The sequence below is a fragment of the Perognathus longimembris genome, chromosome 8 (genome assembly GCF_023159225.1).
Source record: "Perognathus longimembris pacificus isolate PPM17 chromosome 8, ASM2315922v1, whole genome shotgun sequence".
NCBI lineage: Eukaryota > Metazoa > Chordata > Mammalia > Rodentia > Heteromyidae > Perognathus > Perognathus longimembris.
In genome coordinates, this window is record NC_063168.1 from 49735718 (window position 1) to 50024075 (window position 288358).

General features: G+C 42.0%; 5 protein-coding genes across 8 annotated transcripts in view; 3 read left to right on the forward strand and 2 right to left on the reverse strand.

Moving 5' to 3' along the window:
* The window catches only part of LOC125356512 (cytochrome c oxidase subunit 7A-related protein, mitochondrial), a 7779-nt gene extending 6785 nt beyond the window's left edge, over positions 1-994 (forward strand). Inside the window, exon 3 of the mRNA XM_048353047.1 lies at positions 792-994. Within this exon, the coding sequence (XP_048209004.1) occupies positions 792-932 (141 nt within the window). The 3' untranslated portion in view covers positions 933-994. The remainder of the gene's footprint in view (positions 1-791) is intronic.
* A 12862-nt stretch (positions 995-13856) lies between these two features.
* Positions 13857-150007, reverse strand: Eml4 (EMAP like 4). 4 transcript variants are annotated; one of them, XM_048353049.1, is made up of 24 exons: positions 149718-150007; positions 86038-86220; positions 79350-79479; positions 74324-74497; positions 72394-72522; positions 71566-71591; positions 71315-71347; positions 62263-62386; positions 60119-60268; positions 57355-57424; positions 56071-56181; positions 53689-53784; positions 48006-48140; positions 47757-47892; positions 40793-40944; positions 38822-38947; positions 38606-38737; positions 37396-37463; positions 29835-29923; positions 27347-27444; positions 21217-21304; positions 20585-20683; positions 17324-17454; positions 13857-16519 (listed from the first exon to the last, which is right to left on the reverse strand). In XM_048353049.1, the coding sequence occupies exons 1-24, from the start codon at positions 149740-149742 to the stop codon at positions 16049-16051; spliced, it is 2976 nt and encodes a 991-aa protein (XP_048209006.1). In that variant the 5' UTR covers positions 149743-150007; the 3' UTR covers positions 13857-16048. The 4 variants fall into 4 exon arrangements, with proteins under 4 accessions (XP_048209006.1, XP_048209008.1, XP_048209007.1 ...); XM_048353051.1 differs by lacking the exon at positions 74324-74497; XM_048353050.1 differs by lacking the exon at positions 71315-71347.
* LOC125356516 (TP53-regulated inhibitor of apoptosis 1-like) lies at positions 104581-104967 on the forward strand. Its single transcript, XM_048353054.1, has one exon. It carries the CDS (start codon positions 104581-104583, stop codon positions 104854-104856), a length of 276 nt encoding a protein of 91 aa, XP_048209011.1. The 3' UTR covers positions 104857-104967.
* A 48039-nt stretch (positions 150008-198046) lies between the features above and the next one.
* LOC125356515 (GPI-anchor transamidase-like) lies at positions 198047-198790 on the forward strand. The gene has a single exon (XM_048353053.1). The coding sequence runs from the start codon at positions 198091-198093 to the stop codon at positions 198670-198672; it is 582 nt and encodes a 193-aa protein (XP_048209010.1). The 5' UTR covers positions 198047-198090; the 3' UTR covers positions 198673-198790.
* A 60931-nt stretch (positions 198791-259721) lies between these two features.
* Pkdcc (protein kinase domain containing, cytoplasmic) lies at positions 259722-269303 on the reverse strand. Its single transcript, XM_048353055.1, has 7 exons — positions 268569-269303; positions 264568-264690; positions 263744-264015; positions 263038-263117; positions 262693-262800; positions 260785-260958; positions 259722-260605 (listed from the first exon to the last, which is right to left on the reverse strand). Exons 1-7 carry the CDS (start codon positions 269205-269207, stop codon positions 260520-260522), a joined length of 1482 nt encoding a protein of 493 aa, XP_048209012.1. The 5' UTR covers positions 269208-269303; the 3' UTR covers positions 259722-260519.
* Positions 269304-288358: the final 19055 nt, after the last annotated feature.

The window sequence follows — 288358 nt, forward strand, 5'->3', positions numbered from 1 at the left end:
ATATGGAGTCTATTTATCAAATGGGGCTTTAACTGATGAAAGAAGGCAGTTAATTTTCTGGTGTGTTATGACTTTGTCCGAAGCCAAGCTAAATGTAGAAGTACTTAGAGAGCATTTCTTTTTCGTGTGTGTGTGTGTGTGTGTGTGCCTCCATGTCCATGTCCATGTGTACACGCAGTATGTGTGCATGGATGTGATTCTGGCATTTGACTCAGGGCCACCTGTTTGATATGCAAGTGTTATAGCATTTGAGCTGTATTCACAGCCCTTTTTGCTTTTATTCATTTTTCAGAAAAGATATTTCTTTCAGGACTGGTCCCAGACCTCTGTACTCCTACCTAGGATTACAGCTGTGTATTACCACATTTAGCTTGTTTATTGAGATGGAGTCTAACTTTTGCCTAAGTAGCTTCAAACCAAGATTCTCTTGATCTCTGGATTATAGATGTGAGTCACTATGCCTAGCAGAGAGCATTTTTGGATCTGGTAGTTAACTTTGTTTGCCTTTGATTTTTAAAAAAAAATTCTCCAGTGTGCCTTTTCTGCCTAAGTATTGGAAATTTGGGATTTGTCACATTATGTTGCCTCAGACTGTTTTGGAGAATGGCTTAGGACTTACAAGCTTTAGTAGCGTTTTTAAGGAAGTAGACCTTTATTTTAGTCACCACTCTGATGCATTAGGGATTTTCCACTATTTATGCATCAGTTTTACAGTAGACACGTTTATTCTTTATGATACTAACATCATGAAATCTTATGACCCATACCCTTGTTAATTCTTTTTCATTCAGAAATCTGATGGTGTGCCTATCCACCTGAAAAGAGGCCTTCCTGACCAGATGCTTTACCGGACCACCATGGCGCTGACTGTGGGAGGCACCATCTACTGCCTGATTGCCCTCTACATGGCTTCCCAGCCTAGAAACAAGTGAGCTGTACTGCAGAGAACTGGTTGGTTTTGGCATAGACCCTTTGAAACTTCAGTTGTCATTTTTAAAAAAAAATCATTTTGCTTCATTGTTTCCTCTTGGATGGTCTCCTTAACATTTTTGCAAAACAAAGAGAAAGATGTGACCAGTATTTGGGTTTGTTTATGAACTGCATATGGCCTGTCGGATATCAGAGCTCATTTGACAGTTAAACTATTGTACTGTGAGCTTGGGCTCCTGATTTCCCCAGGGAGTCTGGATGAAGGTGGAACGCAGGCTTGTTAGTGTCCGTCTGCGCCGAGGTCCTCAGGGACCGGAGTGTGGGTTTTTAAGCATAGAGTGCGCAAGTCTTTCTGGATTTGGATGTGACTGAGGAAGGAAGACAAGCCAAGGCCAGGCGCTTGAAATAAGGGGCGCAGGTTACTGGCACTTTGGGGGATTTCCATCCTGCAGCAAAATGTTAATAGAAATGATTTGCAGCCTGCCCGTGTTTGTTTCAAAGGGTTATTTGCCCCAGCCCAGATCATGTTGTCTCTGTGTTCCCGTGGGAACAGCACACCTGTTAGTGCTGCACTGCAGCCGTACCACAGGTCCTCCTTTACCTTTTAAAACTGTTATTGTTTTAAATTATGATTTGTTTGAGTGTGGAATAAATACATGTATAAAAAATTCAAGTGTGAAGTTCTTTTCCATATGATCATCTTTCAAAATAATTGGAGAATACCAGAGTTCTGTTAAACCTGAAATACCTCTGAATTTTTTTTTAGTTGGGCACCACATAATCTTTATGAAGTGGTTTCTCCGTCAAGCAGTAGATGTCTACTGGCACATTGTTGGTTATATGGCTCCTCATAAGAAACACTGCTCTCTTGGGAACTCTACCTGCATGCAAGTTTACTTCATGTACTAGTGTTCCATGCGTTTGTGACTGCTGGGCAGTAAGGCTACAGTCAGCAGTGACTTCTACTTGGATACAAGATGGTGTATGAACCAAATATGGCACATGCAGATACCCCCGCACTTGGGAGCATGAGCAGGAATCCAGACCACCTTGGGCCTACACAGTGATATCCTATCTCAAACCCTGCCCCTACCCCTTGCACCCTCAACAACAACAAAAAAAAACAGTGTTTGAAAATATATGATGGCATTCTCACAGGTTAGGAAACCTGTTTTTGTACCAATCTAAACTTTATATTCTTTTTTGGTGTCTCCAGAGTTTGCTTTCTGGGATTTTTTTTTTTTGTTTTGTTTTTTGTATTACTTGCATTTGAACTGAGGGCTTTGGTGTTTGCTGGACAGGCTAGTGCTTGAACCACGCCTCAAGCCCTTTTATTAGTTTTGAGTAGGATCGTGCTTTTGCTCTGGGCTGGGATCCTTCTATTTTTGCTTCCCACATAGCTGGGATGACAGATGCGGGCTACTGACGTTGCTCTTCCAGGCTTTTTTGAACATGTCACTGGGATTTGCACTCAGCCATACACTTGCTGGTCAGACTATTGCTGAGCAGTGCTGCCAGCCTTTTCTCAGGATTTGTTTTGAGAAATTTTAAAAGTATAGAAAGATTGGAGAATAGTACAATGCATATCTGTGCACCACTCAGGTCTTCATTGTCAATACATTGCCACTGTGCCTTTTTCATGTGTGTGCACACAAACATTTGTTTCTTGCAGAATCACTTGAGGTAGATTATGGAATTATAAGTTGTCTATTTCAACAAGTATCTCCTAAGAGTAAGGCATACTCTTCCATAACTGTGTATAATTGTCTCAAGAGTTAGTGGTGATAAAAATTCTGCCATCTTGGGCTGGGAATATGGCCTAGTGGCAAGAGTGCTTGCCTCATATACATGAAGCCCTCGGTTCAATTCCCCAGCACCACGTATATAAAAAATGGCCAGAAGTGGCGTTGTGGCTCAAGTGGCAGAGTGCTAGCCTTGAGCAAAAAGAAGTCAGGGACAGTGCTCAGGCCATGAGTCCAAGGCCCAGGACTGGCCAAAAAAAAAAAAAAAAATTCTGCCATCTAACACATGCTCTTTGCAAATTTTCTCCAAGTGTTTCAATAATGTAGTCTTTTTTTTTTTTGCCAGTCCTGGGACTTGAACTCAGGGCCTAAGCACTGTTGCTGGCTGGCTTCTTTTTGCTCAAGTCTAACATTCTACCACTTGAGCCACAGTGCCACTTTCAGCTTTCTGGTAGTTAATGAGTCTCGTGGATCTTCCTGCCGGGGCTGACTTTGAACTGTGATCCTCAGATCTCAGCCTCCTGAGTAGCTAGGATTACAGGCATGAGTCCCCAACCACCTGGCTGATAGGACTTTTTGATCTGTATCTATCCAGCATGTGACAAAAACTTCTTTGTGGCCAGATGCTACTTCAGGAGGCTGTCTGAGGCTTGCAGTTTAAGCCAGTCCAAGCAGGAAAGTCCATGAGACTTTTTTAAAATTTAATTTTATCAAGGTGATATATAGAGGAGTTACAGTTAAATACATAAGGTAATGAGTACATTTCTTGTTAAACATTGTTACCCTCTCATTTTTATCCCACTTTCCCTCCCCAAATTGTAAAGTTCATTTCTAACATTGTGTCTTGTATTGCTGTTGCTCTGGTTCACCCTTTTTCCTTTGTCTCACCATTTTATTGCTCCCCTTCCCTTCCCCAAAGCAGATAAATGAATGTACAGTGCATATACAGGGTAACAAAATAAAAAACAGTGACAACTGGGGATAAGCCATAGGGGGGTGGGGGGAAGAAACAACTTCATACATTACATTAAAAACAAGAACAAAAAACCCTTAAAGCTCAAAAACTTAAATCCCCCAAAAGCCTCAAAGAACCACTCCATTAACAAGTGGGCTAAAAACTTAAAGAGAGACTTGTCCATAAGGAAATAAGAATGGCCAATAGACATGAAGAAATGTTCAACATCTCTGGTCATAAAAGAAGTGCAAGTCAGGGCTGGGGATATGGCCTAGTGGCAAGAGTGCTTGCCTCGTATACATGAGGCCCTGGGTTCGATTCCCCAGCACCACATATACAGAAAATGGCCAGAAGTGGCGCTGTGGCTCAAGTGGCAGAGTGCTAGCCTTGAGCAAGAAGAAGCCAGGGACAGTGCTCAGGCCCTGAGTCCAAGGCCCAGGACTGGCAAAAAATAAAAAAAATGAAAAAAAAAAATTTAAGCTTCTAAAAAAAAAAAAAAGTGCAAGTCAAAACAATATTGAGGTTCTACCTTACACCAGTTAGAACAACCATTATCAAGAAAACTAATAATAATAGATGCTGGTGGGGATGTGGCCAAAACGGAGCACTACTACACTGTTGGTAGGAGTGTTAACTTGCTCAACCACTCTGGAAAGCAATATGGAGGTTCCTGAAAAGACTAAACATAGATCTCCCCTATGACCCAGAAATCCCATTTCTGGGCACTTACCCAGATAACCAGCCATAATAAAGCTACCAGCACAACTAAATTCATTGCAGCATTATTTACCATATCTAAAAAATGCAACCGATCTGATACCCCGCGGTAGATGAATGAATCAAGAAATTATGGTATATATACACAATGGAATTCTATGCTTCCATCAGAAAGAATTACATTGCTCCATTTGTAAGGAAATGGAAAGACTTAGAAAAAAAATCATTAAGTGAAATAACCCAGACCCAATGAAACATAGGCTCCAGAGTTTCCTTCATTTGTAATAATATATGTCTAGGGTACTTCTAGCAGAGGATCACAATAGCTATGTACATATAACCACATAAAATGATGCTAATTGAAATGAACTCCAAGATATGGAAACGAGAGGTTTTTCTTTGTTGTTTTTAATATAATGTGTAAAGTTATTTCCATGAAACTCATCTCCAATTAATCACTAGAAAAACTGGAAGTGGAGCTGTGTTTGAAGTGGTAGAGCGCTATCCTTAAGTAAAGAAAACTTAGGGGCAGCACCCAAGCCCTGAGTTCAAGCCCTAAAACCTGGCACACAAAGCAAAGCGCGCGCACGCGCACACATACACACACACACACACACACACACACACACACAGAGGTTTAAATTGCCTCTATTCTTAATGATGTTGACTACCTTTTGGTTTTTAAATTTTATTTTCAAAAGCAAGTTATACTTCCATTTTTGTGAACTATTTATGTACCTTGCCCACTGATCTCTGGGACACTTGTTGCTAATGCTGTAAATGTCACTGTTCCATCATGCCAACTTCTTCCAGAATTCTCTAGTGCGCCTGTCTGAGCAATAAAACTTTTCTGATTACAAGTTTCTGAAATACACTGGAACCAGCTGATAAGCTGAGCAGGGTGGCTCACACCTGGAATCCCAGCTGCTGGGGAGGCAGAGGTCAAGAAGATTGTGTGAGGTCAACCTAGACAAAAAGTCTGTGAGACCCGTATCTCAACAAAAAAGCTTGGTGCGGTGGTATGTGTATATGATCCCAGCTGTGGTAAGAGGCTTGTGTTTCCAGGCCACCTTATCTGAAAAAAAAACACCCTGAAAACAAAGGGCTATGGTGCACATGGTATGAGTACCTGCCAAGCAAGCGCAAGGCCTCAGGCTCAAGCCCCAGTACTGCAACAAACAAAAAAAGCAAGTAATGCTGAAAAAGGGATTTCCCAAAACCTTAATGAAGCTGGGCCTTACACAGGACGAGCTAGGTGTCCTTCCTGTTGGTGTCTAAGCTGTGCTGATGATCAATCTCTGGCTTTGCAGACTGGCTCTGTTTCTCACGGCACATGGGAGGAAATGATCATCAGGCTATCAGAACCTAGCCCTGAATTCCAGACTCTAAGGGGTCAGTGTCTTCTGCTGTGCCCAGCCGTTGGTGGTAGCTGGGGGCATTTGCTGGGGAGTTGGACTGGCCTATTCTTGGATCTTAACTGCTGGCTCAGCCTTTCTCCTCACTTGCAGTTAAGAGTTTTCCTTTGAAGTACCTTGCTTTTGAGACCTTGCAGGTGAGTTTGGGATGGGTTTGTCCCCCCAGAGCCATCCCCTGGATAGGCCTGGCTCTTCGTGCTGTCCAGATGAGATGAGAGCGAGGATGTTCACTGGCCTCACTTGCCCCAGGTCACATGCTAGACCAGATGCGAAGGAAGTGAAGTGCACAGGGGGCGGGGAGGTTGGCACTCAGTGAGTGTGTGGGGTGTGAGGTATGGAGGAGTGGTCCTAGGACTTGAACTTGGGGCCTGGGGGCTGGCCCTGAGCTTTTGCTCAAGGATAGCATTTGACCACTTGTCTCCACTTCTGGCTTTCCCCACCCCCCCCCTTTGGTAGTTTATTGGAGATGATAGCCTCACAGGCTTTCCTGTTTCTGATGGCTTCAATCCTTAGATCTTAGCCTCCTGAGTAACTAGGATTCCAGGTGTGAGCCACCAGTGCTTGGCTATGCTTGATATATTTTTTTTTTTTTCTGGCCAGTCCTGGGCCTTGGACTCAGGGCCTGAGCACTGTCCCTGGCTTCCTTTTGCTCAAAGCTAGCACTCTGCCACTTGAGCCACAGCACCACTTCTGGCCATTTTCTGTACATATGTGGTGCTGGGGAATCGAACCCAGGGCCTCATGTATACGAGGCAAGCTCTCTTGCCACTAGGCCATATCCCCAGCCCCTATGCTTGATATTCTTGATCACTATATAACTTGCAGCTCAGAAGTTCAAATAATTCAATTATTTTGCTATTATAAAATGATTTCCTCCTTTTTGAAGCAGGAGGAAGCTTTTGTTTCATTTTTCAGTGCTGAGATCAAGCCTAGGCCCTTGTGCAGCCCTACCACTGAGCTGCCCTTAGCCTCTGCCTTATTCTAGAGTGAGCGCCGGTCGGTGGTATGCAGTACTGGATGCAGTGAGCCAAGGGGAGGGGGTGGCCCGCTGCAGGGTTATTTACTTCCCAGTGGAAGCACGTAGCCAGAACTCAGTAAAGCAGGTAACTATTTAAACTTATTGTGACTCTTCATATGTTAAACTTAGGAGTACACATAGATTTTTCCAAAAAAAAATGCCATGTCTGATGTGACTTACAGAACCCCGGCCAACTTCCTTACATGTGCCTTTATAGTCAGCAGCGCCCTAAACCGCTTCCTTTCTGGCCTATTGGTTTTCAAGAGCCAGAGGTCATGTCTTCTGCAGTAATAGGTGGTTGCTGAGAACCCCTCATATTTCTGGTCCCAGTGACTGGTGTGCCACTTTGATGTTGGGTCACTAGTGGATCAAGCACCACATTTAGTCTGTTGGGAAGTGTTCTTGGTACTCCAGCCAGGCTCACTGATAGGCACATCCTTTCAAGGGTCTCTCTGTCCTGGTGAGTGCTTGGACCTCAAAATCAGCTAGGTACCTTTGCCTTTTCTTTGGGAAACAAACTCCTTTAGAAGTCATTGTTGGGCCCTTTCCAGAGAGAGAGGTTAGTGTGGGGTTCATGGGCGTGTGGCAGGGTGTGATGGTGTTCAGGAGCTCTGCGGCTAACCAGACCTGTGGTCCTCTGGGAGTCATCAGCTGTGGGATTCAGTTGTAGTAGAGCAATCCTAGGTGGAGGATTGGGAGCTTGGGAGAGGTGAGTGCTTTGGGGTTAGGATGGGGTCCGGATGGGTTGCTTGCACGCAGTCTGTGCTGCTGCTAGCTGCTGTCACTTGCACTGGTAATTGCTAGCTTTTGTCCAGCAACCAGGGGCTTGCTGCATGGGCTGCAGGTTGGGTTGCAACCAGGAGTGGTGGCTGCTTGCTTTAGACCAGAGCCAGGAGAGCCAACGTCCAAGGCAGCCACTGCGGAATCCCGATGGCTGGAAATAGCATTCTTCAGATAACATCATCTTCCTCTTGTTCTCGACAGCCAGCCGTCCGGGACACCATGCCTTTTCTTGCCTGGAACTTTTCCATGCTCACTGGCATTTGTCATCGTCACATGGCTGAACTTGAGGGCCAAAGCACAGGTTCCTCATGCTGCCCGACATGTTCGGAAGGAATCCAGATGGTGCTGCCTCTGGCTCTGGAAATGGTGGCTTGCCTCTCAGTAGGGAAGAGCTGGGCTCAGGGCAGTAGGGCCTCGGCATGGCTGTGAGCTGAACCCGTTCATGTGAAGGACTGGGTTTGGAAAGTCCCTTACTTGGTGCTGGAATGGGGAGGCATCTTCCCATCGCAAACCTTAGCTCTCCCCAGGAGAGCCGGAGCAGCGGGCAGGAGCAGGACTGCAGTGCGGGTGCAGGCAGGGCCCACGCAGCTTCCGCTGGGGCCATTTAGGCTTAAGTTATGTGCGCCAAGACTCGGCCCTGGCCCCTGGTCCTTAGGAAGATCTGGCACAGGTTATGGGAAGTTCCAGAAGTCACGAATACCTGAGAGGCCCCAAGCTCGCCTCTTCCCCCTGCCCTCCCCCATGCTCGGGCCACCAAGCCTCCATGGGAGATGGCAGATTAATTTGAAAATTGAGTTGCAGCTGAATGAGTTGATGTTGACTTCAAAGTTCACTGGTGTTTAATTAGAGCCATCTCGAGACTAAGCCTGCTCCCAGGAAATTATTCTGACCGAATAATTAAAGAGAATAAAGGTTAGGTTTGTGTTTCTGGCTAAGTCTGTCTTGCATTCAGCATCTCCAAAACATGAATTCCATTAACCTTTTGTGAACCAACATTAAATTGCTTTCAATTAGTTGTCATTCTAATTAAAGTAGAATTGTACAGAGGAGCCTTTGTTTTTACAGGGTGGCTGTTCCCTGTCTCTCGTGGAACTGAGTCCTTTGGAGAGGGGCTGTATCGTGCTCCCTGCCTGCTCCCTCCAGACAGCGGAGGCTAAAGCAGGCCCTGCTGGTGATTGGATGTGTGTGACTTGGGAGTAGGTATCCTGAGGTTGGGGTGAAAAGGAAGGAGCAGCCCACTCCTCGCTCGCTTGGCCCTTGGGGCCGCTCTAGGTGCTCTGGGCTGCCAGGGTCTTCTCACAGGCCTTGGGAGGGGAGCCTGCTGCACTCAGTGAGACTGAGGCCTACACTGGGATTCTGGACCTTGGGTGCCTGGGATGCTGGCAGCTCTGCTCCGGTGGCCGTGACCCCAGTCCTCATCCTGGCCTGGCCTGTTTGAAGTCTCAGCAGCCTGGCAGCCAGCTCTGCCAGGCTGCTGTCTAGTGACCAGGGCAGAGGGATGGGGCAAGGACTGTGGCACAGAGCATGTGTCTCTGCTTCAGGCTTTATCTATTCCTGTAATTGAGTGTTCCTTCCTTTCCCTAATTGCATGAATTACAATGAATTACGTGACTCAGCCACATAATCCTCAGTGCAGGATTCCTTAGGCATTTCACACCTCAGAACCTCAGAAGCCAGAGGTGAGAGCTGGTTTCTTTGGCTGTTGGGTTTGGCCCACATACTTAGGTATAGTGGGAAGGCAAATGTGTGGGGGACTTTGCTGGTCTATGTGGGAACCTCCGTATGGTCTGGAGTGTGGGTCTGTGGTGATGAAGGTAAGAAGCAGTCTGATTGCACTTGTGAAGATAAGGCCTCTAGCTTCGCACTCACAGCTTGGCCTGCAATTCCTCAGGGCAACCAGCCCACCTTGAAGCCTGGCGGGGCTCCTCTTTCCTGAGTCCCCACCTGCCTGGGCCATCTCTGGCTCCCACAAATTTTCAGGGCTTTCTTTATAGAGTCATTATCAGGCACCCTGTTTCTTTCTCGTAGGGCTTTCCCAAAAGCAGATCTAGGGTTCCCTGAGATTGGGCCTTGTCTTCTCAGATGGGATTCTAACCACCTTCATCTCGGGACCCTTTAGAGTACAAACCGTTCATTGTGATTACTACATAGCAGACTCTGTGTGTAGCGCTGGGTAGAGACAGACAACTCTTCTGGCCTCCAGAGCTCAAACAATGAGTTCAGGACCCAGGAGGGGGGGTGGAGAGGTGGCACCGAGAACATGGCAGACAGGTGAGTCTCTCCTATGTGTGGAATGGAGAGGTGGGAAGGGGGTGTTCCTAGGGCTGGGCTGAAGAGAGCGAGGACTCTGGTTGGCATCAGCAAGGGTATATGTTGGTGACAATCAGTGGATCTCTTTGAAACTGTGGGGCCAGTATGGAGGATAGCCAAGAGAGGGCGGAGACTCAAGGTGGAAGAGAAGAGCTAAGATGTGAGGGCCAGGCAGCCAAGCAGTGGTCTGTGAAGGCGGATGATTGCCAGTCAACAGATGTCTGAGGTGAAGGGGTGCTGAGGCTGGAGGGGAGCATCTGCTTCAGTGAGCTCTGGTGTAGAGACCAGGTAAACAGGCAGGGCATATTTGGCTAGGAAGAGAGTGAGGCAGGGGTCTGGACTCAGGGGCTGCTTGGAAGTTAGCACACATTGTTAGGTGGGGAGCAGATTGTATTTGAGAAAGCAGAATGGGGGTGCCAGTACTTCACAGGTGGCTGGAAGAAAGGCCTGTAGGGGCTCAGGGGAACAGGAGCCGAGGGCGAAGGTGGATAAAAAGCTGTGAGAGGGAAGTGATTCCAAACAGACTCATGGGGTTTATGTGCAGTTGGGACCAGGCTACAGTACCTCTGGGGATGGAGGTCAGACTAGAGGTCACCCTGGGCCCCAGGACCCCTGTGTGTGCCTATTGGATATACACAAATATATTGAGATTTGTGAATTTGGTCAGAACTAAATTTTTTTTCCTTTTATTTTTTTTAAAGAAAGGGAGACAGGGAAGGTGGCCATTAGGGAAGAAAGAAGTCAGAAGAGGTTGGGTGGGGCCTGGTATTTTGGAGGCCACACTGCCAGTCTGCCCCCATGTTCGCCACTAGTGTATCCCTTGTGAAACTGGGTGAAGGAGTGGCTCGGAACAGACCTGGCGCTCAATGCACTAAGGAGAGGTGGCTCCAAGCCCAGCCCAGGCTCCAGACTCTGCTTCCCAACCCCCCACAGCGAGAATGTCTGTCTAGATCTGTGGTTTCCTCAGTGCTGCTCAGGCAACTCTGTGTTTAAATTTGATAATGCTTAATAAAAGATGTAATCGACTACTATGATTTAATTAAAACAGCCCTCCCTTGTATTTTAACCTGAGTTCCCCATAGAAACCACTTCAGTTTGGCAGCTGTGAATGGCAGGTTATTAATGGAGCCACCTACAGGCTTTCCTGGCTTTGCTAACAATGTTTCCCAGCCCAGCCAGAGGCCCCCTTGCGATGGAGACCCCAGCCTGAGATTAGGAGGCCTTCCCTGAACCTGACTGGAGGAGGCCGATTTCTTCCTTCTGAGGCTAGGCCTTCATGGAGCTCTCATGGGCATAAACAGTACCTAGCCTTGCCTCTGACCACCACAGTCACTCCTACAGTGAAATCTGTTCCCAGGGGTCTTTTGCATTGTAGCCAGTATAGCCATGTATCAGTTCTAAGAAAGGCCATTAGGCGATTTCATCTTTAAAAGAACATCACAATGAACCCAAGCTAAGACAGCGATGGTGTCCCTCGGTGGTGTCCCCCTGTGGGAGCATGGGCTGGGCGTGACTGGGGCTTGGAGTTGGCTGCTTTGGCCCCAGAACTGGTCTGAGAGGTAGGGGTGGCGCTGGATCACACACACCAGCCTTCCCAGCTGGGATTCCCAGCTTAGCCCAGAACGAATTCATTTTCTAAATGGAAATGTCAAAGCCTGGCAAACACTGTTGCTAATGATTCTGGTGATGAGCTATTCAAGGCAGCCAAGGGTCGGCCACATGTAAGTGAATTTGGCAGTGGTTCTGAGGAGCTGTCACCCTCAGGGAAAAGACGGGGTGATCATCACAGCAGGTAGTGATGCTATTTCCCCTTTCATTTTATTGTGAGGATGGAAGGTGACTGCACCCAAGGGCAGGTGGCCTGGGCAGCCGCAGCACCTGAGTTGGATGGCTGCAGGAGAGGGTTTCTGGGAGAGGGGGGAGGGGGAGGTCAGCCTCCCAGGTCAGTGAGGGGCAAAGCCAGCGGGAAGGGGTGGCTCAATGGCTTTAGCTGGCATCAGTGTAATTCCTAAAGGCACTTGCCACAGCAGAGTTGTCATGCACAGGTTGGCCATCCTTGGTCTGAAAATCTGACATTTTGTGTATGTGTGTGCACATGCCAATATGGGGCTGAACTCAGGCTTGGGTGCTATCCAATAGCATTAAAAAAAAAATTTTTTTTAAAGCTACCAGCACTCCACCACTTGAGCCACAGGTTCCACTCTTGGCTTCTTTTTGGGGGGGGGGGGAGTGTTAATTGGAGACAAGAGTTTCACAAACTTTCCTGCCTGGGTTGGCTTTGAACCACTATCCTTAGATTTCAGCCTCCTGAGTAGTTAGGATTACAGGTGTAGGCCACCTGCACCTTGCTTGCTCTTGATGTTACTCTACATGTTTTCTATCCAGATGACTGAGAAGCTAATGATGCCAGGCACCATAGCAGTAATGGAACTTGGATGCCTTTTTTTTAAAACTGTTCCCTTTTCCAGTGAGTGTGCTGATATCTGATTTTTTTTTTTTTTTTGCCAGTCCTGGGCCTTGGACTCAGGGCCTGAGCACTGTCCCTGGCTTCTTCCCGCTCAAGGCTAGCACTCTGCCACTTGAACCACAGTGCCTCTTCTGGCCGTTTTCTGTATATGTGGTGCTTGGGGAATCGAACCTAGGGCCTTGTGTATCCGAGGCAGGCACTCTTGCCACTAGGCTATATCCCCAGCCCTGATATCTGATTTTGCTCAGAGGGCTGCAGAACCTGGAAAGGCTGTAACAGCTAGTGATGCAAGACGCATACCCATGTATCATTTGAATGTTTGGAAACTTTAGCTGTGCTGACAACTCCAGAAAAAATATCCCAGAATTATACAGAAATTAACCATATTGGTTTAAAAATGGCACTTAAAATTTTCCCATTGGTCTTATCCATGTGGATTTGAGTATAGAAATTAATATTCTTGAAATAATGAAAAAGAGATGTGGGCATCTGTTATGGTAAGTGAAACAGCTGTTTCAGAAGGCAAGCTTCTCCCTGGCTTACCAAGTCACTCCAACTCAGGGTTTGCCAAAGCCTTACTCCTGTAGGGAGTCAATCTGCACCCACGGCAGAATCCTGAGACCTCCCTCGCATAAGATGTCTGTCCACTGGCTTTTGTACCTGTGCGTTCAAATGGGGTGACCAGATCTGAGGACCTGGGAGTTTAATTAGGGCTGTCTTTCCTCCGAGGCCTTCTCTTATAGCACCCACTTTGTTTTATATGCTGTGAGTGAAAGCAGAGTCAGGAGTTGAAGTTGGCCTTTGGAGCCAAGTTTGCCTGATCCCACTGTGGTATCTAGTCCTAAGCATACGCAACGTGGATGGCTTCCTAGGAAAGTATTTCAGGGTGACAGGATCATACTGTGGAAAGGAGGAGACAGAGCAGAGCCCAGCTCAGCCCCCGAGCTAGTCATGGAGCGTGGAATGGGAAATGAGGCAGAGTGGGGCATGTTCAGACTGGTGAAATGGAAACTGCCCAGTCTCCACTGTAACCAGCAAAAAAGGCACCTCAACCTGGGGCAGCATCTCATGTGTAGTCTGTGTGGATGACAATTATGAAGACACCCTCATTTCCATGACTGTAAAACTGGAGAATGTATGGAGGACTCTCAACTTACTTTTCATAATGAAAAGTTATGATTGTGGTACAGGAAGCACAGGAGCGAAGGAAGCAGGATGGTGGAGCCTGTTAAGAATTTCATGAAGGCCAACATTGGGAGGCAGCCAGGCCAGGCTGGTTATCCATGGCTAAACATTAGAGACATGCAGATGTGAAACACACTAAAACCAAGTGATTCTCCTACCAAGTGGGAGCATAAACTACAAGTCATTTCCTCCAATGTTACCACCAGAGCGATCTTATCCACAGCAAAAGCTGATAAACATTTCCTTCTGAATTGCCACATCTTCCAATAACTGGAGAATCATGGGAAACTAACAGCGAAGAGTCTAATAAGGACACGTAAAAAGACACAGGAAATATTTTGATTACTTTATTTTTTAATCTTCAAAATTTTCTGCCATGACACAGGAATGCATGATAGAAATGGCTCAACATCTTCACATGAAACACTTGGATTCATTTTCATTCACAAGTTTTTCTAAAACATCTACAATTTCATAATCCCACCTACTTCCAACCATTATCACAGATTTAACTGACCATTAAACAGTAGTTGCCGGCATTAGACAGCTGGAACACTCTGAGCATTAGTAGTGTCTTTGGAAACTACTCCCCAACAGTGTCATGATTATAAATCTCATTGTACGTGGCAACCCTGAAGGTGACACATGTCCCCAAATACCCTGCTTAGAATGGAGAGCAGTCTCCTGGGTTCTAGAGGACATGCACTTCTAGGCTTGCTTGGTTCACCTCCTGGCATTTTCCTCGCAGGGAACGAGCGACACGCTGACCTGACGGTTGAATCCCACCACTAACAAGAGGCCATAGATGCCTGATACTCAGGTGCTCTGAGGACTGTGGGCAGAACATACTGAAAAAGTCAGGTTTGTTTGGAATCCATGTCTCTTCTTTGGAAGAGAATGATTTTGAGGTTATTTTTTTTGTTTTTATAAAAAAAAAGTTGTAAACAAAAGGAAAGAGACAGACAAAGACATATTACCTATACACAGAGATCTACACTGAGTATTTTTGATGTGGTGTGTATCTTCTTCCCAAGAGACACACAAACCCAGAGTATCCCTACCTGCCCCTTCACCCCACTCCCTTCCTTGCAGAGTGTGACTATAAATGCTGTAAGCGTCCTTAGGAGTTCACTGGAGTTTTCATATTACCAAATGACGATGAAATACCTGATATGTATTACTCCTGAGAAGATTCTAGAAGGGAATGACAGTTCTGATGCACTTTGGAATGGCACAATCACATAAACACTTGCATACTTAAGACTTCTGAACTCATCCAAAGTTTCTACACATGATCTGACCCCCCCCAAAAAGTATCAAAACGATGCAGCAAGTTAAAAAATTGTAATCAAAGTATAAACAAATATATAGGAAATGTATATTTGTCAGTATTTTAAAGTAGGAAACATACTTAAGAGAAACAGTTGACAAAACTAAAAGGAACAAAAAGCTCCTCAAACACCCATCTTTCCAATGCATACTAATACATGCACTTCCCAAATAAAAGCTAGCCGCAAAGTGTATAGCAACTCCATCAGAAAAAATTACCATATAGCAAATAGGTTAAGTTTGCAATTTATAAAAAAATTACTATTATTCACACTTCTGTAAAAAAGAATTTGTATTTGCTGAATATCATCCCTCCATATAATTAATTTGTATAAAAATGACAAGTGAATCAATGAATTTCAAGCACCAATTCAACTACTTAAACAAACCTACTGTCCTTCTATTGAGGGAACAAATAATGATGAAAGGTTAAGCTAAAATCAGCCAGGTAATTATCATAGTTTAGTTTTAAAGGCATGCGGTTTGTTTCTTCCATTCACTTGAATGCCAAACATTAGAGAACCTTTAGGCCACTAAAAGACTTATAGGAACTCACCATTTCTGAGTATCAATGGTTCAGTATACATTAAAAGCTCTTTAACACACCAATGCTGTAATTCTAGGATAAAATAGATTTGCACACAGAAATTAAGGACTGCTCTTTGATATAATTAGAAAGGCAGCACCCACATAGTAGACTAACTAGCACATCTGCATATCTACTGGTAGTGTAAAGAAATGACACTATTATTCTAGAAGGCAATGCCATTTTACTTGGCAATACTGAGGTTTTCCTTAATTAAAAAATTTCCATTAGACAACTGGGGTGGGAGGATATCTCAATAGAAACACATTCCCTCCCCCCCCGCCCCCCGTATCAGGGAAAGTGGCCATCCGAGCCAGTAGGTGACTGAGTAACAGTGTTTGTGATGCCTCTTGTTCCTGAAGGAAACACGTTCAGGTAACAAGGGGTTTGTTTTCAATCAATATAACTGTTGTTTTTGTTTCCAGTATTTATACCAGACCACTGACACACACAGTGATCTCTGAGACATGATGAATTGGCTGTATCTGAGACTGAAGATAAGACTGTTGAATGTGGAAAACAAAATCTGACTCAGTGGTGATGCTCTGCTATGTGAATCATGTCACAGATCACAGCAGTGAAGGAGAGACGAGTCCACGGAAACCAGGACCTTACAACAGAGGTGGAGCATCATCTTGCTGGTCCTCAGAAAGCACTTCCATCTGCTGCTCGCTGACCTCATGGGCCGGCTCTTCATAAACAGGCTCGCCAAGGTCCTCACTGCCGTCCTCACTCTGCTCCTCGTTGTGGTCTTCGCTCGGCTCCACAGTCTGATCCAAGCTGTTCTCCAGAAGTGTGGGAGAATTGCTTACTCTACTCTCCTCTTCGGCTGTCTCCTGAAGGGACTGGGAAGGAGGTGGAGAAGCACTGGACTGGAGGACACTTTCAGAGGAAGAAATGGGGGCTCTGCTCAGAGAAGAATCTGCCACGATATCATTCTGGGGCAAAGGTAACTTTTCCATAAGTTTCCACTGAATGATGCTCATGTCTTTTCCACCAGTTGAAATCAGGTGACTGTCATTATGAGTAAAACTGACGTTGGTAACATGGCTGCTGTGGGCACTATACTTGTGACTGGGGGCCTATAAAATAAATCAGACAGGAAAATTAGACATCCTGAACACACCTGAGGACAGCAATGACTAGGTATGGGAGGGAACTTTGCTTATGAAACAGGCATTTCTGAATCAAACCATCAAGCCAGTAAATTGTAATGTTAACAATTTTTTATATAAAAGGAGAAATAAAACAATTGGCCATTTGTACTTTCACATTTCATATTAAAAAAAACAAGAGCCTGCCTCTCCTAGAGGTCAGGTAGTAGCACATTTGGCAGCTACTCCTGAAATAGTTACGGGATAATTTACTAGGCTGGCAGGATTATAGGTAAATTTTAAAGTGGAATTATTTTATTTTATTTTTTTTGGCCAGTCCTGGGCCTTGGACTCAGGGCCTGAGCACTGTCCCTGGCTTCTTCCCGCTCAAGGCTAGCACTCTGCCACTTGAGCCACAGCGCCGCTTCTGGCCGTTTTCTGTATATGTGGTGCTGGGGAATCGAACCCAGGGCCTCGTGTATCCGAGGCAGGCACTCTTGCCACTAGGCTATATCCCCAGCCCAAAAGTGGAATTATTTTAAAGTGCTTAAAAATAATAGCACTTGACCATAAACAAAGAGTAAAACATCACCGGTCACCAATTTTACAGCTATCTTGTCCTTCAGCCTTTATAAGGAGGGGAAGGAAACAGAATGTGCCTGGATTCTTCTCTGTACATGTTAGTATTAGTGTCAAGAATTATTTAACCCTACAAATACTTTTTTGCCAGCAACACAAAATAATCCCCAAAGAGAAGGTCCTCTGACACTGGTTTCTATGAGCGGTGCTCACCTTGGCTTTGGAGCAGGGGTACTGGAACAGATGGACTTTACAAAAGTCATCGGCAACGGCTATCACCTTTCTGTTGTGGGATCGCACCAATGCATTGATGTCTGTCCCATCAGACCCTTCTGGCCAGACACCTAGGAAACATACAGGTGTAGAGAAATTAGCCTAAATGTAATTATGATATGGCGTATGGAATGCCTAAACAGCCTCAAGATGGGAAACTTAAGCCAACAGTATTCAGGAGTAACCAGCAGGGGGTGCTAACAAACTGGTTTTAAATGCTTGAGTCACCTCAACAAGCTTTTCTTTTTCAAAGTCCAGGTTAAAGAAACAGCAAAACACATGCCTGGACCCTTAGTACAAGCAGAGCCATAACACTAAGTCTTCAAAGTGAATTCTAAGTTCCTTTATCAGGCAGACATTCTTTTTTGTCTAGCATACTATCCCAGACTTTTCCCGAAACATTTATATCCAACAGAAAGATATATCTAATATAATTATTGTGAGGCATTTTAAGAACTATGATTAGGCTCAACATAAATGAACACATTATGGCTAGATTATAACTATGGAACAGAAGCTAAGTGCCAGTGACTCATGGCTGTAAAGCTACTTAGCAGGCTAAGATTGAGAATTAAACTTTTAAACAGCAGACAGGAAAGTCCATGAGTTTCTTATTCTCAATTAACCAGCAAAAAGGCAGAAGTGGAGTATGGCTCAAAAGGTAGAGCACCAGCCTTGTGCGAAAGAAAAGCTCAGGGAGAGAGCCCAGGCCAAAATAAAACAAAATGGAATATTTGAGGGTTAAGTTGTTGGCTTCTTATATTGAATACCACACCACTTCAAAGAGTGATTTGTGTAAATTTGGCAAAAATAAGTCAAAACACTTTTTTTTTTTTTTTTTTTTTTGCCAGTCCTGGGCCTTGGACTCAGGGCCTGAGCACTGAGCACTGTCCCTGGCTTCCTTTTTGCTCAAGGCTAGCACTCTACCACTTGAGCCACAGTGCCACTTCTGGCCCTTTTCTATATATGTGGTGCTGGGGAATTGAACCCAGGGCTTCATGTATATGAGGCAAGCACTCTTGCCTCTAGGCCATATTCCCAGCCCCTTGAAACACCTCTTGATGGATTTCTTAATAAGTAGATAAATACTGTCTCTTCAAAATCACTAAGAAGCTGTAGGACAATAGTCTGAGGCCATGACCTGGCAAAAACACAAGACCTTAGGGGTTGGATATGGGTCAAATAGGTCTTGCCTAGCAAGCACCCTCAACTCAAAACCCAGTACTAGAAAAAACCCCAAAACCCAAAAACCCTCAAAACAAAACATCCCAGGAAAGTTACTAGTTACTACTTGAATATTAACTGGAATAATAAATGGTTTATGGACTATTTACCATTTCTTATTAGAGGCTTCCTCATCCTGATAGCACCTGTGTTTAAAATCATAATGTGATGAGGTAGAGAAGAGCCAGTTTCAGCCAGTAGAGATGTGGAGTATTTTGGGTATTGATAACAACACCCATATCCAGCATTTTAGTTACTGGGTATAGCAAGGCTTTCTTGTTTGAACTTCTTTTTCTTCCTCCGAGGCAAGCCTCGTGGTGCAGCTGCGGTGGCCTCCGGTGCCTATGGATGCTTCTGCCTCCCCAGCGCTGGGGCCCACTGGCCCCACCACTCTGGCTCTGGCTCCACTGGCCCGGCCACTTCCTGAAGCCTCTCAGAAAGGTATTTCAGGTTGAGGAATGGCTTAAGGAAACTGTCACAGAGGACAGGTAATGTCCAAAACACCAGATTAGGAATAATCTCCAAATTTTATGTTTAAGTAATGTCTACTAAAAATCCTTTTACAGGGCTGGGGATATAGCCTAGTGGCAAGAGTGCCTGCCTCGGATACACGAGGCCCTAGGTTCGATTCCCCAGCACCACATATACAGAAAACGGCCAGAAGCGGCGCTGTGGCTCAAGTGGCAGAGTGCTAGCCTTGAGCGGGAAGAAGCCAGGGACAGTGCTCAGGCCCTGAGTCCAAGGCCCAGGACTGGCCAAAAAAAAAAAAAAAAAAAAATCCTTTTACAGCATAGCATGGTGATATACACCTGCCACTAGAGCACTTCGGAGGCTGAGACAGGAGGCCAACCCGAGTGAAGACCTTGTCTTAAGAATGCCTTTGCTTGGAAAAAAAAAAAAAGAATGCCTTTGTATTTTGACATGCAATATTGGGTAATGAACATCCACATGCAGGGACATGAAGACACTGGAGATAGGTCTCATACACTGCTGGTGTGTGCAAATGGCTTGTCATTCTGGAAAATAGTCTGCCAGTTCATCAAAAGGTAAAACATGCAGTTACCCTTTGACTTAGCAATTCTCCTTGGTATATACTCTAAAGAAATGGAACCATGTCCTTAAAAAAAACAACAACAACAATGGTACATCATTGTTCATAGCAGCATTATTTGTATTAGCTAAGATAATACCATTTGGCCATTAAACTACTCGATGCAAGTTACAACATGGATGGCTAAATGCTAAATGAAAGCAACCAGTCTTAATGGATCATATATTGTACGCTACTACTTATGCTATTCAGAACAGGAAAACTGACAGAGAAAGATTAGTGGCTGCTAGGGTGGAGTGGGCGGAGGGAGAGATGAGAAGTGACTGCCATGGGCATCGGGTTTCTTTGGGGAGTGATGTAAAGTCTTTAGCAGTTTAACAGAACTCTTTCCCTCCTTCACTTTCTCTACTGCTAGGATTGATATGCATCACCTAAGCCAGGCTTTCAATTTTCAGTTCCAAGGAAAAAAAAAACAGGAAGGCATTCTGCATTGCTATGTTAAGAGTCCCTTCCTTCTAATTGTCTTTCATATTTATTGAGGGCCAAAGACACAAAGTTCTGCAGATAAGAAAATCCTGTATTGCTAATCTGACAGTAACTAATACTACTAAAGAATGGGCATAAAGCTGGGTGTCATGGCGTGGACACTTGTCATCCTAGCTTTGTGCAAAGTGTAAATGGGGGCATCTTGGTCAATTGAGCAAAAAATGAGACTCTATCTCAAAAATAACCAGAGCAGAAAGAGCTGAGGGTTTGGATCAACTGGTAGAGCACTTGCCCTGAAAGCACAAAGCCTTGAGTTCAAACTCTTTCTCATCAAGAAGAGTGCACAAAGATTATTTTTCATTTGTAAGTTTACACCAATAAACACAATCTATACAAAAACTTCAGAAACCACCTTTTTACACTGGGTGTCACATTCTTACCAAAGACTTGAAAGCCTAGCACACAGGTGTATGTTGTCCAATCAATGTCCTTACATTCCGATCGATTCCTGATTAGTTTGCAGCCATCTTGAATGTTCCCTTGAAATTTAGAAACAGGAGGTATAATCACAGTGCTTGTGTACAAATGTATTTGAAAGTGCATCTCGATTCAAACTAGCCACGTTTACTTGTATTTATAATCCATACACTGAAAAACATTAAGACACATTTAAAAAGGAAAAGAAAATGTTTACCTTAATAGGATTTTATAAAACTATAAACTGTTTTCTGTGGAAGTTTTTTCCCTTTCTAAAAAGTGTATCTGCTCATCCACAACACTCTTCCCTGCCTCCAGGAAAAGTTGCTAAATGAAAGCCCGTCCAGAGTGACATTCATCTCACTGAGTGATTTCTTATTACTGTATGTGCCTTCAGTTCTATGCCATTAAATTAATTCATTACTGTATTAGAGAAGTGAAGCACATGTGAGACACTCATTACTTAGCTCAGAGTAATATGTACTTTGTCAAGCTAGAGGCCAGCATGCATTCTCAGCACAATTCAAATTCCATATAGTCTGTGCATTAGCCCTGAGAGACACATCTGGGCCCCCATATAATTATTCATACTTACAGTACAAAATCTCATAGTCTCCAGAGTTAGACATTATATGCTTGTTGTCTGGGGACCAGTCAAGGTGTGTAATGTAGCTGGAATGTCCCTAGGAGGAAACATAGCATTTCTCAATTTAAGAACAGGGAACAGTATTATAGCCTATAAAACCAAACAGGTCTACAGCAGGCCCTCAGTTCCCTTTCACTGTCTTGCTAGAAGCCAACATTGCAGGTGTGTGAAGAGGCAGTGCTACACTGAGTTTGGCAGGACTGGCAATTCCAGGGGTGGCACCGCTGTAGAATACCTAGAACCTGAGGGAATCCTGCAGGCTTCTAGGCCTAGATACAAAAACAAGCACCTACCACCTGTGAGAGAATTCCCAGGCAAACAGTCCTTAATGTGTCTTAGTGCAACAGATCTCATTCTCTAGGCAACTTCATGCCACTGGTGTCTTATTTATTAGAGTGACTATTTTGGAGAATGAAATACTGGTTACTCAAGTTGCACATGCACAGCTTGGTAAAAACAACCTTAAACTTTACCCCATGGCCCCATGGTTGGGAGCAAAATCTGATACTCTTCTTGAAAAGAGATACAAAGACATTCTAAGCTGCACTTTCATGATTGTCATTGTGGCCAAATGCTGTAATCACAAAAACAATCACAAGTTAAGTAGCCAACGATAACTAATTAAAACCCCAGAAATATTTTAAGTTAAAAATTTTCAAATCTATTTGAGGTAATCCTCTTAAATATCAGTGGCTTACAGCTAATTTTAAATTACCCAGAGAGTTAAAAAGCAAAAAATACCCAGGCCTGCATTTAGTGATTCTTTTTCCTGACAGACATCTAGGTGTTCTCTCACTATCCACAGCTGAGCCACCCTGTAGAACTTCCAGCAATGAGGAAACCTGTTCTGAATCTGTGGTGCATGAGCATCTGTTGTCTCTAATTATGTGACATGTGGCCAGTGTTCTCAGGAAGCTGTACTGCATTTAATGTCATGAACATTCTGTTCATAACATTTTTGTGGCCAGTCACTGCTGTGCAGGAATATGCAGACAGAGAGCAGTCAATTCTTTTTTCTACAAATCTGAAATATCTTTTGTTATTTAATAAAGTTTACAAAGACAAAGGTCTTTTTCTGGGCTGTGCCGTTGCTTCCAGCTATCTGCCCATTCCCAATCTAATGTAGTATGTCCACTTCATATGGGCTTCAGAACTTCACTGACCTCATAAATACCATGGTAAACATTTACAACTACACTAAATTTAGAAAACTGTTGAGAGATCTCCTTAGTGTTTCATTTAGACACGTGTCACATTTCTTTTATTTCACTTCTCAGTTTATGTCTTTCACCAATGTTTCATGTGGCTTGCTGTGCTTTTGAGGCTGGATTTAAAGTCCCTACAGTTTTTATTGTTACTGTGAATGAAATTTCACTCTTGACAGCTTAAAAATATTTTTGCTTGAGGAAGATGGATCTCAACCTATTGATTAGAATGAGACTGGCAGTTTCTAATATACCTCATCACCTTTAGTTGGCTGTCCAGTTACAATGCTGTGTTTCCCAACCACCTGTGAGGTTCCAGAAAATACTTCACTTAGTGGAAGAAGTGACTTTTATTTCTTGTTCTTATTTTCTGCTTGAAACTGTGATGAGATGGCTAGAGATGTGGCAGCATTTTTTTGGGCGGGGAGGGGGGGAAGGGCTGGCTATGGGGCTTGAATTCAGGGCCTATCCCTGAGCCCTTTTGCCTATGGCTAGCACTCTACCGCTTTGAGCCACAGCACCACTTCTGGTTTTTTGGTGGTTAATTGGAGATAAGACTCTCATAGGCTTGCTTGCTTGGGCTGGTTTTGAACTGTGATTTTCAGATTTCAGCCTCCTGAGTAGCTAGGATTACAGGCATGAGCCACCGTGTCTGGCTGATGTGGCAATATTTTTGTTTTGTTTTTTTGCCAGTCCTGGGGCTTGAACTCAGGGCCTGAGCACTGTCCCTGGCTTCTTTTTGCTCAAGGCTAGCACTCCACCACTTGAGCCACAGTGCCACTTCTGGCCCTTTTCTATATATGTGATGCTGGGGAATTGAACTCAGGGCTTCATGAGTACGAGGCGAGCACTTTACCACTAGGCCAATTCCCAGCAATATTTTATGATACTAGCATATTAAGATGAAGAAGAAAAGGGGCTGGGAATGTGGCTTACTGGTAGAGTGCTCAGGTCCTGAGTGGCAAAAAGAAAAGAAAAAAGGAAAAGAGTCTAAATCTTCAAAAAATATTTGTTGTTGTTAGTCCTGTGGCTTAAACCCAGGGCCTGGGTGCTGTCCCTGAGCTTTTTCTTTCAAGTACCACTTTGAGCTACAGGGTCATTTCTGGTTTGCTGGTGGTTAAAGGGGTCTCAGTTTCCTGCCCAGGCTGGCTTTGAACTGGGATCCTCAGATCTCAGCTTCTTGGAGTAGCTAGAATTATAAGCATGAACCACTGGTACCAAGCTAACTTAAAAAAAAAAAATCTTTTTCTAGGACTTATCCCCATGTTCGAGGCATAAATGGTAGGTAAGTGTTCCACCAATGAGCTACATTCCCAGACCCTAAAAACCTCTTTTAAATGAGGCCACGTCTTATCCTAAATTTAAGTCACTAGGATACTGTATATAATTCTTGTTACACTAATATTGGACTCTACTAAAATCTGGTATTAGTTTAATGGTTTACATTCTTGGAGATTTCTAGGTACAGAATTACTGTCTTTATTCTTTATCTTTCTAATTACCACTACCCCCTGCCAAAAATCTTACTTTTACACACATTTCCTACCTATTTTCTAATAGTGCTTTTTAGTGTATCGCTAAAACTTCACATACTTTATCTCCTGTACTGAGATATTTTGGGATTGTTAAAAAAGTACATGAAAATGAGTCAAACATAAAAACCATTTTAGCAGCCAGGTACAGATTAAAACAACTTTAATCTCACTGAAAACAGAATAGAAACTAAGTCAATCAGGATAATCTTTAATTTTAACATAAAAGTAACTCAGAGAAGTTAATTAGCAGACAAGAGATTACAAGCAGTAGTAACAGAAGACTGTAAGACCAGCTGGTGGAAGTAGATAGCAAAGAGAAGTGACAGTTGGAAGTAAACCATCAAACAGAAGATAATTAGAAAAGCTGGGTAGACAGGCCTTTCATTATAGCCTCCAATAGCACTATAAACTCTAACAGTTTCTCAGGGTATCTCAAACATAATGCTTTCAAACACTCATTAAAGATAAAAAGCTGTGTAATTAGAGTAGTAGGACAAGTTTTATGCAATTGATCAACTTTCCATTTCCCAAGATTTCCAAGGTCATTCTAATGATCAATGTCACACAATGCCCTGTTTCTTCTCTGGATCAGTTGTAGTATAATAGTACAATACTGTAATATTGAAAAATCTTAGGGTCACCATACAGTGCCAAGTGTGCTCTACTAAGAGGAAGAAAAACTATGCCCAGGTCTGACATCTGGCCTTGTGACAAGAAGTGACCAATGCTAGATCACTATTTTTCTTTGAAACTCCGTTTGTTTGTTTTTGCCAGTCCTAGGGCTTAAACTCAGGGCCTGAGCACTGTCCCTGGCTAGCACTCTACCACTTGAGCCACAGCGCCACTTCTGGCTTATTTCTATATATGTGGTGCTGAGGAATCGAACCCAGGGCTTCATGTATGCAAGGCAAGCACTCTACCACTAGGCCATATTCCCAGCGTCTGAAACTCAGTTTCTTCATCTGTAAAATGCTACTAACTATAAAAGTAGGATCCCAAAGGATTAAATCACATTTGATATATAGGATCTTCCCTTGTGTGTCTGCTGTAACATTGCAGTTGAAAATAAACATTTGGAGCTGGACAGGGTAATTTTAGCCATCCAAAAAATTTTTACAGTTGAATATTTAACTTGATTTTACTACAGTAAGTAATACTATCTAGTCCACATCATAAATATTAAGGTAATAATAAATAGGTTAAAAGGTGGACTTAATAATATTAATAACCAGCGAGTCATAATTGTTCTCAAGACAAAAAAATTGTGGAAGATCTCCAGCTCTCAGGTTGTTTTGTTAGGTAAGGTTAAATATGCCATTGGAAGCCTAGGTACAAAACATACCAAAGAAACAAATCTCTCCTTCAAAGAGTAAATGGCTTGCCTGGTCTTTGTTTACACAAATTGAACATTACTAATGTAAACATTAAAAATTTAAATGTGAAAGATGCCCAAATCTAAAACTTTGTGAGTAACCACATGATGCCACAAGTAGAAATTCCCAGACTTAACCTTGTGATAAGTGGGTCAAAATGCAGGTGCATAAAAATATTGCATGAAATTACCTCCAGGCTATATATAAGCTATGCAGGAAACACATGAATTTTATGTTCTGACTCAAATCTCATCCTTATAACACATCTAATTATGAATATGCAAATATTCACAAATCCAAAAGACTGAAATTTGAAACATGTCTGGTCTCAATTACTGTGGATATGGATATTTAATCTATCCCTAGTAAGCAAAATAAACTTCAGTATGAGTCTGAAGTTTATTTTGCTTACTATAAGATGTATATGTTTCTTTTTTTTTATAGTAGCAATAGTTTCTTTTTTATTTTTTTGCCAGTCCTGGGGCTTGGACTCAGGGCCTGAGCACTGTCCCTGGCTTCTTTTTTCGCTCAAGGCTAGCATTCTGCCACTTGAGCTACAGCGCCACTTCTGGCCATTTTCTGTATATGTGGTGCTGGGGAATTGAACCCAGGGCTTCATGTATACAAGGCAAGCACTCTTGCCACTAGGCCATATCCCCAGTCCCTCTTTTTTAATATACTTTAGGAAACAATATACAAAGCTGGCTTCCCCACCATTTCCAGATAACAGCAGGAAGCTCCAATTCCACAAATTTAGCGTTTTGTGATGGCTAGAACAACAGTCAGCACCAGACTTGAACAGTTAGCTACAACACAACATTCTTCAAAATGAAATGTCATAAGAGCAAGACAGGTATACTGGGGCTTAAATGACAACCACTTGGGAAATGACTTAATCATTCTTGTTGAATTTCACATTTCATTAAACATCTTATACACAATTTCCTGTTAAAATGCTTTAAACAAAACCTTCCTTAAAGAATTATTCCAATGAATTATAAATATTCAACAAGAACAGTTCAGAAAAGATCCCCAGGTAGTTCAAATTCTAATGTGCACTGACCGAAGGAAAAGAAAAATAACAATTGTTTGTTTGTTAAGATGTATATGTTTCTGAGAACTAATTCGTGTGTGTGTGTGTGTGTGTGTGTGTGTGTGTCTATCTGCCTATCTGTGTCAGCACATGCTGGTAGTGGGACTTGAGCAAGGCCTTAAACTCATGATCCTCTTTGTGAATCTTGAGTGCTGGATTACACCACCATATCCAGCTAAGATGACATTTTTAGAGGCAGAATGATAAGGGATATTGGAAGGGTGTCAAGGATGGGCAGAGATAAACAACAGTGAGATTATAAGTCAGAGGCCTTTTATTTCCCACTCCCTGTTTTTGTTTTGTTTTGTTTTTTAATATAGTGATCCAGACGCACTGTACTCACAAATGGACATGCTGCATTGTAACTCCTTTTATACAATTACTTAAAGATAATAAAAATATAATCTGCAAAGTGAAAAACCACCTTAAGGGCTGGGAATATGGCCTAGTGGTAAAGTGCTTGCCTCGTATACCTCAAACCCTGGGTTCCATTCCTCAGCACCACATATATATATATAAAAAAAAGCCGGAAGTGGTGCTGTGGCTCAAGAGGTACAGTATTAGCCTTGAGCAAAAAAGAAGCCAGGGATAGTGCTCAGGCCCTGAGTCCACACCCCAGGACTGGCAACAAAAACAAAAAACCACCTTAAGAAATATCATAAAACTAGTCAAATATCAAGCTCTCATCAAAAGGAGCTATTATTTCCAGAGCACACTGGGAACTATAATGTTTTGAAGTCAGGCAGTCTGTTTTCAAAGATAAAGATTAAAGTTTAGCATAGCTTAACACTTCAAAACAACAGCTATAAACAATTCACTCTTTAGCAGAAGTAAAATCTACCACTTTACAAATTATTTTGCTTCACTACTTACAGTGCACTTTCCATATCTGCTATATTTTCTTCCATTTTCAGAAACCACATAGAGGTAAATAAAGTTGTCATGAGATCCTACAGCCAGAAAGGTACCATCTAGAATGAAACAGGAGAAAGTGTTCACTATAGGGAAGAAGTCTAGAGATTTACTGTTACTTTAGTAGACTTATGTGATATTTTGCAAATGTTCCAAATTTAACTGTTGGTAATTTAACTGTTATTTGGCATTTTACAAATGAATACAATATCACTCAGGATACCTGAAAATCAAACAGTGATGTAGCCCTACAGAGAAGCCTTCCTTGGAGATGCTCACTGACCACCGACGCTCTCTTCACCTAGTTAGCTAAAAGCTGGTCTTAGACGGTTACTCACCTCAGCAAGCTGGATGCATAGCTGCTTAGTTCACTGAGCACACACGATCCCAGTTACAGTGTAGGTTCTTTTGGGAAGAGTCTAGGTTATTATCTTTTGCAGTTTCTGCCACTGAACCTACCACAGCGCTAGTAAGCAGGTAAAAAATGGCCAAGAAAATCCCTTGACCTTCAGATTTTAATTGCTACTTTACCATTATAAAACAGATTACGGAAAAAAAAACAATAACATTGCTGATTCCGGATGACTAGGTTTACAGCTTGGAGCACTTTCTTTGTTCAATTGAGAGAATAGTATTTTGTGCTTCTACTGAAACAACCAGGAAGCAATTAAAAAAAAAAAAGATCCTTTTGGTCTTAAGCCAATAACCATAAAATGTATTTTCAAGGCTGGAGATGAAGTTCAATGGTACAGCACTTGCCTAGCATGTGCAAGACCCTGGATTCAATCCCCAGTACCATAAAAACAAGACAATGCTTGGCACCAGTGGCTCAGACTTGAAAGTCCTAACTACTTAGGAGGCTGAGACATGGAAAATGGAGCCAGGCCAGGCAGAAAAGTTAGTTGGAGATTACACCTCTGATCAACCAGCAAAATCCTGGGCTGGAGGTATGGCTCACGTGGCAGAATACCAGTTGTTAGTGAGCAAGCTGAGTACTAAGTAAAGCCCTGGGTTTAGGCCCCAATATAAGTAAAAACAAGACAAAACTTCTTCAATGTAAGAAAACAGCAGACTAACTCTACAGAAGAATGGTATAAATAAAAACCACATTAGTAACAGGAACAAGTATTTGAGATATTATTACAGACACAACACTATGAACAATGGATAAGGTCAAAGGTAAATGAAGCTACTTTAATGAAAAAAAAAAAGCAATTCTTATAAATGTACTGGTATTTTACCTAATTAACAAATCAATGTGACTAAAAACAATGTAACAGGAGCCAAAGGACTGAAAGGGTGTAAAATACTCATATATTTTTAAGTATGATTATTTTTCTCCTACCTCCCCACTCTGCTGGCTACACTAGGGCTTGAACTCTGGGCTGGAGGTATATTTGCTAGAACAAGCGTTTTACCACTTGACATATGCCTCTAGCCCTTTTCTGCTTTAGCTATGTTTCCGACAGGTCTTGTGCTTTTTGCTAGGGCTGGCCATGGGACTGCAATCCTACTCTTTTATGCTTCCTGCATAATTGAAATGATAAGCATGTACCACCACAACGGGCTTGTTTGTTTATATGGAAGTCTCACTAATTTTTTGCCCAGAATAGTTTCAAACTATGATCCTCCCAATTCTGCCCTCCTACCTGGGATTACAGGTTTGCTTAAACGGTCTGGCTCTCTCATTTTTATGGTGTAAGAGATTGGACCCAGGGCCTTGGGTACAGTAGGCAAGCGCTCTACCATTGAGATGCATACATCCCCACTCCTCATACAAGCTCTCTCTTTTTGGTGGTACCACAGTTTGAACTTGAGGCCTCATTCTTGCTAAACAAGTACTCCATCGTGGAGCCATACATCTAGCCCTTTTTTGGGCTGGTTGTATTTGAGAAAGGTCTCATTTCTTGTGCCTGGACTAGAATCTACCCACTTCAGACTTCCTGTTATAGCTGGGATGACAAATGAAAAGCAGCATGACCAGCTAGCTATTGGTTAAGAAAGGTCTTAAGAACTGTACTGTCCCAGTTGGTCTAGAACTACCATCTTCCCAAGGACCTATGATACAGGCATGAGCCAACAGAGCTTCTTATACTCCCTTATATAAAAGGAAGAGATTGCTAAATATCTTAATTCAGCCTAGTATACATTCAAAATCCTATATATGTATAGTCCTAATTTGGGGGGGAGGGAGGAAATAATGTGGTTTTCAATTTGCAAATATTGCTATAATAATTAATTCTAAAATAAAATTCGATGACTTTGGATGTTAACTTTAGCATATCTTTTACAGTTTCCAGCAATTAAACTGATGTTCAAAGAAACTTTATTTTCAATACTGTACAACTTTAGAGAATGAAGAAAAGGAATCGGCTCCATTAGAAGTCCGAGTACACAGTTACAGTACAGTGCTGTGAGTATCAGGCTGGAGGAGGGTGACTGTGCCTACCTATTGAGTATCGCATCACGGAGAGCTGCTCATTTCCATCCGTGTGGATAGAAACCAGATCTCTGGTTTCAGCATCCAGAACAAACCACCTGTTAAAAAGTAAAAAAAAATTCTTCAAATTCCAGCATTTATAGAAAAAAAATGGCTGCTGAACTTTTCTCCACTCTTAAGATTTTTCTCTGGGAAAGTGAGGGAAGGGGTGACACTGTTCAAAAAGAAATGTACTCTTTACCTGACAATATAACTGCAATCCCTCTATATAACATCTTTATAATAACAAGTTTTTAAAAATACATGAAAAAATTTCAACAATAATCATTTTTTTCTTCTTTTAAATTTTGTGCTAGTCCTGGAGCTTGAACTCAAGAGCATAGGCACTGTACCAGAGCTTTCGTGCTCAAGCTAGTGCTCTATTTGAGCCAAAGCTCCACTTTCGGCTTTTTTTTTTTTTTGCCAGTCCTGGGGCTTGGACCCAGGGCCTGGGTACTGTCCTTGGCTTCTTTTTGCTCAAGGTTAGCACTCTACCACTTGAACCACAGCTCCACTTCTGGCTTTATCTGTTTGTGTGGTGCTGAAGAATCGAACTCAGGGCCTTCATGCATGCTAGGCAAGCACTCTACCTCAGCCACATTCCTAGCCCCACTTTCAACTCTCTTGGTAATTAACTGAAGATGAGTCTCCTGAACTTTCTGCTAGGCTGGCTCTGAACTATAACTTTCAGATCTCAGCCTCCTGAGTAGTTAGGATTAAAGGCTGGAGCTACCAGCACCCAGCTAATATTTTAAGTATCATATGTTTCTTCTAATGAAGGATAAATTCATTTTGTAAAATTCAGTTTGTTGCAGTATTAACAAACAGTGACAGTCTATTCCTATTCGCACTCCCACTTGGTATTCACTAAATGTCTTTTTATTAGGTATTGTTTTAATACAAAAATAAAACCAGGGTGATAGAGGGGCAAGACTGATTGGAGTATCTAATAAACATGTATGGACATGTAACAATGAAACCGTTACCTGTATAATAATGTAAGCTAATAAAAATACTTAAAGGTGGTGTCAGAGGCACACTCCTGTAATCTTACTCAGGAGGATGAGATCTGAGAATTATGGTTCGAAGCCAGCCTGGACAGACAAATCCTAGAGACTCTTCTCCAGCAAAATGCCAGAAGTAGAAGCATGGCTCAAGATGTAGAATGCCAGCCTTGAGCAAAAAAGCTGAACAAGAGCTTTAGGCTGGGAATTAAAGCTCCAGTAGCCCTAGTATCAGCATGGGGGAGGAGGGGTAGAAAGCTTAAAGAAAGATTAAAATAAGAGGACAACAAGGATAGTATTCTTGAAAATTGCTGTACCAGAAATTGGGAAAAGGAAGTGAGCTGACTGAAATAAAGAGTGATAAGTCATCTCAGTGTCACTAAGTATAATAGAGGAATTCACATAACAGCATAGAAAAGTCTTTAGAGAAGATGGAGGAGGGGCTGGGAATATGGCCTAGTGGCTAGAGTGCTGAGTCCAAGCCCCAGGACTGGCCAAAAAAAAAAAAAAAGAAGATGGAGGATTTGGGTTGTGCTGAACAGGCAGGAGTAACAGCTGTGTAGCTCCCCATAGAGCAGGGAGGCGTGAAGTTCCAGGAATGGTATGAAGGTGCCAGAGAACAGCAGTACTCCAGCAACTGTATAAAAGTACACGAAAGGGCTGGGGATATGGCCTAGTGGCAAGAGCACTTGCCTCGTATACATGAAGCCCTTGGTTCGATTCCCCAGCACCACATATACAGAAAATGGCCAGAAGTGGCGCTGCGGCTCAAGTGGCAGAGTGCTAGCCTTGAGCAAAAAGGAAGCCAGGGACAGTGCTCAGTGCTCAGGCCCTGAGTCCAAGGCCCAGGACTGGCAAAAAAAAAAAAAAAAAAAAAAAGTACACGAAAGCTCCATAGTCTTTGCTAACCTTTCATTTACATTTATAGGCAAAGAAAAAAATTTGAGTGCGTTCTAAAAGGCAATGACAAATCCAAATATGTTATAAATGAATATCTTCAGAGCTTTGTCAAAGAACACTTTAAAGAAAGGATGCTTCAAAAGACCACAGTAAAGACAGACACTAAAGACAGACAACTGAAGGTTGCACAAGTGAGCAAAAAGCAGGTTACAGACAGCATGCCTACCTAGTTGGAAAGAGATTAAAACTGAATATTACCTATATCACAGTATGTACTACATGAGTAGAAATAATAAGTAAATAAAGTGGTGTACTGGGGTTTGAGGTCAAAGACTTGCACTTGCTTAATTAGTCTTGAACATGACCAAAGCCAATGACAGCGCTTACAACTTTTGAAGCATTTTAACTAATGTTTGGGAAAAGGCAGTTTCTCCCTTATTAATTAAACTCAGGGTCTTGAATATGTTAGGAGAGTACTGTTTTACAGAGCTAATCCCCACCTGCCTTCTCTCTATTTAGAAGAGAGGGAAGAACTTGTGAGAATTAAAAAAAGCTTAATGACACTGGTGAGCATGCCTTAATGTCAAGATAGAAGATTACAAACTGTACGATCCCTACCTACTCTTTACATCTCAATACAAGCCTTTATAATTAAATATATTCATGAATAAACTTCAGTAGTTTTTCAAGCCATGGACTTTCAGGCAGTTAATCGATATATTTTGTCATCTACTCAGAGAGTCCCTATGCATGAATATTTGTTTAAAGGCCAAATGTACTCTGAAGCCATATACTACATGTTTTCTGATCATTTCAGTTTGTCAAAAGGTGCATAAGAAACATACTTTATTGCAACTGGACAGCACCCACAGATTATCAGTTTCTTCTAAAAATGTTAGTGTTCCAATCAATTGTTATGGCTGGCAATGTAAAATTCCTCTGTGCCAAGAAATGCCAAGGCTGACACCCAGTGACTGTCTTCAGAAAAGGTACATCATAATATTCCAACTAAAATAACATACACACTAAAGAATCATCAGATACAAAGCCACTCTAAGTATCAGGCTTCAAATCTGTAATGAGTATACAGACATTTTATCATATTCTCTCCTGCATTTAAAAGTTAATTTTATTTTGGAGAAGCCCCAATTAATTGATCTTGCTTTAAAATCACATCCAGTCTTCCTAGGAAAAGTGCACTCTATTTAATTGTTTTAGAAACTCTTGTAGAGAATTATAAAATCCCAGAATACCTGTTGGTGCATGTGTAGAACTCTAAAATTTTTAGTCATTCACTGATTAAAGATAGTAGCTAGGAAGAAAAGGAGGGGGAAAAGCCAGGTACCTGACTAATCCTTGCTGCTCAGGAGGCTGAGATCTGAGGACTGAGTTAAAGTCAGCCTGGTCAGACAATATGCAAGACTCTTGATTTCTAATTAACCAGCAAAAAGCCCCAAGTGGAAGTACTAGTCAAGTGGATGAGTGCCAGCTATGAGTGGAAAATTCCAAGTGAGAGTGTGAGGCCTAGAGTTCAAGCCCCAGAACTGGCACAAAAAGTAAATTCCAAAACAGGAATGAAAACCCAATTCAAGCCTTTCATTTTCCAATTAGAACACTTACATCCTGCCTAGTCATCGACCAACAAATCAGTGGCCAAACTACAACAGAGCCTTGGCCTTTGTGTTTTTCACCATTTCATACTGGAGATGAGTAATTGCATGAATGGAATATATATTTCACATACACTGACATTTAGGGATCCTGAGAAGAAAGATGACCAGCAAGAGTCTGAAGTTTGATTGGGGAGACAGGATGAACTTCCAATATGGTAAATAGTTCAAAGTATTATGGGTAATCAGAATAACGAAGTTCACAGCAAAAAGTCAACTGAAGATGTGAACTAGATTTTGATTAAATGTAGCAGAGACAGGTGTGATACAAATAAGTTGACAGGAACAGATAAGAAACTATAAAAATGAAGCTGTGCGCTGGTGGCTCATGAGTGGCTCCTAGCTACTAAGCAGACAGAGAGACCCGAGAATCACAGTTAGAAGCGAACTGGGGCAGGAAAACCTAAGGCTCTTCCTTCTATCAAAAAGCCAGAGGGGAAGAGTACTGTTTATGCTTCCCATGATAGGTGTTTACTACTGGACACAGATGTTCTTATTGGTTAAGATGGGCTCTTGTGTGCTTTTTGCCAAGATTGGCCTTTAACCATGATCCTCTCAATTTCAGTTTCCAAAGTAACTAGGATTATAGATGTGAACCACCTGTGCATGAAAGTGGAATTTTGAGAAACTAGATTCAAAAAGCAGAAAGGAGCCAGGTATGGCACTGGCTTACATTGTATCCTAGCTACTCCAGAGTCTGAGGTCTGAGTACTGCAGTTCAAAGCCAACCTGGGTAAGAAAGTTTGTGAGACTCTTTATCTCCACTAAACTACCAAAAAGCCAGAAGTAGAGTTGTGGCTCAAATGGGAGAGTACTAGCCTTTAGCCCAAAAATATCAGGGACAGTAATCACACCCTAAATTCAAGCCCTAGGACGGACACACGGACACACGGGGACACACACACACACACACACACACACACACACACACACACACACACACGGCAGAAACAGGAAGGATAACAGATCGTGGAAAAATCAAATAGAGTATCTTCAATAAGTATGTAAAATGATATAGGTTCAGATGTATTGTGAGCTTTATGAAGCACTTTAAGTTCCACCAACTCAAGTTTTGTAAAAAATGAAAAATGTTACATATGAAAATAATGAGTGGCACACCAAAGTGAAATTAATTAAAAAGATTATAATGACTGGTTCAAATAAATCTGAGATTTTGATAACTAATGATTCCTAGTATATCTTAACATTTATCAATATGTATGGCTTTAAATCATTTGAACTTTGAAATGTCAGCCTTATGAAAGAACTTAGGACCAGTATTTCTCTGATATCAAAACCATATAAAGGGGCTAGGAATATGGCCTACTGGCAAGAGTGCTTGCCTTGCATAAATGAAGCCCTGGGTTTGATTCCTCAGCACCACATATATAGAAAAGGCCAGAAGTGATACCGTGGCTCAAGTGGCAGAGTGCTAGCCTTGAGCAAAAAGAAGCCAGGGACAGTGCTCAGGCCCTGAGTCCAAGCCCCAGGACTGGCAAAAAACAGAAACAAAAACAAAACAAAACAAGCCATATAAAGCAGTCATAAGAAACTAAAGGCCAATATTCTTCATGAATGGGTGCAACAAAGCTGAGTCCAGTAACAAATAAAATAGATGATACACTATGACCATGTGAGATTTACCCTAGGATTTTAAGACTGATTTAATGTCATTGTAACATGTTAATAATGTTAATAAGGGTGAAGACCAATAAATCATCTCAATAAACCAGACAAGGCATATGATAAAAATCCAACACCCTTTCATGTTTAAACATGCTCAAAAAAGAGAAGAAAGCTTGTTTTCAACCCAACAAAGGGCATCTATGAAAGGCTATGAACCAAGATGATATTCCATGGTAAAGAATGATTTTCCCCTTATTTGCAGATTTACTACACGTGATTTTGACTAACTGTTGTTTTAAAAAAAAGATTTTTTTAAAAAGCAAAAGAAATTTCAGAATAAAAAATTACTCCATTTACTCGTTACTCAGCTCAGTTGATATGGACAAACTGGCATTGGGGGTGGGGGTGAGGGGCTGGGAATATGGTAGAGTGCTTGCCTTGTATATATGAAGCCCCAGGTTCGATTCCTCAGCACCACATATATAGAAAAGGCCAGAAGTGGTGCTGTGGCTCAGTGGTAGAGTGCTAGTGCCTTGAGCAAAAAAAAAAAAGCCAGGGACAGTGCTCAGGCCTTGAGTTTAAGGCCCAGGACTGGCAAATAAATAAATAAACTCACAGTGAGTACTGTGGTGTATTTAAGTCTTTTGTGTGATCTGCTGTTTGACAGCCCTCAATTTTGTAAAAATATGCCTCCCAAAAAGTAAAATGGTGTTTGAGGTTAAAAAACCAAAGTAAAAGTTAATATGCTTAATTCGAGTGCTAAAAGGTAAACTTTAGAACTGACAAAAGGTGGATGAGGTGGATGTCTTTAGGAGATGATGAGGGACATTATGGAAAAAATGAATCAAGCATCCACAATATTCAGGATAAATAACATGAAATAAAATCAAGTTTTTGATACGTAGTGTTAGTGTGTACAAAAGTAATTTCTGTAACAGTACTATAGTTATTGTAGACAGTTTCAAGTTACTGATGCTCACATTTATTGTAGAAATGGTATAGATCAATTTAAGTAACTTTAGATTATGGAACTCTACACATTCTTAAGCATTCTTTGTTTTTTCCTAAACTGTGGCCCTAGAACTACATGACCATTGATACTAAGGGTTTCTTTAATTATCAACTGCTCTCCCAAGCAGCTTTAATTCAAAGCTCCGAAGATTTCATCATTCAACTAGCATCACTAGGGCTGGGACCATGGCGTAGTGGTAAGAGTGCTTGCCTCATATACATGAAGCCCTGGGTTCAATTCCCCAGCACCACATATATAGAAAATGGCCAGAGGTGGCGCTGTGGCTCAAAAGTGGCAGAGTGCCTTGAAAAGAAGCCAGGGACAGTGCTCAGGCCCTGAGTCCAAGGCCCAGGACTGGCAAAAAAAAAAAAAAGTTCAAATAGCATCACTATTTATATTGCTACAATTTACTGATCATTAAAGATTTGTTTTCCTATAATTCTGAATTTTGGAGATATCTGAGAATAAACTTGAATGTTTTCACTATCCAGATAGGTAAGCTGGTACCCAAAAGGCCAATAAGAAAGTTGCTATTTTGAATTTTTAAAACACAACAAAAAGCTACTAAGACTGGTATTTTGGTATTATTTTCAGTGCTGAGGATCAAATCTGGGGCCTCACATATGCTAGGCAAGCATTCTGTTACTGGGCTATATGCTCAGCCCACTTAACAACAAAAACTCTACGCAACCAAATTTGATTAGATAATAAACATATGTTACTTAAAGACCCTGGAAAGGTACCAAATAGGTCTCCAAGACCGGTTATTAATGATTTTAGGAAACATGCCTTTATTATGTATCTCTGCAGGATAGATAGGCTGGAAAAAGGTACAATACAATTTATAAAAGTTTAACTGGGCTCTATAAACATCAACTCTTCTCTTGCAAAAAAGACAATAAAGAGAAATCTTCTGATATTTCTAAGGAGAATTAAGTCTGCCTATTCTGTTTATCATTTTGCAACTTGCAATACCTCCATCTCTCTACTTTTTTCCCTATGGCTGCTAAATTTTTTATAACACAATTATGTTTGTTTTTTCTAAGTCTGCTTCTACTCTCGACACACGTGAAAATGTAGGATCCACATGGGCATAAATTTATGTGCTCTCTCATGTAACATGAATACTCACAATAACTGTATGTATTAAATGGTAGGTGCTCAGTAAAGAATGAACTAAGTGTACATAACTGATAAAAGCAACAAACTTATTAAGTGTGCTATATAATAGTTACTCTCTAGTCAGATTAAGAACATTCTAGAGTAACAGTTTAAATATTCCACTGTTTTAGATTACTCAGATCATTCAAAGATCCTACCTGCCTGAGTGCGTTCCTATAGCCACCACTGTGCCACTTGGATGAAAATCTGCACAGTGTCCTGGTTCCTAGAAAAGAGACAGAGAACTGTTGGGGTGTACATGAGCAAGTCTCCCTAGATCTACAGGAACACTGAAGACACAATTTTGAAAATAGTTTGTTTCATGGAATTCTGATCACATTTATTATAGTCAAAGAGAAATAACATGTGAATATTAGATGATACACAACTGGAGAGCTTGAAGGGGCGATGATGGCAGAATGGTGAGGGGAGAGGATAGCCAACTTGTGGCCAGGCAGAACAACAAGGATAATCACATCTGCACAGTTGTTTGGAGTCTGCAAAGAACCTGTATGCACCTTTTAGGCTAGAAAGGTATGTTATGTGGGTAGGGGAAGGCAGGGAGAAAACAGTGAGAAACCAATCAAAACAAGACAGGGGAGTCTGTTAGTGATCAGCATCTATCAAAACCAATTGCAATACCACTTAGAGGCCCATTAACAACTAATGCTTGACAAATATTTGAAATCATTATGCTTTTTATATTGAAACTGACAAAGCATTAAACTTTTATTTAGCTAACTTTTTTTTTTTTTTTTTTGGCCAGTCCTGGGCCTTGGACTCAGGGCCTGAGCACTGTCCCTGGCTTCTTCCCGCTCAAGGCCAGCACTCTGCCACTTGAGCCACAGCGCCGCTTCTGGCCGTTTTCTGTATATGTGGTGCCGGGGAATCGAACCTAGGGCCTCGTGTATCCGAGGCAGGCACTCTTGCCACTAGGCTATATCCCCAGCCCTAGCTAACTTGTTTTTAAAACTGAGTTTGTGTTATATCTGGAATTCATTTTATACTAAGCCCATCCCTAGTTATCCTCACTCTTTCACCAAATCATAAAAAAACTTGGTTTGAGGCAATTCTTAGTTCTTTCCTATTTCTGACTACAGTAGGAATTTCAGTGGGGAAATTACTTTTATATTTTTTGCCAGTCCTGGGGCTTGGACTCAGGGCCTGAACACTATGCCTGGCTTCTTTTAGCTCAAGGCTAGCACTCTACCATGTGAGCCACAGTGCCACTTCTGGCTTTTTCTATATATATGTGGTGCTGAGGAATCGAACCCAGGGCTTCATGTAAGCTAGGCAAGCACTCTACCACTAGGCCACATTCTCAGCCCCTGGGTGGGGAAATTATTGAACACATCTTGATTCACTCACATCTACAAGCCTGGTCCATTCCAACCTGTGTTCTGCTGAGTTCCACATGCACACCTGCCTGTCCTGGGCACAGGTCAAGAGCAAATCTTTGAAGGGATGTGTGGCAAGACCCCAAAGTTCATCTGTATGACCCTAAAAATGAAAGACATCATTAGTGTAAGAACCAAACAATATCATCAAAATTATTCTGTTAAGCATCAACATCAGATAGCTTACCTGTACTTCTATTTGGAAACCATCATTAAATGTTGCCCGCAAAATAAAATTTCGCGATGTGCCTACTAAAAATTGATCTGCTTTTCCTTCTGCAACAGCTCTAATTGTGCCATAGTGATCAGGAACCTAGAAAAAGTAAACTTGTCAAGTTACTAACTTGTATCAATTACTACCTGAACACTGGCTGCATGTCAGCAGTTATGGTGTAATGACAGAATTCTAAATTTGAAGATTATATGGTAGTTGTATATTACAATTACATTTCATTAGATGTAAGTTATAATGAATTATAACCAGCATTCTTTGCATCATTATTATTTTTATAGTGCTAGGAACAGAACCTAGGGTATCCCACATGCAAGGCAAGTACTCAGCCACTGAGCTACATTCCTAGCTTCTTTTTTTCTTCATCAGTAACAGGATTTGAACTCAGGGCCTCACACTTGCTTTGCTTGCTCAGTTGGTGCTTTACCACTTAAGCCATGTATTCAGCTAGGCTTTTTTTTTGGCCAGTCCTGGGGCTTGGACTCAGGGCCTGAGCACTGTCCCTGGCTTCTTTTTGCTCAAGGCTAGCACTCTGCCACTTGAGCCACAGCGCCCCTTCTGGCCATTTTCTGTGTATGTGGTGCTGGGGAATCGAACCCAGGGCCTCATGTATATGAGGCAAGCACTCTTGCCATTAGGCCATATCCCCAGCCCCTCAGCTAGGCTTTTTGCTGGTTATTTTGGAGATGAAGTATCATTAACTTTTTAGCATCAAACCTTGATTTTTGAGGGCTCAGATTCCTAATTAGGATTAAAGGCATTAACCCTCAGTGTCTAGCTCCCAGTTCACTTCTGTTAATTTCAAATTTACATTATAGATAATTTCAAGAGCTAAGGGCTAAAATAGGGAAGAAGTTCTATTAGAGCACATAAAAATGTGACCTGATTTTGTTATTGATGTTCTTTTTTTGGGTAAGTCCCTTAATCTAGAAAAGTTTTCTTTATCCATAACATATACAGTAATAAGGTATGATCTATCTTGACTGCTATAAAGATCTAGATATAAAAATAATACTTGTCAAATTTCTTTGTAAACTAAAAACAACACACAAATGGCCTAATTTGTGGGCACTGTATTTATTTCAACACGCAAAATTAAGTACACACCTATTGTATATTGAAAATACTGGAGGAAAAAGTCCTGTGTCTATACTGTATATATATAAAGATTTGTTTCCTTGTCCTAACAACAAGATATAAAAACTATCAAGCATTTATATTTCTATTGGAAACTGTATATGATCATAGATGATTTAAATACAGTTTATAAGCAAATAGTGAACCACAATATCCATTGTGGGGGAGAAAATACCATAGAACTAATTCCCTGCTGATGGCATAATATATTCTAACACTGATCATAAAGTCAAATTTTAAATGTACAAAATTTGGGAGTAACCCATGCAATCTGCTCTTCAAGAATTATTGACAAATACTTTTTCTTTTTTTGTTGGCCATGAAGCTTGAATATAGGGTCTGGGTACCCTTGAACTTTTCTGTTCAAGGTTAGCATTCTACCACTTGAGCCACAGTTCTGGCTTTCTGGTAGTTAATTGGAGATAAAAGTCTCATGAACTTTTCTGCCCAGGCTAGCTTTGAACCACAATCCTTAGATCTCAACCTGATTAGCTAGGATTACAGGCATGAGCCACCAGTGCTCAGCTTAACTCTTAATCATTTTATTTTCTGAGACTTAAAATTACTTAGCCAGTTTTCACTGAACATATAATACCTATGCTTTCCTGTGCTTATACCTGTTCAGATCATGAAGTAGATGCATTGCAGATAATCAGTTCTCATTAAGCTTACTGTTTAAAAGATTACTTTCAAGTTTTAAAGTTCTAAAGTTAAGTGTGTCACTCTGTATACACTGGAACTTAGGTACTTCATTCCCATCCCTGGTTTTCTGTTTTGTTTAAGCCTTACCTCTATTTCTCTTTCAGGATTCAGATCATGATCCCATAAGATTATTTTTCTGTCTTTTCCTCCTCCAGTTAATAACATCCCATTTCTCATCTGACAAAGTGTGAACACACTGCCATCATGAGCTTTGATTTGTTTGCTGATTTGGTAGACACCTATGATGAGAAAATAAAATGATAACATTAATGTAACACTTTTCATCAGGCTTTAGTGTCTTTGTGAAAGAAAGCCGTGGAAGAACTTCAAAGTGAAAAGTTCAAAAGTTAATGACTGAATAATCAATCAAAAACCTATTCTTAGCAAGCTTTCCATAAAGACAGGTAGTGGGTTGGGGATATAGCCTAGTGGCAAGAGTGCCTGCCTTGGTATACCCGAGGCCCTAGGTTCGATTCCCCAGCACCACATATACAGAAAACGGCCAGAAGCGGCGCTGTGGCTCAAGAGGCAGAGTGCTAGCCTTGAGCGGGAAGAAGCCAGGGACAGTGCTCAGGCCCTGAGTCCAAGGCCCAGGACTGGCCAAAAAAAAAAAAAAAAAAAAAGACAGGTAGTAAAAATGTAAATATTTTGCATTTATGTCAATTTTATTTATCCTGTAAATATTTTTTAAAAAATAAGACAAAGTAGTATTAACTGCATAGACAACAGGGTAAAAATATATCTTAACCCAAGAGCTTCATTCACTTCCATTTTCATGGTTGATTACTCTTCTGATTGTATAGCTGAGGCCACAGGTACGGAAGCAGAGGTACAGCAATAGCATACCACAGCTAGCTAGAGACAGTTCTATGACCAAAACTCAAGGTTCACATAAGTGTTCCTGAAACTGCACAAACCTTTGGCTTCCCGCTGAGGAAACAGTCATAACATTTAATATTCACTGTGACCTGAAGGATTATCTTTTATTTATTTTTTATGTGGTACTGAGGAATCGAACCCAGGGCCTCATGCATGCCAGGCAAGCACTGTACCACTAAGCCACACATCTGGAAAAAATACTGAAAAAAAAGCGGGCAATGGATGCTTGAATAGTGGTTGGCAATGCTAAGAAGTTCCATATTTTAAAACACAACCTGGCTAGGTGCTAGTGGCTTGTGCCTATAATCCCAGCTACTCAGGAGTCTGAGACCTGGATCATAGTTCAAAGTCAATCTGGGGAGGAAAGTTTGTGAAAATCTTATCTCCAATTAACCACCAAAAACCTAGAAGTGGAGCTCTGGCTCAATGGTAGGTCATTAGCCTTGAGCAAAAAAAAAAAAAAAGCTCAGGGACAGCACCTAGGCCCTGAATTCAAGGCCCAGGACTTACACAGAAACAAAACTAAATGAAATAAGCCAAGCTGAGAGATACAAATAGCGCGTTTTCACTCATATGTGGAAGCTAGATCTAAAATACACTGGGACTCTAGGCATTCATAAACCGTGAGACTAAAGGAGGATATTCTGAGGAGAGAACACAAAGGCACAATGCTTGTATGCATGTGATCATATAAAATGATATTTATTGAAATAAACTCCAAGAAAGATAAAGAGGTTTTTTTCCCCTTCATTGCCTTTTTAATCTTTTTGACGTGTTTGTTCATTTATCTGTCTTTGGGAGGACCTAGGAGCAGTATGGCTGGGTCATAGGGATGTCTATCCTGAGTTTTTTGAGGAACCTCCAGACTTCTCTCCAGAATGGTTGTACTAGTTTACATTCCCAACAGCAGTGCAGTAGGATTCTTCTTTCTCTGCATCCCCTCCAGCAATTGTTGTTGCCTGAGTTCAGAGTATAGGTCATTCTGACTGGGGTAAGGTGCTATCTCAGGGTTGTTTTTATTTGCATTTCCTTTTCTGCTAGGGTATAAGCAATTTTTTTTTTTTTTTTTTTTTTTTTTTTGCCAGTCCTGGGCCTTGGACTCAGGGCCTGAGCACTGTCCCTGGCTTCTTCCCGCTCAAGGCTAGCACTCTGCCGCTTGAGCCACAGCACCGCTTCTGGCGGTTTTCTGTATATGTGGTGCTGGGGAATCGAACCTAGGGCCTCGTGTATCCGAGGCAGGCACTCTTGCCACTAGGCCATATCCCCAGCCCAGGGTATAAGCAATTTTTTAAAAAAGAAAATAGCAATTGGAAAAAGAAATGTACTCTTTACTTATGTAACTATAAACCTTTTGTATATCACCTTTATAATAATAAAAATAAATACAAAAAAATAAATACAAAAGGCCTGTTTTTTTTTTGCATGTCTATAGAACTTTACTAAGGGAATGGTGGGTATAAATTTGTATACATACATAAAAAAGCATATCCTCTTTCTTTTTTCCTTTTCCTCTCCCCTTCTTCCATAGTACTGGGAGGGGGGTTGAACTCAGGGTCTTTCTTACACTTGCTAGTCTGATACTTGATTGCTTGAGTTACACCTCTAGACCTACTTTTTGCTGGTTATTTAGGAATGTAACGTAGTGAATTTTTCTGCCTGTGTTATCTTAAACTGCTCTCCTCCAGATTTCAGGCTTCTGAGTAGCCAGAGGAAGATAAAGCCAACAACATCTGGCTCATAAAAGATACTTTAAGTAAACAACCCATGTTTCTATTAAACTTTTTTCCCACCCCATTTTCCTCTGAGGCAATCTCTACATAACCAGGCTGCTCTTAAGCTGTGATCCTCCTGCACCAGTCTCCTCTATGCTGGGGAAACAAGTGGCTATCAGTTACTATGCACAGCTTCCACATTGCCTTTCTTTGTCAGGATAAAATTACACTATTCAAATCTTTTTCTTTGGTATTCATGTTTATCCAGAGAAGATTTTAGCTAGTGACTAAGATTGCTGGTGTTAGGAAAGCCTCCTGGAAGATGCTATTATACAGAATTAATTACCAGATTTGAAATGGGAAGATGGAACCTTGCCTAAATACAGCCAAAGTCAAAAGTCAGTCTTTAGGTTCCTTCAAAAAAAGAAAGAAAGAAAGAAAAGCTTAAAAACCATTCATTTTCTAAAAAAAGAGAAAGAGGAAGGCAAAAAAAGAAGAAACGGAAGGAGAAGGAAAGAAAGCTACAGCTGACTACAAATTACGCTAGTGGTACAAATGCTTAATGGATGGGTAGATTTGGCAAAGGACTGAGGAGAAGGCTTGTCTAATTCAGCAGAGCTAGAAGTAGACTTCCAGAAAACCTGTGTTCAGGTCAATTGCCTCCATTTACATCAACATTCATCATCAAAACATTTTGAACAATACTATGTGTTTAGTAGGATGACCACATAATCAGTTATCACTACTCTGACTGTATTCACATGCCCAAGAAGAAAGAGCAACTGAGAGAAAGAATGTTCTGAGCCTTATCCCTCTATATAGGTCAAAGTAACAAGAATAGTCTGAAAACAACCATGTAAGAAATTTCAAAAAACAGGTGTGGAGTTTCATAGTTCTCCAGAAAAATAAACTAAAATGAAGCTTTTCTGTGTTTAATTTAAACTTCTGTTCTAAATATGTAAAAAAAATTGTTAAATTTGTATGGTCCTGCCAGAATGATGGACTGTTAGAAAATAAAAATGAAGAACAAATGCTCATCAGGAATTAAAATATTCTGTATCAACTCATATTCCCACCCTCCTCCTTTCATCCTTGCAGTTAATTCCTGAGGAAACCCAACCATTAATTTAGCTCAACAACAACAAAAAATAGCACTTAACTTAAAGAAATTACCAAAGATTTTAGAAAAATACAGCATTTACCTATAAAGCAAGTTTATAGCCAAAGATTGTTTTTTCCCCCACCCATGCCTGGGTGTGGGGCTTGAACTCAGGTCCTGGGTGCTGTCCCTGAGCTTTTTCGTTAGTGCTCTACCACTCTGAGCCACAGTGACACTTCCAGTTTCCTGGTGGTTAACTGGAAATAAGACCTTACAGTCTTTCCTGCCCAGGCTGGCTTGGAACTGTGATCCTCAGATTTCAGCCTCTTGAGTAGGTAAGACTATAGGTGGGAGCCACTGGTACAGCTAAAGATTGTTTTCTTTTCTTTTCTTCTTCTTCTTTTTTTTTTTTTTGCCAGTCCTGGGCCTTGGACTAAAGGCCTGAGCACTGTCCCTGACTTCTTTTTGCTCAAGGCTAGCACTCTGCCACTTGAGTCATAGCACCACTTCTGGCCATTTTCTATATATGTGGTGCTGAGGAATCGAACCCAGGGCTTCATGTATAAGAGGCAAGCACTCTTGCCACTAGGCCACATTCCCAGCCCCAAGATTGTTTTCTTTCTTTTTTTTTTTTTTTGGCCAGTCCTGGGGCTTGGACTCAGGGCCTGAGCACTGTCCCTGGCTTCTTCCTGCTCAAGGCTAGCACTCTGCCACTTGAGCCACAGCGCCGCTTCTGGCCGTTTTCTGTATATGTGGTGCTGGGGAATCGAACCTAGGGCCTCGTATATCCGAGGCAGGCACTCTTGCCACTAGGCTATATCCCCAGCCCCCCAAGATTGTTTTCTTATGAGCCTACATTTCTGATATTCCAGTTTGAGTCAAATAATATTTGAGATACTTGTCATGAAAAATAATTTTCTCTGTTAAAAAACCTACTATACTGCCAGGCTTAATCCCATGGTCAAATCTACCCAGGGTTAATTTTAATCTTCCCATTCTTGCCTAATAGTTATATTTTACAAAGCAAATTTACGGTGCCAAACAAATGAAGATGCTTGGAGGCCTTCTGTGCCTTCTTAAATACCCAATCAAGTATTAGGAAGACACTGCAATTTAGGTTGTACTCATCAACTAGCCCATCCTGATTATTTGATGAGCAGATAAAAATGTATGTTTGTTAGTACTGTAAAGAAATCTGACAAAGGTTTAAGAAAATGAACATTTTAGCAGGGCTGTAGATACTCTACTTACATGATTATTTCGGATAAGAACAAATTTAAAACCATTTCATGAGTGTGGGAAATAAATTTTACCAATTCATAAATAGTAATAAGCCTTAGGTGGGAATGGGAGATTGTCATTCAAGGCCAACCTGGGCTGGCCTTTGTGAAACTCCACTTCAACCAATGGTTGGGCACAGTGGTGCACACTTGTCCTAATCATAGGAAAGCATAAAGGCTTTCTCTGCCACTTGCAGTGACAAGTGCTTCTCATCCCAGCTATGCTGAGAATCACAAATTGGAGGATTATAGCTCAGACTGGGTCCTGGAACAAAGTAATACTCTAATCTAAAAAACAACTAATGGCAAAAACAGTTGGTGAAGTGACTCCCAACACAACAGCTTCCTACCTGGACCTGAGTTAGAATGAGTATAGCACTTGTATTTTTTTTCACTGCATACATAAAATTCTCAGCCTTAGAGAAATGAAGTCCCCTACACGAAAGAAACACAAGCTACAATACAGTCATTTATTTCAATGTGCTCTGAGATGTATGAGCCTGGGTTTCCTGTTTGTACATATACAGACTTGTTCTGCATACAGGGTAAGCTACAAGATTTTTAGGCAAAAACTAAACTGAGAACCTCAGAACCTTTCCCCGATCCCCGTATCTCAACACACTAATATTACACTCAAACTCTGCTCAGTGTTGGAGACTATGTCAACAAATAAAGTTACTGTTTTCATATATCATGCTGTTTCTGGCATTTCTGATACCGAACAAATAAATAGATGTGCCTGGAAAGAGAAGAGAGTAAGTGAGAAAGGCAGCTGATAGTACTGCTCTAACTTTTTAAAGACCGTCTGCTCCCTTTGCCATCCTTCTGATTTATATGAATTTTGAACTGAACTGAAAGAGACTAAAAATATGTAGTCGGTAACTGCCAATATAATTTAAAGATTGCTTTTTCTTTTTGGAAGCAGGATCTGGCTATGTATGTAAGTATATGACCTCCCAAGTACTAGGACTGTAAGTGACATCATGTGTCTGGTTAAGATTATTATTCATCTCTAATCAACTCAGCCCTGAAGTTTAGAAGTTCAGATGAGGGGACTTGGAAAATATTAAACCAATTTAGTAGTATAATGCCTAAACAATGCCAAACTTAAATGCCACACTGTAGTGAAAATAGTATTTTAATACCACTCAATGTTTTACTCTTATATTGACACCAAAGGCAAGATTAATGTATTTTCTTGATAAGTCTGGGTTGGTAGCTCATGCCTATAATCCTAGCTACTTAAGAGGCTGAGATTGGGCGGAACATGGCTCATGGCCAGCCTGGGCAAAATTTGAGAGATCCCCATCTTATCTAAAAGTCAAGAGAGTGGTGCTTATCTGTTATCCAAGGTATGACTGGGATAAAAGAAATTAGGGGGAGTCAGGCACCGGTAGCTCACACTTGCAATCCTAGTTACTCAGAAGGCTTGAGATCTGAGGGTCATGGTTCAAAGCTAGCCCAGGCAGAAAAGTCCCCATGAGACTATCATCTCCATTAACCACTCAAAAACCAGAAGTGGTGCTATGGCTCTCAAGTGGTAGAGCACTAACCTTGAACACAAAAAGGCTCAGGAACAGTGCCCAGGCCCTCAGTTCAAGTCCCACAATCAAAAAAATAAAAATAGGGGTTCACAATACAGGCTGGCATTACTAAAAAAAAAGAGAGCTTAACTAAAAAGTAGCCACAGTACTGGAATCTTGTTCAGGTGGCAGAACACTAGAGTAGTAAGGTAGTAAGTGCTGGGCCCTAAGCTCAAACTCAAGTAGCCTCACCCATCCCCCCACCCCCACCCCTAAAAAAGCTTGACAAAGTTTTCAAACTGCTAGTACAAATACCACAGTTTTCTATTCCAGGTACAGTTCAGTGGGAGGAGAGGCTGGGACTTTTTAAGCAGGCAAGTATTCCTTTACTTGAACTCAGGTTTATTTCCATGTTTTGATGTAGTGGCTCTAATGAGAATAAGGGAGCTGGAGTGTGCTTAAGGTATGATAGGTAAACAGGAGAGAACTCAAAGTGCTGCTCTTCTGGTCTTCAGAATTTTGTGTAAGTTATTACATAATAAAAGGAGAATGCTTTACCTTTAGGTCCCTTCCCAGGTGCGGGCTCGACAGCAGTTTTGCTCCAGATAAGCATGACTCCACCAGAGTCTCCGGTAAGAACATCTCCATTTCCCAAGAATGCCAAACACTGCACAAACTTTGGTTTTTCATATTTCTACAATGAATGAGAATTTTCAGCTTCCTCTATGGCATGATGATTTGATGCTCACAGAATTTTAAAAAGATTAGATTTTATACCTAAGGAAGTCACAACATTCTAATCCTTACCCCAAAAATTCCCTGTTTTCTTGTTAGTGAATTGCCACTCCAGGTCCAGAAAAAAATATGAGATTTGCCACATGTTATTATGGTATTTGCATCCGTTGGGTGGAACTCCACAGTCAAAACAACTTCATTTGTTGTCTGTGAAAAATAGAAAAACTTTAGATTATAGCATATTCTTCCTGATATCAAATACCAATTATAGCTCCTGATAATCAAAGATAGAAATATTGTGAAGAAATATCTTTTTTCCATGATTTATTTTCCTGAAAATTTTTAGGATAAAAATTAAAATTTGATGTGTTTCTTTTTTGCCAGTCCTGGGCTTTGGACTCAGGGCCTGAGGCACTGTCCCTGACTTCTTTTTGCTAAAGGCTAGCACTCTGCCACTTGAGCCACAGCACCACTTCTAGCTGTTTTCTATATATGTGGTGCTGGGGAATCGAACCCAGGGCTTCATGTATACAAGGCAAGCACTCTTGCCACTAGGCCATATTCCCAGCTCCCTGGTGTTCTTATACTATATCACCTCTAATACTGTTTATTTATAAAACCTCTGAACTTGGAAGACATGTATATATGATTTATAGTTTATTTATTCTTTATCTTTTGGCTAGTCCTGGGGGTTTGAACTCAGGGCCTAGGCACTGTCCCAAAGTTTCTTTTGCTCAAGGCTGGCACTCCACTATTTAAGACCACGTCCAACTTTTTTCTGTTTATGTGATACTGAGGACTCAAACCTAGCTAGGGCTTCATGCATGCTAGGCAAGCACCCTACCACTAAGCCACATTCCCAGCCCTACAGTTGGTTATTTCAATTTCTTATATATTCAGAAAACACACTAGGATTATTAAATACAAGAGCAATGTACAGTTTCATAAAGCTAGAAACAGAATACAACCAGAAACAGAATACTAGAAACCAAAATTATGAAAGATGGAAAGAGTAACAATGATTAAGAAGCATAATCTGACTTGTGTAATTGAAACTCTTTCATGTAAGCACTTAAATTTGGTCTGAAAAAAATATGCAAAGAAACCAGAAATACTAGGATCTGTCCCCTTTCCAGTTACTATCCTCTTCCGCTAACTGAACTAACTAAACCTGTGCTAAGTTTTTATCTGTTTAAATGGAATTATAAACAATGTTCTTTACTTTTAGCTTGTTTTCTCAATACTGTATTTGTGAGATCCTCTCATTTAAGTGCACGTAGTTGTAATTTGTTTAACTGATGCATACTACTCTTTGTATAAAATATGGTTTTAACATTATGCTGACTGGATTAGGGTAATTTCTACTATTTTGGCTATCATAAATAAATAGCATTGCTACTTGTCTTCTTGCAAACTTATAAGTATGTTTCTACTGGGTTTATAACCAGAGAGGAAAATACTGTCAGTAGATAGCTTCCTAAGTGGCTGTACAAGCACACAACACAGAATGAGTTCTAGGTACTCTACAACCTTATCAACCTTCATCTCTTCATCTTTTGTTGTTGGTGATGGTGGTAAGGGTTAGGGGACTTGAAGCTGGGGCTCTGGATGCTGTTCCAGAGCTCTACTTTTGCTCAAGACTAGCCCTCTACAATTTTGGTCAAGGCCAGCACTCTCCACAGAGCCACTTCCAGTTTTCTAGTAGCTGGAAATAGAGTCTCACAGTCTTTCTCGCTTAGGCTGGCTTTGGACCACAATCTTCAGAGCTCAACCTTTTAGTAACTAGCATTACAGGCATGAGCCACCAGTGCTTGGTTCATATCTTTGTCTTTATCCCATAAACTACTTTGTTAAGTGCATAGTGGTTTATCATTGTGGTTTTAATTTGAATTTTCTTGGTAATAAGGCTGAACATTTTGCATATGTTTATTACCTAGATATCATATTTTGTGACAGGCGTGAAGTTTTTCTAACTGAAGTACAGAAGTTCTCAATATGAGTACTTTATTAGAATTGCATATTACAATATTCTCACATTCTTAATGAATTCTGATGAAAAGAAATTCCTTTTTTATTTTTTAGAAAAATCTCACTAGATAGCATAGGCTGGCCTGGAACTTGTGGTCTTCCTGCCTGTACTATACAAGTGCTGGGATTATAACCATGAGCCAATACACTTATCATTTTCCCCAATTATGGCTTATAAAGATGTCCTACATTTTTCTTCTAAAAGCTCTATTGTTTTTTCCCCCCTTTCACCCTCAGATCTATAATCCATCTAAAACAGATTTTTGTGACTGCTATTTAAAAAAGGAGGTCAAGATTAATTCTTCTCTATATGGATAACCAGTTAATCCAATATAACTCTTTGCTCACTGCACTAGCTTTGCTGTAAATCAAGTAACTGCTTTGTGTACTGTTTCTAGATTCACTGTTCTTTCTCACTAATCTTTCTACTACCATTAAAGTGTCTCAATTACATAACAGATTTTTTTTTTTTTGCCAGTCCTGGGCCTTGAACTCAGGGCCTGAGCACTGTCCCTGGCTTCCTTTTTTGCTCAAGGCTAACACTCTGCCTCTTGAGCCACAGCGCCACTTCTGGCCATTTTTTCTATATATGTGGTGCTGGGGAATCGAACCCAGGGCTTCATGTATATGAGGCAAGCTCTCTTGCCACTAGGCCATATCCCCAGCCCCCATAATAGATTTTGATTATCTCATAACAAGTCCTTCAAGATGGTTTTTCCTTTTAATTTTCTTACACATTATGTATTTTTAAAAAATCATGTTAAGTTCATCAACTTCTAAAAAACTCATGCAGAACTTTCTGACTACACAGAACAATACTCAAGAGAACTGTTATCTTTCCAATATTGTATTCTATATTTGATTATGTAATATCCCTCTATTAAGTCTCTAATAAAAAAGTTTTTTGTATTCTTTTTTTTTTTTTTGGCCAGTCCTGGGCCTTGGACTCAGGGCCTGAGCACTGTCCCTGGCTTCCTCCGCTCAAGGCTAGCACTCCGCCACTTGAGCCACAGCGCCGCTTCTGGCCGTTTTCTGTATATGTGGTGCTGGGGAATCGAACCTAGGGCCTCGTGTATCCGAGGCAGGCACTCTTGCCACTAGGCTATATCCCCAGCCCTCTAATAAAAAAGTTTTTAAATTGTCTTACTGAGGGCTGGGGATATGGCCTAGTGGCAAGAGTGCTTGCCTCTTATACATGAAGCCCTGGGTTCAATTCCCCAGCACCACATATACAGAAAATGGCCAGAAGTGGCGCTATGGCTCAAGTAGCAGAGTGCTAGCCTTGAGCAAAAAAGGAAGCCAGGGACAGTGCTCAGGCCCTGAGTCGAAGCTCCACAACTGGCAAAAATAAATAAATAAAATAAAATAAAATAAATTGTCTTACTGAATTTTTTTCTCCCAGTCTTGGGGCTTCAACTCAGAGCCTGAGCACTGTCCCTGGCTTTATTTTGCTCAAGGCTAGCGCTCTACCACTTGAGTCACAGCACAACTTCTGGCTTTTTCTGTTTATGTGGAGCTGAGGAAATGAGCCCAGGGCTTCATGCATACTAGTCAAGCGCACTACTGCTAAGCCATATTTTCAGCCCCTCTTACTGAATTTTAAACTTACATAAGTTAAAAGTTACCTATCAGGAAAAAAAAAAAGTTACCTATCAGTTTCCCAAATCTTCATGATTTTAAAGCAACGATACAATAAGGATAAAATAAGGTCAGCACACAGGCAGACCCAAGAAGAAGAGATAGTTGAATTATCTAGCCCCCGAACCAAGTCATTTCTCAGATAAAATACCATGCTCATCTTATTAAAGGCTTTCTGTTTGGGTGTTGGTAGAAGCTTGAATTCAGAGTCTGGGTGTTGTTCCTGAGCTTCTTTGCTCAAGGCTAGTGCTCTACCACTTAATCTACAGTTCCACTTCCAGCTTTTTAGTGGTTAATTGGAGATAAAAGTCACATGAACTTTTCTACCTTGGCTGGCTTTGAACTGCAATCCTCAGGTTTCAGCCTCCTGAGCAGTTAGGATTACAGGTGTAAACAACTGAGGCTGGCTTACTAATGGCTTTCTTTTCTTCCCTAAACAGAAATAAATTGTTTGGATTAAATTAACTTTGACTGCTTTGCAACTGCCTGTTATAATTACAACATTTAAGACAGAGTTTAGATAACTTGGATGGGGAAAAGAAGCATGAATGATATTGGCTTCTAGGTTAGCCTGCTAGGAGGAACACAGCATCAATTGTTATGAGGCAAAACTGGTTAGGGCTAAGAATTGTAGCAAGAAGACTAAAAATTCCAATTCTGATTTACATTCACATAAAGCTGCCGACAACTAGAAATACAGGCTTAAACCTGTGAAAGAACTGGACTAGGGGTAATCAATATGGTAACTAAGCAGATGAGGTCTAATGTTATCTGCGGAAGAGGTGCAAAACAACTCTAAGCATTACATCAGTGGTTTAATGCCTAGAAAAGAAACGAAGGAATGGCCAGTAGAAGATTTCATCTGCTAGACTTTACTACAAAAGATCAAAAGTATTCTGCACATTTCAGTGTTAAATTACTCTGAATGATGATTAGAAACTTAGGATTTCTTTTTTTTTTTTTGGCCAGTCCTGGGCCTTGGACTCAGGGCCTGAGCACTGTCCCTGGCTTCTTTTTGCTCAAGGCTAGCACCCTGCCACTTGAGCCACAGCGCCACTTCTGGCCATTTTCTGTATATGTGGTGCTGGGGAATCGAACCCAGGGCCTCATGTATAAGAGGCAAGCGCTCTTGCCACTAGGCCATATCCCCAGCCCCCGAGAAACTTACGATTTCATTTACGGGTTCTTTTTATTTTTGTGTGTTGGTACCAGGGCTTCAACTCTAAGGCCTCTCACTCTCACTAGGCTTTTTCCACTTAAGAGCTGGCCACAGTTTTGGCTTTTTGCTGGTTAACTGAAGATAAGAGTCTCTTGGATTTGTCTGACTTCAAACCATGATTCTCAGATTTTAGCCTAGCAAGTAGCTAGGATGATAGAACTGAGCATGTTTGTTTGTTTTTGACAGTGTATATTCCTTTTAAGTACAATCAAATCTATTCTACTTGTTTCAAAAGATTAACTTACTCTTGAAATCTTTTTTGACCAGAAGCTGAAATTCTGAAAGTAATACAAAATACCAGAGCTAAAAGGGATAGCAACTTAAGAAAAATAGGCTGTTACTTTAAGGGCACTATGCTATTTTGTTATCCTATCTAATGCATCAAATTCAACTGTAATGCTAACTTACATTCTCTTGAAGTATTACATAATAAGGAATCAACACAATTCTATGGCAATTATAAATGCTATAGTATTTTCTATAAGTTTCTATTTTACATATGTTCTTCAGTTACATTAGCCATATTAAGGCTGAAATTTTCCTCCAGAACGCTAATTCCTTAAAAGATTGAGCAAAATCACAAATTTGTTTAAAGTCAAGTAAAGTGTTCAGTTTTAATTTTGAGATTAGACATCCATCTACTTCATCACTTCAGAACACAATGTTGTCTGAAATATGGATACTGCTTCAAATTGCTTTATTATTTTGGCTTTATAATTGCACTGTATAAAGCACAGAATACTGATAAACCAGCAAATTGGATGAAATTGGCCAGTGGGCTTACTCTTACAAACTCTTAAGAATATGAATGTAACTAAATACCTGTCACGTAAGTGATATACTCTAGAATACTGAAAATTTCTGATTTACCTTTATTTCTGCTGTTTTTGATTTTTTCTGCCAGTCCCATACAGTAAGCATATGCTCATTGGAGTCATCAATAACACATAGATGAACACCTGAATCCTGAACGAAAGTCAAAGGCATAAAAAATTCAGTAACATTAACATCCTAAGACAAATCATACCATCAAAACTGCTAATAATCCAAACTTCTTTAGCTTTGTGGAAGCATAATGAAGGTACTGCTAACTAAAATTGTGCTCTTCTTTTCCTTCCAGAAATATAGTCTTTAGACAATTATTATTTTTAATTTCCTTTCCCTTATCCTTTAGTTACTTCTATCACTAAACAATAGCAAATAATTCTTTTTTGAAGATTTCCTAGTCTTTTCAGCATTTTATGCTTCCTTCTTGCTGCTGGAAAATATCCACACACAGTATTTCTCCATGAGGTAGGTGAAAAGGTATATACGTTATTTCACAACTTTTCTATTCATGAAATTTTGGTAACTTTTGGTGAAATGAGCTTATAATTAGTGGCTCATTTCAAGGTTGCGGATTTCATTTTTTGTGTGCAATATACCTGGCTTACATGCAACAAGGTAAATAAAAATAGAACTAATTTCTTTTCATTTTTTTTCCTTTAATTTTTGATTTTGGCTTTTTGAGGTAGTTTCTCAGGTTGGCTTCAAACTCAAAATTTCCCTACCTTAGCCTCCCTAGTACTAGAATTACTTATATGCCATCATGCCTAGCTAATAAATCTTTTCTTATTTCTCTGGAACCACTCTTATTCACACAATTTGAATCAGTTTTAAAAAAGCAACTAGGGCTGGGGATATGGCCTAGTGGCAAGACTGCTTGCCTCGTATACATGAGGCCCTGGGTTCGATTCCCCAGCACCACATATACAGAAAATGGCCAGAAGTGGTGCTGTGGCTCAAGTGGCAGAGTGCTAGCCTTGAGCAAGAAGAAGCCAGGGACAGTGCTCAGGCCCTGAGTCCAACCAAGCCCCAGGACTGGCAAAAAAAAAAGCAACTATAAGACAGCAGTAGGAGTGAGTTTGATCAGTATATACTGTAAATACGCATAGAAATGATATAATGAACTCCTCCTGTTTAACTAACATATGTTGCTAATAAAAACATCTTAAAATTTTTTTAAACAAAATGTAGATTTTTTTTTTCTAGTAGCATGTATGGTCCATGCCTCATAATGTCTCTGAAACAGAGAAACCTTGTAGTGAAGAGAGAGGTAACAAGGAAGGAAGCTTTATCCTTCTCTTGGACTATATCAAAATGATTATATAAATTAGGAAAAAAGTTACAAGTATAGGGCAACTCAAGGTAGTCTTAAAACTGAAACAATGAGGGCTGGGATGTAGCTCAGTGGCAAAGTGCTTGCCTAGCAAGTACAACGTCCTGGGTTCGATCCCCAGTACCAAAAAAAGAAAACACAAAAAAAAATACAGTTAAAAAACTGAAACAATGAATAACATGATAATATGCCTGCTACAGATACAGAGATTTCAGGAGTAAAAGTAAGGAAAATATTGTCTTTCTGTCCTTTACTAAAAGTCCTTCTTCTAATTCCGTTAGGACTTTGAACATTCCATGCCTTCAAACTAGCAAAACTCTTGAATTCATCTAAATTTATTTCTATTCTAAAAGTGTCCATTCTACCAAATCCCACAAAAGCTGCATTGTAATTCACAATACAGCTTCTGACAATTAAGAGCTGAAGAGATATTATGAATACACAAATATACCTGGGCATTTATATTTGAAATTTGAAAGTATAAAATTTTAAATATAGATGATCTGCATACCATATAATCATAATTATATAAAATTCAAAAAAGAAAGTAAAATGCTTAGAAATATCTTACTTTCCTCTCAAAACAAATCTTCAAAGTCCAGATGAACTGTCAGGCACCAAGTTTTAAATCCATGTTGTTATCAATTCAGAATCAAGATATGATTTTAGGAAATAAAAGGCTTATTTCTTTCTCTGCAATATGGCTGAGAAAAGCCACTATTTTTGCCGAATTGGCAAAATTCGTATCTGAATTCTCTTAAACATGAGAAAAAAAAGATCTCTTCTATGATTCAAGCTGACATGAAAACACATCCTATTGCTCATTCCAAATTGCAATGCTATGCACATAGTCCTCCAACCATTTCCTACCATTACACTGGACTCTTAGGAGATCAAAATTAAATATAAAGAAAAATATCACCTTGATTCTATCATCACCCCATTTAGTATTCAGATTAAAATACTAGTCATTTACCAATAGCTAATATTAAAAATAGCTAACATCTAGTTTTTCAATAAAGACAGAAAATTCCAAGCTTTTTTTTCCTGATTCTTTGTTAATCTTGACTTTTATTTTAAAAAGTGTTACTTACTGCTTTTGAGAAATCCAGGCATCCTACTCCACGCTCAAAAGTTCCAAGCCCAATAATTTGCTGTGTGCATAGACTAACTGAATCCCACACCCTGACATGAGGCTGCAGAGGCTGCAAAACATAAGGCAATAGGACTAACTGGTATTCAGGCAGATGTAAAGACATACCTCTACCATAGAGAACTGTCTACCATCTTTAGGGATAGTAGGGATTGATATAAATCTACTCATACTTAAAGAATTCTGACTATTATTTTAAGGAAGTATGTGGTATGAGTAGTGTGACTAATTTGAGCACTTACATTTCACATACTAATCTCTGTATTTCATGTTATCTAATCACTTAATTTTCATAATCTTAACTACAGGTATTATAATTATCATCGAATAGATAAGAAAACTGAGATAAAGAAACTTGACCAAAGTTTTGTTATTAAAAGGTAGTCAGAAGTCTATTCTGGGTAAATTTACTCTGGAACTATGCTTTCTTTAGTTGTTGTTGGTATTATTACATTATTATTATTATTTTTTAAAATAATTCCACTATATTGTCTGGACTTGTCTCAAATGATCCTCCTGTTTTGACCTACTATGGAGCTGGAACTACAGATGTCATCCACCACATACAGTTTCACTACTTTGCTTTTCACATTCCTTTCATTCCTGGAAAAAATATGCCTTAAAAAAAAACAATGGTTTCCAATAAATTGCTAAACTAAAATAGTAACTAAGCATGGTATGTAACTGGAAGGGATTTATCATGCCATCCAACCCCTTCTCCTACCTGTTCCTTTTCTTTAAAGAAACTGAACTCATAGAAAATGTCATGAGTATGGTCATACATGTTAAATGAGTCATCATCAGTAGTCACTGTTGATCTCAGAAATTAAGAGATGTTACACAGGCCAAATAATAACACTGAATAGTAACTGAACATGTAAGTGATATCTACTTTCCTATACATCAAATCAAGAAGTCTCATTGACTAAGAGAAATTGAAGTAACTTCTGATAAGCACTGAGAAGTTACACTACATAAAGAAAAACCTAACAAGAGTATTATTCCTCCCATTTTTAGCTTAAGACTTTAGAAAACAATATTTTAGTAGCATTCTTTCTGTGTTTTGAAACTTCCTTACATTCTATAATGATATTGTTTTCCTTGCTTACAGTACAAATCCTTTAGTAACTTTTAACAGAAAATTAAGTTGTGGTTAAAATTACAATCAATTCCATTCTAATAGCAGTATCACTAGAGATAGAATGCATAAAACTGTGCTGCTCACCCTTCCATCTTTATCCACTCCAGCTATCTGTCCAGTTGCGATCCTAATTTTGTCAGGATGTATAGCCAGGCTAAAAGGCAGCATTAACAATAATTTTAAATACAGGAAACATGTAAAACAGCAGAAATGTACCTCTGTATTAACATTTTTTCAAACAAATAGATTTTAGTCATAAAAAACTCACTTTGGCCTATTTATTTTTTTTAAGGAATTGAACAAATTTAAATTATTTGGAGTTGTATATTTTCCCTTGTTAATCTTAAACTAGTGGAACATCTCATTTTAGGCAAATACTTATCCACAACTTTTTACTAGCAACAAATTCAACTGTTTTCATTTGCTCAAGTTTCCGTCTAGTTCACTAAAGGTGTAATAAACTGTTAAATATGCATCTTTTCATTTTGCTACATAATCCTTGCACATATTAATCATGAATAATGCCTTAATATTTTAGGTAATTTCTTTTCTAGAGATACATTCAGCAGTAACTGCCAAACATTTTGTCATCAACCTTTTCACTAGTTACATTTGGTAAGGGGGAGCAGGGGAGCAGTACTGGGGTTTAAACTCTACCAATGACTAGATAGGTCACTGAAATGGTCCCTCAAACCTTTTTTGGTTTATTTTCAATTCAGATAGGGTCCTGTACTTTTTGACTGGGGCTGGCCTCAGACAGGTCTTCCTATTCCTTAAACAACTGGGATTACTGACACAAATCTCCATGAGCTAACTTTTGACTCCCAAGTAGCTAAGATTATGGGCATGCTCACACATGGCTTAATAAGTTTTTAATACTAAACTCTTAAGTAAAATTCATGGCATGTATTTTAAATAAAAATAGGAAATAGTGACTCAAATTGATCAAGGTAAACATGCAACCAATTAGCAAAAACAAAACAAAATGAAAAAGCCATAAATAATAAAAAATGCTCTCTTGTCTGTATTAGTCTTTCTGTATTTTTCAAACAAGTGGTAAAATAACTGAAAATATAACTTTTTGTTCTTTAGTATGTATTGCAGATTATTTTCCAGGTTAGTATTGAAAAGATAAAAATATTTCAATTTCTCCGTATCAATAATTTTATCTTTTGCCCAACAGAAATGAATCCCTGAGTTCAAAGTCCAGCACTGCAAAAACAAAAAAGAATTTTATCTTCAAAAATATTTTTCTAGGGCTGGGAATGTGGCTTAGCAGTAGAGTGCTTGCCTAGCATGCATGAAGCCCTAGGTTTGATTTCTCAGCACCACATAAACAGAAAAGGCTGGAAGTGGCGCTGTGACTCAAGTTGGTAGTGTTAGCCCTGGGCACAAGGAAGCCAGAGACAGTGCTCAGGCCCTGAGTTCAAGCCCCAGGACTGGAAAATAAATAAATAAATTCTAATAATTTGCTTGGTATAAATGGTATTTTGTTTTTACTTCTTTGATTATTAAAGAATTTAATCAGAGTTTCTTTAGTTCTCTTTCCTCCAATAGTTTATGTTCTGTACTGAGGCCAACTACATTAAAAGTAACTAAAAACCTAACATAAACATCTCAATATTTAGCTCACATCTTTTTAAACACTTTTTTTTTTTTTTTTTTGGCCAGTCCTGGGCCTTGGACTCAGGGCCTGAGCACTGTCCCTGGCTTCTTCCAGCTCAAGGCTAGCACTCTGCCACTTGAGCCACAGCACCGCTTCTGGCCGTTTTCTGTATATGTGGTGCTGGGGAATCGAACCTAGGGCCTCGTGTATCCGAGGCAGGCACTCTTGCCACTAGGCTATATCCCCAGCCCGCATCTTTTTAAACACATTTTTAAAATTACAATTTCTGGAGTAGGTAACATATTTTCAAGGTTCAAACACCAATACTATCTAAAAAGTATACTAAAAAAAATCTTTCCTGTCTTAACTGCTAAGATTTAATCTATTTACCTCTCCCCACTACCTTAAACTTCTAAAGGTAACTGTACAATTAATTTAAAAATAAATCTTGGAACTTTTCCTTTTTTACAAATGTGAAAGCCAAGATAAATGTTTCTTTTCACCTTTGTTTTTTTTTTTGTTTATTTGTTTTATTTGGGGTAGGGAAAGGGTCACTTTATGTAGCCCATGCTAGCTCAATTTTTTTTAATCTAGTTTTAGTTTCCTTAGTGCTGTAATTATAGGCATGTACAACTATGGCTGTTACTTGGAATTTCTTTACAAAAATGGTAGAAAACAAACATTTTCATGCTCTTTAATATTGTTATTGGAAGCATGCCTTCAGAATGTTGTGATAATTTGTACATACATTAATATACAATGTTAAATATGTTAATTGTTTCTAAGAGTCCAACTGTATTTATATAATATCCTAATGGTCATATAAGTCTAAACATTAGAAAGGCACCTTTTGGGATATTTATGATCCAACTCAGCCATGATCTCTCACCAATAAAACTTCCAGTCTAAAATTTATGCATATAGGAAACTACTTTCAGAAACCATTAAGAAATTTCTGTCCTATATGTATTTCATACTAAAGAAAAGACTTAAAGGGACTTGAGAAAGCAAGATTCCAACAGCAATTTATAGGGCTATATATTATAGGGCTATATTTTATTGCTGCCAAAATTACTGAAAGATGGTAAGACCTTTTCTCTTTCTAATGTATATTCTACAGAATACTCATAATATCTTTACATTTTGAGTTTTCCACAAGGAAACATTTGCAGTACAATCCAAATTTTAAAAATACAAAATGAAGATACGAGAGCAAAACTGAATGTGTCAAATGATACCAACCATTTCACACAGTCTGTATGACCCAGGTAGTGTCGTTGAGTTCTCTCCTCGTAATTAAATAGTACTACTACTGAAGCAATGAAATAAACTATTTCCCCCGTCGGAAGAAGGTAAACATTAGCTCGACAGTCCTTTCCTCGGTAACCGTATCTTAACAGAAAAGGGTTAAGGCTTCTAACAAAAATTCAAGGTGCTAAATTACTTTTAAAAGGATACTTAGGGAGGGGCTGGGAATATGTCCTAGTGGCAAGAGTGCTTGCCTCATATACATGAAGCCCTGGGTTCGATTCCCCAGCACCACATATATAGAAAATGGCCAGAAGTGGCGTGGTGGCTCAAGTAGTAGAGTGCCAGCCTTGAGCAAAAAGAAGCCAGGGACAGTGGTCAGGCCCTGAGTCCAAGCCCCAGGACTGGCCAAAAAAAATAAAAAGGATCCTTAGGGAATCAGCAATGTACAATGAAAGGATGACTGGACTAGAACTAGAAAACTCATCCCACAATTATCATTGTCCAACCCAGAGTCTTTAATTATGCTTGTCTAAGTTTTTCCATTTTACAGACAAATATATACTGAGCTCATAATCTAATAGGTATCAGGTACAATACTGAAAATAGTTTTCAACAAAGCAAATGTGATGAGGTGTATGTGATTGAGATTTATGTTCTGGGAGAAGAAAAAAAAACATCAAATAGGTAATTATGAACATGGAAAGAAAATTTACTGGCTGAAGTTATGGAAACAACTCAGTTGCCCTAAAATAGCCTAAGAAAATATGTTTACACACACATAAACACACATTTTATTTATCTGTTAAGAAGAATAATGTCATGGGCAGGAAAATGGATGGGACTGGAAAAACTATGTTAAGTGATGTAAGTTAGGCTCAGAGAGACAATAAGTACATGTTTTTTCTCATGTGGAAGATAAAACATATGAAAATACATACATATATATTTTTTATTTGTACACAAATTGGCTAAATAAATATGACATATACAAGTGTGGATTCTCATGGTAAAACATGTTTTGTCTGAAGTGGTGAGGCTTAATGCTTGAATGGGAAGAGGAAGGGTGATAAATAGTCATAATATTCACCATATATAAGTGAAAATAAACTAGGTAAAGGGATGGGGTAGATGGGAAGGATGATGAAAAGGGGTGACTGATAAAGATGCACTGTATTTAGAAACTGACATGTTCAACTGAAACCTCTTTACATAACTATTAAAAGATAATAAAAATAAAGCTGGGCATTGGTGATTGGTGGTTCACACCTATTATCCTTGCTATTCAAGAGGCTGAGATCTGAGGTGAGGTTTGAAGCAATCTCAGCAAAAATGTTGGTAAGAGTCATCTCCAGTTAACCACCAGAAAACCAGAAGTGGTGCTGTGGCTCAAAATGATAGAGCATGAGTCTTGAGTGAAAAAGCTCAGAGGGAGCACCTAGAGATCAAGTCTCATGACTGATTCCCGCCCCCCACCAAAAAAATAAAAGGTTTAATTAAATTTAATAATAAAAAATAAAAGTAAACAGGAAATTTAAGAAGTGACCGTTTTTAAAACAATGTCTGGCAGAGAATTCTGGAATTAGAGCCAGCTTCATTAATTTAAACTCTTAATAAAATTATTCACATTATACATTATTTCACAGGTCACACAATGTTTAATGAAAAAAATCTGAAAGGGAGAGATGCTAGGATTTGAATTCAAGGCCTCTTATTTGTAGACGTTCTATCATTGAGCTGTGCCTTTAAGTTTAACAAATATTTTCTCATTTAAGTCTTACAACAGCCCCATGAGACAGTTACTGACTTCTTATACAAGTGGAGAAAATTAAGGTTTATAGACGGTAACTACTAGGACCCTAATTCAACCACTAGTCTTCCAGTTCTAGTCCAGTATCTTTTCTGCCACATCATTACCAGATGCGATGTTCTTAGAATCCCATTTGCCCTTTGTGAATTACTTTTTTATGAATTTCAGTTGCTAGCAACAAAATATATTTAGCATGTAAAAAAGATTAGATAGCTTTTCAATTTATCAAGTAGCTACATTTATTTTACTGTCATATATAAAGGTTGGAAACCAATTTTTCTTCTAAAGACAAAGCAAATAGGTTTGTTGTCTTGATAGAGAAGGATACGCCCACTCCAGTTTGAGCTTCTCAGGAGGCAGTTCTGTTCTGATGTCATCATAGTTGTCAACATCAGAAGGAATGAACATCGTAATTGGCCGACCTCGCATAAACATTTTAATATATTCTCCTTCTGTTAAAACATAAAAGTTAAGTCACATATATTTTTGTATGATTGTATAAAAGTAGATTACTACTTCAAAGTTTTACTTTCATTATATGTAGCTGTTTTTGTTATGTATCATTTGGCATACAGAAAACAAAGTGATACTATAAAGATACATTCTAAAACACTGTAAAAAAATAACTATTTCCTTGAGGACAGCTATTTCCATAATTCAAACATAATTTATCTGTTCAAGTTAACAGATTTCTACAGTGCCAGGAAGGTTGAGATAGAAAAACATAAAAGAAAATGTTTGGTGATAGATATTTCTCTAACTGTTGACTCTTAACGGTTCAAGAGAATTTATCTGAATAGACAAAAACCATTTCCATTATGCTACTTGATCAACCTATTCATTAATAACACACACAAAACAGGACCCCACAAACTAGAAAGCTCTGCACAGCAAAGGAAACCATCAGTAGGGTAAAAAGACAGAAGGGGTTAATCTCTAAAATAAGAAAGAAATGCCTAGGGGCTGGGAATGTGGCTTAGGATAGAGAGTTGCCATGAAACCCTGGGTTCGATTCTTCAGCACCACATAAACAGAAAAGGCCAGATAGTGGCGCTGTGGCTCAAGAGGTAGAGTGTTAGCCTTGAGCAAAAATAAGCCAGGGACAGTGCTCAGGCCCTGAGTCCCCAGTCCCAGGACTGGGGGGGGGGGGAAAGCCTGTAATTCAATAGTAAAAGCAACAAAAACAAAATCAAACTCAGCCAGGTATATGGATAGCTGGCATGCCTCTAATCCTAGCTGCTAAAAGCCTATGATCTGAGGATCCCAGTTTGAAGCCAGCTAGGCAGGAAAGTCCCTAAAACTCTCATCTCTAACCAGCAAAAAGCTGAAATTGAGCAACCAAGCACCAATGGCTTATGCTTGTAATCCTAGCTACTAGGCTGAGATCTGAGGATCAGATTCAAAGTCAGCCTGGAAAAGAAGTCTATGAGATTCTCATTTCCAATTACCTACCAACATACCAAAAGTGAAGTTATGGCTCAGGTGGTATAACACTAGCCTTGAGCAAAGAAGCTCAGGGATAGATAGCATCCAGGCCTTGAGTTCAAGCTCCAGGGCGGGCACAAAAATAAGTGAATGGATAAATGTCTAGGGTCAAATCAATATTTGCAATAAACATTTTACAATACTTTATGAAACAAGAGATTGTTTTTTATTCATCCAAAATCTAAAACAACCACCTTTAACTCCATTCCACCTATCCCTGCCCTTAGCATTCCAATGACCTACATACAGATAGGTTTGATGTTAGTGATTGTAAAATGGTTACAAAAGAATGTAAAACGGAAAGAGAAAGAAAAGCATAGGAAATGTCTGAATAATGGGCATCTTGCTTGGCATGATATGAAAATAGTAGTGAACCATCTGAAAATAGAATCATTAAGCAGAGGCTGATACACTCTCAAGACTTCTAATAATGACATAATCCAGTAATTCATAATTCAGTTTTTTATATACTATCAGCTATGAAAGACAAATTACTTGCAAAATGTCTGCTATTTTTCAGATTAAAAGTTGTGTGCTGGGGCTGGGAATATGGCCTAGTGGCATGAAGCCCTGGGTTTGATTCCCCAGCACCACATATATAGAAAACGGCCAGAAGTCATGCTGTGGCTCAAGTGGCAGAGTGCTAGCCTTGAGCAAAGAGAAGCCAGGGACAGTGCTCAGGCCCTGAGTCCAAGGCCCAGGACTGCTCCCCCCCCCAAAAAAAGTTGTATGTTATGGGTGAGAAGTTCAAGTTATTTATATTGTTATTACTCACAATGGACTTAGCCTGAGGGTTTGATCTAAGAACAGGCTACAACCTCCCACACCATGGTCTAAATATCACATGATTATTACTTTTGAATCTGAGTGGGCAGTGCCTTCCTGATATTTTTAGCATAGCTGGACTTTGACAATAACTAAATGATTATCTACTATTAAATACCTTCCTTATGCAATTTTTCTTATCTATAGCTCCTTGCCTTTTTTTGTAAATTTAATCTGTTATAGGTGTTGATTTACTAAATATAACTCTCTAGTTTTTTTCTTTTAAGACTATAGTTCCTGAAGACAGAACCCTGTCCTTTGGAATTTTTTTATCTGATCTTTGATCAGAGATGCATACAAAAAAATGATATCTGAATAAAAATCAGAAGTTATTAATAGATGCCGTTACTGCCACTTAAGAATGTATGGTTAGCAAAAGGGTTAGCAATAGTATAAATACAATAAGGTTAACAGAGACAGCTCATAATACCATATAGATTATTTTATTAACTATCATGCAGCAAAATCAACTGGGAAATTAAAAGGAACTATTAGTGCTTGCTAATTTTTCTAATGTGATGCAAAAATGGCAATACATACTATGATTAAAATGTTTTCTCTTTAAAGTGTGAGGATATTTGCTGGAGACCAAACATATAATCTAAGCACTTTAAATGAATTTATAAATTCCTGGGACTGAGAGAGAGAAACAATACACTACAATAGAAGGAAAAAGAGCTTTGGAAAGGCTGCCCAGAATTTGAATCACAGCTCTTCTGTTCATTGGCTGTGAGATTTGTCCTCATTTTCTGGTATATAATACTACCTTTTATTTGAAATTATGATTACAAGACACCATGCCATGAGCGCATTATGAGGTACTTGGACAAATATTTATTCTGTCTCTGAGGACTTTTTTTTAAAGACAGGGTCTATCTATTCAGACAAGTCTGGCCTCAAACTCATACTCCTGACTGTTCCCCACAACACACCATACACTATCACAGGAGGCAGTAGCTGTCAGGTGTGTGGGCCCATTATTAACAGATATTTTCATTTTACAGGAGACATCTCTAACTTACTGTAAAATCTGCCAACTTGAAAATGTTTACCCCATTGTTAAAAAAGAGGAGGATATAGCACAGTGTGAAAACATACTATTTGCGTATCACATAGGTCACCAGTTGCTACCTCTTGTAGAAGGCAATCTTTACCTTGGGCATCAGATAAATAGGAAATAAAATAAAATAGGAAGAAACTCTTTCTAGTCCTTGACATTCTCATTGCAAACTTTTCCTTGTGACTATCAGGCTCTTCATCTTATGATCAAAAGATTTACAGTTGATATGTATATATTACTCCAGCAGTACTTTCTAGCTGTCCTCACTGTAAACTACCAGGAAAGCCAATGGAAAGAGACAGGTCATGAGATTAGTCAGAGTAAAGCCTGAGATCGATAAAACCAATAGGTGGGGTTTGCTTTCTGTTCGGTTTTCAATTTTCTGAGGCAGAGTCCTTCCTACTTTGTAGCCGAAGCTGGCCTTAAATTTGTCATCCTCTGCTTCTGCCTCCCCAATGCTGGTATTTCAGGCACCTATCACAAGTGGCAATAGTTTAATGACTGAGGGAAAGAATGTGGGGAAAAATTTTATTGAGTTACCTACTAGTAAGACAGAATTGGGCTATTATTAAATGAAATCAATCTCTACACTTTATCTCTTGGCATGGTAAAATTTTCTGGCACTCACTGGGAGTAAAGAACATACAAACTTTGATGTAGACCTTGGTCTGACTCAGCTTCAACACTAAAGCTCAAATAATTTTCTTGGGGGGAGAGGAGGGGTTCTTGTACTGGGGCTTGAATATAGGGCCTGGGTGCTCAAGGTTGGCATTCTACCATTTGAGCCACAGCTCAACTTTTAGTATTCTGGTGGTTAATCAGAGATAAAAGTCTCATAAACTTTCCTGCCCAGGTTGGCTTTGAACCACAATCCTCAGGTTTCAGTTTCTGAGTAGCTAGAACCATAGGTGTGAGCCACCAATGCTCAGCAAAATAAATGTTTATAATTGAATCTGATCAGTAATGGTTTAATTACAAAATAAGTTCTGTAGGATATCATTGATACTAGCAACTATAATAATAAATTCATTTATAGTTAATCTTTCTTCAGTCCAAGATAGTTGACCCACCAAAAGTGAGCCAAGAAGCTTATACAAGCAATGAAACTGAAGCACTAATAAGTCTCCTAAGAAAAGCTCAGGGACAGATGGATTCACATCCAACTTTGACTAGGCTTTCAAAGAAGAGCTAACAATTGTTTAAACTCTTCCATGAAACAAAAAAAGAAGGAAGGCTATCAAATTCGTTCTGTGAAGCAAGTATTACACTTGTCTCAAAACCAGAGATACAACAAAGAGACAGAATTGTAGACTTATCTTAATGAACACCAATGAAAAAATTCTCAGTAAAATTCCTGAAAATAGAATTCAACCGTATATTAAAAAATCATGATCAAGTTGGTTTCATTCCAAAGATGTGAGGAAGGTTCAACATACACAAATCTGATACATCATGTAATAAGGACACAGAATAAAAAAAGATACAATTGAATCAGTATCCGTAGAAAACCTGTGACAAAATTTAACATTTTGGGGGGCTGGGAATATGGCCTAGTAGTAGTAGTAAAGTGCTCATCTTGTGTACATGAAGCCCTGGGTTCCATTCCTCAGCATCGCATATATGGAAAAAGCCAGAAATGGCACTGTGGCTCAAGTGGTAGAGTGCTAGCCTGGAGGAAAAAGCAGCCGGGGACAGTGCTCAGGTCCTGAGTTCAAGCCCCAGGACTGGCAAAAAACAAAACAAAACAAAAATTTAACATTTTGGGCTGGAAATGTGGCTTAGTGGTAGAATGCTTGCCTAGCATGAATGAAGACCTGGGTTCGATTCTTCAGCACCACATAAACAGAAAAGGCCAGGAGTGGTGCTGTGGTTCAAGTGGTAGAGTGCTAGTCTTGTGTAAAAATAAGCTAGGGACATTTTTCATCTTAAGAGCTCTAAGGAGGCTAGGAATACAAGACACATATCTAAATTTAAAGACTACATATGACAAAGCTATAGCTAACTTCATATTAAGTGAGGAAAAACAAAATCATTTCCTCTAATGTCAGGAACGAGACAAGGATGATGTCCACTTTCCCTGCTCTTATTCAATACTGTGTTAAAATTCCTAGCCAGAGCAATAGGTGAGAGAAAGAAGGAAACATCATTCAAATAGGGAAAGAAGAAATCAAATTATCTGTTTGCAGACAATATGAACCTGTGCTTATCAGACCTTACAGACTCTATCCATGTTTATTGCAGCACTGTTCACAATAGCCATATGATTGGATCAAGTGAGGTGCCCAACAACATAAGAATGGATAAAGATGGTGTATATATAAATATGAAATATTATACGGCCAAAAAGAAAAATAGAATCATGTTATTTATAGGAAAACAAATGCAAGGGAGTACATATTGAGAAAGACAAGCTCAAAAAATAAGATACAGTACGTTTCCACTCATAGATGGAATCTAGAACTAAAAGATATACATATTCACGACATGTACATACATACATACATACATACATACATATACATAATTATTTGTATGGAGAAACAGATCATAAGTCAAACTAAGGGAGTATTTAGGAGAGGAAGAGAAAGGAAAAAGAAACATTTTTGTAATAGTTTTGTAACACATATTTCAAAGTAGGGGAGTATTTGGGGGGGGGAAAGGAAAAGGAAGAGGGTAAAAGTTTTGTAAGACATTGAAAGTATATATGTAAACAGCAATAAAGAACCTCAATGAGAGCTACTGACCAACAAGGGGATGAGGGTAGGGAAAGAGATTGTGTGCAAAGTGTACAAGTGGGAGGGTGTTAGGCTAACAAGGGATTAAGGAAGTGCAATACTATTTGCAGTTATGAAAATAGAAAAGTGCAACCTGCTAAAATTGTTTTGAGAAGAGGAAAGAAAGAAAAGGAGAATGATAGAGAAATGAGATAAGTGACTGGAATACACTGTAAATATGTGTGGAAATGTAACAATGAAATGCCTACTGTAAAACTGATATAAACTACTTTTTAAAAAAAGGAATATGGTATACTTTAAAAAAAGTAGTTAACAAGCAAGTTAGTGAAGATAGAGAAAAATGGGAATGACAATCATTCATTTTTCTGTTTACTACAAGAAAAAGCCTGCAAGTTATTGAAAAGACCTTACCAATATTTAAGCTAAGCCTAACTATATGTGAGAACATTGAGACCAAAGGTCTCAGAGTCAGAATATGTTAGTTACCAAATGAACAATGTTTAATAATCCCGTGCCTCTTAATTTCTTTCAAGTGATATTTTGAGCTTTTAACCTACATTCCTAACTTGCCATTGTATGTCTGTGATTCTTCAATCTCCATTGATTTGTCATTTCACCCCACTCTAGTCACTTTTCCTCCTTCCTCTGAGGTGCCTAACGAAACTTCTATTGCTTATGGATCTGCATTTTATAAATTCAATGGCTAATAAATGCATATGTATATATCCTATGATCAATGACCTACTTGCTATTCCTTAATATAGGAAGAAAGTACTTGCTTTAGACAGTACTTAGAGCCTTTTCTATTTATGAAATTCTTTCTGTAGATATTCACATATTTCACTAAGTTTTTCAGGGTGGTTCAAATATCACTACATTACAGAAGTGATTGCTCTGTATAAAACAGAAATTTTCTACTCCTTATCCTTCCTTAATGTATATAACCTCCTGCAACATTAAGTATTTATTGCCTGTTTTGTCTACATATCATCTGCTTCACCTACGTAGTAAGCTCCACATGGTTCAGATATTATAATTGCTATTAGCTCCAAGTGCCTAGGGCAGAGCCTGACAAAATAAGCAATAAATAATGCTAAATAAGTAATTGTACAAGATATGTACATATGAGACCTATGACAGCTGTTAGAATTACAAGACTTCAAGGCTTTCTCCCCCCCACCCTTTTTTTTTGGTTGGTCTTGGGGTTGAACTCTGGGCCTGAGTGCTGTCCCTGAACTCTTCAGCTCAAGGCTAGTGCTTTACCATTTGAGTCACAGTGCCAGTTCTGGTTTTCTGGTGGTTAGAGATAAGAGTCTCTAAGAGTCTCATGGACTTTCCTGCCTGGGCTGGTTTTAAACCCAATCCTCAGATTCATCCTCCTGAGTAGCTAGGATTGCAGGCATGAGTCACCAGCACCTGGCTTTTCCCAATTTTATAAGTTAAGAAGTTATTCGATTGGCTAAAACAAATTACCATGGCATTTTAGCTAGGATATATTATATAATAACTTTAAAGTTTTTTTTTTTCTGGGGGGGAGGCAGTCCTGGGGTTTGAACTTAGGGTCAAGGCACTGTCCCTGAGCTTCTTTTGCTCAAGGTTAGCACTCTACCACTTGAGCCATAGCGCCACTTTTGGCCTATTCTGTGTATGTGGTGCCAAGGAATCAAACCCAGGGCTTTATGCATGCCAGGCAAGTACTCTATCACTAAGACACACTCCCAGCCCTTTAATATTTTTGATGGGTACTTAGTACAAAAAAATCTAATTGTTTTTCAATTCCTAAGGGAGATAATTGTTCTTTCATCCTGTACAGTTAGTAATTTACTGAATGGATTTGATAGTTAAACAAAAACAAGTATTATTTTAGAGCAGTGAGGTAGTATTATAAACAATATGGAATCTGGTGATTGGTAAGCTCCTTTCTTTCACTAAGCAGATTTCTTTTCATTAGGGATCTTGGTCACTTAGGCTCTCAATATGACCAAACGTTAATTATGTAGTAGTTCTATATCAAGTGACATAAGCTTTACAATTAATATTCACATTAGAAATCTACTCAAACACATTGTCATTTGGCCTAATTCATAAAGCTACTAAGCAGAAGAGCCCATACCAAACACGAAGCAGAGTGACTCTCCATTCAGTATTCTTTCTACCACACAGCACTGCCTGTTCTTAAAAATGATTTCATATGTAATAAAAACTGTTTTTGGAAATAAGAACTCATTTTTACCTTAAAGTATGCCAATCATATATTGTATTATAAGAGAAGGAAAAAGATTCCTACCTAACTAAAGGACAGGAATGCCAGATTTCAACCTCACTTATAATTTCTATGTGAAATGAGTAACCCAAAGAAGGTAATATTTTTTATTAAAACCAGAGAAAGTAAAAATCCACAGAATCATTTTTAACTGGTTAATAACCCAGAAAACAAAGATAACTGTGACATACAGAAATGAGTTTCAAAAAACATGCATAGAAAAGAGATGCTTTCATTTAGAACAGCATGCTTCAATTAAATTTACAGGCAATGTAAGGAAAATGCAAAGCTGACATATAAAACTTACCTACTTCAAATTAAAAACACATTTATAGAAAGTCTGCTTTCTGGTCAGAACAAGCCAACAACAGCAAGTAGCCAGAAGTTACAATTAATATGAAAGAAATTTTTAAGAGGAAATGTTTTGCTAGACTCATATTTCCAGTCTTAGCATCAAGAAATGTGTGATTATTTGCAATGAAGCTGGCAGACAAGAAATTGCGTTAAATGCTACCAATCTTTTAAATGGCTTTTCTTTTTTCCCTAAAAAAAGGAGAAAATACTTTGTTGTTTTTTTTTTTGGCCAGTCCTAGGCCGTGAACTCAGGGCCTGAGCACTGTCCCTGGCTTCTTTTTTGCTCAAGGCTAGCACTCTGCCACTTGAGCCACAGCGCCACTTCTGGCCGTTTTCTGTATATGTGGTGCTGGGGAATTGAACCCAGGGCCTCATGCATACGAGACAAGCACTCTTGCCACTAGGCCATATCCCCAGCCCCAGAAAATACTTTATACTTCTTTGTATTGCTCTATTTTTACTATTTGTATTATGATGTCTTTACTGTTCATATTATGCCATCAGATCTCACAGAAATAAGATGTTACGTGGACTAGTTCAAATTACCATACTTCCTTTGATAAGAGGAAAATCATATAGTACAAATAATGAAAAGCCAAATAAGAGATCCAATAAGAAATTAACTCAGAAGGCGACCAACTGCGTAGCTTATTCTTACCTTGGCTGTTTTTTTCACGGGTTGACATTTTTGCTGGTTGAGACAAAAACGAAATACCTTACCAAAAAAACAAACAAACAAAAAAAAAAAACACAAGAAAAACACCCAACAAACCAACTAAGCATTTTCTTAAATGACTATAGTAATGCATGTCTCTTTCATCACATGAGGTAATAAGTGAAAGTTGGTATTTTTATCAACTACCAAAAACCTAAACTGAGCAAAGTAGTTTTAAAAAGGATTTAATTTACCTTGATTGACGATGACATCTTTATGCCTAAAAAGGAATTCAAAGAACACATTTATTTTATAATTTCATATAGCTAAGCATGAAAAAAATCACCTGGGGGTATTACCAAAATCTGAAGCCTAGGGCATATTCTAGTTTAAAATTCAGCCATTAATGTTTTTCAGTTTCTCATTGGTTTCAACTACTATACATTGTCCTATGAAACAATCATCTAGGCACTAGTGGTTTATGCCTATATAATCCTAAAGGAGGCTAGATCTGAGGACCAAGATTCAAAGCCAGCCTGGCAAGGGAGGAAGTCCATGAGACTGTATCTCCAATTAATCAGCAAAAAAAGAAAAAAGAAGTAGAGCTGTAGCTCAAATGGTAGAGTGCTAGCCCTGAGCAAAAAAAGCTCAGAGATAGTCCCCAGGCCCCGAGTTCAAGCCCCAGAACTTGCACCAACAAAAAAAATAACAACAAAAACAAAAAGGGCTGGGAATGTGGCTTTGTGGTAAAGTGCTTGCCTAGCATGCATGAAGCCCTGGTTTCAATTCCTTAGTACCACATAAACATAAAAGGCCAGAAGTGGCACTGTGGCTCAAGTGGTAGAAGAAGCCAAAGAAGCTCAGGGACAGTGTTTAGGCCCACCTGAGTTCAAGACTCAGGACTGGCAAAACAAAACAAAACAAAACAAAAACACAGAAAATAATCCTTACACACATCATATTGAGAAGGGGAAAAAGGGTATATAATAAAACATGAATTTGAAAAATTCAAACCAGACAAATAATTATATATAAAAGGACATTAGTTACAGATTAATAGGTAACTGAAAAAGTATACTTACTTGTCTGTATTTTTTATAACTTTTGATATTAATTTTGATGTTGTAACTGTTCTCAATAATTTATTACGAGTATCATCTGAATTTTCCCACGAATTATGTGACTTTTCATTCGTCAGTGGTCGTTTTATGCTAAAAGAAACACATTAATTTCTTAGAGAAAAATCCTGAGTAGCAATACATATAATCAATAGTTCAAGCAGAGCATAAAAACAGTGATTAACACTTCTTTAAAGCTAATCCAGGAAAGAGAAAGGAGGATTAGTTGAAAGAATGTGCCTGGATGAGTGAAGGAATTGAACAAGGCATTTACCAGTCTGTTTTATAATTTCTGTATTATTCAGAAGACTTGCCAAAACAAACACTGATTTTTTAAAAATCTGTTTTTTTGTCAATAGAAAAAAATTGCTTAAATGTCTGAGTCTGTAGTTTAAAAATCTGTACTTTAAAATTAGTCATTACTACAACGTTGCATCTTACATTTTTAGTGTAATTGTCTCATCTGATTCATTATATATGGTACAATTTCTAAACAAATTGAGACTTAAAAGTGAAATTCTTCTTTATAGCTTTAGAGATAATTTTTCCCAAGATCAAAGAAAGCTTCAACACACACAAAAACAATGTGAGAGCATCAATGCCAATTTCCTACGTTAATTGGAATTTTCTGATTTATTAGTAACTTTTTGGCTGCATTGCTAAGTATCCTAAAGCTCATCCAGTCTTCAATATTTCTTGCAATACAGTATATACAAAGAGCAATTTTATAGAAGGGAAAGTACATTTTCAGGAGACGTCAAGAAGCTGGAAAAAAAAAATCGATGGGACAAAGATACCAAGTCAAAGCAGAACCTTAAAGAAACTGACTAGAAAAGCCACCTTTAAGCACAAATAATTTGAAGTTTTATAACATTAATAAAGTATATCCAAAAGCAACCACAGGAGCTCAGACAGAAGAATTACAAACCATTTAGAAAGCATTAAGAGTCTGCAAGAGAAACAGAGACAAAGCATTTTGTAAATGGTAAACATGCATAAATCAAGAACAGGGTATTCTGGTTTTCCAAACTTATACTGCAGACTTTGAGGCAAGATATTAAACTGGACAAATAAAATGTTGATGAGTTTTTAAGAATGATTGTCATACCAACTTTATTAAAGTCCTAACCAGTCCTGGGAATAAGATTTCTAAGCAGATGTATAATGATTAAAATACATACCGTATGGTAAGTCTGAATAAGCATTTCTAAAATAGGAAATTCAATTATTTTGATTTTGATTACTAATAAAAGTGAACATCCAGCATGCAATTTTAGACACCCAATTTAGTTTTACACACATTGTTAGGAATAATTTTCCCTTCTCCCCTCTCAGAATTTAAAAATATTAATTATTATGAATGCAGAGAAAAGCCCTCAAGCAAGTCTTTAGCATAGAAAAGACCAAATCAACCAAATTCATTTCTCTACTCAAGCAAGAACTTATCCTCCCAAGACCCCAAACTGAAACTAAGATGCAGCCACAATGAAGAACCATTTGTCGAGAAGGTTCCTTGCAAGCTGAAGGTTGTAATGATGCCAAAATGGGGTGAGGATAATTATATATTGCCATTTTCTATCCATGGGTATAATTTAGACACCACTCTGCAAAAATTAAAAAGTATTACATAATTTTAAATAACAATTTGCGTTTCAGAGTATTTTTCTTTTACCAAATTTTATAATAACTTGTTTCTTTTCTAGTTTTACTGAAAAATTCTGACCTTAAATCTTTATTCCCCAATGTGCTAAAAATACACATCATAGCAATGGAGAAAAAAAAAGTCACTATGCTTTTCTCTTGGTATCCATGGATAGCCAACTTTTTTCCACATCACAGAATTTAGGTATCTTTACAACCATTCCCTAGCTCTGTACTTGGGGACAATTAAAACCTTTTGGTGGGAGTAGAATTCTTGCTTTCTGGAGTTTGTCTGTGTATTTGGAGAGGCTGTGAAGAGGGCTGGGGAGAAGGTGACGCTCGAATTTGTGGACTTTGATCATTAGAATGAGATTCCTCTTTTTTTTCTCTCTGTCCTTGTGGTTTTTCTTTCTTTTTTTCTGTACCACTGTAAAATAAAGTATAACATGGAACAATACACATTTAAAGAAATTTTGAAAATCAAATTAACAGGACTACGATGTAATTCAAAACCCTAAGCCATACAAGTAACAATTCATAACTGCTTTATCCACTAAAAATATTTCTTTGAAAACTCTGAAAGCTATTAAAATAAAATCTTCAGTGGAGAATTTATAGAAATACTAAAGTGGGATGGGGGTGTGGCTCAAGTTCTAGAGCACCTGTTGAGCAAGCAAAAGGCTCCATGTTTTAAACACCCTGGTACTACCCACCCCTCCTAAGTGTCTCCACCACACACACACAAAAAAAAGGTAAGATAATACATCCTATGAAGATCTTCTGGACAGAAATTACCTCTAATGAATTTTTTCATTTAGACTGATTATTCGGCAGGAGGAAGCTGCCCAACAGCAATAAACTCTCTTAACTGACTCCAACATACCCAAATTAAAGGATTAGGGACACAATACCCATTAAAAACAAACTGATGTTAAACACACTAAATACTCAGGTTTAACAGTTTATTCTGTAATTCCTCTGCATACTTCTGCTCCTGCCGAGGTATTTTTCCCACTTTGTTAGTGTGTTGGAGATCTACACAGGGTCTTGACTATGCGAGGCAAGCATTCCACTCACTACTGGGCTATATCCCTAATTCCCAACAATGGAGTTTTATTTCTTGATTTTTTTCAAAGAGGATCTTGCTATGTACTTAAGTCTGCTTGGAACTTGCTATGCAGAATAGGCTGCCCCAGCCTCCTGAGTACTGGAGAGACAGGTGTGCACCACAATACTCAGTTTAACAGAGATTAAATATTTTGAGCCTTAAAAAAAAGTGGTACTGGGGCTGGGGATATAGCCTAGTGGCAAGAGTGCCTGCCTTGGATACACGAGGCCCTAGGTTCGATTCCCCAGCACCACATATACAGAAAACGGCCAGAAGCGGCGCTGTGGCTCAAGTGGCGGAGTGCTAGCCTTGAGCGGGAAGAAGCCAGGGACAGTGCTCAGGCCCTGAGTCCAAGCCCCAGGACTGGCCAAAAAAAAAAAAAAAAAAAAAAAAAAAAAAAAAAAAGTGGTACTAGGGCTTGAATCCAAAGGTTTAAGCTTGCTAGGCAGGTATCTATTTTTGAGCCACACCTCCAGCCCTAGAGTTTAAATCTTAACAAGAATTTATGTTTCCCCCCAAATCTGACATAAACAAGAAAGGAAATTGACAAAATATACATAGAAAAAAAACCCTACAAATTCTACAAAACTAATCTAAAAAAACTAAATGAGTTAGTAAAAAATTTGTTAAATTGGGATGAGATAATGTCTTAAAATCACAGGAAAACTTTGCTTTGCCAAAATGTTAAATTTCTCAGTTTTTTTTTTTTTTTTTTGGCCAGTCCTGGGCCTTGAACTCAGGGCCTGAGCACTGTCCCTGGCTTCTTTTTGCTCAAGGCTAGCACTCTGCCACTTGAGCCACAGCGCCACTTCTGGCCATTTTCTGTATATGTGGTGCTGGGGAATCGAACCCAGGGCCTCATGTATACAAGGCAAGCACTCTTGCCACTAGGCCATATCCCCAGCCCCTCAGTTTTCTTTCATGATAACACTGACAATACTATATTTAAATACAGATGCAGGGTTAAAACAAAATAGTTAAGATATTTGTGTAATTTTATGATTCTGTACTTTTTTTTGCTGGTCCTGGGGCTACAACATTGGGCCTGGGCACTGTCCCTGAGCTCCTGCTGCTCAAGGCTAGAGCCAAAGCACCATTTTTGGCTTTTTCTGTGATTAATTGGAGACAAGAGTATCACAGATTTTCATGCCAGGGCTGGTTTCAGAACTGTGATCCTCAGATCTCAGGCTCTTGAGTAGCTAGGATTACAGGTGTGAGCCACTGGAGTCTGGCTGTACTTTGACTCTTAACAAACCACCTTCCATTCCCAATCATACCAGACAGTATTTACTGAATCAACACTTTTGCAATTATTACAAAGCAGAAGATACCAAGATTAGCATTCCAATGTTGAAAAGGCAAAAACTTATCAACACTCTGTAGTTCTTAATCAACGGACATTCTTTAATTTTACCATAAGGTGCATAGCCTATATGGAAGGACATTCCAAACTTTTAAACAAATATATAGAGCACACGCAATTTAACTACTACATTATAATAATTATAAAAATGTAACATTTTGACAGTGACATTTCTTTTATTATTTATATTAGTTATAGACATGGGGATTTTATTGTTACATTTGCACAAATGTTTATTTATACTTTATCTGATTCAGTTCTGACATCTGATTTCACACTAGCCATTGACCACTGACTTCATGTTCAAGTTTTTTTAAAAAATATGTCCTAAAACATAAAAATTTACCTCAAAAGTATCAGATTAAACTTGAATTTAAAAATGGAGTTAGAATTTAGTTCTTTCTTATGGGTCTTCAAACTATCCTGAATGCTAGATGCTAGTTTAGGTGAGAGCAGTACAACCCAAATGAGATTTTCTTTCTGGCTTATTAAAAATACAGCATCCCTGTGTCATAAAGAAACAAACTCATCTGGTCTTAAATAATGGAATCATTATTATGCATAACATTTATCACTATATGAAAATAACAGCAACTATTCAATAAAACTGAGTGAATCCAAACTGCCACTAGAAACATGGAAATTTAATAAAAGCTGTATTAAGAATTTTTACTACAAATGACATAGGAAAATTTCTCCTGAAAGTAGAATATAGGTAGTAAATTTCAACACTGTCTGAAAGAGAAACTGTAGATTCTGTGATAGTGACTTCAAAGATAAAATTCTAGAATTTTATTTTTAAATGGACCAAAGGGGAAAAATAAAGGACCAAAGATCTTGTTATTTTTTTTCACCATTCGATAAAGCCACCTGTTTGGATGAATATATACTGCACTTCCACATTAAAAATTTCAGGCACTAGCATTAATTTATTGAGGTAAGTGCTTTCCATCAGTATATTGTAACATTACTTAGAATTTTTCTCATGTACTCTTTGAAGGAAAAAGTTGTAAGATAATGTAATTGATCTCCTATGGTTTCTCCAACTCTGAATGGAATAATTTATTAAGAATTTGAAAAGAAAATTCTATAAGCAATTTTACTGTAATACATATATATAGAATCCAAATCTATAGCCCACTAAAACTTACCTCCCTCTTTTTCTTGCTCTCCTTTCCCATACTAGAGCCTAGTACTTAGCCTAGTACTTGCCACTTGAGCTATATTCCTAGTCCTTTGCTTTTAATTTTTCAGATAGGGCCATGCTAACTTTGTCCAAGCTGGCCTTGGACAACAACCATCCTACCTGAATAGCCAGGATTACAAGCATGCTTTACCATGCCTGGCATTGCTGAAACTTTTATATTACAGCAATTCTACAATTATTCTGCTCAGTACCTACTAGTAAGCAGACATACACTAAAAAAAAAAAACTAGAATATTTATAAAGAAAGAATAGAGCTGGGCACCAGTGGCTCATGCCTGTAATCCTAGCTACTCAGGAGGCTTAGATCTGAGGATTGCAGTTCAAAGGCAGCCTGGGAAGAAGAGTCCATGAGACTCTTAGCTGCAATTAACCACCAGAAAGCCAGAAGTGGTGCTCAAGTGGTAGAGTGCTCGCCTTGAGCTGAAGAGCTCAGGGTCCCGCCCAGGCCCAGAGTTCAAGCTCCACAACCCCCCCCCCCCCACCTGCAAAAAGAAAAAAGAAAAAACCTTGAGGAGAGAGAGAGAGAGAGAGAGAGAGAGAGAGAACACAGTGTATAACTTCCCACGAATGCAGATACATACTAAAGATTCTGGTTTTCCCTTTAAAATGTTGTATCAAATACATCACTTGCTAAGAAAAAAATCAGTATGCAATTTCACTAAATATAGTGGTATTTATTAATAAATTCTTGTTAAAAAGAAATCAAGAATGAAATTGTCCTCTTTTGGGGGGAAACAGGAGAGCTGAAATAGGGTCTGGCTAATATAGCCCAGAGTGGCTGGCCTCAAACTCATGATCCTCCTTTCTCAGCCTCCTGAGTACAGGGATTACAGGCATCACCACATGGCTGGCTTATGTTCTCTCTTTAGTAAGAAAAGCTTCCTTACTAAACCTCAACAGGTTTTTGTTTTGTTTTGTTTTTTGCCAGTCCTGGGGCTTGGACTCAGGGCCTGAGCACTGTCCCTGGCATCTTTTTGTTCAAGGCTGCACTCTGCCACTTGAGCCACAGCGCCACTTCTGGCGTTTTCTATATATGTGGTGCTGGGGAATCGAACCCAGGGCTTCATGTATCCAAGGCAAGCACTTTACCACTAGGCCTATGAATATAAACTGAATGGGCACTGGCTAGATGTTTCATTCACAAAGAATTCAAGGGATATGCTCACTAAAATCCCATGCTCTTTTCCAAAGCAGACTAATTCACCAGGTGCCAGTGGCTCATGTCTGTAATCCTAGCTACTCAGGAGGCTGAGACGTAAGGATTGTGTTTTGAAGCCAGCCCAAGCAGATAGTCTATGACACTCTGATCCCTAATTAGCCACTCCTAAAATAAAAATGTGGAAGTAGAGCTGTGGCTCAAGTGGATCAAGTGGTAGAGAACTAGCTTTGAAGAAAAAAAGGGGAAAAAAGCTCAAGGACTGCTCCCAGGCACTGAGTTCAAGCCCTAGGACTGGCATGCATGCATGCATGCATGCACACACACACACACACACACACACACACACACACACACACACACACACACACACACAAAATAGACAAATTCCTTATAATCATATAATTTTATAATGTCAGTTTTCCCTTTTTTGCCAAACAGGTACCTTTTAGCAGCAGATGATAGAGTTTCTTTTCTTGCAATTGAGACAGAGCTGGTGTGAGCTGGTTTTCTGCTTACACTACTTCCATTTGTTATACAGGACATGGAAATAGCCTCTCGAAGGCTTGGCTGACCTAAAGTAATAAGAAAAAAAATTGCACCAAACTTCAAAATATTTTGCAAAGATCGAAATTTTACTCATAACCTGACTTATGGAAGTGTAGCCTCTATGTACAATTAATAACAAAAATAAAAATTCAAAAGATAGAAATTTTAACAAATTTTAAAGTAAAGTGACCTCTTGCTTTGCCAACTTAAATATTACTTTGTCAACAATTATTCCCATCAATGCCCTGAGTTCAAACCCCAGGACTCCTCCACCCCACAGACAAACCAGACCAATAAAGCCTTACTGAGTTTCTAAGATGCAACTAGGCTCATTCCTTTACAGCAGCTTTAAAATACATGTTTCAAAGTTTGTACCTCAAGTAAACCAAAATTCTTCATACTGTCAATCTTAATTGTTCAGGTTTTGCTGAAAACATGTCTTTTAAATTCTAAAAATTAAATCTTAAAATGCTACTCCAGAGGGGCTGGGGATATAGCCTAGCGGCAAGAGTGCCTGCCTCGGATACACGAGGCCCTAGGTTCGATTCCCCAGCACCACATATACAGAAAACGGCCAGAAGCGGCGCTGTGGCTCAGTGGCAGAGTGCTAGCCTTGAGCGGGAAGAAGCCAGGGACAGTGCTCAGGCCCTGAGTCTAAGGCCCAGGACTGGCAAAAAAAAAAAAAAAAAAAAAAAAAAAAAAAAAAAAAAAAAAAAAAAAAAAAAAAAAAAAAAAAAAAAAATGCTACTCCAGGGGCTGGAGATATGGCCTAGTAGCAAGAGGGCTTGCCTCATATACATGAAGCCCTTGGTTCGATTCCTCAGCACCACATATACAGAAAATGGCCAGAAGTGGCACTGTGGCTCAAGTGGCGGAGTGCTAGCCTTGAGCAAAAAGAAGCTAGGGACAGTGCTCTGGCCCTGAGTCCAAGCCCCAGGACTGGCATGGCAAAAAAAAAAAAAAAAAAAAAAAAAAGTTAAAGTATATAAAGTAATTTTTTAATGGAAAGGACAAAGAAGGTGACTCTCACAGTGTAATGACACCTGTTAATGACAACTGCTGCCACTGGTCTAAGGCAATGTCTATCAGCATTCTTTTAAACATGAAGAATAATTTAGAAGTTTCTGAGGTGCTAAATAGGGAGACATTTCGACTCCAACTACAATTTCTTTCTTTTTCCTTTTTTAGGTGCAAGACTGGGACTCAAACTCCTTATCTGCCTATTTCGCTCCTTGGTTAATGCTCTACAAAGTGAACCATGCCTCCTCCCCCTCCAATTACAATTAGCAGTCATTTTAGTTTAATAATCTTATCAAAGAAATTTATATCTCCAAATCTTTATTGCAAACCCATGATAATCCTCATCTCCCAAATGTCATTTGGGCTGGGAATATGGCCTAGTGCCAAGAGTGCTTGTCTCGTATACATGAAGCCCCAGGTTCGATTCCCCAGCACCAAATATATAGAAAATGGCCAGAAGTGGCGCTGTGGCTCAAGTGGCAGAATAGCAGAAAAAAGCCAGGGACTGTGCTCAGGCTCTGAGTCCAAGGCCCAGGACTGGCCACAAAACAACACCACCACCACCACAGGAGTAAAATGATACAGATTGGTGCCTTTATAGTAATCCAGATTTTATATGATTAGGATTGTTTCTTTTGGAAAACTGACTACATTCATTTACATTTTTCCACTAGGTTCTTTCCTCTCTCAAGTGGCAACTATGATGCTTGTTATCTTTGGTTTATCAACAGTTCTGTGGACATAAATGACTGATTTGATGCCCTCAAACAAAATTGGTTTCTTTGCTTCTTCTGTGTACAATGTATATCAGTGTGTAGTTTTTCTTCAGACCATGCCACTGGGCTGTATTCTCCAATTACATTCATTTGGTCACATACCCCTACCCCCCACCACCAAAAAACTAACTGTAATGGGTTTTCCAGGTACCAGCTGTGGCATAATTTGTCTTCCTAGCAGTTAAAACTGCCGAAAGTGTTCCCTTTTGTTCCAAAGCACAGGTAAACCTTTTGGCAAGGAATCAATCACAACTGGTATACATATTATGAACATATACTGTCAAATGGAAAGAATTTTCCCGATAGAGAAGGTACATGAAAAATTTTAAATGACTGGCTGCCTTGAGAACTAAGGGGAGCCAGATGCTGATGGCTCATGTCTATAATCCTATCTACTTAGAAGACTGAGATCTGAGGACCATAGATCAAAGCCAGCCCAGGCAGGAAATCACATGAGACACTTATCTACAATAAACTACTCAGAAAAAGCTGGAAGTAGCACTGTGGCTCAAGTGGTAGATCTTGAGCAAAAAGAAGCTCTCAGGGACAGATCCCAGGTCCTGAGTTCAAGCCCCAGGACCAGTACCCTCAACCTTCCCCCCCACCCAAAAAAAAAAAAAAGGCTATGAGGAAAACTTTCTACTTCAGTTAGACTATCTGGCAACATACACTTAAAGAAAAATATGAGGCTTAGCTTTTAATGCTTCTGGTACATGGGAACAGATAAACTGAAAGAGAGCTAGATAACTAAAAAAGCTAGTACAAGGTATGTTTCTGATTTGGGATTTTACTGAATGACAATACTACTTTCAAGTGACAGTAGGATTCCCTGAAGCCAGTAAGCACACATTAATATTTCCTTTGAGTCATATTTGAAGCCAAGCTTGTTCCTCTTTCATCACTATTATCATTATCCAAATTTTGTTAATGGCTATCTTCAACAATGGCAAATTTGATTTATCCTAATAACAGCTTCACAAAATGGGTTTGAACCTATCACCTATCTGTCTACAGAGTTGTCTTGAAACTACAAGTACTTTGAGACAATGATGGAGATCACTGATTCTTGTCAATGATTTATAGCAAAGTGGATACAATAAGCCTTCTATATATATCAGATTAGTTCCAGAAGCTACCCTCATTCTAAATCATATCAGATATCAAAATCTTTTGCTAGAGTGAAGAAAAGCTGACCAACTAAGGTATACAGACACATTGGAGTAATATTCAGCTATTTAAAAAAATAAAAAGGAAATAACTTTCATATGAAATACTTTCAATACAACATGGATAGAAATGGAGGATACCTCAAGTGGAATAAGCCAGGCACAGAAAGACAAACACTGCATGTTCTCATATACATGTATGCTGAAAAGTTGAATCTCTAAGAAGCAGAGAATAGAATAATAACTACCAGATCCTAGAATACATGTAGTGGTGAGAGGGGTGGAAAAAGCCTATTATCCTAACTATTCAAGATGCTGCAATCCAGAGGATCACAGTTAGAGGTTAGCCTGGCAGAAAATCTGCTACTCTCATCTCCAAAATAACCAGCAAAAAGCAGAGCTGGAGGCATAGCTCAAGTGGTAGAGTACCAGTAGATTAAACAAGCCAAGCAGTGTGAAGCCATGAGTTCAAGCCCCAGTATTGCAAATATTGTTATTCTCGTAAGGGTTATCACTGTTTCCTCAGGAATGGGTGAAACTTTTGGCGCTGCAATTGTGAATATACATGGACTTCCACTGAGTTATACCTCTTTCCACATTATCTCAGATGTAACCTTTCTGAGTTTTTCCTTGTTTATGATGAGTAGCTTTTTACATGGTCTAAGATGCTCTGAACCCTTCAGAAACTTGCCTTATTATTAACCTCCCCTCAAAAAAAATTTTTTTCCTCTTTGCTGCTTTTCTGTCCTCAACCTACCTGTAGTACTTTATAATAATAAAAAATACAGGGGGTTAGGGATATAAGTTCAGTGGTAGAGCACTTGCTCATTTGTATGAGGCTCTGAGTTCAATGCCCAGCAGTGAAGTAAATAAACCACATTTGATTTTTAGCATTGCTATAGTTACTACCCTCTTCTATCCTTGAATAACATTTTTTAAGAGTGGCTATATTTGCTGCTCTCAATTTCACAATTTTCCTCATTTGCAGCTTTTCAAACTACTACAATTTTATTTTCAATCCTATTACTCCACTGAAATTACTTTCATAGTTTTCTAATATTCTCATAAATGCCAAGCTCAATGGTCACTACTCAGTCTTTGCTTAATCTGACTTCTCTGTAGCAGCTGGTAACATAAATTACTCAGCTTTGCTGAAACTGTTAGTTCCCAACTGGAAATATCCTTGGCCTTCTTATTTACATCCTTTTTCTATTCAACTCACATTCATAAGCTTAACAGTCCCAAATTCCAGGCATCTACCCAAAAGACCACAAACAAGAACACACTAAAGCCACCAGCACAACAATGTTCATCGCAGCACAATTTGTCATAGCTAGAATCTGGAACCAACCCAGATGCCCCTCAGTAGACGAATGGATCAGGAAAATGTGGTACATATACACAATGGAATTTTATGTCTCTATCAGAAAGAAGGACATTGCCCCATTCGTAAGGAAATGGAAGGACTTGGAAAAATTATACTAAGTGAAATGAACCAGACCCAAAGAAACATGGACTCTATGGTCTCCCTTATATGGAATAATTAGCACAGGTTTAGGCTAGTCACAGCAGAGGATCACAAGAGCCCAGTAGCTATAGCCTTATGAACACAAAAGATGATGCTAAGTGAAATGAACTCCCTGTTTTGGAAATAACTGTTATATCACTGTTGTAATTACTTTCAACATGCAATGTGAAACCGTAGCTTCTATTATTGATGATCCTCTTGTATCCCCTTCCTGTGGTTGTACCTGCACTATCTCTGTATCTTATCTGAGTGCATTGGAAACTGTGTATACAGGTATTAGAACCAGGAAACTGAAAGGGAATACCAAAATCGGGAGACACAGGGTAAAAAAGACAAATGATTACAAAAGCAATACTTGCAAAACTGTTTAGTGTAAATCTACTGAACAACTCATGGGGAGAAAGGGAAAAGGGGAGGGGAGAGGGGGGAATGAGGGAGGAGATAACAAACAGTACAAGAAATGTATCCAATGCTTAATGTATGAAACTGTAACTGCTCTGTATATCAGTTTGACAATAAAAATTTTAAAAAAGTCCCAAATTCTTTTTGCTAGCCAAGACTAGCCCAAGAACTAGATTTATATTTCAGCTATCTCTATGTATCTGCTCATATATCATATGCATCTCAAACTCAAACATTAAAAGAAAAAAATGAATTTGTGCCAGTGGTTCATGACTGTAATCCTGCCTACTCAGGAGGCTCAGATCTGAGGAGCCCACGCAAAAAAGTCTCTTATCTCCACTCAAAAAAACAGAAGTGAGGGGGCTGGGGATATGGCCTAGTGGCAAGAGTGCCTGCCTCATATACATGAGGCCCTGGGTTCGATTCCCCAGCACCACATATACAAAAAATGGCCAGAAGTGGCGCTGTGGCTCAAGTGGCAGAGTGCTAGCCTTGAGCAAAAAGAAGCCAGGTACAGTGCTCAGGCCCTGAGTCCAAGAACCAGGACTGGCCAAAAAATAAAAAAAATAAATAAATAAAAAATAAAACAAAAAAAAAAAACAGAAGTGAGGGCTGGGGATATGGCCTAGTGGCAAGAGTGCCTGCCTCGTATACATGAGGCCCTGGGTTCGATTCCCCAGCACCACATATACAGAAAACAGCCAGAAGTGGCGCTGTGGCTCACGTGGCAGAGTGCTAGCCTTGAGCAAAAAGGAAGCCAGGGACAGTGCTCAGGCCCTGAGTCCAAGGCCCAGGACTGGCCAAAAAAAAAAAAAAAAACAAAACAGAAGTGAACCTGTGGCCCAAAGTAACGTGCTAGTGTTGAAAGAGCTCAGGCAGAGCACTCAGACCCTGAGTTCAAGCCCCACAACAGAATATCCCCTACACACACACACACACACAAAAATCATGGACTTGTGGAGTGGTTCCAGTGGTAAAATGCCTGGCTAGTAAGAAGTGAGGCCCAGAGTTCAATCACTAGTACTGAAAGAAAAAAACAAAATGAAACAAAACAGAAAACCACCACCAAAAAAAACCAAACTTTTAAATCTATTTTCCATCTTCTGGCTAATTGTTCTTTTATCTATCTAAACATCTAGGTGTTAAAAGATTCTTCCCTAACTTCATAACTTAGAGCCAAAATTAGGGTGAGCATGCCAGTTCCCATCTGTTCTACCAAGAAATCAGTAAAATGTGTTCAAAATGCTTGAGTAATTTCAAAGAATTAGAAAGGCTACATCTACTCCAAGCTCAGACCAGCTAGGTCCTAATAACATCTTAAAAACTATCAATATCTAGAGGTAAAAATTCCCATTGTCTGGAGACTATACATATATTACAGTCATATTTATCTATATACATATACTATGACTAAGGTAGAATAAGAAATAGTAAAAGATTCAGCTTTTACCTTCAGTGAACTATTTAGTTGGAAAAGATCAACTTTATACAAAGTGTCAGTGTGTAAGTACAATCCGTAGTACTATTTGAAAGTCTCCAACTTAAAAGAATAAACTTTAGAAATTCTTAGGAATAAGCTACAATCACGAGTCAATCAAAAGAGAAACTAATTTTATAACCTCAATTTCAATTTTGAAAGAAAATACTGCAAAAAGCAAGGCTCTTACTGTTTTACACCTCAGTTAAAATTACCTTTATTTGTGAGTAATTTTTTCACCGAGGCCACGTTATCTTCAGTGATTGTAAGACGCCTTAAAACGTTAGCCAATGCTGCCTTTAGCACAGTGATTTCATCTTCTTGCTGTTGAACTCGTAACTCAAGAGCTGAGAGGCGATCTTGGACATCAGAAGTACTTGCAGCAGAAATACTATCATCTGAAAAAAAAAAATCAACAAACATCAAATATGTTAAAACTCTTGAAAAAACCTTCTGATAAATGAAACTATACCAATACCAGAGCTTTAAAAAGGCAATTAAAACTGTAATGGTAACTGCATAACTGCTTATAAGATTAATTACTATAATGACTTTCAAAGCTATTTTAACTAATGTAAAATGATAAACATTTCTTTTCTTTCCTTTATTTTTTTCTTTACGTGTACTGGGGATTGAGCCCAGGGCCTTGTGCATGCTAGGCAAATATTTTTCCTCTTGAGTCATGCTCCCAGGCATAAAATAATTTTTAATTAAGTCAGATAATTAAAATGATGAAAAATTTCCCTGCAAGCAATCTTTCCATTGGTATACATTTCAATTGTTTTTTTTCACCAGATGTTAATGCCATTTTGTAGACATTTGGAAATTGGAAGACAGCATGCTATTCAAATTACCCTTATTTACAACATTGTTTGTATTTTTTATGAAAACAAAAGAACATCTCTTCTATTTTGCTTTGAGAGGAAACGGATATATTCATTCATAGCACTGACCAGAAAGCTCTACTTTGAATGGCGTGGCTTAAGTGGAAGAGTACCAGCTTTGAGCAAAGAGCCAGTTAAGAGTGTAAGGCCGGGCTGGGAATATGGCCTAGTGGCAAGAGTGCTTGACTCATATACATGAAGCCCAGGGTTCAATTCCCCAGCACCAAATATATAGAAAACGGCCAGAAGTGGCACTGTGACTCAAGTGGCAGAGTGCTAGCCCTGAGCAAAAAGAAGCCAGGGACAGTACTCAGGCCCTGAGTCTAAGCCCCAGGACTGGCAACAACAACAACAACAACAACAAAAAGAGTGTAAGGCCCTGGGTTCAACACCCAGTTCCAGCACACACGCACCCCATCCCTAAAATTTCCTATCTAGGTAAGATAACAGTGATGGAAATGAAAGAACATAGTAATGGATTTCCAGTTTTTTTAATAGTTCTATATTTTATAATTATTTCCTAAAATCTAGAATATGAACTCATTTTTCAGGAGCAATTTGATATTTAAAAAAAAAACAGGGACAAAAGAACTCTGGTGTTATAGAGAGTTGGTAATCATGCTTTTTATCAGCTCCGTGACTGGTTTTCATCATCACATTAATTCCCTTATCGTAATTAGTACTTATCTCAGTCTTAGGATTATTAGGTGAAATAATGCACAGTACTGTCATATAGGAAGAGTTCAGTAAGTTACTGTTCCATAGAGATGTTCTCTACAGGCCTGTTTATTATTGACACATGTAAGAAATGATCTATTTAAAGTCTGTATACTCATATAATATTTAAAAATAAAGTATGTGTATAAGCTAAATACTGGATGCTCTATAAGTGAGATTAGCAAGCTGAAAAGCAGTACATACTGATTAAAACATACATGCACCAACACACTTCAAAAAGGCAAAATCTTCATACTTATGCATATTATGTCCATAATATACAAATATTGAGAAGTACATACATCAGGTTAGTAATTGGGTTACTTCTAATTAGGACAATTAAATTAGAAAGGGGAGAAATTATTTTAAAAATTGTTTTTCAGTTGAATGATTTCATGTTATTTGCATTTCACAATAAAAGGCACCATGTGTTAATAATGTATTTTTTGTTTAAGCTAAAAAATTGTGTCTGGGTTCTTAAGACAAGCTTCCTTCAGGTTGCATTCTAACAGTATAAAAGAACATACTAAAATAAAACACAACTTGTTTGTATTACTAAAGTTAGAATGATAACTATCAATAAGTCCAAAACCTTTTTTCACAATTTTATAGGCAATTTAACTAAGACTGAGAAAATAGGTGAGTTAACCAAAATCATACAAAAAACTGAGGTAAGAGCTCCTCCCTTGTCAACTCTATGTTCCACTAATCTCACTTTATGTACTTTATTTTCCTTTTCTTAATTCAAGAAGCTCACTGATTTTGCTCCTTCTTTCAAAATAGTTTCTAGTCTTAAGGGTTAAAATAAAAATATACAAATGATTTCTGAAGAGTTCTTAAGCCAGAGGAAAAGATTTTTAAAAATAAAAGAGGGAAAAAGTAAGCCCAATAAACCTGTCGCCCGTCAGTCTACTTACTGTAAGAAGTATATCTCTTTTATAAGAGGTGTAAACAAATTTATATATAACAAGTGAACTTTTGACATCTAATACTGGTTTTAAAAATACACTGACAGGGACTGGGAATGTGGCTTAGTGGTAGAGTGTTTGTCTAGCATGCATGAAGCCCTCGGTTCAATTCCTCAGTACCACATCAACAGAAAAGGTTGAAAGTGGTGTGCTTTGGCTCAAGTGGTAGAGCACTTGCCTTGAGCACAAAGAGGCCCAGGGGCAGTGCCCAGGCCCTGAGTTTAAGCCCCAGGAAAAATACAGTGGCAGCTGGACGCTGGTGGCTCACACCTATAATCCTAGTTACTCAGGAGACTGAGATCTGAGAATCAAGGTTCAAAGTCATTGTGGGCAGGAAAAGTCCATGAGACTGTTATCTCCAATCAACAACAAAAAAAGTAGAAGTGGAGCTGTGGTTCAAGTGGTAAGCACAAAAGCCTGATCAGGGCAGTGCCCAGGCTCAGAGTTCCAGCCCCATGACTAGAAATGAAAAGGGAAAAAAGCATGTTTACCCATTCTCTAATATAGCACCAGAGTTCTTTTGTCCCTTTTATGTTTTTTTTAAAATTTTTTTGTTGTTGTTGTTTTGGTTTTTTTTGCCAGTCCTGAGCCTTGGACTCAGCCTGAGCACTGTCCCTGGCTTCTTTTGGCTCAAGGTTAGCACTCTGCCACTTGAGCCACAGCGACACTTCTGGCCATTTTCTATATACGTGGTGCTAGGGAATTGAACCTAGGGTTTCATGTATACCAGGCAAGCACTCTTGCCACTAGGCCATATTACCAGCCTCTTGTCCCATTTTTTAAAAATCAAATTGCCAGCTATTCATTATACTTTCCCTTTATTACACTCTATTATAATTAACTTGTTTTTTATTTGTAAAAATGTGTCATCATTGCAAGTATACATATATTGTATTCTAACTAAATACCTATAAATCAGCAATCCAGTATTCACTGGGAATGAAACATTCACAAACATTCTAACAGCTTTTGAATTTAATGATTTTAAATAACTATTTTATTTTTTATTTTTTGCCAGTCCTGGGCCTTGGACTCAGGGCCTGAGCACTGTCCCTGGCTTCTTTTTGCTCAAGGCTAGCTAGCACGCTGCCACTTGAGCCACAGCACCACTACTGACTGTTTTCTATATATGTGGTTCTGGGGAATCGAACCCAGGGCTTCATGTATATGAGGCAAGCACTCTTGCCACTAGGCCATATTCCCAGCCCTAAATAACTATTTTAAAATGGAATACCATCCTTATTTTTATATGTCCTTAACCTGTCGACATATATTAACAATGAAACTACTTCTGATGACTGTCTCTATTCAGAATATTAATTATTGCAAGAATTGTGATAAAACGATGTTTTAGAAACTTGTTATAACTCTAAATTAAGTAATTGGACAACTGAGTATTTAAATAATTTCATACCTTTCCCAAGCATTTTGGTCATCTTTTTACAGTTAATTATGCCTGTTTAAAGTTTCTTTTCTAATTTAATTTCATACACTATTGAATATTGAATAATCAAGCTTCTGAGTTATATGAAGAGAAAAATGGTCTCTGAAATGAAGGCTTCTTGTATTAAAAAATTACACATATTTGTGTGTATATATAAGCTTAGTGTATAGGAGTGTAATATATACATATACATACACAGATGCACACATAATTTTATATGTATATACACATGTACATACATACATAGGCATGCACATATCAATTATGTAATGAAGAAAGTAGTGTGTGTATGTTGTCCTAGGACTTGAACTCAGAGCTTAGGTCCTGTCCCTGAGCTTTTTTGTTCAAGGCTAGCACTCTACCACTTGAGCTACTGCTTAACTTCTGGCTTTTTCTGTGTCTAATTGGGGATAAGAGTCTCATGGACTTTCCTAGTCTGCCTGATTTTGTACTGTGATCCTCAAAAATCTCAGCTAGGATTACAGGTATGAGCCACTCATACCCAGCAATTTTTAAACTAGAAAAATAAAGGAACAAACCAACCTTCAGTTAACATAAGTTGACATCCACAAGTAATGGAATTTGTAATTAAAATCGTAAATCAGTATTAAAATATTGATTACATTATATTTCTGGGGAGTGAGGGAGATTTAGTAATTTTTCTTTTCTGCAGAAGAGAATGGGGGAATATGAAGATTAGACTACATAATTGATTCACTTGCATTTATCAACATAAGCGAAATCATTTCCACAAATTAAATTCCAAAATACCCAACAATGAAGCTGTATTTCCAAAAAAGCCCGGGGATTTGTGGCATAGAAACAACTGATGGTCTACAAAATAGTTTTAGAAACTAAGTTGTTACTTTCAAATCTATGGGGAAAAATTGTCTATCTCAAAAAGGTACATGATGACATAAAATACCATCATAAGAATAAATATGAGGGGCTGGAAATATGGCCTAGTGGCAAGAGTGCTTGCTTCGATACTTGAAGCCCTGGGTTCGATTCCTCAGCATCACATATATAGAAAAGGCCAGAAGTGGCGGCTGTGGCTCAAGTGGCAGAGTGCTAACTTTGAGCAAAAAGAAGCCAAGGGACAGTGCTCAAGGCCCGGAGTCCAAGCCCCAGGACTGGCCAATAAACAAACAAACAAACAAATAAATAAATGCAGAAAAATGGTCTCTAGTCTTTCCTTACATAGTAGTGACAGTGAGCAGTTGTTCTTACTCCCAGTCTCTCCCCCACCACCCTTCTTTTTGAAACTCGTTTCAGGGCTTCATTCTTTTGCTCAGTTTTTTCACTCTTGGCTGGCATTTAACCAACTGAACCAAGCCTCTAGTCTGCTTTTTTGATTACCTGAAGATAGAGTCTTGAGGAATTTTCTGCTAGGCGTGGCTTTGAACACTGATCTGCACAGCTCAGCCTCTTGAGCAGCTAGGATTACAGGTGTTAGCCACTAGTGCCCATCCCAAGACAGGGAAGTTTATACTGGATAGAATGGTAATGGCAGATTACATTGGAACATTAGAGAATTTTATATGAGTGAAGAGTCAACAAGAAACAAGTGACAATAGTATGTGTTATTTACAATTTTTAAAAAATGGTTCTAGCCTAAAGGACAATCAACAGGCAACTGATCAGATCAAATAAATGGTTATACCACAGTATGCTTCATAACTCTTAAAAAGAATGGTAGCCAGGTACCGATGCCTCACGCCTATAATCCTAGCAACTCAGGAGGCTGAGATCTGAGGATCATGGTTCAAAGGAAAGGACAGGAAAGTCTATGATACTGTATCTCCAATTAACCACCAGAAAACTGGAAGTGGCACTGTGGCTCAAGTGATAGAGAATTAGCTTTGAGCTGAAAAGCTCAGGGGCAGCACCTGGGCTGACCAAAAGAAAAGGTATATATTGACAAACATGCAAATTTAATGGAAATTACAACCAGTTACAGAAAAAACGGCAGGGCAACTTGTATACAGAATGATTTAATATTTTAAATACTAAAACTTGGGCATTTTATTTCTTTAGTAAGGAACAGTATTTTCTCCACCTGGCAACATGCTCCTCAGACTTCCTTTGTTTTTAAGAGTAAAGTCTGTGAGACAAGTCTGAACTTCCAGGAAGGAAGAGATACATTAACAATACACAAGTTCCAATGTGTAGAGGAACCAAACACTAAAGCGAGACTAAGCAAGCTGCCCTTCATTCTTGCCACCTATGTTCCAAGCAATAAAAGCCAATTCTATGTATGTTTCCTGCTGCCTTCTCAGATAATTCCAAAGCAAATCCCAGCTCTCTAAATATCATGACATACTTTACATTCTGAGGAAATCCTTCTCCGTCCAGATGGCGTAGCTACCACAAGCACTTCTATGCAGGCACAACTAAAATTTGCTCAAGATAATCTCTCTCCTGTTACTTTTGCTCTCGGAACTAAAACTTTCTACTTATTTTAACGGGAGATAACAAAACTGAAAAGGAGCAAGCAAATATAGCATGCAGACAAAAAAGGAGTAGGACACAAAAGCCAAAAAAAGCCAGACACCGGATAGCAGAAATTAATGTGCAATATGAACATTCATCACCATAATTTGGTTGTATGGGGCATTACTTTTGTGACCTTTTAAGATTCTAATAGTAAAGTAGTATTGTTTCAAATACAAACCCTACTTTTTTTCATTCTGAAACTGCAATACAAAACATAGTTTCTATAAATAACAATCTAAAGTCCCCAAAGTGAATATTTTTACTAGTAGGAAACAACGCGTATACAAAGTGACAGATTGTATTTCCTTTTCTACATTTTCTTTGAAAATAAAATGCAGTCCAAATGAATTAGAGAATAAAGAATGATCCCTTTTCAGAATTAGAGAATAAAGAATGATCAGTGATCAATTTCCATTAATTCTTAAAACCTAGACATTAAGTTAAGACCATGGCCTACATTATAACTATTTCACTAAAAGATGATGAATATAATATGAAAGTAATTTTCCTTAACAGTAATTTTCCAAATTATTTAAAATATTACGGTTGCAACAGTATTAAGTAACCCATAATTATAAATTCACAACCGGCTATTCTGGTTTTATGCCATCCATGCTTAAAAAGATCAATATATAATGGAATTCAACTTGTAGAATATTTTTGGTCTGCCGTACAAAACCACATATAACTAGGTGGCACAAGTATAATATGTATTTATTCTTTTGTAACCACTTAAAATTCATGGAGATAAATGTTAAAATGGAGATGTAAGAAATTTATTTAACGTATTGCTTTTAGTCGTTTTTTTTTTTTAAATAACAAACATGTAAATCTAAACCAAGGCTATCAAAAACACATACAAGTAACAAAAACATACTGTGTAGTGGATGGAACCTAAACTAAAAAATATGAAGAGTTGTGTACAGGAAGAGCTTGAGATAATGACATATGAATGGCATGTAAAAGCTATCAGATTAATATTTTCAAAAAGACTTTACAGAAAAAGTGGGGGCCAATGAGAGTATTCCACAAGTAAGATTCAGGAAACTAGTTCTATTTTGACTAATAGTGCAGATTTATGAAAAAATAGAAATTACTCAAAAGATTAAAAATAGTTAAGTGGGCTTGGGCTGCACATATGTAATGTGTTCAAAATACTACCAACTAGGAAGGAATTCAAGCTCTTGGTATTGACTGATAAAAGGCTAGGAAGCAGACTACATTTCTATAACTCAGTCCTCAGTCACCAAATTCAAGGGTGTCAAGTACTCTACACTAAAAGGAACTCAGTTGACTGCTCACAGACTTACAAATTAGAAGGGCTGTCAAGAGGTATTATTGAAGGCTGGCTTAATGGTGGCATGCATGAAGCCCTGGGTTTGATTTCTCAGTACCACATAAACAGAAAAGGCCAGAAGTGAAGCTGTGGTTCAAGTGGTAGAATGCTAGCTCTTGAGCAAAAGAAGCTCAGGGTCAGTGCCCAGGCCCTGAGTTCAAGCCCCAGGACTACCCCTGCCCCCCCCCAAGAGGTATTGTCATTGGGAGGTACATGAGTGATAGTATATAACAAAAATGTTCCTCTTACACATCAGTATATTGGGATCATTTTTGAAAGCTTCTCATTTGTGCAGTACTACCAATGTAAGATTACATAATTTGGGCTTTTTTTTCTTCCCCAATTGGGCCAGAAGGCTTGTGGTCCATAGCCACAAACCCATTTCTATGCTCAAGAATCATCCTCAAAAAACCCTACTCAAATTCTTGAGTACTACTAAACCTTTTCCAAGATGCTGAAGAGAATAAAAAACATTTTAATTCAAAACTTACCAGAAATTAGAAATGAAAAAATATGCTATTGTAAGAGTAGAAAAGTATAGTCCCTTTCTTCCCTAACATAAGGAATATGGACACTCCTATAATAAAACACAATTAACAAGAGGAAAAAAGAAAGAAAGTCAATTTAAGGTAACTGGAAAGCATATGGAGGAACAGTGTTTTTACAGAACTTCAGGAAGAAAGCAATAGTAATTTGCACCATTAAAAGGTAAGGTGATTGAAGAACCAAAGCTAAGAAAAATTGGCCATTATAAAAAATGGATCTAATGTAATAAATTAAAGGAGAAAGACTCAAGAGAGAAAGATGGCGCCGAAACAATAGGGAGGCACCCCGACTCGCACCAACTGAATAGCGAGCTGGGAACTCCAACACCCAACACTCCACCAAGAACCCAGCAAAACCAGCATCCAGAAGCAGTGGAGAAACGCAGGAAAACAAAAAGGAGCAAAAAAGAAGAACCGAAAACCTACACGGAGCCGGAGATTAATCGGGGCACCCTCCCCCCACCAGCCGGCCCTGGCCCAAACAGGGTCAGGCTGGGAAAGGGAAACCCGGCGATCGGCAGACAGGCTGCCAGGAGCGCAGAATCCATATAGCAGGAGACCCCACGGACACAAAGCAGGGTGCGGACCAAGACACACCCGGCAGCGACGAGAAGTTCGGGTCCACACCGGATTCGGACAAGGGAACCCAGCGCGGCAGAAAGAGGGAACGGGGGAGCCACCACGACACTTCGCCAACCCCTGAAGGGCCAACGGCGGTGCGGGACACACACACAAAGCAGCAAAAGTGAGTCCCCCATAATCCCTTCCCCCAACGGGAGACCCAAGCCCGACAAAGAAGCTATAGCTCCCTCCCTCCCCCTCCCCACTCCCGTGGGAACAAAGGACCCCCAAATCAGGCGGGAAGCTCCCATCAGGCGCTGGGAAGCCAGTCTAGCAGGGGAAGGGCGGAACAGCCCCAAGCCCCCAAAGGTTCCTGAACTGGCAGAACCGGCCCCGTCCCCTTCCCAACAGGGGCCGGGACGGCCGGCAGGGCAAGCCCCACCCGAGGCGCCTGGACCTTGCGGACTCTTACAACTAAAATCACAGGCGCTGGTGGGCAATACCAGCCCAGCAGGGTCACCTGAGCCTGATCTCGTTCCCCCTCCTCGCAGCGGAGGCGAGGTCTGAGAGTGCCAAGCCACACCCGGACAGTCGATCCCACTGGGCCCCACACATACTGCCTCCCCCCCCCCCAACGGACTCGCGGGAGGGCGCAAGCACAACCCAACAACCCAGGGCTCGCTCTGGGAGGCAGACCCCACTTAAGTGCCTGTTGTAGGGGACTTACAGTGCACAGGAGGGCGGGGCCCCGGCGAAAGCGCCCGCTCTGGTAGGCGTGCCCTGCACTGGTGGGCGGGGCCACAGCGACAGCACCTGCTGACGCAGACACGCCTACACAGAAGGGAGGGAAGATCTACACAGACTTCCAGATGCGCAAATCACAAAGAAACATAACTCAGTTCATCAAAGGACAAGCCAACTCGCCAGCTCCAAAAAGCAGCACGACTGGAGAGGAGATGGAGAATAAAAAAGCAAATGAGGACATGTTAACAGGAATGATCGAAACCGTCAGAAATGAAATCAGAAAACAATTCCAGGAGTTTAGAGCGGAAATCTGGAAGGACACCCAGGAAGCCAAGAAAGAAATGGAAGCAAAACTGGATACAATGCAAGCCTCGTTTAAAGAAATGGAAGCAAAAATGGATACAATGCAAGCCGCCTTTAAAGAAAATCTCCACACCCTGAGAATTGAAATGCATGAAAAAATAGATTTAAAATACAACTCTTTAAAGGAAGAAATTTCCACGATCAGAGCTGATATGACAACCATGAATAGCTCTCTGACATCCATAAACTCCACAATTGAAACCATAACACAAAGAGTGGACCATATGGAATCCAGAATCTCTCGCCTGGACGATGAAGCAGCTGACAACAACCAGAAAATGACCACACTCCAAGAAAAGGTGAAGCTTCAGGGAAGATTACTCCAGGAACTAATGGACAAAGACAAGAGATATAATCTGCGCATAATTGGAATAGAAGAAGGAGCCGAATATCAGAGCAGAGGGCTTAATCATGTTCTCAATAAAGTTATTGCAGAAAACTTCCCCAATCTCACAGGGGACCCCATCCAGGTAACCGAAGCCTACAGGACACCTGGCAGGCCAGACCCCAGGAAAACCACCCCAAGGCACATAATATTCAAGACTACAGACCTCAAGATTAAAGAGCAAATTCTGAATTCAGCCAAAGCGAAGAAGGAAACTTTTTTCAATGGGAAGAGGATTCGAATAACATCCGACTTATCCACACAAACTTACCAAGCTCGAAGTGAGTGGAAGAACACCATCCAAGTACTTCAGAATAACAATTTACAACCTCGGATCAAATATCCAGCGAAACTGGAGTTCACATTCGAAGGGAGAACCAGATCTTTCCACACCAAAGAGGAGCTAAAGGAGTATGTGAATAAAAAACCAGCCCTACAGCGAATATTAAGAGGGGAAGCCCACCCAACAGAGATCGTAAAAGACACACAGACAGAAGAATCAGAAAGAAACTTCAATAGCCAAAGTCCAGCAGAAACACAAGCTCACTAAAGACAAGAAGAAAAAAAAAAAAAAAAAAAAAAAACAGGAAAAAACAGCCCAACAAGAAAATGGAAGGAGAAAAAACACCCTTATCCTTGATCTCTTTAAATATAAATGGCTTAAACTCCCCGATCAAGAGGAGCAGACTGGCAGAATGGATCCGCAAGCAAAAAGTTGACATCTGTTGTCTACAAGAGACCCACCTTACAGCAAGGGACAAAAACAGGCTTCGAATGAAAGGATGGAGCAAGATCTACCAAGCAAATGCACCCACCAAAACGGCAGGTGTAGCCATTCTGATCTCAGACAAGCTGGATTTCTCTTTAAAGTCCACTCAAAAAGACAAAGAAGGACACTACATATTGATACAAGGAAAAATCCAGAATCAAGACATCACGGTGATAAATGTATACTCACCGAACAAAAGAGGCCCGACATATGTCAAGCAAATTCTCACAGAATTACAGAGCAAGATAGATGCAAACACAATCATAGTGGGTGACTTTAATACTCCTCTCTCTCCAAGAGACAGATCCAACACCCAGAGGATTAGTAAGGGAGCTGAGGACCTAAATAACACCATTGCCCAAATGGATCTAACAGACCTATATAGAACCTTCCACCCTACAGAGACCCAATACACCTTCTTTTCAGCAGCCCATGGATCATATTCCAAAATAGACCACGTCATAGCCCACACAAAGAACCTCAGCAAATACAAAAGAATTGACATCATCCCATGTATTATATCTGATCACAGTGGATTAAAGGTAACCCTCAACAACAAAGGATACCACAGAGCCTATACACACTCTTGGAGGCTAAACCCCACGCTGCTATCCAACACTTGGGCCACAGATCAAATTAAAGATGAAATCAACGAATTCATAAGCCACAATGACAAAGAAAACACATCACAAAGAAACCTATGGGACACAGCTAAGGCAGTACTGAGGGGCAAGATCATTGCACTCAGTACCCACATTAAAAGAATGGAAGCAGAGCAGGTGAATACCCTCACGATGAAACTAAAACAATTGGAGAAACAAGAAATGACAGAATCTAAAACGACTAGGAGGGGAGAGATTACAAAGATTAAAGAAGAGATAAATCTGATTGAAAATAGAAAGACCATTCAACAAATAAATAAGACTAAAAGCTGGTTCTTTGAGAAAATAAACAAAATTGACAGACCCCTTGCAAGACTCACAAAAAAAAGAAGAGAAGAGACTCATATTCGTAAAATCAGGGACTCCACAGGAAAAATTACAACAAATACACACGATATTCAAACAATCATAAGGAGCTATTTCCAAAACCTCTACTCAACAAAAAACAATAATTTTACAGAAATGGATCAATTCTTAGAGAAGTACAAACTGCCCAAACTGAACCAAGAAGAAATAAATCAACTAAATAAACCAATAACTTACGGTGAGATACAGGAGGTAATCAAGAACCTCCCTACTAAGAAAAGCCCAGGCCCAGATGGATTCACCAATGAATTCTACAAAACCTTTAGTGAGGAGCTAATTCCAATACTCCTCAAACTCTTCCGCGAAATAGAAACGGAGGGAAAAATCCCGAACTCATTCTACGAAGCTAATATCATACTCATCCCCAAACCAGGCAAAGATCCAACAAAAAAAGAGAACTACAGACCAATATCACTAATGAACACAGATGCAAAGCTCCTCAATAAAATATTAGCTAACAGGATCCAGAAAGTGATCAAGAATATCATACATCATGACCAAGTAGGCTTCATCCCTCAGTCACAAGGATGGTTCAACATCCGTAAATCAATCAATGTAATTCACCACATAAACAGAACTAAAATCAAGAATCACATTGTTATCTCAGTCGATGCCCAAAAAGCCTTTGACAAAATACAACATCCATACCTATTAAAAGCTTTGGAGAGAACAGGAATAGATGGAACATTCCTCAAAACAATAAAAGCCATATACAACAGACCAACTGCTAATATCATATTAAATGGAGAGAAACTTAAATCATTCCCCCTAAACACAGGAACAAGACAAGGATGCCCACTCTCCCCACTTCTGTTCAACATAGTACTGGAATCCCTAGCCATAGCAATAAGGCAAGAGGAGGACATCAAAGGGATCCACATCGGCAAGGAAGAAATCAAGTTATCCCTATTCGCAGACGACATGATCTTATATCTCAAGGACCCAAAAAACTCAGTACCCAAACTCCTACATCTAATAAACCAATTTGGCAAAGTAGCAGGATACAAAATCAATCCACAAAAGTCAGCAGCTTTTCTGTACACCAGCAATAGACAAACAGAAAAGGAAATTATGGAAACGATTCCATTTACAGTAGCCAAAAAAAGAATAAAGTACCTAGGGATCAACTTAACCAAGGACGTGACGGACCTATTCAATGAAAACTACAAAAATCTAATAAGGGAAATCAAAGAAGACACAAGGAGATGGAAAGACCTCCCATGCTCATGGGTAGGCAGAATCAATATAGTGAAAATGGCCATACTGCCCAAATTGTTATACAAATTCAATGCAATACCTATCAAAATCCCAGCCACATTCTTCACTGAAATAGAGAAACCAATCCATAAATTCATATGGAACAGCAAAAAACCTAGAATAGCCAAAGCAATTCTAGGCAAAAAACATAGTGCAGGAGGTATCACCATACCAGACTTCAAAGCTCTACTACAAGGCCATCATAACAAAAACAGCATGGTATTGGTATAAAAACAGATCGGAAGACCAGTGGATTAGAAATGAAGACCCAGAAATAAAACCGCACTCTTACAGCCAACTGATATTCGACAAAGGAGCTAAAGACATACAATGGAATAAACATAGCCTCTTCAACTACTGGTGCTGGGAGAACTGGGCAGCCATATGCAGAAAACTCAAAGTAGACCCAAGCCTATCACCATGCACCAAGATCAACTCAAAATGGATCAAGGACCTCAACATCAGACCTGAATCCTTGAAACTACTGAAGGACAGAGTAGGAAAGACACTAGAACTTATAGGCACAGGAAGGAACTTCCTGAATAGAGTCCCAGGCGCACAACAAATAGGGGAAAGACTCAACAAATGGGACTACTACAAATTAAAAAGTTTCTGCACAGCTAAGGTCATAGCCACCAAAATAGAAAGACAGCCAACGATATGGGAAAGGATATTTACCAGCACAGCAACAGACAAAGGCCTGATATCTGTCATCTACAGAGAACTCAAAAAACTAAGCCCCTCCAAGCCCAATAAACCTATTAGGAAATGGGCAAAAGAGCTAAAGAGAGACTTCACAAGAGAAGATATAAAAATGGCAAAGAAACACATGAGGAAATGCTCAACATCCCTGCTAGTAAAGGAAATGCAAATAAAAACAACCCTGAGATACCACCTCACCCCAGTTAGAATGGCCTATACTCTGAACTCAGGAAACAACAAATGCTGGAGGGGCTGTGGGGAAAGAGGAACCCTTCTCCATTGTTGGTGGGAGTGCAAATTAGTACAGCCACTTTGGAGAACAGTATGGAGGTTTCTCAAAAAGCTCAATATAGACCTACCCTATGACCCAGCCATACCACTCCTAGGCATCTATCCTAAACAGCAAAACCCAAGATATCAAAAGGACATTTGTACTTCCATGTTTATCGCAGCACAATTCACAATAGCCAAAATTTGGAAACAACCCAGATGCCCCTCCACAGATGAATGGATCCAAAAAATATGGTACTTATACACAATGGAATACTACATAGCGATTAGGAATGGTGAAATATTGTTATTCGCAGGGAAATGGTCAGAACTCGAACAAATAATGTTGAGTGAGACAAGCCTAGAACACAGAAAACAAAGGGGCATGATCTCCCTGATATATGACTGTTAACAAAGGGAGATGGAGAGACAGTAGAGACCAAGTCTGTGAACACTGTATATGTGCTTGATACATTGTATACTGCATATGGGTCTACCTGACCTAGACAAGGGATGGGAAAACAGGTTGTAAGATATCACAAGAAATGTACACACTGCCCTACTATGTAACTGCACCCTCTTTGCACAGCACCTTGTAAAAAAAAATTTATGTTCAATTGATAATAAAAAAAAAAAAAAAAAAAGAAAGACTCAGCAAAGCCAATCTATTCAGATTCTTCTTGACTTTGGTTGCATTCCTTCTCTCAGGTATAGGGCAGGCAAGATTCCCTCTAGATCCACATGGATACTCCTCATTGCCCCCTATTTTTTCATAAAGACCTTTTGTAAATATTGATCTGATTGTTTTTCCATTCCAGTCGTTTATCTTTATCTTATGATTTATTATCAAATAAAGCCAAACAAGAATTTCTCAATAGTCAGCTCTTAAACAGTAAGGTAGGGGAAAGATTACAGCAATATATTTTGGTCTTATGGGTTCCTTTGGAGAAAAGGTGTTCAGTTTCTATGTCCTGCCTGGGGGAAAAGGGACTCTTGATTTCTGTGACTTACTTCAGGAGAATGAGGGGTCAGAGAGGATAGCAAAGGATGTTGGTTCTGAGGCTGCTTCTAAGGCTCCTCTAACGGGATGACCTTCAGTCCAAAGTACTTAGCATGTCAATGTTTCATATTTGAAAGTGTCATTTTCTGAGCCCCAACCTCAAGCGAGAATTGATAGAATTGATGAATAAGTTTCTATTTGACAACTGAGCAAATGGTTAGGCACACCCATCAACTAGGCACGAAAGAAAAAGAAATGATGGAGAATGAAGGTGTAGGATGATGAGCCATTTTGGACCTGCTGAGTTTGAAATCACTATAACAGAAGTATAATTAGGTCTTGGGCTTAACATGGAGACTCGAACTAGACATTATATTTGGAAACCTTATTAGTATATAATTGATAACTAGAGTCATGGAAGTTGATGACTTTTTTCCTCTAGTCCTGGGGCTTGAACTCAGGGCCTGGGCACTGCCCTTGAACTTCTGCTCAAGGCTAGCACTCTAGTACTTGAACCACAGCACCACTTCTGGCCTTTTCTGTTTATATGGTACTGAGGGCTCCATGCAAGCTAGTTAAGCACTCTACCATAAAGACACATTCCCAGCCCATTGATGACTTTTGAGTAAGAAAAGGGCCAGCCAATGTTATCCAATTGAGAAAAATAGAAAATCTGACAGAGAAGTAGTCATAGATTCAGGAAAGGAGAAGCAATGCCACAGATTACAAAGATTTCAAAAGAAGAGGAATGGAAGTGGCCTATCTGATGTAATCATTACTAGGGCAACTTTCCTAGAGAAGTTTCAGTAGAATGCAAACATGATTGCAATGCACTTACTTGTGACTGGGAGGTAAAAGCAGAATTTAAGTAATCTAACTGAAGATGGAAAATGGAAGAAAATGAGATCAAGTTAAAGAGTATGCAGAGTAATGGTGATGATAGGATTTTCATATGGAAGAATAATGTATTTACAAGGCTTGAGGAAGAAAGCAATAATGATTTGCATTATGAAATGGTATGTGGAACCCCTCTGTATATCACCTTTACGATAATTCTTTTTAAAAAAGAAAAGGCATGCAGCAGAAATCTGTTAGGCAATGTGAAACAGAAAAAAAACCCATCAACACAATAGTGAGTCTTGAGATTTATCTAAAGATGAAGAAAAGATGATGAGAGTAGACAGATACAGTTGGCTCTCAGTATTTGTGGGTTCCACACCTATGGATTCAAACAGCTATAAGACTGGAAAAATTAAAAGGAAATGATTTGTACTGAATATTACAGGTTTTTCAGGTCATTATGCCTTAACAGTAAAGCATAGCATGTATTTACATACCACTTACCTTCAACTGGGTATTAAAAATAATGCAGAGATGATTTAAAGTGCATAGGAGGGTGTGCATAAATCATGTGCACATACGCCATTTTATATAAGGGACTAAAGACTTTGGTTCCAGTAACCAAATCCCCACAGACAGTGAAGGACAATTATATTTTTCTTTCTATCTGAACTTTTATCTGTGAAGTAGACAAGGCCAATTACTGAGAACTGAGGTTAAGGGCCTAACTAAGCTAAGTGATAAGTGTGGAATTGTCCATGTCAACTGATTTACAGTATTGCAAAATCCAGTTAATAAGCTTTAATAAAGTTATATTTAAAATTCCTAGCTAAATTGTGAAACTCTTTAGGGAAGAGCTGCTTTTTATTTTCCTATAGACCTAGAAAGCAAGCAAGTAGCAGTTACACTAAACATTGCTTGACTCATGGAACTGAACTTGAGAATGAGCAGCAAAGATGCAATAAAACAATAAAAAAAAAAAAAAAAGGAGGATGCCCTCTATGACCCTGTTGACAAGTAGAGGAATAGGGCTTGCTTTGGAGAGGACACCTAGAAGAAGCCATTTTGGCTAATGCATGATTGACAGTAAAAGGTAACTCATTTCCTTCACTACCTTAAGAATTTCTTCAATTTTTGGCTTCTTTCTCTATATTCTCTCTCCTCTCTTGTACCTGGATTATAAGGCAGGCAGTTTGTCCATTTCTCTTGGCCTTCCTTTCCCTTCTTCTCTAAGCTCTGGATGACCAAAACTAAGATATTCTTGTTGCTACCAGTTTTAGAGATTTAGCTTAAGAGGTCACATTTTTGCACTATTGGGTCTCAATCCAGGACTTAAGACTTATTTCATGTTTTTCCTCTTCTTTTGACTGTCATGGGGCTTAAACTCTGGGCCTTGGCATTGTCCCTGAGCTGTTTTGCTCAAGGCTAGGACTCTACCACTTTGAGCCACAGCACCATCTCCAGTTTTCTGCTGGTTAACTGCAGATGAGTTTCATGGACTTTCCTGCCCAGGCTGGCTTCAAACATGATTCTCATATGTCAGCCAGGTCCTGAGTAGCTAGGATTACAGACATGAGCCATCCACCAGTGCCTGACTTTTGTACACATGTGAACTAGAAATGCTTGTATTTCAGAGAGAGCTACCTTTAATCACCTCCTTGCTTTCTCTGACACATTGCTCTCGACATTATTTTTTTTAAACCTAAAAGTTGCACATTTATTCACCCTGTCCCCATTAGGTGAAGTACCCTTTATAAAAAATATAGTATCTGCCTTGCTTTAAGAAAACTCCTGTACAAAGTTTTTCCTCAGGCTAGGGGCATGGCTCAAGTGGTAGAGTCTGTCTGCCTGCCAACAAACAGAAGGCCTTGGATTCAAATCCTAAAGTCACACACACACACACACACACACACACACACACACACACACACACAAAAGCACCCCCCCCAACAGTCCTGAAATACAAAGTTCATGTGTAAGCTACAACTTTATAAGTTAATATGCATATAGTAGTTAATAGCACAGTATCAATTTAAAACTGCCTAGCTTTAAAACTAGCTTCACCATTCACTAACTTAAAATGAGGTTAAGAATAATGTTGTGCAGAATTAAATGAGGTTAGTCAATAAAGGGAATGTAAAGCTGGGTGCTGGTGGCTCATGCCTGTAATCCTAGCTACCTACTCAGGAGGCTGACATCTGAGGACCAGGGTTCAAAGCGAGCCCTAACAGCAGGTGAGTCCATGAGATTCTTATCTACAATTAGCCACCAAAATGCCAGAAGTGAAGCTGTGGCTCAAGTAGTAGAATGCTAGCCTGGAACAAATAAAGCTCAGGGACAGTACCCAGGCCCTGAGTTCAAGCCTCAGAGGACACAGACACATAGATACACACATAGACATACACGGACACAGTTAAAAGAAAAATCAAATGTAAAGATAACCATCACCATGAACAGCGTCGGGGAGGCTTGCACGGACATGAAGCGCGAGTATGACCAGTGTTTCAACCGCTGGTTTGCCAATAAGTTCCTCAAGGGGGACGGTTCCCGGGACCTGTGCACCGATCTCTTCAAGCGTTACCAGCAGTGTATTCAGAAAGCAATAAAGGAGAAAGAGATTCCTATTGAAGGATTGGAGTTCATGGGCCATGGCAAAGAAAGCCTGAAAATTCTTCTTGACCTTGCTTGTCACCTTGGAAATGGATTCCTCATATCAGGAAATTAAGAAGACTTTGGATTTTGTCAGCTTAAGGCTATGAAGTCAGCAGTGCAATTTAATGAGTTTGGGAGGAAGTTGTTTCTTCCTCTCATTTGTAAAAGATACTGCTTTGAGATGACTTCTCTGGCATGACTTCTTTGGCATGCAGGAACTCAGTGTGCTAAATTGAACAGTCTTTTGGGATTATGATTGCAATATATGGTCTGGCATCAACTTCAAATATACCTTCTACATGAATCATGATAAGCTAATCAAGATGATCAGGGCTCCCTGAACTTTTGATTTCTGCTGCAAAAGGACAGTACATACACAGTATGGGGGTCATTGTTCATGAAAGCAGTCAGGACCTTTTGGTTTCCTCAGGGAGCTAATGCTCTATAAAGGGATCCAAGCAAAAGTTTCAATCAATTGTTGGGAGCATGGATTTACTTATATATAACATTTAATGTTGCTAATGGCTTGGGTTAACAAAGAGGAAGACACAGCAGCAAGAGGTGTCTGATTTAAGATGTGAATGCTTCAAGACCATTGAAATGAATACTGTCTCAGTTCATAGCAAATAACTGAATTATATTTAGAATGGCTACAGAAAAACCTAAATTAAAAAGAGTTCGTTTTTAATGGCTTCCATCTGAATTAGTCAATCTGCATTATAAACAGGCAAAATGCATCTGGTTAAACGTAGGAGATGGGTGCTTTGATTCATTTTCGTTTGCTTAGCCTATTTTACGTCTATAATCATCAAGATGGAATAAATTCTAACATTCAAAAAAAATCAAATGTAAAAACAAAGGAACATTTAAAGAATGTGTCAACTTTAAGAATAGGCAGACCTTTCAAAGATACTTATTTATCAAAATGCAAGGATTCTTCTTCTTTGGATGCTGTTTCTCCTGTAATTAATCAAGTGAATCTGACTCGACTTCAGAACTCACCTGTTCCTAAGTTCACTGTTGAGTTCCTCAGGGCCAAGAGTTGTTAGTGTATAAATGGTATCTCTAATGTCCAGGCAAACGATTTGACTCAATTATACAGAAAATGCATAATATTCAAGTATTTTAGTTACATCTACATTAAAAGTTATTTCTAGAATAGGCAAAGAAATACACGAGGAAAATACAAATAAAAACAATTCTTGAGATTCCATCTCACCCCAGTCAGATTGGCCAACACTGTCATTTTGAACAAGTGTTGTACTGTTGGTGGGATACATGTAAACTAGCACAATCTCTCTGGACAGCAGTCTGGAGATGCTTCAAAAAACTACATAGATATTTTCTACAACAAAGCCATACCACTCCAGGGCATCTACCCAGACCATAAAGACACTTGCACATCCACATTCACTGATGCACTATTCACAACAGCCAAGTTGTGGAAACAGCCCAGATGCCCAACAATAGACGAGTGGATCCAAAAATGTGGTGCCTATACACAATGGAATTTTACACCACCATTAGAAGAATATTATGTCATTTGGAGGGAAATGGATACACCTAGAATAAATAATGTTAAATGAGGTAAGCCAAGCTCAGTGAGACAAATAGCCCATGTTTTCTCTCATATGAGGAAGCTAGATCTTTTTTTTTTTTTTTTTTTTTTGGCCAGTCCTGGGCCTTGGACTCAGAGCCTGAGCACTGTCCCTGGCTTCTTTTTGCTCAAGGCTAGCACTCTGCCACCTGAGCCACAGCGCCCCTTCTGGCCATTTTCTGTATATGTGGTGCTGGGGAATTGAACCCAGGGCCTCATGTATAAGAGGCAAGCACTCTTGCCACTAGGCCATATCCCCAGCCCCAGGAAGCTAGATCTTAAATACTGGGACATAATAACTTATACAGGTCTTGAGGCATTCACACACAGTGAGACCAAAGGATACTCTTAGGAGAGAAACAGAAAGGCACAATGCCTATGTGCATCTGATCATACAAAATAGTATTTATCAAAATGAACTCTTGGAAATGAAAACAAGAGTTTTTTTTGCTGTTTTATTTTCTTTTTGTTCTGTTTGTTTACATCTTTGGGAATGTAAGGGGAGGCACAGATATGGAGAGACATGGGTAAACAAATATAGCAATGGTACCCACCAGACACTATGTTGAAAATGAACTATACAACTTGTGGGTGGGGACACGAGGGCAAAACTAGGAGAGAACAACCATTGTCCATAATGAAATATATATTTTTTACCTGAATTAATGTCATAACAATAAAAAAATCTTTTGGGAATTTTTTTTTTGCCATTCCTGGGCCTTGAACTCTGGGCCTGAGCACTGTCCCTGGCTTCTTTTTGCTCAAGGCTAGCACTCTGCCACTAGAGCCACAGCGCCACTTCTGGCCGTTTTCTGTATACATGGTGCTGTGGAATCGAACCCAGGGCTTCATAGATACGAAGCAAGCACTCTTGCCACTAGGCCATATCCCCAGCCCGAAAAAAAATTTTTAAGCCACTAGCAAAACTACTGGTTGAAAACCCAAATTCAAATCTTCTATGGTCAAAATAAAACATCAAGTTTTCAAAGAAACTGAACCTCTATTTCTCACTTTGTACAAAAATCAAATCCAAATAAACCCCAAAGAACTCAAACTAAGACTGGAAATTTTAAACCTACTACAGGAAAAACCCTAGAAGCAATAGGCACAGGTAAATATTTTCTTAATGGAACTACAGTTACCCAGAAGATGAACAAGAACTCACACATGCTATTTTTTTCAAATTACAGTGTTTCTTCACAGCAAAAGAAACAACTGTCAGAACCAAGACATAACTCACAGAGTGGGAGAAAAATCTTTGCTAACAATTCAAATTAAATGAAGGACTAGTAACCAGAACATACAGAGAACTAAAGAAATTAAACAGCAGGAGAACAAGCAAGTCTATCAGCAAATAGGCAAGTGAACTGAACACACAGTTCTTACAAGAAGAAATACAAATGGCCAGATATATGAAAAAGGGTTCGATTTCCATAACAATAAAGGAAATGCAAATCAAAACCACACTGAGATTTCACCTCATTCCAGAGAGAGAGCCATCCAGAAAACAACTAATGCTGGACACTTTTAGGGAATGAAAATTCCTCATAAATTTGCTGGTGGAAATGTAAACTAGTATAGTCTCTATGGAAATCAGAGATTTTGAGATTCCTCAAAAGTCTAAAAATAGATCTTCTTTATGACCCCATCATACCACGATTTATACTTGAAGAAGAGTAATAAATACATCAAGAAGATACGTGCATATCCAGACAACTCTGTTCACAATAACCAAATGATGGAAATCACCAAAGATGCCCAACAACAGATGGAAGGATAAGGAAGTTGTAATATTCATATACTATGGAATATTACACAGCCATAAGGAAAATTGAAATTATTTGCAGGAAAACGGGTTGAAACTAGAGGATATCCTATTAAGCAACATAAGCTCAAAAACTAAGTATCTGTATGTTTTCATTCCTATGTGGAAGCTAGGCCTAAAGACATTCATACTCATGGACAGGTATATAAGTGTGTGTGTATAATATAAATATTCATAATTATTTAAATGATTAAACATGGAACATGAATCAAACTGAGTATTTAAGAGGATGGGGTTGGGAACGTGGCTTAGTGGTAGAGTGCTTGCCTAGTATGCATGAAGCCCTGGGTTCAATTCCTTAGTACCACATACACAGAAAATGCTAGAAGTGGTGCTGTGGCTCAGATGGTAGAGTGCTAGCCTTGTGTAAAAGAAGCTCAGGGACAGTGCCAGGCTGATTTCAAGCCTCAGGGCTGGCAAAAATAAAAATAAAGAAGGAGTTCAGGAGAAGGAGAGGGGGGAATGTAAAGAGGATGAATAGCTGTGTTTAACATTTCACTTGAAATGCCTCATATGAGAGCAACACAGAGAAATTCCAGGAAAGCTGATGACAATGGGAGGATAGGAAGGAAGAGAAATTGCAAGGGGGGACTAGCAAGAACAGGCTGTGACGGGGGGGGGGGGGGGGGGGGGGGAGGGGAGAAGGATAAAGAAGATTGAAACTATTTAAATAGGTTATCAGCAGCTATGAAAACAGAACAAGCAAACTTGTTGGGGATGCCTTTTCTCAGCAGGAAGGGTAGAGTGCAATGGGGGGAGGAGACCTGAAATGGATTAGAATATAGTACAATCATGTGGAGATGTAACAATAAACTCTTACCCCGTGTAACTAAGTCACTAAAAACTTTAAAATATATGTAAAAAAGAAAACATCAAAGGGAGCACACAAGTGTGAAATTTTATTGTGCTATGTAAATAGAAATAAAGTATATATGGCCAAATGGCCAAAACTGAAGCAAATACAATTAGGCAAATGTAATTTTCTTTTTCTACACTATTGTCCTCACTTCAGACAGGCTCAAGAAAATCTACATAAGAGATCCAATAATAATTTTCAAGTATGGAACATCTGGGATATTCTTAAGCACACTATGTAAGCATACTGTACAATCATCAAGGACTACCCAGATCTAACTCCATAAATTAATCCCAGGATCAAACATTCTAGGGATTTTCCAAAAATGAGATGATTGGACCCCAAACCAAGTATACAAAAATAAATTTACATATTCCAAGTCAAATCAAATCCAGATCATTTTCTGTACTGAGCAAGTTAGCAATAAATACTTGCTGATGAATCTGACACTTGGCCATGCATTCTAAAGACAGTCTGCAAGCCCTGTAGTTCAAATTACCTAATTGCTTCATTAGATCAAAATATGTACACTGAAAAGTGGCTAAACATAGCCCAGAAACATAGTTTAAGAATTCCCAGAGAGCATCTTTTCCATGGAGTAAAAGCTCTATTTAAGTATGTTATTATGTAAACAACTTAATTCAAGCACTGCAAAGTCTTAAAGACAAATGTGGATGGTTTTAAATATCTAAAATTACTAAGTGAAAAATAGTAACCATCTGTTAGTACAGATGATAGAAAAACAAGAAATGCACTGAATCTGTAACCTGGAGAATGTAATTTTTGTTGTTTTGTTTTTCTGTAGTACATGGGACTGAACTGAATCAAATGATGTGAGCCACATCCAATCCTAAAATTAACTCTAAATTAATTGGAAGAACAACAAACCTTGATAATTAAGAATTACTTTCTCTGAGCTCGGCATTGGTGGATCACAACTATATCCTAGCTACTCAGGAGGCTGAGATCTGAAGATTGAGGTTCAAAGCCAGCTTGAGTAGGAAAGTCCATAAGACTCTAATCTCCAATTAACCACTAAAAAGCTGGAAGTGGAGAGCTGTTGGTAGAGTGCTCAACTTCAGCACAAAAGCTCAGGGACTGTGCCCAGGCCCTTAGTTCAAGCCTCAGGACCAGCACAAAAAACAAAACAGAACAAAACACCCCCCCCCCCCTTGTTTGGCCTAGGCATGTGGTAAATAAGGGAGGCTGAAAACTTCCAACAGAAAAGTTCTCAAAGACAGAATATATACTAGTAAAGATTTTATTTTCTGACCAAGATTTGGACTAGAAGAAAATAGTAATTAAATTTTGAATCAGTATACTAGAAACTCAATTTTAAATTAAATAGAAAATAATGCAGGTTTTAGATAAATACATGGTGACCAAAATACAGAAAAATATTATTATCAAATCTAAGTGGTGGATATTTACACATTTACTCTAAAATCTTTCATCCTATTATTGTTTTGTAACAAAAACCTGTATCTGTGGCAATGTATGCTTTAAGGGAAAATACAAGTAAATCTGAAGAGCAGAGTTATGGTTACTTTTTACAGAGATACAAAAGCATTACAGTCGTTGAATTTTATATAAATTTTATCATCTACCACATTAATATATATGATAAAATGATGATGCAACATTAATTACACAGCAAACCTGACAAAAATACTAACTTACCATAATAAAACACTAGGGCAAACCCAATTCATTACACAAAATTAATGGCTGTTAAATTTTGAAATGGTCAAAGTCACAAAAGGGGGTAAAAAAAAAAAAAAAGCTCAGTACAGTTCCACATAAAAAAATGGAAAAAGGCTAAAAGACATAGAAACTAAATGCTCAATCCTAGACTAGGTCATATATGAAATAAACTGGCAAAACTTATATAAGGTCTACAGATTTCCCTGATTTTGACTGTGTTACTATGTATACTTTTCCATTTAGGGATAAAGGACAATTATATTTGCAGCTACTCAAATGGCCTAGAAGAGTAAAATGTACAATGGCACAGCAAATATGTCCCCAGCCCTCTTTTTATTATTTTAATGTTTCCATATATAAATTTATTTTTAATTTCAGTAATCAGGGTTGCATTTATAGGTAGGCACTTGTCACTGGGGCCACATCCCTAGCCATATGTTAATTTCAAAATAAAAATTAAAGGGGCTGGGGATATGGCCTAGTGGCAAGAGAGCTTGCCTTGTATACGTGAGGCCCTGGGTTCGATTCCCCAGCACCACATATACAGAAAACGGCCAGAAGTGGCGCTGTGGCTCAAGTGGCAGAGTGCTAGCCTTGAGCAAAAAAAGAAGCCAGGGACAGTGCTCAGGCCCTGAGTCCAAGGCCCAGGACTGGCAAAAAAAAAAAAAAAAAAAATTAAAGAATAGTAACATGTTTTAGAAAAATTCCATCACAGAAGTATAGAATTCATTTAAGTTTTAACTTCTCTCCCAAGTTCTGAGACATGCCAAATGCTTATCAATACCTACTACATACACTATGTCTGATACAAAGCAAAAAAAATGTGATCTCCCATCTAGCAAGGGAGGTAAAATAAACATAATATTTTTATTAAAAATGTCACTAAAGCAGTACAGTAGTAAGTGTCAAATGAGTAAAAGAGGCAGTGAGTGCTAGGAATTTAGAGGGCAAAACAGATCATGAAAGAAAGACAAGACTGATCCTCCTCAAAGAAAAGATTATGGCTTTTAAGTCTAAGTAGAAACTGGAGGCCAAAGGGAAAGAAAATTCCAAAGTAGTAGATGAATGAATAAATACATAGTCTGTTAACAGAGGAAAATAAAACTCATAGTTAGACCTAATATAGAGGACTATGAATCCTAACCCCCAAAGTTGGATTTCATACTAGAGGCAATAGCCAAATGGTAAATGATACTAACATGGTGTAAGAATTAACTACTCCACTTCTATATAATACAACCTGACAAACGCACTCGCCTTTCTTATAGTGCTAACAGAGATCTTTTGATTGCTCCATGAGTGCATGACTGATTCAGGCCACACTGCCTATCATTTAAAATCACTGAGCAGGTTAGGCAAGCCAGGAAGCTGACTTAGTACCAACCATGTATGCATTCAGTATAAACAACCACCAATACTTAGAATTACCATTTGTAAAACTGAAATTGACTGTTTTAGTGCAAATTAACTAATTGGGTTGTATATTTACATACATGTATACACATAATGATCACTCACCTCCTCCAATACTCTCCCTTGAAATTAGTATACTTTCTTTTTCTTACCAAATATAAACTTTCACTGAAAAACTTCACTATGTATATATAAGTAGCCAGACTTTTATTTTATTAGTGTTGATGTGTTGACACAAAAGTTTTCATTAAGTATTTTAATTCAGAATCATTTATCAGTGATCACATCTGGAAGAGTTTTTTTGTTGCTCATAAGCCAAACTTACACTAAATTTATTCTGCAAGGCCAAGTTTATTAACATCAAATTGTAATTGACGGGGGCTGGGAATATAGCCTAGTGGCAAGAGTGCCTGCCTCGGATACACGAGGCCCTAGGTTCGATTCCCCAGCACCACATATACAGAAAACGGCCAGAAGCGGCGCTGTGGCTCAAGTGGCAGAGTGCTAGCCTTGAGCAAAAAAGGAAGCCAGGGACAGTGCTCAGGCCCTGAGTCCAAGGCCCAGGACTGGCCAAAAAAAAAAAAAAAAAAAAATTGTAATTGACGAAGCAAAAGTGAATTCTGCATAAATCATTTTGAGAACCTTTCATTTTAGCTCCAGTATTCTTTCCCCTTAATAGAAGAATCAGATAACCTCAGAACCTAATATATAAAAAGAAAAGGCCAGGCTAGGAATGCGGCTTAGTAGTCGAGTGCTTGCCTCACATGCATGAAGCCCTGGGTTCAACTCCTCGGTACCACATAAACAGAAAAAGCTGGAAGTGGCGCTCTGGCTCAAGTGGTAGAGTGTTAGTGCTAGCAATGAGCAAAAGAAACCCAGGGACAGTGCCCAGGTCCTGAGTCGGAGCCCCAGGACAGCCCAAAAAAAAAAAAAAAGCAAAGCAAAGGCCTTGATTTAAAGTCATTTTCATCACTGCGTGTGGTGATACTCATCTGCTATCTCACCACTTAGGCTCAGCTGAGGCTGAGTATCAGGTTTGGAGCCAGCCACAGCCACAAAGTCTCAAAAAATTTTTTTTTGATCATTATAGAACAAATCGATAATTTATTGCAAATCACTAAGAGATAAATGTTTATGATCTTTAAAAACACATGGTATAGTAATGAGAACTTTTAATTGGAGTCACACAATCTTAGCATTCCAGTGTGTCTGCTAAAAATAACATTTACCTAGGTTTATTTCTCCTTTGAAACTGTACCTAATAATACTTTACTCTAAAAAAGCTATTACAAGAAGTCTCCATTTCTGTTACTCTAATAGGGAATAAAAAGAACTACAGGAAGCATTTCAGAAAGGGTCAGCAAACTTGCCTACAAGCCAAGTCTGATCCCATCTAGCTGTTTGGTATGGTCAGTGAACATGTTTTCTTACATTTTTGAGTAGCTAAACAACAAAAGTCTAAGAAGAATGCCATTTAGGATCTCTGAAAATCATACAAAATTCACTGTCCATAAATAGTTCTGTCAGAACACATCTTTTTTTGTTTGGATAAGTTTTTCTTTTTTTAATTAATTTATTGTCAAAGTGATGTACAGAGGGGTTACAGTTTCACACATAAAGCAGTGAGTACATTTCTTATCCAACTTGGTACCTCCTCCCTCATTTTTCTCCGACATTGCCCCTCCCCAAGTTGTACAGTTAGTTTATAGTATATAATTTTGTAAACTGCTGCTTCATTGATTCACCTTTTACCCTTTGTCTCTCCATTTTGATGTTCCCCTTCCCCTCCCTAGTTCCGATAAACATATAGACAATACCCAGGGTACCAGAATCAGTTACAGTGACATCAGGGGTAAAACCCTGGGAATAAAGACAAAAGAAAACGGCATAATTTCACATGGTACGTTGAACATAACAATAATGATAAGCCACTTATTTCTATAATTTGGAGGTTCTTTCATTTAGAATCATCTTATGTGTTCATATATAGCTACTGAGCTATTGTTATCTTCTGCTAGGACTATCCTAGACATGTACTAATTAATATTTCTTTGGGTCTGGCTCACTTCACGTAGTACGACTTTTTCCAAGTCTTTCCATTTTCTTGCAAATGGAGCAAAGCCATTTTTTTTTTTTTTTTTTTGGCCAGTCCTGGGCCTTGGACTCCGGGCCTGAGCACTGTCCCTGGCTTCTTCCCGCTCAAGGCTAGCACTCCGCCACTTGAGCCACAGCGCCGCTTCTGGCCGTTTTCTGTATATGTGGTGCTGGGGAATCGAACCTAGGGCCTCGTGTATCCGAGGCAGGCACTCTTGCCACTAGGCTATATCCCCAGCCCGCAAAGCCATTTTTTTAAAGAGGCATAGAATTCCATTATGTATATGTACCACTTTTTTTTTTTTTTGGCCAGTCCTGGGCCTTGGGACTCAGAGCCTGAGCACCATCCCTGGCTTCTTCCCGCTCAAGGCTAGCACTCTGCCACCTGAGCCACAGCGCCCCTTCTGGCCGTTTTCCATATATGTGGTGCTGGGGAATCTAACCGAGAGCTTCATGTGTAGGAGGCAAGCACTCTTGCCACTAGGCCATATTCCCATCCCCATGTACCACATTTTTTGATCCACTCATCTATTGAGAGACATCTGGGTTGGTTCCATATTTTGGCAATGGTAAATTGTGCTGCAATGAACATAGTTGTGCTGGTAGCTTTAGAGAACACATTCTTTTAGACATTTTTCTATAGCTGTTTTACAAAAGCAGCAGAGGAGAATACTTTCACCAGAGAACTATTTTATAGTCCACAAAATATTTTTTAGAGAAAAGAATTTAGACCTTTAGAGAAAAGAATTGGCCAATTCCTTGCTACAAAGCATAGTAGACAAAGCACAAAATTAAACCAATATGAGTTCGAAACCTATGACACTAATTGATTTTGTAGCATGTCTAAATTCATCACTGGTTCTAAAACTCAGATTTCTAAGTATTTTGAAATGAGGTCTAACTTTTAGCCCTGAATGGCTTTGACCATGATTCTCCCTTTCTTCACCTCCTGAGTAGCTGGGATTACAGTTGTAGCCACAATACCCAGGCCTTAAGTTTTACTTTTAATTGACAATTTCATGTATCTATGGGGTACAGTTATGTTTTGATACACACCTGCATTATGGAAGGATCAAATCAGCCAAATAAAATCTCCACTTCTTCATATACTTATGATTTGTTTGGGTAAAATGTGTAAAATATGCTCTTTAGTGCTGGGGAATGAGGCCTAATACCTATAATCCGAGCTACTTTGGAGGTAAAGATTGGGAGGATTGTGGTTAAGGCCCAAGGCAGGCAAAAAATTAGTAAGACATCATCTCAGCAAAGAGGACTGATGGCAGACAATTATGATTTCCAACTACTCAGAAAACACAGGTGGGAGGAGTTGATTTGAGGTTGGCCAGGGCAAAAAGCACATAATTCTATCTGAAAAATAACTGAAGAGGCTGGAGGCACAAGTCATGGTAGAGCACTTGCTTAATAAGCATAAGGCCTCAAGTTTGAACCCTAGTACTACTGTCAAACATAAATCAACAAATTTACTCTTCAAGCTTTTTATTAGTATAAATTAATTGTACAGAGGAGTTTTACTGCATCTTTTAGTTACTTTTATTGTTAATTATATGTGGTCACTACGCAGTTTAACTTTGTACCAATATTTTTCCTTTTCCCACATCCCTCCAACAGACTTTCTCTCTACCTTTGGCGGGGGGTGGGGGGGTGTTCTGGGGCTTGAACTCAGGGCCTGGGCACTATCCTTAAGCTTTTGTGCTCAAGGCTAGCACTTGAACCACAGCTCTATTTATGGCTTGGGGGGGGGGGTAGTTAGTTGGAGATAAGAGTCCCATGGGCTTTCCTGCCTAGGCTGGCTTCAAACTGTGATACCAAGTTCTCAGTCTCCTGAGTAGCTAGGATTACAGGTGTGAGCCACCAGTGAGTGCCTGGCTTATTCTCTCTATTTTATCCATTTGACTATCTACTTGCCTTTCTATTTATTTAGACATAGGACCCTGCTACATTTGTAGCCCAATATGGCCTGATACTTACTATACAGCCCTAAATGGCTCAACCTCCCAATCTCTGTTTCACCTTCCCTAGTGCTCGGATTCACAGGCATGTGTCACTATGCTGGCTGATGGTTTCATTTCTACATATAAGTAAGAGTATGTAAGTAAGAGTAAGGCCAAAAATTCATCAGAAAAGATTTAAAACATTCCTTCAGATATGAATTTACAATTGTTATATTTAAAGGCAAACTGTTGAAGTTGAGGATAACTATTTCTACAAAGGAAAGTTTAGGACTCTGAATTAGTGCCAGAATCTCTGAAACGCTTCTTTTTTTTTTTTTTTTTTTTCCGCCTGACTCAAGGCCTGAGCACTGTGCCTGGCTTCTTTTTGCTCAAGGCTAGCACTCTACCACTTGAGCCACAGCACACCACTTCTGGCTTTTCCTATATATGTCATGCTAAGGAATCGAACCCAGGGCTTCATGTGTGCAGGGCAAGCACCCTACCATTAGGCCACATTCCCAGCCCCCTAAAACTATTTCTTTAACTGTGGGAAGTAAGTTCAAGCAAAAAGACTGCTTTTTATCTCAGGGATCAGCAAATAAGAATTCAACACATATTTGTTGAATGAATTATTAAATATTCACAGTATCCACAAACTAGCATTTACAATGAAAATAGCATTTACTCACGGAAGCCACATGTATGGTAAAAAGCACAAGTAATTATCCTTGATATTCTTACTGCAACTAATGTCTCACATTATTGACATTTCTATTCTAAATCTTAGCAACCTTATTTATCTAGCCATGCTCATTTTATTAAGGAACAATATTGTGTTCAAGCTATCTTTTGAAACTAACACAAATAATGATCCACATATTTAGCATCACCTCAAAACAAATGGTCCCCCTTCCATGTTCCCACAGTAACACAAAGATCACTTTTTGCTTCCCTGACATGCCTGCCATCTGGCTGGTAAATGACAGGCATGGGGTTTCTGTGAAGTGTGGTACCTACTCTTTTTCAGCCATCCTTTCCCCCAGTGGTTGCATGGTTTTCTAATCTTTTTCCCTATGAATGCCCATGGCAATGTTCTTTTCTAAATTTCTCTAGATCTTTACAGAACCTCATTCCAACCCACTTTTGCCCTAACTGAATTAGCTTTCACTCAAGACATCCTTTCTACTTCAGCTGGATCTAAATGACAGCTACTTTTTTTTGTTTTTTGTTTCTTGCTCCACTCACACAGAATTATCTTCCTTCCTACTGGGGCACACCTATGATTATTCCCTTACCTAGAACTAATTACTCATCATTATCCATTAACCAATTCTGAATTACATATAGGATTACATATGTGTAATTACATATAGAATTTAATTCTGGACTTAACTAAGTATCCTTTCCAGCCACCCATTGACTTCCGGATCAATATGGACATCCTAACTGCTCTTCTCCTTAAGGGGAAGAAATACCCAATGACAGTGGTATTTAGACTAGTCAACGAATCCACTTTTTGGTTTTTGTTGGTCATGGGGCTTGGGTTCAGGGTCTGGGCCCTCTCCCCAAGCATTTCTGCTCAAGGTTAGCACTCTACCACTTTAAACCACAGCTCTATTTCCAGTTTTCTGGTGGTTAATTAGAGATAAGAACCCCAGACTTTCCAGCCTGGGCTTTCAATGGTGATCTTCAGACCTCAGCTTCCCGAGTAGCTAGGGTTACAGGCATGAATCACCAGCGCTGGCTAATTAATTTAATTCTAAGACCATTCACCTCATCACCCAAAATAACTATTCATCTGAAGAATTAAAACTCATTATCTTCTATTAGCTTAGGAGGCTGATATCTGAGGATAGAAGTTCGTTCAAAGCTTGCCTAGGGGGCTGGGGATATGGCCTAGTGGCAAGAGTGCCTGCCTCATATACATGAGGCCCTGGGTTCGATTCCCCAGCACCACATATACAGAAAATGGCCAGAAGTGGCGCTGTGGCTCAAGTGGCAGAGTGCTAGCCTTGAGCAAAAAGAAGCCAGGGACAGTGCTCAGGCCCTGAGTCCAAGCCCCAGGACTGGCCAAAAAAAAAAAAAAAAAGCTTGCCTAGGCAGGAATTCCTGCCCGGAAGACTCATCTCCAATTAACCACCAGAAAACCTGAAGTGGAACTGTGGCTCAAAGTGGTAGAGCACTAACATTCAGCAGAAAAGCTCAGGAACAGCACCTAGGCCCTGCGTTCAAGCCCCATGACTGGCCAAAAAAACCAAACAAACAGTAACAACCAAAAAAAAAAAAAAAAAAACCCCAAATATAAGCTCTCATTATCTTGGAGTACTACAGCTCTTACCTTTCATGTCTTCCTCTCTTTTGCCATCACAATTCCCACACTATTATCCTTTCTCCCTGCTCCATCCATACCAGATATATCAACTGTCCACTTTTTCTGTCTTTATATTGTAGCTACTGAGTAGTGCAGAGATTATCATTGAATATATACACATAACAGTAGTCACTGGTTACTAAATTCATTTTAATCTCTACATTTATCAGGTAACTTCCAATCAATACCCATTCACTGCAGAAACTACTTCAAATCTTCACAATTCTATTGCAGTTTTCAACTTTGCCTGCATACATACTTCCATAATGTATCCTCATTTTCTCTTTTGGAGAAAAAAAATGGTAGATTTAATGTAGAAATATTTTCTCCCCAAATTACTACCCTTATTCTTCACCTCCTTTTTAACCAGCTCATTCTAGTAAGTGTCTTCTTCAGTTAAATACTAATACTTTCTCCAGTGCTGCAGGGTGGTATGTGTATCAACTACTGTCAATAGAGGACATTCTACATGTTCTTACTCCCACATTTGACCTATCCATTGGTTATCTGCTCTCAAGATATATTCATATTTTGGCTAACTAAAAATTTTTTTCATGTTAATTTTAAGTCAGGTTCGCTTTTTCACTCACAACAAGTAGTAGGTAGGAGTAAACTACAGTTGTTTTGAGTTTTATTTTCCATTTACCCCTATCCCATAGGAAACTGGTACCTAAAATCCCACTAGAGTCACTAATAGCTCAACAACCTAACTTAATACTGACAACAGATATATAAAACTAGAATCCTGTAGTATTATCCACACTTTAAAAATAGTCACAGGAGCTGGGAATGTGGCTTAGTGGTAGAGTGCTTGCCTAGCATGCATGAGGCCCTGAGTTCGATTACTCAGCACCATACAAACAGAAAAGGCCGGAAGTGGTACTGTGGCTCAAGAGGTAGAGTGCTAGCCTTGAGCAAAAAGAAGCAAGGGACAGTGCTCAGGTCCCGAGTTCAAACCCCAGGACTGGCAAATGAATGCATGCATGAATAAATGAATAAATAAATAAGGCACAGAAAGATCAAATAATTTTCCCAAAGACAAAATCTAGTAGTTGCAGAAGCCAGGATGTACATCCTGGCGTGATGACTCAAGAACTCCCATTAACTACTTAGACTAGAGGAGTGCAGAATACATACGACACAGTGAGATAGCTTACGTGACATTTACTATTCACTAGTTTCTTCTAAACTACCAACATACTTTAGACTTTTGTTTTTTAAAATAAAAACTCACCACTAAAATGTTTTCTAGATATTTTATTCATTTACTGAAGAGATTTACAATTTATCTTGAATTTATGCTTACCTTTCTTTTTCTGAAGCCTTATTTTTGATTTAGTGATAGGGATTTTCATTTGTAAAGAAAAAAAATTGCACTATTCAGTAGTAGATGTTTTAAATATATCTTTGCAAACACAATTCATTTGCTGGCAAATGAGACTCCTCCACAACACTTGCCTCTCCTTATTAGGCACAGAGGTGTTACTAATGTGATAGATTAAAGTCCAAAGTTTTCCTTGGGCTCTAATTTATAACAAGAAGGAAAAAATCAGGATCACCTCTCCCCTTCTCACTCCAGCTGTGACCCAGCATTTTGTTAGGCTGATAACCAGATGCACAAGGCAGGCCTATAGTATTTCCAATAACTTCCAGAATGAGTGTATTCAGAGGAGGCTCAGCAGATTGAACATCCCCATAAACAAGTCACAGGGTCTAGATTTTCTGATGTCTGTGGCAGACTCTTCTGACTTCTCTTTAGATTCTGCTGTCAAATTCTGCTATCATCAGAGTTAAAACAGAAAATGTTACATGTTAGGACATGCTTTTACTTCCTTAATCTTGTTATTGAAAGGTAAATATCTTCACCCCAATACATTGATGAGTGAATTCCTACATTCATGATACATCTGCCTGTCATGAGAAAGAAATAACTGATGTTGTAACATTTTGTTAATAAAGTACTAGGTTCTAGAGAGAAATTGGTAACTAAAAAATAATTAACCTAAATAATGCCTAATACAATAAAGACTGAAGGGGAAAAAAACCAAGAATCTCCATTTTTATCTAGGAGGCATATAGTAAAATATTCTGCTGCAATAAAGTTCCTTGAAAAATGAGTCATCTTTAACCAAACATTATCAAGAAGGTAACAATTAACCAAAAACTGGCACAAATCACAGTGAAGTAATACATTAAAATTCAGCCTCTTAAGAAATAAAATGTGGGGCTGGGAAGGTGGCTTAGTGATAAGAGTGCTTGCCTGGCATGCATGAAGCCCTGGGTTCCATTCCTCAGTACCACATAAACAGAAAAAGCCAGAAGTGGTTCTGTGGCAAGTGGTAGTGCAAGTGGTAGTGATAGCCTTGAGCAAAAGAAGCTCAGTGACAGTGCCCAGGCCCTGAGTTCAAGCTCCAGGACTGGCAAAAACAACCAAACAAAAAAACATGTATTTAAATGCCAGTATCTCAATGTATGCCATTAACTAGGTTTGTGTAATGTCTATTCACTGACGCAGTATATACAAATTAAAATTTTCTCATATTAAATTTTATACTTATCACCATACACCCACAAAAAACAAATGGATTTTATGGTGTTGGGTTTCACACTCTAGACAAAATAATAGGTTATCTCCTAATGTTTACTTGAATTAATATACTATTTATTTAATTAAGGTATTGAAGGGGAGAATGAAGAGTTAAAGTAAACCCCATTTTCAGGCAGCCCCCGTTTTGTTGTCTGTTTAAACTATGAGCAAACCCAGGGCAAGCTTATTAGGGCCCAGCCGTCAAGAACTCTAGCCGCCTGGGAATGCTTAACTCTAACTGCTCCCAGAATGCCTCGAGCCCTGAGCCAATCAGATTTGTACCCGTGTCCTAATCTTGCTTGCTTGAACACCTGATTGCTGTAACTTTGTTTTTTGTCTTGCTTGAACACCTGATTGCTGTAACTTTGTTTGTTTGCCTTTATAAGCTCTGTGCAATCGCAGCTCGGGGCTTCCTCCTAACCTCCACTGTGTCGGTAGGTAGGACGAGGCCCCGGCCGCGGTCCGCTTGAATAAAGCCTTGCCTTGCTTTTGCATTTCGGAACGTCTGAGTCTCAGTGGTCTTCTTGGTGGTTGTTTCGTGACTTGGCATAACATTTAGGGGCTCGTCCTGGATAGCCCCAGAGACCCCTGAGACCCCAGACTCCGAAGGTAAGAGAACAGCGCTGTTCATTTGTCTTGTCCTGTAATTTGTCTGTTTTGCTTTTGCTTATTTCTTGGAGGGGTTGTTGAAGCGGACGTGCTTACTCGGCAATCCTGGGGAGACTGGGAAACACCCCAGACTCTCCACCCTTGAAGGGGGACCCCTGGAACCCCACCTTGAACTTGGGTCCACTCCTTCTGCACCCTTGCAGGAGGTTGTGGGCCACCTTGGGAGATCTCCAACTCATAGCTTTTCTTGTTCTCAGGCCTGTGTGTTTTCCTCCTTTTGTATTGTTTTTGTAGCCTTTTGGACTGAACAACTGATCAGAGCTATGGGTAACGTTCTATCTTGGGGACCTCCATCTAACCCCCTAGACTTGATCCTAGCTCACTGGAGGGCCCACCTTTAAGGGAACTAATTGGCCACCCGAGGGGAGCTTTGACATAGGTAAGATCAGGACTTTGCAATGCCTAATCTACACCCCTCATTTGGGCCATCCAGACGAGAAACCAAGAAGGAAGAGAATAAATTGTACCCACCTGTCCTCCAGGGAGGAAGCATGGAGGACGAAATGTTTCCTCTGCCATACTCCCCACCCTAGTTACAAGAGAAGGACTCTGAGGAGAGTGTTTCAGCTGTGCCCTCCGCTCTGGAGGGTCCCGCCCAGTCCTGGCGCTGGCAGCCCAGGGCACGGAGGCGTCGGCCCCGAGTCTTGACCCACGCCGCTGACAGGGGAAGACACTGGGCCAGCCCAAGCCACCTGCAGGTGGAGGGGAGTGACCCTACCGCACAACGCTGTCATCCCCGTGTTGTAAGTCTGACAGTCTCTTTTCTGTCAAACCTACATAGCTCATTGGAAAGATGTACAATCACAGTGTGAGTGTCCACAAAAAGAACTCTGGGGGGACCCCCACCCAGCCTTCTTAAGCAGAAAGTTATTTGGTGTGCTAAAATGTTTTACTAAGACTAAAAATGTTTACTAAGACTATCAAGCCCTGGAAAATGAGGCTGGAGAATGTTAAAATCATTTGTTAAAGGTTTTGTCTTAAAATTTGGGTGTTGCAAGAGTAAAATTGACAAAAATACCTCTTGCCACTGGAAAATGTATGGCTGATGCTTATTTTGCATGCTTTAAGATCTTTTCAATAGGGCTGGGAATATGGCCTAGTGGCAAGAGTGCTTGCCTCGTATACATGAGGCCCTGGGTTCGATTCCTCAGCACCACATACACAGAAAATGGCCAGAAGGGGCGCTGTGGCTCAAGTGGCAGAGTGCTAGCCTTGAGCAAAAAAAGCCAGGGACAGTGCTCAGGCCCTGAGTTCACGGCCTAGGACTGGCAAAAAAAAAAAAAAAAAATCTTTTGAATATGTATGTATGTGTGTGTGCATGTGTGAGTGTGAACATGTTCAAGACTGTTAGTATGATGTAAAATTGAGTGAGTTTAAGTTTAAATTCAAATGGTCATCAAGTTTGGGCATTACCAAATGCTTCAAAGGATTATTGCATTGTTTTAAAGAGGAACTATAGTTAAAAAAATGTTTAATTAAAAAATCAGAGCTAAGTGTCAGAAATTTGGATGTAAAGGTTTATCACTGCAGCTTAGCCAGTCCACGTGGTGGCACAGGCCCTGGAGGGAATCCACGTGGTGGGACAGCATAAGGGGGCGTCCATTCATGGTGGAAGAGGACAAGCTGGCACCAAGACAGTTCATCAAGCTCTGAGGAGTAGGATGGAGATAGGACGTTCGGTAGGACAGGCCAATGGAGGCCTTTTTTCGTCTTTGTTTTCAGGTAAACATTGGAAACCTTGTGGTAAAAATGAATGATTTGACTGGAATTTCTAAAACTGCCCCTTGAGAGGTATTAAGAATTGGAAAAGTTTTTTAAATGGTTGAAAAGTTTATTTATCTGATGTGATTCGATTCCTGTGCTATTTTTGTAATTTGGATTTTAAAGGATATATATTAAACTAATGGAGATAGGAGTAAACTCGCATTAACTCTATGTATGTAGGAACAAATGGCAAAATGGGCCAATGTTTCTCACTAATTTATTGGAAAGCTGAATGGGTATTTCTAGTTCTGAAATTGTAATTCTTGCATTAAGGAAAAATTGTCATTTGAGTTCAAAGGTCTTCATGCCATGCAGTAACTGGGACTGAAGAAAAAGAGAGGCTCTGGGCTGGGAATATGGCCTAGTGGCAAGAGCACTTGCCTCGTATACATGAAGCCCTCGGTTCGATTCCCCAGCACCACATATATGGAAAACGGCCAGAAGGAGCGCTATGGCTCAGGTGGCAGAGTACTAGCCTTGAGCGGGAAGAAGCCAGGGACAATGCTCAGGCCCTGAGTCCAAGGCCCAGGACTGCCCCCCCCCCACAAAAAAAAAAAAAAAGAAAAAGAGAGGCTCTTTTCAAACAAGCAGCCCGGAGACAAAGGGCAGCACCTGGTTTCAGAATGCCTGTAAGCTTCTTTTTCCAATGCAGATAAAAGCCAAAGTGTTAGTGTTAAAGCAGAGGTTAGTAAAAAGGCTTTGGAAATCAAGAATACATTTATAAGAAATTTGGAAGTAAAATTGTCCTAAATGATTATTGCAAAGTGAGAAAAGGAGAATTATGGCTACCAAAATGTTTAATTGCCATTCCAGTTTCTTTGTAGGTTTTTTGTAACAGTTTCCAGCAAGTCCACAGAGGACAGGTGATTCCTACAAGTTTGTCAAAATCTAACATTGGCCCTTAATAAGTTCCAGGTAAGAGCATGCTTAAAAACTACTTCTGTGTGGACCACCTTGTTGCTTTTAATTGGAGTAAAGTGGCCTATTGTAAGACTCACTGATCTGAAATCTGCAGTTTGAAGCCAGCCCGGGCAGAGAACGGTCCCTGTGAGAGTCTTCATCTCTAGTTGGCCAGTTGGCCAGCAGAAGTGCTGGGAACAGAGTCGTGAGTCGCTTTGAGGCTCAAAGTGGTAGGGTGCTAGTCTTAAGCTGGAGAGCTGAGGGACAGCACTCAGGCCCTGAGTCCAAGTCCAGTGAAAAGTCACTCCTGGGACAAAAGTGATGGGAGCATCCAGAGGCAGTAAGCCACTGCTTGGATGGCAGAGATGGTGTCAGATCCTAGAGTCACTCCTGTTTGGCCTTTCGAAAGTTAATCAAAGCTGGGAAGTCCTAGAAAAATAGTTGGTAAGCATGCCTTTCTAATGCCCATGTCTGTCTACTGGGCAGGAACTTGCCGCTCATCTGTGATAGTGGGTAGTAAGGGTAAGTTTGTCAAATGAGATGATAGTTTAAAATCCCAAACCCCGCATCTACTCAAAGCCCTAACTGGCAGTGAGAATTTTAAGTTGATACATCTGTTCAGGAAAGAAAGCTTGTAGACCTGAGATTGTGTCCTTATTGAGATCTGTTAAAGGCCTGCAAAGGTAATGTAGGCATTTTTTTAGGTCATCAGAGATCAGTTTCCCAGCCAGTCAGGAAAAAACTTTTAAAAACTAGAATGTTAAAAGGCTACACTGCGGGAGCCCAAAAAGCTATATAGTTGAAAGTTAAAATGTTGAATGTAATTTCCAGTTTGGAGTAAAGCTCCTAATGGACATCTGATCCTGCAGCCCCTTGGTAAAGTAGACTAAGGCTAGGTAAGGTCAATGTCTCTGAGTCAGCCTGAAGAAGTTATAGAAGATGGATGATCTTCATCCATCAGCCTCCCCTTTTAGGACCAAGGGACCAGAGTTGTTTTTGGGAAGATGAGGCAGGATAAACTAGAGGCATGGAAAACAGGGTAACAGTATACAGAGACTGCACTTGTGAGAAACGGTTACAGGCCAAGCCTTCTATGTTAGCTTAAAAAATCCTAGCCTTATTGGAAATATCTGATTTAAACTTATTGCCCTGGAAAAATGACCCAAGGGACATTTATTGCCTAAAGCTGTCTTGACTTTCAGTGATGTGCCAGCCTACAAAAGCTAGTGTGCTTAAGAAGGAATCAGGAAAATACTAGGAAATTTGACTAAAGTTAGGCTTTAGGTTAACTTAGGTTAAGCTTCTCTAACCAGTCTATGGAGAAAGTTGCAGGTAACCCAACAGAAGGTGTGACATTCTACTGGAAACACTGGGAGCCACTGCTGCCTGACACCACCATGGCCCCTGCCCATTACATTTGAGTAAGGATCAAGGAGAGTCTTCTAACAGTCATCTGGAAGAATCTACATCTTCAGATGGGACTCTTATCACACGCAGCTGATTTCTGCTGGAAAGTGCTTTGGATCTGCTAAAACTTAAATTTTGGTGGGACATTCTTGAGTGGACTAGAGTTAACTAGCTTTATTAAGAAAATTGGATATTGTAAGAAATTTTCAAGCAGACTGGCCTGCTGCTAAATTCAAAGCTGGAGAGTCACTTCCAGGCAATGCCTAGGGTGGGAGGGCTGTCCAAGAGTATTAAAATGTGTCCAGATGGATTAGGGTGTGACCTCAGAGAAGAGAGGGAGGTAACTGCCATCAGGTGTGCCAGGTACCAAGGTAACTGGACAGAGATTTAAACGGCTGGGGGCATCTTCATGGAGCCCTCCTGGGGGTGGATCTTACAGATGCCACTGGCCAACCTTAGGCACTTAGAGGAACTGGAAACTGGAGAAATCACTCTAAAATAGTAACTCATGATAGTTGGCTCTGGTCTGGCCTCTTAGGAGCAGCAGTCCCAACGGACTGACCCTTGCCCCATCTTTGTTTTCCCCAACAGCCTGTGGGTGGAGTCACAGTAAATTGCCTTGATGGTAGTTGAGATAAACAGTAAAATGTAGACAGTTTAAAACCCTAGCAGCAAAGAAGCCCCAGGAAAGGTAAAGAGGAGAAAGGGCTAGAGAAAACGGTTTCCTCTGGATAAGAAAGGGATTTAAAAAGTCAATTATCAAAGAATGTTCCAGTAAGTCGCTGATGGCGTGAGGAAGTAGAAGATGGTGTGAGTGGGGATATGTTAAATTTTATAAGATAGAGATTATAAAACTGTATAAGGAAAGACTTTAGAGAGAGAATTGGGGAAACAAAGTTTTCTTTAGATTAAAAGGTTTTGGCATGTTAAAAGTGAGAAAGACAATCCCTAGAAAGTTTGAGTATGTAACAAATGGTATCAGTGGTATCAGTGTATCTTAAATTTAGAGCATATGAGTAAAGTTGGTATGTAATCAAATTGGCTATAATATAAATAGGGTCAGAATTGGGGCTTCGGTGTAAAACTATGTTCATCTGTACCTGCATCTGCAGGGCTAAGGGGCTTGTGTGATGTCATCTAAATGTTATTCCTAACTTGCAATCACATTTGTTATGAGCTTTTATCCCCCCTCAGAGCCCTATAGCAAGTCTGGCTCAAGCTAAAGGCCCTTTATGAGACTGGACCTCCTCCTGAGCCACACCCAATACCAACTGAGTAAAGCGCCACCGACAACTTATGGTATTGTGGGCACAATACCATTCTATCCCTACCGATTCTCAGTCAGAATCAAACTAATAACTCGAGAACCAATCATGGTTCTCCTTGCTTACCTATCAGAAGGGGAGAATGAAGGGGAGAATGAAGGGGAGAATGAAGAGTTAAAGTAAACCCCATTTTCAGGTACCCCCCCCGTTTTGTTGTCTGTTTAAACTATGAGCAAGCTTATTAGGGCCCAGCTGGTCAAGAACTCTAACGGCCTGAGAATGCTTAACTCTAACCGTCCCCAGAATGCCTCGAGCCCTGAGCCAATCAGATTTGTACCCGTGTCCTAATCTTGCTTGCTTGAACACCTGATTGCTGTAACTTTGTTTTCTGTCTTGCTTGAACATTTGATTGCTGTAACTTTGTTTTTTGCCTTTATAAGCCCTGTGCAATCGCAGCTCGGGGCTTCCTCCTAACCTCTACTGTGTCGGTGGGTAGGCCGCGGTCCGCTTGAATAAAGCCTTGCCTTGCTTTTGCATTTTGGAACGTCTGAGTCTTGGTGGTCTTCTTGGTGGTCGTTTCACGACTTGGCATAGCAGTATAAAAGGAGAGCATACTAGAGTAGGCACTTTATTACTATGGGTACTATATCTTTAAATTTTAATAATGTAACCTCTCGGGCTGGGGATATGGCCCAGTGGCAAGAGAGCTTGTCTCGTATACATGAGGCCCTGGGTTCGATTCCCCAGCACCACATATACAGAAAACGGCCAGAAGTGGCGCTGTGGCTCAAGTGGCAGAGTGCTAGCCTTGAGCTAAAGGAAGCCAGGGACAGTGCTCAGGCCCTGAGTCCAAGGCCCAGGACTGGCCAAAAAAAAAAAAAAAAAAAAATGTAACCTCTCTGTACATCATCTTGACAATAAAATTCAAAAAAATTAATGATGTAGTCTTTCATACAACATTGGTATGTATCTGTGATTATTATGTGGGACATATGTTCTACTGTTTTTTTTTCTGGACTTCAGAGTAATTGTTACTAAAGCAAGTTTAGAAGGAAAGAAGTTAACTGGGTGTTAAAGAACTATAATGTCATAATTCTGACATCAAAAGCAAAGTCCTTTTTTTTTTTTTGCCAGTCCTGGGCCTTGATCTCAGGGCCTGAGCAGTGTCCCTGGCTTCTTTTTGCTCAAGGCTAGCACTCTGCCACTTGAGCCACAGCGCCACTTCTAGACATTTTCTATGTATGTGGTGCTGAGGAATCGAACCCAGGGCTTCATGTATATGAGGCAAGCACTCTACCACTAGGCCATATTCCCAGCCCCTCAAAAGCAAAGTTTCTATAACCATGTTACTTAAAAGAACTAGGGTTGTGGGGTATAATTCAGTGGTAGAACACTTGTCTACTATGTACAAGGTCCTGGATTTTTTCTTTTCTGGTCTGGGGCTTGAACTTAGGGCCTGGGCACTGTCCCTGAGCCTCTGTGTTCAAGGCTACTGATCTACCATTTGAGCCACAGTGCCACTTCCAGCTTTTTCTGAATAGTATATTGCAGGTAAGTCTCACAAACTTTCTTGCCAGGGCTGGTTTTAAACCACATTCCTCAGGTCTCAGCATCTTGAGTAGCTACGATTACAGGTATGAGCCCCCAGCACCTAGAAAGGTCCTAGATTTATTCCCATGGACTATACAAAGGAAGAAAAAGAACAAACTAATAATTTTACAATATAACATTCAAAACTTAACTAGGGGGCTAGTACATAACTCAGGTAGAAGACAATTTAATGGAGAAAGGCTAACCTTTCAACAAATGGTGCTGGAACACAGGTGTATCTCCATGTATAAATTCAAGAACCCTGACCTTTCATACCATATACAAAAATTAACTATAAAGGACATCATAGACCAAACAACAAGAGAGAAAAAAAAAAAAGCTTTGTGATCTTAGGTAAAGCAAAATTTCCTTAAATAGGATATAAGAAATTATAAAATATGAAAGAAAAAAATTGGATTTCTTGAAAACAAAACTATTTTTTCTCCAAGACAAAGTCATGCAACATAGCCAGGCTGGCCTGAACCCACAATCCTCCTAGCTCAGCTCCCTGAATAATGTGATTATGGGCACGCACTACCACACCTGGTAAATTTTCACTCTTCTAAAAACACTTAATGTAAAGGCAAGCCACAGATAAGAAAATATACATTTCTAATAAAGGACTTCTATTCAAACCATACTAAAGAAATTCTCAAATTTTCATTCTTAAATAAGTTTAAAAGAAAAAACACTCTGTAGTATAATAAACAAGATTAATAGTTATGGAGGATGGGGGAAATGTGTATTCTTAATTTTCATAGCAGCTTTAACAGTCGCCAAAACCTGGTAAAAATGAAATTATCAGGTGAACAGACTAACTATATTCATTCAACAAACTACTACTCAGCAATATGAAAGAGAAAAACTACCAGAATGCATAATTATGTGTGCATCTCCAAAGAATGATGTTGAGTTAAAAAAAAAAAAACCCACAGAAAAAAACAAATTTAGTGACAGGAAGCAGACCAGTAGTTGCCAGGACTGAGGGCTGAGGGAAAAGACTGACTACACAGAAGCAAGAAGGAACTCTTTAGGGTAATGAAAATGCTCTGTATCTTGAGTGCAGCTAAAAATATGTAACTAGGGGCTGGGAATATGGCCTAATGGCAAGAGTGCTTGCCTCATATACATGAAGCCCTGGGTTCAATTCCTCAGCACCAGATATATAGAAAAAGCCAGAAGTGGCGCTGTGGCTCAAGTGGTAGAGTGCTAGCCTTGAGCAAAAAGAAGTCAGGGACAGTGCTCAGACCCTGAAGAAAAAAAAAAAAGTCCTTTATTTAATAACAAGAATGCCAGATGAATTTCCAAGGAACATAGCATACCTGATGTTCAGTAAGTCCAGCAAAGTTTGACAGATACAGCTGATTACCCTAGCTATGGTTATATAAAATGTCAGTAATAGGAACAGCTAATAAGCAGGGAAGAAAATTCTCAAAACCCTGCTATAAAAGCACTTTCTCGGACAAGTCTTAGGGATGTGTATCTTATCTGTGTTTTAAAATACTCTGTTTTTCCCTTGAAAAGCAAGGAAAAAGCAAGCCCATTATTAATAAGGCACTAAAACCTTTCCTCTTTTCCTTACAGGAGTGCTTTTATTTTCTCCTCAAAAGTAAATGGAGGGCTTTCAAAATGAAACCAAATTCATTGTGTAACAAACACATTTCCTACCTTTGTAGGAATACACATAATAATATGTACACTCTTAAGTTATTTTGGTTAGTTATATATTATTTCTCTGTGCCAATTGTTTGAAAAATCAGAAAGGAGACTCAACAGGTAGTTAGCCCTGTTCATAGATAAAAATGAGACAGAGCAAAGTTTAGCAAAAAGCAGACCTCTGGTCCAAACCCAAGTTGTTCAACTTAAAACTTACTCTAGCCCTTTTCATCTGTAAAACAACTCATTTATAAGTGAGTTTGGTCTGATTTTACATCATCCGGTATCTCCTAGTCCACTACAGTCAGAAAGTAGGGCAGTAGGAAAGAAGCAGGCCCTTTCATGTATCTCCTAGACTACTATAAGAACTACAAACTAACCCCTCTGTACCACACCTTAATAAAAATAAAATTACATTTAAAGAGAACTACAAACGAATGTTCCTTTCAGTTAAGTAAGAATCACAAGAGGCCATGTTATAGATTAGGCTCCTACACTGGACCCTACCAGTATGCACTAAAATCAAAATGGATTCACTCATACTAAAATTCCATAACATCAAAATGAAAAACTGTGTGATTTAAAAAAAAATCTGGATTAAAGAAGTAGCAGCTAAATTTTAATGTAATTTAAATTGGCATGATAATGAAGTTCCTTCTGGCTTACCAAAGGAAGAAAGAAAAAGGCAGTCTAAAGTAATCTTAAATTAATTGTTCAGTTACTTTCCTATTCTGTCTCCCTGTTCCCCAAATTAAGTCTTTGGAAGACCCAATCTACTTTTTCTAAAGCACTTTATTCAGCCCTCTCTGTCAATAAAACAAATCTCTTCTTTGCAGCCAAATGCAACACACTCTAGCTCACAGAATGAAGTATTGTTTTGATTCAGGATAGATGAAGAGACAGTGAAATTAAAAGTAATAAACATCAAAAGGATCAAACTCAGACATTAGAACCAGAAGTAAAAACTGAAAAATCAGAGCACCTACCTACTCTTCCACTATTTTTTAGATTACAATAGGAAGACATAAACCAGGTGCAGGTGGTTCATGCTTGTAATCCTAGCTACTCCGGAGGCTGAGCCTTGGTAGAATCTAGTTAAGAGCCAACTTGGGCAGAAAAGTCTGTGAGATTCCATCTCCAATTATTGAGCAAAAAGTCCTATGGGAGGCATAGCTCAAACAGGAAAACACAAGTCAAGAGCAAGAAAGCCAGTGAGAATTCAAGTCCCACTACCAGCACACACAATAGGCAGAAAGACAGACAGGCTAGCTACATCTGTCTTCCTATGACATATTAAGAAGCTGCAAACTCTTCACAAATGGATACACAAAACTAAAAGGCCTATCTGGCAAAGTGAAATCCTAAAACTTGCATGCTCCCATGGTGTTTAGGGAAGGCCAGGATCCTACCTCTGTATTTTAAAATAATAAATATCACCTGTCTTAGCTATCCTGAACTATTGCCTAATGATCTATCAAGGACTGCCTAATGGCATGATCAGGAGTCTTGTCCCAGCATAAAAAAGTAAACATACCCAAGAATGGAGCTACCATTTTAGTTTTTACTGAAGGGAGAGGGGAAAGGGAATGTGCAGAAAATGTTTCACCCTTCCCCCCATTTCTCCCTACTTTGTCCTGTTATAATCCTTGCTAAAATTCTCACCTTGTGAAACTCTCCTTGTAGTGAGACACCTTGGAATTTGTTTCATGTGTGGATCTAAAGTACCTGTCATTTTGAGTAGAAATTGGTAAACTGAAGGGAACACCCTTATCCCTTATCCAAAGACAAACTGATTCTAGACCTGAAGGTGAAGTCAACTAAGGTTGTTCAACTAAATAATTTTGTCCTATGCCTGTTTCAGATCAATATCCATGATATAACCTGACCAAACTCTTTAAAATACAAATGTAATTATGTTGTTCCTCTTTTTCCTACTGCTAGGTGCAATGTAAACAAGGGCAACTACTGTGGAAATCAGTATGGAGGCCCCTCAGAAAACTGAAAATCGACCTTCTTTATGACTCTCCCATCAATATACAAGAAAGAGACTTGCACACTTTCGTTTACTGTAGCACTGTTCACAATAGCCAGAGAAATCAACAAGCTGTCCAACCATAAAGAAATGGATAAAGAAAATGTGTTATATACATTGTACCACTTGAGCCACAGTGCCACTTGTGGTTACCTGGTAGTTAATTGGAGATAAGAGTCTCACAGACTTTCCTGCTCAAACTGGCTTTGAACCTTGATCCTCAGATCTCAGCCTACTAAGTAGCTAGGATTACAGGCATGAGCCTCTGACACCTGGCTGAAAATTGTTTATCAACTATCTTGCTTTAACATAATCCCCATGAGGGCAAGGATTTTTGTTTCATTCACTGATGCATTTCCAGTATGAAAACAATGGCTATGTAGAATTTGCTTGATAAATATCTGTTAAATTATTAAATTTTCATTTGGAATCGGCAATTATTCATAACTACCAAAAAGCTACTTGGGACTTACTGGGAGGTTCTGCAGATTTTTGAAGTATATGCATAGATTTACTGACTTGATCATTAATCAAAAATCTAAAACATTCAAAATCTGAAAATGTTAGGGCATTGTGGAGCTCAGAGTTCTAGATTTTAGAACACTGAAGATTTCTGGATTAGAGATGCTTGACCTCTATGTACTATCTTCATCCACAAACAAAAAGTTGTAATTAAAAGGTCACTTTTACTCAATTTATTTCACTGTTAACCTGAAGGCTATTTTAAAAAGCTGGTATTAAGTTGAATTCGGTTCTTTTAAAAGTTAGCTGGTGATGATGGCTGGTATTGATGACTGCTACACCTCAGCCAGGGGCTGTACTGCTACTTTGGGCAACTTTGCCAAGGCCACTTTTGATGCCATCTCCTGATGACCCCTGATTCTGGAAAGAGACTGTGTTCACCAAATCTCCTTATCAGGAATTCACTGATCATCTTGTAAAAACCCACACCAGAGTCTCCATGCAGAGGACCCAGGCTCCAACTGTGGCTACAACATAGGATTTTTATACAAGAAGAATAAAGTGAATCAAGCCTGTTTAAAAAAAAAAAAAAAAGAAGTAAGTTAGGGCTGGGGATATGGCCTAGTGGCAAGAGTGCTTGCCTCTTATACATGAGGCCCTGGGTTCAATTCCCCAGCACCACATATACAGAAAACGGCCAGAAGTGGCACTGTGGCTCAAGTGGCAGAGTGCTAGCCTTGAGCAAAAAGAAGCCAGGGACAGTGCTCAGGCCCTGAGTCCAAGCCCCAGGACTGGCCAAAAAAAAAAAAAAAGAAAAAGAAAAAAAGAAAGTTAGTCAGTGGCTCACACCTGTAATCCTAACTACTCCCGAGGCTGAAATCTGAGGATTATGATTTGAAGCCAGCCTGGGCAGAAAAGTCTGAGACGCTTATCTCTAATAAACTATTAAAAAGTTAGAAATGGTGCTGTGGCTCAAGTGGTAGAGCGCTATAGCCTTGAGCACAAAGAGGCTCAGGGGCAGTGCTCAAGCCCAGAGTTCAAGCCCCAGGAGTGCAGGGGAAAAATACATACATATATACATACATACATACATACATACATAGAAGAGAGAGCGAGAGAAAGAGAGAGCAAGAGAACGCGGTGCAAGTGCAGGTGCTGGTAGTTTATACCTACAATCCTAGGTACTCATATGGCTGAGATCTGAGAATCATGGTTTAAAGCCAGCAGAGGCAGAGAAATCCATGACTCATCTCTAATTAAACAGCAAAAAGCTGGATGCAGAGCTGTGATTCAAAGTGGTAGAATTTCCAGCCTTGAGCTATAAGCTCAGGGATAGCCCCCAGGCCCTGAATTCAAGTCCCAGGACCAACATGCAAGCATGCGACCGAGCACATGCACACGTACACACATGCACGCACGCACACACACACACACACACACAAAAAGAATAGTTAATTTATGTAAGATGTCTGACAGTTCTTGAATTCATATCTTAGTAGGTGCCCTTTTTGTGCTTCTTTTCAATGTTATCCATGTGAGTCAAATGTATTAGTACAGTCTATACATTATGGCATCAATAAATGTCTTTTATTCTTGTTTTGAGACAGGGTCTCACTGTATATCCCAAATTGGCATTGAAATCATAATCTTCCTGCCTCAGCGTCCTGAGTGTTGGGATTACAGGTCTGAACCACTATGCCCAGTCAAATAATTGACTCTTGAAGCAAGATAGCAAGATTCCTAGAACAATTATCATAGAAAACTACCACTTATATAGTTGACCAAGAGAAAGGAAATCATTAAATCCACAACATTAAATCAGAATAGCACTGGGAGGGCACAGTTGTCAATGGCCTCCCTTAAGGTTGAAAACTGTAACTCAAGTCAGGTCTATGGCTAAATTGTCATTTTCTGGAAGGGACATTGTGACCTGATCTCTATTTTTCCGCTTAAAGAAAGACAAAGATTTAAACAAAAGGCTAGCTAGACGATGAAGATTTAAGAGCTTTCGGTACTTCAACACACTTCTGCATTTTAACAATGGAGTGTTGTTGGCTCATGCCTGTAATCCTAAACTACTCAGTAGTATGAGATCTAAGGATTGTGGTTCAAAGCTAGCCCAGACTAGAAAGTCTGTGAGACTCTTATCTTCAATTAATCACTAAAAAAGTCAGAAGTGGCATTATGGCTTAAGTGGCAGAGCACTAGCTTTGACCACAAAAGCTCAGAGACAGCACCCAAGCCCTGAGTTCAAGCCCCAGGACTAGTACCAAAAAAAAAAAAAAAAAAAAGAAAAGAAAAGAAAGAAAGAAGGAAGGAAAGAAAGGTATGTACACGATAAACTCATAAAGGTTCTGTCCATAGCTAGAAAATGAGCACATAGCAAACATTCAATAAATATTTCCTGTAAGTATTGTCTGAATTCCCTGCAGAATTATACGCCTCATGAGAACAGGTATTTCAAATGTGTCACCAATTTTCCAGTGTACTTAGTGCAAGATATAATTCACACAAGCTAATTTTAAAAAATCTATCTATTTAATCAAAGTATGTAGGATCAGGAAGCCCCAAAAGGTAAATAGCCTATGTAAGACTTAAATCCATAACCTTAGCCTAATTGTGTCATATATGAAAATATGGAGTTCCAAAGTTCTGGTGTGCATGTATAATCAAAATCATTCTTTTGGGCTGGGAATGTAGCATACCGGTAGAGTGCTTGCTTAGCATGCATGAAGCCCTGGGTTTGATTCCTCAGCACCACATAAACAGAAAGAGCCAAAAGTGGCGCTGTGGCTCAAGTGGTAGAGTGCTAGCCTTGAGCAAAAGAAGCCAGGGACAGTGCTCAGGCCCTGAGTTCAAGCCCCAGGACTGGGGCTTGTTCTCTGATTGTCATTCTTCTTTATTTTAAATTAAGTGCTGTTCTTTATGGTCTCATTTAAAATAACCCAAAATACTACATGCTAAAATTTGAGAAATCATTGTTTGCACCAACAAGTATAATTGGACAAGATTTTTTTTTAAATATATGTCATGAGGTAACGGTAGTCAACAGCTTGACCGAACTAAGTCAAAATCACTGAAGTAAATTATGAACACTTTTCTGGAAAATGGCTTAAAGAAAAACACACATAAAAGATGTCAATTGCTCTGAAGTAATGCTTAAAGATTAACACCAATCACTTCAAAATCAAAATGGAAAAACTGAAAAATGATTTAAGGCATAATGTCTAAATCAACACTGACAGTTCTATTTTAAAGTAGAAAACTGTCTTAGCCAGGTACCGGTGGCATATACCTGTAATCCTAGCTACTCAGGAGGCTGAGATCTGAGGACTGTGGTTCAAATCCAGCCCAGGCAGGAAAGTCCTTAAGACTCTTCTCTCCCTCCAATTAACCACCAGAAAACTGGAGTGGCACTGTGGCTCAAGTGTAGAGAGAGTGCTAGCTAGCCTTGAGCTGAACTGCTCAGGAACAGCACCCAGGCCTAGCGTTCAAGACCCCATGACCACCAAACAAACAAACAAAAAAAAAAAAAAAGGAAAACTGTCTTAACTTGAAGACAAAGAAACACGATAAATAACACCAAAGGACATACATAAAATCAGTATTTTTAACTCAACAGAACAAAAGATAGTTTTTAAAAATCTGCAAAGGGAACATGACTACACAATTAAGAGGTACAGCAACCAAAGGTAACATACATACATACACACAGTCAAACCGTGTTTTAAATAAGCCACTATAAAACGACATTGAAGCTGGCACTGGTGGCTCATACCTATAATACTAGCTACTCAGGAGGATAAGATATGAGGATCATGGTTCAAAGCTAGCTAAGCTTGGTCAAGAAAGTCCATGAGACCTTCATCTCCAATAACTGCTAAAAACTGCCAAAAGTGAAGTTGTAGCTCAAGCAGTAGAGGGTTAGCCTTGAGCATAAAAGCTTGGGAACAGTGTCCAGGTCCTGAGTTCAAGCCTCAAGACAGGCACACAAATAAACAGCCTTTACTCAGAGAGATCTGATATCAAGAAATCACTATCAAATTTTAGCTATGACAATGAAGAGTCTCTATGTTCTAATAAGTATAAAACTCAAATGAGACCTTAAAATAAGAAAATAAAGACAAGAATAAGAACACTGATATTCAACAAGAAAAACCATTTATAACTATTTAGTTACAATTTAACTGTTTCAGATAAGTCATTTATTGTATGGAGCACAGATCCACACAAACTGCACTGAAAGGCACCACTGTATTATATCAAGAATCATGTCTATTGCACCTAACAACCATCATTCAGTTAACAAGAGTAAGCTAAATTATGTTCTATACACATTGCTTATGTTAACCAGATGTCCAATGCATTCAAGTTTATATTATTTATTTGTTAAGATCATCAAGGTATTTAAAAAGACGTAGTGCAGCTGGGTGCCAGTGGCTCACGCCTGTAATCCTAGCTACTCAGAAAGCTGAGATCTAAGGATCATGGTTTGAAGACAGTTCCAGCAGAAAAGTTTGTGAGGCTGTTATCTTCAACTAATCACCAAAAAACCACAAGTGGAGTTGTGGCTCAAAGTGGTAAAGTGCTAGCCCTGAGCACAAAAGGTCAGGGACAGTGCCTATGCCCTGAGTTCAAGCCTCTGGACTAGCACAGGAAAAAAAAAAAAAGTCATAGGGCATTTGATTTTGCTTCTTTAATATATCCTCCATCACATATACTAGCTCAGTATACCTTACTCAAAGATTTGGGGGTAGGGGGAGAGGGCAGCGGCACAGGGTCTTGATCTCAGGATCTAGTGTTCTCATTAGGCTTTTTGGCTCATGTTGGGTATTCTACCACTTGAGACATCTATCCAGTATCAGCTTTTTGCTGGTTAAGTGCAAATAACATTTTCAGATTTGTCTGCCATCATAGCTTTGAACTGAGATCTTCAGAGAGACAGACAGACAGACAGACAGACAGACAGACACACACACACACACACACACACTCTGTTCTGGGGGAAGTGTGTCTCTTCCCTCTCACAAATATGAGAAGTCCTTAACCACTGTATCTCAGAATGTTGACTACTTAAGGGACAAGACCCTTACAAAGGTAATTAGTTAAAATGAGGGTCCCAACCCCAAGTAACTGTTATCTATGTAAGAGAGGGCATTTTAACACACCTGAACATTAGAGAAGTGCAGACAGTAAGGAAAGAACCATGTAGGGCTGGGAATATGGCCTAGTGGCAAGAGTGCTTGCCTTGTACACATGAAGCCCTGGGTTTAATTCCTCAGTACCACATATATGAGGCCAGAAGTGGCGCTGTGGCTCAAGTAGCAGAGTGCTAGACTTGAGCAAAAAAGAAGCCAGGGATAATTGAGTTCAAGCCCCCAGGACTGGCAAAAAAAAGAAAAGAAAGAAGAAAAAAAGAAAAGAACCGTGTAAAAGTCAGCAGCAAGCAGGAGAGAGGCTGCAGGGAAAATAAAACTGCAAACCATCGTGACCTTAAAGGTCCATATTCTCTAACTGTGAAAAAGTAAATTTATGTTGCTCAAGCCACCTACTCTGTGGTAATTTGTTATGGAAGCCATGGCAAACTAACATATGAGTCAAGCAGATCTGAGAAATATAAGCTTTCAAAATTTTCATTAAGGCTGCTTCCTCTCTTTCTATGGCAGCACTGAAGTTTGAATTCAAGGCCTTATGCATGTTAGGCAAACACTCTACCTTTTTTGGGGAGAGGGAGGTCAGTAATTTTTAGCTAGTTATTATTGTTAGCTACTTTCAGATCAGATCTTGTGGGGGTTTTGCCCAGGCCTGCCTCAAACTACAAGCTTTCTCCTTTTGTTTCCCTCATGGCTAGGATTATAGGTATATACCACCACAGGCAGCTGTTTCTGGGGGTTTTTTTTGTTTTTTTTTTGGAGGTGAGGAAGGTCTTTTCTTTTTTTGGTATAGAGGATCAAACCTCGGATACAATTACTAGGCAAGTACCTTGCCACTGAGCTACACGCTAGCCCCACACATACCCAGGTTTCTTTTGTTGAGATGGGTCTCGAAAACGTTTTTTGCCCTGGCTAGCCTGTAAGCACAGTCCTCCTAATCTTAAATTCCCAAGTAGCTGAGATTGTAGGCGTAAACCACTGAGCCTGGTCTTTCCACCTATTATTTTTAAACTAAAGAAAAACATAAGCCAGGCATGGTGACTCAACACAAGCCAACAAACCCAGTGACTTGGGAGGCAGAGATTGGGGAATAGCATTTTGAGGCCAGACCAGATAAAAATAAAAAGGTTGTGAGATCCCATCTTGGTCAAAAGCTCTAGGGGACACTACCTGGCTAGATACAGTGATGTGTGTTTGTCAGCCGATAGTGCAGAGAAGCACAAGACGTGATCACAGTCCAGGCTGGCCTCCGGTAAAGTAAGATCCTCAGAAATAACCCATGCAAAAAAAGGCTGGGAGAGTTACTCCAGTGATGGAGCACTTGCCTAGCAAGCAAATACAGGCTCCAGTACCATCCAAAACTAAAACAAAATTAATAAATTACAACTCATTGAATAAAAAAATAGGAAACCAGAGTCCATACAGATATAAATAAAACAATCAAAGGGGCCTGATAAAGAACAGAGTATTTACGTAGTTTCAAAACACCTCCTATGAAATACCACCAAGTTAGAAAAAAACAATTTTAGAGTAGAGAGACTTTAATCACATAATCATAAGACATCACAGTAACAGAAATAAAAATTGTGTGACACAAATACAACTTCAATTCTGTGGCATTTCTGCCCACGAAGAGTAACTTGAACCTAGACTACAAGAGGAAACATCAAATTCTACAAAACTGGCCCATAATGCTCCAAAGTGTCCAGATCATGAAAACCACATATCAAAATAATCATTCCAGACTGAAGGAGATTAAAGAAATATGACAAACAAATACTATATTGTGATTCTAAATCGGATCTTCTTGCTAAAAAGTTTAATTAGGAAATATGACAGAAGAATGGGTATGAGGTAATGGATAGACAATGCAATGTATCAATAATTCTTGATTTGGTTGGTGGTAGTACAGTTAAAACAGGAAATATCCTGGTTTACAGGAAATAAAATCCTGAAAGGTACTAGGTGATAAGGCATCAATTTACCAAATTAATTCTTAAGTTGTTAGAAGAGCAAAGCCAGTCACTCCTCATCACCTCTTGAACAGAGAAAAGATTTGCAAATATGTATCTACACAAGCTTCACCAGGCAATAAAGTAAATGAAACAATCTGAGTTTACAGTAGGGATTGAGGCCACACCACTTAATGAATATGCCTATCTGAGAGTGGCAGATCATTTCATTTTTCAATAGAAACCAATGACCTAAACTTCATGTGAAATTTCCCAATTTTTAAAATACCTTAAAGGGCCAAACAAAACATGCCTGCCAGCAAGGTTTGAACTACAGCCACCTCTGGCCCAAACTGAGGCCTGAAGATAAGAGGAAATCACATGATACATACATATTCTTAGAGCCACAGATTTTTTGTTGTTGTTGTCTTCCCCCCAATACACACATCATTCCTGGGGCTTGAACTAAAGATCTAGTTGTTATCCCTGACCTTTAGTACAGAATGTTCTACCACTTAAGTCACAGCTCTGTTTCGGGCTTTTTTGTAGTAAAGAGGCTCACAAATTTTCTTGCTTGGGCTGGCTTCAAACCGTGATCCTCAAATCTCAGCCTCCTGACTAGCTAGGTCTAGTTTAGAATCAGCAATTTAGTTAGATGTCTCTAGGCTCTCTAATTTTGAATATTTCTACAACCTTTGTTTATACATAGTATTCTCTCTGTGTGTGTGTATATATACACATTATATATAATATATATTATAGGCTGTTTCCCACTTGGACATCTAAGTGTCTCCATGATTAGATTCAGGCTATGTATTCATGGCTGGAAAACAAGTGATGTATTCTGCTCAAAGCATCATACCTGGAGGAACACAGTGTTAGTATTTTGATCATGCATTCAATAAATTAAATCTCATTTCTGTATAGAACTACTGTTTTTCTCCTCTGAAACTAACAAGCAAAGAGTGGGGAGAAATTTAAGATCATACAAACATTCTGTTCCTCATCAGATACTCTCCTAGATTTAGCATCTATTGATTGCTGTCTAAACCAATTCTTACTATGGATACAAAAGAATCACAGAAATACAGGCTACAACTTTTGGTTACCCTCCTAGATACCTTAGATGTACTCAATCTCCACCTTAGGAGCACTATACCACAATAGTTTGAGGTACAAACGAGACTATTCCAGAGACTATAACATATTCTTGTACAAAGCCTAAAACACTAGATTCCAAACAGCTAATAAGTGGGGAACCAGTCAAGACAAAGAAATCAAATAATCATTCAGCAAAGTAAATACTATAACCTGTTCTATTAATTTTTTTAAAAAAATTACATCACTGAGTTTGTATTATAATATAAAAGGACAGATATTTTTGTTGATAGTGACACTAACCATATTCTAATCATTATATTCAGATCTTTAAATCATTTTCAAAGACCTAGTACATAACTCATTGTAATTTTTTCTGTATGTCTGCTCATCTGTGTGTGTGTGTGTGTGTGTGTGTGTGTGTGTGTGTACTTGTCTGTTGTCAGCCTTCCTGCCTACTCTCTCAAAGACAGGAATTAGGCACTAAAAATATTTCTTTCATTCAGCAAACTGAGATCTGGGAATCACAGTTCAATGTAAACCCAGGCAAGAAAGTCAGTGAGACTCTTAACTCCAATTAAGCAACCCCCCCGCCCCCCACAAAAGCTGGAAATGGAGCTGCAGCTCAAGTGGTAGAGCATTAGCCTTGAGCACAAAAGTTCAGGGACAGCGCCCATGCCCTTAGTTCAATCCCCTGAACTGGCACTAATAATAATAATATTAATAATAATAATTTCTCCCATTGAATTGTGACCTACAGAGATGTCTTATATACAACCTAAGGCAAACATACATAATTAAAATTAGAAGTTTCAGGAAGCATTGTCATTGAAACACTTATTATATTCCTTCTTCCTTTTCTCATTAATGTTGATCTTGACCATTAATAAATGGATTTAAAAACCCATTAACAGGTTATGCACATGACTTAATTTGAAAATACTACTCTAGAACATGAGTTATCAGATTTTCAACAACACTCAAAACATTCTCATTGATTTCAAGTAATATTAGAAATAACAGTAAAAATGTTTAAATAACCTCAAATTTTTAATTGAGATTATATAAGAGTTGTTTGGCCTTCAAATATCATTTTCCCTATGATATGTGAAAGTGAAGGTTAAGTTGTGAATTTGTACATGAGTACTTTAAATTTTCATTTCTTTCCTAGCCAGTACCGCATTTGCACTCTTGCTCAGCTTGCTTGCTAATGGCTGGCACCTTACCACTTGAATCATGTTTCTAGCCCAGTTTTTTGCTGATCAATTAGAGATTAAATCCTCCATTGCTCAGCTTCTTCAATAGCTAGAATTTCAAGGTATAAGATATGGGCTTCTACCAGTCCCCTAAATGGTGAGGAAATAATCTACTTTGTGATTTTTTTTTCTCTTCTTTTATTTGCCGGTCCCAGAGCTTTGAACTCAGGGCCTAGGCACTGTCCTTGAGCCTCTTTATGTTCGAGGCTAGTGCTCTACCACTTAAGCCACAGTATCACTTCAAGCTTTTTTCTGAGTAGTTTATTGGAGATAAAGTCTCACTGACTTTCTTGCCTAGGCTGGCTTTGAACTGTGATCCTCAGATCTCAGCCTCCAGAGTAGCTAGGATTACAGATGTGAACCACCAGCGCCCAGCTACTGTGTAATTTTAGAGACATCTGAGTTTCAGCCTTAAACTGATTTATAAATTGGGAAATTATTAGAAAAAATAGTTATGTTAAAATTTATAACAATTACTGTGAATTTGTATTTATTTTTTTTAAGCCTGTGGTACTAAGTGTCCAGGGGTAAATATATTGGGGTAGGAATAGGAGAATTATAGAAGACATCTTAAAAAGGAAATAATATTTGAGTTGACCCTTGAAGGGTACTGAGAATACTCATAAGATGAAAAGATATGCCAACCAAATTTGAAGAACAGAGAATAGGTCATTTGGCCAAAATATATTAAGATAGTGGGAAGTGTTAAGTGTTAATAAAGGACATGAGAATGAGGCTAGAGTATTTTCATTTATTTAATCATTAGGCAAAGCAAAGAAGTATGAATGAACAAGCTAAACACAACTTTTAGGAAGAGTAATGAGGACCCTAGACAAAATAATGGCTTTACGGTTTATTTAGCCTGTCCAATTTATTTTTTTTTTAGGGCCCTCATTACTCTTCCTAAAGTGGCTCAAACTTGTAATCCTAGCTACTCAGGAGGCTGAGATCTGCGGATCCTAATTTGAAGCCATCTCAGGAAGAAAAGTCCTAAGGATTCATGTCCAATTAAACAGCAAAAAGCTGTGTGGAGCTGTGGCTCAACTAGTAGAGTGCCAGATGTAGAGTTGTGGTTCAAGTGGTTTAGAGCATTGTAATACCTTAAACAAGACAAACTCAGGGATAGCACAGGCCTTCAGTGCAAGCCCCAGGACCAGCCAAAAAAAAATTTTTTTAAGTCAGTTGCTATATTATATATAAACCTAGCAAATCCAAATGTTTCCTCTCAGAGATGCTATAATGCTCAGCATTCTAAATGGTGCTTTCTCCCTTTGGTACTTACGTTTAATAGTAAACACCTCTAGATACCTACCTACATTTAAGTCAAGCAGTCAGCTCCTAAAGAGTAAAAACAAAGTCTTTTATTTTTCCTCTCCTTAAGGAACCAAGCATAGCTGTAGTAGACATATCATCTATGATAATTGTCATACATGCTGAGAAATATCTTAACTCATGCTACAGATGAGTTAACATGTTATATATGTACTAACCTTTAAGAGTTACTACTCTTGCCTAGTATGTGCAGGGCCCTGGTCAGTTCCCCAGCATCTCAAAAAGAAAAAGTTGCTACTCAGACCAAGTTATATAACTTAAAAGTTATACTGAGGGGCTGGGGATATAGCCTAGTGGCAAGAGTGCCTGCCTCGGATACACGAGGCCCTAGGTTCGATTCCCCAGCACCACATATACAGAAAACGGCCAGAAGCGGCGCTGTGGCTCAAGTGGCAGAGTGCTAGCCTTGAGCGGGAAGAAGCCAGGGACAGTGCTCAGGCCCTGAGTCCAAGGCCCACGACTGGCCAAAAAAAAAAAAAAAAAGTTATACTGAGCCAGGCACCTGGGTCTCGCACATGTAATCCTAGCTACTTAGGAAGCTGAGATCTGAGGATCATGGATGGAAGTCAGCCCACATAGAAAATCCCCATGAGACTCTTAGCTCCAATTAGCCACTCAAAAACTGCACGAGGTACTGTGGCTCAACATGGTAGAGTGCTAGATTTGAGCAAAAGAGTTCCAGGGCAGTGCCCAGGCCCTGAGTTCAAGCTCCCCAACTGACACACACACAAAAAAGTTATATCGAGCCCTTTGAGGCAGGAAATAAGAAATTAGAAGTTATTTAAGAAGACTCTTCAAATAATATTACATGAAAAATATTTCATCTGAATGTTTAAAGAATACTGTAGACAAATTAATACTTAACTATCAGCTGTGCTTTGTGGCACATGCCAGTAGATCCAGCTACTGTTTAAAGGCAAAAGGACGGCTTGAATCCAAGAGTTCAAGGACAGCCAGGGCAAGACCTGGTCTCAAAAAATATTTAAGAATAAAAATATACTGTACCATTCTTTGTGGGGTTTTTTTTTTTTGCCAGTCTTGGGGCTTGGACTCAGGACCTGAGCACTGTCCCAGGCTTCCTTTTGCTCAAGGGTAACACGGGACCACTTGAGCCACAGTGCCACCTCTGGCTGTTTTCTATATATGAGGTACTGAGGAATTGATCCTAGGGCTTCATGTATACGAGGCAAGCACTTTGCCACTAGGTCATATTCCCAGCCATACTGTACCATTCTTTTAATAAAGCAACTATAATGCATTGTATTTATATACTCATTTGTTGAAACTCCTTTGTACTTTAAAATACAAACACTAACATTTACACTAATTCTAAGATAAGTCTTAAAATTTGAAACTTTATTACACAAAAGAAACACTGAAAAGACTAAGAAGGAAATACATCCAACCCTTACCTCATGAAAATCACTAAGAAAAACTGTGTTGGTAGTTTCCCATTTTTGCATATAGACCTGAAATTTAAAATCTGTACCATATGTAGATATGTTGTATATGTGCATTTTGTGATTTGGAGCCAGCTCATAAAATAATTTGGGTAAGTTTAAAAAGCAATGTCTCCAATGTGCTGCCTTTTTTAAATTATCCTAATTTATGTACTAAAAGGTATTATACCTAAAGGGGAATTCCAGAGTATAAGCACCTGCCGGCCAGTTGCTTGAAATTCACCAGTTGCAGATTGAAAAACAAAACAAACCTTTAGTTGCTTTTATGTAAAACAAAGGAAGATAAAGTAACTTGAATGTGAAATCTGTAAAATGGTCCATCACTGAAAAAATACCTACATACAGTTTTAATTGCCATGAGACACCTTACAAAATGACCATAAGAGTTTTCCTTATCTAAACACTCTGACAAAGAGCAATTTGAATTTTAAGTTTTTCTACTTTACAAGATGATTCACCAAGACAAGTGATAAAAAGACAAAGGACTCCAAAAGCAGTACTTGCAAAAACCATTTGGTGTAAACCAACTGAACAACTCATGGGGAGAGAGGGAAAGGGGGAGGGGGGAGGGGGAATGAGGGAGGAGGTAACAAATAGTACAAGAAATGTACCCATGGCCTAACGTATGAAACTGTAAAAAAAAAATAAAATAAAACAAATAAAGACAATTCACCATAGGACTTCCTTTTTTATTTTTTAAACATTCTTTTTATTGATCACCATTCTGGTAGATTTACCCAGTACATGCATATGGACTTATGCATGGGAATTAACATTATGTCAATATAATTGAATATAATGTTAATCTCTAGAACATATTACAGTAGCAAAGGGGCCAGGGGGAAAACAAAGGAGCTACTTATTTAGGAGTCACTTATTCAGGTCTCATTTAGGGAAAAATAATGTCAGCTTGTAAACTTTGGCTACAGAAATAAAACAGAAAATGATCACATAGTAAAGGATGTCAGGTTCTAAACAGAATTAGTTGACTTCCAGAAAATCCCCTTAATATAAGTTCAATAAGGACAAATAACAAGATAAAAATACTGCAATATAAAAATTGAATTCTGAAATCTATAATATAATTGATATAAATTTTTAGGACATGACACAAAACTTGTAAATGTTAGCAGTAGTGGTCAGAGATTAAATTTAGAATTCATTCAAAATTACTTTCAAAAATAAAAGTGCTAAGACAAAACTATCCTAATGGATAAAGAAGTGGCAACCTCCTTAGATTAGTAGTTTCATGAAGCAATTTAAAAAGCTAAATAAAAAGAATGCATAACCAATATGAAGCTACTAATTTTGTTTGCAAACATGGCTGAAAATATGAAGGAATTAATATTTACAAAGGAATGGATGGATATATTGCTATCCAAGATACTACCTTTTAGGCTCACTACTAAAGACTTTACATATATATATATTTTTTTAGGATTTCCTTAAACAATCAGCTTTTTACAATCACTGCTCATAAAAATTGACTTTTCTGCTTATAAATATGTATTTTTCAAGAACCAATCTAGTATGTAAAAGCAGACACACATACACTTCCCAGAGAATAAAGAAATGTTTTCAATACTTCTTTCCCCAGAAGGACTTCACATGTTTTGAATTCTTGTTCAGTTAAAAAAAGTTTTTAAACATCTACTAAAGTACAAGTGCTTGCCTTTATATTAGTGGCTTTCTTGATGATAAAATAAAGATCAATGTAACTCAGATCCAGGCTAATAAACTGCAGGGAACAGAAACAAAAAGTCTGGCAAGAGTTGAATAAAGTGCTCTGCTTAAAAGGCTACCAGTAAAATATACCAACACCACCCCTCCCCCACTCCTAACTCTTTAAGGTTTCAATTAAGATCTAGCCTAGTTTTACTCTTACTAGAGGACTTAAAGAGAAAGCAAAGCTCCTGCTGAGAAATATTTTCAAGAGTAGCTCTACAACACTGTCCCGAACTATTTCCTTCCCTTTCTGCTGACATAGGTTCCTCTCTTTGCAGACAGTCATTATCTCCCTGTTCCTGATCAAGGGGAAAAGTCTCACCACAAACCACCCAAAAGATGGCATCAACTGATTACAACACACACACACATCACAAAGGATGGCATCAAATGAATTTTCTTTTTTAATTCAACATTAGGGCCAGCAATCATGCACTATAAAATGGGATTTGGTTTCCCGATTGCCATATGTTGTCATCCTTCAGTCTCTTCTGGATTGAATAAGAAATGGTTACATAACAAGGCATATATACTTTTTCAAAATAAATTTTAAATATTCCAGCTGGTGAGAAAGACTTTCAAATCACTGAGTGAAGATGACGCTTCAACAAATGCTCCAGAGTTCTTCATAATCAATAGAAAAGAAGTACAAAGGAGTAGAGATTATCATTCCTGTAGATAAACAGTCAATACACCATACAGAAAGATATGATCCCATCTCGAAGACATCCCCAAAAGACACCCAATTATTGCCCTGCCTTTTGTGGACATACAGGACAAGTCATTCATCCCAATATAAATTACTGAACAAACACAGTCATAAGGCTAAAGAAAACCAATGAAAAGTTGATGCCTCTCAACTTGAGCCCAAGAATGAGACTTCAGTATGTAAGGAATTAAAGACATTAAAATTTAGGTAAGAGGGCTGGGGATATAGCCTAGTGGCAAGAGTGCCTGCCTCGGATACACGAGGCCCTGGGTTCGATTCCCCAGCACCACATATACAGAAAACGGCCAGAAGCGGCGCTGTGGCTCAAGTGGCAGAGTGCTAGCCTTGAGCGGGAAGAAGCCAGGGACAGTGCTCAGGCCCTGAGTCCAAGGCCCAGGACTGGCCAAAAAAAAAAAAAAAAAAATTTAGGTAAGAAACAACAAGTGCCTTTGGGGTGGAAAGAGTAACACTTAAGTTGCCTCCTATTTCCAGTTTTCCATTCTCCAAGCAGTCTAGCAACAATGGCTTTTTTTTTTTTTTAATTAATAAGAAAAGTCAGGGCTGGAAATGAGGCTTAGTGGTAGAGTGCTTGCCTAGCATGCATGAAGCCCTGGGTTCAATTCCTCAGCACCATATAAACAGAGGGGGGGAAAAAAAAGCCAGAAGTGATGCTGTGGCTCAAGTGGTAGAGTGCTAACCTTGAGCAAAGAGGCCAGGGACAGTGCTCAGGACCTGAGTTCATTGAAGCCCCAGGACTGGCAAAAAAAAGAAAAATCAGAACCCAAATTATGGGTCTTAGTATTTAATAACTACAATGAGCCCAATGATCTTCTATTTGTTTACTTTTAGATTTATAAAAAACATCTAATCCCAATTTTGTGTAGACAAAATATGGCTTATATGTAGCCAGTTAGTTTACTGATCTACAAACATGAACCAACAAAGTAAGGATTTATCATCAAGGGCAAAAATGAAAGACAACTAAGTACAAGCTACCTTCACATAATAAATACTCAAAACACAAATCCAGCAGCAGGTATCACGTAACTGCAATATCAGCCAAAGCAGAAACTCTCTCACCATCCAACAGTTGAGTTCAATCTTTACAGTCAGTAAGCAGATTCCAATGGCCTCAAAGAATAGTAATTCCAGACCCAGGTTACCAGGCATTGGGTATCAGCCTGGCTGGTTGCAAAATTTACTACCTTTATTCGGGTGGAAGTTAACACTGAAAATACACTTCTTTCCTTCCTCTCCACTCTACAAAGCCAACATACTCCAAAAATGGAGAATCCTTTCTTTCCCCGACAGAGGCCCCCTTTCCGATGGATTCGTTGGGCAGGATTCCTCCCCCACCACCACCCCCCAGAATGCACGGACAGCCAGACAATACTTCAGCGTTCACTCTCAAAGAGGATCCCCCAACACAGACGCACCTCTTCCTTTCCCTATATTAAGCAAACGATGCTTCAATGCTCTGATCTCTCTTGACATCAACAAAATGTTCAGAGAAGTGGGGGGAAATGAAGGAAAGTTTGTCATTTATTGGGGGGTGGAGGGAGTCACTGAAAAGAAGTCTCCAAATTTCAAGTGAAGACTGGAGGGAGGGGGGAGGAATGCCCACTTCCAGAAGAGGAATTGGGGGTTCCAACCCTAAAAAGGATCCTCTGTGTAAAGGGCTGCCTCAATCCTGCAAGAAGGCTCAATGTGTGGAAAAGAGAAAATACCGTACCCTCAAAAGGAGTCAGGGTTTTTGAGAGGGTGCCCCAAACCCCGAAGGGAGATTGGGGGGGGCGTACACCTACGGGATGTTGGGGTCTCAGAGAAGAGGTCGCTACTTTGCAGACGGAGGGCCCCGCACCGCACCGGGGCCCCGGGAAGAATGGAGGGTCGGGCTCCGCTGGCCGGCGTGGGGGAGGGGCCCGTCGTGTCCCCCCCCCCACCCGGGGACGGAGGAGGGGTGGCGGCCTCGCGGGGCACATGTGCGGTGCGGGAGCGACGGCCACCCTGAGGGGCAGAGCGGAGGGCCGGGCCCGGGCCGCGTGTGGAGGGAACAAAGCTCCCCGCATGCGTGCGGGAAGCAGGACTCTCGCAGCCGTACTCACCGAGGCTGCCGGCGAAACCGTCCATCTTGACGGGAAAGCGCCGGGCTCCGCGCTCAGTGGGGCGGGCACTTCATTCAGCAGACAGACAGAGGGGCCGCTGCTGAACCCGACCCGCTCGTCCTCTATGTCGGCCCCGGCTACGGTCGTTTGTTCTTCGGTGGGCTGGTTCGTCCGTCTGTCGCCCCGTCCGCCCGCTCTGGGCCGGTCAGTCAGCTGCGGGCGTCCCGGCCGCTTCCCAGTCAGGTTTCAGAGCCGCGCAGCTCCGCCGCGGGCCCGGCCTCCTTCCCCGCCTGCCGCCGCGAGTGCCGCGCCCCGCCCCCCGCGCCCGCGCGCAGCCACCGCCCCGCCCCGGCGCACGCCGTCACACTTCCGACTCCGCCTCCCACGTGACCTCCCTGGGGGCGGGGTCTTGCCGGCTCCTCCCCTCACCTTGCTGGGCCTGGGCGTCCGCCTGCCTTGCCTTGGGCTGTAGTTGCGCCTGCGTGGTGGGCCTGCCACGGCCAGGAAGCCCCGTCTGTCTTCTGTATCCAACGGGTGAGGGTCATGGGTGGCCTGCAGCTTGGGATACTCGAGTGCGTGAAGAATTCTATCCCAGGTGAGAATTAAATCAAGGGCGAGGCTTGACCAGCTCGAGGTAACCACTACCAGAGTGGCCCGTGCCAGAACACAAGCAAGGAATTTTAGTGCCAGGCTATACCCAAGAGTTTCTTACCTTTTGTGCCGGTCCTACAGCTTGAACTCAGGGCCTTGGCGCTATCCCCTGAGCTCTTTTCCCTAAGATTGGTGCTCCACCACTTGCGCCACAGCTCCACTTTGGGCTTTTGGGTGGTTAATTGGAGATAAAGAGCATCACAGACTTCACTGCTCAGGCTGTCTTTGAGCCATGATCCTCAGATCTCAGCCACCCCAGTAACTAGGTTTACAGGCATGAACCACTGGGTTCCCTGCTCCAACCTCTTCTTATGAGGAAGGATGTTGAGTCTTAGAAAGAACATGAACTGCCCAAAGTCATGGAGCCAATTGGAGGTAAAGCTAAAACCCAGACTTAATTAATCCTTATGTTCTTCCCACAAGGGGTCCAAAGGAACCTATGAATGGCAAATCATAGGATTGTCATAAAAATTACCTAGTTTATTTAGACTTCACCATATGCCATTTGCAAGTTTGAGGGCTAGATTTATAGCAGAAACCTGTAAGTTCTTCATCTTCCTCTTTGCTCCCCTAACTCTGTTTTCCTTCTTTGCAAGGCTTTCTGGGAGCTATTTGTGCAGTGATAGTTGAAGAGAAATGTTGCCAGGTGCTCAGAGACTTGGTTAATTATACAACAAAGGTCTGAGGTAGGGAAGAATCAGTGTCAGTCTAGAAAGTATTACAGGATATGGATGCCAGTGGCTCACACCTGTAATCTTAGCTCCTCAGAATGCTGTGAAATGAAGATCAAGGTTCAGAGCCAGCCTGGGTAGAAGTCTGTGAGACTCTTACTGCTCTCGCTCTCTCTCTCTCTCTCTCTCTCTCTCTCTCTCTCTCTCTCTCTCTCTCTCTCTCTCTCTCTCTCTCTGTGTGTGTGTGTCTGTCTATCTCTCTGTCCTTTTTTTTGGGGGGGGGGAATCTTACATTGAGCTTGAACTCAGGGCCACAGCTCCACTTCTGGTTTTGTGGTGGTTGGAGATAAGAGTCTTGCCATGCTTCCTGCCTGGGCTGGCTTTGAACCACGATACTCAGATCTCAGCCTACTGAGTGGCTAGGATTTATGGGTATGAGCCACCATCATCAGGCAACTCTCATCTCTTTTTTTTTTTTTTTGGCCAGTCCTGGGCCTTGGACTCAGGGCCTGAGCACTGTCCCTGGCTTCTTCCCGCTCAAGGCTAGCACTCCGCTACTTGAGCCACAGCGCCCCTTCTGGCTGTTTTCTGTATATGTGGTGCTGGGGAATCGAACCCAGGGCCTCGTGTATCCGAGGCAGGCACTCTTGCCACTAGGCTATCTCCCCAGCCCCAACTCTCATCTCTTAATCACCAAAAAGCTGGAAGTGGAGCTGTTGCTCAAATGGTAGAGTACTAGCCTTGAGCAAAACAAGCTCAGGGACAGTACCTAGGCCCTGAGTTCAATCCCAGTACTTACACATGCATACACATATACACACACACTCACAAATGCATACATAGTATTATAGGCAAGAGGGATAGACTGAAGAAGGGACATGAAAAAATACAAGGCAGAAATTGCCATGATAAAAGCACCTGAGAGGAATTAAGATTTGTTAACAATCTTGCACTATACTTCTCCCCTTTGGTGCCTCTTTAAAAAACAAAAAACAAAAAAACGCCTTTAAACTTTTTTTAAGTCTTTCTTGAAAATTTATATGACTTCATATTTCTGTTTTGGATATCATCTCTGTGTTTTTATCCTGATTGTCATACAATGTGCAGAATGACTATAAAAGAACAACTCAGGTTAGAGACTAAGTAGTCTCAAAAGTTTCTTTACTCAAAATGAAATGATTTACCCCAATTTTCTCTCAATGAGCATTTTCATATTTGTATGTTTCTAATAAGCCTAATTGGTTCATCTTTGAGAAGATCTCAATTCTGGCAGCTGTTTGTAACACTGCCTTGAGTCTATTAAAAGAATAAGAACTTGCCTTAGTATATGGAGATATATATATATATATATATATATGGAAATGTAGTTTTTTTTTTTATTCTGAGGAAGATCTTTACTTTGTAGGGCCTAAAGCTTTTATTTTCTGTGGGGGCCTTTCATAGAAAAAGAATGAATACAAAAATTACAAATACAAAATTATACTGAGTATTTAACTTAGAAAGGAAATCACAACAGATTACACATTCTAAGAAGCCTCTAACTACTACAAATATTGCAAAATCAAGAAATATAGACTAGGGGTATAGCTTTGTGGTCAAACACTTGCCTAGCATGTTGTGAGTTCAATTCTGAGAAGGAATACATAAAAAAAATTATGTATAAACTGCCCAACACATCTCACTACTTTTTTTCCTGTGTTATATTTGTGTCTTCTTAAGACAATGTTTTACTTTTTCTTAAACTGATTACATTTATTAGAAACCTGCTATGTGACAAGTTTTGTACTTAAGTGTTTCATGTGTTCTACCTTGCTTTATCCACACAGCAAGCCTGTATTATAAAATTGTTATTGCTATGGTTTCAAGTGTTATATTTTTAAATAAAAATTTTAATTAAGAGGATAGAAAGATAATGCTTGCTGCTGATGGCTCACACCTGTAATCCTAACTGCTCAGGAGGCTGAGATCTGAAAGATGCAGTTTGAAGCCAGCCTAGGCAAGTCCATGAGACTCTAATCTCCAATGAATTACCCAAAAAAGCCAGAAGTGGAGCTTTGGTTCAAGTGGTAGAGCACTATTCTTGAGCACAAAAGCTCAGGGACAGTGCCCAGGCCCTGAGTTTAAGCCCCAGGTCAGGCACCCAGAAAGCCCAGTGCTGGTGGCTCACACCTGTAATCCTAGCTATTCAGGAATCTGAGATCTCAAGATTGGGGTTCAAAGCCAGACCTAGCAGGAAAATCAGTGAGACTCTTTATTTCTAACCACCAGAAAACCAGAAGTTGAGCTGAGGTTCACAGTGGTAGAATGCTAGCCTTGAGCAAAAGAGCTCAGGTACAGCACCCAGGCCCTGAGTCAAGCCCCACTATTGAGAAAAAAAGAAAAAAAAGATGGAAAGATAATGTTTTTTTCTAACCTGGTAAATCAATTTATTATTACTAGTTGGAATAAAAACTAGTAATAGCTCACACTTATCATATAGGTTCTACATAATATCGTAGGCATCCTGAGTAATTCTATTTCATGATTCCCATTTAAAAAGAAAAAAATATGGTAGATTTCAAACACACTCAATTACTGAGTATACTTCTGACAGGAAACAATGTCTTGTTTTGGCTTGACATCAATGAAAACAGAATTCTCCACTTACAATGTACATATCAAATGATTGGAAGAATTTTCCCCTAGACTAGCTTCTAGCTCCATATGTTGCAATCCTCATTTCTCCCACATTATTCACATACTTCAGTGCCAGCCACATGTCCACATTACAACCTCAAGCCTTGCAATTCATGACAGCATGCCAGGTGAGTCACTACAGTAGGCTGTAGGAGCATTCCTAAAATCTATTGCTACACAAAGATAGCTAGTAATAGCTTAATTAGGTGGAAATGACCACCGTGCATATAAATATATCTCACTGAACTTGAAATTAAATGTATCCTCAGTCATTTCAATGCTTCCTGACACAAACAGAAATGTGAGCAAGAGAAGATTGCAGTGGGAAGACACACCAACTAGACAGACTTGAATAAAACACACACATGAGATCTGGGGCTTTGGCTTTATTCATGGTAAATCTGCCTGTTTTATTACTTTTATTTTTATCAAACATCCACAGTCATTCTAACTAATAAAGCCAACCAAAAGCATGTATTTAAAAAAAAACAAACTTAAGCAGGAAAAACATAATAGTCATTCAAAAAGAGGTCAAATAGATCAGAGAAGGAGAAATAGGAGAAATACACAATCACTTTCCTACTACAGTTCTGGAATTCTGTTGAGATACATTTTACTTCTTTTTTTAAAATGGGAATTAGATGAAATAGAATTAATCAGAATGTCTGTTATGACTATGAAAAATAGAAAAAGATCTTTGCTTAAATCTTTTCAAGGAATTTCTTTGCCGTTGTATTCCATAGCCCTGGTTCCATTTTGTCTTTTTGTCACATTTTTGCCTCCACTTCATGGGTCATAACTTAGTCACATGACCACTTGTAGCTGCAAGGGAGGCTAGGAAATGTTGAATTGCTATGTATTCAGAAGGAAGAGGGACAATGGGATGGTTCTGCTACAGTCCCCTTCATGGCACTCTACAGTTAATGATTTTTTAAGTCATTCATTTAATTCATTTTACCCAAATGATTATTCAGTAAGTGTCTCCTCATTAGGGTGTATAGTACAATAAGAGCTTGTAAAACATAGGAGCAGTAGTAAAACCCAGTGGTTAAGATTACAAATTTCAATATCATGCTGACCACATTCAAATCTCAACTATGCAATAAATTTGACAAATCCCTTCATCTCTGTGCTGCAAGTTTTTCAGCCATAAAGTGAATATACTAATTTTTCTACCTTCTAGCGTTGTTGAGAAGATACTGTGTGATGATATGTGCAGAACATTCAGAATAGGGCCAAATTGCTGCAGAGCACTAATTATTAGCTGCTGATATTGTAGGCAGATTTACACTGTTGGTTTTTGCTCACCATTATATAATATACTCCGTGTATACAAAACAGCTGTGTAGTATTTGCTGAACAAACATAAAAGAACTGAAAGCCAATCAATCTGAACACAAATCTTAAATTGTTTTAAAGTAGCTAGGGAGGGAGGAAGGGTGAGAAAATACAGTCGTTATATTCAATGCACATTATGTGAAAATTGAACTGAATAACTTAAGGGTAGGGATGTGATGGGGAAAGATGGGGAAAATGATGGAAGGGGTGACATTGATCAAGATGCATTGTACTTATAATCTGACTTTTGGAATTGAAACCCCTTTGTATAACTACATAAAATTTTTACGTGGAAAAAGGCAGCAGTGCTTATTTTTCTCTGCCTTATATTTATGAAATTATATCGTACAAATTGTCTAACACTACTGTAGTAAAATGAAACATTTAAAATGTTTTACAATGAAAATGTGGCTGCACATTAGGATTAAGCACACATAAAAATCCAAGTGTACTTATTACCAACTACTGGATGGTTATTTGGATTCTTCATCTTAATTTTGAATTTATATTTAGATTATTTTCACTTACAGCCCTTCAAGTACACCTTAATTCATACACATGAAATATGGACCTTTTCTCAGGAGCTCAAATGTTTCAAGGATTAAATATAGCTATATCAAATAATAAATATAAATATTTAGAATCTTGGGGCTGGGAATATGGCCTAGTGGTAAAGTGTTCGCCTCATATGCATGAAGCCCTGGGTTCAATTCCTCAGCACCACATATATAGAAAAAAGCCGGAAGTGGGGCTGGGAATATGGCCTAGTGGCAAGAGTGCTCATCTCGTATACTTGAAGCCCTGGGTTCAATTCCCCAGCACCACATATATAGAAAATGGCCAGAAGTGGCGCTGTGGCTCAAGTGGTAGAGTGCTAGCCTTGAGCAAAGAGAAGCCAGGGACAGTGCTCAGGCCCTGAGTCCCAAGCCCTAGGACTGGCCAAAAAAAAAAAAAAAAAATCCGGAAGTGGCGCTGTGGCTCAAGTGGTAGAGTGCTAGCCTTGAGCAAAAAGAAGCCAAGGACAGTGCTCAGGCCCTGAGTCCATGCCCCAGGACTGGCAACAAAATAAATAAATAAATAAATAAATAAATAAATAAATAAATAAATATTTAGAATCTTGACTCTATGCCTGTTTACTTTTTCTTGTGTCAAAGTGAGAAACTTAGATACTTGTGAAGACATGCAGATTTATTGTCAAATTCTTGACCTAACATTTAAAGAAAACTAAGATTTCTACACTGATCTCTTTGTTTTGCTCTGACTAGCTAGATAACCTTGAAAAGCAACTATAAAGTCTTTTGGCCAGTCATGGGGCTTGGACTCAGGGCCTGAGCACTGTCCCTGGCTTTTTTTTGCTCAAGGCTAGCATTCTGCCACTTGAGCCACAGTGCCACTTCTGGCCTTTTCTATATAGGTGGTGCCGAGGAATTGAATCCAGGGCTTCATGTATATGAGGCAAGCACTCTTGCCACTAGGTCATATTCCCAGCCCCTATAAACTCTTTTTATCTGCTTGTTTTTTTTCCCTCCCAGAAATGCTATAAAGTAACATCAGAAATTAAGTTTTTTGAAAAGTATGTTTTTAAGTTTCTTTCATTTTATTGTTTGAATATTGTTTTAAAATGAAATTCTTGTGATGGAATTATGTAGGGCATAAAACCTGTAGTGCATATATAGTTTTCCAATTAATTGTGATGCTTTCTGCTCCTGATGTACAAAATATCTTTGGTTCCAATCCTTACAACTTGTATAAATATATTAAGACAAAAAAAGCACAAGAATGATACAGAAAATGTTTTATTGGCCCTTACAATAAGAAATTAATAATATCTGAATTGTAGAAGGAAAGGGTTCTTTGTTTTTGCAATATGCTTAATTTAAGCTTTATAAAGGACCTCCATCACAAGGAGGCTAAAGAAGGGGTTGGGGGTACTGAAAGGGAGAAAGAAGAGAAAATTGTTTTGAACAAGATTTAGTATATACACATTTGAAACACCTTTTAAGCCTTTTTGGCAATTAATAAACACTTTTTAAAAAATAGGCAAAAGGGCCAGGTGCTGGTGGCTCAACCTGTAATTCTAGCTGCTTCTAAGACTGAGATCTGAGGATCACAGTTCAAAGACAGGCAAGACAGGAAAGTTACTGAGACTCTTATCTCCAATTAACCACCAGAAAACCAGAACTGGAGCTGGGGTTCAAAGTGATAGAGCACTGCTCATAAGTGAAAAAGCTCAGAGACAGCGCCCAGGCCCTGAGTTCAAGCCCCATGACTGACAAAAAAGAAAGAAGAAAGGAAAAAATGAATGACAGGAAAGTGATACAGTTTCCTTTGAAGGTGGTGGGAGCCACTGAGAAGAGGAGGGCTAATGAGATGGGTAAAAGTTCCCAAATCTCTTAGAAGCTAAATGGCAAAGTTATTTTAGCTTCTTGCCCCCAAGAATACCCAACAATGACTTTAAAATAATAGTAAAAGAGAAACAAAAAGGATAGCTGGGCACCATAGGCTCACACCTGTAATCCTAGCTACTCAGGAGGCTGAGATCTGAGTATCATGGTTCAAAGCCATCCTCGGCAGGAAAGTCCGTGTGACTCTTATCTCCATTTAACCACCAGAAAACTGTAAGTGACATGTGGCTCCAAGTGTTAGAGAGCTAGCGCTCAGCACCCAGGCCCTGAATTCAATCCCTACTACCAAAAAAAAAAAAGGATGAGAATAGACCCCAAAATGTTAAAAGGTAGCATCTCTGAAAAAAAGAAATTAAGAGACAGAAGGAGAAGTAAAAGAGAGATATAGGGTATTTCACTATTGTATTATTTTAATCATATAAATTGGCTGTTTCTTACACTATTAAAAGTTGCAAACTGCATCTACAGAGACTGGTTTAAAATATCGTATTAATTAAATAACTGTTTACCAATCTTGGCATGACTGTTATCTTTCATGTAAGAACTTCCAGACATATTGGCTTGAGAAAAGAAGCAATTAACAGTATTATAAATTCTTGGTGAGAGCTAAAATCTCTCTTGGGGATCGCCAGCCATGCCTAACTTGGGGGATTTGCAGAGAGATGCATGAATGAGTAAATGATACTGAGTGAGTTAATTGTGGTAGCTCCACACAATGGTATGATAATACCATCCTTGAGTAGAAGAGAGAAAAGAACCACCCTGGGCTATGGAGCTAAGTTCTCCCAATGCTGACTCAAAATTTACGCCATGAAATGAGGTTTTAACTTGTAGAACCAAACGGCTTCCTGGTTGTTACTTTAAAGTTTGTTTTTATATGCTTCAGCTTCACATTAAATGTTGGGCAAGCCTTAGAGGTAATCAGTAATAATTTTCATCTGCCCATCAAAAATAATACTTTTCCCCATAAGGAGTCATAGCAGCCTCTTACAAAATTAAACTTCTTCAGGGAAATCATTTTAAACAGCAATGTTACAGTGGAAAGCAGCCAATCGGGGAAATTCAATTCTCAGAATTAATAACCCAGGAAGTTCTCTCCTTGCAAATACAATCTTTCCAAAAGGTCATTTGTAAGTCGGATGTTTGAAATTAGGAACAATGCTATAAATGATGATAGTTAGATTGCTGTTTTGCCCCCAAAACATGTAGTATGCTGATCCTAACCTGCCTGTGTTAAAACCATAGTGATGACAGGTTTGGAAGTAGACAGGTCTGAAATTGAATATTGTTCATTACAAGAATGTGTGGGATGATGTTGCAACCTAAATATAACTTATAACACCATTTCAGCTTTCAAAGTGCTGACTTATAAATGCTGTAATAGGCGGATTTTTCTTTTTAATCTCCCCTCTTCAGACCCAGAAAATGAGTTCAAAGACTATACAGCTAGAAGATGGGAAAATCAGGACCTGAACTTCTACCAGTCTGCATCTGAAGGTCAAGCTCTTTTCAGAACACCAGTCAGTTTACCTTTTAGCCTTGTTGGAGTTCTGTGTTAGAGATTCTTGAGGGCCAGACTGAGGCATCTATCAGTGATTCTGTTTCAGCAGAAAAGCAACATGATCAAGTTGTTGACAGGGGGAAATTAACCTGTGAGTAAATAAATCAAGAAACCTCTGGAAGTGAGGAATCCAGTGAGGAGAGATGGTTCCCATGGGGAGGTGGTTTCACAAAAGCCCAAGAAAAAAATAGTGTGAGCCTGGCACCAGTGGCTCATGCCTGTAATCCTAGTTATTCAAGAGCCTAACATCTGAGGACTGTGGTTCCAAACCAACCTGGGCAGGAAAGTCCATGAGACCTTATCGCCAATTAACCACAAGAAAACCAGATCAGTAGAGCTGTGTCTCAAAGCAGTAGAGTACTAGTCTTGGGTGAAAATGCTCAGGGACAGTGCTTAAGCCCTGAATTTACACCCCACAACCATCAAAAAGAAAGGAAGGAAGAGGAAGGAAGGAAGGAAGGAAGGAAGGAAAGAAGGAAGGAAGGAAGGAAGGAAGGAAGGAAGGAAGGAAGGAAGGAAGGAAGGAAGGAAGGAAGGAAGGAAGGAAGGAAAACAGAAAGAAAAAGGAAATAGAGTGAAAAAAAAAACAATGAGTACGAAAGAAAATGTTCACATACCTGACTGATGCTTCTGAAGGTGAGGAAGAGGACGGACTAAAAGAGGTTATCCAGGTTCTGCTCCTAATGAAGGACAGAAGCATACTAGGAGAGAATGAAAATGAGAAGTTAAAGAAATGAAGTAGATGGGTGGATAGATAGCCTTTTGTGGGAAGCTGAAGTAAATTGGAGATAATCCTTGGTAGCTAGAGACCAGAGACATGATTTAGGCTAATTACATAAACCAACCCAGGTCTTTTAATCTGGAGGGAAGGCCACAAAAATTAGCAATCACTTGTGACATGCATAAAGAAGGCTGAGAAATTGAAGATGAGGTGGTGAGAAAAGGCAACAGCTCCAGGGAAGGGTTCTGACCAGCCTTTGCTTGTGTGTGAACTCAGTCATGATCTCTGTGCCCTCCTCTGCCTGGGATTTTGCCAGTTTTCCATGTCTGGTTCTCTGGTCTTCGTGCTGACTGAGTGGGCTACTTGATATCCTCCCAGTGAGTTCATTTTCTGCTTGAGTTAGCCAGGATAGGTTTCTGTTGTTTGTAGTAAAGAACCCTGAGTGGTACAAATGTTGCCTTCAGTTTTAAAGAGATTATGCTTGGCATCATGACCAGATGCCAAGATGGAAACCTCCAGGACATAGTTGGAAATGGTGGGATTTGAGAAGATTAGGTCGAGGTGTAGCAATTTAGGAGACTTACAGAAAGCTAACTTAAGTTTTGAGAAATCAGTGAGGAGAAACAAATGACAGGAAAAAGCAGAAATGTACAACTTGGAAAAGAAGCAAAATGCAATGCTAGGGGATCATCAACTTTTAGGATGTAAGAGAATGAATCAGCTACAAGGTCCAAGGAAAATGAGGACTGAGAAAGCAGTTCTAGACTTAGTGATAAGGCGATCCCTGCTCTCTAGAGAGCTACTTGATCATGATAGTGGGTAAAGGAATCAGATTGTAGGGAGTGAAGACTGAGAGGGAGATGTGAACATGGAAAGAGAAAATATAGGTGATAGTTTTAAAAACAACAACAACCTTGAAAGTATTTCATCTATTTTGTTTAAGGCTGTATTTTCCAACACCTAGAAAAGCACATGATTTCAGGCTTAATAAATATTTACTACTTGTATGAATAAGGAAGAACAGAAGCAGAAAATTAACTTGAATTGCAAGTTGTATAGTAGAAGCACCGTTTTAGAGTTGAAAGTACCCTAATATACTTACAAATAAAGGATACCAAGTTCTCCCTCCCATCTCTTTAGGTGAGAGAACTTTATTTCCTATTCTTCACTAGTTATCTGTAGCTGGCTCCTTCTCCATCTGTCCTCATTACTGCACAACTCAGCTTGTGCTATAAGCAAATGTAATTACCATCCCCTAGGTAACAGTTCCTCATTCTTACTCATATTTTATTCTTCCCTAGATTCTCTTTCTTCTAATTTATGTCCATACAGATAAGTACAATATTTCTCATGTCATCTTTTTGTCCTATATCATAATTGAACCTCAATGATTTGTGTGGAGGACTTGATAAAACACAGTCTGATTAACTAAAAGTGTCATTTCAGGTATTCCAACAGATAATACATCAATTGCATGTTTGGGAAACTTCACTAGTTCATAATCTTTTGCAACATCAAAGTTTAAATCTAAACTGGATGAGGTGGCTTAATCATTTGGGCAGCTGAGATAGGGAGAATTGCAGTTTGAGGCCAGTCTGAGCAAAAGTTGGAGAGACACCTTCTCAACTAATAAAAAAGCTGGATGCAGTAGCACTACCTGTTATTCCAGATACATGGTGAGCATAAGCAGGAGGTTGTGGTCCAGGCCAGCCTGAGAAAAAAGAAAGACTATTCAAAAAAAAAAAAAATGAAGCCAAATGAGCTGAGGGCATACATAGCTCAAGTGGTAGAACCTCTGCTTTATAGGCACCTAAAAAAGTATTCTGATTTCAAAAAATGACAGCAAAACTTTAAGTCCAATAACCAAGTGTTCAAATACAGTATCAGAACATTGTAAAGAAATCTTTTAAAGTGGTAGTACATTTCTGTAATCTCAGCTACTCAGGAAACAGAGATAAAAGATTATAGTCTCAGGCTAGCTGGGCCAAGAAGTAGAAGATACTTTCTGTAAAACAAACTAAGGCTTGGAGGTATGCCTTGAGTGGCAAGTGCAAGGTTCCAGTTCAAATCCCAATACTTTTCCTCCTTACACAATCTAAATTAGAAAGGAGTAGGGATGTGCCTCAAATGGTTGTATGCTTCCCTCTAAGGAAGTTCTGGAGTCCAATCTCTAGTGCTGCTAAAAACAAACAAGCAAAAAAGACATCAGTTACCTCTGATTAAATTATAAAACCATGACATATTATGTCATGTTTTAAACCTTTCTCCAAGTGTCAAGTCTATGAGTAAAGAACAAGCATTTAAAAATAAATTTTAACTAGAAATGTGAGAAGTCATAAGTGGTTTTCAAGAGCAATGAAACACTTGGATTATGAAACTTAAAGACTAAAGAACAGGAGGTTCCCACCCTTAGTTTGTGTGCTTTCATGGAGGTAATTAAAGCACATCAGTTCTTTCCAAAGGATTGAAGAAGCAGTTTCTTTTCTGCCTGTAGACTTTAGGGAGGCAATTTTCTAGTGACCATCATAGATTCATCAGAGCAGTCAGCTGTAACTTCAGAGTTCTTATTGGTGTAACTACTCATTTGTCTTTTGGCATCTGAATTTTTTTTTTTTAGAAAATGAAACAGGAGGAAACAAAATGAATAATTTGCTTTTGACCAGATAGTTCCTTTTAAAAAATAACTGTGCATATATGTCCATGCAAACAATACGTGTGTGTGAGAGTATGTGTGTGTATAGATGGATAGTCAAGAAATTTCTTGTATCAAGACTAAATTGCTTGGCTCACAATGAGTACTTGATTAAGATGTGAAAGTGAGCTGGATACTAGTGGCTCATGCCTGTGATCCTAATTACTCTAGAATCTTGAGATCTGAGGATCACGATTCCAAGTCAGCCTGAGCAAGAAAGTCTGTGAGACTTTTTATCTCCAATTAACCACCATAAATCATAAGTGGAACTGTTTCTCAGGTGGTGAAGCACTAGCCTTGAGCAAAGAAGCTCAGGGACAGCACCCAGGCCATGAATTCAATCCCCAGAACTGATGCCAAAAAAAAAAAGTGAATGGTCTATAATAACGAATGTGGTTTGAGTTACATACACACAGGATGATCATTAACATCTTCCCAGTTAGACGAGGGATTATTTCATTTTTCTTAATTTTATTTATTTATTTTGCCAGTCCTGAGGCTTGAACTCAGGGCCTACACACTGTCTCTGGCTTCCTTTTTACTCAAGGCTAGCACTCTTCCACTTGAGCCACAATTTTATTTATTTATTTATTTATTGCTAGTCCAGGGCCTGGCTGCTGTCCCTGATCCTCTTTGTGCTCATGGCTAGTGCTCTACTACTTTAGCCATACCTCCACCCCCAGATTTTTCTGAGTAGTTAATTGGAGATAAGAGTCTCATGGACTTTTCTGCCTGGACTAGCTTTGAACCACAAAATTCAGATCTCAGCCTCCTGAGTAGGTGGGATTACAGGCGTGAGCCACTGGCGCCCAGCCCAGCTATTTTTTCTTTTCTTTTCTTTTTTTGGCCAGTCCTGGGGCTTGAACTCAGTGAGCACTGTCCCTGTCTTCTTTTTGGCTCAAGACTAACACTTTACCACTTGAGCCACAGCACTGCTTCCAGCTTTTTCTGTTTATGTGGTCCTGGAAATTGAATCCAGGCCATCATGTATGCAAGTCAAGCACTCTACCACTAAGCCATATTCCCAGACTGGGGAGTTATATCTAGCAGAATGATCATTGTCAAATCCGATTTCACTTCAATTTAAATTGTAATGGTTAGAGTGTTGGGAAGATCTATTAATTGAATGTTATTCTGTAAACTAAAACTATGTAGATTGATTTAAAACTGGAAATTTCATTCCAAAATGGCAGACATTTTAAGCCAGCTTATGAGAAGATGTGCTGCAGCCTATGGTAAAAATGGGCTGTACTTAACCTAGAGAGAGAATCTATTCCTGTAGAAGAGCCTAGCATCCTCCCAGAGCCAAAGGCAAGGGAAAAACACCTTCCTCTTACTGCAGGACTATTTCTAGTTCCATTCATCCAGAATTCTGAAAAAGAACAAACAGATCTTCAAGTTGGCCATACTACAGGTAAGGAATTTAGGCATGAAAAGAACTTGCGTAGTCATTTTCTAAAAGCAAACATGAAAATCACCAATAATAGTGTGTAAGAATAAGCATTTTAAAAGTAGACCATCAGGGCTGGAAATGTGGCTTAGCGGTAGAGTGCTTGCCTAGCATGCATGAAGCCCTGGGTTCAATTCCTCAGCACCACATATACAGAAAAAGCCAGAAGTGGCTCTGTGGCTCAAGTGGTACAGTGCTACCCTTGAGCAAAAAGAAGCCAGGGACAGTGCTCAGGCCCCGAGTTCAAGCCCCACGACTAGCAAAAACAAACAAAAAAAGTAGACCATCATACAAAAAGTTATGCATGGATGTTTATAAAAGTTTTGTTCAGGGGCTGGGAATATGGCCTAGTGGTAAAGTACTCACCTCGTATACATGAAGCCCTGGGTTTGATTCCTCAGCACCACATTTATAGAAAAAGCCATAAGTAGCGCTATGGCTCAAGTGGTAGAGTGCTAGCCTTGAGCAAAAATAAGTCAGGGACAGTACTCAGGTCCTGAGTTCAAGCCCCAGGACTGGCAAAAAAAAAAAAAAGGGTTTATATTCTAACTTGTAAGCAACTTAGATGACTTCAGCAGATGAATGGATAAATAACCTCTTGTTACATACAGAAATGAAATAGCCATTGCTAAAAAAAAAAAAAGGAAATTAGTTATCAAACTATAAAAAGATATGGAGAAAACTTATTACATATTACTATGAAAAAGTCAATCACTTTTTGTGTTTGTGTGCCAGTCCTATGGCTTGAACTGAGTGCTGTCCCTGAGGATATTTGCTCTAGGCTAGTGTTCTACCACTTAAGCCACAGCTCCACTTCTAGCTTTTTGGTAGTGAGTTGGAAATAAGAATCTTAGGGACTTTCCTGCCTGGGCTGGCTTTGAACCATGATCCTCAGATCTTAGCCTCCTGATTAGCTAGGATTACAGGCTTTCTTAACATACTATATACTATGTTATTCCAATAATACAACTCTCTGGAATAGGCAAACTATGGGAACAAAAAGTCCAGTGACTGTCAGAAGTCAGTGGTGAGCAAGAAATGAACGGGCAGAGCATGAAGATTTTTACAGCAGTGGAAATACTCAGTATGGATCTGCAATGATGGATCCATCTTATTCTGTACTTATCCAAACTCAGAGGATATACACTACCAAGACTGAACCTTAGTGTAAACTCTGGATTGAGAATGGTGTGTTGTTTGCTGTAACAAATCTACTCTTGGGTGGAATGTTGATGGGGGGAAATGAGATGTGGGAGAAAAGTCTGCAGGTGAGTGTGAGAAGAGTCCTTAACCCTCAGGTTCTAGTGTATATCATTAGGTATGGCCATATGACAATATGTGGCCTCTCTGTCCCTCTCACAGTTTCCCACTGACATTCCTCATAATGACTATGAACATTAATGTCTAAGTTTTTCTGTGTACATTGGTTTTTATAGGATTCAAGTTGTCAACTCATCTGGTAGTAGCTCTATGAGTAACAGTTTGAGGAACTCTTTGGCACCAGCTAAGAGTCTTGACTGCTCTTGAAGTCCCCTGTGTTTTTCCATGTGAATACATACATTTCTCTTTTGTTGTTCCTTAATTAACCTGCGTCAGTGTTTATAACATGATTTGCAACCTATGAGCCTTAACAAAGTTACCTACTTTTATTGCTTCTGGTTTAAACTTTCTTTTTTTTTTTTTTTTTTTTTTTTTTTGGCCAGTCCTGGGCCTTGGACGCAGGACCTGAGCACTGTCCCTGGCTTCTTCCCGCTCAAGGCTAGCACTCCGCCACTTGAGCCACAGCGCCGCTTCTGGCCGTTTTCTGTATATGTGGTGCTGGGGAATCGAACCTAGGGCCTCGTGTATCCGAGGCAGGCACTCTTGCCACTAGGCTATATCCCCAGCCCTGGTTTAAACTTTCTTGATTCTTCAGCCTCCTTTATTTTGGCTCCCAATATTGACTGCCTGTTGGATGATATTTTAGCTGGGCTTTATTTTGACAAGTATCAGTCACCCATTCCATTTAGCTCCAGTATAAGAATGTAACAAAACATACACAAGTCAGACACCGTGGTTCACACCTAGCTACTCAGGAAATGAGATCACAGTTTTAAGCCAACCATGCAGGAAAGTCCCTGAGACTCTTATCTCCAGTTACACACACACACACACTCTCTCTCTCTCTCTCTCTCTCTCTCTCTCTCTCTCTCTCTCTCTCTCTCTGGAAGTGGAGCTGTGGCTCAAGTGGTAGAGCATTAGCCTTGAGCAAAAACAAAATAAAACAAAAAACCTCAGGAACAGTACCCAGGCCTTGAGTTCAAACCACAGAACTGGTGCGCTCGCACGCATGCGCACACACACACACGCACACACACACACAGGATAAGGTAATGGAGCTTTTAAAGGACTGGGGGTGTCATTTAGTGCTTACCTAGCACTGCAAACCAACTAGATAATAGAAGTCTCAGAAACTCAAAGACAGGAATCATAATGAGATAGCTTAGAGAAACAAGTACTAAAAGTGAATTCTCAATTCAGGTGTCTATACAGACATCATACGTTTGAAATTCATAGGTCTTCACTGTATTTCTTCATGATAAATACAATTTAGCCATGTTCCTTCCTGCTTTGCTACTAGCTGGTAACTTCTCTGCTTTCATCCCACCCATTTAGAAAGTAATTCGGATTGCCCTAGTGTATCTCTTTAGACCTAGCCACAGGTCATAGGAACTGATCCAATCTACATGGAATTCAATATTTGGAGTTGTACATAACCACTGTCTACTCCCAGACCTTTTAATTCCCTCACAAATTCGCTCAAAGAAATTCTGAGCTAATGAGCAGTCACTCCTCTTGCTCCACTCTCTCCAGACCTTGGATACCAGTAATCTACCTTCTGTCTCTTTTGATGTGACTAGATCTTTCTGAAAGCAAGATGGAGCTAGAATCAGATGCCCACTGCTGCTCTAGTCAGCCCTAAGTCAGAGACCTGGATCATATGGTACAAAATATGGATGCTGAGTATAGAAGGGGCCAAACGAAGCCATATGCTGGTGGCTCATGCCTGTAATCCTAGCAACTTAGAAAGCTGAGACCTGAAGATCACAGCCTGAAGCCAGTCCAGGCAGGAAAGCCCATGAGATGCTTATGTAAAATTAACCAGCAAAAAAGCAGGAAAGCCCATGAGATGCTTATGTAAAATTAACCAGCAAAAAACCAGAAGTGGAAGTGTGGCTCAAGTGGTAGAATGGAAGCCTTGAGTGAAAAGCCAAGCAAGATCATAAGGACTTGAGCTCAAGCCTCCAGTACACACACACACACACACACACACACACACACACACACACACGAGCCAGAAGTTATTAGCTATTTTTACTATTTGGTATTACTAGATATTTTTACAGTAGTGCATGAGTGGTTGATTTTTAATTTGTAGTTATTTAGATGAAAATGGATCACTTCATTTTTTCAGGGAGGGAAGTTCCCAGGTTTGAGCTAGGGCCTTCAGCTTGCTAGGCAGATGTTCTACCCCTTAATCCATACCTCAGACCTTTTTTGCTTTAGTTATCTTTCAGATAGGAGCTCATACTTTTTGACCAGTGTTGGCACTGGACCATGATCATCCTACCTCTGCTTCCCACATAACAGGGATTATAGATGTGAACCACCATACCCTGCACACTTTCTGACCAGGCTAGGCTTTCTGATCTCTAGCTTCCAGGTAACTGGGAATTGAATCACTTCTTTTGCAATCAGCTTTTGTATTTGCTCTGAGCAATTCTTTTAGAATATAGTTTCCTGTATTCAAGCTCCAGCTTTATGGGCCATGATCAAAGGTTAGACAATCCCTTTTGCCTATCCCAACCCACTCCACTCATTGCTCAACAACCTCCCTCTGGGAAGAATTGGGTTAAACATAGGTTGTAGAAGCAATCTGTTCTCACGGATAGTGTGAGCAGCAAGAGGTCCCTGAGAAGGTCCCAAGCCCTGTTCCTATCGGGACCTCCTCTATTCCCATCTCCCACCTCATATTCTAAAAGTGAGAGGACTCACAGATGCAGCAGTTTCCAGGTTTACTTTCAATATGTTATATCTGGAACAGGACAGAAAGCTCCTTGAGCCAAAAGTCAAGCTTCAGAATGGATGGAAGACTGATGACGTTAAGTGCTTCCTTTCTGTTAAAATGTAACTCAGACATAAAAATTTATTTATCAAGGGAAAAATTCAGGTTTGATATAAAGTACTGGAGCTTGAACTCTGGGCCTAGGTGCTATCTCTTAACTTTTCACTCAAGGCTGGTGCTCTACCACTTGATCCATACTTCCACATCTGGCCTTATGGTGGTTAACTAAAGACAAGAATATCATGGACTTTCCTGCCAAGTTGGCTTCAACTGTGATCCTCACATCTCAGCCTCATAAGTAGCTAGGAAATGTGAGCCAGTAGCACCCAGAAAGAAAAAGCTCTCTTTTCTTTTTGCCAGTCCTGGGCTTTAACTTGGGGCCTGGGTACTATCCCTGAGCCTCTTTTGCTCAAGTCTAGCTAGCACTCTACCACTTGAGCCACAGCTCCACTTCTGGAGAAAAAAGCTTTCAAAATGAAAATATAAATACTTATCATTAGTATATGATGTATCATTAGTATATGATTCATGTAGATAAATACTTCACAAGTATATCCTTGATATTAATTAAATGCATCAGATATACATTCTATTAACAAAGAAAAAATGAGTTTCATAAATGTCTTCCAGTTGGAATAATATCCTGATTTCTAAAGGGGATAAGCTCTAGTTTGTTCTACTTTTGTTCTTTATTTCTCTGATTTAAATAAAAATTCCCCCCTGTGGCTAATATCAGGTCTACATTTGCCTGATTGTCTGGACACATTCCAAAATAAATATCCCACTCATATCTCTAAAGAAAGGCTTTTAGTACATGTGTTTAAAAGCTAGAGTAGCTTGAGGGTAGGGATGTAGAGTTTCATATTTTACTAACAAACTTTAGATGAGGTTTTCTGAACCTTAGCATTTTAGGAATTTGAGTTGGCTAAGTCAGTTGTGAAAGACTCATACAGAGCAGGAATCAGCAGGAGAGATTACTTGCATGCGTGTTGTACTACCTAATTGGAAATGCATTGTTCCATAACCAGGCACAACACAAACATGTTTGTTTATTTTAAAGCTGGCTGCTGCCTTGCACTGTGAGTTTGCTCAGCAGGCCAATGTTGCACCGTGGCACCGAGTTGCAGAGTTGAGAGCCAGACCAGGGGCCTCTGCAGGTACATGGTGAGAGCATCACAAAAATACCTTCTCGACATTGGTGGCTGCTTCAGAAACAGTCCTCAGACAGGCTTACACTTGGTAGTTTAGGAGTCAGGTCCATTTAGCTCTTATGTCCATCAGATTACTTGTATATTCCCAAGAAGCTGAATTCTCATTCACAGTATGGTATAAAATGTGACAGGAGCTGGTCACCTGTGGCTCATGCCTGTAATCCTAGCTACTCAGGAAGCTGAGATCTGAGGATTGTGGTTCGAAGCCAGCTTGGACAGAAAAGTCCCCATGAGACTCTTATCTCCAATAAACTACTCAAAATGAAAAAACTAGAAGTGGTGCTGTGGCTCAAGTGGTAGAGCACTCGCCTTGAGCATACAGAGGCTCAGGGCAAGTGCCCAGGCCCTGAGTTCAAGATCCAAGATCAGCAAAAGGTGACAACATGAAACTTTGGGTTCACATGCAGCAAAAGCCACAGATTTGGGGGTAGAAAAGAGGTGTGGGGGCATGCTTCTTAAGAGGGTGGCTTCAAGGGCAGACTACCTAGGTGGAATTGCAGCCTTCTTCTTCCTCTTCATCTCAATTCACTGCTCAGTTCTCCCATTTCTAAAGAGGGATTCAAGAAAGTAAAGGTATAGATAAAGTTATAGATTATAGGGGAAAATGGCCCTCAGTTCAAGCCCCACTATGGGCAAAAAAATAAAATAAAAATAAAAAATTAAGAGAAGGACTGGGAATGTGGTTTAGTGGTAGAGTGTTTGCCTAACATGCATGAAGCCCTGGGTTTGATTCCTCAGCACCACATAAAGAGAAAAAGGCCAGAAATGGTGCTGTGGCTCAAGTGGTAAAGTGCTAGCCTCGAGCAAAAGAAGTCCCAGTTCAAGCCCCAGGACTGGCAAAAGAAAAAAGAAAGAAAGAAAGAAAGAAAGAAAGAAAGAAAGAAAGAAAGAAAGAAAGAAAGAGAGAGAGAGAGAGAGAGAGAAGAAAGAAAGAAAGAAAGAAAGAAAGAAAGAAAGAAAGAAAGAAAGAAAGAAAAGAGATATGGATCGAATAGACCTAACTTTGTAGTGTTTTATAATGTTAAGTGGTTAGATTTATAAGGTCATTAGGACATAATCCCCAAAATATATTGTTCACAAGTCCCAGTATAGCTTATATAGAAATAATTATTAGAACTAACATTTACTGAGGATGTTTTAAAGTATGTCTGACAGTTTTTAAAACTTTATGAATATTAACTCACCTAATTTCCATCGCTAGGAAGGTCTCATTTTTTGCTTATAGAAATTAATGAGAGGTCTGGGAATGTGGCTTAGTGGTAGAGTGCTTGCCTAGTATGCATGAAGCTCCGAGTTCAATTCCTTAGTACCACATAAACAGAAAAGGTCAGAAGTGGCACTGTGGCTTAAGTAGTAGAGTGCTAGCCTTGAGCAAAAAGAAGCTCAGGGACAGTGCCCAGGCCCTGACTTCAAGCCAAAGAAAGGAAGGCGGGGGGGGGGGGGGGGGGGGGAGAGAAGGGGGGAGGGAAGGAGAGAGGGAAGAAAGAGGAAGGAAGGGAGAAAGGGAGAGCTGGGAGGCCGTGGCCTACACCTGTAATCCTAGCTTCTCAGGAGGCTGAGATCTGAGGATTGTGATTTGAAGCCAGTTAGGGCAGGAAAGTTCAAGAGACTCTCATCTCGGGGCTGGGAATATGGCCTAGTGGCAAGAGTGCTTGACTCGTATACATGAATCCCAGGTTCGATTCCCCAGCACCACATATATAGAAAATGGCCAGAAGTGGCGCTGTGGCTCAAGTGGCAGATTGCTAGCCTTGAGCAAAGAGAAGGAAGCTCAGGGCCAGCACCCAGACCCTGAGTTCAAGCCCCATGACTACCCCCTTCTCCCCCCCGCCCCCCCCCCCCAAAAAAAAAGGAAAGAAAAAAGAAATCAATGAGAAAACTGAGAATCAGGTTAGGTGACTTGTTTGGGGTCACACAAACAAGTGTGTGTAGGTAGATCAGCTAAGACTTGAATTCATGATTGTCTTATCTCAGTGTCATAGTGATTTACTAATCACTACGTTAAGTGACCCTCTTAGTAGTCAGTTTTGAATTCTGAACAAATAAAACAATATATGTATAAGGACAATACATCTAAAACAAAGTCTGACAAATAGAGACCAGCCATTAATATGAAGAGAAGAATGAGATTCATTAAGGTTAGACAGTGCAGGTACACATGTGTGAGTTGAGTCCTGAACCCGTGTCATCACACATTTTCAAATGCCAAACGAGGCTGTGAGGAACAGCCTGGAGACTGGTAGTGATTGGCTCTGAAATCACAAAAACCTGAATTCTATCTCTACTGTGTGATCTTGGACTAGTTATTTAACCGATTTGATTGGAGGATCCTCAGCTGTTTTTAAAAAAGGAGGTAAGAATAGTCATTGTTTCATATGGATATTGTGAGAATAAGAACATAGTACAAAAAGTACTTAGCGTAAAACCTGGCACACAGCAAGAAATAAAGCAAAGTTATAACTTAGTTATAATTTAATTAATTTAATCAGCATAGATAATCAATTTATTACTGAGACATCCATTCCCTAACTTTTTCTTCCCATCTTCATTGGGAACAAAAAGACACATATCTTTGGCCCAGCAATTCTGTTGTAAAGAATTTACTCTCTGAAGTCAGGAGTGGTGACATATACCTGTAATCCTACCAGCTGGGAGTCTGAGGCAGAAAGATCGCATGTTCTGGGCCATCTTGGGCTGTAGATAGGGGACAAAACAAAACAAAAACACAAGCACAGCACAACAATCCAAAAACCCAACAAACTTACCCTTCACTATCCTTGCAAAAAACAGACCAAAATATTTTGTACAAAACTATTCATTGAGGTGTTGATCAAGCAATGAACTGGAAGCCATCTAAACATCATCTGTCATTATGAAACTAAATAAATTTTGATATAGGTTGGGCTTGGCCACGTGGCTACTGTATATGTTCTTGATACATTGTATATTGTATATATGTCTACCTGACCTAGAGAAGGGAAAGAAAAACAGGGCATAAGATATCACAAGAAATGTACACACTGCCCTACTATGTAACTGTACCCTTTTTGCACAACACCTTGTCAAAAAAAATTGTGTTCAATTAATAAATAAATTAATAAAATTTTTTGATATAGGCAAATAAGGAATGGCACTTGGGGACCCAGAAAATATCCAACAAAGAGCAGCCTTCTTTCCTGCTCAGATTCTCAACCAATTAAGAAATAAAAGAGTAGCTGATGAAAGCATAATTATCTCTGATAAAGGCTAAGTTGGAGCTAAGTGTGGTGGTTCATGTCATGTTCATAGCTACTCAGAAGGCAGAGGTCAGAAGGATCAGGTTTTAAGGCCAGCAGGAATGAGGCGGGACAATAAGTCTCCCTATCTCAATCAATAACCAAAGCTGAGTGTGGGCATGGTAGTATATACACCAGCTATGCCCATTATCCCAGCTATTGAGAAAGAGTAGGATGACTGCCATCCAGGCTGACCTGGGTATAAACAAAAGACCCTCTCTGAAAAAAAAATACAGCTTTTACTTTAGAGTAAGGGCTTTTGCTTAAGTGGTAGAGCACCTGCCTTGTAAGCATGAATTTCTGAGTTCAAACCCTAATACCATCAAAAGAAAAGGAGAGAAAAACAAAAATACTAAGTTGGGTGCTGTTAATTGAATGTTATATGAAGCAGGAAACAAATAGACTTCTTACTACTGAAACCCAGAAACTGGACAGATACTCACTGGTTCTGCCCACTTCAGAGGGAGCAAAAGGCCCAGCCTTTGTAGGTAACTAACTCTTAAGAAGAAAAGGGCACATACAATTTATTCTTCAGAACTTGCTAATCTTATCTGCACTCTGGGTGTGAAGGAAGGAAAGGTAGAAAAAGGTCTGGGAGTGACATTGAGTGCCCTTCACTTAGAAGGCACGTTTCCTCCTTAACAAAGCCAGTACAGACATTAAATGGGGACACTATCAGTAGTACACCTCTGGATGATCCTTGAGGTAGCATTTTAGGTGGAAAAAAGGAAGATGCAGAATAAAATACTTTAAGAGCCTTTCATATAAAGTTTTATTAAGAGGACATACACAAATATGTGATAATAAAGATACACAAAAAATAGTAATAGTGGCTATGTTTTTGGAAGGGATTCAGGGACAGAAGAGGGAAATTTTTTATATATACCTTAAAAAAAACTATTGTAATCATTTCCTATGTGTCTACCACTTTTATTATTTTTATTTTATATTATTTATTTATTTATTTTTGGCCAGTCCTGGGCCTTGAACTCAGGGCCTGAGCACTGTCCCTGGCTTCCTTTTTTGCTCAAGGCTAGCACTCTGCCACTAGAGCCACAGCGCCACTTCATGGTGCTGGGGAATCGAACCCAGTGCCTCATGTATACCAGGCAAGCTCTCTTGCCACTAGGCCATATCCCCAGCCCTATATTATTTATTTTTGTGTCAGTCCTGAGGCTTGAACTCAGGTCTTGGGTGCTGTCCTGGAGTTTTTTTGCTCAAAGCTGACATTTTGCCTCTTTTAATTTTTATTTTTTTGCCAGTCCTGGGCCTTGAACTCAGGGCCTGAGCACTGTCCCTGGCTTCTTTTTGCTCAAGGCTAACACTCACTCTGCCACTTGAGCCACAGCACCACTTTTGGCCTTTTCTATGTGTGTGGTGCTGAGGAATTGAACCCAGGGCTTTATGTATAGGAGGCAAGCACTCTTGCCACGAGGCCGTATTCCCAGCCCCAACATTTTACCTCTTGACAACTCTACTTCTATCCTTTTTGGCAATTAACTGGACATAAGAAATTCAGACTTTCTTTCCCAGTCTGGTTTTGACCTAAGGTGCTCAGATCTCAGCTTCCTGAATAGCTGGGATTACTGGCATAAGCTACCAGTGCCTAGCTCACTTTTATGTTTAAATATACTGCTAAGTAATGGCCACTATTGAGTTCTTCTTGACCCTTCTCTGCAAAAATAAAGTACAATGCATGCTATTCCAAGAAATAAAAACAAGGCAGCATTTAAGGGGGAAAAAAAGTGCTCTCTCTAGCCTTGAGAGTCCTAATGAGCTGTAATCATAGAGACGCCAGACTAGTCAAAATTGGAAGAAAGAGCTATAATCACAGGAAAAAAACGTTCTCCGCAACTTGAAGTATCCCAGAAAAAGCAGCAATAATGACAGCAGGGCTGACTTCAGGAAAAGCAGAGACAGGAGCAGCCATGGCAGAGCGTGCAGTGGGTGGACTAAACAATACCATAAAATGACATCGGAAAACACACACTGCCACTCAGGACGCATATCTCCCAAGGGAAGGATGATAGAAAGGTCTGATGTATGGGAGCCACAGGAGGCAGAGGTAGCAGTAAATGCTAAAGTGATTATGACTCACAACCTGACAGTCCTCAAGGCCTGAGTGGCCTTGGAGAAACCCGGTCATAGTTGTGTAACTAAGGCCACTGTGCTGGAGAAGCAGGATGGATGATCAGTTCAGCTGCTTCCTGCAAACTCAGGTAATCAAAATGAGATCTGTGTGAGGGAGGCAAGGAGCTGCCTTAAGCAAGCATCTTCTGCTTTGCCAAAGTTCCGGCAGTGAACGTCATTACAGCAAAGCACGCACATGGCCTTATTACTTGTTCAACTTTGTCTCTAGACCAGACCCTGTAGGAAAATTCTCATGAATTGATTTTCATGAAAACAAAATGCCCTAATTCATGTTGCAAGCATGCTCAAATCACAGCACAGACAATTTTGAAAGATGCAGATTCCTTAAAAATTTTAAATTCAAAAAAAAAACAACCAGCTTGTTTTACTACAAACCTCACGTCCTAAGCAGTGTTTGAAGCAAGCCCAGCTGCCCCCTTGAAGCCATTTCTCACTGTTCTGTGGCAGTTAAATGTTCAAGAACAAAGAGAGAGTTCTTAAATTTCCTTGGGTTCTTGTAAGATGAAAGCAGGCATCCATACAATAAGGCCTGGAGCTCTCTGAGTTAAGAAGCTCCTTGCTGTGATAGGTCACCAGTCTAGAAGCCCCTCTTCTCAGACATTCTCTGTGTAAAAGTGGTCAGACACAGTTAAAGTTCATGGAGAGAAAACATCTCCAACAGGAGAATGGGTGTGAGAATTAGTCAGCTTCTAGACTCCCTCAGATGGCCATGAGGTTGTAACTTAATCTTGACAACATAGTCTTTCCTGGAAGAGACTTGAGCAGCACTTTATCATTTTATAATTTGTGGTTTAACGCAGCTGTATTGGTTTGAGGCATTTGGGAGTCTTTTTTTTTTTTTTTTTTAACTCCAGGAGGCAAGAAGATAGCTTCAAACTTGAGGCCCCCACTCTTGGGGTTTCACTGAAACAGCACAAAAGGACAAGATTTCTGCAGTCTTGTGCTTTCTTTTTCTTGGGCAATGTATGGAATGCATGCCTTTGTTTGTTTCAGACTTGGGGGGTGGGAAGCAGACTTTGATAGCTGGAGCCTTGCGCTGGCCCCCTCCAATCTTGTGACAGCGGGTTTTCATCTGTTCCAGGGTCCCCCTGGAGAATAAGAAGCTGGAAGCCAAGAGGGGGGAAATGGGTGGAGAAAGGGGAAGCCAGGGGAAGGGAGGAGTGCCAGAGATAACTCTGCTGACTTCACAGTTTTCCACTGGGGCCTGCCCTGCCTACCTCTGTTGACATCAAAGCTTTCCAAGCGCCTCTGCTTGCTCTGTTCACCCTGCCTGCCACCGCGGGCAGAAGAGTTGGCAATCAGTCCTGCCACAAAACAGAGAACAAAACTTCGGCCTTGAGCTTTCACTAGACAAAAACACTTCTTCAGTTTTGTATAGCTCTGGGTACCTGGCATGCTGGGGGTTCAAGCATCCAGAAAAGCAGCTTTTACAAGGATGTCTCCAGAAAGTTGGGTGGCTTCCCAAGGTGCCTTACGGGTTCTGGGCAGCGCTGGCTGTCTGTGGGCTGATGGGTGTGGCTTTTGCAATCATGTCAAGGCGCCTGGATTTAGGAAGATTTGGCTTCTCCCTGCAGAGCAATGCAGGGCATCAGATTTTTATTTTATTTATTTATTTATTTTTGCTGGAAGCTGAGCTCCAGCCTCTGTTGCCATTCCATCTCCCTTCCCTGTTTCCCCAGCTGGGATTTACTTGTTTTTCATTCATATCTCTCTTTCCTCTAGCTGGCCTCTCCGCAGGGAGGAAGCAGAGGAAACAAGATGACCATCCTTGTCTGCTCTCCCTATGACCTTTAAAACCCAGGGCAAAAAGACATGGCACACCCCTTTCCCATCTTCCCCCAAAGGAAAGCTAGTTATCATAGATTCTACACATTAAACTAAGCTGAACAGAACAGACTTAAAACATATGTGGTATGATACTTCATTGACAGTATAAGAAGTGTTTACCCATAACCATCTTCTAATCAAGGTGCATTTGGAGATTAGTCTGGGCTAGAAATAGGTTCCTTGGAAACCCAGCTCCATCTGCAAACCTAAGCACTAAAAACCGTTTAAAGGGTCTTTAACTTGGGCTGGAGGTAGACAGTTTGAAAACCTAGCATACATGAGGTCTTGGGTTTGATCTTTAGTAATATCAATAGAAGTTAATAATAATAGCTGGGCACTGGTGGCTCACACCTGCAATCCTAACTATTCAGGAAGTTGAGATTTGAGAATCCCAGTTCAAAGGTACCCCGGGCAAAAATGTCCATGACACTTATGGTCAATGAACTACTCAAAGAAGGCTGGTAGTGGTACTGTGGCTTAGGTGGTTGAGCACTAGCTTTGAGCACAAAGAGGCTCAGGGACAGTGCCCAGGTCCTGAGTTCAAGCCCCAAGACCAGCAGAGAGAGAGAGAGAGAGAGAGAGAGAGATTAATTTAAAAAATTAATAATGTCCTGTAAAGTTTTTGACTATAGAGTTGTAAGTCAAAGGAGGCCAACATTCTCTGCCTTTGAACTTAATCATTGCTAACCTTCCAACGTGAGTCAATAAAATTCCTAGGAAAATGTAACTTGGACTCTTCTAGAGCATGGCCATACTGAAGGCCTACAGGGCATGAAGGATATTTTTTGTTTTTTAATTTTTTCTTTATTGTCAAAGACAATACAGAGGGGCTACAGATTCATATGAAAGGCATAGAGTACATTTCTTGTTCTACTTGTTACCTCCTCCCTCATTTCTCCACCTCCCTCCTCCCAGGAAGGATATTTTGAAGAACATATAACTCTTGTCCCTAAGGGAAATAATAGAAATGTCACATGTTAGACAAGAAGTTGGAGAGTGATACTTAAAACCCTATATGAAATGCCAGGAATTTTTAAACTGAGAAATAAAAGTTAAAAGACATGCCAGGGCTGGGAATATGGCCTGGTGGTAAAGTGCTTACCTCACATACATGAAGCCCTGAGTTCAATTCCTCAGCATCTCATATATATATATATATACACACACATATGCCAGAAGTGGCACTGTGGCTCAAGTGGTAGAGTGCTAGCTTGAGCAAAAAGAAGCCAGGGACAGTGAACAGGCCCTGAGTTCAAGCCCCAGGAATGGCAGAGAGAGAGAGAGAGAGAGAGGCCTAAAGTGAGGTTTCACCAGTTAATTATGCAAACAAGGATGAGAACCAGAGTCAGTGTGTAACAAATGTATCCTGAGGCTTGAAGCTAAGTAAGAGTGTTACTCAAAACTAAGCTTACTAGCAGATATGTATTGACACAGTTACGGTCAGTGGTCAACGTCCCGAAACTCTGCTCTCGGCTTTCTAGCCTCAGAGAGTTTCCGCACTCTCAGACTGTCAACTCCTTTGAAACAGATTCAAAATGCTTTTTTGGAGAGGTATCTCAATTCAGCTTTCAGGCACTCTTGGGGCCGCCTTCCAAGAAGAAATGGACAGGCATGCTGTCTGGGCTGGACCCAAGTCAGGCTCTGCCTGCCTGGGAGTGTATCATCTCTGCCTTTGACTGTCTGATGGCTAAAGCTCCAGTCTCTTACTCCTCAATCAGCACCAGCAAATCTATGCAGTGTTGGCTCAACTCACAGGCCTTAATCTTTAGCTCTCACATAGTTAGGGCAGTTCTGGTTTTTTGTTTTGTTTTGTTTTTTTAACAAGAGTCATTTGGCTATATTAAGCTTCTCTTTCCTAAATTCTCTTTTCCAAACTTCCATCAGCATCCTTTTGCTTTCTTTACTGCTTCTTCATATGACCTAGGTACTGAAGAAAACAAGGGAATCTTAGTTCATATCTTCATGGATTTTTTTTGTTGTTGTTCCAGTCCAGGGTCTTGAACTCAGGACGTGGGCACTGTTCCTGAGCTTCTTTTGCACAAGGCTAGTGCTCTAAAACCTGAGCCACAGCTCCACTTCTGGCTTTATAGTTATTTATTGGGGATAAGAGTCTCACAGACTTTTTTGCCCAGGCTGGCTCCAAACTTCAGTCCTCAGATCTCAGCCTCCTGAGTAGCTAGGATTACATGCATGAGCCACTGGCACCCAGTCCTTCATGGATCTTTACATGTATAACAAAGTTCAGATGAAAAAAATGTGATATTTCACAACCTCTATTCCATTAATTGTGCATTTCCCAACTTAACTAAATTCAAGTTCCTGAGTGTTTTCTTGGCTTGCTTCCCAGCTGTGTTCAACTTTTCTGTATATTCATTCCTTTTTTTTTTTTCCTGTTTACTTGTGGAATTGCCAGGAGGGAATAGGCATGAAGAATTCAGGCAGAGAAGGTAAAAAAAAAAAGAAAGAGAAAGGAAAAGCATCTGCAAACAATTGACCAAAGCCAGTTGCAGTTAGATAGAGTCAAGGCTTTTGGTTGCAAGTAACAGAAACTAACCTGACTGATTTAAGGAATTTATTGAAATGCTATTGTCAACTCAGAATCACTGGAAAGTTTTAGAAAAACAGCCTAAGAAAACACAGGAACTAGGAATCATAGCCAAAGCCACATGTACAATCATAACATAGAACTGGTAAGATCACCACAGATGCTGCTGCATAACACTGGATCATAAACAGTGCTACCACCATCCTCAGTCCTGAACACTGAATGCCACTATGAGCCCCTACTGCTTTAGAAGCCTATGTGTGTTTTTCATTATTATAAAGGTGATGTACAGAGGGGTTACCTCATCACAAGGCAGGTAATGAGCACATTTCATCTTTTTTTCTTCTTGTTGTTCATGGGGCTTGAACTCAGGACCTGGGTGCTTAGTTCCTAGGCTTCTTTTTGCACGAGGCTACCATTTTGAGCCACGGTATCACTTCTGGTTTCCTGGTGGCTAATTGGAGATAAGAGTCTCACAGACTTTCTGCCTGGGCTGGCTTTGATCTGCAATCCTCAGATCTCAGCCTCTTGAATAGCTAGAATAACAGATGTGGGTCACCAGTGCCTGGCCTAGTTTTGGGCAATGTATCCCTTTCCTACACTCTCACACTTTTCCCTGTCCTTGCTTGCAATCATATAGCTCATTTCCAACATATTGGAAATGAGTACTGAGTACCACTCAGTGGTACTGAGTACCATACTGAGTACCACTGCTGCATTTGTTCACCCCACCTTTCCTCTCTCAAAGACAGATAAATGAATAAACAAGACAAAAAGAGAAGAAAAACAACTCATTTCCATTTCTTGGAGTTCATTTAGATAAATATTATTTCATATGATCAGTATTATTTCATATGATCAGCATAGAGGCATTGCACCTTTGTGTTCCTCCCCTAAGAGTATCTTTGGTCTCGCTGTGTGTGAATGTCTAGATTCCTGTATAATTTAGCATGTCCTGCATATGAGAGAAAATATGTACTGTTAGTCTTTCTGAGCTTGGCTTACCTCACTTAACATGATTTGTTCTAAGTCTGTCCATTTTCCTGCAGATGACATAATATTATTCTTTCTAATGAGCTTGTGTATTTTTGTTGCTCTGAAATCTGTTCACAGGAGAGGATCCTCCATGATGGCTACTGGTTGGTGCCAGCACTTTCTGATTCCATCTGGAATAGGTGTACTTGTTTGGCCAAGTCTCAGTTATGTACTCATATTCTACCTTCAAAGGAGAATAGAAAGGAGCATTTCTGGCCTTTGGGACTTCTGTCTACTCCCATGGTACATCTAGTGCCTTATGCAGGGTAGGCAAATGCTCTATTGGTGAGCTATGTACCTGAGGTTCTTTTTGAAGGGCACCAAGATTTATTTTTGTTTGTTTGTTTGTTTTTTGGCCAGTCCTGGGGCTTGGACTCAGGGCCTGAGCACTGTCCCTGGCTTCCTTTTGCTCAAGGCTAGCACCCTACCACTTGAGCCACAGCGCCACTTCTGGCCATTTTCTATATATGTGGTGCTGGGGAATTGAACTCAGGGCCTCATGTATACGAGACAAGCACTCTTGCCACTAGGCCATGTCCCCAGCCCCGCACCAAGATTTATGAAGTGGTAAATACTCTAAATCAAGGAAGAGAGTTCAGATGCTGATTAGTCAGCATGACCTTGCTAAGTCATCTTCCGATAATCCTATGTGATAGGAAGGTTCAGGGTCAGCATTCTGGCCTGCCAGAGAATTTGAAATGAACCCAGTTATATATTTCAGCAAGAATCCACAGGCCACTGACTCCAGAAGCAAACACCTAGGCAAACACAGGTAGTCCAGACAGACTGACCTCTCAGAGAAATGGATGAGAACTTTTTGCCTAGCTCCTTCTGTTCAACAAGAGCCCTTCACAGCCCTAGTGAAAAGAGAAGTGGGATCTTGTAGGGAAACTCAGCTAGCTTCCCTACCTGTGGTTGGATTAGCTCTGCCTGCTCTACCATCCTTTCCACACCAGCAGGAAGGAAACAGAAGCTGTTGCCATCAAGAAACAAAAGATCAAAGTCTGGGTCAGAGCTTTGTGTCTTTGGCCTTGACCTCTCATCCCAAAACTGCTGCTTAGATTGTTCATAATCTGTAGATCCTGACATGTTTATCAACAGTTTGCCACTGCCAGTTACCAAGTGCTTGGGCTGCTGCCCACGATGGGGGGAGGGTAGAGAGGAAGAAGTGACATACCCACGGCTCCTGAGCCTCAAAGCTCCAGGCCATAGTTTCCTCTCATTGATATTGTCTGGAGAGGCTTAAAAAATGTGGTGTATGCTTTTGTTTGTTCTGGTGTCCTACCCATTAAGGGAGTTGGTGCCAAAAAAGAAAGAAAAAAGAGCTCCAAATAAAACCAAAAATGGAAAGTCTTCTTTGAGTTGTCTAATTATTTGTTCGTTGATTTCAGAGGAGAGGCCAACTAGCCCTAAGTGTAACACTCATTGAAGGATGATCACAGGGTCAGGCGATGATCCCTGAAGTCATTCTCAGGACCCTACCCTGGGGTGCTTTCTTGGTGACACACTGTTTTCCTTTATCCCTTTCCTGAGGATGTGGCTTCAGGAAGTGGCCTCGGGGCAGGGCAGATAATTTTGCCTGTCTGGATCTAGCTTGGGGAGAGGATAATAGGGTGGCCAGTGGAGTTCTACTATTCTTATTCTTTCTCATACCCCTTGCCACAAACACAGTTCCCATGCCATCATAGTTTTCCTCTATCCCAGGGGAGCCACACACCAACTCTTCACAAAAGCTCTCAACCTTCAAAAACTTCTGACCAAATCTCTTTCCTAATGAGATAGCTAGGAACTAATATGCTTATAATATAGTAGCTTAGCTCCTGAGTTAAAAAAAAAAAAAAGGCCTTCCCTGCCAGGCTCTAGTGGTTCACTCCTATAACCCTACCTACTTAGGAGGCTCAGATCCGAAAAGCACAGTTCAAAGCCAGCCTGGGCAGGAAAATCCCTGAGAGTCTTATCTCCAATTAACCACCAGAAAACCAGAAATAGAACTATGGCTCAAAGGGGTAGAGCAAAAAAAGCTAAGGGACAGCACCCAGGCACCACAACTGACCAAAAATAAATTTTAAAAAAGGCCTTCCTTGAGCCAGCATTCAAAACTACAGCTCTGATTTTCTCAGTTGGGTAAACATAAAAAAAATAACCAGGAAAAACATTTCTCACATTTTTATTTCTTTTGAACAACTCAACTGAAGACCTTACTCTGTTTCTCTTGGATTTTAGGATTTCATAAATTTCACTTAGAATTGAACCAAAGGAAAAAAAATGCATTTCCTCATCAGCTGACATTGCTTCTTCCCCCCCTCCCAGATAGTAAGAAAGACATAAACATCAGTGTTTTCCCTTTTGATTTAACTCTCAAGAAGCCCAGATTTCAGTTTAGGATCCATTTATAGAGTTATGTTTGGTTCTTGGTCTTCATCTTCCTCTATTTGGTTTCTCGGCTCATTTTTCACTTTTTTTTTTTTTTTTGCCAGTCCTGGGGCTTGAACTCAGGGCCTGAGCACTGTCCCTGGCTTCTTTTTTGCTCAAGGCTAGCACTCTACCACTTGAGCCACAGTGCCACTTCTGGCCGTTTTCTATATATGTGGTGCTGAGGAATCAAACCCAGGGCCTCATGTATAGGAGGCAAGCATTCTTGCCACTAGATCATATTCCCAGCCCCTTGTTTTTCACTTTTAATAGACTCCCATTTCAGCTACATTAGAGTTTGGTTGTTTATTTACTTACTTACACATTTACTTTTGTGATAATACCCGGGCTTAAACTCAGAACCTCACACTCTTGTTCACCAGGCACTTAACAACTTGAGCTACATTTCCAGCCTTGCACTAGAGTTTTAAAGAAGATCAGGCAATGTAAAACCAACCAACAAATCACAAAGTTGTCTAGAGTCACCCAGCTAGATCTTGATCACACTTTCTTCATATACTTGAGCTTGTTGGAGAGATGAACTCTCAGGCTTGTATGTTCAAGTATTGAGTCAATAGCGAAAAAAAAAAAGGTTTTAGAGATTGATGAGCTAGATCAATGAAGTCTGGAAATGTTCTAGGAAAGCTTCCAGGTGGAGGTGTTACTTAGAGCAAGCTTTGAAGGCTTAGATTTAGCTTTAGGAGTTCCTTTGGTGATTAGAATGGTTATATGGTTTGATTTGGACAATACTAAGCTTTAAGACAAGAACCAGGGACTTCGGTTGGCTCTTTCATTGGAGGCAGGTCTTGAATCCCTCCAAGTAGTCAGTTCCTAGCTTTCTGGGAGTAATTGTGTGAGAGTGATACTTAACCATTAAACATGAATTAGGTGGAAATGGTCTAGGTGCTGTGGACATTTGGCAGAGGGCAGTATGGGGGTTTGAACTTAGGGCCTTGTACTTACTATGCAAGTACTCTATAAGGTCATGTTTCCAGTCCTTTTTGTCTTTGTTATTTTTTTTCTAATAGGGCCTCATATTTATGTCCAGGCTAGTTTAGACTGAGTCTCCTATTTACAATTTCCACATAGCTGGGTTGACAGGTGCATGCCACGGCAGCACCCAGCTGTTTTATTGGTTGAGATAGGATCTTGCAAACTTTTTGCCTGGGCTGGCCTGGAACAGAGATTTTCCCAATTTCAGCCTGCAGTAGCAAGGATTATAGGTGTGAGTTGCACACTCATCACCATTAATATTTTAAATGGAACTTTATTGGAACTATCCTATCCAGCATACTTAGCGTCTTGGTTTTCATCTACCAAATGTCAGTAGCAGTCCTTGATATGAAAAGCCTGCATGCTTTTTCCTACAATCCCTAGGACGAAAGTGTGTATATGAGAATAATACACACATGAGATCTACTATTCCTTTGACTGCCTGGGAGTCTCCTCTCTAGCGACTCCCAAAGTAAAACTTCAAGAATGTTACTGTTTCAGTATGTTCTCCAATGTTCCTGTGAAATTTAATGCTCAAAGCAACAGAGTGGAGAGACGGGACCTTTAGCAGGTGATAAAGTCATATGAATTCCCTTATTGGGGAAGTGGCTTAGTTACCTTCAGAGCAGGTTCCCAATGAAAGGAAGAATGAGCTCCCTCTCCCTCCCTCTCTCTTTTCCTCTCTCCCTTCTCCTTCCCTCCTTCCTTCTCCTCCTCCTCTTTCTCCTGCTTCCTCTCTCTCTCTCTCTCCCTTCTCCTTTCTCCTGGCCTCCTTTCCCCCCTCCTCTTGCTTCCTCTCTCTCTCCCTCTCACTCCATAAGCTACCTTTTACCATTTGTCTTGTTATGACACACCAAGAAAAACCCCTCATTAACTTTGGACCATCTCAATAAAACTTTCCAACTTCCAGAACTGCTAGACAAATAAACTTTTCCTTACAAATTATGCAGTCTGCAATATTCTGTTACAGTGACACAAAACACACCATTTCACGGATGTAGCCATTAACACCCAGAGTGTTCAGGAAGTCTAACTATGTCCCCAAATATTGTATTGTTTGTTGTTTCTGTGAAATGAAAAATCCAGCCAGGGGTTCTTATTTTATCAGCACACAGCATTTTTACTACTCCAGACAAAGCTGCCTCCCAGAAATTCCCATTGGGCTGATCATTGTTTTGTGTGCTGAACCATTCCTTCCTGATCCTTGTCAAGACTTAGCTATTCTGGATTTCAATCCTTTATGTTCATTCTTTGTGTTAAGTCTCAGGGGGATGATAATTGCTTTTAACCAGAGGAACAAAATTTTCTTAATATGTAGGTTAGTTATTCCATCCAATAGTATCTTACTTTAACCAGGTTATAGAATATATCCATCCCCTGAAGACTCTGAGATTGAACAGTGGTGGAAGGACAAAGATGCCCCAAGAACCAGTCTTCAAGCCTACAATTGATGCCATAGGGCCCTAGATCTCAGTGATTTCTAACTTTGGCTGCACAATGCAAGCTTTAAACACTACTGATACCTGGCCCTACCCTCAAATCTGAGTTACTATAGGGTGGGGCCTGCCACAGGGATTTTTAAAAGCCATACCCCTTCTCAGGATCTTTCCAACATGCAGCCAGGATTACAATCCCTCTTCTCCTTCCTGACAGAAGAGAAAGAGAAAGAACAGAGTGAGATAGGAATTTTTTTTTTCCAAAAGGAGGTAGAAAGCATGGTCCCCAATTTCAGGTGCTCTACTTGGTGAGAGGATTGGGAAGTGAGAGGATTGGGAAGAATCAAGAGGCAAACACATTTCAACCAAGCAGGGAAGGGACAGTTCCAGAAAGTAATACAAATGGCTTCCAATTTGAGCAAAACAGATGTGAAATGGTATTTCTGAAGAACTGAACGATAGCATCATTTTGTGCCAGATACTGTCCTTAGAAATGCCCAGCTTCTCCCCCCATTGCCCCCCAAAAAAGGAAAGTCTCCTAGAGAGAGTAGCATTATTCTTTACTACCTAGTGATTCTAACGGATGCCTGCAGGTTCTGAGCCCAGGTTGCTCACACGCACAGCCTTGCTGGTGTTGGCTAAGGAGCAAGCCTCTGATGTCATCATGGGCACCTCAGTGAAAGAGGCTCCCCTCTGGGCTCCAGGCGGGCTGGGAGCCCAGGATGCCAGTCCCAGGGACACCAGCACATGCCTGCCTTGCCTCTGACAAGTAGGTCAGCATAGAAAAGGCTCCAGCATCCAGCGAAAGCTGCTTGCTGCTGGCAGGAAGTTGCTTCTGCAGAATTAAAAACCATCAGAGTTGATCAAAGGAAGTGAAGGGCAGGCTGGCAGGCAGGCCAGATCCTAATCTCTACTTGCTGGCCTCACACATCACTGCACATGAGTCACCCCACTGAGCTCAGCCGACATGCTGTTTGGATTAGACTTTCACAGGCCAGTGCTGCCAAACTCGTCTTTGCTGTCTCCATGAACAGAGCAGTGGACACACATGAGGGATTCAATTCGATGGAGTTGCCCGGGTGCCAGGGAGGAGGTGGATGGCTCCCCAGGTTATAGGGAACGACTGTCAGTTCTTGGTGTCTCCAGTTCATCTGCTCAGCTGGGCTCCATGGACCATCCAGAGTAATTGAGCCACAGCAGGCCCACACATCCTTCCTCCCTTGCCAGCTTTCCAATTAAGATGTACTATTACAGGCATGTATTTTGCCTTCACTCAACCATTTGCCTCTCAACCAGCAGGAATTCCTTTTCTCAGAAAAGCAGGCAACACTTCACCACTCAGGCATCTTGCCTCAAAAGCAGTAGAGTCCAGCAAAAGAGGGAGGGAAGTCAGAAAATAAAAATTCCTAAATTAAGAGCCAACCCATAAAAGCAGGGCTTCCCTTAGCGCCTGGCTGGTATGACATCACCACTTATTACTCAATGAAAATAGTGTCAGGAGCATCAGCTCGATGAAATGTAGAAATTTTTCTGCAGAAACAAAAACTCTACAGTAAAGGAGGAGGAGATAGAAAAACCTGCCCTGCACTTAGGTCACTGGGTGGGGGGGTGGGCAACTTTCAGAGAGGGTTCATTGCCCTGGGACAGAGAATGGGGAGATTCTCTTCCAAGCAGGGTCTGGATACACAGAACTAGTAGTAGGTATAACCCAGTGGTTTGTTTTGCTTCCTTCTCTGGAAGCAATGGTAGGAACAAGATCAAAATTTTTTGTTTCAGATTCCGCCAAGTTTTGCTTCTGTGCATGGTAACTTGGGAAGAAGCAGCCCCCATTATTTTGTAAGCCAAGGATTCTTGGCTAATAGTCTCTGCTGGGATTCTCTTTAGAGTATTTTAGACTTGCTTTTATTAAAGGCCTCTAAATGGAGGTAGCAGTCCTTGACATTTTCAGAATAAATGTTTCCGCTATCTTCCACACTTTTCTTGACCGTAAACCACAAATCTCCAAACTTACCATTGCTCAATCAATTAAATCTATCTATCTATCTATCTATCTATCTATCTATCTATCTATCTATCTATCTATCTATCTATCTATCTCTTTTTTGAACTTCAACTCAGGGCCTGAGCACTGTCCCTGGCCTCTTTTTGCTCAAGACTAGCATTCTACCACTTGAGCTACAATACCATTTTTGGCTTTTTCTGTTTATGTGGTGCTGAGGAATCAAACCCAGGGTTTCATGCATGCTAGGCAAGCTCTCTACCGCTAAGCCACATTCCCAGCCCATCTATGTCTATGTATATTTATATCATCTATCTTCCATTTATATCTTTATAGATTTTTTTGGTTGCTGGCTTTTCAAGTTTTTTTTTATCTGTCTATAATTCTCATAGTAGGGTTGCTCATGAGTCTCTCTCTCTCTTTCTTACTTACTCTAGTATTTTCACTTTAAATTGAAACATAGACAGAAGGTGCATCCTTGATTGCCTTCCAGCCTCTGAACCACACCACAGCCATGTGGATCAGTGGCTTGGGTGTGACTGTCAAGCAAACCTTTATTTGAGCTCTGGCTTTACCACCTATTAATGGTGTTATTGTAAAGTAATTTTTTTAATCCCTCATGGCCACAATCTCCTCATCTGTGAAATGTGGATAATTATAGTCCCAAACTCACTGAGAAGGATTAAATGAGCTAAGGGAAGTAAAACATTTAGCAAAGTTCCTAGCACCTAGTAAACAGATAAAAATATATTGTTATTTGGATTACAATAATTACTCTGTAACCATCATTACAGAGCAAATGGTGGTAAGCTTAATTGGAATCTACAGCCAACAATTCTTCCTTCTGAAATTCCCCAGTGACTAGAATTATAGTTTATTTTAATCAAAGTAATTTGCTTGAGGTGCCTGTGCTTGAATGGAATTGTCTTTCTTTGTTAGGAAAAAACCATGAGAAGGAAGGAAAGAGCTACTGTAAGTGATTAAGAAAGCTAATGCTGTAGCTCAGTAGTACAGTGTAGGCTTAGCATACCAGAGGCTATGAGTTCAATCTTTAGCATCCCCCTCAAAGTACTTATACTTGAGGCCTCTTTCCTATAACTAGAAGGGAAACCCCATAGCTCTTGAAGACCAAAGTAGGAATCTGATGTGGCTCAGTGCATCAAAAAGTATGTCCACCCAATTTCCATCAGCTCTCTGGGTGGCAGTAGTGATGATCATGAATGGGGATTTTGCCATTTATAGACACACTGATGGGTAGCATTTCTAGTACATATGTTGGCCCTATACATAGTCTGCAGGTGAGAAAAAGAGATTGGATCTGCTTTGCATAGGAAAAGTAAGTGAAGGCATACCTTTATCCTTTAGTTGAGTAGAATATGTTTGTTGCCTTTAGCAAGATCTCCTCACTAACTAATATGGATTCAGACTTAGGCTGGTTATGTTGTATTGTGGTGGTGGTTTGTGTGAGAATGAATAAGAAAGAGAGAGAGAGAGAGAGAGAGATCCAAGAGTTATAGGAATACCAAAGATCATAAGAAAATCAAGGAAAGATCTGTCTCTCTTGGCCTCACATTGGTGAGGGACCCTGTAAAAAAACAAGGATTGGAGACACGAAACCTTGGATGGATTATTCTGGGAATTGTGTAACTATAGGTCATGCAGGATTCCTGACTAATTCAGACTGTGAGGAATGTATTACTATGGGTCATCTGTATATAATAGATCAGCCTATTTGGGGAAAGTGGCAAGGGTTAGAGAAAACCTATTGAGTGAGGACATCATGAAAGGGGTGGTCTATTAGAATGGAAACAAATAATGGCTTAGGATTTTGTCTTTTATATTCACTGCTCTATTCCTACTATGCAAACCATGTGGCTTTCTCCTGTCACTCCCTGTAGTGACTTAAAATATACCACATATATTATCTTCCTGGTTCTGTGGTCCTAAAGACCTAAAAATCAAGGTGTTAGCTGGGCCACACTCCAGTAGGTTCTAGGGGAGAGTGCTTCCTGCCCCTTTCTCTTTGCAGAGACTGCCTGCGTTCCTTGGCCCCTCCTTGCATCACTCCTAGGGCTGCAACCATCCTCACACTTCTCTGACTGGCTCTTCCCACCTTGCCTTCTTCTTCCCCTTATAAGGATCTTTGTGCTTACTCTGTGCATACTGAGATAATCCCTGATAATCTTCCCATCTCAAAGTCCTTAATTTAATTACATCTACAAAGTCCATGTAAAGTAACCTACAGGGCAAGTTCCAGGATGTAGACATTCCTGGGGATCATTATCTTGCCCACTACAGCCCTGAGGCCACCATCAGTGTCACGTCAAGGGAAATGGCAGCTGAGTTACAGACCAAAGTCCACAGCACAGGGAGCAGAGGCTTTGGCCAGGTGTGTAGTTTAGGAGCAGAACAGGCTGCAGCATGGGCAGACTCTGGAGATAAGAAGCCAATTCTCTTTCTGCAAATATCCTGGAGGGAGTTGATCTTTGGTGGCAGAGGCAGGAGGACAGATCGTGCTGACATGAACACAGGAGCTGTCTGGACAGCAGACACGTCTTCTCCAATGTGGAGGGTTAAACATTTGAGCCAATTAGTAAAGTGCTATACCTGGTTGATGGCCAAAGTACAATTCAATAAGAGGTATCTATTATTAATATAGGGATAAGGAACAGAAAGGAAGGATCTAGAGCCCTAACTCTCTGGGGAAGGCAGGCCCCATAAGCCCTGACCCTGGGGAAACAGGAAGAAGATGCATCAGAAAGGAGTAAGGTATGAAGCAGGTAAGCAGAGGTAGAATTTCAAATGTTCTTTATCTCAGCTTCTTCCCACACTGGCTAGGAGGAAGCATCTGGCCTGTTCTTTAATGAAACTTGGAACGCCTTGCCATAGTCAAGAAGGAAATATTTTTGTGGTTTTTCTGTGGGGGAAGAAAGTAATAAATCTTTCTGTTGTTGAAGGAACACCTTTCAGTGGGGTAGCTCGGAGAGGGATATAGACACACTTGAAAGTTTGTTAACTTTGGGCCTTTGGGAAAGGTCATATAGCTCCCCAGGGCAGAAACAAAGTCCTGGAACAAAGGCTTGCCGCCACCACGCTGAGGAGCTGCTAGTCACAAGTTCCACCTCACTCCCAGAGCACATTGGTTTGAAAAAGAGACACAGCCATTAGAATACCCAGGGTTTGGAGGTGAGTGCTGGCTATAAAGACTCACTGGTCTCTCCCTACGGGATTTCCTGTGGAACCCCTTCTCCCCCAAAGGGCATTCTGCGATCGATCACAGCCTACTTTGATCAGCCACACATGATACAGGAAAAGGTCACGATCTTGTTCCCAAGATCTTTCATTTTGCACACTGTGTTGGGTCGTTGCTGTAAATCTGGCACAGTGCTGGGTACAGTGAGGATGGGTGAGGATACAGCAGTGACCAACCTAACAACAGCTTATCCACATGTCCCAGGTATAGAAAGACACAAACAACGCAGAATAAAAAGCTTGGGAATGATTGTGGGTTGCTTCTCTTAAATACAGTGGCCCAGAGCTGACCACCTGTTTGTGGCGCCTGTGTGCAGAGACCTGGAAGGAGCAGTGACTCATGAAGTAAGTCATGGAGACATCTCAAGGGTGCTTTAGATGGAGGAATCCTCTATGAACCCATATTTTAGAGCTTTGTGCACAGTACCCGCCCCTCTTGTGATGCAGAATCCCACCCACAGCTGTAGCTCCAGACAGCTCCTTTGTATACTCTTACATAAAGTGATGAGAACCAAGAGGAAGGCCATGACAGATTTTTGAAGGGAAAATCAACAGTATATTGTGGGCTGACATACGTTACAAGGCCTGGCCCTAGAGACCCTAAGTGGGATTTTGGTGACTTGGGATGGGTTTATCAGTTTGTTCTGGAGGCAAAGTCTCCCACTTTTACTGAGCTAGGTCAACTCAAAGTAGCTCTCCAGATCAAAGATATGTATAGACTAGGTGCAAAGATTATGAAGGAAGAGCACATAGCAAACAAACCTATGTAACCTGTGATTGCTATTGTGTGAAGGAACAATTTCTCTCTGCTCCATAGGCATGTAATTAGATTAGTAGACAGGTAAACTGGGTTTTCCAAAACTCATCTGTTGAAAGGTATCTATTTTTTAAAGGTACTTTACATGATTTGGGTGCTTCTATCATGACAGCAGAACTTTAAGATGTGAAGTAGGTGTTGTTGTTTTTTTTCTTATGATTTTCAGATGAGGAACCAATGTTCTTTTTAGCATCTTGAGTACCTGGGGTGGGGTGAGTGGAGAAAAATCAGGCTCTGACTTGTCTCTGTTTTGGCTTTTCCTCCAAGCTATCAGCTTCCCAGGCCACAGCTTATCTTGGGCTGGTGGGGAACTTTTCCTCACCAGTAAAGTGCAAATAGCAACCTGAGTGCTATGGCATGTCTAACTTTCTCCTGGGGAGTTTGTGAATTTCCAAAAAGTGCTTCTCTGTTGGCTGCGATTTCATGACATAAAGGATATAGCATTTCCATGGTTTATTGAAGTAATAGTATATGCTAAATAGAGACTACTAGATACTACATAAGCATTCCTGCTGATTATGTTTGAAATGAAAATCCTTATCAGTTAGATAACCATGATGAAGTATTTATGAATGAGTGCAATGAGGCTATATATGGGATGTACGTCAAAAAAATTCCAGTGAAAAGGAATACTGTGCATGATTGTGTAATCAGGGCAAAAGCCCCCTCCCCTACAGAGGTTCTACATCCCTTGAACAGGCCCACATACAGGCCCCTGGACATCACAGCAGTTGCACATGTGGGGGACTCCTGGGCCCATTGTCATGGCCCATTGTCTCGATAAAATTTGCAGGCAAAGAATGCACTGGGTGACCCCCAGAAGTATGTGCTGGCACAAGCACCCAGTGAAGGGGCTAAAGGACACATGGAGAGTTAGCACAGACTATGTGGAGCCTCTGATTGGGTGGGTGGAGCTGATGTGGTTCACAGATGACCATGATCTTTCAAGCCATGTAGCTTTCTCCTAGAGACACTTTACTAATCCCTGAATAATGTGCCACAGGCCATGCTGTCCTGTTTAGCAAAAGCTCAACTTTTTCTTCACTAAATCTTTGCCATTTTCCTTCTTCTGTGTTCATGGACTCATTCATTGAGACCATAGAGATAAAAGACCTGATCTACCTGATCTAGATGTTGGAGGGTTTTTTTGTTTGTTTGTTTGTTTTGCTTTTTAGTATCCGTCTTGGATATGGGAGCAATAGGTGACCTGAGATTGGCACAGGTGGAGGCAGTCTAAGGTGGGGTAGGTATGTGGGGGCTGTCATTCCACTCATTCTCACTTTGTATGTGTTTGAAATTATTTTTTTTTAAAGTTAAGGGCGAGGAAGAAAAAGAGAAATCAGTGTCTAACTCATTCTTTCCCTCTTGACTCTTGCTCCATAATGATGCAGAGGTCCTAATGAAAGAAATTTGATGATAGAAGTTTGTACGGGATGACTTCAACCAAGAGAAAAGTGTAATAGATTATTTCTGGAGAGTGGAGTAGTCAGGGTTTCCAAGAGAACAGATGTTGAGATGAATAATGAAGATCCCCTGCTCAGGAATTCAGCCTAAGGGGCTGTCCTGGCAAACAGAGGAAGTGTTGCCTATGCCATGTAGCACTTACTTGTGCAATGTAGGAAAGATCCATGGATGCCCAGCAGCAGCACTCCGTCCCCCCAGGGTGGAGGTGGGAACTGAATGGCACCTCCTATCCCGAGTTGTAGCTAGACTGGGTGGTAATCTCAGGGGAGTCCTGCATCCGGGCTCTCTGGGCCTGGTTCTCTCAGAAGCCTGAATGAGTATCTTCAGGAAGATGACAGAGTTGAGGGAGTGGTGTGAAATGCTATCAGGAATCTTGCAGCCCTGTCACTAAGCCCAGGGAGGAAGGCTGGAATGCAGCACGGGAAGTTCTCTCTTCTCAGTCTCACTCACTAGGCCTGTTGGGTGGGGTGGAAATTGGCTTGTGGGTGACCACACCCAGCTCCCTCTCCGATCGGTCCAGAGACTACATCCTCAACAGCTGCTGTCTGTGTTTGGCTTTCAACTCTGCTGCTACAACCCAGCTCCCAAAGACTGGTTTACAGGAGACAACTGTGATGCTGGCGTTCTAATCATAACTGATCTGAACCCCTTGTCCATAGCCCTGCCTACCACACACAGTGTGACCTTCAATTCACTTATAAGATGATATTTTTCTCAGGATGCGGGTCTTTGGTTTGCTCTGTGGTTTTGTTTTGGACTTCATGCAGATTTATCTCACGAGCTTGTTATTTAAAATGTGGGAGGAACTGGCTTATTTATTTTTGTAGTGGGTTTCTGTGGAATAAAGAATAAAATGAAACCAGACACCACTGGCTCATGCATAATCGTAGGCTGAGATCTCAGGATTCAGGCTCAAAGCTAACCAGGCAGAAAAGTCTGTTAGATCCCAATTAACCAGCAAAAAGCCAGATGTGGAGCTGTGGCTCAAGTGCTAGAGCATCAGCCTTGAACAAAAAAGCCAAACAAAATAGTGAGGTCCTGAGTTCAAGCCCCAGTACTGGCACAAAATAAAACAAAAATGAAAGAGATGAAATAAATGTATTGATCTGGCATTCTGAGGTAAGAGAACAGAGAGTGCGTGATGTTTTAGAACCTGTCATTTGCTAAATTAAGACACAACACGGGTCTGGCATGGTGGAACATGCTTGTAATTTCAGCACCAGGGAAGTAGAGAAAGAAGATCTTGAGTTTGAGATCATCCTCAAACTGCTGTTTCAGAAAGTCAAAAACCAAAAGAACAAAACCTCTATTGCCTTTTTTATTTTTATTTTTATTTTTATTTTTTTTGGCCAGTCCTGGGCCTTGGACTCAGGGCCTGAGCACTGTCCCTGGCTTCTTCCCGCTCAAGGCTAGCACTCTGCCACTTGAGCCACAGCGCCACTTCTGGCCGTTTTCTGTATATGTGGTGCTGGGGAATCGAACCTAGGGCCTCGTGTATCCGAGGCAGGCACTCTTGCCACTAGGCTATATCCCCAGCCCTCTATTGCCTTTTTTAAAGGGTTCATCATCCCCTTGAAATCATTCAAAGTATTTGTCATGGTAATAGCACTCTTGAAAATGTCCATACTGGAAATAATTCCAAGTAAGTGGGAAATATTTGTTCATTATACATACATACATATATATGTACATATATATAATTTTCATTTTTGTTTTTGTCATTTGTGAGGCTTGAATTCTGGGCCTGGGCACTGTCCCAGACTCTCTCTGTGCTCAAGGCTGGCATTCTACCACTTGAGCTACAGTGCCACTTCCAGGTTTTTGTTTTTGTTTTTGCCAGTCCTGGGGCTTGAACTCAGGGCCTGAGCACTGTCCCTGGCTTCTTTTGCTCAAGGCTAGCACTCTACCACTGGAGCCACAGCATCACTTCCAGCTTTTTCTATATATGTGGTGCTGAGGAATTGAGCCCAAGGCTTCATGTATACGAGGCGAGCACTTTACAACTGGGCCATATTCCCAGCCTCTCACTTCCAGTTTTTGAGAGGTTAATTGGATAAGAATGTTATGGACTTTTCTGGCAGAGCTGGCTTTGAACTGTGATCCTCAGATCTCAGCCTCATGAGTAGCTAGGATTACAGGCATGAGCCACCAGCACCTGGCTTCATATTAGATATTGATAGCAGAATAAAATTGCTTATCATAGTGCAAATGGTGAAGATGCACAGTGACTGGGGCCATGGTTAAATGAACTCAGGAAAACGCATGGAGAACTACAGCCACAAAGATAATGAGGAAGAGCGTGGAAGGTATTCAATAAGCAATGATAAATAAAATAGTCAAATGCAAAAAAAAATTATGAATGCTATGATTATATTCACGTAAGAGCTTCATGTTTTGTACTAAAAATGGAGTAGATCTGGGGGAAGAAAATGTGATTGTGTATGTGATAGAAATATAGGTGATGTTTTTGTTTTTTTTATGTTGGCAGTCCTGGGGTTTGAACTCACAGCCTTGCACTTGCTAGGTAAGCTCTCTACCACTTGAGCTACAACTCCAGTATTGTTTTTCTTTTAAGATAGTTTTAGCATTGTCTTCCTGTTTAAATAGTAAGAACTTTAAAAAAGATACAGAAGAAAGAAATCCTAACTTGTGCTGTGCATTTACATCATTCAGATGAGTTAAAAAAAAAATACTGATGCTGGGGTAATGCCTCCAGGGAGCCTGAATTAACTGTGGTTTCTCAGTAACTTTGGGTAAGAACCAGCAAAACATGAAAAGTATAAAGGAAGAATGTCACTATGAACTTAAGTGTGTGTGTGTTGGGACTTGAACTCAGAGCCTCAGTATGATCTCTTAGTTTCTTTGCTCAAGGTTAGTGCTGTACCATTTGAGCCACAGTGCCACCTCCAGCTTATTGATAGTTGATTGGAGATAAGAGTCTCATGGACTTTTTTTTGTAGGGCTGGCTTTGAACCTTTATCCTCAGATTTCAGCCTCCTGAGTAGCTAGAATTACAGGCATGAGCTACCAGTAATTGCTTTTTTTGTTTGTGTGTTTGTAACTTATCCTTCCCTCTGCAGTATCTGAGAAACTTAGTTGGAGGAATGATTTAAATCACTCCTGGTTTTAAAAAAATGAATCCTTGGCTAAATTAATCACAGGGTGCCAACACTTGGAGTCACACAAATAAAACAGCTCTTTTACACATAGGAGATGCATTCACTTCAAGCTGTTCTTCCTTTATAACCACTGACTCAAACTTATGGGATAGCTCAGGGCAAAATCTGGTTTCTGACAACCAGTACTGTACATTAATGGAGTGAAGCAGGCTGATATTCTGTAGCCTGCGGAGGTTATTGGAGAAGAGCCTCTGTGTCAAGGTTCATCACAGCCTAATTTAAACCTTAGATTATGAATAGATCATTAAAAGTGCAGATTGATGCCCACTATGTGGTCATTTGAGCCCAGATACTAAGATATTCCAAGAAGGAAAAGAAAAATCCTAGAATCCTCTCCAGGGTACAAATACTGTGGCAGGTCCAGTGAAAATTACAAGGCTTGGATGAGATTTGAGTCCTTCCCACAACCCAAAAATAGTATACTGGGTTAGGATAGAAATATAGATAGACTTGGGGGCTGGGAATATGGCCTAGTGTCAAGAGTGCTTGCCTCACATACATGAAGCCCTGGGTTCGATTCCCTAGCACCACATATATAGAAAATGGCCAGAAGTGGCACTGTGGCTCAAGTGGCAGAGTGCTAGCCTTGAGCAAAAAGAAGCCAGGGACAGAGCTCAGGCCCTGAGTCCAAGGCCCAGGACTGGCAAAAAAAAAGAAATATAGATAGACTTCAAGTCAATAAACACATTTCCCAGAAAAAATATAAATAACTGCAATAAACTGAGTTAGAAAACCTAAGGTCTAATTGCAGTGAGACTTTAACTAGATGTGTGATCTTGGACAATTGGTTAACATTCAATTTCATTTTCTGTAAGTTGAAAGTAAATAATGCTCCCTCAAAGACAGGTGTGAAGATTAGATAATATAATGTGTTTAAAGCCAGGCACTGGTGGCTCATGCCTGTAATCCTAGCTATTTAGGAGGCTGAGATTTGAGGATCACGGTTCAAAGCCTATCTCTAAATAACCAGCACAAAGCTGGAAGTGGAACTGTGGCTCTAGTGATAGAGTATTGAGCAAAAAAAAAAGCTCAAGAATAGAGCCCTGCAAAAGAGCTAAAGAGAGACTTCACAAGAGAAGATATAAAAATGGCAAAGAAACACATGAGGAAATGCTCAACATCCCTGCTAGTAAAGGAAATGCAAATAAAAACAACCCTGAGATACCACCTCACCCCAGTCAGAATGGCCTATACTCTGAACTCAGGAAACAACAAATGCTGGAGGGGCTGTGGGGAAAGAGGAACCCTGCTCCATTGTTGGTGGGAGTGCAAATTAGTACAGCCACTTTGGAGAACAGTATGGAGGTTTCTCAAAAAGCTCAATATAGACCTACCCTATGACCCAGCCATACCACTCCTAGGCATCTATCCTAAACAGCAAAACCCAAGATATCAAAAGGACATTTGTACTTCCATGTTTATCGCAGCACAATTCACAATAGCCAAAATTTGGAAACAACCCAGATGCCCCTCCACAGATGAATGGATCCAAAAAATATGGTACTTATACACAATGGAATACTACATAGCGATTAGGAATGGTGAAATATTGTTATTCGCAGGGAAATGGTCAGAACTCGAACAAATAATGTTGAGTGAGACAAGCCTAGAACACAGAAAACAAAGGGGCATGATCTCCCTGATATATGACTGTTAACAAAGGGAGATGGAGAGACAGTAGAGACCAAGTCTGTGAGCATTGTATATGTGCTTGATACATTGTATATTGCATATGGGTCTACCTGACCTAGACAAGGGACGGGAAAACAGGTTGTAAGATATCACAAGAAATGTACACACTGACCTACTATGTAACTGCACCCTCTTTGCACAGCACCTTGTAAAAAAAAATTTTATGTTCAATTAATAATAAAAAAAATTAAAAATAAAAAAAAAAAAAAAAAAAAAAGAATAGAGCCCTGGCCCTGAGTTCAAGCCCCAGGACTAGCACACACACACACACACACACACACACACACACACACACACACACACGATAATGTGTTTAAAATAATCAAGTACATTTGGCCTCTAATAGATTTCACTGTTCATTTCCTGAATCTGTTGAATCCATATATGGTCTCTGTAAAGCAGTAGTTCATAAAACTTCCTGTACATTTAAATCATTTAGGTGAATTACAAAAAGAAAATACTGATATAAGGATCATGCTTCCCAAGAACCTGAAGTAATTGGTGTGGTGAGTAGTTTTGGTAAGAGGATGTTAAGAAGCATAGAAGAAAAGTGGGTGAATTGGATCAAATCTGTAGTCCTCACTATTTGAGAAGCAGGGATTGGGAGAATTAAGGCTGAAGGCTGTCATGGGCCAAAAAGTTAGTGAGACATCATTTCAAAGAAATTACCACCTTTATTAATGAAAAATAGATAATTTGAACAGTTCTATATTGATTAAAGAAACTGAAGTAGTGGTTAAAATATTACCATAAAAAAAACTTTCTGACGTTATAATGAACTACTGTTTATTATTGACACTTGCCAAGGAGCATCAATGTATGAACGGTTTTATTCACCTAACATGGCTCTAGCTAGTAGCCAAGTGGGAGAAGACTCACTCTCCCATCAACCTGATCCTACAATTGGAGTCCATCTTATGGATAGGTACACATTTTATGTCTTGGAATTTTTGGAGGAAATTATTCCATCTAGCCAAAAGGGTATGAATGACCTTTTACAAGTATGTCCCAAAAGTCTCTGTGTATCTACTCCTAGACATTGTATTGATCTTTTTCAGAGGAATCCTAAAAGTATCCTAATAACTGAATTCTTTGGAAGTGTATGGAAAGTGGAAATTACAACAGAGACTATTCATTTGAAATGGGATTCAGAGATCTTGGAAAGCAGCAGCTATAAGGAAGACCAGATAGTTGAAGAACTAATAGAACCTCTGAAATATGCTGAACAACTTCCTGTAGCTCAGATAACACCAGAAACCAAAGCTAAAAGATTGGCATCCTCCTGGGGGCTTCATTCTGGGACTATGAGCCCTGATTATCATGGTTTTCTTCAAAACTTATGGAATCAAGCATATGAAGTTCATTTTTTAGACTCAGTGATGTGTGAAGAAGAATGAATGGAAGAATGCAACCTTGGATAAAATAATGTTATTGAATGTGTTAAAAAATATATTTCTCCTATGTAAACTGGAAAAAGTGTAAGGAAAATTAAATTTTAATGAATTATTGGCACTGTAACTTAAAATTATTATAATTTTTGTTGTTGTATTATAAAAACTAGTGTCAATGACACATTAAAAAATAACATTCCCCTATCATCTTACCCACTATATTTGGAAATAAAAATTGTGAAGATGTTAAATTCTCACTAAAGAAGGTAACTTCTGAACCAGTGCCAATGACTCATGCCTGTAATTCTAGCTTCTCAGGAGGCTGAGGGTCTGAGAACCTCAGTTCAAAGCCAGCCCTGGCAGGAAAGTCTATGAGATAATGTTGTGCCAAGTTGCAAGACCACCCCCAAGAAGACCACCGAGATTCAGACACTCCGAAATGCAAAAGCAAGGCAAGGGTTTATTTAACGAGCTGCCAACTCGGGCCTCGTCCTACCCACCGACACAGCGGAGGTTAGGAGGAAGCCCCGAGCTGTGATTACACAGGGCTTATAAAGGCAAAGAACAAGGTTACAACAATCAGCTGTGCAAGCAAGATTAGAACACAGGTACAAATCCGATTGGCTCGGGGTTCGATTCTAAAATGGGGTTCACGTGGTGGGGCCTGACTTCAAAGTCTGGCACCTCATTTCCCCCTTTTTCTTTTTGGTACCTTGGGAGCCAATCATGGCTCCATTCTGTCCATTTCAATGGCTTGCATGTCTAGGGGATGATATAGAGGTAAGGCATGGGCCAGTAGGACCCAATGTAGTAACCAAAGGGCCTGTCACCATTTCTTACAAGAATATTCTCTGTACCTCTGTTCTGCATGTCTCTAGTTTATCCTGCCTCATCTTCACAAAAACAACTCTGGTCCCTTGATTTTAAAGGGGGGCTGATGGGTGAAGATCATCCATCTTCTGTAACTTCTTCAGGCTGACTCAGGGGCGTAGATCTTACCTAGCCAGGAACCTATAACCTTAGTCTACTTTTCCAAGGGACTGCAGGATTACTGCAAACTGAAAATTAACTTTCAGCTATACAGACTTACCATTAGCTCTATAGTGTTTAGTATCCAAATGTAAGCAACAAAATAATACATAAACTTCTCAACTGTGCTCTAAGGGTCGGGTGGCTATAGCCGTATTCCTGAGCAAGCCCAAAACTACCTAAAATAAGGGGGTCACCTCACTTTGGAGTGAGCTGCCAAAATGACATCAACACTATCCAGGGTAGTAAGGAAAGAAGGCAAAAAGAAAATTATAACAATATTCAGTCTAACTTTCTTTTCTTGAGGCGAAGGCGAAGCGGCTGAGTTGGGTGCTTGGAGACCTCCCATGTTCCATCATGGTAGTTGTCATCCAGGGCAAAGGGGTCAGCTGGCCTGGCGTGGAAGCAATGAACCCAAGTGGCGATGCCGTCTAGGGTCCCTTCCACCGTGGTTCTAAGGAGTTTAGTCTCCTGGGTAGGATTTCTTTCAGGATCTTCTTAGCCACTACATTCGCAGTCTCATGCTTTGTTGGATAGACTTCAACCCATCCTGAAAAGGTGTCTACAAAAACTAGCAAATATTTGTAATTTCTGTGAAATCTACTTCCCAATACACGCCTGGCCTATTCCCACAGAGGCGAGCTCCTTTAGTAATCTGTTGATTGGGGGCATTGGTAAGCTGACAGACCTTTAACAGATCTCAATAAGGACAACACAATCTCAGGTCTACAAGCTTTCTTTCCTAAACAGATGTATCAACTTAAAATTCTTACTGCCAGTCAGGGCTTTGAGTAAATGCGGGGGGTGAGATTTTAATCTATCCTCTCATTTAACAAACTTACCCTTACCAACCACTATCACATATGACTGGCAAATTCCTGCCAAGTAGACAGACATGGGCACTGGAAAGGCATGCTCATGAACTATTCTTCTAGGACTTCCCGGCTTTAACTTTTGAAAGGCCAACAGTAGTGACTCTAGGATCTGACACCATCTCTGCCATCCAAGCAGTGGCTTACTGCCTCTGGATGCTCCATCACTTTTGTCCCAGGAGGAGTGACTTTCGACTTGGACTCAGGGCCTGAGTGCTGTCCCTCAGCTCTCCAGCTCAAGACTAGCACCGTACCACTTTTGAGCTCCACACTACTCCGTTCCCAGCACTCTGCTGGCTGATTAGAGACAAGTCTCTCACAGGGACCTTTCTTTGCCCGGGCTGGCTTCGAACTGCAGATTCAGATCAATGAGTCTTATAAGGGGCCACTTTACTCCAATTATAAGCAACAAGGTGGTCCACACAGAGGTACAAGGTGGTCCACACAGAAGTAGTTTTTAAGCATGCTCTCTTACCTGGAACTTATTAAGGGTCAGTATTAGATCTTGACAAACTTGTAGGAATCACCTGTGCTTCTCTGTGGGCCTGCTGGAAACTGTTACAAAAAACCTACAAAGAAGCTGGAATGGCAATTAAACATTTTGGTAGCCATAATTCTCCTTTTCTCACTTTGCAATAATTATTTAGGACAATTTTACTTCCAAATTTCTTCCAGAAGGCTACAAAAACAAAACAATTAATACAAAAGGAGGAAAACACACAGGCCTAAGAAAAGCTACGAGTTGGAGATCTCCCAAGCTGGCCCACAACCTCCTACAAGGGTGCAGAAGGAATGGACCCGAGTTGGCCCACAACCTCCTGCAAGGAGGAGTGGACCCGAGTTGGCCCACAACCTCCTGCAAGGGTGCAGAAGGAGTGGACCCGAGTTACGCGTTGGAGATCTCCCAAGTTGGCCCACAACCTCCTGCCAGGGTACAGGAGGAGTGGACCCAAGTTGGCCCACAACCTCCTGCCAGATAAGCAGAAGGAGCAGACCCAAGTACAAGGTGGGCAGGTTGAGTCTCGTTTAGGAGGCCCTCCTGGTCAGTTCCGGCCAAAAACCAAACTGACTCGCGCCCTACAAGTATAAGCAAAAGCAAAACAGACAGACAAATTACAGGACAAGACAAATGAACAGCGCTGTTTTCTTACCTTCAGAGTCTGGGATCTCGGGGTCTCTGGGGCTATCCCGGACGAAACCCCAAATGTTGTGCCAAGTTGCAAGACCACCCCCAAGAAGACCACTGAGATTCAGACACTCCGAAATGCAAAAGCAAGGCAAGGGTTTATTTAACGAGCTGCCAACTCGGGCCTCGTCCTACCCACCGACACAGCGGAGGTTAGGAGGAAGCCCCGAGCTGTGATTACACAGGGCTTATAAAGGCAAAGAACAAGGTTACAACAATCAGCTGTGCAAGCAAGATTAGAACACAGGTACAAATCCGATTGGCTCGGGGTTCGATTCTAAAATGGGGTTCACGTGGTGGGGCCTGACTTCAAAGTCTGGCACCTCATTCTTATGTCAAAAAAAAAAAAAAAAAAGCTAGAAGTAGAGCTCTTGTTCAAGTGCTAGGATGCCTTGGACATATAGCTCAGAGACAGTGCCCAAGCCTGGAGTGTAAGCCCCTGGACCAGCAAAACAATGAAAAGAAAAGAGGGAGAGAACTATGAAGAGGTAACTTCAGAATTGACAGAAAAGGAAGGGCGGTGTTGGCAAGGATAAGGGAGAACAATGAAAGGAGTGACACTGATCAAGATGTACTGTATTCATCAACTACTTTGTTGAATAGCTGCTCCTTTGTATAACTACTTAAAGATAATAAAAATAGGGGCTGGGGATATAGCCTAGTGGCAAGAGTGCCTGCCTCGGTATACCCGAGGCCCTAGATTCGATTCCCCAGCACCACATATACAGAAAACGGCCAGAAGTGGCGCTGTGGCTCAAGTGGCAGAGTGCTAGCCTTGAGCGGGAAGAAGCCAGGGACAGTGCTCAGGCCCTGAGTCCAAGGCCCAGGACTGGCAAAAAAAAAAAAAAAATAGGTCAAAAAAAGATAATAAAAATAGATAAGAAAAAAAAAGTTCTCCCAGATTATGAGTTCTATAAAATTCTATGCACAAATTTCATGTACAAATATTTCAAATAAATTGAAGAGGAGGCAAGATATTCTAACTCAGTCAGTAAAATTAGCACTATTCTGATACTAGGCCCAGACAAACATATAGCAAAAAGAAAAGAAAAGGAAACTACAGGCTGGTATCCCTCATGAGTATAAATGCAAAAAAAAAAAATCACAAAATTCAACAAATGGAATGTAATACTATGCAAAAAGGAAAATACATCAGAACATTACCCCATGGAATGCAAAGTTAGTTTGATGTTTTTAAAAATCAATTATATTTTACTATATTAACAGACTAAAAAGAAAACACATATGGCCATCTCAATAGCTACAAAAAAGGATTTGAAGAAAAATCCTTTCATGATTTAATACATTTATTTTTATTTTTGACTTTAACATAAAGCAGCTATCAGAAAAGCAGAAAATTTCAATTTGAGAGAGACCAGAGCTAAGAAAACTAAGGCTAATATAATGTATAATGGGAAAGATTGTGAATTTTTCCTTTGTGACCATGAATGGTACAAGATTAACCACTGTCACTGTTTCTATTCACATTGTACTATAAAATAAGACATAATGTAAGTCTAGATTGGACAACAAGAAGAAAAATTGTCTTTATTTTCTGACAACATAATTGTCCACATAGAAAAATTTATAGAACACACACAGACACACACAGACACACACAGACACACACACACACACACACACAATACAGACAAGCTGGTAGCTGGTAGCTGGGTTCTGGTAGCTCACACCTATAATTCTAGCTACTCAGGAGACTGAGATCTGAGGATTGCAGTTTGGAGCTTGCCCAGGTAGGAAGGTCTGTGAGACTCTTATCTCCAATTAACCACCAAAAACCTGGAAGTGGAGGTGTAGCTCAAAAGGTAGAGTGCTAGCCTTAAACACAAAAGCTCAGGGACACTGCCTAAGCCCTGACTGAGTTCAAGCCCCACAACCAGTAAAAAAAAAAAAAAAAAAACCCACTACAGAACAAACAAGTAAGTTAAGAAATGTTACAGGATAAAAATATCAACATAAAAACACACTTGTAAATAGTTAAATTTGAAATTACATAAACAATAGCATTTATGACCACATGAAAATTGTAAATGAGCTGGGTGCTGGAGGCTCATCCGTGTAGTCCTAGCTACTTAGAAGGTTGAGATCTGAGGATCAAGGTTCAAAGCCAGACTGGGCAGAAAAGGCCATGAGATTCTTATCTCCAATTAACCACCAGAAAATTGGAAGTGGAACTGTGGCTCAAAGTGTAGAGTACTAGCTTTGAGTGGAAAAAGCCCAGATCTTGAGTTTAAGCCATACAATTGACAAAAGAAAGATTCTTCACCAAAAATTTTAATTTAATTATTTTTTTTTTTTGGCCAGTCCTGGGCCTTGGACTCAGGGCCTGAGCACTGTCCCTGGCTTCTTCCCGCTCAAGGCTAGCACTCTGCCACTTGAGCCACAGCGCCACTTCTGGCCGTTTTCTGTATATGTGGTGCTGGGGAATCGAACCTAGGGCCTCGTGTATCCGAGGCAGGCACTCTTGCCACTAGGCTATATCCCCAGCCCCGCCCCCAGGTTCCATCTTTAGCACTGAAAACAAACATTAAAAAACAAAACAGGGGCTAGGAATATGGCCTAGTGGCAACAGTGCTTGCCTTGTATACATGAAGCCCTGGGTTCGAATCCCCAGCACCACATATATAGAAAATGGCCAGAAGTGGCGCTGTGGCTGAAGAGGTAGAGTGCTAGCCTTGAGCAAAAGGAAAGCCAGGGACAGTGCTCAGGCCCTGAGTCCAAGGCCCAGGACTGGCAAAACAACAACATCAAAGCTGGTCACTGGTAGCTTATGCCTATAATTCTAGCTACTCAGGAGACTGACATCTCAGGATCAAGGTTCAAAGCCAGCCCAGGCAGAAATGTCCCAGAGGCTCTTATCTCCAATAAACTACTTAGAAAAATCTGGAAGTGGTGCTGTGGTAGAAAACTAGCTTTGAGCACAAAGAGACTCAGGGACAGTGTCTAGGGCCTGAGTTCAAGCCTCAGGACTGGCAAAACAAAAACAAAAATAGAAACCCTCATTCAATTACATATATGTGGCTTATTGTGTGTCAATTGTATCAAATAAACTTTTTTTTTTTTGGCCAGTCCTGGGCCTTGAACTCAGGGCCTGAGCACTGTCTCTGGCTTCTTTTTTGCTCAAGGCTAACACTCTGCCACTTGAGCCACAGTGCCACTTCTGGCTGTTTTCCATATATATTATGCTAAGGAATCGAACCCAGGGCTTCATGTATATGAGGCAACCACTCTTGCCACTAGGCCATACTCCCAGCCCTCAAATAAACTTTTTAAAAAGTGCTATCCAGGTGCTTCTAATGTACAGCTAACTTAGGGACCACTGGAGCACATATATATATAACTCTCCTAAATCCCTCAGCTTTTGCCTTACAAATCGAGCCACCATTAACCCACAGAGTTGTCTACTGTCCAGATTCCAGTCCTGTTGCAAGTATAAAACTTACAGGACAACCATAGAACAAACATATAAATCATCTAATAATTTCATTCTAGTAATTCCAGGGCATTCATTTTAAGCCACAGGGAGGCATGAGATTTAAAAAAAAAAATTACTAACCAGACATAAAATACAGCAAGTCTCCAGCCTTTAAGCTTCCAGAACAATCAATCATTTGTGGTGCAGAGACAATTTTGGATCTGGTAATTTGGTGAAATTCCTCCTCCCATCCCTCATGGATTCAGCTTCTGTACTACTCTTAATTTATTGGAGTTTGTTATATGAGCCCATTCCATTTCCTGCTTCTCTTTTCCTTCAACCTGGTCTGCCGGGCTGCCAAGAATAGGTACTTGAGTATATTGAAGAAGTTGCTAACTTTATTATGTAAGTTATGTAAGATTTCCTTAAATAAGTACATTTCCCTTTTCTTCTTGATGACTCAAACAGAGCACTCTATAAAGGGCTTGACAAAGGCTGAATCAGGCTGCTCTCTTTGTCTGTCCTGTCTTGTTCCAAGGCAAGAAAATGACTTAGAGTATCATATTTTAACCTTCCACATACATATGATTCACCTGAGATCCTGTCAAAATTGGGTTATGAGTTAGTGAGAGTGAGGTGCATTTCTAACCAGCTTCTCCCCAGCGATGCCAAGTTTCAAGGCAGATGACCTTTCAAAGTCCTTTCATCCCAGGGACATTGCCAACTAACAATGACCTTAATAGAGATGGGGTCAATCAAGTAAAAAAGAGGAACACTATACTAGCACCACCCTTGATTACACTCTCTGAGTTATGAGTCCCTGCCTTATATAAATGTTTATACCTCTGGTAAGGAGGATTCACTGGCTGGGCATAGCTGAAAATGTTTTAAGAAATGTTGGCTGGATTTTTTTTTCCATTTTTCTGGAAAGATTTTGTAATAGATAACATAGCTTTAGTAGGTTACGTTCAATTAACCCAACTTAAGCCAGTTGAATACTGTTGCAAGCAACCCATGATTGCATGTACTCTATTCATTTTCCAAAGATAAGTGATACTGAGGTAGAGACTCTAATGTGCAGTACACCACTTAACTGATGTTTTCAGTTCTCCTGACAAATGGATTGATCTCTTTCCCAGATAGCAAGAAGATTAGATTGCATATCCTGAATTTCCTTGTTTGAGGCAGAGATAGCACTGTAAACAGCAGCCCTTGTTTGCAATGATTTAGAGTTACAGTAAAATCTGCTGGAATGAGTTGCAGGATAGCATGAAGGCATGGTCATGAATCTTCTTAGGGAAGCTGGCTTCCGTCACTGCATCTTTCCTGCTCGTTACTTACTTTCCCCCTTGGCCTATAAATCAAACTATGTTTGTTTGTTTCTTTTCCCCAAAATCAAAGTGAATTTTGGAAAGGAATAGCGTAGCTTAGTTCTGTCTAAGTCCAACACTGTTAAACAAACCAACCTCATGTGTATATGAGAATTGGTAAAAGTTCTCTTGATGTGCTTAGCACAAAATTCTTATTATCAGTTATTTTCCATCTCAGTTGACCTTGCTATGTAAATGAGCTTTTTAGCGAAAATGCAGAGGAGAAGGCAAACCACAAAGGCTAAGAGTAAATCCATATTCACAGCTCTGTGTTCCTTGTCCAGGATTTGTTATTAAGTGGTTACAAGGAGCAATTTTCTGTCTTTCAGTCCCTCCCCCTCTTTTTGGCAGAAGAATTGGAATCACCACTGGAGTGAATGTGGTAACCAGAGTAGTTCTATCAACAATGTGTGACAGGAGGGAGGGGATGTTGAAGCTACGCTGTCTGGACTATGGTTTTGGATGGAGTTTAGGATTTTTTTTTTAATTTTTTCTTTTTCCAGTTATTGCCAGAAAATTCAAAGTTCAAAGAGAGTAGAAAAGCATATTGATTAGTGCTGGACTGGTCAAAGACTAGATTTGTATCTTCTTTAAACTAATGTTTTACACATGGTCTCCTTTGTATTTAAAAGGATTTGTATTGTCTTGTTATTTAAAGAGGGGGATGAGCTGAAACCAATTCATCTTCCTGTCTTCTCCAAATCATGGCATTTAATAGAAAGATATTAAATCTCTAGAAACCAAAGGAAGTGTGACTGGCACAAATGACCCATGATCTTCAAAGTCCCACTGGTGCCACAGATCTTTCCCAGACATCCCACTCCTGTGACAATGTGTGAACAGACAACTGGAGAACCAAGCTGACCAACCACTTGCCCTGATGCCTACTCATCTTCATTTTTTTTTTTTTTTTTCCAGTCATGGGGCTTGAACTCAAGGCTTGGGCACTGTCCCTGAGTTCTTTGTGCTCAAGGCTAGGGTCCTACCACTTAAGCCACAGCACCACTTCTGGTTTTCTGATGGTTAATTGGAGATAAGAGTCTCATGGGGGATTTTTCTGCCCCAGCCTCCTGAGTAGCTAGGATTACAGCAGGCATTAGCCACCTGTGCCAGCTACCTATTCATCTTGCTTTTGCCAAGTTTATGAAAGATATTTGGACCTGCTCATAGACATTCCATCCTTATCCCTATGTACATGAAAAATAAAACCAACAACCTTATGTTGCCAGCTTACTGGGTGCATTGTATGTTTGATGCTTATTATCCTGATATTCATAGTGCAGAGGAGGTGAGGAACCTAAGATCAGACAGATGATGTAATGTGCCCAGGTCCTCAAGGCCGTGATCCAAATTATAATCATGTGCAATACAACCATGCTGCAGACAATGACAGACCACATATGTGATAGTAGATAGTAGAGGATAATGGAACTGAATATTTCCTATGACCTAGTGATTCATAACCCTCATAATATCATAGCACAATGCATTTTTAACATGTTTGTGGTGATGCTGGTATAAACAAACCTATGGTGCTGCCAGTTGTAGAAAATCCCAGCACATACCTACGCACACCATATAATACTTACAATGATAATAAACAACTATGTTCCTAGTTTTATGGTTACCATAGTGTGTGTGTGTGTGTGTGTGTGTGTGTGTGTGTGTGTGTGTGTGTTAGTACTGGGGCTTCAACTCAGGGCCTGGGTGCTGTACTTTAACTTTTTTCACTCAAGGCTGATACCCTATCTTTTTAGCCATAGCTCCACTTTCAGATTTAATTTTTACTGGTTGATTGGAGAGCAGAGCCTCATGAAATTTTCTGTCTGGGCTGTCCTTGAACCTTGATCTTCAGATCTCAGCTTCCTAAGTCAATATTGTCCTTCTACTTATTAAAATAAAGGTAGCTAAAAAATGTGTTTTTCTGGCAGTAGGCTTGCCTATGTGTTGTTTACTGTCTCCCAGTTATATCAGGAATCCTTGACCTATATCTTTTAGCTTTGTGTGAGTTCACTTTGTAATGTTCATACTGTGTCAAAATACCTCATGATGTGTTTCAGTGGTGGGAAATATCCCACCATTGAGGGATGTGTGGCCATATAAGCAATTAAAAAATCTCAGAGCATCTAATCTTTCACCAGTAATCTGCTCCCACTCAACTCTTCAATTTAAAGTCATAGCATCATACTTTATAGAAGACACCCTTTCCTATAAGTGCCTCCAACCGCCCCAAATTCCCAGGGCAAGTTCCTATAGCCATGTTTGTGTTTTAAACCCTACCTTATTGGTCAGAGCTGAGTGGGCTACAAGTTCCAGCAACATGACTGTTTCCATTGGAACTCTGAAACTGGGAAGGAGATATCCAGAGTTAATTCCTGATGTGGACAAACAATAATTTATAAGTTTAGGGTGGAAACAAAAGCTGAAAGTGGAGGAGAGCAAGATAGGGGAGGATAAAGGAGAGGAAAAAGGTGGAATAGGAAGTCAGGCAGCAGTGGCTCATGACTCTAATTCTACTTAGGAAGCAGAGATCTCAGGATCTCAGGTAAGTCCATGAGACTCTTATCTCCAGTTAACCACCAAAAAGCCAGAAGCAGAGCAGTGGTTCAAGTTGGAGAGCATTAGTCTTTTGCAAAACAAGCTAAGTGACAGTGCCCAGGCCCTGGAGGTCAAAAGCCCCATGACTGACCCCCCGCCCCCCAAAAAAAGATGAAATAGGTAGTAAAAGTAAAGGAAAGTAGAAACACAGAGTTGATAGTACATGGGAGTTTTTTTGGTCGATTTCCATTAATGGATTTGTTTCTTGTGTCCCAACAAGCCTTTCTTTCTTTTTCTCTTTCTTTATCTGGTTCAAGGTAATTTCTGTGTCATGCAATACCTACAAGATTCAGGAACCCTAACCCTGTGAATCTTCCCAGAGTCTGACTGAACATTCAAAAGCAACAGTTTGGCTCTCTAGTCTCTGCTCTTGTCTACTCCACCCTCCACAAAATCATCTCCAGCTTTGATTCAATCATCCCACTGTATTGCCTGAATCTAGGTTCTTCTTTTCCATTAAGCTCTACCCATAAGGGCAAAATTTCCTCAAATTTTGTTTTCCAATGTGTTGCTTTAAGCACAAAAATCTTCAGTGGCTCACTAGGCTTTCTTGATGTTTCATGGAACAATGGATATGTTCCATGATAAAAGGAAAGTTGTAATTAGAGAAGCTTAGGGAAACCAGATTCTCCTTTGCTCGGTGTAATACCCACAGCATGGGGGTGGGTGGTGGTGGTGGAGGAGGAGGAGGAGGAGCAGATGGAAATGTCTACAGAATGCAGTACCTCAAACATCTTTTTGGCTTTCTGTCTGTGTGTACCATATTAGTTATCTGATTTGATTTACCATTCTCCCTTATCATTTTCTGATTACCTTTGTAATCAGGAAGAAAATGCCATCCCAAATACAATTCTGTTTTTCTGCCCTCCAATTTCTACTTTCCCACAGAAGGCTTCATGCCTGGCTAGAATCCCAGAGAATTCTTACTGTTTTGACTTTGTGTCTTACCTTCCTGCTAGCCATAGTCAGCTTTCTTTCTCTGATTGGCTTTGGGCTGAAATGAGAATGTCCTCAGAATTCACTGATAACCTGGGCAATGCAGGCATTTGCAATGAGATCAGAATAGCCACCGCCTCCTTCATTTCCCAGGCTTCTTCTAATTCCACTCATTCTCTTCTCCTCATGTCACTCCCTTTCCCCCTGGGGAAGAAATGCTGATGTGTGTAGAGAGACTTAGGACCAAATAATACGGTCACATGAGTATGTAGTTTACCTGACTGCTGCCAGGAATCCAGGCCAACTGGTCTGCTGCTGTGCTGAGATCAATAATTAGGGAGATCTGAGCTTTGAAAGAAGCCAGAGACAGACCAGGAATCTTTATACTGTAGACAGGACAAAGGCATCAAAAAACCTGTGTGTGTGTGTGTGTGTGTGTGTGTGTGTGTGTGTGTGTGTGTGTGTGTTTTAGAGGCATGGAGGGAAGGGATTGAATTGTAAAATTTAGGAGAGTGAAGAGGCCAACACCCACAAATGCAGTCACTGGAACACCCTGGTACCTGGTGGAGACCCATGAACCCAGTCCATGGGTCCTTTATTATAGCCAGCCTCACCTGTGGCTAGTTGCTACACTCCTGGGCTGTGACTTTATTTCAGTAGCCTAGGCCTTGGTCCTCCTCCAGTGCTGTGCTAATCTTGGAGGCAGTGGGCTCAGGCTATTGCAGCCCTGGTAACCACAGGACTTCCCACCCTATTCCACAGTATAGAGACTCCTTACATAACACTGGCATCTTTGGAGAAAGGACATGTTGGCAGCTAGCCTTGAGGCAGAAGTCCCTGTGGGAAAGGAAGGCATGGCCTCCAGAAGACCTCTAGTACATAGCCATGGTAGGCTGGGCAACAGAATTATTAATCTTCCTGCACCTGGTAGATTCACGGGACACTGATAAAACAGTTGGCTTATAGACTTCCCTAAGTGTCTGGTACTGCAGCATCCTCTACTGAGGATACGTTTAGAAAATACAGAAGGGGAGCTTCTTTTTCAAAGACTTTACTCCTAAGTTACCTTCAACTTTGCTCCCCGTTGTCTCTCCAACAAATTTTGCAATCAAATGAATTCATCTAAGGTGGCAAAGATATCTTCTATCTATATATCTATCTATAAATAATCTACCCATCCAATAATTATAAGTACACAGTTCAGTTATTCATTTCAATATAATCTGACTTTGTTCATGAATTATGCTGATGGTCATCTCCATTGTTCTTTCAAGTTCCATTCCTCCCTTTGCTCTTGGCCTAGCCACTTTTGATAGCTGAGGAAATAACTCTCCGTTTGTCGATCCAGATTATTTTCACTTATTCAAAACCAGTTTTATACTCTTCTAATCATCTGTTCTGGTCACTTCGAATATATTTGTAAATAATATAAACTGATATTTCTTTAGTGAAGGGGAAGACAATCAACAATAAACATGACAAACATGTAAACTACACAATATGTAAGATGTAAGAAATACTATAGAGACAAAAAGCAAAGAAAATTGTGCAGGTCAAGGGTGATCAAGTGTTTCAAGGTGTGGGAGAAAGGGCACGTGGCCAGGTGGGCCTCATTGAGAAGGTGAGGTTTGAACATTGAAGGAATGAGGACATAATCAAAGTAGGTATCTGGGACAAGAATTCTGGGATAGAGGGTATATAGGTACAGCAAAGACTCCAGTGTAGGAGCATGCCTAGTGTATTTGAGGAAGAATAAGGAGGCTGGAATGAGGGAGGAAGAATGTCCAAAAAAGAAGATTGAAAAGTGGTGGGCAGAATGGACAGATAATGAGATTCTTATTGACAATTGAAAAGACTTGAATACTTACCCTAAGAGGAATATGAAGTTATTAAAGAGTTTATCCCAAGAGAATTAAGGTTGGAAATCTTAAAGGGTTCTGATTGACAAGGGGGCATATTCTGAGATGCATTTCAGAGGGATCACTGGGGGTTATGTGTGGAAGAAAATAGTAGAAACAAGGAACTTTGATAGGGAACTATAGTAGCAATCCAGTTGAGTGATGACAGTGACTTTGACTAGATAGCAGCAATGAAATTGCTTAAGAAGTGGTTGGATTCTGGATGTGTTTTGAAGATAATATTAATTCTTGCCACTGATGTGTATGAGAGGACAAAACCAGTCAAAGAAGATTCTAGTGTGTGTGCACGTGCATGTGTGTGTATGTGTGTGTGTCTGGGCAACTGGAAGAACAAGGTTGATGGCAGTTGTGATTAAAAGTTTGGGGTGAGTATATCAAAAATTCAGTGGTAACCACCTTGAGTTTGGTGATATAGGTCATGCAGTTGCACATATGAGTTGAGAGTTCAAGGAAGAAGTCATGAGTATATTGATATATTTAGAATCATGTATTACTATGTGATCATTGAAAGAGGTGAATGATGGAAAAGGCAGAGAACTGAAGTCTGAGCACAATGAACTTTAACAATTAGGGGAGAGAAAAAAGATTAGGAACCAAGAATAAAAAGACTAAGAAGGCAGGAGAAAAAAATCAAGAGAGAAAATGTTCCAAGGTAAATATCAGTGAAGAAAATGTATCAAGGAGAAACAGCCAATTAAATAAAATACATAAGAGGAAAACAGAATTGACTAATGAATTTAGCAATGTTGCCATCAGGGTAACTTGGACAAGAACAATTGCTATGGAATAATGAGTATGTAAGCCTGATTTGGAGTTAGGTTAAGAAAGAAGTGGAGGATCAGAATTGGAAACAGCAAGCATTAATGATTCTTTTGAGGAGTTTGGTCTAAAGGGAAGCAAACAAATGGCACAGTGGCTGCCAAGGGAAATGCAAGTCATTAAAAAGTTTTGTAGTTTTTAAGATGCAACAAATAATAGCATCATTGTGTGTTAATGAAAGTGATACAGTAGACAGTAACAATTTAGAAGAGAAAAGGAAGAATTCCTGAAGTAATGACCTGGAGTAGGTGAAAGGGATGGGATTGGTGGAGGTTTTGCTTTCCTGGGAGGGTCATAGGTGGAAATAGGCCAAGTGTGAAGAAGCAACTTCTTTTTCTTGTCAGTCGTGGGGCTTGCACTCAGGGTCTGTCCCTGTCCCTGAGCGCTTTTGCTCTACCACTGAGCCACAGTGCCACTACTTCTGATTTTTGAGTAGTTAATTGGAGATAAGAGTCTCACAACTTTTGTGCTCCAGCTAGCTTCGAACCATGATCCTCAGATCTCAGAGCTAGGATTATGGGTGTGAGCCACTGGCACCCAGCTAAGAAGCAACTTCTGAATGGAGGATAAATGTGCTGGGAAGCTATAGAGTTCAGTCTTAAACACTGGTTTCTTCTATTTTTTTTTCACAGTGAAAAAAGAGAGCCCAATTATCAGCCAAGAGTGGGAAGGTGGAACAAAGGTGAGTGAATGGATCAGTGAAAATGACAATTGAGAAGTGTCAAGGGTCTGCCTAAGTTTCAGCATTGTGCATGTAATATGAGATCATGCAGTGTGGCTCCGTGTTTTTCTCTAGCCATGTTCAGTTGCAGGTGTGGAAGTAGAGAGTAGGGGGAGAGTGGATATGACTGAGTCTGTTGTCATGCTATGTGGGTATGACAAAGAAAAAGAGATATGAATTCAGGGGGTTGCAGAAGGACAAGGTTTGCATACTGACCAACCTTAAAATAGATACTGGGATGGGAGCATCAGTAGGGATATCAGCAGGAATATCAAAGGGGGTGGGCAAGAGTGAAAGGGTGGGGAGAACAACAGATGGGAGGTGTTGATAGGGGTCAAAGGATGATTGGGATTGGACAAGGAGATGAAAAGATAGGAGGTTACATTCAGAGTGGGATGCCACAATTGAGATTACAAAGCAGTTTCCGTGGTTGGTGTTCACAACTCTGGGTTGAATGGAGGGAAGGGAAAATCATTGGCTGAGAGGACTGAGGATTGAATTAAAAGTGGTTTGGTTTGAATTTGGTTTGGTTTGGAGTGGTTTGGTTTAGGGGTTAGAAATGTCTCAGGAAGAGGGTGAATAAGGGATAAGTGGAGGGGGAGGGGTGGCAAAGAGGAAGTAAGGGTGATATATCTAGCATCTAATCTAAATCCAGTACAATGGAAAAAATGACCTCTGTGTGTATATGTGTCAGAAGAAGCCTGTAACTCTTTGTGTAATCTGATAACAAGAAATTCCATATGGAGTGCAAGGGTTTGCAGAGGCGAGAAGAGGTACTTCTGCTAGTAACATGGAGGAATTAAAAGCATACCCATCTTACCTGTAGGTCTAGTGATGGGCTGTGAGAGAAAACAGCCCTGCTTTTGAGAAGGCTCTGAAGAAAGCAGTGAACTCTGCAAAGGCCTAGTGTTCCTGGGGAAAGAAGAAAAAGGGGAAGCTCAGTTGAGGCCTCAGGTTTTACTAACTATGAATTATGGACAGAGCATGGAGGAATAGCTTCAAGATGGGATAGGGGGAAAAGAGGATAGAATAAAGAAGAGTCAGAGCCTTAGAGAGATTAACAAGGTGGGCATGAGGTGACCTGGGAGCTGGGGTAATCTTTTTTTAATGCGTGTGTGTTAGTTCTAGGGATTGAACTCATGGCCTCATTAGTCTTGCTTGGCTTTTTCTCTCAAGGCTGGCACTTAAACTACACCTCCACTTCTGGCATTTTGCTGGTTAGTTGAAAATAAGAATGTCACAGACTTTTCTACCCAGGCTGGTTTCAAATTAGGATCCTCAGATCTCAGCCTCTTAAGTAGCTGGCATGATAGGCATGAGCCACCAGCACCCAGCTGGGGTGATTTTAAGACTGATAAGGACAAAGGCACAAGGAGATGAGCGATGTAAGGCAAGGCAGAAGGAGTTCAGGCAGTGAGCACTGGAATTCCAAGGAGTTTCAGGAGTTCCTTCCTATCCTGAGGGGGGAATATTAGGGGAGGCCCTCTGAAGAGTTGGCTTCTCTTCCCCCTGCCCTGCTCTCTTTACTTTTTTTTTAAAACTTGCCCAGTAGTTGTGTCACTTTACCACTGTCATATTATGCACTGACTTTAAGAAGCTTGACAGATTTTCTTTTCTGCTTAATAAATTTCCTGTTTCAGTCAAAGCCTCTATTTTATCACATCTACTTTTCCCTCTCCTCCCCCACACCCAAGTACACATCCGGGGCTCTGTTGACATACTTCTCACATGGGTCATTGCCAAAACAGGTCTGTGTTCAAAGATCCACAGAGCTGAGGCATTCAGGGAAGATTAAGGTAGCCTCAAGATCTAGTAGAAAGGTCCTTCCAAGGCCTTCTTGTCTATTCTGACATCTCCACACAAAACCTTTCCTCCCGCTGCCTCTCTCGGCCTGTACAATAAACTGTGTTGGCAGATAAAACCTTCAAATGCAGGCAAGATGATTTTTGTTTCTGTGGTGTATGTTTCAGAGAACATAGCTGCTCATCATCTTGGTAAATGAGACTGTGCTTCAATTCCTGGCTGCCCAAACTCTGGTTAGTCACTTGGACCTCATCAGATCCTCTCCTGGGCTTAGCTTAAGATCCATTCCATTGGGTTCCCTCAGAGCTTGAGTTGGTAGCCTATCTAATAGTCTCTAGACTTTTCTTCCGTCCTTACCCAAGGTGGGCGGTTCAGATTGTCTCTCTCATCCTGGGTCATTTGCCATGTCACCTGCCTTGTGCTTTCTACCTTTTCCCCAAACCATTAGGCCTCTGAACACTCTACAGAGACATTTATATCTCAGTGCCTAGAGTCCCAGGTAGGTTCTGGTTCACATTTTTTCCCCTCTCAGTAGAGTCTCTTGCTGCCGTGAAGCTTGCTGCCCAAACTCAAAAAATCCCACTCCCCTGGGATTAACACAGTGAGAGAGCAGCGGGTAAGGCTGCTTCCTCCCCTCTTTACATAAGCTTTCAGCTTCTTTTTTCCCTCTAATAAGTCTACTGCACTTCCAGCCTGGTTTAGGGCCTGGCCTGCCTTCCTTCCTTCCTTCCTTCCTTCCTTTCTTCTTTCTTTCTTTCTTTCTTTCTTTCTTTCTTTCTTTCTTTCTTTCTTTCTTTCTTTCTTTCTTTCTTCCTTCCTTCCTTCCTTCCTTCCTTCCTTCCTTCCTTCCTTCCTTCCTTCCTTCCTTTCTTTCTTGTCAGTAATGAGGCTTGAATTCAGGGCCTGGGTGCTGTCCCTGAGTTCTTTGCTTAAGGCTAGCACTCTACTACTTTGAGCCACTTCACATTTTCTGGCTGGCTTTGAACTGCGATCCTCAGATCTCAGCCTTGTGAATAGCTAGGATTACAGGTGTGAGCCACCAGTGCCAGGCTTATAGGTTTTCTTCTCTCCTTCCTCTACTTTAATCAAAATGTGTAGGCAATGGGCTGGGAATATGGTCTAGTGGTAGAGTGCTTGCCTCGCATACATGAAGCCCTGGGTTCGATTCCTCAGCACCATATATGTGGAAAAAGCCAGAAGTGGCGCTGTGGTTTAAGAGCTAGAGTGCTAGCCTTGAGCGAAAAGAAGCCAGGGACAGTGCTCAGGCCTTGAGTCCCAAACCCCAGGACTGGCAAAATAAATAAATAAATAATAAATTAAATAAATGTGCAGGCAAAAGTTTAGAATCCAATTTTAAATTTAGGTGTTGTCTTCCAACTAAAGGCAGAATTCCTCACCCATTGGTGTAAGAATCCATTCCAGCCATCCCAGGAGACCATGTGATATTCATGTACAGAAGGAAGTTTATAAGGTGTTTATTGGTGGGGCCAGCTTCCCATGGGAGAGGGAGAAATATGGTGCCTGTTCCTATCCAGGTGGAAGCTTGTAACTCTGGGGCTCAGGGTAGGAGGTACTCTGCATGGGCAGGTAAGTCTGGACGGAAAGTGGGAGTGCCCACCCATCCTGGTGGGAGCCAGTTCTTTGTGAAGGAGTGGGAGGGACCCAGGATTTGATGTGGAGGAAATGTTAACAATTGGAAAGGGTGGTCATATATATATATATATATATATATATATAATATATATATATATATTTCTCTTTTTGTGATAGTCCTGGGGCTTGAACTCAAAGCCTGGGCATGTCCCTTAGTTTTGTTTTTGTTTTAGCTTAAGGCTCATGCTCTATCATTTGAGCCATACTCATACTTCTATTTCTAGATTTTTTGTGGTTAATTGGAATTAAGAGTCTCATGGACTTTCCTGCCTGGGCTGGCTTGGAACCTGGATCTCAGACTCCTGAATAGCTAGGATTACAGGTGTGAGCCACAAATGCAGACCTGGCTGGTCTGCGTTTTAAAAATACTGGCTAGTGTGTAAGGTCTCTTGGAGAACTTCTGGAAACATTGAAGGGAGAGAGGGAGGGGTGAAGAGGTAAATCAGTAGAAGTTAGGACTAGTTGATTCCAGTGCTGAGGACAAATGCTTTGGAAAGTCAGGCCTCTGATACTGATGAAATCTGTTCCTCCTACCACTGAGAGACAGGCCTGTGGCACTGAGAAGGCCGGAAGTTCTGGGCTCAGGGAAAGGGGGTGGAGGGTGGGTTGCTGCCTGGGAGCTCAGCTTCCCCACTAGGCTGAGATATTTATAGCACTATCTTTCTGGATCTGTCTCTACCTTTATTTATGCAGCCTGTGGCTGTTAGACTGTGTCAGACAAAAATGGGCACATTTCATTGCAAGGGGCTGGTTTTTGGCCTAGGGACACTGGCTGGAATGGAAGCTAGAAAAAAAAAAAATTGAAACAAAGGTCAGTGGAGGGAAACCCAGAGGCTGAACAGCTCTTTGGTGTGGCGTTTGGGAAGCCGTGGGTGGTTTGGGCCTGGTGAAACTCGGGGCTTTCCAACTCTGTTAGTATCACATCAGGGGTGGGGTGGTGAGGCAGGTGTGGGGTGTAGGGGAAGTGGTGGCATGATGCAGTTCCGGGGAGGAGGGGCTCTTGGTCTTATAGGTGCCTCATATCTCCTAGGAAGAGTTAAAGGCTGAAAGACAAGGCCCCTTCTGGTGGTGGGTGGGAATCTATACTTGGAAAGAGAAGTCCAGAGAGCCAAGGGGGTGGCAGACACAAAACTATAGAGTCCACGTTTGCACATACTGCTGTGGGCACCTTTAGCTTCCCCTAATCATTACCTGTCTCTTTGTTCTCAACAACAATGACATCATTTTTTTTTTTTAAAGAAATAACTGTCCTTTGGGCCTTCCTTTCAACAACCTGATGATTGAAGCTGAGAGCAAAGCTGAATAGCAGGAAGACTCCATCCTGAGATCTTCAGGCATTTTCCCTTGTGGTAGGGTGCAATCATGGGTGGGCCCAGCGACGGTGGTGGTGGTGCAGCCTCCTTGTATAACCTACCCTGACCCACACCACCCACAAACCAGGCTGAAGAAGAGGCCTCGTCGATCTGAAGTGGGAAGTCAAGGACAGGAACAAGATCTAGAGAAACGAAACTATCCGTTGACCTTTTCCAGGCCTTTCCTTTTCTCAGGGTAGCACACAGGAGGCCAAGCACGGCCACACCAGTTCACAGATGCAGAAACAGAGGCCTGGAAGCTAGGTTAAGGAACTTTCCCCAAGGGGACAAAGCCAGGATCCCCTTCAGCTGCAAACCCAGCCACCCAGGACTAAAGGGGGGAGGACTGTGGAACCTATGACTCTGAGCCCTTCCGGTCTGCCCAGGGTGAAGATCTGCTGGAAAGGCCGATAGGGTCACCTGAGACTAGAGGATAGCGGGCTGGGAATCCTTGAGACCCCGGGAGCTGCCAGCCCGGGCTGGTGACCCCCTCCCCCTCTCCTTCCCCCACCTCCTGCCGGCTGCGGTCGTGGGGCTGCAAGCAGGCCACATACCGAGCGGTGCAGAGGAAATGACTGGAATTCCTCCCTGGCTGCTGAGCTCAGTTCCCTCCCTCGGGGATGGGGTGGGGTTTAGGGGGACAGCCGAGGGACCACGCACCCTTGATGGCCCCTTGTGCCACTCTCCCCTATCGCCCAGGGCTTCTCCTAGCCTGGGAACAATCCCACCCCCTTCCCGAAGCGCGGCGGCAGGGTGGGGCGGGGGTGGGCGATGTCCCAAAGCCCCAGAGCCCGACAGGCAAAAGTTGGAGCCAGCAGCCTGGTCTCTTGTCCCCTTACCCATTTGTGGCTCAGGCCTGCGGGGTTGACAGGGCTCCTATCCTCTGCCATCTGCATAGCATACCCTCAGGTCCAGCTGATGCTGTGTCAAACCCCCATCCTCATCCCCAAAGCACCCAAGAGCTGTGGCCCCCATGGAGGAGGATGTGGAGAATCTGAACTCTGCTTGTGGCAGAAGGAAAGCCATGGCTACAGATGTCTCCAAATTGGTCAGGCCCAGCCTTTGGGGATCTCTATGCAGGCCTTTCTCTAAGGCTGGAGAAGGAGGGAGACTAGGTCCTATCCTGGTGGTGCTGGGGGCTGGGAAAGGAGTGGGGGTTCAGGACAGTAGGCACAAGGAGAAGAGGACCTGAGGTGAGTAGTAAGTGCTCCTCAGGGGTGCAGAATTGCAGGGCACGAGGAGGAAACTCTTCTTGGTGTCAATTGAGCTTAGAAAGCTCCCACATTCCCATGGACACAAAGGGAAGGTAGATGGAGGACTATAGGCAGGCCCACTGGTGTCTAGGATCTCACTCCTTTCTCTCTTCCCATTGGTGCCTGATCCAATCAAAGGTGACCTCCTGAAAGGTTGTGTCTTCTGTCCCACAACCCTAAACTCTCACAGCTGGAAACTGCTGCTCCCACTGTTTCCCTCCTGCCTTTGCTTCTCCTCAGCCGGGAAGGGTCAGCTTTCCTTTCTCTGGCTTCCAGCTCATGTATCTTCTCCTGTTGTCAGTGAGTTTTTCTTTGCCCCCTTCTCTCTGGGGAACTCTACTCTCTATCAAGTTCACCATTTCGCAAATACTTTCACATTGGATTTCATACCTTTCACACTCAGTTGTGAATATGTGCTTATACATTTACCTCCTAGGTTGGACAGTAACTACAGAGGCAGGGACTGGCTCTATCTAGCGGTGATGCTTGGCTTACAGGAAAGACACTGTTTATGTGCTTGGTGAAAAATTGAGTGTGAGAAAGAGGAAGGAATAGGCCAAGCCCAGTACAAACAGCAGCAGGAAAAGCAAGTCTTATGTGAATCTTTCTAGAAAGCACACGTCTTGCCCTGCATACATAGAAAACCTGCCACCAGACCCGGCCTGACCCTTCTTACCCCTCCTGGGGTGGGGGGCTAGGTCCAGTTGGCTAACCATGACTCTCAAAGACCACCTGAACTTCCATCTTTGATCCTAATCTTAATATCACCCCTTATTTTCACTCTTTCTTATCCTAGCTCTAACTCTAAACTCAGCTTAGTTGATGCACACCTCCCCTCTCTTCCCCTCCCTCCCCTCCCCACACTGGCCTACCTCATTTCTCAGCCCAAGGCTCAAGAGGGTCTAATTCTACATAAAATCGTGCTGTCCAGCCATTCCAAATGGGACTGGGGCTCGGAAATGATTGGCCCAAAAATGACCTTGGTCATACCTGCCTGTCTCCAGAATGGTATGGCTTCTAGTTCAAAGCAGGACGGGGACCAAGTTTTCCAAACTGACCCACATCACCTGGGTGTTGTGGACTCCAACTTTGCACTTTCTCCAGAGGCTTCCAAGTTGCCAGGTGGAGGCCTAGAGATGGACTCTCCTCTGAGTAACTCTCCTCTCATGCTCTGTGTAACCCAAGGAGGAGACAGGAGGCCTGAGTCAGGCCTGTTCTAATGCATTCTCTCCTCCCCAGACAGGCCTGGTGGGCTGTGGTGGAACTGGGCAAGGAGAGGGCATGAGGTCATTTCCCGAGCTGCCACTAGGTACTTTGGGCCATGAGGAGCAGGTCCACCAGACCTTGGCAGACCCTTCATACAGTCGTACAGTCACAGCCAGGCCACAGCGGCAGTATGGTTCTGGGAATTTTGGATGTCAAAGCCTCTACATTTTTCATAAGAAAAAGGAACAGACTTTGGCATCTTTGCTGCAGAAACAGGAACTGACCAAGACAGCGACTTCTGATAGTCACTTCCTTATCTAGTGTTCACAGAGGTGGGGGCCGAAGGGGTGGGAGAGTGAGGGAGGGGAGTTCCCTCAGCCCTGCTCTTTTGTCACCATGTGTCTGTGAGCTGGAGCCCCAAGTTTTTTGGTTGGTTTGTTTGTTTTTGTAGTAAGAGGTTTGAAGTCAGGGCCTTGTACTTGCTCAGCTTAGACACCTGGTCCTTTACCAATTAAGCTACACTTCGAACTCAGTTTTTCACTGGTGACTTGAATGGAGCCTGGAGGACTTTTTGCCTGAGCTGACTTTGAACCACAATCATCCAGAACTCATCCTCTTGAGTAGCTACGATTACACATGTGAGCTACTGGCATTTGGCTGAGCCCCAGGATTTTTATGAAATAGCAGGGGAGAATAGGGAAATGGGAAAGAGAAAGCCAGGCTTGTGAATCAGGGAGGAAGAAGAGAGACTTATGATTGGTCAATGCTGGAGGCCTGACTAAGGTCAGGAGTCTAAAATGAGGGGAGTTGGGGTCAGCAGGCAGCTGACACCGGATGCCCAGTGCAGCTGTCTATTTTGTCTTCTAGAAAGAGCATCCGTGTTGTGACCCCCTAGGGCTTGCTTTTCCCTGCCTCATAGCACTGAAGGACAGCTGTATGGAATCATAGCGCACAGCTGTATTCCCCTCTTCATTTTTTTTTTTTTCTAGTCCTGGGGCTTGAACTCAGGGCCTGAGCACTTTTTGCTCAAGGCTAGCACTCTACCCCTTGAGCCACAGCACCACTTCCAGCTTTTTCTATATATGTGGTGCTGAGGAATCAAACCCAGAGCCTCATGTATACGAGGCAAGCACTCTACCACTAGGCCATATGCTCAGCCCCTCTTCATGTTTTTTGAGGATTTGCTGGGTTATGCGCATTGCTGGATACTGAGTGAATACAAAACAGCTTTCCCTTGCAGAGTTTAGAGCTGAATGGAAGGAAATGGTGTTCAAACCCTAAAGCATTATGGTAAGAAAGCTAAGGATAATAACAGCCAAGAGAGGGTGCAAGGCAACATCAGACCTGGGTGGGACACTCAAGGCCTTTAGGAGGAGGAAGGTGGAATTTGAAGTGGGTAGTCAGTCATTTGGCAGGTGGACAGGGGCAACACTCCAGGGAAAAGAGCAGGGAGGGGAGAATGAGTATATCCAGGGAGCGGAGTGGGGTACGAGTGGGGACAGAAGAGGTGGGAGAAACAACTAGAGCACAGTCTGTCTCACCAAGACCCCTAGCACCCCACTAAGCTGTGTGGATTTCTCAGTGAGCCACACCAGACTAGACCAAAGTGGCAAGTCCAGTCCCAGGAAGGAGTGAGACCATTGGGAGAACTGGGGGAGAAGGCAAAACTGCTACCCAGGTGGGAATACTTACCCCAGGACATGAGCATGTTTTAGTTCCCAGTTCCTCAACCTGGGCCCCCTCCTGTGACGCCTTTCCATGAAGTCTTGGTCTAAGGGTTTCTGTCTGAGCTTGTGCCTCAGTGGAAGTGAATGGAATCCCATCCATTCAGGTCTAAACTCTACAATGGCCTGAGCCATTAGAGGCCCGCTTCCTCCAGGACAGGCTAACAAGGGCACCCACCTATGGCAGGTCTGGGCTGTGGGAAGGTGAAGTGTTGGGGGCGGGGTAGGAACTGGAGGAGGAGTTGCCTAGCAGGATGCCTAGCAGAGGGAAACAGTCTCCTAAGCCAACCTGTAAGAAGGGCTGGGAAAGAGGCATCCAAGGTCAGGGTCTCTAAATAGACCTCCCTCCTGGCTAGCTCTGGGGGCTCCTCCTTTAGCAAGTCCTTCTCTGGGGTGGGTAGTACCATTGTCAGCCATGAGTAAAGAGAATTGTATGGGCTATAATACTTAATAAACTTCATTTCTCTTCCTAATCCCCAGTCAGCAGAGATTGCATTTCCCACAATCCTGGTCCTGGTCTTCACTAGGCACTAAATAAGAGTCAGCTGAAGGAAAAGATTAGGCTCAGAGGCCCCATTGTGTGCACGGTAGCCTTAGGGTTGACAGAAAGGCTGACTTTACTATTTTATCACCTTCCTCTCTTGATGATTGTGCAACTGTAAACTCCATTTCCTGTGGAGTCTTTGCTAATGGCCAATGTCTGTGTTTCTATTGTCTGTCTGTCTGTCTGTCTGTCTGTCTGTCTGTCTCTCTCTCTCTCTCTCTCTCTCTCTCTCTCTGTCCTCTCTCCCCCTCCCGTTTCTCCCACCAGGTATGTTAGCATTTTATTTTTCACTTAGTACGTATTTGTTATCTTCAGTTTGTCTGGGCATAGGAATATAATGGTAAATGATGCTTATGATTGAACTAGATATACATCCCCAACCCCTATAAGGGCCTGGTAGTCTCTCCAGCCTGATGAGGGTCTGAGATACTACTTGGCTGGAAGAGGGGAGATTTTTTTTTTCCTTGCTGGTTATAATTCTGTGGCGCCACCTGCTGGTCATCTGCTAGTCACCTGCAAATACATACAAATTGGGGTTTTGTGTCAATGTACACAGAGGAAAACGATTAAAACCTGGAGAAAGGGGAGGAGATGGAGGGCCAGAGAAAGAGAGACAGAGACAGAGACAGAGAGAGAGCCAGGAAAGCACAATGAAACATAGAGAGAGCCAGGAAAACACAATGAAATATATACATGTTTATAAACCGATATGTATGAATCAGATATACAATCACCTGTAGAAATTCAGCATCCAGTATAGTACTTCAGCCTTAGAGGAGTCCAAGAAAGACTTAGTAGTCTACAAAATAAAACCTAATTCTTTAGGTCAACTTTTCACCAGGCTCATTTTTTTACCCTTTCTAGCCAATTCTCCAAGTATGATCCTCTAGATTTCTTTGTAACCAGGCCCAAATGCCACCTTCTCCAGGAAGCCACTCCATATTTCTCCACCTCAGCTAATAATTCTGTGACTCTTTGGCACTTGCCAGTTTATTAACTTGCATTGTAGGTGTTTGGGGAATGTGTTTTCTAGTCTCCAAGCTCCTCAAGGGAGGTCTCGTGTTTGTCCTTCTCTGTAGTACCTGACACACTGCTTTGCACAAAGTAGGGGCTCAATAAGTCCTTGATGAATAAAGGACCCAATCACAGCACAGAGGAGAACAAAGATAGTATACAGAAACACCTGTTCATTTTTGATCTATCTTTACAAAAAAGATACATATTTGCATAAAAGCACAGTAGTCCATCTCTATGCCTGTAGTGTTGAGTTGACATGATTCTTAAGTTCTTTATTATTTCTCTCTTTTTTTTTTACTCTCTTTTGGTGGTACTGGAGTTTGAACTCAAGGCCTAGTATTTGTCAGATTTTTTTTTTTTTTGCCAGTCCTGGGGCTTGAACTCAGGGCCTGAGCACTGTCCCTGGCTTCTTTTTGCTCAAGGCTAGCACTCTGCCACTTGAGCCACAGCGCCACTTCTGGCCATTTTCTATATATGTGGTGCTGGGGAATCGAGCCCAGGGCTTCATGGATGTGAGGCAAGCACTCTTGTCACTAGGCCATATTCCCAGCCCCACTAGTCAGATTCTTTATCACTTGTTCCAACCCTTTTTGCTTTATTGTTATTATTTTTTCAGATAGGGTCTCCCTTTGACCCAGGGCTAGCCTCAGACTGTTATTTACCTCTACTGGGTGCCACCTGCTATTGGCCTAAGCCCTTCATTAGTCTTTTGCCTTTATTTCACTTCAAGTTTTCTTCCTATTGATCACTGCAGTAGTTGATCTCCATTTCTTTTTCTTTTTGGCCAGTCCAGGGGCTTGAACTCAGGGTCTGGGCACTGTCCCTGAGCTTCTTTTACTCAAGGTTAGCACTCTGTCACTTGAACTACAATACTGCTTCTGCTTTTTCTGTTTATGTGGCACTGAGGAATTGAACCCAGGGCTCCATGCATGTCTAGACAAGCACGCTATCACTAAACCAAATTCCCAGTCCCTTACTCTCCACTTCTAATTTTTCCCTTTCTACTTTTCTATTGACCTCAGGCTGTAGCTATCTAAAACATGCTATTTCCTGAGTTCAAGAATTCTAGTAGTTCTTGTTGCATGATGAAGTTTGGAAAAAATTAAATCCTTTTCCATTCTTTCTTAAGAGGAAGGAGTCATAGCTAGTAAAAATAAGTTGAAGTACACTTCTGCAGATGTTTCTCATTGCTTATTAAAAGATGCAATTGCAGTTAGTGCCACCAATTTTCCTAAAATTACTGTCTTGAATATGATTACAAAGGAGCTGCAGCAGCCATTTTACAACCATGAAGGAAAGACAGTGACATTGGCCTGACCTCTGAACAAATGATATTACTTCTAAGTGTATTGTTTATGTGACAAAAAGAAACCTCTGTGTTTAAGCCACTGCAAATTATGTTTTCTGGGGCTGGGGATATGGCCTAGTGGCAAGAGTGCTTGCCTCCTATACATGAGGCCCTGGGTTCAATTCCTCCACACCACATATACAGAAAATGGCCAGAAGGGGCGCTGTGGCTCAAGTGGCAGAGTGCTAGCCTTGAGCAAAAAGAAGCCAGGGACAGTGCTCAGGCCCTAGTCCAAGCCCCAGGACTGCCAAAAAAAAAAAAAAAGAAAAGAAAAAACAAAAAAACCACAAATTATGTTTTCTGTTTATGCATCTGGATGCAATCCTAACGCATGAGTTTAAATATCCCTCTCACCCTATTACTCCAGGATAAAGTCTGCTTTACTCAATCTGTATTAAAGTGTCCTCTCATTAACTTGGCTTCACTCTACTGGTTCAGTTGTCTTGCTTTCCAAGTGTTCTTCACATAGCTCTACCCTAGCTCTAGCTTTCACTGTTTCTGGCCTCTACAATCTCAGGAACTTCCCAGTTCTCCTCTTTGCTCCCACATCTGGCCTTCTCTAATCCAGTCTTCTCACAGCAGTCAGAGAACTCCTTCTTTTTTTTTTTTTTGCTAGTCCTGGGCTTTGAACTCAGGGCCTGAGCACTGTCCCTGGCTTCTTTTTGCTCAAGGCTAGCACTCTGCCACTTGAGCTACAGCGCCACTTCTGGCCATTTTCTATATATGTGGTGCTGGGGAATCGAACTCAGGGCTTCATGTATGTGAGGCAAGCACTCTTGCCACTAGGCCATATTCCCAGCCCAGAGAACTCCTTCTTAAAACAAATCACCAAGGGCTGGGAATATAGCCTAGTGGTAGAGTTCACATACATGAAGCCCTGGGTTCGATTCCTCAGCACCACATATATAGGAAAGGCCAGAGGTGGCGCTGTGGCAGAGTGCTAGCCTTGAGCAAAAAGAAACCAAGGACAGTGCTCAGGGCCCCAGTTCAAGCCCCAGGACTGGCAAAACAAACAAACAAACAAACAAATCACTAGTCCTCCTAGCCACTCAGGAGGTGGAGATCCGAGGATCACAGCTGGAAGCCAGCCTGGGAGGAAAAGTCCTTGTGAGACTCCGATCTCCAATTAACCACTCAAAAGCCAGAAGTGGCTCTGTGGCTCAAAGTGGTAGAGCACTAGCCTTGAGCACAAAGAGGCTCAGGGACAGTGCCCAGGCCCTGAGTGTAAGCCCCACAACGACAAAAGAAAGACAACAGAAAACAAACCACAAAGTTCAACAAAATAAACTTCAGGAAGTGGCTACCTGAAAGGGGTGAGTTGGGGTCAAGAGTAAAGAGAACAAATAAAGAGGAGAAGAGGGGGAGAAGAAGAGTAAGGGAAAAGGTAGGTTGGGGAGGCATGGGGGAGAATGTTGAAAGGGGTGACATTGATCAACAAGCCTTCTGTTCATAAACTGCTTTGTTAAATGGTAACTCCTTTGTACAACTCCTTAAAGATAATAAATACAAAAATAAAAGCAAATAAAATGCCTTGAGTACATTTTTATTACTTCTTAACTGAAATATAAACATTTCTATAAAGCCTAAACTCCTAGAATTTTCATGGGCTAGTAGTTGATATCTCTTCCCCCTCCTGTCTCTCTCTCTGTCTCTGTCTCGCTCTCTCTCTTATGTGTAATGCAGAGGCTCAAACTCAGTATGCTCTACCACTGAGCTGATCCCAAACTCTGACTTTTTAAAAAAATTAAATTTTATTGACAAGGTGATGTACAGAGGGAGCACAGTTACATAATAAGGTAGTGAGTACATTTCTTATCATATTTGTTACACCCTCCCTCATTTTTCTTTCCCTTCCCTAGTTCAGATAAGCATATATACAATATCCAGTGTATCAAAATCATATACAGTAACCACCTGGGGTACGCCACAGGAAATTAACTAGTACGTAAAACCTAACAACAACAATAAAATCCTCCTGTTTCCAGCCCTTGGAGTTCATCTTGCTTAGCCTCATCCTATATAATCACATGTATGTAGCTGTTGAGCTCTAGTGAACCTCTGATAGGTCTATCCTAGATCTTTTTATGTTTATTCAGTAGTTGTTTGGTTTTAGAGACATAATGTAAAGTCGCTGACCAAAACATGTGGAAATACCATTTGAAAAGAAGTTTGTTGTTTTACAGACATGATCTCTACTGTTCTCCCCACCTCCAACCCCAACAACCACCTATCAGGGAGGCCATGTACCTTTGTTCTCTGTGCTCTAGGCTTGTCTTGCTCAACATTATTTGTTCAAGATCTGACCATTTCCCTGTAAATGCCATTATTTTATCATTTGTAGTTGCTATGTAGTATTCCATTGTGTACATGTACCACATTTTTTGGATCCATTCTTCTGTAGTGGGGCATCTGAGTTGTTTCCATATTTTGGCTATTGTGAATTGTGCAGCAATAAACATGGATGTTCAGGTGTCTTTATGGTATCCTGAGACCTGTTGTTCAGGATAGATGCCTAGGAGTGGTATGGCTGGGTCTAAGGGTAGGTCTATGTTGAGTTTTTTGAGGAACCTTCATACTGTTCTCCAGAGTCCAATCCTTACTTTTTGAGACAGGGTCTTACTGTGTAGCCCAGTGTAGAATTGAACTTGAGCTCTTCCCGACCTTGCCTCTCCAGTGCTGGCATTACAGTATGAGTCACTATGCTCATTGAGCATCACTCTTAAACATTCTGAGTTAATTGGTCAGGGATGTTTTAATCAAGGTCTTGGTGGGTAGACTCTGAAAGACTAGCCAGGGGCAAAGGTCAGATTACTTTGGCTGTTACTTGTCTTCACCAGTCACCATCTAAATTCTTCAAATGTCTCAAGCTCTTTGCTATCTCAGTTCCTCCCACCTGGGAAGTGAGTTTGCCTAGGTTGTCATGTGTCTGTCAGATCTTCCTGCCTCAGCCTCCTGAGTATTAGGGTTAGAAGCATGTGCTCAATTCCCGGCCTCAATTTCTTTTTTTTAAATTTAATTTATTTACTAATTGAACACAAATTTTTTTGACAAGGTGTTGTGCAAAAAGGGTACAGTTACATAGTAGGGCACGGCCTCAATTTCTTATTTCTCTCTCGATACTGTTGCCTTTTAAAATGACATGTTTGGGCTTCAAAAATAACTGTCCTTTCTAATGACTGTGTAATGCCTTTGAATGTATTAGAATTCATTTATTCTTTCATTGCTAGATATATTGTTTCTCCTCTTTTTTGCTGTTTTAAAGATGTAATGCATATCCTTGTATGTTAAAAAATTACATGTTTTCCTTTAAAAATACATCTTTGTGTTGGGCACCAGTGGCACACGCCTGTAATCCTAGCTACTCAGGAGGCTGAGATCTGAGGATTGTGTTTCAAAGTCCTTGAGACTCTTACCTCTAATTAAACACAGACAGACAGACAGACAGACACACACACACACACACACACTTGAAGTGGAGCTGTGGCTCAAGTGGTAGGGCATTAGCCTTGAGCATGAAAGCTTGGAGACAGTGCCCAGGCCCTGAGTTCAACCCCGAGGACTGGCACCAAAAAAAACCAAAAATCTTTTTCTTGGGTTGGAGTGTTGGAGGCTGGCTCAAGTCGTAGAACACTTGCTTTGCAAGTTCTAACAAAAATAAAAGCTCAAGCCAGGTGCTGGTGGCTCATGTCTATAATCCTAGCTACTCAGGAGGCTGAGATCTGAGGATTGTAGTTCAAAATCCATGAGACCCTTATCTTCAATTAACTACCAGAAAACTGGAAATGGCACTGTGGCTCTAAGTGGTAGCGCACTAGACTTGAGCAAAAGAGCTCAGGGACAGCACCCAGGCCCTGAGTTCTAGCCCCACGACCCCCCCCCCCACCAAAAAAAAGCTCAAATTCTTGTGTCTTACTCTAGACTGTAGACATCAGAGGGAAGCTCATATATCTATATAGCTATATTATATATAGATCTAGATTTTATATACATATACACACATCTATGTATCCATATGTATGGGGTAGGGGGCTCACATCTTACAACAGAACCTAGCAGGTAATAGGTATGCTGTGAACTGGGAAGGAATCTAAGCTTTTACTCTACTTGCAAGTTAGTAGCTTAGCTTGCTACAGTGTTACAATTCCTGGCAGGAGCCCAATGACTCTGGGGTCAGAAAGGAAGACTTTATTGTTCATAGCACTTCAGTGGCTGCACTAGGAGCACTGGGTTCTCTAACTCCAGGCCCCCTGGGTGGTAAAGAGGCCCAGGTGTTAGTGCATGTGTGACAGAAGAGCCTCCCTGAACTTGGAGAAAGAGAATTGTTCTTAATTGGCAGTTGGCCCATTTGATCTTTGTTCCGGAGGGAATATTATCCTTCCCACACTGAACAGTACACAAACCTGCCCTTGGTTCCAGAGGGAGACACTATCTCTGGCTTTCAAGTTGTTCACTAGGTAAACATCCTTGGGAAGATAGTCAGGGACAAAGGTTTTTAGCACTTGGGCTGGTCAGACATGAAGATGTGGGAAAGATGCCAGGACAGCCCTTTGCTCACCTGGGCTTTCTGCCGGGAGGTGATTTATGGACCAAGCTTAGGGACTGCCACAGACCTGAAGTCCTCACTTAGTGAAGTGTTTGAGACTGGAAGCTCCTGGAATCTGAGGACTGAGCTCTGGAGAGGAGGGGCTATGCAGACTAGGAGCTGTAGCTATTTGCGTGGGGAAACTCATGTGGTAAGCTATGGGGGTGCTTGCTGGACAGATTATTGCTGTGGGGTGAGACTGCATGCGAAAGAAGTCAGAAAACAATGGTTGGACAAATAACCAGAAAGCTGGGAGCCTCCACAACAGTTTCCAGAGCTCACATCAGTTCAGGAAGTGTGAGAAGTTCCAACTGGCCAGATCAGAGAGTAGAAGGACATTATTGAGTACATCGAACATTCAGTGGAAACCTTAGCACATGGACGTCTTTGGGATACTATCATAAAGTCTCCCAGGCTGGGAGACTTCTAAACAATAGAAACTGATTTCTTATGGTTCCAGAGAATGGAAGCCTGAGATCAGAGTAGCAGCCTGGTTGGGCTCTGGTGGGGGCCCTCTTCTGGGTTGCAGACTTCCTTCTCCTGATAGTAGTTTCACCTGGCTGACAGCTAGACAACTCTCTATTTCATTGTTTGTTTGTTTCTGTGCTGGTACTTGGGCTTGAACTCAGGGCCTGGGCACTGTCCCTGAGCTTTTTTACTCAAGGCAAGCTCTCTATCATTACCACTGAGCCACACTTCCCTTTCTAGCTTTCTGATGGTTAATTGAACACTGGTTAGTTGGAGAGAAGAGACTCACAAACTGTTGTGCCTGGGCTGACTTTGGAGGGTGATCCTCAGATCTCATCCTCCTAAATGGCTAGGATTATAGGCCTAGCCACCAGCAAGAACTCTGTCATTTGTAAAAGTACTAATACCATTTGTGAGGGCTCTAAACTCATGACCTATTTACATTTCAGCAGTACCACGTGAGTTAACATTTCAACATATGAATATTTTTTTCTCTCCTTGGCAGTGTTGCTGGGGAATTGAACCTAGGACCTTATGCATGCTAGGCAAATGCTCAGCCCCAGCCCTTTACTACAGGAATTTGGAAGGATGCAAGCATTCAGTTTATTGCACAGAATAAGACTAGTTTTAGGGTAAAAGTACCCTAGACTAGGTTTTCTCACCTTTGGCACTGTTGATATGAGTGGAGGGCAATTGTTTGCATGTGGGCTTCCCTGAGCATTGTAGAGTATTTAGCAGGATCCTCAGCCTCTGCCACTGAATGTCAGTTTCACCCTCCTAAATTGCGACAACCAAAATGTCTCTAGACATTTCTGGAAAGAGGACAAAAATCAGTCCTGATTTAAAACCACACTACTCTAGACATACCTTAAAAAAGCAGGGAAGCAAGGTGCTAGTGGCTCATGCTTGAAATCCTAGCTACTCAGGAGGCTGAGATCTGAGCATCCCAGTTCAAAGCCAGCCCAGGCAGGAAAGTCTATGAGACACTTGTTTCTTCTAATAAGCTGCCAGAAAACAGGAAGTGGAGCTGTGACTCAACATGGTAGAATGCTAGTCTTGAGAAGAAAAGCTCAGGGACAGCTCCCAGACCCTGAGTTCAAGCTCTATAACTGACAAAAAAAAAAAAAAAAAAGGAGCAAATACTATTTTGCTTCTCTGTAAAGAATCCAACTACCTGACATGTCTCCCTCCAAAATGGAGAAACTCAACAATGTAACATTCACAATGCCAGCTGTGTCCAATCAAAAATTACAGAGCATGCTAAGAAGCAGGAAACCATAACCTGTACCAGGAGAATATCAATTACCAGATCTAGAGCTATAAATGTCTAGTCTTGAATTAGCATACAGAGACTTCAAAGGAGCTATTATAAAGATGTTCATGGTTTAAGGAAAAACATGAACATAATGAGAAGAGGAACAGAATCCCAAATAAAGAATTATTGAGTAAATTTTTTCTTTTCTTTTTTTTCTTTCTGAGATAGATCTGGCAATGTGTAGCTCACGCTAGCCTCAAACTCTCTACCCTCCTGCTTCAGTCCCCCAAGTGCTGAGATCATAGACATATAGCACCATGTTGTGCTCAAAGCACTGTATTTCTTTAGAACCAAGGGATTCCAAATCCAAAGTGAAATATTCACTAAACGGGTTCACCAGTGTGCTGATTAGGCATTGCATTTCTGAACATGTAGACACAGGAAAAACTGAGCAACACCATAATCAAGCTAAAGCCCCCAAACTCAGTGTTAGCAGTCTAACCAGCATGCAATTAGTATTCCAGAAACCAAAAAGACAGTGAAAGTAGCAGAAACATATTGAACAAATAAAGTCTGAAAAAATTCAAATTTGATGGTGACTATAAACTCAAATTTCTAAGAAATCCTATGCTAAATAAATGTAAAGAAAATTACACCAAGATATATTATGTCAAACTGTAGAACTTAGTGGTGAAAAGAAAAACAGTTAAAAAAAAAGAAAGAAAAACAGTAAAAACAGAAGGGAAACTCTTATTACTTACAGAAAAAAAAAAGATTAGAATGAACACTAATTTCTCACCAAGAATGAAAACCAGAGCTGCTCTCTGCTTCCTGTCTGCCACAAGGTGAGCAGCTTTGCTTCACTACTTGCTCCCGCCATGTTTACCTTCACTTCTGGTCCATACTACATCAGCCACCATGGGCTGAAACTTCTAGATCCACTGAGTAACTGGAAGAATTTACTCAACATGTTTCTTAAAGAAGCAGGCCATTTTTCTTTCCAGGCTGAAGGTGGAGGAAGAAGTCAAACCTGCAGGAAGCCAGTTGAGGGAAATTTTCCATGAATGTAAGTCATAGTGTGACTGGCCAAATTTCTCTAGGAAGTGACTGAGAGGTGCCCACCATGCCTCACTTGGTGAATGGAGAAGAAGCCCAGCAGGTTATTCTTGTTCAAGTCAATTCAGGTGATACTTTCATCCTAAGACTGGAGGATGGAACACTTCAGTGCATTCAAGCACCTGGTGAAATTCAAGTCAATTCAGGTGATACTTTCATCCTAAGACTGGAGGATGGAACACTTCAGTGCATTCAAGCACCTGGTGAAATTCAAGTCAATTCAGGTGATACTTTCATCCTAAGACTGGAGGATGGAACACTTCAGTGCATTCAAGCACCTGGTGAAATTCCTGTGATGTTATCTGGTGGGTCTATTTCTACCATCCATATGCCTCCAAATTCTAGTGACTGAAGGACAGTACTGGAATCCTCTTGGTGGAGGTTAACACCTTAATCTCCTGAGTATTACAGAGCAAGCTACCCATTGGCCATCTCCCTACTTGTCAGACCACTAGAATTGTATTCATAACTTTTTCATAGCTGACTACTCACTTGTTACTGCGCCGTGAGATACTACTCCTCAGGTTTTTCCCTTACAATAACCTTCCTCCACAAATCACCTTCCCCTACAATATAGGGTGAACAATGACTTACACCACGCCATGGAATGTCAAGCTGCAGTACCCGAGAAGACCAGTAGAGCAAGCCTACACACAATAAAAAGAAAAGGCAAAGGTTGGCCAGAGCCACTGCAATAGCCCTCCTCTTTCCATGTACAAAAGCAACTACATGAGCGTATGAGAGGGCTGGGAATATGGCCTAGTGGTAGAGTGCTTGCCTTGTATACATGAAGCCCTGGGTTCAATTCCTCAGCAACACATATATAGAAAAAGCCAGAAAGGGCACTTTGGCTCAAGTAGTAGAGTGCTAGCCTTGAGCAAAAAGAAGCCAGGGACAGTGCTCAAGCCCTGAGTTCAAGCCCCAGGACTGGCAAAAAAAAAAAAAAAATATATATATATATATATATATATATATATATATTTGTGTGTGTGTGTGTGTGTGTGTGTATGGGAGTCACTAGGAGGTGGGGGTCACAGTGGTGGAGGCAGCAGAGGCAGGCCAGCAATCAAGAAAGCAGAGCAATGAACAAGAATCAATCCAAATTTCAATGATTTGGACTTACAGGTAATGACCAAGATATTTGCCATAAAGGGTGAAATTACTGAGACAGAAACATCCTGTAGGAACTATATTTCACATATGAATATTGTTTTATAGTGGTTGATTTATTTGCTTGGAACAACTAGATGTCTCTGAGTTTTTGAAAGTATATCATTCGTTTATTTATAGTGGTACTGGGCCTTGAATTCCTCCTCTCTTGTTGGGCTTTTTCACTGCTGACTGGTACCACTTAAGTCACATGCCCACTTCTAGCTATTTGCTGGTTAATTGGGGATAAAAGTTCATGGATTTGTCTATTCAGGCTGGCTTCCAACTGGCATCTTCAGGTCTCAACCTCCTGAGTTGCTAAGATTACAGGTGTGACAGCACACAGCTTCATTTAGCTTTTATTAACACTTTTTGACAGAAATATTCATTTTTGTCATATGTGCCTTGATTCTTTCTATATAATCTCAGTCATGTGAACCTGAAATTGTTTCTACATTAGCCCACTTCTGTTGTTTTGCTCTAAATAGACAGTTATGGAAGAAATCTAAAGTAGGAATATTTTCTAACAAGTATGAAGGATAATTTTGTGTGTGTGAGAGAGAGAGTGTGTATGTGAGAGAGAGAATGTGTGTGTGTATGTGTGTGTTTGTGCCAGTCCTGGGGCTTAAACTCAGGGCCTGGGCACTGTCCCTGAGCTTTTTTGCTCAAGGATAGCACTGTACCACTTGAACTACAGCTCTATTCCTGGCTTTTTTTTTTTTTTTGATGGTTAATTGGAGATAAGAACCACAAACTTTCCTGCCTGGGCAAGCTTTGAATTGTGATCCTCAGCTCTCAGCCTCTTTGAGTAGCTAGGATTACAGGCATGAACCATAGGTACTCAGCTGTAAGGGCTAATTTAAATCGCAATTATACCTGACAACCAGGTATAATTATTTCCACACACTAATAAAATCTCTATCATTGTATAAGGAGAATACATTTCTATGTAATCTCAGGCATCAGGTATTACTTAATACCACCTTTTGCCTCCTGGGTGAAGCACTCAAGGACCAAGAATGAGACAGGAGCGTTAGGCAAGCTTATTATATACAGACAGAGAGACATCATCAGCCTAGAAGGACATGTGCTTTTTATGTGGGTTAACATAAATCAATGGATTTGAGGAGAAAGGTATGTGCACTTTTTAAAAAGAGATTTAGAAGTAATCTGTTTTGGAGCTGGAGATGAGAAAAATAGGCCTCTTACAAAAGTATGTAAAAAACTGACTTATGTGTACAGAAAACTGACTTCAGCAAGGCCAATGAAGGTAACATTTTGATGATGTATATGAGTTTACTGCTATCACTGAATGGAAAGCACAGTCAAGAAAGACCATCAAAGGCAGGGACTGATTGTGAGGGCTGGAGGCACGGCTCTAAGTGGTACAGTGCTTGTCTAGCAAGTACCAGGTCCTGAGTGCAATCCCCTGTATCGCCAAGAAAACAAACAAAAGAATCTTCATGAGACTCATGCAAATCACAGATTCTTCAGTGTCCCTCATCCAGGTAGGAAAAGGGAGAGACTGTGAGAACAAGCTTCTGTTCGGAAAAGATGGAAGCTGTGCGTATTTGCTTGTCTAGGGCCTCTGACAGGAAGAAGGAAGTTTGGTAAAATCAGATGTGGTCATCAATATTTCCTCCCATGTTATTTACAATAGGTGAACTGTAGCCTGAGAAAGGAATAGTAGGAGACAATGATATGAAATGTGAATGTATTATGGATCTGTTACTTTTATTCTTCATTGTTTTCTATATCTTTATATTTTATGCAGGTATACTATTCTTCTAATTACTGAACAAAATGCAAATAACTCATATAGAGAACGCTCAAGGGCTGGGAATATGGCCTAGTAGTAAAGTCCTTGCCTCGTGTGTAAAGTGGTAGAGTGAAGCCCTAGGTTTGATTCCTCAACACCACATATATAGAAAAAGCCAGAAATAGCACTGTGGCTCAAGTGGTAGAGTGCCAGCCTTGAGCAAAAAGAAGCCAGGGACAGTGCTCAGGCCCTGAGTTCAAGCCCTAGGACTGGCAAAAAAAAAAAAAAAGAATGCTCAAGCTTCAAGAGTTTTTCTGTGTTTAAATTTGATTAATTTCTATAGATCCTTCTTTAAGTTCACCGATGAGCCCACTGAACACATTCTTCTTTGTTGTGGCTTATTTCTAGCATTTGATTATTTCTTAGAGTTTCCATATTTCAGCTGGAATCTTCCATCTCTCTACTAGGACATTCAATATAGTAATCATAGTTATTTTCAACTCTTTAATAATTCCAATATCTGGATTCTCTGTCTGTTGATTGCTTCATCTCCTTAAAGTGAGTCATTTATTTCTGGTTTTGTTCTTGGGTGTGTTTCATATATTTTTATTTGTTTTGTTTTTTGCTGCCAGTCCTGGGGCTTGGACTCAGGGCGTGAGCACTGTCCCTGGCCTCTTTTTGCTCAAGGCTAGCACTCTGCCACTTGAGCCACAGTGCCACTGCTGGCCGTTTTCTATATATGTGGTGCTGGGGAATCGAACCCAAGGCTTCATGTATACGAGTCAAGCACTCTTGCCACTAGGCCATATTCCCAGCCCCGCGTTTCATATATTTTTAAATTACCAGGCATCTAGAGAGTAATGGAGACTGAGGTAAAGCATTTCAATGGGCACATCTCCCTATTGTGTTTATTTCCCTAACCTTTGCTTTATGTCTATAGTGCATATGGGTATTTACCTCAATATTTCTGGTCTACTCAGTTTTCAGCATTCTGTATTGCCTTGTGCTTAGGGGGTGAGTCTCTCTCTCTCTCTCTCTCTCTCTCTCTCTCTCTCTCTCTCCCCCCCCACCATGCTTATCCTCCACTGGTGGTGGACTTCCATCCCTTTTCCATTGCTCTGGTGTAGCACCAATAGGAGGCAGGCCTGAGTCCTGTGTCTCAGAGGTAAAGTCTTCTCCACAGCCCTGCTCTCCTCCCAGCTATGCAAGATATCTAATGGTCTGGTTGGTTTTCTGCCCCTGTGCCAGGGTAGATACTCATGTTCTTTTTCCTTTCCCTGGCTGCAATGGGTCTTTACCTGCCCTAGATGGATCAGAGTTTACCGTCCTTCCCTAGTGGCCTGAATCTTTATTTTATAAAGGGTTGGGTGGGCGTTGTGCTTATCCTACAGCATCACTGCTCCCTTCTCCAAGTTTGCACCATTAAGGACGAATTGCTCCAGTTTCCTGCCACTGCTGGAATGTTCTTCTGAATGTCTGGGAGAGACTTGTGGGAAAGGACTGTGAATGGGTGCAAACTAGTCTTTTTCTATATTTCCTGGATGTTCTCTGCTCACCCCCACCCCTCCCCGTCCTCCTCATTCAGCCTCTAGCTATTCCTTACAGAGTTCAACCAAATGTTTACTTACTATTAGGATGTTTGATTTTTTTTTCCCCCCTGCTCTGCTCTGCCACGGAGGAGCCCATGGTTGCAGAACTCCTTCTTCCTTCCCATCTGAAGTGTCATTCCTTAGGATTTCAGGACATTGAATTCCAGGAATAGGTTCAAGAGAAGTTAGGAAATTTTATAAGTTTTCCACGTTTCCTTCTATTACTCAGGCCGGAACAAGAATCTCTCCAGCACTCTACATCCCAATCCCTTCCTAGACATCCACATTCTCCTTTCAAATCGGCCTGCATTTTCTGCCTCACTCCACTAGCTGCTCATTGTGGGTTCTTCCTTTTTGGGGAGCCCAGTGCCTGCTGTTCATGCAATTGACACTGGAAGACAACAGATGGGGAACTCTAAGAGAGAAGCTACGTAAAAGCTCCCTGGTTGCCTATTCTCCTTGGAAAGGGTTCTTGCTAAGTTTTGATTTTCTTGTGGGTAGAGGAGTGACTGGTTCACAGTAGGAATGCAATAAGCATGTGCTGAGCTACCAAAGCTGGAGCGACTGACCTTAGAAAGCAGTTACTCCTCTTATGCTGCAGGCCTAACTCAATTTTGTGAGATTCTCTAAAACAGTAAGCTAAAAGCAAAAGGATTAGTGGTGGCACTCCAGTGCTAGAGTAATTATCTAGTAAGTACAACACCTTAGTTTTACCTTTTTTTTTTTTGCCAGTCCTGGGGCTTGAACTCAGGGCCTAAGCACTGTCCCTGGCTTCTTTTTGCTCAAGGCTAGCACTCTGCCACTTGAGCTGCAGCGCCACCTCTGGCCTTTCCTATATATGTGGTGCTGAGGAATTGAACCCAGAGCTTCATGTATATGAGGCGACCACTCTTGCCACTAGGCCATATTCCCAGCCCTAACACCTTGGTTTTAATCTTCAGTACTTAAAAAAAAAATAAATAAAGGTCTGGGTTCAGATGTGATGGGAGCCAAGGGGTATTTGGTCTCAAGAGAAGGATGAAGGAGAGGAACAAGAAACAGAGGGTAACTGCCAAGAAGGATGTATATCTAGCAATGCGATACAGTGTCTGCTGTCTAGTGGACCAATCTAGTTCCACAAAGATATAGTGGCTTTAAATAATCACCAGGGAGTCCTGATGAATCCCTAACCCATTTTTGTGCATTTTCATCAAAACCCTAATGAAAATGTCACCTGACGAGCATCTCTCCTATGAGAACTTTTGCCTGTGCTCCTTCCCATTGGCTAGTTGGGGTGCATTCTGGGAGAAGAGAGGCTGAGACCAGACTAAGGCAGGCAGGGCGCTGGGCCATGCTAAGCTCCATGGAGGGATCCATGAAGGGCAGTCCCCTGCAAGCTGTGTGACTGCTGCACTGAGGCAGTGGGGAAAGCTGGGGCTGGGCTGATCTCTGTGTGGCTGGGGGCTGCATTGCTGGCTGAGGGGTGACAGATGGACTTGAAGGCTAAAATGTTTCCATTCAGTGCATTTCTCCCATTTGACCATTAGGTGGCGACACTTCCCTTCAAACAGAATCAAAGTCACTAAACTGGATAACACAACATTGATTCTCTGAGGACATGGAGTTCCCCTTCTGGGTTTTGGGAGGAGGCTTGGCTTACCTGATTATCATGGAGTTAAGCTGGTGATGGACTTTGGCTCCGTCTGGTCATCCTGTCAAAAGTTATTGAGAGATCACTATGCCTAGCTCAGGGCTGTGTGCTGAGGAGCAGAGCAGGACAGGGCCCAACAATGAACAATATCCAGCAAAGCGACTCCCTTGACTGTACTTGCAGTCTTCTAAGGGAGGCAGACAGTAAGAAAGTAGTTACAAAACAGTGGGCCCATTTCAACTGTGGTAAGTGCTACAAATGATCCATAGAAGACCATGTTATGAGACCATATTAATGGGAAGACTTTGGTCTTATCTGTGAGGAAAGGCTGCTGTCAACAAAACATCACACATTCTAACAATCCCATCCCTTCACATACCCTGCTATATCCACCATCACACATGGCATTCCTATACTATAGCTGATGGAACCCCCCCCCACCCCCCAGTAACATCCCATCATCCCCTACAATATAAAATTCCATCACAGACTTAGTTACAGACCCTATTCTATTCTCCATACCCTCTACCATAACCACGAAGAAATCCCTTTATAGTTCTTTTCTTTTTTTACAATTTATTTTAGCATTAAGTAGTTGTACAAAGGAGTTTCAATTCCATAAGTGGGGTTAGGAGTAAATGCATCTTGATCAATTTCACCTCTTCCATTTTTCTCCAGCATTTCTCCCCTCTCACCCCAATCTCCTTACATAGTATACATTGAATTTGTACATAGTATACATTGAATACAAAGATCTCATCTGCTCACCCTTCCTACTTCCATTTGTATTCCCCTTGAGTATCTTATCCTTATCTCCACAAACTTCATTGCAAATCTTAGGGCTTACCCTAGTGCCATATCTCAAGGAGCTCTAATGCCTCCACTATACCCCACAGGCAATAATAGATCCTTCTTTCCTTCTTTGCCAATACTGGGGCTTGAACTCAGGGTCTAAGCACTATCCCTTAGCTTTTTTTTGTTCAAGGCTTACAGGCATGAGCCACCAGTGCCAGCTAGTGTTCCTGAAAACATTTGGCAAGTGAATAACCAGCCAAGTCAGCATACATCCCACTTTTTGTCACAGGCTTGTTGTGGCTCCTGCCACAGAGCTGGGCTCATAGCCGCTGATGACAAAGATGCCGTCCTCTGGGAAAGTGCAGTGGGGGAAGCGTCTCACCTGGATGCTCTCCTGACTTTACTCAGTCCAATGACCCAGACAACTCCCCAAAGGCTGATTACTACTGCAAGAGCCAGGGGCTCACACTTGGAATCCTTACTACTCAGGAGGCTGAGACTTAAGGATCAAGGTTTGAATCCAGTCCAGGCAGGAAAGTCTGCGAGATTCTGATCTCCAATTGACGACCAGAAAACCAAAAGTAGAGTGGTGGCTCAAGTGGTAGAGCGCTATCCTTGAGTGAAAAAAAAAAAAAATTAAGACCGTACCCAGCCTCTGAATTCAAGCCCTATTACCAGCACACGAGCGCGCGCTCGAGCACACACACACACACACACACACACACACACACACACACACACAGTAGGAAGTACTTGGGCCCTTGCCCCAGGCCTGAGGTCTGACTTGGTCCATGACACACCCATCATGGGTGGCTACTCTTTTACCTTGGAATGTACCAGGCTCCTAATTATGGTTAGCCATTGGCTAATAGGCTCTTTGCTGACAGCGTCTCCTTCTTCCCCCTGGAAGGCCAGAGAATTCAGAGGAAAGCATGCCACGGCTGGAAGAAATACACTTCAAGGAATCACCTCCTTCAACATCTGATTCCTCTTCCTCTTTCCTGATTTTCTTTATGAAGTGTTTCTTATTTGGGGACAGGAGAGGAGGGGACTGAGACAAGTTCTATGTTGCTCAGGCAGGATTTGAACTCAATATGTAGCCTAGGTTGTCCTTGAATTCATGATCCTCCTGCTTCAGGCTGCAGAGTGCTGGGATTACGGGTGTATATCACCATACACTGCTCATAGTTCTTTTAGGAATGTAAGTGCACGGCCATCTTACTTAGCAGCAAGAGATAGGAGGAAACACATGACCCTGTCTAACTTTTTCACATAATAAGTAAGTAAACCGAGGCCCCGAGAATGGAAGTCAATCTGTCCACACCCCATAGCAGGTCAGTGCAGAGCCAGAGCTGCAGACACGCTCCACCAAGTGTTCTTCCAGAGGCCGCCCTTTGTGCAGCCTCTTTGTTAACATTAGCCAAGAAATGCTACTTCCATTAGAAAGGCACGTCCAATGCAAACCACTCCAGAGATTACATTTCAAAGATTGATAGACATGGCTTTTGCATTATCTGCTGTTTTGGATTAGCTATGCTGTGGCTTCATTCTTTAGGGCTGATATTGGGAGTGGGAGGGATGGGGAGTTGGGGGTAGGGAGCTAATTTTGAGTCCCACTCTCAGGCCCTAGGCTCTAGCCTGTGAGATTAAGCTTGAGAAGGACAGGGTGATCCAGCCTATATTTTCAGTCTGTCAGGAGATTTCATTGTTTAAACAAACATTTCAGCGAAGCCATCCAGCTGGGCAGTGATTTATGGCTCTGGCTACAGTTTTTCCCCAACAAAGATAAACAATCCTGTAACTTTGGGGACTGGGACTCCTGGTTCTAATAACTTGGAGTTGGCTGGACCACGCCAGCCATCGCTTGGTCTGGGATTTGGTTAGGATCTGTTCACACTGGTCCTGTGGCTGAGCCACAAACCTTTGGGAGCCGAGTTGTGTTTGGATGCTAGAACCAGTCTTCATGGCAGAGGAAAATGGGAGGAAGGGGTGAAAGAACTCAGGGTTGGGGTTTCTGGCTCATCCCCCCCCCCCTTCTAGGACCTTGTAATAATCTGCATTCTTCCAGGTAGATTGCTGATATTTTGAGTTAACAGCTTTTGTTCTTCCACAGTTTGGTAATCGCATATCGTTTTTTTTGGCCAGTCCTGGGCCTTGGACTCAGGGCCTGAGCACCATCCCTGGCTTCTTCCCGCTCAAGGCTAGCACTCTGCCACCTGAGCCACAGCGCCCCTTCTGGCCGTTTTCCATATATGTGGTGCTGGGGAATGGAACCGAGAGCTTCATGTGTAGGAGGCAAGCACTCTTGCCACTAGGCCATATTCCCAGCCCTCACATATCGTTTTCTTTCTGCGGAACTATGCCAGATTGGACATCGTGTCTGTGTGCTTGTAGAACCTCTTCCACCCTTGGGTCCTGCATGGATGTGAGCTTCAGCCTGTCCAGTCATTCTTGTAATCATAGCATCTGACTAAGAGAGTCAGAGATTATCTAATCCAATGCAGCACAGCAAAAGGCAGTAAGATATTTGCAGGGGATGCTGGGAGAGAGACAAATGCCCTCCTCTGTTCTTGAACTGGGGATAGTGTGGGAGTATAAACGACCACCAGAGTTTTAGCCACCATCTTGCCTCCAAGGGAACATGCCTGTGAGACAATGGAAGTAAGGAAGAAACGCTGCGGGCAGGAGACTGACCAGCTCCTGGTGACAAGCTTGGAGTTGTGAATCTTCACAACTTCTCATTTTACTGAAGAAGTGAGTATTCCTTCACTTGCAACTGATACCCACCAATACCTACCATCGGACACAGTGGCAGAAGCCAACTATAGGGCTGGGGATATGGCCTAGTGGCAAGAGTGCTTGCCTTGTATACATGAGGCCCTGGGTTCAATTCCCCAGCACCACATATACAGAAAATGGCCAGAAGTGGCGCTGTGGCTCAGGTGGTAGAGTGCTAGCCTTGAGCAAAAAGAAGGCAGGGACAGTGCTCAGGCCCTGAGTCTAAGCCCCAGGACTGGCCAAAAAAAAAAAAAAAAAGAAGCCAACTATAGTCTCCAACTGAGCATTTGGATTCCATGGTTTAGTAAAAGAAGAGTAACACCTTCTTCACGGTCACCTTGATCTGATTGTATTAATTTGTTTCAACAGCAGTGTAAGGAGCTGGAGAGATGCAGTGTAGCTCCCATTGAGTTCTTGGTTCAGTAGAGGGGAAACACAGCATAGGTTTTTGTTTTTTTTTCCGGTCATGGGGCTTGAACTCTGGGCCTGGGTGCTGTCCCTGAGCTCTTCAGCTCAAGGCTAGTGCTCTACCACTTGAGCCACAGTGCTACTTCCTGTTTTCTGGTAGTTAATTGGAGATAAGGACTTTCTTGCCCTGGCTGGCTTTAAACTGCGATTTGTAGAGTTCAGCCTTCTGAGTAGCTAGGATTACAGGTGTGAGCCACAGGCTCCCAGCTGCTTTTTCTTGGCCAGTCAATCAGGGATTATTTTTTCCTGTCAAGCACATTGTCTTTAACTTCATCTTTCTAAAAGAAACCCAAATGAACGCTACCCTATTACTGAGGAGGTTGTGATCTGAGGATCAAAGTTCAAAGACAGCCTGGGTAGACAAACCTGAGAGTTGTCTCCAAGTAACCATCAAAAAGCAAGGCTGGAAGTGTAGTTCAAATGGGAGAGCACCAACTTAGCAAGCACAAGGGTCAAATCCCAGTACTATCAAAACAGAAATTGTTCTTGCTGGATTATAGTGCTCGATCCTGAGATCATTGCCTGCTTGATAGTACAACTAACAACATGAGAGCTACTTGGGAACCTGTCTTGCACTCAGGATTTTTTCCTTCCTAGCATTGAACTCAGGAAGAGAGAAGAGGGGAGAGAAGAGAGGAAGAGGGATAGAGAGAGAGAGAGTTTGCAAAAAGCTGGCAAACAAAGTGGGCTGACGAAAGTTATAAAGTCGAATACTCTTACCCTTCCATCTTCAGAACTTTCTGTCTGAAGCATGAAATTTAATCAGATGTGTAAAGATGTTGGAGAAACAAATGAACAAACCCCAGAGCAGAGAACGGGATTCTGTGGGCAGGTGCAACATCTGTATTATTACAGCAAGAACAGAGATTGGAACTGGCTGTGAGACTGGGGTTGGAATCCTGTAACGTTGCTGTGGGTAAACAGGCCCTGGGGAAAAATTGCTTTTCATTTCCTGAGATAGGAAGGGTGGGAACAGGGTGGGAGGAAGTGGCCATGAATCTCTAGAGACAGCAGTATCCACATCCTCATTAGCCAGGGACCTGTCAGGTTGAGACCAGATGGCAAATATTTTATCCTGGAGAGTGTGTGTCAGAGAGAGAAGGCACAGCCTGGGTCAGGGAACTCACATGTGGAGCATGGGCTCCTACTGTGTGCTAGCCTACTGTGTGCTAACAGTGTTGTGTCATCCAGGATGTTTCTATTGTATTCTAAGTGTCAGGCCACTGGAGGGCTCACAGGTGCTGGGAATAAACCACCTTCCTATCAGGAAATGCCATCTGCATGGGCCTAGAAGCACAAGCCTGAGACCAACTGGAACCACCTGGACTTGCAGAACAAGCCACGTGCCAACTACCATCACTGACCGAACCACCTTTTGCCCCTGCCATGTAAACCCTGCCTGAGCCAGGCCCAGGTGTGAACTCTCTAATCCCGACTGAAGGGTCTGCCTGGAAGCATATGGGAACGTACCGCAATAAACTCTTTCAATCATCTCTACTGGTCTCTGCATGTGCTCTCTCCTTGCCTAGACCTTTCACTAAGTAAAAACGCCTGCTTGGAGCACGTCCCAGTGATCTATATGATTGTAGAGCAAACCACCACAAAGCTTCTCAGCTTAAGGCCATTTATGATTCGATATTTTATGGTTCTGTAGGTTCTCACTTGGGGTCCTCAGATGACAGCAGAAGTCATACAAGGGTCCCTAGGGGTCTAGATGATCCAGGCCACTCACCCCGATGACTGGTACTTGATGCTGGCTAGTCATCTGGGAAGGTGCGTTGGGGGGGGGGGGGGGCTCAGTCAGAGCTGTTAATTTACACATGGCTCCATGTTGCTTTGGTTTTTCACAGTATGGTGCTTGGGTTCTGAAAAGGAATATCCTAAGAGCAAGCATTCCATGATGTCAGGGAAAACCTGTAAGGCCCCCCTCCTCCCCCCCCCCCCCGCCCCTCTCTGTACTAGGGGTTGAACTCAGGGCAAATGCTCTGCCATTCGAACCACATCCCAGCTCTTTTATTTGTATCTTCTTGACTACTAACTTCAGATCCTTTTGCCTTGGGCGCCAGTGGATGGGATCACAGTGTAGGCTACTACAGCCAGCTTTTGTAAGGCTTCTTATAACTTAGCCTTGGAGGTCCAAGGATGACGTCTTGTCCATTGCATTTCATGTCAAGAGAGAGGAATTAGGCTTCATCTCTTGATGTGGGTAGAGGTGGGGTAAGGAATTGAGGGGGGTATCTTTGGAGGCAAACTGCCACATTTACCATCTATGGCCAGGCTGGCTTCGTGGGCTTGCTACCTTTTCAGGTACACTTAAAAGGATCCGATCCTTGGTTTAATGCTCTATTGCTACCATCTTAAAAATTTTAACCTTTAGATTTTGGATGCTAGGATTGAACCCAATGCTCTATACATCCTAGGCAAGCATTCTACAACTTAGCTACACATCAACCCTTCTAAATATATTTCAACAGGGAGCGCCACAGTTTTATTTTGTACTATGACTGGCAGGTTTTCTAGGGCTGGGGTATGTGCCAAGCTCTGTGCTAGGCAGAGGGCCATGAGATGCTGCCATTTTATATGCTTTCCCGGGCTCATATTCAGGTCCTCAGCCCATGCTGGGCAAGGCCAGAAAAGCTTCCAAGAATCTTAAAAATGTTCTCTTCCTCTCTCCACCCTGTCTCCTCCCTCACTTGCATTCCCAGGACCCCAGTGCTGAGGGCCTTGAAGGTAGAGCTTCCCATAGCAGGGGTGGGTGTGGAAACGGAGCATGCGTGGTGCCTACAAGGAATAAGGGCCACATAGAAGAGCCTGCCACTAGTACCAGCTCAGGTGGAAGTTCCTGGATGAGCCACTTGAAAGAGACTGAAGGAAGTTGGGGCAAATGTGGTCTGGGTTTAGAGCAGGAGGGATGGGAGGAAGGCTTTCTGGTCTTATGTAAAGAGCAGGTTGAGGGCTGGGCCACGCCTCTCTTCTAATCTACAGCCAGATACCTGATGGTTCCTCAAGGTCCAGGGCATGACTTCTTCCAGAGTAGGAAATGGCCCAAAGAACCTCCCACAGCAGCCTCAGTCCAGCCCTTAACTAGAACACAAAGACAGATGACTCCCGAGGGAGGGTGCCACTTGTTTCAGACAATGCCCAGGTGTTTTTCAGGGGCAGCGTCCTGCTGTGATCCATGTTCACAGTAGTCTTTGAATTGCACGCATGAGGAAGATGTTGTCTTTTCCTCCAGAGGCAGAGGGCCTGTTCCCATCTGTGTGAGGCTAAGAGGGCTTAGGGAGGCTGCTAGTTTGAGAGAGCCAGTTCTAGTATTTCTCTAGAACAGACTTGCAAGTGGGCCACATGAAGCTCACTGGGCCATCACTCTTGGCTAGTGCTGGCCAATTGTCTGCTTGCTTGCAGTTTGGTTCCTTGGCCTCCTGGAGCTGATGTATAGCTGATGCTTTTCCCAGGCATCCTGCTCTTTGCTTTTAGGTGACTTTAGCCAATGGTGGTGGGGAGAAGGAGAAAGTCAAAGAGGAGAGTTCCTTTCTCTTTGCTTCTCATAGCGTCTTTGGCAGCTTCTTTATGGCTCCCTCTGAAGTCACTTGTCACCTCTCTCCCTGGCTGTGCTTCCCACTGGTCAGCCCTGACCTCTTAGTCCCATCATGTGTGCAACTGCTTCTTTATTAAATTCTCTCTGTTGGAAAGGTCTTGTCTGATACCATGGGACATTTTTGCCTTTTAAATATCTAGGAAGCCCTGGAGGTAGGTGAGGTCCCGTGACCCACCCAGTTCTTCCACTCCTAGAGTCACAGTCCCAAGAGGACCCATGTGTGATTCACTCCTGTAATCACATTCTATAGTAGAGGAGAAATGAGAGGCAGCTTTAGCCCATTCCCACCAAGACTAGGTCATGAGCTCTTCAGACCATCTTGGTAGGGAGGAGGCCAGGGCTCAGCCAGAGTTCAGGGTTCAGGGGCTGTGGGCTGATGTCCCCAGAGGCTGGGGTGAAGGTAGACTGGTGACTACTAGTCTGACCATGGCGTATTCTCACATTGTATTGACTCTCATTGCTCACACTCCTATGTGTTGAAGGCCTGTGATAAGAGCAGGTAGTTTGGGAATTAGTTTAAATGTGTATATGTCTTATTTGAGTGCTAATACATACATACATACATACATACATACATACATACATACATACATACATACATACATACAGTAGGGCTTTCCCATTTGCACAAATAAATATGCATTAACTTCTGGGAGGATGTGAGTCTCATGTGGATGAATTGAATCCTGGTTCCCAAGGTCACCTGATCTCTGATAAAGTCTTCTGGAGTGACTGGTGAGACAAGCCCAGAACAGAATTGATGGAGGAATTGCTAGCCAAGCTGCAGAATGGGCCATGTGTGAGAGGAACCCACGGTAGGGACCCTCACCCTCCTTCCTTAGCTGGGAGTCTAGCTCCCTCCAGTTGTGTTCAGCACTGCAGATAACTCATCCGATTGGGCTGCAGAAGAAAAGCTGGTGACATGTCATGCAGGAGGATCTAGAGGAAAAAAGGATACAAAAGAGCAAAGAATTAGCTTGGTGCCAGTGGCTCACGCCTGCAATCCTAGCTACTCAGGAGACTGAGATCTAGGGATCATGGTTCAAAGCCAGCCTGGGAAGAAAAGTCTGTGAAACTCTTACCTCTAATTAGCCACCAGAAAACTGGAACTGGTTCTGTGGCTCAAAGTGGCAGAGTGCTAGCCTTTTGAGAAAAGAACTCAGGGATAGTACCCAGGCCTTGAGTTCAAGCCCGGTGACCACCACCACCACCAACAAAAGGAACAAGAATTAATGAAACTAGAATACTGAGATAGAGAGAAAAAGGAGAGAAGGAAGGGAGGGAGAGAAGGAAAGAAGGAAGGAGGGAGGGAAGATGAGAGGGGAAGAGGGAGAAAAGGAGAGGAAGAGAGAGAGAATCTTCACTATGACTTCCTGCTACAAGTAGCTTTTGTTACTGGTCCCTTCTGCCTCTCAGGTCTATTTATAGGCTAGTTATGATCTATCATTTCCTGGGAACCAAGAAGGAAAAAGAAGATATTTTTAGTCTAGCTTCCCTCTCCTGTACCCTCATTATGGGAACAGTAGTCTCAGACCTGCCCTGGTTGTCCTGACCTGTCCCATCCCCATCAATGCCACCTGTCTCTCCCGCCAGCTGTATACTGGTAATATCGCTTGTTTCCTGTACCCTGTCCCTGTAGCTTCATCTTGGTAGCCCAGGTGGTCCTTCCAGGCATGAGGTCCTGTTTTACTTTCTTTGGTCACCCACAATGTCTACACCCCCAGATCTAGGCTGTTGTTGCATTCTGGAATCTGAAGATAGACATTCCTGTTGTGGCCTGTCTGCTTGGGTTTCCTAAGACCCCTCTGGAACTGCTCATGGCTGTGATTCACCTGCTGGAAACGACACCCTGTTAGCAAATGCTAGAGGGTCTGCTGCACCCCACCAGCCTCTGACTGTTATTGAGCTGCCACCTGTTGTCTGTTTCCACACCCTTGTTCACGGCCTTGTGCCTGTCACCCTGGATGGCTGCCCAGCAGCTGCAGCTTAGGCCGTCCTGCCAGCACCTTCCCCAGCCTGATGGGTGGTCCTGTCCAGTGTTTGGCCCTCCCAGCCTGTCTCATCTGCCCTATTCACCCGGCCACATCTGGCTGAATACAGAGAGCTAGGATAGCCTGGATGGGCTATGGCACACACAGCCAGATCTATGAGGGGAAGGAGGGGTCCAGAATTGGATTGGGAAACACCATAATTGCAAGAATAGCTAATGTTTATTGAGGTCTTCTAATGTGGCAGGCTCAATGATTTACCAAGATTATTGTGTGTATACTTTACAGTTCCCCTATGAACTAAGTGCTACGATATCCCTTCTCCACACAGGCAGCAATCAAGGCTAAATGCTCTTAAGTGAGTCCACTTCAGGTTCCCTAAGTTATGGAGTATTCAAATCCAGGGTGGTTGACCTGAAAATTCAAATTCATGACTGCTAAACCAAAGAAAGGCCCTGGCAGCATTCTCTTTGGCTTGCAATGACCTCCCCCTGGTCTGAGATCAATCCGCCCAGAGAGGAATGCATGCATAAGGCCATGTATACTTGCTGCTTACTTTAGAGAAGGCAGGAATAACCTCACTCCTGGTCACCTTTAGGAGGGAGTCTAGAGTCGCAAATCTCCAATCTTCCCCATGTGTACCCAGACTCTTTTCCCCTTACTTTGGCTCCTTACAGGTTTTAAGGATTATTATCTAGTGGCAATAGATTGTTAAACAAAAGGAGAAAAATGGAACTTAGGTGTATGTCTGACTAATTGATGGGTCTGTCTTAGAAGGCTCAGAGGCTGTATGCATGAAATGTGTGAGTGGCAAGAGGAAAGGGTGCCATCAGGATTCAGGAGTCACTGGGAAAAGATGGACAGCTTCCTGGGGGAGGTGGTAGTGCAGACGACCTTGGCATGGTTCTGCCCAAACATAGCTATAGGAAGAAAAGAAGGAAGACAACTACGGTGTGTGAGATACATCAGTTTCTGACTACATGATTCTACACCGTGGTTTGATGAAAGGGAAGGAGAAGGTTCAGGAAGGTGGCTGGAAGGATCTGGAGGCAGACAGGAATATGACCAGTTATCTCACCATTCCATCTTGAATGCATGCTTTGGGATTTCTGTACCTTATTTACTCTTGGGAAGATAGGAAGTTGGGCTCGTCGATTACCCTCAGTTACCCCCTGGCAGCAAAGTTTCCTCAGGATTTGTCTATAAACCCTGATGGGATCGGGAAGTAGGGATGGGGCCAGGCTTTATGGAGTCCTGAGATTAGTCTTGGGGTCCTCTCATGGCTGTAAATGTTGTATCTCTTCATAAATTCAAACAGTTTGAAAGGGGGTTCTCCCTTTTGTCTTGTCCAGAAGGGAGCTGTTTTAAAAGGCAAGCTAAGAAAGGGACGCACTTTAGTGAGAGTCTCCATCCCAGGACTGTGAGGGCTGGTGGAGCCGAGGCGTGACCTCAATTACACACATGCACCCCACATGGCAGGCCATGTGTGCTGCTGCCTGGGCTCTAGAGGCTTCCATGCTTAGAATACTGCATATCTGCTGACTTGGCAATATGGGGGGGGGTGGGCCACATCTGGAGGAGATGGGGAAGGAGCCCCTCAGTGACTGGGCTATGGAGGGGTTTGCCAGCCCTGAAGCCCCGAGATTCCCCTTCCTCCCCCGCAACCACAAGAGCAGTGTAATTCTCTTCACGTTAAAAGTAAACATCTGGCAGCATCTGCAGTGCCCAGAAAAAACTATGAGCTAATAGGAGACGTTTGTGACCATAGTGGGACCTGATGAGGCTGGTGGAAGGGGTGTGGCCCCTAGGTTGAAACCAACATGGCCGCGTGAGTCTCAGCACAGTTGTTTATTGATGGGTGATTAATGCATTCATCAGTGCACACTCTAGCATACCCTCATGATGCAACTTGTCCTGACCCCAGGGCAGCACTGACTGTGGAGCCAGACCAGTGTAACAGGGGCTGAGAACGGCAGTCAGACCTGAGGATGAGTATACCTTATTGCAAGCCTAGGGCCAAATATGCAAGAACCCTGTGTGGGAAATCTTAAGAGTCTCTGCAAGGGGAAACACTCATTTTCTAGAAGTGGAGATTGCCCAGACTCCCTCATAATAGAGCAGAAGCAAATGCCAAGCATGGAAGTGGGCAGAATTGCTCCGTGGCCACGATGCCCAAAGTGCTCCCAGAGATAAAGGGGGAGGGAGAGAGAATAAGGATGGAGAAGAAGAGGTGGCCATGTTGTGCGCATGCTTGGGGTGTGTGTGTGTGTGTGTGTGTGTGTGTGTGTGTGTGTGTGTCTGGGATGGAACCCAAAGCTTTGTGCTTGCTAGGCTAGTGCTCTACCACTAAGTGGCTCCCCCAGCCCTGAGCTCAAGGTAGCCACATACTGGCATTCATCTTCTGCAGCTGGTCAATGGTGCCAGGCAGGGCAGTGGTGCTGAAATAAACAGTGATAAACATATTGACTACTGAAGCCTGATTGACAAACAAGTTGCAAACAGACCCTGGGACTGGCTGGCACCATCTGACAACTGTGAAGGGGGCTTACGGATGAAATTGGGCATATTTGAACAGCATCAAATCCATTCCTCACAGCCACACTAAATGTAAGCGACAGACGGAGAAACAAATTAATACCAAAAATGTCGCCAGCTTCCACATTCTGGCAGGAGCAATGCTTCCAACTAGGGACAGATTCATAAGGCTTTGCAGCTCTGAGGACTACTATGCTTCATCACCCTCATCAAGCAGTTGCAGCAGCGCAGGGCTCACTGCTGAAGAGGGAGCAGAAGGACTGGGTGGGGAATGGGAAAGGCTGGGGTGCTCAAGTGCTGGGAAATCAGGCAGTTGGCTAAGACTTCAGAGGTGGGTTGTACACTGGAAGTTTCAAACTGTTTGCCAGCAGTCTGAATCCAACTTGTAGGCATTTTCTATTGGATCCACAAATGTCTTTATTTGATTTTAATTTAGAATTCTAATGTATATATTAGGAAAGTTCCAATAATGTGACTCTTCTGAAATACTTGTGTGGTTCAGGTCTAGGTGTTCCAGGCAGCTCTGGGAATCATCACTCCCTCATCTCCTGGCTTCCGTGGTCATTTGGGATTCCACCTGCTTTGTTAAGCCATCAAGAGCTTTGAGTGGGAGAGACTTTCCCTAAGTTCATTTGAAGGAAAAATTATATAAACCAAGTGGAGGATTTGGGTCTCACTTTCATGTGTATGAGCTTGAACTCAGCACCTGGGGTACTTGTCCATTCACTTTTTCTGCTCAAGGATGGTATTGTCCCATTTGAGCCCCAGCTCCATTTCTAGCTTTGTGATAATTGATTGGAAACAAGCATCTCACAGACTTTTTTCCCCCTGGGCTTTGAACTGTGATCCTCAGATCTCAGCCTCCTGCATAACTAGGATTGCAGGCATGCCCACTGGCATCTCACTTTTGGTAAACAAGTCTGCTCCTTCAATACACGGAGTCGAAGCCATAAATTTTGGTTTCATGAACACTGTATAAAACACTTGGAAACGTGTATAAATGCTTTGAAAACAAAGAAAAATACTAACTCTCATCCTTCAGAAAGTATTGGTTCTGTGTATTTCTAGTCTTCTCCATATTTCTTTTAGCATGTTGCATACCTAGGTGTGTATCTTTTAAAAATTTAACATAACCATTTGTGCATTTTCTCATATTAACTACACACTCCTTCTTTTTCATGATTCAAAATAATGTTGCAAGGAAGATTATTGCGCATTTGAATCTCCCCACATTTTGTGTCATTTGCTCAGAATGTATTTTCATAAACAGCAACAAATGGGTTACATAAAGATGTGAGCTTTGAAGAGTTAACTGGAAGTTCCTAACCTAAAAGTGCCCTGCAGAGTTCACTTAATCTCAGCAAATTGTTGGAGAGGCTATAGGAAAAGCAAGGTCATTTGAGCATATGTGATAGGATTGTGGGTATTTTTTCTAAATTTCAACATGTGAAGTTCATTCCAGGAATAGCACTATCTTGAGACCTAAGTCAAATAGTACGAAATGTGTTAAGCAGAGGTCAATGTTTAAAGAAGAAACTCATTTGCTCTTAACTACAAATTGCTGCATAGCTCAGTGATGGAGTCAGTAGAGCCTTCATCGCTTCAAAGCCTGGTTCAAAAAGAGAGCGGGGTGTCCATGGTTTATGCCTATAATCCTGGCTACTCAGGAGGCTGAGATCTGAGAAATCCAGTTCAAAGGTACCTAGGTGGAAAAGCCCACGAGATGATTATCTCTAATTAACCACCAAAAAGCTGAAAGTGGAGCTGTGGTTCAAGCCACCAATCTCAGGGACATTGCCCAGGCCTGGGTTCAAGCCCCAATACTGGTGCATGTGCATATGTACCCTCTCTCTCTCTCTCTTGCACACACACACACACACACACACACACACACACACACAGATACAGGAGACAGATATAGGATGAATTGTCTTTCTCAATTATAGCAATATCTATGTTCGAAGTATAATCATTGCTTCTTAGAACAATGGCTGTCTTTAAATTTTTTATTGATGGCTGAAAATAAATGACTCAATGAGACCAGAGCATTTGAAGGTAATTTATATCCTATATACAACTTAAAGAGCAATGTAAACAAGGTGGTATGTCATAAAATGAAATGTGATACAGATAGCTCCCTACTACTTCTGTACAAGCAATGGAAAGCAAAGCATACTGTAGGTTTTTATTTTCATTTGCCTCTTCTATCCCCATCAATTCCCTGCAGCCAATAAATAAGATCAATATCATGGGAAGAAGAAGAGCCTTTTCTCCAGATAGATTCCATGCTGAAGAATCAAAGACACAAGAGGGGGTTCTGGGGAATGGCCCACTGGTTTTATTTGGATGCCAAGCAAGTCGACAGAACCTCTAAGGGCAGGATTATGGAGCACTTGAGCAAACCCTGCTTTCTGTGGAAAAGCAGCCTGTCTTTGCTAAGAAGAAATCATGCCTCTCTAATCTACTAGAGCTTTCTGAAGGGTCAAATAAGTACGGATAAGGGAGGGAAACCATAGGCACAATCTGGTTGACACTTTTAAGAATCCTCCAAAAGCTCCACACAAAAGCCTGTTAACAAAGTGGAAGTGCCATGGGAATGGGGAGAATGCAGCAATGTCTGGTGACAAATAGGGGATATGCTTAGAGATAAGACAGAAAGAGCAAGGACAAAGAAATCTATCTTTCGATGGGGGAAAAATGTTAACAACGGCTTCAGCTGAAGAACTGATGCTCCTGGGGACCATGCAAACTGGCCTCCATGATTTAAGCTGTGACCGTCAAATCCTTTGCCTTCATGAGCCTTCTGACCATAGAGTCATCCCTTGTATTGTTCTTTGTCGACTCTCTATCTTTGTGACCTCACCACGGACACTCTGAGCTCCGGAAAGGCAAGGGGGCACCACAGCTATTAGAACCCAAGAAATAGTCCATAGATCCATCAGTCAAGAGAAGAGGGAACACATTGAAATCTTTTGGTTTGTTAATGACTGGAGTTCTTTTTTCTTTTTTTTTCTTTGGCCAGTCCTGGGCCTCGGACTCAGTGTCTGAGCACTGTCCCTGGCCTCTTCTTGCTCAAGGCTAGCACTCTGCCACTTGAGCCACAGCGCCCCCTCTGGCCATTTTCCATATATGTGGTGCTGGGGAATCAAACTGAGAGCTTCATGTGTAGGAGGCAAGCACTCTTGCCACTAGGCCATACTCCCAGCCCATGACTGGAGTTCTTGTTCATCTAGAAATACAAAAAAAGAAAAAAGAAAAAAGAAGGGGGCTGTAAGCTGGTGATTGGCCAGAGATGAGCAGTAGGGACAAGGAGAAGTTGAATAGAATATTAAATAAGCTGGGTACTGTTGAGTCATGCCTGCAATCCTAGCTACTCAGCAGGCTGAAAGCTAAGAGCATCTAGTGGTTCAAAGCCAGCCCAGGCAGGAGAGTCTATGAGACCCTTATCTCCTATTAACCATCAAAAAACAAAGTGGAGCTGTGGCTCAAGTGGTAGAAGGCTAACCCTGAGTACAAAAAACTCGCGGATAGTGCTGAGGCCCTGAGCTCAAGCCCCAGGACTGAAAATATCAGTTTAGATGATAATAGTAAGGTAGTACTTTTTAAGGGTGACTTATTTGAAGCTCTCTGTGTCATCCCAGGAAAGCATTATGGGTCACTGTCATCCAGTGTTTCATTATTTATTCTTTATTATCACTCCACTAACCATCTTCACCCCTCCTTTAAAAAAATTTTTTTTTTATTTGCCAGTCCTGGGGCTTGAACTCAGGGCCTGAGCACTGTCCCTGGTTGCTGCTGCTGCTGCTGCTTCCTCTTCCTTCTCCTCCTCCCCCTCTTCTTCTTCCTCTTCTTCCTCCTCTTCCTTCTCTTCCTCCTCCTCTTGTTCCCTCCTCCTCCTCCTCCTCCTTTTTTTTTGCTCGAGGATAGCACTCTACCTCTTAAGCCACAGCACCACTTCTGGCTTTTTCTGTTTATGTGGTGCTGAGGAATTGAACCTGGGCTTCGTGCATGCTAGGCAAGCACTCTACCACTAAGCTGCATTCCCAGTCCCAACCTCTCCTTTTTTTTTTGCCAGTCCTGGGGCTTGAAATCAGGGCCTGGGTGCTGTTCCTGAGCTTCTTTTACTCAAGACTAGTGTTCTACCACTCGAGCCACAACACTACTTCCTAATTTTTTCTGAATAGTTTATTGGAGAGAAAAGCCTCATAAACTTTACTGCCTGGGCTGGCTTTGAACTGCAATCTTCGGATTTCAGCCTCCTAAGTAGCTAGGGTTATAGATGTGAGCCACCAGAGCCTGGCCTTATCACTTCTCCCCCCGCCCCCCCCCCCCCCACTTCCCATGGAATTTTAACAACATAGAGATTCTGTGTAGTGGTTTATGTCCCTGGGAAAGACCAGACCTGCAATATCTTCCAAGGATCAAGTTTGTCTCCTTAGGGATGATACAAGCTATACATGAGAGCCATTAAGATTTGTTTGGGCCCAAGGTGTTACTTCATCCTAACAGAACTGCAAATAATTGAATATTTAAAGACTGCAGCTGGAGACAGAGGAAGTCTGCACTTGCCCTTCCTTCAAGGTAGATAAAGGCTCTGGCGTGAAGTGGTTGGTGTATTTGTGGTCTTCTCGCCTCCCTTTCTCACCTTCTTTCTGAGGGGACTGATATCATGGAGCTCACAACAAATGCCTTGGCCCTCTTGTCTTGGGTTTGACCACTAGAAGGCTTGACAGGAGAGGGGTGGGGGGAAGGAAGGGAGGTGAGTGTGAGGAGAGTATGTTTTCTTTGCAAGGTTCCATCTTGTCTAGCCATGTTTCTTGGTCCCTTCTCTTCTTGAAATAGTGTGTGGGGCTGTCCTTCCAGCTTGTGGTCATGGTTACTACTCCCTTCCCTGGGATAGAGACGTAATGATTCAGCGCCCACACTCCTGGGCTGACACTTTTATCCTTAGGTTCCCTTGTGCCCAAACCTTGCTCACCATAACACATGTTCATTATGCTATTTCCTGTGAATGACAGAATGGGGATATCTCATCACTGTACCTTAGGAGAGATACCCTGGAGCTGGAATGAGGCCAGAGCTGGGTAGGTAAGTGAATGTAAGGTGCTGGGTAGGATAGGATGGGACAAGAGACCACATTCCAGGAAGAAGGATGCAGAAAGGACCTTGAGTGTTTGAGCAAAAGTGAACTGAAGATTACCAGCCTCGAGTTGAGAGAAGATTTTAGTACAGAGCTTCACAACGCTGGGTGGATATATAGCACTTTCTCCACCCTAGGGATAGCATTAGCTGGGAACAGGGAAAGTAAAAGCCCTGGTTCATTACTTTCTATGCATAACCTATTCAAGCCAAATGAATGGTTGGACACTGTTGCAAAATAAAATGATTCTTTTTTCTTTTCTCTAGTGACCTCTCACTCCACCATGGAATTCTCACTCATTCCACCATGGAATTCTCACTCCCTAAACGTAACATACACGTTTCATGTCTATGTCCCTGTTGCTCCTTTTCCTGAGAAAAGACTCCTGACTTTTTTCCCCTCTCAAAGCTAGATATACACATGATCGCGTAGTTGGCATAAACTAGCTTGTATAATTGAGAGCCCCTGCCAGTGATGGGCAGTGTCAAAGGCAGGGCGAGGGCCTGGCAGGTGTGAGTGGACCACTGATCTGGAAGACTGATCACTGAACACCAAGAAACACTGTATTGGGTGGAACAGAAGGAATGTGAGCTTCTAGATGCAGTGGCCTGGGCTTGGATCTTACTATTTACCTCTCTGTGCCATGGTTGCCATGTGGATTAAATGACAAATGCACAGAAAGGCAGCCAGGCCTGGCTAGCAGCCAGGAATAGCCCAGGCCCTCCTCCTAGTAAACTCAGCCATCTCCTAGTTGGAGTCTACCAAGTCTCCTTTCTGGGCTCTCTGCCCCGGGAGCAGGGGCAACCTTGTCTTACATGTTTCAGGCTCCAGAAAGCCATAGAATGAAAGCAAGAAGCTGTTGTCATGACCAGGGGGCGGTGGGCATATTATCTTGGGGCCTCCTAATCCCATTTTCTGCTTTCATGTTAATCCTCTTCCTTCTTCTGTTTGCCACACACTCAACGTGGAGGGCACTGACCCGGGCAGCAGAGCCCCGCCTCCCCTAGCCAACAGCACTGCTCTCTGCTGAGGACGGGGGAAGAACTCCAGGGAAGTCTGCCTTGTCCTCCTCAGCAGACCTAGTTATTCTTTTAAGCCAGATAACAGATGAACACTGGGTTCCCAGCTCACTAATAATAATGCAGTGACTGTCAGCCAGCTTTTGCCTAAGCACTTGCTATTGGCTGATACTGGCTAAGACCTTGAGGTACAGGATTTTATCCAATTTTTGTAAGGCGCTTATGAAACTGTTGTTCTCAGTCTGAAAATTTCAGATGAGGGAACAGAGTTTCAGGGAAGTTGTCACAGCTAAATAACACAGTGAGCCCAAAGTATAACCATGCACCAACTTGCCCACTATGGCCGAATTAATTAGAGGTAAGAGCCACATAGACTTTCCTGCCTAGGCTGGCTTCGAACCAGGATCCTCAGCTTTCACTCTTCTGAGTAGCTAGGATTACAGGTATGAGCCACTGGCACCCAGCTCACCTATACCTTTGATGGAGGGAATCTTTGTTCCATCCACCACCCTGGGTATTACTGGTGTTACCAAGGAGGTGTACAAGGTGGGGCATGATCCTGGCTTCCACAGGAAGGCAAACAAGATGCCCCAGAATTTACAAGCTCCACAGGAGGCAGGTTGCCACATAGGAGTGTCTACATGGAGAGATTTTGGTCTCAGTTCTTTACTTACTGCCCTCCCCCTTTTTTTTTTAATCTGGGCACTTCACCTCTCAATTCTGCAAAGATGGAACCTGGCCATTTGTGACCCTGGAAAGATTCTGAGGAAAGGCTAGCTCTCTGAGGGAAGAGTAATAGTCTCTTGGGCCACCTCTTCGGCAAGTTTTCTAAAAAGGACCGTGAACTTGGGGCCTGCATTTTAGCTTGTCACACACACACTGGAGGGAATGAAGAGCTAACTCTAATTTGGACTGCTCTGGCTGTAGCTCTGTGTAGGAGGCAGCATGTGGTGCTGAGCAGAGCCAGGGCTATGAATTATGGCCAGATTTGCATTCTCGCTAAATCACTCTGCAGCTGGAATATGGGCTAAGTCTTCAGGTCTGTAAAATTGGAGTTATTTTATCACCTGAGGCCAAAGCTTGGCCCTCTGTAGGTGTCATTTCCTTCTGCCCCTCTCCTTGGGAGGGCAAGTCCATCATCTGCAAACTCCTTGAAGCCTGGAAGACAGGGTGGGTCTTCACTTTTCTTACTAAGCCTTGTAGAAGCTGGGCCCTGTGGGCTCTCTGTTATGTTCTTTGGACTGTGACAGGTCGTCAGTTTTCTTGCCCCAACTCCCTTCCATCAGGTCAAGTCTGACACCTAGCACCCAGCTTGGAACATGGTTCCTCCTGCCCTCAAGCCCCTCAGGCTCCATACTTGGAGAGTAACTGGGCAGTGCATCTAATACTGCATGACCCATGCCAAACATTTTGGTATATGAGGTCAGCCAGGGAGAGAGGTCTGGAGGCTGATGGATGCTGAGGTTCTTCTCAGAGGAGTTAGGCCTGAAGGTGTTGAGTTTGGGCAGGACTTGGCTGGGACGAGTCATGTCCTGAGGGTCTGTGGAGACTCTGATCCTCCCCTCATAAGCCCAGACACCACAAATAAGACATGTATGAGCTGGAGGTGAGGGTGGGGGTGACCTGCTACCTTGAGGGTCAGTGGTGTGTCCATAATGAGGACCCCAGAACTAATACCAACACCTTGGCCACTTGGAATGACAGGGACATCTTGCACATGAGAAATGATACCAACCACATCTGCTCAGGTTGGGGCCTCTTGTCTCAGTTGATCTTGAATAATTCCCCCTCCCTATCTTCCTCTTCTAGTAGTGTGTCTATATGCCCTCCTTGCCAAGCCTTCCTAAAATTCAGCATGGGGAGCATGCTCTTTCCATAAACTTTCTATCTCCCCATTATTCTTCATGGATTTTTTGCTTAGAGAAAGGTTCCTAGAAAGAAAAGTGCCCATGAGCTTGGGGCAGGCAGTAGTGAGGATGGCCAGGGGATGTTCTATTCCCACACAGAGGCAAAGCTGATCTGGTTTCCATCACTCCTTTTTCAATTATTTCCCTTCCAGTTAACCTTTGTTAATATCCCGCATGAGACCATCACTGCCATGGGGAGAGCTCTGTACGTAGGAAGCTGGATGTGGGGAAGGGGTTATAGTTTTTGTTGAGATGTGATGTGGAGAGCCAAGGTGGGAGGTATGTAGACTATGGGATAAGGACCTGAGAACACATTTTGTTATCTTCCATATTTGCTACTGAGATTTTATTCCACAACACACACACCAAAAATATAAGCGGGCTGTGAAGAAATCACAGCCCAAGAAGCATGCCATGGCTTGTGAAGCGTTTTGGTCAAGAAATGTCATTTTATTAGCTGATTGATTTTTGTTTTCTTTCTTTCTTTCTTCTTTTTTTTTTTTTTACAAAAATAAACAATTTAATGAACAAGAAGTACAAAAGCTTCTGGATATGCGAACTCCAGGAGGGGGAGAGCCTGTTTGGGGCTGCTTTGTGGCTTTCATTGAAAGCAAATGAGGCAGAAATGGCCCCAGCTCCACCCCCACCCCAGGTCCTGGCTCAAATGCAACCTGCTCCTCCACCCTAGTCTTGGCTCATATGGACGTGTGTGCTGCTGCCCCGATCCCTCAGCTGGCCCACGAGTGCCCCCTGTCCGGAGAACTCCGCAGGCCAACTCTGCAGGAATGGGATCATCTCTATCTTGGAGCATCCCCCTTCACCAAGTGTCCCATCTGGAGCTGAGAGAGCATTCCATGACTGATTGTCCCCACGCAGCCCTCGCCCGCCATGGTATGTGGCAGTAGTGGCAGTGGCGGTAGCAGCAGCAGCAGCAGTAGCAGGGCTCTGGCTACATTCTCACACCATAAACACAGTGCTGGGGCTGGCCACAGAACTGTCCCAGTTCAGATGAGCCTGCGCCTTGCTGGCAGCCCAGAGCTCAGGAGAGGCAATCGGTCTCTCAACCAATCATTGCAGTCTGGGAGCCAGCAGTCTCAGACCTAAGCTGGCAAACTCACATTTTAACATTTTGCGTTATTGCACGTTTGTCCTGGTCACATGGGTCTGTCTGGGACGTCAGCCTTGTTTGCAGGGATTCCCAGGTGACAGGTGGGGCCTCAAGTGCGGGTCACTTGCACCACAGGCAAGCCCACCTGGTGAGGATGGTCAGCTGCTTGGCTGAACTCTTGACAGATCAGCCGGGGGCTCTCACATATATGGTTTTGCTGGGATCCGGGACCACTTGGCTCCATCCAGTCTTGAAAAAGACCAGCTTTCGACCTTGGAGGAGAGGAAAAAGCTAAGAGGTCTGGATGTTTCTCTCCTTAGAGGTAGAGCCACCCACCTCAAATGACTACCTCTCCCTCCCCAGCCCAGCTTTCCCTCTTGTTTCTGATAAGAGCCCAGTACATCTGCCAAGTGGATCCATTTCCTCAGAATGCCCCCTCCCTCTGGCTTACCTGTCCAGGTAGTCTGGTTGGTGACCACGAAAGCATGGCATTGAGCATGGCTCTCACAGACGTCCACGGCCTCAGCCAGGTTGAACACAGACAGGAGGCAGCTGCCATGGTGGTAGGATGGCCAACAGCGGTAGTCTTCCTGCGGGATGGTGCTGTCTGGGATACGTTGATACTCTATGGGATGAGGATAATGCAAAACGAGAACAGTGTGCCTTGGTTGAGGGTTGGGGCCACTTTCTGAACAGGACTGCAAGACTCATTTACTAGATGAAAGCTGACATGCAGGTCAGCACCCCCAGCATGGAGATGCAGGCAGACAATGCTTTTCAAAGTGGATTGATTGCTGGGTGCCGGTGGCTCATGCCCTATCATCCTAGCTACTCAGGAAGCTGAGATGTGAGGACTATGGCTCAAAGCCAGCCCAGGGAAGGAAAGTCTGTAAGACTCTTGTCTCTGGTTAACCACCAGAAAACCAGAGTTGTGGAACTGTGGCTCAAAGTGGTAGAGTGCTAGCCTTGAGCAAAAGAGCTCAGGGACAACACCCAGGCCCTGAGTTCAAGCCCATGACTGAAAAAAGAAAGACAGAAAGAAGGGTTGATTGTGCAATGATGGCCAAACAGAGACTTGGATTTGGAGAGACAACTCTCAAATCAAAGGCCATGGCACTTGAGCACAAGTGGACATATGTGTGGGACTGAAGAGACAGACAGACACACATAGCCACCAGCTGTCCAGGCTAGCTGCTGAGGTAAGGGCATTTTAGATGTTTAGAGTCAGACTTCTGGAACTGCACTGTGCATGTGCATGCCCAGGGAATCTTGTCTGGGTAGGGCCTGAGAATCTGCATTTCTAACCAGCTTCTGGTGCTGATTAGAAGTCGCAGCTCCTCCTGGCCTTGGGGACAGAGGTCCTAACCTCAGATAGATCTGGGAGAGCACTCAGAGTTTTGAGATTAAGAGGTATGCAAATGACAAAATGAAAAGAAAACAACAACCCATGGCTAGAGTGTTTGTGGAAGAGGTTGAGGTTTCTCAATGATATTCTTAGTGATGCAGAGGCTGCAGGCCTCTTGTTCACCCCATTTTTCTCACTGTTGCAGGGAGCCCCAGTTCTAAACTGATAATGCAGAATCCCTGGGCCTCTGGCCACCCCGCCCTCCGGCCTCCATCTCCTGCCAGGGACTAGACCAAAGTCCAGGGCTGGCTGTGATTTATAGCCCCATAAACAGAGTCCTCAGGGACAGAGCCAGCCATTGTTCACCTCGTTAAACTTTATTTACAGGGCTAACGAGGGCTCCCCCACCCCTAAGACTGGCCAGGACTCCTTGAATAAGGAGGCTGCCCACCCCTTGCCCCCCTGCCAACCACAGTTCAACCCCAAGCTTCTGTGGAGGGACCACAGCCTATAGCCAGTGGCTAGAATTCTCCCCCACCCTGGGAGAAATCAGCTTCGTGGCTGGCTTTGGGGAGGGGCCCCTCCACCTCCGGCTCCCGTCCTAGCCCTGGGAGCGCACAGGAAGGAAAGAGAAGCAAACACATATTGTGTTCCAGCTGTGTAATAAGAACTGTGCTAATTGCTTTTACACACTTCACTTGCCACAAAATCCCCATAAGAATTTTGTGAGGTGAATGATATTGAACCCAATTCACAGATGAAGGAAGTGAGGCCTTGGGGGTAAGTTACACAGCCAGGACATGGAGGGGTCTGAGGACATCCAGTTCAAGACAGAACGAGTGACTCTAGCTTCATCAGAGATGGAATCTCAAAGTGGACCTCCTAGAGTCATCATGTCACTCAAGTGAGTCCTGAGTGTGGTTTTGAGTGACCAGGTCCCCTCTAGGGGAGGTGAGCCACTTAACTGAATTGGGGTGGGGTCCCACTCACCCGATCCCTGTTGGAGTCACTCACCGATGCCGCTGCTTGCCGTGGAGTTCTGCAGATACTGCCCACTCCGGTACAAGTGCAGCACGGCCTCCAGCTGGCCCAGGGTCTCGTCCACACCCCAGGTGAGCTCTCCTGAGAGGGCGGTATGGGTGTGATGTGTGACATCTTGCCTGGGCTCCCCCTCCTCCCCACAGAGGCAGCTCAGCTGTCCTTATTCCCTCTAGCCAGGCTTTAGACTCCATGGACTCGTGGCCTTGGAGGGGAGGGCCTTGGGAAATGATGGGTTCTGGATCTGCTGTAGCTCGTTTTTTGTCCCCACACCTCAGGGAGGTGCAGAAGGATGGGGAGCAGATGGGGTCTGAGTCTCACCTGTGGCATTGACGATGCTGTCCAGCAGAGGCCTGAGTGAGAGCGGGGCACTGTGAGGCAGGAGGTATGTGAAGAAAAACCTGTGGTGGAGAGAAACCAGAGAGTCCTGCTTTTAAGAGCACATCCTCTTTTAAAATTTGACTTGAGACAGCCTAGTGGGAAAGCACGATCCCGCAGCCCTAGTGATCAGGGACATACACCCTCAGGCAGTCTATGCAGCCTTGGGGCATGGATCTGGGCACAGCTGTGACCACAATTAACTTCAGACCAAACTGAGACTTGAGACTTGTGCTTCCCCACCAGTCCCCATATTCCAGCCCACATTGTCCCCGGACTGACCCCAGCATCAGAGGCATCCTCATGGCTGGGGCTTCTCAGCTCTAAGCAGTTTTGCCGAAGTCGAGAGCCAGGGTGGGGAGGGGACGTGCCAGTTCCACCAGCCCTAGGCTCCGAGTCCAACACTATTTTCAGAAAACTTCAGCTGCCCCCCTCTCGCCCAGCTTCTCCTTGGAGCCGTCTATTTTTAGCCTCGGCATCAGAAGCCTGAACATTCTCTCTTCACTGGGTGGAAGGCTTTCCCCACTCCATGGCTCCAGTGGCTAAGGCTAGTCTCCCTTCCCAGCCACCTCTTGGACCCCAGGTTGGCCCCATCAGACCCTTCTAGGCCCCCTGCCATAGCTGGAGCTCCCGAGTGGATGGCGGTCACCTATAGGCATTGTAGAGATTCCTCTTCTCGTTCATGCCCTCACACCAGCCCTGGTCTGAGCAGGTCAGAGTGAAGTTCCTGGCTGGAAACTCGAGTGTGCAGTCAGCACTGCTGGTACACGGCGTCTCCTCCACTCGGGCATCATCCAGGTCTGTCACCTTCAGCTCCCCATCCACTAGCACAAACTGCCGAGGGCGGAAGTCCAGAAGAGTGACCGAGCCCAGTGGGGAGTGGGCCAGGTGGTGGAGGAGGCGGCCAAGGCTGAGGCAGATCTGGAGGCAGACAGGTTGGGTTGGGCCTCCTGGACTCTGGGCTCCCTCCCTCCTTTCTCTTCTGTAGGCCCCAGCACTCCATAAGAGCTGGGGCTTTTTACAGGGGATTCCCCTGACTTTCCACCAATCCTTGGCTATCCTGACCCCGTAGGTGTAATACAGAATAGGTAGCAGCTGGCAGCTGAGGGTCTGGGGATTATGGGTCTCTCCCCCGAGGGGACATTTTGAGAGTGGTTCAAGGTCAGTGTATTGGAATAGAGAGAAAGTCAAACTGACCTTAAGGTTGCTCATGGTCCCAGGAAACTAGCCCTCCTGTGGTGTGTATGGCACACACGTATTTGAACACACACATGTGGGGAAAGGTGAGGAGAGCCAAAGCACAGCCAGTAGGATCCTGTGTCCTTTTTTTTTTTTGTAAACACTTTGGCCAGTGGCCTAGCGAGGCCCCTTCCTCCTGTCCATCCCACCTCTCCAGGCTGAGGAGGAGTCTGAGCTGCTGGAGAAGGCTGCCTTCTAAGGGAGCCCGAGGGCCCAGCCCTCCTCCCTGCTCACTCGAAACCGATCCTCCCAGGAAGTCTGCAGCAGCTGGATCATTTCCACAGGGGCGCCCAGCTCCGTGATGGTGGTCAGGGTGTCTGGGATATCCTCGCTGTCCTGGTAGCAGTAGCCGTAGAGCTGGGGGAAACCCAGGGCAGGTCATTAGGTCACCGGGTGGGGGTGGGGACAGAGAAGGCCTGGACTGTCAGATGCCCCCTCCTTCTGCTCTGAGGCCATTTCTTGGCCTTTGCTTAGGCTCAGGCCAGAGGAGAACAGCTTGAGAAGCCTGCCTATTTTTTTTTTTCCTTGAAGACATTGTTCTTACTGACTCTATCAATCCTCTCAACTTTTGCCACACAGGGAGATGGGTAGGCCTGGCATGTGTTATCAGGTGCCAGGCACTGTGCTCAATGTACTGCATGCATATAATAGTACTAACGGGCATAATGGGTGCAGAACCATCAATCTTGGGTGGGAAGTCAGACTCAGATAATAAGGTCACACAGCTAACAAACATAGGAATACAAATGAACATTTATGCTACTCAGATTCTACCACCTGGTTCTTTCCAAGAATACCATTTGCTATACACAGGCCGGCAATGGCTATCACCTCCTTCCTCCCCTATGCTAGTTCCAGCCTATTCCTCACCATTTCCATTCTCCGGCAGATTAATTCATTTTTCTCCTACGCTCTGGTCTTGTGGGAGAAAAAGCAGAGGCACAACCCTGGGTGTTCTCTGCATGTACAGTGAGGTGACTGACACATATCAATGGGGGTGGTAGTGACGGATGGATTTTAGGGAAGATCAGATTTGTAGAGAGCCCCATCTGAGGCAGAAGCTTGTGACCACCCAGTGGGCCAGGGGAGGCACAGCCTGACTTTGTCACTAACACATCAGAGTTCACAGGGGGCCTTGCTTCTGCTGGCCTCTCCCAACATACTCCACAGCAGCTTGTGGGGTAGAAACACAAAGGCCGAGTTGTGCTGGCCACAGTAGGGAAAGGGGTGGAGGGGTGGGCTGGGGATGTGGAGTCCATGGGCTAGATGTCCCTGCACACCTTCAGGCCAGCATGCTCCTGCAGGCCCTCCTCCTCCTCTTCCTCCTGGAGGCCTGGCAGCCCTCCTTCCCCAAGTCAGCCAGGCCTCCGTCGTGAGGGTAGCAAGTTGGTGTTGGGTTGTTAGATTCCCTTGACTATGATTCAGGGGAAGCCAGATACAGTCCCAAGAATCCTGCTTTCCTCTTTAGTCCACATCCCTCATCAACCCAACAGACCCCAGACCCCAGTGGGATGGGGGCAAAGTAAAGAGAATAGTCTTGGGGACTGGTTCTCATTTTCTTGCCCAGAGACTGAGCCTTTGTGGGAAACTTCTGATGGTTATTAAACACCCAGAGGTTGTTAAATGCACTGTTAACGAGGTATTAATCAACACCCCTCAGGAAAAAATAAAAAGATACTATTAACCTCTCCTACCCCTCACTCCCGAGAAGCATAAGGCTAAGCATTTCAGTCCCATCTTTTGTTTGTTTGGGAAAGGAAATATGCTCCAGCATGGCTAGGATCTGGGCCCAAGCAGGCCTGGGGCCCATCTGATGCCTGAGGCCCCAGGATGATGGGTATGTGTCAGGGAAAACCCTGTGCCCTTTGACCCTGGTCTGTGGAGGCATCTGTTTGGTGTGTGAGTAAGAAAGATAGAGACAGAGGCAGAGAGAGGACAGACACACATACACATACACACACACACACACACAGAGTAACAGAGATAGAGGGAATAAGTGTGTGTGTGTGTGTGTGTGTGTGTGTGTGTGTGTGTGTGTGTGTGTTGGAATTAGGAAAGATGGACCAGAGCTCAAGCACGGTAGGGCCTAGTATACCCTGCTGTCCTGAATTTGTTATTAGACCCCACAGCACAACTTTAGGCTGTTCAGAACAGGGAAAGGGGCCTCAGTAGCCTGCTATGGGGAACTCTAGAAAGGTTCTCTGGTTCCTCCCTAATTCAACAAACAGTTAAACCATTTTGAGATTTTGAATGATCAAGAGGTATTAAAATAACAGGAACTGTAGTTCTTGGCACATGGTACTGATGTCTCCTGAGCAGAAAGACTCCATTACAGGTTTCCTTGCTTGCAGAGGTGGCCTAGCTGAAGAACCAGAGGAACATTGGCCTAGGGGCCAGACAGTAATTGGGGGACCTACCCCCATAACAATCCCTAAACACACTGCAGACACCCACTTTTCCTCAGGCCTCTCATTAGCTTAGCACTATCTATGCTCCAGCCTCTGCCCCAACATGAGGGTCACATGAGTGACCGCAGATAGGCCTAGACAAGGGCATAGGTGAAAATGGTTCCATTATAAGGTTTTTCTTTGGTGTATTTGGAAGCAGGGGGCTATCATTACAGGGGAGGGCCATTCTGTGGAATGAAGACTGGATACCCGCTTGCTGACAAGTTCAGGGAAGCCAGTGAGGGAGAAGTTTCCAAAGACACAGGAAGGCATATTAAATGCCAAACCTGATCTAAAGAGAGGGACTTAAGTCAACTAACACTAAATGTCCTAAGTGACTCAAGGTCTCTTCCTCTCCCCCCCTCCCCTCCCCCCCTCCGGCCTGCTGAATCTGGCTGGCACTGCAGGATTTCTAGCAACCTAGAAACCTCCCAAGAGCCCTTGGGAAGTAAAGAGAACAAGATCCTCCCAGTTAGAATGGCCACGTAACCAGCTGCTCACTCCCTGAAGCTCCGGACACAGTATCAGCCATGCAGCTAATCTCTTACCACCAGTGAAAGGCACAGGACCCTGTTACAAGAGTTTGGCCAGAGGGAAGGTGTCCTGGGGAGTTTGTGAGCCAGCAGGAGTGTAAGTGTATTCTGGTCTATCTATTCTAGTCTTCATTGCCCTCCCTCTGGGTTTGGAGTCCTATCTCACTCCTGATGAAGAGAGAGAGGGGCTGCTGGGTTTCTGGCCAGTCTTCTGGGTGTAAAATAAAGTAATCTGAGTGGCTGAGAGATGGGAGGTGTGGGCATGTTCAAGGCTGGGGGAACCTGTCTACATCCCACATTTTTTCCATCAAGATCCATCAGAGGCTCCCCTCTCATACTGATGCACAAGGAACCATTTGTCTCATCATCCTAGGCAGATTCAAGGATAGAGACCTGGGAGAGAAGAAGTGGGCCATTAAGGCAGTGCACATATTATGAGAACTGGCTGGAAGTCAACAACATGAACCTCATCTTTCTTGTGCCCCCCCCCAAAAAAAGGAGGCAGACTCTCACCTAATGGGGACCTGGGTCTTTGGGCTTCTCAACTTTGCAGGATCTTGGCCATATACACTCAGATAGTAGGGCACTCAGACACTCCATCTATTTCCCTAAGACCCAAGGCTTCCCCAGTGGGTCAAGTGAACCCATTGTAGGGGCCTGGGAGACCATAGGTCACTTCTGGGGAAGGCCCTGCATTTTTCTGGCTGACTCCTTCCAGTAGCTTCTGGGTGAGGTGGGGTGTAAGGGCCTCTGTGGGAGTCAGTTCACTCTGTGGGTCTCCTTACAGTCCCTCTCAATCCTACTGCTTTTCCATTCCATCTTCAAAGCCACATTAGATCACTGGTAGTTGAAAGATGTGGGGTTCGGTTTCTATTATCATGGGGGACAAGATCACTGGAAGCTGACTCAGGCAAGGATGCTTGGTGCCTTAATTGGCAGTTAGATCTCACTAACATCCTAGTGTTCCATACCCCAGCGCCAGCTGGAGTTCTGGGAGCCTCTGTTTGGGCCTCTATCTTTAAGAGATGTGTGCACGCTGAGAAATCCATAAGCCTCTGGTAATGAGGGGCTCACCCAGGGGTGAGAGGCAGGGCCGTGCAGTGTGCAGTGCCTCACTTCAAAGTCTGCACCAATGTAATCTGGGAAGTTACTGGCACCCTGCTTCTTTATAGGATCAAGGAGTTGTCTTCCTGAGTGACCAGGACGGGGGCGCTCCCAGCCAAGCCCCCCTTGTCCCCGCACCCCACCCGCATACCTGCAGCACGTTGGGGTGCCGCAGCCGCTCCAGCAGCACCATCTCCTTGAGCAGCTTGTGGGCCGCCAGGCGATAGCAGCCCCTCCGCGCCCCGAACTCGCGCACGCAGCTGCCCAGATCGTGGCCGCTGAAGTCCACCGCCTTCAGCGCCACGGCGGCGCCGCCGGGCAGGCGGACCCGGTACACGGCCTTGGTGTAGCCGGAGCCCACGTACTGCGCGCCAGACACGTTGCGGAGCGCGGCGCAGCCGAGGCGCGGGCCCTGGCCGGGGGAACCCGGGCCGGGAGCCGGGGGCCAGCCTGGGGCGCCGTCGGGCAGGAGCCGGGCCCGCGGGGGCCGGGGTCGTTGCAGGCCCGGTCCGCCCGGAGCCAGGTCCATCAGACGCCGCCGCTCCGGCCGGCCAGCCTCGGGCCCGGGGCCCCCGCGGGAATAACGCTGCACCTCCTCGTAGCGCGCCCGGATCTGCCGGGCCAGCTCCCCACGGCCCCCGCGACGGCCCGGGCCCGGGGCTGGCGAGGGCCCCGGGGACTGGCCCGGCCGCGGAGGCTCGGAGCCTGGTGCAAAGAGCACGTTGAGAACGGAGCCCAGCAGGAAGGAGGCACAGAAACCCGCGGCCACGGCCGCCCTCCGGCGCCGCATCGCTCCCCTCCCCCCCGGCCGGCCGGCCCCGCGCGGCTCCCCGGCCCCGGCCCCGGGAGGTTCAGGCTCCGAGGCGGCTCCGCTGCGCGCCCCGCCGGCCCCCTGCCCAGCCCGCGCGCATGGCCCCGGCGGCCCCGACCCCGGCCCCTCGCGGGCGGCACATCGGCCTGACACTTGCCTCCCTCCCGCCCAGCCCCCGCCGCTTATACGGCCCGGAGCCGCCCCCGCCCCGCCGCCCCGCCCCCGCTCCCGCTCCCGGCGCGAGCCCGTCCTCGGCGCCGCCCCCTCCGGCCGCCCGGCCCGGCCTTCCCCGCTGACTGACAGCGGGACCTCCTCCCGCGCGTCCCGGCCTGGGAAGCGGCGCGGAGGCGGCTCCGGCCCTGCCCGGCGCGCGGCCCCCATGGCTCGGGCCGGGGAGCGGGGGAGGGGGCGGCGGCGGCCCGGAGGCTCGCGGGGGCTCCCGGCCCCAGGCGAGGGCGGATAACGGGACCGCGAGGCCCCATTAGAGGAGCGGGTTGGGCAGATAAAGGGGCGAGGCCCGCGCGTAACGGGCTCGGGGAGGGGACGCGCAGCTGAGGCCCAGGTGCGGGGATCGGAGAGATCCCACAGCTTCCTCCTTCCCGGGACCCCGGCGGGGCCCCGAGGCGGGCTGGACTCCGGGAAGGCTTGGGGTCGCCTTGGCGGGTGAGACTGGGAGGTCAGCCCGGGACGCAGGGCTGGGGTGAAGCTCAAGAGGGCCTCTGGGGAGCGGCACCTGCGAGCGCGCGTGGGGCAGGAACCCTGGGCTCAGAGGGGTAATCGCGAGCTTTAAAGTGCTCTGCTCAACTCCCTTCTACCAAGACTTTCGTGCCTTCTGTCTGAGTCCCCAGATCTAGCCGGAGATGTCTCCCCCGCCCCCCCCCCCCCCCCCGCCATCCCCGAGGTCTGCCGCGGATTTCTAACCATATGTAGCGAATGCATTTGTGCCCACACACATCTGTACATTGGTGGGGTGGGAAGGGGCTACTTGGTCCCAGGAAGGGAGTGTGTGTCGTGTGTCTAAGCTGGTGCTGACTCCACTAGAACTTCTGGTCCCTCCTCCTCCCTCCCTGATTGCATCATTAGTGCTAATTGAGGGGCTTTCACACGCCAGTGCATTAGCTGTTTGGAGCAAGCGCCCCGCTCCTGGGAGAGATAAGCCGCTGCCCCTCCCCCTCGCATTTTTTTTTTCCCCCCTCCCTTCTTCCCTACGGCCCTGAAACTGCTCTAGATCCCCTCAACCTGGGGGCGGGGGAAGCTGCCCCAGGGTACATTAATCTCTCCTCCCTGTGGTCTCAGGGATTCGGTTGGAGGTGGGGTGACTGGGAATAGAGGAGGAAGGGTCCAGAACCTCCTTTCTGAATCCGGGGAGGGGAGATATCCTTGGAAGCGACCTGGAGTTCCTACCTACAGAATTCAGGGTCTTCTGTGATTAGACAGGGGACAGATTTCTCCCAGTTCTTTTGGATCTGGGAATGGGGAGATGAAGGCCAAGTCTTTTATGGCCAGTGGGATCACAGTCCTACTGAAGTAGGCTTTGAGGCCCTGACTTTTTGGTCCCTTAAGACTCAGAAATGGAGGTGCAGGCCAAGTTAGCAGGCCTGGGGAAGGCAAGGTGAAAGAAGCCATGGTCCCTGAGCGCTTTGGTGTAATGGAGTCCGGGCTCATTCTGCTCCTGTTTAGTTGCTCTGTCCTGAGCTGGTCCTTTGCTGTGGGTGTGCAGCGGGAAGCTCTGAGCAGATGCCCTCCCCAGCCCTCACACCAGATGTCTTTGGTCTAATTAACTGTGCTGGGAAAACCAACCTGGGTTTGTAAACAGAGCTACTGGCTAAAGTCAACAGGGAACAGCAGCAAACAGCAAACATTCCCTTCACACTCAGCCTCAGTCCAATTCAGGGTCCCTTCTCCACCCCAAAGGAAAAGCTGGGTGAATCAGAAGCCCCCTTGGCCCACAGCTGAGACTCCTATCTATGTGACCCAATATGGTTGCCATTTCCCTGTCAATATCACAGTTTACTGGGGAGGGAGGGGGAATTCTGGGAGTAGTTGTCATCCTAAAGTAGGCTCTGTACCCTCCTTTTGGCAATTTCCCCAGAGCTATCTCCTCAGCCAAACATCTCAATCCGTGAGGAAGCCATGGGGGTATGTGTGTGGGATAGTCCTTGGAGAGCTTTTCTTTGGGGCCTGCTCTGCTTTCATGTCTTTGAGACGCCTCTGTGGGGAGGGCTTGGCATTGTGGGACTGCAGCTCAGAGTTGGTGAATAACGTGAACATTGTTAACTTCGTTACACATCGTGTAGGTATTATAATAACATGTTCCGAAATTAGATAATTATTCCTGTGATATCTCTGCCAAGCTTCAGTGTTTCTGTTATGGTTTGAAAGTTCAATGCACACAGGGCCTGAGAAACAGGCACAAATGTACACAGAAGCCCACCAAGCAGGAGAAGGAGACTTGCATGCAGGAATACAGGCATTTCGGCTGTCTCCTCTCACAGTTACCCTGCCTCCCCCTTCCCAGACCTCCCCCTCCCATGTATAGAATCTACAATTGAAGTAGGTTTTTGGTTTCGGAACAACAAAGGATTGAACTTTTTGTAGAGTTAAAGAGTTTTTGAATTGGCAGTTCTTAACCAATTTTACTTATTTGTGTGTGTGTGTGTGTGTGTGTGTGTGTGTGTGCTCACGCCACCCAGGGAGAAGAATCATTTTAAAGAACTGGAAGGCATGAAATAATATGCTGTGCTACTGTAGGCCTTACTTTTGCTCACCCACCTAACGACAAGGCCCAGAGCCTGGGTCTCATGGGCTGATCCTTAGGCCAGTGTTTTCCTCAGAGTCCTCTGCCATATCTTCCCACTACAGCTTCCCCCACCCCACCCCCCACCCCAGAGCTCCCAGCAGTCCTCAGACCAGTGTTAGCCCAAGAAGGTTAGCCTTCAGACTCAGTGTGTTTTCTTCTTGTTCTCCTCTCTCCACCTGCGCTCCTCCCATCCCAAACAAGAAATCATATATCAATGCTTGGGATGGAGAGGCAGACGGCCCAGACTTTGAATTGGCATATTTATTTGGAAGTGTGACAGGTTCCTTCTTTCTGCCTGTTGTTAGGTTCTCATAGGCTGCCTATATCATGGCATCAGCTTTCCCCAACAGCCTTTTTTATTGTCAACACACTTCCCTTCCAATCCAGGTCTCATTTTGGAGTGTTACTCTCCTCAGAAACCTGGAGGATACATGGAACTGGTCCCCAGGCCTCCATGAACTGACTCCAGCCCTGTACCCTCCTTCCTGGTCCCCCGAAGAAAGCCACACTTGATATCTGTGCTGTCTTCCCATCCACTATCATCTCTTTCTTCTTTGGTTGAAGTGCCTGCTTCCAGCCTTTCTGCCCCCCTTTCACCAATAGCTTCTCCAAGATCTTCTGGAAGTAATAAACTAGAGTCACTGTCTATATCCATAGTATATGATGCCTGGGATTTGGAGGGTATAATCTTAGAATTCCATGGCTATATTTCCTTTCAAAGTTAATGTATAGACTACAAACACACACATTCTTTCAAGATTGGGAAACTTGTGTAAAAGAGCTTGGGACTTCAAGATTTGGCCACAGTCATGTTTCCTAGGGCAAAGTTAGTAAGCTCTTCTCTGAGTGTTGGGGGGGAGTTCCATTGGGAAAATAGGGGATTCCAATGGCACTTGCTATCTAGCTGTTGAATAGATAAAATGTAAAAACAAAGTGCCTGGCCTAGGAGAAGCCTTTAATATGTGTCACCTACTGCTAGGATTAATAATATTGAACAAATACATGTCTTTGAAATGTTAGGCAACATGGTTGGCTATATTTCTGCCTAGAAGCAGAACTGACTTTAACCACTTCTTATCCTGGTTCCCAATGGTGAAATTTCTCAGCCTCCTGGGCTTCCTGTAGACCTGGAAGTTTTGCTTTTTTCCAAATCAGCAAACCAGCCATTGATGAAAAGAGGCCTCTCTCGTCCCCCTGTCCATACAACAGTGAACCATGGAGAGAAGACCGTGGATTAGGGCCTGGGCTCCAGCCTCTTTTTCTTTTATTTATTAATTAAATTTTGTTGACAAGGTGTTGTGCAAAAGGGGTACAGTTACATAATAAGGCAGTAAGTACATTTCTTGTGATATCTTACACCCTCATTTTTCTTTCCCTTCCCTAGATCAGGTAGGCATATATACAATACCCAGTGTACCAAAAACATATACAGTAGCCACCTGGCATACGCCAAAAGAAATTCACCTAGAACTTTAAATATAATGTCAACAATAGTTTGCTTATCCTTGTCTTATATGATCATACATATATAGCTTTTGAGCTACTGTGATCCACTGAGCAGTCTAATTTAGACCTTTGTATGTTTAGTAGTTGTTTGGGCTCCAGCCTCTTGATGCTATAAGGACCAACAGCAGAGTCCTGGCCTCAGCTTTGTCCTCCCTGGGGCAAGGCACTGGGGGAGGGGATGGATTCTGGAAGGAAGAGGAGAAGAGGTGGAGCCAGGCAGCCTGCTCCTCCACCCCCACCTCCCCCAGGTAGGAAGTGAAGCTGACATTTCCAAAATATAAAAACCAGATGATGACGGTTAGGTTTCCTACACATTGGAGAGCAGAAGCCCCAAGGCAGAGTCCCCAAGAAATTATCTGAGACTAGAAGAAGAGAGAGATTAAACAGAGGTAGACGTAGATGTAGAAATATGAAGACAGGAGAAACACACAAGCCAGACAACTCTGGATCCTGAGAACGATAGACACAGACAGAGAAAGCCATGGCCCAAGAGAGATCCTTCTACCATTTCTGGAAAAGAGCTTAGCTCCCTCTGAGGGTCTCAGACTTGGAACATGAACCCTTTTAGCTCTACAACCCCATCAGAGGGCAAGGCCCTTCCAGAATTCAGGAACCAAAAGACTCTGTGGACTTTGCTCTATGCCTGGACCTTCGATCCAGTGGGTCTCTGAGGTTCCCTTCCTGGGCCTTGCTCTCTTCTGCGGCCTGTTCCTCTTGCTCGGTCTCAGACGTGCTCTGTGATGCTTCTCCCTCTCTACCTTTTCTGGCTTTCTCAGGTGAGTGCCTCTCCTCCTTTGCTCTTGGCTGTGATTGGAGCAGCTGGCAGGTGTCACCTGAAAGGTGTGAGGGTACTTCCTTGGGCTTGGGACCATGCCCTAAGGGGATTCTGTCTTGAAGACTCTGAGAGATGGAGAGGAAGAACAGCAAGGCTGAGCTCTTTTGCTTTTCTGGGGAGATAGAAAGGCAGGCAGAGGGACAGGAGTTGACTGTGGCATGTGTGAAGGATGCACGGATCCTGATGGCAGGGCTAGTGGAATAGAAGCCTTCTTCTTAGTGAGGATGAGCCTGGCGGGAGTAGATGGGATGAGCCAGGGAGTAATTAGGAGATAACATATTATACCTCTGACCAATTCAAATGTGCCAAGTTATTGAGGGCAATCAGTGTTTCTTCTAGATCATGGTCAAGGAGGAAGAGATAGTTTCGTATGGGCAGCCTCAGGGCTGCAATGTGGGAAGTGGAGAGAAAGAGGGAAGAAAGGAAGGCTGAGTTTATTCATCCGGCTCTGAATTTCTAAAGAGCTGATCATTTTCTTCCTCTCTGGCTCCCTCAGAAGTGGATACCCAGGCTCAGGGGAGAGGCTGTTTTTCACAATCAAAAGGGTTTTGGCTTAGCATCTCCTCTCAGGAGCTTGCAGTTGTACTTGTGAACATTCACACCAAAGAATCAGAGCCTAAGGGAAACATGGATGGTCTAGGGGTGGGATAGATAGGTAAAAAAAGAACTTAAAAAGTATAAACCCTTACCTGGAACCCAGTTGGAGAATTTTCATGTTCCTGGAGCCTGCTGCACACCAGGAAGGGCCTTAACTTTGATAGCTTCTGTGAGGTAAGCCCAACTGCACCCATTTTACAGATGAAGGCATAGAGGCTCATGAGACTCAGCAATCTATTGGATGCATCAAGAATCCTGTGTGACTGAGCAGACAATCATAAAATCAAGAAGACTTTGTAAATCAAGTGAAAAGGAGAGGCAGAGAGGAAAATATATTAAGGGCCTAGAGGAGCCAAGGTAGAAGTTCATTAAGGTCATTTTTGCCTCCAGGCAACGAAGTTTGGTCATAAAAATTTATTGTTTTATTATTCTTATTAATACTAATGACAGGGCACACTTATTAAATGCCTTTCATTATCACTTAATCCACTTAACAACGTAGGCGATAAATGCTGCTATTATCTCCAGATTCCACGATGAGGAGATTGACATAATGGAGGTGAGGTGCCCAGAGACATCTGTTTGGAGGCAGAGGCTGGATCTGGGCACAGATGCCTCTGACTGCAGAGTGAGGGCTTCCTTTTCTTGTCTTGCACTTTAGCTCAGGCGCCAGGCTCAGCTTATCTGGTTTCAGCTACAGAAATCCCATGGTTGGTCTTTCCAGCACCGGCTTTGCAGTGTTGGTTAAAATAGAAGTGGATGATGATAGTGGAGCCTTTAAAGGGTAGAAGGAAGCCTGCTGGGGAAGGGGGAGACCAGGTTCAGGTGAGAAAAGGGAGAACCATGGAAGGGAGAAACTCAAACCCAGGAGTGGACACGAAGTTCCTGTGAGGTGTTCTCAGCGGCCCCAGAGGGCCCTTTAATCATGTCTTCTTCCCTTTTCTTTCCTGAAGGGAGGCAGAGAACAAATCAGAAGCAATGGTCTACAAAAGAGTTAATGAGACGCTGGGAGTCTGTGTGGAATTAAAATAATTATTTGAAAAATTCCAAAAAGCACGGGAAGGGAAGTAAAAATTATACAAAATCCCTCCATTAAAAAAGATTGCCTATAGTAAAACGACGATTATCAGGACAGCCACTTTGACCCCCCACCCCTCATCCAACCCCATCGCCGCAGAGTGCAAAGGTTCCCTCAGATATCCCAGTACCCATCATCCCCTGTCTTGCAGCTTTCCTTGATTTCTGTCACTTTGGTACCATCAGGCTCCAAGGTTAGACATTGAAGAGTATCCTTGATGTTCCCAAACTCATAGCCAAGTCCCATACTGCTTGAAGAGATCTCTTGGAGCTGTCTCTTTGATCCCTCATAGCCATTCTTCCAGTCTAGGCTCTTCTTCCCACATCTGCTATGTGGATTGGGGTCTACTCAATGCTCGCCTACCTCAAAGCGTGTATGGGCACCAGATTCCTCTGCCAAGAACACTGCTTCCAACACATCATTTCCCTGGTCTAAAATCTGCTGATTCCCCGTCATTGGGTGAGTAATTTAGCCTGGTGCTTAAAGTCAGTCACAACCTTACCTCTTGGATTCGTGTATACACAATGATTTCCTGACTCCATATGCAGCCTGGCTGCAATCTTAGAACAAGCTCTGCTACTGCTGCGGCATTACACCCTTTCCCACTTGTCCAAAAGTTTTCCTATAGCTTCCCTCCACTTCCTCAACTTCCAGCTTGGTAACAAATAACCTCATATAGAAATGAAATGGGTTTGTTTTCTCTTTCTGTTTTAATTGATTTTCCAGTTAAAAAACAATCTGATACATTGAAGTTCCCGAATAGGTTTACCATTCTCCTTTTCCCTCCTCCCTCAATTCTTCTATGTATCGATTACTTTGCCAGACACCAAACAACTAGAAGTACAAAAGTGAATGATGGTGTCTCTGTCCTGTGACATTTCTTGAAATGTTCTTGAGGAAGGAAAACTCTGAGGCTCTCTTTCTATCACACTGAGCTGATGACTTGGCAGTTTGATGAAGCTTCCCTTAAATTGCACCCAGGACCCAGTGCCCTTACTCTTCAGAGTCCTTCCTATGGCTGACTCCTCTATATTCAAGCTCGAATGTGGCCTTCTCTGGTTGCTATCTACCACATTACTCTGTTTTATGTCCTCATAACACTTACATTTTCTGAAATTACCTTGTTCTGCATGTCATAGCTTCACTTTTTATGTCATCTGTCTCCCCTCATTAGTATGGAAGATAGAGCCTTTGTTTCACTCACCGCTGTAGGCTTCACAGCTCCAAGCAACCACAGCACACAGCAGATATTTAGTAATAATTGGGGAAGGACGAAGCATGACATTAGAGAACTTTTGCCACTGTATTTGAACACTTCCTCTCCTATGGTTTGGATGCCATGCATTTAGTGATGTTCTCATCCTCCTATTTCTTTCCAGAAACATCAATCATATGTCAGAAGTTAAATAGCAAGTATCTCCCCATCAACAGGAAGAAAATCCTTCTTGTCTTGGCCAAACCCAGCCTGTTCATTTACCCAGCTGGTTCCCTGGCTCCCTGTGGCTATAACCAGCTTGCTTTCTCAGAGTTCACCTGCCTGTGTCTCCTTACTTTAGGGATCTGTCTATACCATGACTTTTAAGGTGACAATCAGTTAATCTAATAACAGAATCTGGCTAATGCGTTAATGGGAAAGAGTGAAATAAAGGCTCTTACTCCCTCCTTCCTACTCAGGTAACATCTGCACATTTAACGGAGCCCTTCTGGAGACAATTAAATAAATGCTTTATTGAAACAATAAAATTAATAGGGGTCTCATGGAACTCAATGAAAGGTTTTTAAAAATTAACTTCATTGTTTTTTAAGCTTCAAAACAAGCTTTGCAAGGCAAGGGGGTTGGGTAGGGCCAGATTTTCATTAAAGCGGGTCCCAGCTCAAAGGGTGAGACCCAGGCATGTGCTTTCCCTGAAGAGGCAGCTGCTCTTCTGAGGCCTGGTTCTGCTTGGCTTCCCTAGTAACAGATCTAGTTCTATTCCTAGGGCTTTGTGGCCTCCTACATGAATCCTTGTCTTCACAGGATCTAGGGAGCCTAGATTACAGATCTCATGGAATGCCATGAAAACATTGGTCATGTGGAATTAATTCAAGAGTAAACATGGGGAGGGGACTCATTCTTCCAAGAAATAGGTAAGCTATTTGGTCTGCATGTGTCTATATATGGTTCTATCTACCCCTCCACACAGTCCCTCTCCCAGCTTGTCACCCACAGTTAATTGGTCAGTCTCCCTAGGAGCCATAACTGACCTCAGAAGCCAGTTTGTCAATTCAGAACCTGAAGCCAGAAATCTTTGCCAAAAACCTTTTTGGCAAAGCTGTGGGTGGTTCGGGGCGGCGGGGGGGAGGGGGGGTGCAGGGAGCTGATGTGATGTGAGGCCAGGGGATTTCCTCAGAAGGATTTGCTTGGCTTGGATGGTATAGGACTCTGGACAGGATAACTCTCAAGGAAGATGCAGTTTTCTGTCCAGGCACATGGAGCTGGCATAAGACTGTCTTCAGGACTCCTCATTATTCCTATCAAGGTAGTGCACTGATTCAAACCATCTGTGGGCTGTGAAGTCTGATTAGACTTGGCGTTTCCAACCCTGGGCTGCCGACTTACGCCCTATGTGAGTGTGAGGAGCAGACTGAGGGTGTGGTTAAAGTTGGGGTGGACCCTTTCTCTGAGCCTCAGATCCTTGCTCCCAGTGACTTAAGGCATAAGCCATCCTGGGCACCTAGCCTCCCTGGGCTGCTGACAGGCACGAGGAGGGGTCTGAGCTAAAGACAGAAAGGCTTTTGTTCTCAACTCTACCATACACTAGCAGAGTGACTTGCAGCAAATTATTTGGGCCTACTGTGTCTCAGTTTTTTTCATCTGCAAAATGGGGATAAGAACACCTGCTGTGGTTATTTTGAGGATCAAATGAGGCACAGGTGTGGACCACTTTGAAGTGCATGAAAGAAACATGGTACAAAGGTTGCAGTTATTAGCCATGCAGGGTTTTTCCTAGTCCCAGTACAGGGTTTGGAACGTCTATTTTAGATCTGGAAAAGAGAATGAAAATGTGAGGTCCTTTCTTAATTCCTCTGGCCCTTTACGGCTTCTACAGGACATGTTTTCTCTCCATTCCCCATTCTGCCACCCAGAGCAGAGCTCTTGGAGGTATCTTCCCACCTTTCCTCCCCCTCATAACTATTCTGCCAACACATCTTGTTTCATTCTTTGAAATCTGTCCCAGTCTTCACCTTCCTTCCTGGTCATATGCCGTCATCTTGGTGTAAGCCATCATTATCTGGGCATCTGTGAGAGCTAGCCAGTGGTGTCTCCTGGTTTGTCCTCCTTTCCCTCCACGTCTACCTGCACAGGGCTGCCATACTAGCCTCCCTGAGGGCTGACTTTCAGTGTGCCACTCTTTCACCTAGAAAGGTCGAGGCATCAAGACCATTCTTCTGGGGTGCTACTTCCATTGAGATTTCCTCTAATTTCTCTATACCCTCCCAAACTGACCATCCTCCAAAGCCTTTTACTACTTTTGTCCCTCCACACAGGCTACTTATCTTGCAAGGAGTGAGAGCACCCTCTCCATGAGATCTGGTCTCCCTGACATCTATCGTGGGGGCAATATCCAGCCACCACCACAGAATTGTTTTAGGAGGTTGCCTTGCATTTTCTGTTTGATCCTAACTTCTTATGGCCTGTATTGACAGGACTGATTTTTAATATCCGTTCTCTTTCATTTCTTATCCTTCTATCATGCCTCCCTTACCTAGATTATAAACTCTTTGAGGGGCTGGATTCTGTCTTCTATCTTTCCTATAATGTTTAATTAAAGGCTGGATACCCAGTAGAATCTTTGTTGCGGAAGTGGGTAAAGAGGCCTAGTTTGGTGCATTGAGAATGGAGATTCTCTATTCTCAACAGAGATTTTTCTTTGTCCCCTCTCACCTCCCCACAACTGCACCCCTCCCTGCTTTTCAGAATCTCCCTCCTGCTATGTCTTCATCCATCAGTAATAAAGCAGGAACAATAGGGGGGTTTCTTTCTAATTAAAGGGAGCAGTTAGTGTTTCCACTTCAAAGCCCTAAGAGAGAAGACTTTTGTTCCTTGGGCCTGGGAGCTCTGGGAGCCCTGGTTGGGTTGGGAAGTGGAGCTCCAGGCCCAGCCAAGCATTAAGCTCATGAACCTGAGATTCCCCCATTTGCAGACAGAGAAGCTCAAATTTAAAACAACAACGTAATTTGGTAACTTCAGCTCTGATAAAACAGTTGGGGGAATTTCTTCTCTCCTAGCGTCTGAAGCCAATGTTATTACAGGTGTGTGCTCCTCTCTCCCACACCCTAGCCAGCCTCTGTCCTCCCAGCTCTCACAATGTACACATGTGCCACACTGTGCACTCTTACGAATGTGGGACTCACAAAGCACACCAGAGGCCACAGTTAGTGGGTCCAGCCCCTCACCCCCATTCCCAGGGCACTCAGCCTGTATTCTCCTACATACTCTGTTACTTTCACACAGATTATCTCTCCAGCTCTAAACGGAAACAAGGGACTCTGGTTGCAAACTCTCCAGATTCTGTTCAGTTCCAAGTCAGCTGAGATGTGTTCTCTTCCACTAGTTGCAGACTGATTCTCCAAGCTGGGCCCCAAATCCTGATTATGAATTACAGGCGGCGATCCCAAAGTGGCTGTTAGTCACTTTCCATCACTGTGACAAAATACCTGAGAAAATCAACTTAAAGGAGGAAAGGTTTATCTTGGCTTATGGGTTCAGCCCATGGCCTGCTGACTTCATAGCTTTGGGCCGGAGTGGAGGCAAGGCAAGGTATCATGGTGGTGGAAGCATGTGGCTGGCCTCAAGTGACTTACTTTTTCCAACTTGCCTCATCTCTTATTTTCCACCTCCTCCTTGTGAGTCCATTGGTGGATTAATTAATGGATTAGGTCAGAATCCTGTGTTCCCTTCAATTCCCCAAAGCCTATTAGCTGGCACCCAAAGCTTTAACACCATGTACTTTTTTTTTTTTTTTTGTCAGTCCTGGGGCGTGGACACAGGGCCTGAGCACTGTCCCTGGCTTCTTTTTGCTCAAGGCTAGCACTCTACCACTTGAGTCACAGTGCCACTTCTGGCCTTTTCTGTGTATGTGGTGTTGAACAATAGAACCCAGGGCCTCATGCACGCTAAGCAAACACTCTACTGCTAAGCCACATTCCCAGAACCATATACCTTTTCATATGCAAACCCTACCTGATCATAAACTGAAGGCTCCATTCAGTCACAGACCTTAAGTGACTAGAAACTATATTCTAACAATAGTCATTATCTGAGACCCAATAAGACCAAAGCATGGGTCTTTGGTCTGACAAATTATCTCACAAGTTTGGCCAATTAATTATATGGGAAATGACCCAGTTCTGTGACTAAAACTCTAAATCCTTTGTCATCCACCCACCTACACATCCATCCATCCATCAATCCATCCATCCTGTATTGAGCCCCTATCTTTTTGTCATGTGTCTAGCAGGCTAAATAAACTCAGGCTGTATCCCTAAACATCTTAACAATGGGTTAATAACATGGGCTTTGGCTATTTTATCATCCTGTTTTCAAGTCTCCCTTCCATGAACTTAACAGCTGGATCACTGTGGACTCAGGTACTAAATCTTTCTATCACAACTTCCTTGTGGGCAAATTGGAGATAAGAATACGGACAGTCTCTAGGATGCCAAAAGTCATCACTTGGAGGTTAACACAGTGACTGGCACATAGAACATGCTCAATAAATAATTAATGACCACTTGGTTAGCTTTATTCATTCTGGTTGGGATAAAGAAATGCTCACCTAAAATTCCAAAACAGAATGCTAAGAGCTATACTGCTTCCATGTACCAGATGAAGGAAGAAATGTGAAAGAGACTCTGAATTTGCTGGAGTGTTGAGAAAAGCTTCTAGAAGGGAAAAGAAGCCTTGGGCAGAGGTTTGAAGGAGTTGGCATTTGCTTGGTTGACTGGGTCGATTGGGTCCAAGAGGCAGACAGAACACACATGTTCCACAGAGGAACAGCATGTTCCAAAAGACAGCCTAGTGAAGACTTCAGGACCGTGAGTTCTGAAGGCCGCAGAGAGGCACCATTCCCATGACACTCAAGACACATACTGCTGAGCATCTGGGAAGGTCTCAATGGGGCGTGTAATGATGTGTGGTGGATGCGGTAAGATAACAGCCTGGTCAAAAGGAGGTGGTTTCAGTCTTCTGGCTGCAGGACTTCCCTTAGCTTTGATCATGCCCTCATCAGCCAGCTCACTTTCCTTCAACTCTCCTTAGTCTCTGTGGAGAGCAGAGGGACACTCTTATCCCCATTTCTTGCTGCCTCCACCCCCACCCGTTCTCCTGGCTCTCTCATTTGAGGTCTCAAGGTTTCCTTTAGCTCTACCGAGGCAGGCTGCTTTCACACACGTGATGCGGGCAGCGTGGGGGCATGGCTGCTTGCTGTGGCCTTGCTTGCTCCCCTGATTATTTCTCCTTAATTGAGCGTAAAGAATGTGAGGAATGTGGAGTAGACCACATGAGCTTGAGAAGGGCTTTGCAGCCACTTCAGGGCCAGATTCTAGGTTCAGGGATGGGAGGACTACAGATGGCTGGTCAAACCCCACATGGTGTGGGTCTATGCCTAAGGCCCCCACCTCTTCTTCCACCCAACACAATAGAGGGAACAGCTTTGATCCAATCATTTGTCTAAGCTCAAAGAATTCTGTATCTTTGTAAACCTGGGTTCCAAAGTCTTCTTCTTCCTGGGAGTCTTCTCTGATTTAAACCTCTCTGAGCTGGTGTCAGTGGCTCAGGCCTGTAATCCTACCTACTCAGGAGTCTGAGGTCTGATGATCACACTTCAAATCCAGTCCGGGCAGGAAAGTCTGTGAGACTTTTAACTCCATTTAATCACTCAAAAGCCAGAAGTGGAGCCATGGCTCAGTTGGTAGAGAGCCGGCCTTGAGCAAAAAAGCTAAGAGACAGTATCAGGTCCTAATATGCGCTCTTTCTCTCTCTCTCTCACACACACACACACACACATATGCCACTACCACCAACACTACCACCACCACCATTGCCACCAATCAAAACAAAACACAACAACAAAGCTATCTGACAAAAAGAATATCCATACATCTGTAATACCAAGTGGAACTGTAAGAAACCATTCTCCTCTGCAGGAGAGAAGTGTTGTTTTTGGCTGCTGGGAACCCTGGACCTGAGCTGTGGGCAGATGTGAGTCCAGGTATGAGGCTTACTTATCAAGAAGGCACCAAGGCAATTTGCAGGTGAGTGAGACTGTGAGGACCTGCGAGATGGATGATATGATGCTTCATGAAGAGTCAGGGACCAGCTCTTGTGCCTACTTAGGTGGAAGTGTGACGGGTGGAGGAAGCACAGTACAGAGGGCTTACACCTGGGTTTCATGCTGGAGTTGCCTTCTAGCCATGTCAACTCAGGTGAACTTTAAAAAAGCATCCTCTCAGGGCTGGGAATGTGGCTCAGGAGTAGAGTGCTTGCCTAGCATTCATGAAGCCCTGGGTTTGGTTCCTTAGCACCACATAAACAGAAAAAACCACAAGCGGCTCTGTGGCTCAAGTAGTAAAGTGCTAGCCTTGAGCAAAAAGAAGCCAGGGACAGTGCTCAGGCCCTGAGTTCAAGTACCATGTCTGGAAAAAAAAACAACAAAATAAATCCAACAACATCACTCTAGAGGCTTACTTGTGTTGAGTATGTTTTTGCACACTTTTGTTGTTGTTATGGTGTCATTAGATGGGCTAAAGTACATGATGTTTATAGCAAATGCTCTGTCCATATTCCTGAGGTTGAAAGTAGAACATTAATTTTTCTAGGTTTTGTGTCCTGTAGTAGTTAGTGTCCCCAGTTAGTGTCCCCAGAGGGCCTGTCAAAGGGACAGCATGACATTGAAAAAACCTACTCTTAGGACTTCCACTAAGGGCCTGGTTGATCCCAGTGCAGGTCTCTGCAGATGAGCAGATGTATGTGACAGGCACAGTGAAATGCAAATGGAGCCTTGGCAGTCCCAGTGCTTGGCTCTGGTTCCTCAGTGGAGGGCAGTGGCAGCTGTCTTCCTCCAACTTCTCCTGAAACCTGGCCAAAGGATGTGGCTCATTCTGCAATGGGAGGTTCAGGCTGTATTTAAAAACAACAACAACAAACTTCTGGCCCAGAAGAGATGTTCTCTGTTGAGATAACCTTCTCTTCCTAGAATAGAAAAGTGTGGGCCGATCTCTGCCCTTTCAGAAACAGGATTAGAGCAAATTCTCGAGCTCACCTACAGGTTGTTTTTCTGGCTATTAGGAACCCCACAGAGTGCATGGGGGAAGGTAAACCTGCCTGGTTTCTTCCTACCTTAAGCTCTGCCAGCTACCTTCAGCCTCCTGTTCCTTGGTTGTGTGGTAGGGCATCCCTGTGGGAAAGCTCTGTTTGAAATGGACAAAGCAAAGCTGAGAATAGATGGATTCTGTTTTGCAGCTTCTGGAATATTCCTGCCATTAGCAATTTACAAACTTCCCTGAGATGAAAATTCAAAACAAAGTAGGAAGTGAATTGGCCTCCTGAGCCATAGTTCAGAGAGCATTATCTTTGGGGGTGTTTATGTACAGAGGGGGCCCTCAGCAAGACCGTAGATCCCCTCATCTTTATGGTGCCTGGATTGCTGAGTATTAGTGGAACTTAGGACAAAGGCTGATATTCCGGGCTGAAATGGGCATTTCCTTCCCTATTTCAGAGCCAGAGGCAGCTGTTGCTGACCTCCCCTGGTGGCAGGAGGTGCCCAAGGAGAAGGGTCCCAATGAATTGGAGGTCAGAATGGCAGCGAGAATTGCAGGAGTATGAGACGGAGGAGTGACAGGGCTTGGGGGCAATTGGCTGTGAAGTGTTTATTTGTAGGAACCTCTTTTTCCAAGGAACAGGCTGAGTGTTTTGTGTGAAGTCAGACACGAGGACTTTCTCAGAGCGGTGCCCCTTGTGGAGCCCAGAGGCAGCTCTATCTCCGCCTCTGGCCTCCATCCTCATCCCCATCTGGATCTGCATTCCTCTTAGCATCTACAGCAGCCATGGATGGGCCACATCTGGGGCGCTGATGGCCACATCTGCATCTGCCCCTCTCCATGGACAGTATTTCTAGTCTGACTTTTATTTGCATCTGTGGAGTCTTGAAGGGGATCTGTGGATAGTGAGTGTCTAAGCCCAGGAACTGGCACTTTCTAGGGAAAGAGGGGAGGACTCTAATCTACCAGGTCCCAGCTTCTTTGTGATTATGGGTTCTTGGCTCTTAACTTCCGGGCAGGGACAACTGGGGACTGGTCCCCTCTATCTTCTTCTTCAGACATTCTCCCTCCTGGTTCCACTCTGCTCACACCACTTGCCTCTCCGCTTCCTGGAACTAGTTATGGTTATTATCGTTACTGACAGCAGGATAGGTTGGATAGGAGAGGGAGATAAATGTGAGAGGTGGGAGGAGGAAGAATCAGATGGGAGTAGGCACAGGTGGCTTTGGAAGGCCATTCTGGGCTCCCTGGGAGAATCCTCAGACTAGTTTGAGAGTCTATGGGTATCATCAACATGCAATACAAGGGTCAAGGTTTGGGTGACCAAGTGGTTCAATACTTACAGGCCAGGAGTTTTCATGAGTGAACCTCTGCTGGCTTTTGAGCCAGAACACCTTAAGCCATAGGCTGGGTCCCCTATCTGGCCTCTCTTCAGGCTTCTTTAGGGCCATAGTACCATGGGCGGGTCATCTTCTGAAGATTATCAGAGAGTGGCGAAGGTAGAGTGTGCCAAGCATTTCTTGATGTGGTCCTTCATGGGTGGATATATGCCCTGCCCAGGAAGTCCTGACACAAAGCCTGACCCAGGAAGGAATGGAGGGCCCAGGGAGCAATTTCTTCCTTCTACATGGTGTAGCTCATATCTGCTAATGTCTCTGGGATTTTGTAAGTCAGTCCCCTGAACAAGGTCCTCTGGGAGGAGGGAGGCAGATTTCCTGATGGCTTCTCTTATTGCACTAGAGAAATCATGAGGTTCGGGGCAGAAAGAAGAAACTGGGGAGATCCTGAGCAGGACAGTGTGTGGGTGTATGAACATGCCCTTCTGCGATGCATGTGTGGAATGAAACACCCTGCTCAGAAGGTGGTCAGCCCTAGGTTAATGGAAGTATCTCCTCACTGTGTTCTCCAAGTCTCAGGGACCTTGTGATTTAGATTGCCCTTTTGCCTGGCATGTGCCTAGAATGGATCAGAACACTAACTGGACCTAGTGAAGACTGGACAATCAGGAAGAGCACCGCAAAGTGGCAGGGTACAAGTTGTAGTGATGGTGTCCTCAGTGATTTTATAGAGCTGGTGCGGGGGGGGGGGCAGTTAATCAAATGTGGAGATGTGGAGTGATTTTCCTGGGTTCAATCCTTCCCGCCTACAGTACACTATACCACTTTGCAGGATTTTCAGGCTCTGAGGCCTCAGGGCCAACTCTCACTGGATAATTGAACATGTGCATTAATGACTGCATCTGGATCGGGTTTGGCTTCTATAGCAGTCATCATGATCCTCTGCAGACAGAGGGCTTTCTAGCCAAGGCCGCATGCTCACGCTGGAGATAATGCTGATGGCAGCGAAGGCTTCTTCTACTAGTCACATCCCAAGATGGAGACCACTTACCAGAGTAGTCAGCCTAAACTTGATTATTTTTTTGTCTGTAAGATGGTGATAATAGTCATGCCTAACTCACAGAGTGACAGAGGTAAGTAAGCAGAATATGGAAAAAGCTTCATAGATGCTCAGTTTATGTTAACTCTTTGTCCTTTATTAATTTTCTCCTCACAAAAGACACTGTGGATATAGATCAAGTTTACTGTTTCTATTAGGTGGGAATCTGGAATGGGGAGGGGCTGCAGTAAGGTTTAGGATTTGCATACAGATAAAGATGTGATAGCGAATTCAATAATTTGGACAGGTCTGAATTGAGACTGGTTTAGGGTTACTCTAAGTAAGGATGAGTGTTAGGACTGAGTCTGGGGCTAGGATGACATTTGGGATAGAGAGTTGCCCTTGAATAATAGAACAACTACATCTAGTTATGTCTTAATATAAACCCAGGAGACACAGTAGGGGGCTGCAGACCCATCTTCCTAAGGGGTGCCATTGCCTTCCTGAGCCTGGAGTTTGAAAGATCAAGGAGATCAAATCCGTGTGATTTTAGAGACACCCCCCACCCCCAAGTCCCACCCTTCAGGGTGTTTGCCTTCTGCTTTAGGATAGTTCCATTTCTCACACTTAACCCACCATGCCTCCCACCTCCAGCTCATCCATTTCCAGCCCCACTCCATGTTCTCATTTGACTGGACGCTGATTCTTGGGTTTTGTTTTCCCAGTTCCCTTTGTTTCACTGGAAGCAGCAGGAAGAAACCTTGGTCTGGCTGGGGTGGTCCCATTAGGGCCCTCCCATCCTCCTCCAGCTTCCATCTCCTGGGAGAGAATGGGACACAAAAGCCGGAACTCTCTTCCCTCTGGCTTCTCTCTCTCTCTCTCTCTCAGGGCTGGGAGAGGCCAAAGAAAACAAAGCGGAGAGCTCCCCCAGCTCCCTCTCTCCCTCACTTCCTGCTCAGGGGAAGATGGTTTACTCCCTCCCCCGCCCTGGCTAGGGACCTGGCCTTGGTGTCAAGTTTCTGTAGCTTCCAGAATCAGAGGCCTGTCTGGGCTCAAGCTGGACCTCTTACCTCTCTTCATTTTACCTTTTTAAAAATGACTTTTATTCCCTAACCCAAGACTCTGCTCCTCAAGCAGCCCTCACTATGGTAAAATTTTGTTCTTTAGGTGGTGGAAAAACTGAATTGTGGGAAGTTTCTTCTTGTGGGGGGGGGGCAGTGAGGGACATGCATAGGATGAAGGTAGGGTGAGGGAGGACAGATGCACGCCATGACATTGGGAGTTTCTGTGCAGTGCATTAACAGGAGTCTGGGGTATGTGTGTGGGAACCACATTCTCTTCCTTTCAGGCCTCTTGGCCTAGAGGATAAGACCATTTGCTTACAGCCTAGAGGAGTGGTATCCTGGGTGCTAAGCAATATGATGACTGGGTCACCTTGAATGATCCTTTTCTCACAGCATCAAGGCTACAACGGGTCCCAAGTCTGTTTTCGGCCAACTTAGGAGATGTGTCTCTCTCAGAAACATATTGATTTTTGGATTCCTGATCAATTCATTTCCAAGTGCAGTCAATCTCCCAAACTTCCCAAGAAGATTCTCAGCCTGTTTTTCTCACTCTGGGCAGAATTTTGTTGAATA

Excerpts from the sequence above, each read along its gene's own strand:
- LOC125356516 (XM_048353054.1), top strand. The coding sequence starts at position 104,581 with ATGAACAGCGTCGGGGAGGCTTGCACGGACATGAAGCGCGAGTATGAC.
- Eml4 (XM_048353049.1), bottom strand. The coding sequence starts at position 149,742 with ATGGACGGTTTCGCCGGCAGCCTCG. Across the intron at positions 71,348-71,565 it reads AGATGTCATCGTCAATCAAG|CAAAAATGTCAACCCGTGAA; the intron begins GTAAATTAAATC and ends TGTCTCAACCAG. Across the intron at positions 53,785-56,070 it reads GCCTGGATTTCTCAAAAGCA|GATTCAGGTGTTCATCTATG; the intron begins GTAAGTAACACT and ends ACTTTCGTTCAG.
- LOC125356515 (XM_048353053.1), top strand. The coding sequence starts at position 198,091 with ATGTATGAACGGTTTTATTCACCTAACATGGCTCTAGCTAGTAGCCAA.
- Pkdcc (XM_048353055.1), bottom strand. The coding sequence starts at position 269,207 with ATGCGGCGCCGGAGGGCGGCCGTGGCCGCGGGTTTCTGTGCCTCCTTC. Across the intron at positions 262,801-263,037 it reads CAGCATCGTCAATGCCACAG|GAGAGCTCACCTGGGGTGTG; the intron begins GTGAGACTCAGA and ends CCGCCCTCTCAG. Across the intron at positions 260,959-262,692 it reads CACGGCAAGCAGCGGCATCG|AGTATCAACGTATCCCAGAC; the intron begins GTGAGTGACTCC and ends CTCATCCCATAG.